Genomic DNA, 246,941 nt, shown 5'->3' on the forward strand with positions numbered 1-246,941 from the left:
AAATTGGTTGGCACCCTTAATGCATGGAATAACAAGACTAATACATATTGAAATTGAGAGACAGGATACATAGCACAAATGAGTGATCTTCAAAGCACACTCACGTCAGTTTGACAGTAAGTCAATAAAAGGTTGTCTCCTTGTCAGTGATGGATGGAATCTCAGATGCGTTAAGCAGTCTTCTCACATCTAATTTTTAAATACAATTTAGAGGGCAAAAAAAAGAAAAATCTATGGCTAATATTTCCTTTCACAGAATAACCTGTGGCATCTCATGGAATCCACTAGGGAAACTTTGAAAATAATTTGAATGAAGATTCTCTTTGATGAGAAGTCATCAGTGAATAACATTGATGAAAAAGGATTTCAGATGCTGCCTCCAGCAGAGGTTTGCTTATATCTTTCATTTAAAACATAATGATTAATTCTTACAATAACTCTGTATTTCGAAAAGAGCCTTGATTTCATTCACTACTGGTACCTGGAAGCCCCCCCTCTAATTTTCTTTGGGAAGTTCCAGGAAAAGAAGATAAATATGTAGCTCACCCTCTGATTCTTTTTTTCAATCAAAGAATAACCATTCAGAATTAATTTATATCCAATCAGAATTTAAGCTATCTATAAAGAAATTTAAATCTACCTACATCCTGCTGGAGTTGTTAAAATTTGATAATATCCAGGCCGGAATACTGGAATGGGTTGCCTTGCCCTCCTCCAGGGAATCTTCCCAACCCAGGGATCAAACCCAGGTCTTCCACATGGCAGGCAGATGCTTTACTGACTGAGCCACCAGGGAAGTCCTTATCCAGAATTAGAAGTCAGTTTTCCTTTATTCTGGAGAAGGCAATGGCACCCCACTCCAGTACTCTTGCTGGGAAAATCCCATGGACTGAGGAGCCTGGTAGGCTGCAGTCCATGGGATCGCTAAGAGTCGGACATGACTGAGCGAGTTCACTTTCACTTTCCTTTTTTCGGGTAATGAAAATACTGCAGAAAAAGAGGCAAGTGCAGCTAGAAGTCTTAACGATCCAGAAGTATCAATAACAATGTTTTGTCTCTATGGAACAGCTCTCAGTCAAGAAACTCAAAGCTGAATGAAGTCAGAGGCAGCAGCACCCACTAAATATTCTTGAGATGCACAGACTAGCATTGCTGGTGGAAAAAGCTGGTGATGTTAGAACAGACTTAGAGGGCAGGATGCCACAGAAGAAACAGTGATGTAAGCAAAAGGACTGCCTTCAGCTCACCCCTGTGCTCTCAACATCATCCTCTCAGGAGCATCAGCGCCTCATGCCCCAGAGGACATCTTGTCATCTCATTCAAAGCAGCCCCGCATCATCAGTACCCTGACACAGAGCCATCTTGCCTAACAAGTTATACACAAAGATACTCAGATAGCCAACAAGCACACTGACTTCCCTGATGGCTCAGATGGTAAAGAATCTGCCTGCAATGTGGGAGACCTGGGTTCTATCCCTGGGTCGAGAAGATCCCCTGGAGAAGGGAATGGCACCCCACTCCAGTATTCTAGCCTGGAGAATCCCATGGACAGAGGAGCCTGGCGGACTACAGTCAATGAAGTCACAAAGAGTCGGACAAGACAGCAACTGAGCACAATGTTTAGTGCTGCTAAGCATCTTTTCATGTCCTTGTTCAAAGTGTTAGTCGTTCAGGCATGTCCAGCTCTTTGCGACTTCATGGACTATAGCCTCTGTCCACGGAATTCTCCAGGCAAGGATACTGGAGTGGGTTGCCATTTCTGTCTCTAGGGGATCTTCCCAACCCAGGCATCAAACCCTTGTCTCCAGCTTAGCAGGCAGATTCTTTACCACTACACCACCCAGGAAGCCTGACAGGTGTCTGACAATTTTGCACTCAGCTTGTCAAGATTGCAATTCTTTTGAGGGTCACTGGCTTGATGAGGACTCCGGTCATTCCAAAGAGGTGGGGCTCCAGCAGGGAGAACAGCAGCCGAGTAGTGGAGAGGGCCCCCCGGATATGGAGGATGGGAGACATGAACTGACTTAGGATTTGACCCAAAACACTCAGCTTCCTTGGATCTCAGTCCCATCAGCAGCAAAGCAAGGAGTATGAGGACATGGTACCAAGGTCACTTCTGGGCAGCACCTAAAGACCCCAAGAGGATGGTGGTGACTGGCCCGGTGCTAGTAAGCTGGGAACCAGCCCAGCCTGTGGGACAGAATGCAGAGATGGGGAATGTGACTAGGTTACCAGCACTGGGTGAGTCAGCCTGGAGGTCAGGAAAGGCTGGCTGGCCGGAACTCAGCCCACGCTGGGGAGGGATGTGTGGGTGTGGAGAGAGCTCTCTTACATCAAATCTCTCACCACAGCCCCCTGCATCCCACCTTCCCTGGCCTGCCTTGGAGATGAGACACGATGGTAGAAAAACATCCAGAAGCAAAGGTGGTGATTAAGCACTGTTATTACAAAGGGGATCCTGCCACTCTCTACAGGCCGTTAGCTTTACCTAACCTTCAATTTCCCTTTGACTTAAGTCTCTAGATTGTGTATTAAGGATGCTCTGGCTTCTGTCTAGAGTCAAATGACTGTTGCAGTTACCTGAGGCAGATTTCCAGATAACTCTGGTTCTATTTCCTACAAAATAAGAAAGTGATTTTTTAAAAAGCAAACTTTTCCATCATGTACTACAAATTTTCCATGTGACTGAAAGCCCGTGTTCAGCATTAGCAAACTTCTTTGCCCTAACACCTGGTTTTAAACTTAAGCTTCGGAGTGAAAAGTTTTCTTGTGTGTTTGTTTTCAATAGTCAAAAGGTTATGGCAGTAGATGAGTATGTTTCACAATTTCTGTTTGTAATAGAACCCATAATTGCACATTTAAAGCAAGTATAACAGGCTAACAACCTCATTTTTCTGCAGCTAAAATAATAGAAATGAATCAACTGTCATCAGAGGGTTAACTAAGCAATATTGGTTTTAATCTTGTTTAGTTGGCATGATTTAAAATTCTTATCAAGCTAAATAAACAGGATCATCTTCACCCACCACCAAACAATGAGATTCACAACCTGAAAAAGGCCTAAATAAATAAAAAATTAAAAGAGAGTTGTATGTATACGGGCTTCCCTGGTGCCTCAGATCTTAAAGAATTTGCCTGCAGTTCAGGAGACCCAGGTTCAATCCCTGCTTTGGGAAGATCCTGTGGAGAAAGGAATGGCTACCCACTCCCGTGGGCTTCCCCAGTGGCGCCAGTGGTAAAGAGCTTGCCTGCCAAAGCAGGAGACTTTAGAGATGCAGCTTCAACACTTGGGTCAGAAAGTTCCTCTGGAAGAGGGCATGGCAACCCACTCCAGTATTCTTGCCTGGAGAATTCTGTGGACAGAGGAGCCTGATGGGCTACAACCCATCGGGTCCCAAAGAGTTGGACACAACTTACTAACGTTTTCACTTCTTATTTTTTAGATGTATATAACCTTAGTCAAAGCTATGATTTTTCCAGTAAGTCATGTATGGATGTGAGAGTTGTACCATAGAGATAGTTGAGTGCCGAAGAATTGATGCTTTTGAATTGTGGTGTTGGAGGAGACTCTTGAGAGTCCATTGGGCTGCAAGAAGATCAAACCAGTCAATCCTGAAGGAAATCAGTCTTAAATATTCATTGGAAGGACTGGTGCTAAAGTTGAATCTCCAATACTTTGGCCACCTGATGCAAAGAACTGACTCATTGGAAAAGACCCCGATGCTGGGAAAGACTGAAGGCAGGAGGAGGAGGGGACAACAGAGGATGAGATGGTTGGATGGCATCACCGACTAGATGGACATGAGTTTGAGTAAACTGTGGGAGTTGGTGATGGACAGGGAAGCCTGGTGTACTGCAGTCCATGGGGTCGCAAAGAATCAGACATGACTGAGCAACAGAACTGAACCTGTCCAAAAGTCGAAGTTGGATTTAGATATGTAGAGAAGAGTTATCTTGTTTGAGTATTGGTGATATAACTCAAATCTTTTGAGCATAAGCTAACTGCTAGAAAAATCAAGAGTTTGACAATGAGAAGCTAGTAGTACCTTACTAATCTCTAAAAATCAGATATGACCTACATCTGAAAGCAAAATACTATATGCAATGACTGCAATGAAAGTTCCAATTAGACTGTAAAAGTTTTATTGCCTTCTGAAGATCAAGCTCATTTTTTGAAATGGATAAATTCAAATTGAAGTCACCACCTTCTTGATTGTGGCCTAGATTTAATATCTCCAGGGAAATTCCTCACACACATCTTATCAAAGAATTTTTCAGGAACCATGAATGAAACTGAAATTTGTTTTACATAATATTTTCACCTATTTATTCATTAATTGTCTTATAATTTTACTCCATAGCACTCACATTAATCAAGGACCATTCTCTTGGCCCTAAAATAGAACAGTAATGCATTTGAATGTTATTAGAACTAAGTGGATAAAAATCTAGGTGGGTTAACATCATCAGATTAATACAATTTAATTGATAAACTTACTTGAAATATAGAACATATAATAAGCTTTCAAATGACAGTAGCCAAATAGCCACCATGTCCAAGAATCAAGCAAAAAGAAATGTTCTGAAGTCTCACAGATGGATGAATAAATTATCATATGACAACCCCATAGAATATTATAGAGCCACGTAAAAAATGAATTGGAGTTATGTCAGTTAACAGACAAGGCTTTCCAGGAGATGGAGTGAGTACAAAAGACAAAATGCAGAGATGAAATGCCTATAAATGTATTTATATATGTATGCCTTTAAATATTTATATGCACATATATGATGCCGGGCCTTCTGGGTGGCACTGGTGGTAAAGAACCCACCTGCTAATGCAGGACATGCCTGAGACACGGTTTCAAGCCCTGGGTGGGAAGAGTCCCTGGAGCTGTGTGCTTGTGTGCTAAGTCGCTTCAGTTGCATTCAACTCTTTGCAACCCCATGGACTGTAGCCCACCAGGCTCCTCTGTCCATGGGATTCTCCAAGCAAGAATACGGGAGCGGGTTGCTGTGCCCTTCTCCCGGGGATCTTTCCCACCCAGGGATTGAACCCACACCCCCTGCATTGGAAAGTGAAGTCTTAACCACAGGACCACCAGGAAAGTCCCTGTTATGTATTTTTTAAAATAGCTTTATTTTTCCCTTTTTATAAAAATAACTTTCTCATAACAAAATACATTCAAAAAAATAGAGAAGTGGCAGAGAAAAAGTCAAGATGATAATTCTAACAACCATGTGACCACCATCAAGTCGTGAAGTACCACTTCCTAGATTACGTGATTAAGGACGATGTGATCATGTGTACTATACTCTCAGCTTCCTTCACCGGGTCAAATGAACCATTAATAACACCTGCCAGGCGTTCCCTTCTTGCTGACCTGCCTCCCAGTCCCTCAGTCAGTGGAGCATTGAGTTGTCAGCAAATCGTCCTTTCGTTTGTAGCCTGAGTGGTCCATCCCGGCATCTGCTAAAGGACCATTTCCCCCTTAGCACAGGGAGACCTGGGCTGACCTGTTGGCCCCAAACTCAGCTCCCTTCTGTGTTTCCCATCCTGCTCCCACCAGCAGGAGCTGGAAGGAAATTCTGAGCCCTATGCATGCTCCTCCAGAATCAAGAGAAACTCAGGCTAATGAAATCCCAGTCCAGTCTGTGTTTCTTAGTTTACTTTGATGGGGAGGTCCCCACGCTCATGATGGAGGAGGCTATAAGACGGTCTGCTCCCACAGCTCCAAAGATAAAGCTGGAGTAAAAGGCCCACACTTTCAGCATCTCTTCAATTTGTCCACATATAGCTCCCGTCCTTTCTCTGGCTTCTCTCCCAAAAAGAGGTGATGGAGATGATATAGAGAGAAGGGAACTCTTGCACAATGTTGGTAGGAATATACTGCAATGTAAATGTGACGTAATGTAAATCAGTGCAGCCACTATGGAAACAGCATGGAGGTTCCCCAAAAGATTAAAAATAGAATTATCATACAATTCAGCAATCCCACTTCTTGACACATACCCAAAACAATTGAAATCAAGATATTGAAGCAATATTGGCACCCTCATATTCATTGCCAGCATTGTTCAATATAGACACAATCCAGAAACAACCCAAGTGTTCATCGACAAACAAATGAGTTTTAAAACAATGTGCTTTATGTGTGTGTTCAGTCACTCAGTCGTGTCTGACTCTTTTGCAGCCCCATGGAGGAGCCCACCAGGCTCCTCTGTCCATGGGATTTTTCAGACAAGAATACTGGAACAGGTTGCCCTTTCCTCCTCCACGGGATCTTCCCAACCTAGGGATTGAACCCACATCTGCTGTGGTAGGCAAGTTCTTTACTGCTGAGCCAGCTGGGAAGCTCATGTATGCATGGTGGAATATTATTCAGCCTTCAAAAAGAAAGAGAAATCCTGCCATTTGTGAAATCATAAATAAACCTAGAAAACATAATGTCAAGTGAAATAAGTTTAGATGCAGAAAGACAAATACTGCATGAATGGCTTTATGTTTGGAATCTAAAACGGAGAGTAGAATGGTAGTTGACAGGAGCTGGGGCAGGGGGGAGAAAGAGGGAGATGCTGGTCAAGGGATATGAAGTTTTAGCTATACAAGATGAATAAGTTTTGGGATCTAATGTATAGCAGGGTGACTGTAGTTAACAATATTAAACTTGCTTAGGAGGGTATAACTATTTTTTTAATTTATTTTTTTTAGTTGAAGGATAATTACTTTACAGATTTATTGGTTTCTGTCAAACATTAATATAAATCAGCCATAGGTATACATATGTCCAGGAGGGTATATCTTAAATATTCTTAGCTTTAGCTCACCGGACTCCTCTGTCCATGGAATTCTCCAGACAAGAATACTGGAGAGGGCAGTCATTCCCTTCTCCAGGGTATCTTTCCAACCCAGGGATTAATCCCAGGTCTCCTGCATTCCAAGCAGATTCTTTACCATCTGAGCCACCAGGGAAGCTCAGAAATAGAAAAATTGTAACTTGAAACTTGCTTAGACGGGTATATCTTAAATATTCTCAGCACACACACAAAGAAGTAATTGCATGAGGTAATGTATATGTTAATTACCTTGATTATGGTGATCATTTCACAATGTATACATATATCAAATCATCAATTGTATACCTTAAATACATATAATTCTACCTCAAATACATGTAATTTTTAATTATCAATTATTCCTCATTGAAGTGGGGGATAGAGGGAAGACTCCATGTCTATTTCTTCAGAAACAGAAGGGCTGGGTTTCAGAAACTGATACGTCAACTTGGGAATCCTCTTGCAGCAAAATCCTCAAGCTTACAGTTTGGCAGGAAAAACTTTAGAGTATCACGGGATGCATTTTAATTATTTTTCATTTCCCTTAACATCTCTGTTGTAATGTCAACAAATCCCTATCAGTCACCCCAGCAGCACACCCACGAGGCAGGTGCCATCCTTGGGGTGATCAGGGACAAAGCACCATGCAAAAGTACAGAAGATGAAACACATGAATATTTTCCATAGTATTACTTCCGCTGCACAAAAAGATTCATCTTTCAGTAATCACTAATAGCAGTAATTCTCTCTAAGCTGATTCTTGGCTGCATTATAACCTAAGTGGTGACTTTGGTGATACTACCAAGTAATTGAAGCAGAGAAGTAACTCTCGTCCCAGGTGGTGCCAGGGGTAAAGAACCCGCCTGTCAGTGCAGGAGACATGAGAGACGTGGGTTCGATCCCTGGGTCAGGAAGATCCCCTGGAGGAGGGCATGGCAACCCACCCCAGGATTCTTGCCTGGAGAATCCCATGGACAGAGGAGCCTGGCGGACTACAGTCCATGGGGTCACAAAGAGTTGGACTTGACTGAGGCAACTTAGCATGCATGCCCACCCTCCAAGAGAGAAACAGGAGGTACTCAAGTAAGCAGATGCACTCCTTATACACAGACCAATGAGCACAGCTTAAATCTCTCTTAAGGTGTAATCAATGAAGCTGAGTTCACTGAATGAAATTTCTGTGTTTAAGTTAGAGCTTCATGTTTTGGTGAGTGACGGGAGAGGCAGAGTTTAGACATCTCAGGCCCAAATCCTGAAATGACTGAAAGGTGCCCAGAAGGGGTGTCCTATATAGCAATGCAGGAAGTAGGGCACACCTCCTTTTAGCCAAACTGACTCAAGAAAGGGCAGCCAGGCAAACAGCTTCATGCTGTCTGGGGACATGAAGAACTGCACCACAGGACCAATAGGAAAAGGGCAACGGCTTGACGAACACTGGGGTCCCCAGATCAAAGCAGATGGCACAGAGAAGGTTCCAAGTCGGGGCGTGGCATACAGAGGTCCACGCTGGGCAGTGAGCCTAGGTCGGTATTTGGGTAGAGTCATGTCCAGGAAGCCTGCACCCAGGAGTCCAGGTGAGCAGGAAGGTGCAGATCAGAAGAGCCTCAAGATTGGAACCAAGCACAGAAAACTGGTAGCTCAGACGGTAAAGAATAGCCTGCAATGCAGTTGACGCAGGTTCGCTCCCTGGGTTGGGAAGATCCCCTGGAAAAGGGAATGGCTACCCACTCCAGTATTCTTACCTAGGAAATCTGGTGGACAGAGGAGCCTGGCAGGCTACAGTCCATGGGGTCACAAAGAGCTGGACACGACTTAGCAACTAACATTTTCACTTTTTTTTTTTTTTTTTCACAGAAAACTGGTAAGAGAAATGGGGCAGGTCTGTAGAAGATAACACAAAACAGATCTCAAGGTGGACTGAGTATGTTCTGCCCTCCACCTTGTTCTGAGCGACTGTCCTGGAACGGGCAGACAATTCACAGGCAAGCAGATGTCGCTCCCCAGAGTAAGGGCGGGCCCTGCAGCTGTTAGCGATTGCAGCGCTACTCTGCAGAGGCTTCCCAGGTGGAGGAAAAAGCTGGAGAATCCATGGGAGCACAGGAACGAGTGAGAACCTGCCTTTAGAATGACAGGGGCCCTGCCACCAGCCGTGAATTTTATCCTTTCCCTTTAGATGCGGGTGCCTCTATCTCCTGCCACCCCAGGGATGGGGGCTAGGAACCATGAAAGCATTTTCAGGGTACCGCTAAGCTACACAAGATGTCCCTTCCTGGGATTAGGATCAAAGTTATATGTCAGGATGTCCTGCAATATGTGAAGCCCTGAAGAAGGGAATGGCCACCCATTCCAATATTCTTGCCTGGAGAATTCCAGGGACAGAGGAGCCTGGCGGGGTACAGTCCATGGGGTCTCAAAGAGTCAGACACGACTGAGTGACTAACCCTTTCACATGTGGAGCCAGTTATGGCTAAAGCAGAAAGACGGTAGAGGGACAGGGAGGGGAAGAGACAGAGAGAGACGGAGAGGGGCTTCAACTCTAGGGTAGTAGGAAAAAGCTACAGTGACTTCATAGGTGCAAAAGCTCTGAATTAAATGCCATTTCAACAAGTCTTTATAAAGTATGGAAAGAAACACACTGCAAAACCAAACAGATGGGTACCCAGAAATTCAAAGTCAACGAATATAGTGGCCATTCTAAAAAAGCCAGTTCCTAGCAATAGCTGGTGTCTCGCCAGCATTCTCAGCTGGAAACTATAAACTCACTTTATTCGGGGACATCTAAGGCCTCGGGGCAGGATGTGATGAGTCCAATAAGTGCTGACGATCCTCCCTTCAAATATTTCCAGAACACATCACCTCCGGGCCATCCTCACCACCTGTGTTTGAATTCCAGCCCTGGTGGTTCTCACCTGCCTTACTGAAACAGCGTCCCAAATGCTGCTCCACCCCCATTGTCGGCTGGATGCACAATGTGACTTTTGTTAAGGCTCCAGGAATCTTTGGAACCTAGGAAGTGAGAAATGGACACACAGGGGTTCACCCTGCTTGGGTGTCCTGAACGCCCCCATGGTCTCCAGTGGGTGGATCTAAGTACTCCCACCCATGCTGGGGGAGAAGGCAAAGGGGAAGTGTGAGAGGCGTGGAGAGAGCCTGTCCTTTAACACACCCAGCTTTGCCGCCAGCTGCCCCAGGGCTCACATTTGGCCCCAGCCTGGAGATACCAGGTGAGGTTCTTTAAAGCTCTGCTCTGTCCTCCTCCGGCAGGCAAAACGGTTATTCACTAATTGTCTCTCTTTTCTTCCCAGGGGCTTCCCTGGAAGCTCAGATGGTAAAGAATCTGCCTGCAATGCAGGAAACTCCCCTGGATCAGGAAGATCCCCTGAAGAAGAGAATATATTCCTCTCCACTCCCACTCCAGTATTCTTGCCTGGAGAATTTCACAGACAGAGGAGCCTGGAGGGCTATAGTCCGTGGGGTCACAAAGCATCAGACACTTTCACTTTCTTCCCTGCTCCATCCCTTCATCCATTTGTTTAATAAATATTCAGTGAGCACCAAGAATGCTCCAGGCACTGTTCAAGGAACTAGAAGACAGAACACTGAGCAATTAGCACACCAAATACATTCTGAAGGTCTTTTCTCTTTCATAGCTCTCTGCCAGGGAAGTTGCCAGAACCCACCTGTTTGTCTACTGACCATCAAATTGTGTGTCTGCCAAATTCTTTTGAGTGAGATCTCAGATGGGTCTGGATTTCAGTGCTGACTCTTGCCTTTGGCACCACAAACTTCCCTGATGCACTGGGCTATTCCAAGATAAGGGGCTCCACACCGTCCACCTGTCCTGGCAGCCACTGGGTTTGCCTCTTGAGAGTATCGCCTCCTTAAGACACAAAGCATCAGCCCAAGGACGTCAGTTGAGCATCTTTAGTTTTTACAGCAGCTCTCCCCAGTCACTCTTCTCTGCCCAGGACAGAGGGATGAGCTTTGGATTTCGGGAGACCTGGGTCTGGTCCCAATTCATCCCCTTTCTAGCTATGTGTGTGTGTGTGTGTGTGTGTGTGTGTGTGTGTGTGTGTGAGCACATGTGTGTGCTCAGTCATGTCCATTTCTTTGCAATCCCTCCATAGACCGTAGCCCACCAGGCTCTTCTGTCCGTGGAGTTTTGCTAGCTGTGTGGTCTCAGACAAATTGATTCACTTCTCTGAGCCTCTGAAAACTGAGACTTGTAATCATGGTCACTAACACATCTATGGTTTAACCCAGTGCAAAGGACTGATCTGGGTTCCTCACCTATGTGACTCAAGGAGGAAAGCAGCCCCTCAGGTGCACGTGCTTGTATTGACAAAAATAGAAACTGAGGCCCCGAGAGGGTCAGGATGGGAACCCAGGCAGTCTCTCTTCAGCGCCCTTGTTCTTAAAACCTCTGCTGCCTCTGGCTGGTCAACCCACAGCAGGCTCCAAGCAAGGGATGTGTGGATGGATGCCCGCCAACACAACTCCTGCCAGGCTCACCCCCACGGCCTGCCACGGCCACTCAGCAAGCCCAAATTAACTTTGCAGGTCTGAGTCACCCTTCAGAATCTAACACACACTCAGATATAAGTCCGAGGGACATGAAATATGGAAAAATAAGCCTTTATTTTACCTTCTCGCACAGAGTTTGTTGCCTTGTTTATGGGACATGAAAAATAAAGATTGCAGTTTTTTTCTTGCCTGCCAAGTGTAGTCTACATTTTCAGATGGGTTTTCAGGAGTAAGTAAAAATTATTGATTTCATTATAAGCATTCCCTTCCAGCTCTGAAATGCTATGATTTAATACACAGCATTGTAAGTGATTGCCTGAAAAAAAAAATGGCTTCCTAACATTTCCTCGGGTGAAAAGTTCAACTGTAGGGTCTCCCCGCCCAGTGAGTGCTGCTATTACCATGAAGGATTGTCTTGCTGACTAATGTTGGTGCCTTATGCTATTGCAGTGGGTAATGACACACCGCAAGGCCTGAATCATAAGAATCCCTTCCACCAAGGAGGAAAAAACAAAGAAGGGAAGACACTGGCTGCCATCAGCAGCTGGGCTGAACTTCCTCCTCCATGAAAGCTCAGCGAAGCCAAGAAGCGAATTCTCAAATTCCCATTCCTTGAAATGACAGTTGGTCTAGTGCAAGAGTCTGGACTTTGGAATCAAACAGTCCTGGCTTCTAATTCAGGTTTTGCCCCTTCCCAGGTGTGTGATCTTGGACTGGTAACGGAATTCTTCTGAGCCTGTTTCCTCATCTATAAAACAGAGATAATAGAACCCAATTTGTTGGGCCGCCCTGGAGATGAAAGGAAATTTGATAAACACAACTTAATGGTATCTGGGAAGTGGGAGAGAATCAACAAATATTTCTGATATTATTTAAAAAGAGGAAAACCTATTGTGGAGTCCTTCTCCTGCACCTCCATTTTATTTGTAACTTAGCATTGTTCACAGGGAATTTTTATAGTAGACACAGGATTATTTTACCCAAAGTATAGAAGACCCTACTCTCTGGTTTTCTATTAACCAGAATTTCCATACATCTTTAGTACTACTATAATTGTTACGTGACTATGGCTCTTGAGATACTGCTGTCTACTGAAATACCTCTGAATCATCAAAAGACAGATGGAATCATGTGCAAAATGACACTTTCCAAATGTATTTTTTAGTGTCATTTTTCCAGATATTCATTTGCCAAAGAGGAGATGCTCTTCACTCTTATTTAAAGACATAGTGAAATATCTCCCTCCCCGATTTCTTATGAATTTCTTATTAGTCAAGGATGAACATAGCAAAGAGTTAATGAATTGCTTTACTCATTCACCTACTGAAGGTTGGCAAATACACAAACCTTCAAGGACAATTGTCTAGCCATCAGGATCACAGCAAGAACTAGGTAGCACCCATAAACCTGGAACATTAACAAAACTGCGGGCGCCCCACCTCACCCTTCCCCCACCTACCTTTCCCTTCATTTGCGTCCCACTGGCTGGACCCAACAGGGAGCCAAATGGCAGGAAAGTGACAATTGATGTAACCCACTGAGTCCAGCATCCCAGGGCACAGCGAGGGGCAAAGATACTCAGCCCCGTTATCCAGAGATACACCATTGCCATGGGGAAATTCTATTTTGGGGGGCATTTTTAAATTTTTATGTATTTTTAATTGGAGGATAATTGCTTTACCATATTGTGTTGATTTCTGCCATGCTGATATCAACATGAATCAGCCCCAGGTATACATATGTCCCCCCCCCTCTTGAACCTCCCTCCCACCACCCTCCCCATCCCACCCCTCCTCAGACAGCAAATTCCCACTGGCTATCTACTTTACATATGGTAATATATCCTGTTCTGCTACTCTCTCAAATCATCCCTTCGTCCCCCACCGTGTCCACAAGCCTGTTCTCAAGTCTGCGTCTCCACTGCTGCCTTGCAAACAGGTTCATCAGTACCACCTTTCTAGATTCCATGTATACATGTTAATAGACAATATTTCTTTTTCGCTTTCTGACTTCACTCTGTGTAATAGGCTCTGGGTTCATCCACCTCGTTAGAACCAACTCAAATGTGGACAAACCATTTTTTTTTAATCAGCTACAAGGTGAGAGCTTTAAATCTTCCCTGACATAAACAGAAAGGTTAAAAAAGTTGAATAAGTCACTTTCCATAACCCAAGAAATATTTTAAATGCATTTTACTCAACAAGTCTTTGCTTCCTGTTTACTTGCAAAGAGACAAGGACACTTCTGCTGGATTGCAACATAAGCATACCTGAACACACCCTCACCTTCTCAAAAATCAGGCACTAAACTGAGTTTATGAGAAAAATAGGGTTGGGTAGACCACACCAAAACAATGCAACTTTGTAACCTAAGTCCTTAACAAAAAAAAAACAATGAGACTCGGGGCAAAAGGAGAAGAGGGCAGGAGAGGATGAGATGATTAGATAGATAACATCACCAACTGAATGGACATGAATTTGAGCCAACGCTGGGAGACAGTGGAGGACAGAGAGAGGAGTCTGGTGTGCTGCAATCCATGGGGTCACAAAGAATCGAACACAGTTTAGCGACTGAAAAACAACAAAAACAACAAAACTGGGACAGACCAGACAAGCAGTTCAGCCTGTTTAAGATGCAACGACAACCACATGGAGAAAACGCTAGCAGGTTGCTAATTAGAGCTGAGCTGGGGATGCATACAATCCAGATGGGAGGGGAGTGCTGAGCTGGAGGGCTCACCTGAAGATGAGCCCAGGAGGTGGCAACCTGACCCAGCCCAGAGCCACAGGCAGCTTGCCAGTGCCTCTTGAAAGAGGGAGCCCCCGTCAGGGTTATTCATCTCAATTCTCTCAAAATGCAAAGGGCTCTTGCTGCTTGAGCAGCAACTAAGCTAAAAGCTCTCCTGTTGGAGGCTCTAATTCCACTCCCCTTATCTATGCTGGCTTCCCTCGTGAAGGAAAGCCCACCTCTGAACCAAAATGACAGCCGGGTCGGTTTGCTGCTGTTATTCTGACTGACTTCCCTGGAAAACAGAGCCCTGAGGCAAAGCTCATCCCGTGGAAGCTTGCGTGAATGAAGGGGAAAACAGAATGAATCAAGGAAGGAGGGAACAAATCGAAGGCTGTTACCAAGACGGCCACAGCGTCACCTTGACTCTGGGTCATCGGGAACCATGGCATCACCGGAAAGATGGCGGGGTGGGGGATGGGAGGCAGTTTCTCTGCCAGCTTCTCTCTGTCTCCTTCTTCTGTAAAGCTGACTTCAATCTGTATGAATTCTGCTACTTCCTGGGGTGTGTCACACCTCCCCACTCCCCACCAGCCCAGGTACCAGCGGGGTCCTGTTGGGCAGGTCGGGCAGCTGCCCCCACACCTGCCCATCACATTCAGGGGAGACAGACAGCTAGTTGGAAACCAGACAGCAGCCCAAGCCACCAAGAGTCCTTGCTGGTTGGGTAGAGGGGAATGCGGGGGTGCGGGGGTGTCAGCCATTCGGGAAGGGGCCAAAACTGGGTTCAGTACTGACTTTATTCTTTCATTAGCAAATTGCCTGTGAGTTCATTCAGGTCCTAGAAGCCCACACTAGAGCAAAACAGGCTGGACTTTAAACAAGGACTTGCACGTTCTCCAGAAGCTGTGCTAAGTCGCTTCAGTCCTGTCCAACTCTCTGCAGCTCCATAGACTGTAGCCCACCAGGCTTCTCTGTCCATGGGGAGTCTCCAGGCAAAAGTACTGGAATGGGTTGTCATGCCCTCTCCCACGGGATCTTTCCGACGCAACGATGGAATCCGTGGCTCATGCATTGCAGGCCGATTCTTTGACCAGGTGCTTCCCTGAGGCACCAGGGAAGACCCTCTCCAGAAGCTATGTTCTTATTCAAACATAGAAAAGCATACCAAGACCTACTGTCACCAGAACCCCCATCATCACCCCCACCCTCTAATCTGTGCTTCAGTGGATATTGGAGTCATTTTAACATGTATCTATTCATCACTCCCTGAATAAAATTCTTCAGTACTTATCCAGATATTGTTATTGCTGTTTAATCGTTAAGTCGTGTCTGGCTCCTTTGCAACCCCATGGACTGTACCTTGCCAGGCTCCTCTGTCCATGGGATTTCCCAGGCAAGAATACCTGGAGGGGGTTGCCATTTCCTTCTCCAGGGGATCTTCCTCATCCAGGGATTAAACCCACATCTCCTGCATTAGCAGGCAGATTCTTTACCACTGAGCCACGTGGAAAGCCCTATCCACATCTTCACGGTGGGTAAAACCTATGCTCCATAAGTTAGCCTGCAAGTCACCTTCTCAGTGATTGTCCTTTTAAAGAGCATTTTTTCTGAACCCTCAATTTTCTACTCCCCACCCATCCACTCCACCTGCCTCTCTTCAATGTCCCCTTCTGCCATTGAGGACCAGGAATAGTGGCTGAGGTTGGGTCAATAGACAAAGGAGATAGGACCCTTGGTGAAGACATTACTATCTCAAGATGATAATCACTGATGAGTTAGCTGGACAAGCTTCATATTTGGTTTTATATAAAGTTCTACAGCATGACAGCTGCCTGGGATCCATGTGGGACTGTCACATTCCTGAATGCAGACTTAGGAAATTTTTATCAAATAATATCACATGTCCATGCCTTTTAGCCCTCAGACACTTACTCATCGATTTTCCAGGATGATAATATTTAAGATGGTTCATTCTTTCCTTGAGTTGAGAAAGAAATCATAAGCCTTTAAGTATGCAAGTGGGGGAAAAAAAAAACAAACAATGGCTATGTTTTCTTTTACTTATGATTCCCTTTCTTTTTGTGTCTTTCTCAAATGGAGATTGTTAGTGCTGACAATAATTGTAAGCGTGCCTGAAGTTTCACGTCTTGCCAGCTGTGTGTGGAATCCCATGCTGGGGACCAAATCGACACACAGAGTTTGTAAATGGCAGCCATCATGCCCTCTCTTCCATTGTTCTTTGCTTCAACTGGGCTTTTCATCAAGAAATGAGGCAAAACCAGCAATGGGGCCTTCCTCCCCAAACTGCTTAGACATTACCATGTTCGTCCATGATCTTGACAGTACACACTCCCACCCCCATTTCTGTATCTCACTTTCCATCCATTGGTACCAGAGTTAATAGTAAGCTTCCAACAAATCAAATGCATAAATATCCATTTGGGTTTCTAGATTCAGTTAATGAAGTTGATATCAATTTAATCCCCAAATGAGCCAGTTACTTCAATCAGCACCATTCCAATTTTCCATGATTGTGTTTCTCTGAACATTGGTATCCAGCAAGAGATCAATAAGTTTTCAAGGGAAAAAACGGAGGGACAGTTTCCTGTTAGAAAATATGTTTAAGAAAGATGTGTGTGTGTGTGTGTGTGTGTGTGTGTGTGTGTGTGTGTTACTCAGTCATGTCTCACTCTTTGTGACTCCATAGACTGTAGCCCATTTGGCCCTGTCCATGGAATTCTCCAGGCAAGAATACTGGAGTGGGTTGTCATTCCCTCTCCAGGGAATCTTCCCAAACCAGGGATCAAACCTGAGTCTCCTGCATTGCAGGCAGATTCTCTACTGTCAGAGCCACCAAACATGGGCTTATGCAAATGTGGAAAAGCATTTTCACTGCAGGATTTCTCAGGGCCATTAATGTGCACAGTGATTCTCCCTTCAGAAAAGCCAAGGAGAAAAGGAAAGATATAAGCATCTGAATGCAGAGTTCCAAAGAATAGCAAGAAGAGATAAGAAAGCCTTCTTCAGCGATCAATGCAAAGAAATGGAGGAAAAGAACAGAATGGGAAGGACTAGAGATCTCTTCAAGAAAATTAGAGCTATCAAGGGAACATTTCATGCAAAGATGGGCTCAATAAAGGACAGAAATGGTATGGACCTAACAGAAGCAGAAGATATTAAGAAGAGATGGCAAGAATACACAAAAGAACAGTACAAAAAGGATCTTCACGACCCAGATAATCACGATGGTGTGATCACTCATCTAGAACCAGACATCTTGGAATGTGAAGTCAAGTGGGCCTTAGAAAGCATCACTATGAACAAAGCTAGTGGAGGTGATGGAATTCTAGCAGAGCTATTTCAAATCCTGAAAGATGATGCTGTGAAAGTGCTGCAGTCAATATGCCAGCAAAGTTGGAAAACTCAGCAGTGGCCACAGGACTGGAAAAGGTCAGTTTTCATTTCAATCCCAAAGAAAGGCAATGCCAAAGAATGCTCAAACTACTGCACAATTGCACTCATCTCACATGCCAGTAAAGTAATCCTCAAAATTCTCCAAGCCAGGCTTCAGCAATACGTGAACTGTGTACTTCCTGATGTTCAAGCTGGTTTTAGAAAAGGCAGAGGAACCAGAGATCAAATTGCCAACATCTGCTGGATCATGGAAAAAGCAAGAGAGTTCCAGAAAAACATCTATTTCTGCTTTAACGACTATGCCAAAGCTTTTGACTGTGTGGATCACAATAAACTGTGGAAAATTCTGAAAGAGATGGGAATACCAGACCACCTAACCTGACTCTTGAGAAATCTGTATGCAGGCCAGGAAGCAACAGTTAGAACTGGACATGGAACAACAGACTGGTTCCAAATAGGAAAAGGAGTACGTCAAGGCTGTATATGGTCACCCTGCTTATTTAGCTTATATGCAGAGTACATCATGAGAAACGCTGGGCTGGAAGAAACACAAGCTGGAATCAAGATTGCTGGGAGAAATATCAATAACCTCAGATATGCAGATGACACCACCCTTATGGCAGAAAGTGAAGAGGAACTAAAAAGCCTCTTGATGAAAGTGAAAGAGAAGAGTGAAAAAGTTGGCTTAAAGCTCAACATTCAGAAAACGAAAATCATGGCACCCAGTCCCATCACTCCATGGGAAATAGATGGGGAAACAGTGGAAACAGTGTCAGACTTTATTTTTTGGGGTTCCCAAATCACTGCAGATGGTGATTGCAGCCATGAAATTAAAAGACGCTTACTCCTTGGAAGAAAAGTTATGACCAACCTAGATAGCATATTCAAAACTTTGCCGACTAAGGTCCGTCTAGCCAAGGCTATGGTTTTTCCAGTAGTCATGTATGGATGTGAGAGTTGGACTGTGAAGAAGGCTGAGTGCCAAAGAATTGATGTTTTTGAACTGTGGTGTTGGAGAAGACTCTTGAGAGTCCCTTGGACTGCAAGGAGATTCAACCAGTCCATTCTGAAGGAGATCAGCCCTGGGATTTCTTTGGAAGGAATGATGCTAAAGCTGAAACTCCAGTACTTTGGCCACCTCATGCAAAGAGTTGACTCATTGGAAAAGACTTTGATGCTGGGAGGGATTGGGCGCAGGAGGAGAAGGGGACAACCGAGGATGAGATGGCTGGATGGCATCACTGACTCGATGGACGTGAGTCTGAGTGAACTCCGGGAGATGGTGATGGACAGGGAGGCCTGGCGTGCTGCAGTTTATGGGGTTGCAAAGAGTCAGATACGACTGAGCGACTGAAATGAACTGAACTGAACTGAAGGGTACAGTAACATTTTTTAACATTTTTTTTTCCAGCGTGATGGTTAACTTGGAGGGAATTTTTGAATGAGATTAACTTTTGAATTGGTGGATTTTGAGTAAAATAGATTGCCCTCCATAATGTGATTGGCCTCATCCAATCAGCTGAAGATCTATTAGAACAAAAAAGCCAGCCTCCCAGAGCAAGAGGGACTACTCCTGGAGCAGGCCTTCATACCTCATCTGCAACACTGGCTCTCCTTCGTCTGCAAGCTTCAGACAGGAGCTACATCATCTCTTCTGAATCTCAAGCCTACCAGAACAACGCATTTTGACTTGTCAGCCTCCACAATTGCATGAGCTAATTCCTTACAACAAATCAATAGATAGATAGGCAGATAGACAGACAGATATAGAGAGATATCTTTTCTCAGCTGTATTCCCTGACTGATATAAATTTTGGTACCGGAAGTGGGGTGATAAGCCAACCGCTGGTGGCAGGTTGGTTTCACTGAGCCCATTCCTTCATGGAAGGGGGCAGCATTTTGTTTTTACTGAAATAACACTTTCTTTGGATATGAATTTGCTTCCCCTGCGTACAATCCTTCTGCCAAAACTACCATCCTTGAACTTAACGGGAGGCCTTAGACACCATCGTGATATCCACACAGCATTGATTCTGATCCAGGAACTCACTTCTCAGCAAATGACGCGTGGCCATGGGCCCGTGCTCGTGGACGTTGCTCATCTTACCATGTTCTGCATCATCCTGAAGAGACTAGATTGATAGAATGGTAGAATGGCCAAAGACTTAGCCACAGCAGAATAGTCAGACCAGTAATTACTAGTGGGGAGAGGGAGGAGGGGAGGGGCAAAATAAGGCTAGGGGATTAAGAAGTACAAATAACAGGGAGCTCAGCCCAGCACTCTGTGATGACCTAGAGTGGTAGGGGCTGCTGAGAGGCTCAAGAGGGAGGAGATATATGTATAGTTATGGCTGATTAGAGGTGTTATACGGCAGAAACGAGCACAACTTTGTAGATCAATTACCCTCCCATTAAAATTTTTTTAAATTAAAAATGGGAAAAAATAAACAATGGGAAAAAAAGTAAAAACTGACATGTTTAAAATATATAAATAAGCCACAAGAATATATTGCAAAGTATAGGGACTACAGTGAATATTTTATAACTTTCAATGAAGTATAGTCATTAAAAATTTTGAACTACTATACTGAATACCTGAAATTAATACTGTAAATCAACTATACCTCAATTAAAAAAAAAAAGACTCAGTTACCGTGCCAAGTAGTTGGCAATACCTGGCAGGGCTGGGGCAAGGTTCTCCAGGAGACTGTATACGTTCTGAGTCAGTGTCCAGTAAACGGTGTTATTTCTCTGATAGAATCCATGGGTCCAGGAATCGAGGGTAGGAATGAGAACAGTATCTTTTACTATCACCCCTAGTAACACACGTGCAAAATTTTTCCTTCCTTTCCTCATGACCTTATAATATCTGCTAGGAGGCCTGGAGATCAGTTACAAAGAGACGAAAACCGTACCAGGAAATCCAGCAATGATTCCATTGCGCTGGAAGTTAAGACCACCACCTTGGGCTTTTCATGCCTCTGAAACAACAGACAAACCAGGAAGTCACTCAGCTGGCTAGAGTGACTGATCTTGACTAGCAGCTGAACTTGGGCTGCAAAGGAAGAGTATGCCTGGAATAAAGGAGATTTCTTAGGTTATCTCCAAGTATTACCCCATGGGACTGTAGCCCACCAGGCTCCTCTGTCCATGGGATTTGCCAAGCAAGAATACTGGAGTGGGTTGCCATTTCCTCCTTCAGAGGATCTTCCTGACCCAGGGCTCAAACCCAGGTCTCCTGCATTGGCAGACAGGTTCTTTACCACTGAACCACCTGGGAAGCCACAGGAGATTTCTGAGCGTGTCTCCAGGTATTCCCACACCCTGTGATTAAGGTCACTGAAAACCTATAACAACCCAATTAAGGTAGAACTACTCATGGCCTAGATCCTTCAGGAATGGAATTCTGGGTTACCCCACCAGGTAGAGAACCACAATCAACTGAGTTGCTTGCTGCAGGCAAAGAGAACACAGAATGGGGAGTGGAAGAAGGTAGGTATGAATACCAACAACTGCCAGGACCAGTTACAGAGATGAGGACTGTGAGTATCATGATGCTTCATGTTATTTTGCTATGAATATGTGTGTGTGTGCACAGGTGTGTATTAAGCAGATGTCTGCCTTTTCCCCTTAGTTCTTTTTCTATGGTATAAAGAGATGCATGTAAGCGCCATGTTGACAAGAAGTGGACTTGTAATGGTTAGTGGTGTTTGTCACCTTGGACGGTGTTTTTGGAAGAGGTTAATATTTATAGTGGCTTCTCTGGTGGCTCAGGTTATAAAGAATCCACCTGCAATGCAGGAGACCTGGGTTAGATCCCTGCATTGGGAAGATTCCCTGGGGAAGGGAATGGCAACCCACTACTGTATTCTTTCCTGGAGAATCCTGCAGACTGAAGAGCCTGGTGGGCTACAGTCCATGGGGTCGCAAAGAGTAGGACATGACTGAGCAACTAACACTTGACACTAATATTTAAAGCGGTAACTCTTGAACGAAGCAGATTCACCTCCACAATGTGCATAGGCCTCAACCAATCAGTTGAAGGCCTGAATAGAACAAAAAAAACAGTCTTTCTCAAGCAGGAGGAAATTTTTCAACAAAATGCCTTCAGGCTTCATTTGCACCATCGATTCTCCTGTGTCTGGAGCCTGCAGGACCACACTGCCGATTTTGGACTTGTCAAACTCCATGATCATGTGAGCCATTTCCTTACAACAAATCTCCTTCTATTTTAATACACATTCATCATTTCCATTAGTCCCTCAGTCATGTCTGACTCTTTGTGACCCCATGGACTGTAGCCTACCAGGGTCCTTTGTCCATGGGATTCTCTAAGCAAGAATACTGGAGTGGGTTGCCATTTCCCTCTCCAGGGGGTCTTCCTGACTCAGGGATCGAACCCGTACCTCCTGCATTGCAGGCAGATTCTTTGCCATCTGAGCCACCTGGGAAGCCCTGAACATTCATTAGAAGGACTGATGCTGAAGCTAAAACTCTAATACTTTGGCCACTTGATACAAAGAGCTGACTCATTGGAAAAGACCCTGATGCTGGGAAAGTTTGAAGGCAGGAGAAGGGGACGACAGAGAATGAAATGTTGGATGGCACCATCAACTCAACGGACATGAGTTTGTGCAAACTCCAAGAGGTAATGGAGGACAGAGAAACCTGGTGTGCTGCAGTCCATGGGGTCTCAAAGAGCGGGACCTGACTAAGCGGCTGAACAACAAAACAGTTCCATTTTTCTGCAGAAACTTGACTTTACAGCCAGGAAAATTATTTTCCCATGAAACAACTATTAAATTTTGCAAGACTAACTAGAGTTCCAAGAAGAATAGTTGGTTAGGGGAAGGGAAGTGCCACCATAATCCATGGCCTCCAAGATCTGCTGTCTCCATACAGAGCACTCATAAGAGAAGAGATGAGGGAAAAAAGTGAGGAAACCTAAAGTCATCATTGCCAGGGGCTGGCGAGCTCTCAAATCCATGACTTCATTCACAGGATAATTTCTCTTTCACTCAATAGCTGTTCTCTCACATACCTCAAAAAGATACGCGACAACACAAATAGTAATATGATCTCAGGAATCTTTAGAAGATGCTTTCCCACTTGACACACCTATATTCCATTCTATGTTGCATCACAGTTTTCATTTGAGCATTAAATTTCAGATGTGGCAATGGCACCATCTATGACACAGTTGATGCTGACAGTTCCAGCGGCCTGGCGTGTCTCCTGCGATACATGCCTTCTGCCCTGCGATCCCCAACATGCTGAAAGACCACTGGCAACTCTAAGGAACTCTAAGATGTTCTCTGAACCCACTAGCTACCAGGTATCTGATCAGTAGGGCAAGGTATGTGCCTGTTGAGCAAAAATACTAACACAAACTGAATCCTTTGCTAAAATATGTGACAAAAACACAAAGAACTCTAAGCATTTACTGTGACACAATTACCATGAACTTTAGTTCAATCTTAAGCAAACAACTTTTTTTTTTTTTCTGCTATAGCCAGAGGAAATTCTCCTTATGTATTAAAATGAATGATTTCAGGCACTGATAGCTTAGACATGATGTAACTGTGCATGCCAAAAATACTGCTAATACTCAGGAAATCCTTTCTTGAAGGAGGGAAGGAAAACTTAACTATTGACTTATCAACTATTTTAAAGTAAAATATATCAGTTCTAAAAAGTCCCATTTTGCTAGAACACGTCTCTAGAGATTCCTTTTCTAACCTTACAGTTGATACTCTTTCAGTGTTTTCTCACTTTACAAGTAAGATTGAAAAAGCACCTTCTACAAAGCATTAGTTAATGTTTTAAATAAAAGGTGCTGAAATTCTACAGTGTGTTATTTTGAATGATGGTAGTATTTCATCCAGACTAGTGCCTGGGTGTGTGCATGAATGCTCAGTTATGTCTGACTCTTTATGGCCCCATGGACTGCAGCCTGCTAGACTCCTCTGTCCATGAGATTTTCCAGGCAAGAATACTGGAGTGGGTTGCCATTTTCCCCTCCAGGGGATCTTCCTGACCCAGGGATCAAACCCACATCTTCAGCATTGCCAGGTGGATTCTTTTCCGCTGAGTCACCTGGGAAGTCACCTGCAAAGCGCAAGACTATATAAGCTTTCAGATCACTGACAAGGTTGGCAGTTCCAATGGATTAAGCAGACCTGTGAGTAGGTAAGTTTGCAACCCCTCAAAGATGGACTTTCCAATGAAGGGGGAAAGGGCTGAGATGCAATGATCATCAGTGATTATGTGAGATCCAACCTAAAGCTAGTGTCTTTCATGGACGTGAAAGAACAAAAGGCAGATGAGAAAATGTTGTCTTGAGAAGCATTATCCCCACAGAGCTGATCTGAAGGAGGGCTGCATTTCAGATGAGATAGGAAGTGTTGCCATGCTTTCTCTAAGACATTAGGCACCATATGATATTCTTCAAATAATGGTGTGCCCTTCCCTCTCCAACTCCAGCCACAGTGATTATTCAGCATTTCTGAAAGAGCACTGTGATATTATTAAGATATAGGATCCTTTCTTTTCTTATTACATCTGGATTTTATTAATATGGCATCAAGGTATTAAACAGTCACTGTATATCACCCTCTGTGAATTTTGTGGTGGCGAAAATGGTCCTTGAATAGGAGTTTAAGATATTTTTCAAGTATTTAGGCTCTCCAGCAATGAAAGTAACTACATACTGAGAAATGTATTATTTCAATTGAAAAGTCTTTTATAGGAAAGTAATAGGTTTAGAAAAATCCTTAAGGCAAATAACTCTATTCTGATAAAAATCACAGGACTCTGAAATGGCTAGAGAATGACATTTCTCATTGAACAGCTTCTATCTAAGAAATTTTCCACAGTTTGAGGTCAGTCTCCTGTCGATTCCTATTAGCATCTGGTTAAAATAATGCAGGAAAAATTAGATTCAGGAGTACCTTGCCCTAAAACCTCATGCCCTGAAAGAATTCTATGGTGTATCATTATCTGAGAGGCTGGCGCTGTGGCAGCAACCTCTTCCCCACCGCTGAGAACCAGCTCATAGCTTGAGGGGGATAGGATGACACGGAACACACAGACCAAATGGTCACTCAGGTTATGTCCACCATTGAAAACAAGGCCATTTCTGCAGTGTCTGAAAATGAAGGTGATAATGCAGGGAAGGAAGGAAAGATAAACGATTCTCATGGACTAGTGAATGAGCAACTTGTCACCTATCACTGAGATGGAAATTTTTTTATAAGCGATCTACCTAGAAATAATAGCACCGAGAAACACTTAAGTAGGCCCACTACTCAATTCAAATATCTGTGTAACCTTTTAGTCTGAGGATATATTCCACATCACATCCTTGGGAGGGAGGGGGACGGTCACCACTGCCTCTGCTTTATAGCCTGGAGGGGCCAATAGTGGGAGAAAAAATAATATGCTCTAGATCACCACATTCAGTCAACTCCAGGTTGAGGCTGAAAGTCAGATCCCCCAACCCCAAGCATGTCCTAACATTTCCTGGGACTTGTCAGGTGTTTTTGTTTTTGTTTTTTTTTTTTGTGAACTCAGAATTCTATTTTGACTTTGCAGTCATTGAAAGAAATCTGAAAATCAACCATACTGTCGACTTCATTCTTCAGAGCCTGTTGATACTTAGAAACATGTCTGCTACAAGATAAACACCATGTTACTTGGTCATCGAAAGAGAAAGGAGATGGGGTTTAGAAACTATATCCCATGCACAATTTTAAAGCGTGTAAACAGGAAGAACAAAGAGTATGGCTCATCGTCCCCTTCTACAGATGGTGAAGTCCCAACTCATTGTATCACCCAGGACACCAAACCCTGAGGGGAATTCAGAATGGGGGGAACAAAAAGAAGGGAGCATTTTGTGCTTTGGATAAATGGGCCCCTAGCCAGTGAAGATGCATATCTAAGTAGGAACTTCCGTGATCTCAGGTCCAGGTGCTTGCATTCTCCCACAGAAAGAGAAGTGCTAAAATCATTAACTGAGATGCCTGTTCACGTGATGAGCTTGCACGTCTGTGTGCCCAGTGCCTTCATTCGTGCCGACTCTTGGCGACCGTATGGCCTGTATCTCACCCAGCTCCTCTGTCCGTGGGATTCTCCAGGCAAGAATACTCGAGTGGGTTGCCATTTTCCCCTCCAGGGGGATCTTCCTGACTCAGGGTTCAAACCCAGGTCTCCTGCGTCTACTGCGTCTCCTGCATCTACTGCGTCTCCTTTATCACAGGCAGATTCTTTACCACTGAGCCACCAGGGAAGCCTTTGTGAATAACAGTAATATTTTTATGCTTGAGTGGTCATGTATGGATGTGAGAGTTGGACTGTGAAGAAGGCTGAGCGCCGAAGAATTGATGCTTTTGAACTGTGGTGTTGGAGAAAACTCTTGAGAGTCATTGATGCTTTTGAACTGTGGTGTTGGAGAAAACTCTTGAGAGTCCCTTGGACTGCAAGGAGATCCAACCAGTCCATCCTGAAGGAGATCAGCCCTGGGATTTCTTTGGAAGGAATGATGCTAAAGCTGACACTCCAGTACTTTGGCCACCTCATGCGAAGAGTTGACTCATTGGAAAAGACTCTGATGCTGGGAGGGATTGGGGGCAGGAGGAGAAGGGGACGACAGAGGATGAGATGGCTGGATGGCATCACTGACTCGACGGACGTGAGTCTGAGTGAACTGCAGGAGTTGGTGATGGACAGGGAGGCCTGGCGTGCTGTGATTCATGGGGTCGCAAAGAGTCGGACACGACTGAGCGACTGAACTGAACTGAACTGAAATGTATTTCCCAGCCTCCCCCCAAAAACTATATATATGTATGTATGTATGTATGTATTAACTGGCTCTTCCCACTTCTTTGGAGCAGTTTCTCAGAGCTATCTGAGAGGCTATCTCCTGGGCCATTGTCCTTAGGTCCCCAAACAAAACTGAAACTCACTGCTCTTAGGTTGTGTGTTTGTTTTCAGTAGGCATGTGCAATAAGTCATTACATTCAAGAGAACACCTAAAACTCCATGGAACCAAAAAACGCATAACATGGAAAACCCAACAGGCTGTTGCTTACACAACTCTTTAGTTCAGGAGCCCTAAAATGCCAAGAATTTCCACCTGCAAGTATCACAGTGTCATTGGCTCTGAAAAATTGTCTGTGACACCTGTTTCCTTAAAAGTAGGTAGAGTCAGCTTCGCTCTTAAAGATGAGAGTTGAGTGACTACTCTTTCCCCTCAGGAACTGCGGCTGAGAAGAGGGCAGCTGGGGGAGAAAGAGTGCTTGCTTCAGCCGCACATGCACTGACATTGGAATGGGGCAGAGAAGATTAGCATGGCCCCTGTGCAAGGATGACACGCAAATCTGTGAAGTGTTCCATCACTGGTGGGGGCCGGGTGGGAGTTGCTTCCCAGGTGGCACTGAGAAGAACTCACCTGCCAGTGCAGGAGACGTAAGAGATGCTGGTTGGACCCCTGGGCCAGGAAGACCCCTGGAGGAGGACATGGCAGCCCACTCCAGTATTCTGGCCTGGGAAATCCCATGGACAGAGGAGCCGGGTGGGCAAAGGTCCTTGTGGTCACGAAGAATAGGACAGGACTGAAGCAGCTGAGCACAGGGGAGGCAGAACCCTGCTTGGCTGTGCCCTAAACCCAGGACCCTTCCCAGTTGATCCCATCTTCCTAGGGAGACTTCCCAGGACAGGCCCATCCCCCGACGTCCTCTGCTGTAACTCCCCTCTGAATTACCAAGATAACAGTATCTGATGCAAATTGCCTTGAGTCCTTTTACAGATGCCAAAACTCCCACCAAATGGAAAAAGTTAACTACTTAATGACCATGAGCAGCAGTAGCCCCCAGACCTACTGGAGCCCAAGGACTGATAATGTTAACTCCTGTGACATGGTCCTATTACTTCATCATCAACCAATCAAAGAATTGTGTACGAGCTGATCACAGACCCCAGTGACCTCGTCCCTCACCTGGCCTTTAAAAATGTTTTCCTGAAACCCATCAGAGAGTGCAAGTTTCTGAGCATTCATGATGCCTGGACTCCTTGTCTGGAGCCTTATAATAAATACCACCCTCTCCTTCATCCCAAGCCAGTGTCAGCAGATTGGCTTGACTGCTACAGGAGGGCAAACAGACACAGGTTTGGTTCAGTAACACATCCGAATTCAACCCACCCTTCATCCAGTAAAGCACTGGTGTTGATTTAACAAAGTATACTGGCTGCCTTCTGAGCATGGGATCCATGCATGAATGGACAGACAGCTAAAATAGCATCAGTGTAGTCATATCAGTTGCTCAGCCGTGTCTGACTCTTTGCCACCCCATGGACTACAACCCACCAGGCTCCTCTGTTCATGGAATTCTCCAGGCAAGAATGATGGAGTGGGTTGTTATTTCCTTCTCCAGGGGATCTTCCTGACCCAGGGATCAAACCCAAGCCTCCTGCACTGGAAGGCGAATTCTTTACAACTCATGCCACCTGGGAAGCCCAAAATAGCATCATCTGTCAGCATTTACCTCTCTGCTCGGCCCATCAGAGAAAAAAGCCCCTTTGCACAGTTAAATGAGTTCAGAGGGAGAACACACAGAAGAAGAAATGACTTGCTCAACAAAGATCCCTCCACTGGGCACCTTTTATTTTCTTGCAGATTTAATTTCTGCGACACAGAAAGGATACATAATTACTGTTCCTTTTGATGTTTCAGAAACCAAAAGGTCATGTACTCATTTCTCCACTTACGGTAGTTAAAAAACTACAATATAAGGAGAAGTGAGGTGGATTTTCTGCTTTCAAGGAGATTATGATCTAGAAGAGTCACCAGCTGTGTGCCTGTCTGACTACACCCCATGCTAGAAACATACAATCAAGTGCCTCAGGACAAGCCCCAAGGTGCTAAGGGAGATGAGAGTGAAGAAGATTATTCCAGAAAGAAGAGAGTGAGAGATGGGATGGGCAAGGAGTCAGTTACAGAGCAGGGGAGAGCAGAAGAAAGTCTGGGAAGTTTGAATGGGCTCTGACTTGGGAGAGCTTCACACACCAGACTAACCAAGGGCAGTAACTATTCCCTCCTGTGAATAAGAATAATGTTTCCCATGACGATGAGCTTTTTCAGCCAGACTGGGAAGGGGAGTGAGAAGGGGGCCCCACCTTAAATTAGATGACTCCAAGGACAGCAGGCTTGTTTGTACTGCATTGAATTAAACTGGGCGGGTTGCAGGCAGGAAAGTGTGGAGGGTGGGTGGGAAGTGACTGCCTGGGGGCGAGCCAGGAAAGTCCGGGCCAGGGGTCGGCAGTGGGACCGGAAATGCCCAACTGAGATCTCTTGGAATAAATACACTCCCATGTTATTTTGTGAAAACACAGAAAGGACAACATGAACATCCTGGCCCACCAAACGGGGGCTTTTCTTTAGGAAAGGAGCTGGAGGCGGAGTGCGACTGTCCGAGGAAGCCTATGGACTCACCCTCCAGGCCTCTTTCCCTTCATTCACGATCACACCCGAGGTGGGGTCCAAAGAGCTTGGGATTCCCAGTTCAGGTTGCTCCGGGACCTCCACGGTGATGCCTAGCTCCTGTGTGTCGCTGTGACTTTCTGAGGCCTGAGTACTGAGGGGAGACTGCATTCACCCAGACATGCCAAGTGGAGGGGAGCAGAATTTGACACCCTTAAATATGTCTCTTTGACATATTAATTATCTTAAACTGGTTAATGTGGGCTTCCCTGGAGGCTCAGATGGTAAAGTGTCTGCCTACAATACAGTAGACCTGGGTTCCATCCCTGGGTCGGGAAGATCCTCTGGAAAAGGCAATGGCAGCCCACTCCAGTGCTCTTGCCTGGAAAATCCCATGGGCGGAGGAGCCTGGTAGGCTACAGTCCATGGGGTCGCAAAGAGTCGGACACGACTGAGCGACTTCACTAACCTAACACTAACTGGTAAAAAATCTGACTGCCAATGCAGGACACACAAGAGATGCGGGTTTGATCCCTGGGTGGGGAAGATCTCCTGGAGGAGGACATGGCAACCCACTCCAGTATTCATGCCTGGAAAATTCCATGGAGGGAGAAGGCTGGAGGGCAAGCTGCAGTCCATGGGGTCGCAAAGAGTGGGACAGGACAGATCGGCTGAGCACATTTCCTAAGAAATGGCAGACAAGGGGAAAAGCTCTGAAAATCAAGTAGAAGTCACCCTTTTGTAAGAACTATTTACATTTATAAGGGAATTCTCCACTTGTAAAGGTGTCTCCCTCCCTGGACCAGGACAAGAAGGATGAGCAAGTCTCTACAGAAGTAAATCTGCACATCCTTAGCCTTGTTTACTGTGCTTCTCCTGGCCACCTCTTGTAACAGGCTCTCCCTACCCCCAACATCCTCTTTTGTCTTTAGCTGAGGATGGCATTTAAGGTGAGGGATTTAACCATTTGTGTGACTTACTCACTTTTCCTGGGTTTCTCCCATGAATACATGTTATTAAACATTTGTTTGATTTTCTCCCATTAATCTGTCTCCTGTTAATTTAGTTCTTAAAGCAGGCAGAAGATACTAGCAGGGTAGAGGAAACTTTTTTCCTCCCCAACAAGAACACGAGCCCTTTAACGTCACTGGGAATCTAAAACCCACAGGATAAACTCAAGTTAATCCTCTCAAAGTAAAATGGTAGGAATAATAGTAATAAGCTTACTAATTAGTATCATTTTATTGAACACTGTGTACCAGACACTTAGCAATACACTTCACGTGCCTTCATATGTTTTAATATTCATAACCAGCCTTTGTGGTAGGACTGTCAATTTTGTCTAAATTCAAAGATGTTCACCATTTTATAAGATGTTAACACATCCAGAATTGGATGTTTTACAATCTATATATATATATATACATTTAATGTGGGAGCAATATCTGGGGGGATATATTTGGGTTTTCCCTCTGATAAGTTACTATTAAATTATATCATTGCATAATGATGTCTTAGCATATATACATTACCATGTATAAAATTGATAGCTGGTTCATTCAGTTCAGTTCAGTTCAGTTGCTCAGTTGTGTCCAACTCTTTGCAACACCATGAATTGCAGTACGCCAGGCCTCCCTGTCCATCACCAACTCCCGGAGTTCACTCAAACTCATATCCATCGAGTCAGTGATGCCATCCAGCCATCTCATCCTCAGTCGTCCCCTTCTCCTCCTGCCCCCAATCCCTCCCAGCATCAGAGTCTTTTCCAATGAGTCAACTCTTCGCATGAGGTGGCCAAAGTACTGGAGCTTCAGCTTAGCATCATTCTGTCCAAAGAACACCCAGGGTTGATCTCCTTTAGAATGGACTGGTTGGATCTTCTTGCAGTCCAAGGGACTCTCAAGAGTCTTCTCCAACACCACAGTTCAAACGCATCAATTCTTCAGTGCTCAGCTTTCTTCACAGTCCAACTCTCACATCCATACATGACCCCAGGAAAAACCATAACCTTGACTAGACGGACCTTTGCTGGCAAAGTAATGTCTCTGCTTTTCAATATGCTATCTAGGTTGGTCATAACTTTCCTTCCAAGGATTAAGCGTCTTTTAACTTCATGGCTGCAGTCAAGAAGTTGCTATATAACACAGGGAGCCCAAAATGGCCCTCCGTGATGAACTAGAGGGATGGGGTGGGGGAAGGGGAGGAAGGCTAAGGAGGGAGGGGATATCCGTAAAATTATGGCTCATTTGCACTATTGTGTGGCAGAAATCAACACAACATTGTAATTTCCCTCCAACTAAAAAGTAAATTCAGAGAAGGCAATGGCAACCCACTCTAGTACTCTTGCCTGGAAAATCCCATGGGCGGAGGAGCCTGGTAGGCTGCAATCCATGGGATGGCTAAGAGTCAGACACAACTGGGTGACTTCACTTTTACTTTTCACTTTTTGCATTGGAGAAGGAAATGGCAACCCACTCCAGTGTTCTTGCCTGGAGAATCCCAGGCATGAGGGAGCCTAGTAGGCTGCCGTCTATGGGGTTGCACAGAGTCAGACACTACTGAAGCAACTTAGCAGCAGCAGCAAAAAGTAAATTTAAAAAAACTTGCTTCCTAAACAAAATAATAATGATGATGTTGATATCTCAGGATGGAGGAAAAGTGAAGATATTGTCTTTGTTTTTAAATGTGAGGCAGATGAAGTAACAATTTCCCATCACGAGTAGGCAAGAAAGCAGGTAAGAAAACCTGCCCAGCTGTCATAAAGGCTCCACTCTGAATGACACTTTTCTATGGCTTGAGAAATAGTTCATTGCCTTATGAGGAGATTGCACGCAAGGATGCTCAGCCAGCACACTAACCCAACCAAGCCATCAGCCATACTAGTCGGTATCCATTTATTTATTTGACAAGCGGTGACTCAGCAGCTGTCTGCCCCACATTTTATTGGCCAGCATGCTTCTGATGGTAAGAAAAACAGCCTCTTTGCCCGTGGAACACAGAAGAGGAATGGGAGAGACAGATTTCAAGCAATAATGACAGAGGCAAACACTGAATGGCAAACTACAAATCATCACAAGCAAAAACACACCATGTTATGATAACATTAATCAGAGCATCCACACATAGTCTGTGGTCTGAGGGACAGCCTTTCCTGAAGATGTTATTTATTTATTTTTTTTAAGTTCATCTAAAAGATTCTACTAAGACTGGCAAAGGAGAGCCCTGGGGTGAGATCTGCTGGGTCTGGAACAATGTAGGAGGAGGCAGACTGTCCCATACCGTGGAAACTGCATGTGCAAAAGCCCTGAGATCAGAGGGAGATTGTTGAATTTGAGATCTGGGAAGAAGGTGAAAGAGGTTTTCAAGAGGGGAGTTTTGCCCACAGTGAAACCAGACGGGCTTGAGGGTCATGGTAAGGATATGGCTATTTATCCAAAGAGCAGTAGGAGGCAGCTACTATTTTTTTTTAACTTTAAAATATCTGAAATTGTATGATGACAGTGAGGTGTGCAAATAATTTGTTTTATGTCAAGGTAGGTTTAAAAGCAACACTGTATCACAAGGTGAGAAGCTCTTTCATAATAGTTGTGGCTTATCTCTGCAGATATTGTAGAAGTAAATAAATGGTCTGTAAGAAGCACGTTTGTTGTTTTGTTGTTTGGTCTGATCCTGTGACCCCATGAACTGCAGACCACCAGGCTCCTGTTTTCATGGGATTTCCCATGGAAACAATACTGGACTAGGTTGCCAATTTCCTTCTCCAGGGGACCTTCCCAACCCAGGGATGGGACTCATGTCTCCTGCATCAGCAGGCATATTCTTTATCCCTGAGCCACCAGGGAAAGCCCAATAAACATATGTTACCCATCAATTGATAAGCCAGGATTAAACCATTAATTCTTGTACTAAACCATCTGATACTCATCAGTAGTCCCATGACTAGAATCAATTTCAGATACAGACAGATGTTCCCATATGGAAGGGATTCTTGCCAGTCAGGGAACACCAGGGCAGGATTATCCCATTTCGAAAAGGACGGCTTCTTAGGGTGAATCTGTGTTTTTGCTGAGAACAGCATCACTGGCTTCCTATTGATATAAGACAGCAACAAGTACAAAATAACAGGTTGTCTTTCCTCTGAAGGCGGGCCGCAGCGTAGGTGTCAGCCACAGAGTAGGAGGTGCTGAGCAGTAATAAGACTGGCCCTCACCCCAGTGCCTGGAAGTGACTGAGCTCCTTGGAGGGAGGAGGTTGGCTCAGAGAGAGCTTCCCATGGGAGCAAATATTAGGGGAATTGCCCGCCACGCCTGTCTTCCAGCCAGAGGCCACGCTCTTCCTGAGCTCGAAACCACCGCTAGAGGAAATCTAAAAGAAAATAAGACTGGAGGACCAGGAAAATCAAATTTGTGGTGGAGGTGGAGTGGGTTAGGAGTTTAATCCAATTTATGGAACTTTAAGATCAGCATTCCCTGGTGGCTCAGACGGTAAAAGCATCTGCCTGCAATGCGAGAGACCCGGGTTTGATCCCTTGGTCGGGAAGATCCCCTGGAGAAGGAAATGGCAACCCACTCCAGTATTCTTGCCTGGAGAATTCCATGGACAGAGGAGCCTATTGGGCTACAGCCCATGGTTTCACAAAGAGCTGGACACGACTGAACAACTTGACTTTCTTGCACTTTCTTCAAGATCAGCAGCTGCCTCATATAGAACTGGAGGGAGTGTCAACTGTTCCTGTCTTTTGGAAACTAATTTGTCGATTTGTATCAGTGGGCCTCCCTAGTGGCTCAGATGTTAAAGAATCTGCCTGCAATGCAGAAGAACCAGCTTCAGCCCCTCAGTCAGTAAGATCCCCCAGAGAGAATGGCAACCCACTGCAGTATTCTTGCGTAGAGAATTCCATGAACAGAGGAGCCTGGTGAGCTATAGTCCATGGAGTTTACTTATCAATAACCTTAAAAATGCCTATACATCTTGAACCCGTAATTCTATTCCTAGAAATGTATCTTAATGGAATTATCAGAAATATACAATTATATAATAATTATGCTAATTACATACTAATCATATTATTAATTAATTATGTAGGTTTCTATATAATTATATAATTACTTATAGAATAATTTTTATATAATAAAGTCATTATTTACAGAGCCAAAAAGTCAGATGTACTGAGTTGGCCAAAAACCTAAAAATTTCATTTGAGTTTTTCTGCAAGATGTTATAGAAAAACACGAATGAAACTTTTGACTAACCCAATAGTTTATAACAGTTTATAGATCCAGTCATGGGAAAATGATGGAATAAGTATAGCATATATAGAAGATGAACTATTCTGCAGTCATTGAAAATCATATCTTTAAAGAACATTTGATGACATAGGAAAATATAATCCATCAAGTTTAAAAAACATCTTACAAAACTGTATATACAGACAGTGTAATTTTAAATACACATCTATATACGCATAGTAATAGGACAAAATGATAACAGCAATAATATCTACATGCTAGTTACTTGCTTTTCTTACTACTTTATTTTCTACAATGGGCAGGAAACATTTTTTAAAATAGAGGGAAGTACAGGAAAATAACGGACCCTCCACCCAAAATTAACTTTTGTTTTTGCTTCAAAAAATTTAATGAAGTAATAGGCTGTTCCTTGAAAGGAAAGCTATGACAAATGTATACAACGTAAAGAGTCAGACACGAGTGAGCGACTGAACAACAACAACGAGCCAGCACATTACAAGTAGAGGCACCACTTTGCTGACCAAGGTTCATCTAGTCAAAGCTATGGGTTTTCCAGTAGTCATGTGCAGATGTGAGAGCAGGACCATGAAGAAGGGAGAGTGCCAAAGAACTGATGTTTTCAAACTGTGGTGCTGGAGAAGACTCTAGAGAGCAAGGAGATCAAACCAGTCAATCCTAAAGGAAATCAATCCTGAATATTCACTGGAAGGACTGATGCTGAAGCTGAAGCTCAGCATACTTTGGCCACCTGATGCAAAGAGCCGACTCATTAGAAAAGACCCTGATGCTGGGAAAGATTGAAGGCAGGAGGAGAAGGGGATGACAGAGGATGAGATGGCTGGATGGCATCACTGACTCATTGGACATGAATTTGAACAAACTGTGGGAGACCGTAGAGGACAGAGGAGCCTGGCATGCTACAGTCCATGGGGTCACAAAGAGTCAGACGCAACTTAGCAACTGAACACCAAGAACAGATGTTCTAGATGAAGTTGAGTGTACTTTGTTTCTAGTCCAGACCCCTCTCTTCTTGAGAATGCATCCATCTAATTTCTGATTGTATACTTTTCCATACATTGCCCTTTCATAAACATCATGTGACTTGTTTACATACACTTGATCACACTGTCACTTACTTTTTTCACTATCATTAGGTTTTCAAGAGCCGTTCAGGCTGCTACGTATTGAACTAATTCACTTACTTTAACTGCTATAGTGCATGCATCTGTCTGTGCTCAGTCACGTCCAGCTCTTTGCAACCCCATGGACTGTAGCCTGCCAGGCTACTCTATCCATGGAAATTTCCCAGACAAGAATACTGGAGTGGGTTGCCACTCGCTCCTCCATGGGCTCTTCCTGGCCCAAGAATCCAACCCACATCTCTTGCGTCTCCTGCATTGGCTCATTACCACCGAGCCACCCGGGAAAGCTGCTGTAGAGTATTCATCAAATATACCACAATTAATCTATTCCCTTACTGACATTCAGGTTCTTTCCAGTCTGTAGCTATTACAAATAACGCTGCAATGTAGAACCTTCATCATCAGAAAAAGCTCAGTAAGTCTGAAAGACAGACAAAGCTGATGATGGAGGTTACGCTGAGTCTGAGAGAGGAGAGCTTCTGCTTCACACTTCAGTTTCTAACTCATCGCCCCGGGCCCTCCAGAGGCCACCTGCCTTGGAGCTCTCTCATGCTCTGAAGAGGACCTGAAGGCCCAGATGTCCCTAACCAGGCACCCTCTGTCTTGCCCTGACCTTTGCTAATACCTTCTATTTCCTGGACACCAACCACTAGATGCCTGCCATGCTTCTTCCTAGAAATAGCAAGCACCAGGAATCTTATGAATTTGTTTAAGCCTCAGGACTTGGAGGAGGAGAGTTTAGGTGCTGTGCCTGCGGTAACACAAGCAAGTGGATTCAAATTTAGACAGTGTGACTCCGAAGTCCACACGCTTAACCTCTGTGCCCAAGGCCTCTTGGAATTTTCCATGAGCCAACTCCTTATCTCATTTTTCTTTTTACAGTCTCACCTCTCACCTGCTAGGAGGGAGAGATGTGAGGCTTCCTGGGGTCTGGACTCTGACTCCAATCTGTGGTCATCAACCACACTGGCTCCACAGTTCACACAGCTATGATTTCTTTTTTTTAGTATATGTGCTGCCGAAGCGAGCACCAGCTATGATTTCTTAACCACTGTCCCCCCAAATCAATCTTTACATTTATAATTCTGATCTTGTCTTGGATTATATATTTCTTGAGCCCCTCAAATCCTAAGTGTCCTGATCCCTTTCTTCCTCTTCTCTGGCACTAATAACTTGCTGCCAAAGCATTGAGGGTCACGAAATTAAGTACTAAAGCTGTAAGCTTTTCCCCCTATATTTTTATAAAATGTCTGTGTACCTGGTGTGTGTTTGGTAAGTCACATCAGTCAAGTTCCACTCTTTTTGATCCTGTGGACTGTAGCCCACCAGGCTCCTCTGTCCGTGGAATTCTCCAGACAAGAACACTGGATTACCGTTCCCTTCTCCAGGGAATCTTCCTGACCCAGGGATTGAACCCGGGTCTCCTGCTTAGCAGTCAGACCCTCTACCATCTGAGCCACCAGGGAAACCCACACTGGATTAGGATGGGCCTTAAATCCAATGACTGGTGTCCTTAGAAGAAGGGGAGATTTGGACCCAGATACAGGGGTTAGGTTTGGCGTTTTGTTTTGTTTTGTTTGTACAAAAAGGTCAATGGAGCAAAGATTGGCATTATTCTGCCACAAGCCAAGGAAAACCAAGAATTATTGCAACTCTCAGAAGATACAACATATAAAGAAGTATTTTTTCTTAGAGCCTTTTAAGGAAGCCTCGCCCTGCTGACACGTTGATTTTGAACTTCTAGCATCCATGCTTTTGAGAGAATAAGTTTCAGTGAAGTCATTTAGTTTTTGTTGATTTCTTATGGCAATTTTATGAAGCTAGCACCTAGACCAATCACTGTGGTAATAAGATGAAGATTGTCATGCTGAATGACAAGCTATCTATATGCTGCTTATGAGACACATTTTAAATAAAATGTCTTTCAATCCAGTGTGACTTCATCTTAAACTTTTTTTCCAGTTTTATTGAGACATCACTGACATACAGCACTGTAAGTTTAACATGTCCAGCATGATGACTTACATATATTGTGAAATAATTACTACAATTAATTTAGTTAACATCTTTCATCTCAGGTGGATACTAAAGAAGAAAAACACAGTTTTTTTCCATGTAATGAGAAGTCTTAGCATTTGCTTTCTTAAACCTCATCTTCATTTGATTACATCTACGAAGACTCTATTTCCAAATAAGTTACATTCGCAGGTACCAGGGGCATTGAGCATATCTTTGGGTAGATACACAATTCAGCACAGCACAGTCCCTTTATGTTTAACACAGTTACTGCTTCTGCCAAGAGCATAGGGCAAAGCACATGGTGAGAGCCTTCTGGTGGCTTCTCCCCTTGGTTAGTACAGATCTTAGAGTTCCATGGTGGTTTATGCTGTCCCTTAGAAAGAACCAAATTAAAATGAACGTGTTCTTATCATTCCAGAGTGTTTAGGAAGTTATTCCCTTTCTACTCTTTTGGAGGTGATTTTTGTATGCTTTTAGATTCTAGAAGGTTCTTGGGTATGTCTTACTGCTGCTAAGCTCCATGGCCTTCATTTTTATCTTTTTGGCTGGTCAAGGTTTTCTCCCTCCTCCGCACTCTCCACCCACCACCCTCTGACCAGGATTGTCCATATAAAGGACAAATCAACTCAAGCACTATTCCTCTGATCAAACACCCACAAAACCACTTTGCAGATGCTGATTGCCTATAAAATGGGAAGTTTATGATCATTGTGGCTCTGTTAGCAAAAGGAAAAAAAGCAAGCAAGTCATAGCTACTGGGTAGGCAAATAAGAGTTATCTGTCTGCAACAGTCACGGATAGAATAAAAGCTAAGCTCTTCGGTCTGGATTTCAAAGCTCCTACCACCATCGTGTCTTCAGCCTGTATCTGCAAGTCTTATCACTAGGATCCCTACGTTCCACCTGCCCACATGACCCCATGGAAAAAGCCTGGACTTTCATGCTACTTCACAGTTCAGGAATGTACTCCTCTACCTCTTGATGTGCCTAATCTTTACCAAGATAGTCAGTGTTAACCAATCAACTTCCTAGATAGATCCCATCCCCAAAGGCTCAGTGGAAATACCATACATTCCATGAAGCTGCCTCCAAGACCTTACTCTTCTCACTTGCACTTCTCACTTCCTCCGTATCTCGCTCCACACGTTGTTTTCCATTTCAGGTACAAAAGCACCTTACATTCCCATCTAGTTTGCATAAGAGTAGAGGTTCCATCTTACTTGCCATCAAATTGCCGTATCTCAGACACTTTCCTGGGAGAAAGACGTTTTAGGGAATTGTCATGGTGTGTTCAATGGAAAGATCTGCTCACAAGCAAAATCTGTGAACACTTCAATCCCACACTTACCCACAAATCAATCAAGACATACACATTTAGGCTCAGTTGTGGGGTCAGGTCTCTCGTTGTTATTTAATCACTAAGTCGTGTCTGACTGTTTTGCGACCCCAGGAACAATAGATTGCCAGGCTCCTCTGTCCATGGAATTTCCCAGGCAAGAATACTGGAGTGGGTTGCCATTTCCTTTTCCAGGGGATCTTCCTGACCCAGGGATCAAACCCATGTCTCCTGCTGTAGCAGGCAGATTCTTTACCACCAAGCCACCGTGAAGTAGCTCCCTGATAGTGAAGGAATGTTCCTGGACCATTCTCTCCTTCACTAGCCAGAAATCCTTGACTCCTTATAATTACTGAAAATTTTGCAGATGTGAAATAACACCAGATTTGATTCTCTGTCATTACTAATGTCCACAGTAGCTGGATCAGAAAAAAAAAAATGCTGTTACACAATAGATATAATAAACCCATTCTACAGCAAGATTATTGTTCTAATTATATACAGTTTGATGTTGCTCTGATGTTTGTTACCTTACAAAGATGGCTTTTTAACTTTTGAGCTACTTAGCAATGAAGGATAATGTTACTATCAGGATGGTGAGTTCTGCTCATCTGAGAAGTGTACCAAGAGTTTATTGGGTGCGGTGATTCATGACTCACCAAGAGGACAATAAAAATGACGTCCCCCATACACTGAGCTTTTCCTGGAGTTGTGGGGCCTGCCCAGCTTTTTAAAAAATTTTGTGATCCACTACTCTACACTTGGATGTTCTTTTCATACTCGTGGGTACCAGATCAATCCTGTTAGGTAGGGCTGAATGTTGTGAAATGTAAGGAAAAGACGTAGTAATTACCTGTACTTATCCTGTCAGTCATTCCAATCACCAGACGATGATATGAACACAATGAGAAGGAGATCCTGCCTGACTCTTCTCTCTGAATTAGAGAAACTGGAAGAATCCCCTCAGCTCATCTGACACTTCCACGTGGAAAGTGTTCAGTTCCCGATGATATCATGGGACTTTTGGTGGCGGTGTTTATTTTGATCGGGGATTTTGCTTTGAAACAGAATAAAAAGTAAAATCTGACCTTCCCGTGCTTCTGTCTTCCGGGTATTTGTTCAATATTCTTCTGGGTGTGCCCATTATTTGAGACTTCCTCTCTCTTCCCCTGATCCTTCAACCAAATGGCCCTGGTCTTCCTGGTCAGGGCCTTATTCCCCTTCCTCTCCTCACCCCTCACTCACCATGTCCCAGAAATTCTGGTAGCCTGACTCTCAGTCTTTAGAAATGCATGCTCTCCAAGCACCTGAAAGAGTGCCCCTGTAAGCAGAACTCTTTACAAAAGAAAATCTGCAACCATTTTGCCCAAATAAAGAGGTGTTCCTTCCATGGATTTGTGGTTCTATCAAAGTCTTGCTCAGAGTCAGCAAGACAAGGTGGGAAAAAAGGATATCTATGAGTAGGAAATTTTATTACAATCGCAAAGTCATCCATCGAAGGTGTCTGCCTTTTTACCCTCAAATAGAGGCTCTGTTGTCAGTCGTTTATTAACTTTCTCTAAAGCAGTCATTCCCAGATTTGGGGACTTCACAGAAGTCCTACTTTTAAGGGTTGGTACACTTTTAAGAAGTATGATTTTCAACTCAGTGGGGTTGGTCTAATTTTCCTAGTAAGAATGTTAAAATATAGTAATAGCTAATGATTATTCTTGCCATTATCTTGTGAAAAGAAGGTCACGTGTATATCAGAAAAGAATTGACATGGTCTCATCATGAAGGCAGTTCTTTAATTATATAAATGTAATTTTATGCTCATATTTTCATCCTATCCAAGACTGGTGATTCTTTGGTCCTGACCTGACACTGGTCCAGGGACCAGCACTCGGAAACCATCACTCTGGATGTCAACACGTCTGGCCAAAGCTGTGATTAACCACCTACACTCTGCAGGTCATGGTAAACAAAGTTCACTATGGGTGCATTTATTCATGCAGTCATTCCAGAGTGGTCAGAGAGAAACTGGACCAGCGAGCCAGACATACCTTCACCCAGACTCAATTCCATCACTTGCTTAGATATGCCATTTAACATTCCTAAGCTCCCATTACCATGTCTATGAAGGGGAGAGACAGCAAAAATTCATGGAGTTGTTAAGAGGAATAAATGAGGATTAGCAAAAGGGTGTTTGAGTAAACAAATTGGTCATTTGTTCCAACAAACCAGCCATTTGCTAGATCTGGAGTTGTCTCACATGTCAGACATTGTCAAAGACCTCAAAGATGCCGAGTCAAAAGTCACCATTTTGTCTTCAAGGAGCTCATGGTGTAAAGGAGAAAACCCATAAGAAGATGGCTGGATTCACTGAAACCAGTGCTAAAACAGGTAAAGATTGGAAGCCACGGGTCTTCTAGAGGATTGAGAGCACAAAGAAAAGAGAAGTAGGGTAGGTGGAATCAGAGCAAAGTGCAGGAGACGCAAGAGACGTAGGTTCAGTCCCTCAGTCGGGAAGATCCCCTGGAGGAGGGCATGGCAACCCACTCCAGTATTATTGCCTGGAGAATCCCCATGGATAGAAAAGCCTGGTGGGCTTTCCTTTATAATCACAAAGAGTCAGACACAACTGAGCAACTAACTAGATGAGTCCTAGATTGATCTGTAGGGCTAGACTGGAAATGTGCAGGTTAAAGTCTGGTGGGACAAAAGCCCCTGGGTCAGCACGTTTATTGGTTGAAGAAACAGTTCATCAAAGCAGCAATTTCCCTCTGTCTTACTGTCTCCATCCTGTTTGGGTTGCCTTGAGAAGATTCTTCATTGTGAATTCTGACCAGAAGAAAATGAATTCTTAGCAAAAGAAGAAAAGAGAAGTTAGAGCTGCTAGCCTTGGGAAAATCCTGAATGTAGATCTTTAGAGAAAACCAGAGTATTTGAGTGAGTGAATCCCAGGGTATTGCCCTGCTCCTTGCTACTCAAAGTGTGGTCCTCCACCCAGCAGGATCCACATCATCTGGGAACTTGCTAGAAATGCAGAATTTCAGGTCCCAGCCAAGAGCGACTGAATGGAAGACTGCATTTCCACAAGCTCCCCAGGAGCTAGGCAACTATACAACAATCTGAGATACACATCCCTAGCCTCACTCTTCGTGAAAAAACAAAGGTCTGAGACATGCCACCCTAACCTCACTCTTAGTGAGTAAGGTCTGAGACACTCTCAGTTCAGTCCAGTCACTCAGTTGTGTCGACGCTTTGCGACCCCATGAATCGCAGCACGCCAGTCCTCCCTGTCCATCACCAACTCCCAGAGTTCACTCAGAGTTGCGTCCATCGAGTCAGTGATCCCATCCAGCCATCTCATTCTCAGTCATCCCCTTCTTCTCCTGCCCCCAATCCCTCCCAGCATCAAAGTCTTCTCCAATGAGTCAACTCTTCTCATGAGGTGGCCAAAGTACTGGAGTTTCAGCTTTAGCATCATTCCTTCCAAAGAAATCCCAGGGTTGATCTCCTTCAGAATGGACTGGTTGGATCTTCTTGCAGTCCAAGGGACTCTCAAGAGTCTTCTCCAACACCATAGTTCAAATGCATCAATTCTTCAGTGCTCAGCCTTCTTCGCAGTCCAACTCTCACATCCATACATGACTATTGGAAAAACCATAGCCTTGACTAGAGGGACCTTAGTCGGCAAAGTGATGTCTCTGTTTTTGAATATGCTATCTAGGTTGGTCATAACTTTTCTTCCAAGGAGTAAGCATCTTTTAATTTCATGGCTGCAGTCACCATCTGCAGTGATTTTGGAGCCCCCCAAAATAAAGTCTGACACTGTTTCTACTGTTTCCCCATCTGCTTCCCATGGAGTGATGGGACCAGATGCCATGATCTTCGTTTTCTGAATGTTGAGCTTTAAGCCAACTTTTTCACTCTCCTCTTTCACTTTCATCAAGAGGCTTTTTAGCTCCTCTTCACTTTCTGCCATAAGAGTGGTGTCATCTGCATACATGAGGTTATTGATATTTCTCCTGGCAATCTTGATTCCAGCCTGTGTTTCTTCCAGCCCAGCGTTTCTCATGATGTACTCTGCATATAAGTTAAATAAGCAGGGTGACCATATACAGCCTTGACGTACTCCTTTTCCTATTTGGAACCAGTCTGTTGTTCCATGTCCAGTTCTAACTGTTGCTTCTTGACCTGCATACAAGTTTCTCAGGAGGCAGGTCAAGTGGTCTGGTATTCCTATCTCTTTCAGAATTTTCCACAGTTTATTGTGATCCATACAGTCAAAGGCTTTGGCATAGTCAATAAAGCAGAAATAGACGTTTTTCTGGAACTCACTTGCTTTTTCCATGATCCAGCAGATGTTGGCAATTTGATCTCTGGTTCCTCTGCCTTTTCTAAAACCAGCTTGAACATCCGGAAGTTCACGGTTCACGTATTGCTGAAGCCTGTCTTGGAGAATTTTGAGCATTACTTTGCTAGCTTGTGAGATGAGTGCAATTGTGCTGTAGTTTGAGCATTCTTTGACATTGTCTTTCTTTGGGATTGAAATGAAAACTGATATTTTCCCAGTCCTGTGGCAACTGCTGAGTTTCCAAATTTGCTGGCATATTGACTGTAGCACTTTCATGGCATCATCTTTCATGATTTGAAACAGCTCAACTGGAATTCCATCACCTCCACTAGCTTTGTTCATAGTGATACTTCCTAAGGTCCACTTGACTTAGCATTCCAGGACATCTGGCTCTAGGTGAGTGATCACAGCACTGTGGTTATCTGGGTCGTGAAGATCTTTTCTGTATAGTTCTTTTGTGTATTCTTGCCACCTCTTCTTAATAACTGAACTAATAATTGAACTGGGTAGGTAAATCTAAATGCCAGGGATTTCTGCGGAACAGATGAGAAAAGTTCTCATAACCTCGGTGCAGGATTGAGTGGGTGAATCAGAAACATCTTGTGGGAACAGAGACCCTAAACAGAGCAGCTGGCAGAGGCAGGATTTGAGGAACCAGACTGGAGCTCTCACCACGCCCAACAGAACAAGCTGAATCCTGAAGGCATCAGGAAGGGTGTATAGGCCGCCTGGCTTGGCATGGAGAGAAGCGGGGTGTGGACCCTCAGAATCATCTAGGCTTGTGCTGGGGGCTAGACACTGGACAGCTCTTTGGATCTTCTCAGGGATACTCCAAAGTCAGTGTTATAATTCATATTTCACAGTTGAAGAGGTGGAGGTCAAGTTAAATCAACGGCCAAGGTCACAGAGCCAGTGAGTGGCAGAATGAGCTTCAGCCCTGGTGGGTCTGATCCAGAGCACATTCTCTTTCTGCGAGATGTCGATGCCTGCAAGGGAGGATTGCAGTGTGAGCATCCTCGCCTCTCTCTCATGCACTTCTGGAAACTTCTGACACAGATGTGTTACAGTCTCTTGATTGTGGTGCTGTGTGTTAACTTACAAAACTAAACATCAGAGGGAAGACTATATCCTGGGCCTCTGAGTCCTTCCCACCACTTTGGGGGTCTAACACTGTGTCAAGATTTCTGCAGAGCCTCCAAAAATCTATGTCCACATCTTAAACCTCAGAAGCTATGACTGTGACCTTATTTGGAGAAACAGATCTTTGCTGGGCCCTAAATCCAAGGGACTTCCCAAGTGACACAGTGGTAAAGAACTTGCCTGCCAATGCAAGTACATGCCAGAGACAAGGATTCAATCCCTGGGTGGGGAAGATCCCCTGAAAGAGGGCATGGCAGCCCACTCCATTATCCTTGCCTGGAGAATCCCATGGACAGAGGAGCCTGGAAGGTTATTGCCCATGGAGTCGCAAAGAGTCCGACATGACTGAAGCGACTTAGCAAGCATGCATGCCAATCCAAAGATAAGGTCCTTATCAGAAAAAGTCGGAGGAGATTTGAGATTCAGGAGACTCAAGGGAGAAGCCACATGAAGCCAGTGCAGAGATCAGAACTGTGGAACCACGAGCCAGGGATCATCTCAGCCTCCAGCAGTGGGAAGGGCAGGGTCTGGCTTCACTGGTTTCCAACTTCAGGCCTCCAGGACGGCCGGAGGATAAATGCCTGTTGTCTTCAGAACCCCCGTCTACGGTGCTTTGTCATGGCAGCCACAGGAAACAAATTCACACTGAAAGGAAAGACCTTTCATTTTGTAACAACCACCCACAAACTGTGCTGCTGCCTACAGCCTGCTGCTGCTGTTGTTGTTGTTGTTTAGTTGCTAAGTTGTATCCAACTCTTTTGCAACCTCATAAACTGTAGCCCACCAGGCTCCTCTGTCCATGGGACTCTGCAGGCAAGAATACTGGAGTGGGTTGCCATTTCCTTCTCCAGGGGATCTTCCCAGCCTGGGGATCGATCAATGCATGTATCCACATTGGCAGGGGGATTCTTTACTGCTGAGCGAGCCACCAGGGAAGCCCGCATGCAGCCTACAAAACCTACGTTACTCTAGATTCACTCAGATTTGAAAATCTAGATTCAGAGTATTACCGGTTTTAAGAATATACAATTAGAAAATTATATATATATAAAGTGGGGCAGTGCATCAGCTACTTTATTTTCCTGAAAGATAAAAATGCCTTTTCACATAAAATAGTTTGTAGTCAATAGATAACATTATCTCAGGCTGACGGTTACTTATGCTATTTCTATAGTATCCTAATTGACTTTTCTTAAACGGGCATTAAGCATACAGGAGAGAAAACAAAGAAAGAACGAACACAAAGAGCCTAGACTTCACCCACAAATCTGTTTTGTAGCCTGCAATCTGTCAGAAAAGCCTGCAAATCCCCCACTAGGTTTTGTTTTTTTTTTTTTTGTATAAACACTTTCTATTTTGAGCTTTTTCCTCTTCTCTTTCACGCTAATAAGACATTTTTAAAACAATCATGAGCCCAAACTGAACATAAGCAGGAAGACAGGCCTCTCTTAAATGCACTACATTATCGTTTCTCCGTCCTCAGTTTGAATCATTCTTTCTGAAGATCCTGCACTAATCTGTCATTCTCTAAGTGGAACTGAGAATGTTTCCCTCCCTGGAGCACTGTTTACCTGGCAGGTGAGGTTATAAAGCCCAGGAGTACACTGGAAGTACAGAAGAAAATGTGTCCTTCCCAGTTGTAGCCCTAGGGAGTCTCTGGATTTAGCAGGTTTACTGGGCCCCGGCTCCATCTCTGATTGTGTGAGCCCTGGTAAATAACTCAGCCTTTCTGAGCCTTGGCTTTCTCACTGGTAAAGTGTAAAGAAAAACAGTGCCCACCGCATAAGGTTTCAAGATGAAGGAAATACAAGTGGCTCGACCCTGAGATCAACTCTGTTTCCATCTCCCTCAACCGATTCGGGCACTGGACATCGCTGATCACGGTCTTGACTTGCTGTCACCATAAGCGCCTGGCTTCCCTCCCACCTCTCTGAACTCCCCTCAGCACACGTCCCTTCTCTAAGCAGGAATGCTGGAGTACCTTGGACCTCAGATCCTTGACTTCAGAAAGGCCTTTTTTTGCTCATGACACCTGAGTCTAAACAAGAAGCCTCCCCTGGGAGCTCTTGATCCACTGGGCCGCTCAGCTCTCTTTCAGACACTACCTGATGCATAAGAAGCATCACAAAGGTGGCATGTCCACACCAAACTCTTGATCTGTGTCTCCAAAGCTGCTCCTTTCTGCTAGCTGCCCAGGTCAGTAAATGAAGCTGCTAGTTTGGACTCAAGTCACAACATGCTTCTCTCCTGCTCTCAGCTCTCATCCGAATCTATCAGCAAATATGTTCATCGTAACTCCAGAGTATTTCCACAGTCTACCACTTCTCACTTCCTCCAACTTCAGGTCATGGCTGCAAACCATCTAGTTCCTCCTAGATGATTGCAGGAGCTTCCTAACTGGGCTTCCTGCTCCCATCCTTACCCTCAACCTAACCTTTTCTCCACTAAAGAAGCAGTGCAATTCCTTTCAAACCTACATCAAAATGTGTGCCTGCTATAATCTCCAAGAGTTTCCCCATTCCATTCAAATCCCTAGCTACCCTCATCCCCAACCCCTCTCCCCCTTCCGCCCTCCATCAGCATGCTTTGCCTTTCTCAGAATCAGGGAACTGCTGTTCCCTCTGCCTGGGAAGCAGACAGATACCCACTAGACACAGCAACTTCCTAAGCCACCCTCTGTCCCTCCGTATCCCGTGTCCAGGTTAATTTTCTTCCTAGGACTCTCTACTTTGCATTATTTGTGTACTGGTTGGCTTTGTCCCTACTAGAAAGTTCGCTCTAGGAAACAGGGACTTTGATGCATTCGCTGCAGCATCCTTGGTGCCTAGAACACTGCCTGGCACGTTGATAACTGCTGAACAATGCAATAAAGGAATGAATAAGTGAACCCACAAATGAATCAATGAATGAGGTTCTCCATCTAAAGCCCTGAGCATAGCATTGACAGCCAAGCCACCTGAGATGAGGTACGTAACTAATAAATATTACCTTCTGCTGTACTTGTTCTTTTCATTTTTAATTATTATTTGTTTAGGTGCTTTCCACACCCTGCCTTTCCTCCTGGCCCTTCAGCTTTTTAGACCTCTCCCTGCCATGCCCAAACCTCTCCCCTGAAACCTAAGAACAGTCAGAAGACGATGATGAAGATTACCATCGTGGCAAGAAAGAATGTCAACGGCCAACCCTCTTCTACTTGCCACAGAGTTTGATTCTGCCAGATAAGCAGATAAGGAGGCTGGTTGGATGAATTGTCTTCAGCTACGGCCATCAAATGGCCTGGATGCATTCTTGGACAACCTGAATTCCAATAACGTATTCTGTCCTTTTCAACTTAAGAGCTAAAACGTAAAGATTTCTGCCTCCAAATAACACTTACTAGACTGTAAAACAGCCCTAAACAGTATTCAGGGCTCAGAAAATACAACCAATCTTACCTTTCATGACTATTGCGTTGTTCTGGAGATTGTACACATTTAAATATGGGGGACTTCATAGGGAAAAGTTAGGTGTCAGTGCTTAGTTGTGTTTGACTCTTTGTCACCCCATGGCTGTGGCCCACCAGGCTCCTTTGCTCATGGATTTTTCAAGAAAGAATACTGGAATGAGTTGCCATTTTCCTACTCCAGGGGATCTTCCCCGACCAGGGATCGAACCTACATTGGCAGGCAGGTTCCTTTACCACTGCACTACTTATTAATGTCTACTGTGTTGTTTTGGAGATTGTACACATTTAAATGGGCTTCTCTGGTGGCTCAGATGGTAAAGAATCTGCCTGCAGTGTGGGAGACCTGGATTCAGTGCCTGGGTTGGGAAGATCCCCTGGAGAAGGAAACGGCTACTCACTCCAGTGTTCTTGCCTCGGAAATCCCATGGACAGAGGAGCCTGGCAGGCTACAGCTCGTGGAGTCACAAAGAGTCAGACATGACTGAAATATGGGGAATTTCTTCGGGAAAAGTTAGGCAAACCTTGAGAAAGGCAAACCAAATAAGCTCGTCCCAGAGTTTGCTCTGAAAACTGTTACAATAATAGGTCCATATCAAATGTAACTGGTTATTGACCTGCCCATTGTTTTGAGCTTTGGACCACACACTCTGTGTGGGCACGTCAAGGACAGATGAGCACGCAGATGACGCATCACTGTTAACACACCTTCAAAAAGCCTTAGCAGGGTCCTCGGGAAAACTTGGGGCAAAGACAATGTTTTTCTTGACTCCTGGGATGAGGCCTCAGGTACATGGCTCCCCTGGCCTGGTAGGCAGCCAAGCCATCCCAGATAAGGCCTGTCAGGGAGGCCTGGTCTGTGCAGACACCCTGGCGCCTGCAGCTGACGGAGCTAGTTAGGGTGTCAAGCTCAGGTCAGACACCCACCTGCGGCCCCAGCTCTGCGGGGAATTGGAAAATTACTAACCCAAAGGCCAAGCAGACTCTGTCTAGGTCCAGAGTCACCAGAATTCCCATCCTCCCCAAGGGCAAAACACTCTCTGGGAGACAAGCTGGCAAGTTTCTTAGACAGAAGGAGACAAAAACCACTGACTCGGGCAAAGCAGAACCTCTCTGGAGGAGCTACAGCCTTGAAGACATGACTGAGACATTCTTGGGTGGAGCAGCTCACCCCAAAAATAAACAACTTAGCAATTCTCCTCCACCCCAAACAAGCCTGTCCGTGAACCGCCCCACCGCGGCCTCCACCTCAGGCCAGGCCACTCCGCCTGCTCCTGAAACTACAGGAGTTTCCTTCCCTCGGCCACAGGAACCACACCCTGGTGTGTCGGGGTCCCCGACTGGCCACAGACTTGGCCCAGCTCACACGCTGCCTGACCGATCTCAGGCCAACAGGGGCCTGCTGCGTACACAATCCCTAGCTCAGTCCACCTTAGACAGCGACCCTGGGTCAAACCATGCACGGATGTGGTCAAACTAGAAGCAGCAGAAGAGAACAGTAGCTGGGAAAAAACTGGAAACCTGAAGTCCTCTCTGAGCTTCTTGCTCAGTCGTATCCACTTGCTTGCGACACTATGGACTGTAGCCCACCAGGCTCCTCTGTCCATGGGATTCTCCAGGCAAGAATCTTAGAGTTGGGTGCCATTTCCTGCTCCAAGGGATCTTCCTAACAAAGGGATCGAACCTGCATCTTTTGGGTCTTCCACAATGGCTGGTGGGTTATTTCACCACTGCACAACCTGGGAAGCCTATCGCCACCATTTTCAGCTCTGAAGACAAAGCAGGATGACCCCATTGACAGCTGTGGGTGCTTTTCTGCATTTCTATTTCCTGGCAACAAAGTGATGGGTCCAAGGATGCAGCCCTACCAGGCCAGTTCTCTGATAGCAAGAGGCCACGCCTGAATTCCACTTCCCATGCCCAAGGAACACTCAGGGTCTCTAGGACCACACAGCTGGCCTTTCCCAGCCCTCCCCTAGTCAGCTGGCATCTTAGCTAGATGCAACATAAATATCTTGGATGTTTATCCCCCTGGGCAAATCCCACTCTATAAAAAGAGAGACCTGAGCAGGTTCCCTCCAATGGAGCGTGTATCCCCATGGTGTGCGCAGCTGTGACCCAGCTCAAGAACTCCCTACATAAAATGCAGAGAGAATAGGGAATTGTACTGGCAGGAACCTGTATTGGCAGCCGGGCTCTTTACCAGGTGGCTCAGCTGGTAAAGAATCCGCCTGCAATGTGGGAGGACCTGGGTTCAATCCCTGGGTTGGGAAGATCCCCTAGAGAAGGAAAAGGCTACCCACTCCAGTGTTCGGGCCTGGAGAATTCCATGGACGGTATAGTCCATGGGGTCCCAAATAATCGGACACACTGAGCGACTTTCCTTTTCACTAGGGAAGCAATGTTTTGGTTACATTCAGTTAAATAAAATATATGATTAAAATTAATTTCACCCAGGGACTTCCCTTGTGGTCCAGTGGTTAAGACTCTGGGGGTCTACTTCCAGGGGGTGTGGGCTTGATCCCTGGAGAAACTAGGATTGCACAGGCTACACGGTATGGCTACAAATAAATAAATAAATAATATACGTCTTTGAAAGTTTTTAACTCATCTGTTTTGTTTTACCTTTTAAACAAAGCTACTTGTGGTGGGCTAAATAATGGCCTCAAAGAATACCTACTTCCTGGAATCTGAGACCAACACCTAAATGGCAAAAGGTGAGACTGTCTACGAAACATAGTCCTCACTTCTGCACAGAGCAGCCGGCCATGACCTTGAGTTGTCTTCCTTTAGAGGAAGGAGAGTATACATTTGCAGCTGTAACTAGAATAGTGGGCCTCATTAAGCAGAGGCATCTTTGAAAAAGTGTATGTGTGGGATGATGTATATAGGTGTTACATAGCCAGCGTGCAGGGGGCCAGGCACTAAACACCTGTTGGGCTGTCTGCCAGCTCCTCTCTGGGGCTCCCAGTGGTCACTGGGGGCATTAGGACCCCATCCCTGACTCCTCTGATTGGACTAAGGTGAGCACCTGACCAAAGCTGGCCCACTCACGGTCCCTCTTAATGAAATACAGACCTGGGACCAAAAAGAACCTGACAATCTAAGCTCAGGAGCTATGGCTGGGCATTTTCTAACCACCATGAGGACCAGAAAGGCAAAGGATGAGAGAGGAGACAGGCAGGGAAAGGAAGAAAAGAGGGCAGGGAGAAAAGGAGAGCGAGAAATCGGGATTCGAGACACAGAGAGAGTCCCCATGATGCTCAGTCCCTCCTTCCAGGCCCTTCCTGAGGTCTGGGTCCTGTGAGCTGTACCTATACCTTCATCAGAAATCCCTCTTTTCAACTTCGGCTAGTTTAAACTGATTTCTCTTGCATTCAATCAAGAAGTTTAACCAATATACCTTCTCAGAGATCAACTGTGAGCAAAGAATGTGTGCTTAATTGCTCAGTCATATCTGACTCTTTGTGACCCCATGGACTGCAGCCCGCCAGGCTGCTCTGTCCATGGGGACTCTCCAGGCAAGAATACTGGAGTGGGTTGCTGCGCCCACTGAAGTGCAGAGAAGGCGATGGCACCCCACCCCAGTACTCTTGCCTGGAAAATCCCATGGACAGAGGAGCCTGGTAGGCTGCGGTCCATGGGGTCGTGAAGAGTCGGACACGACTGAGCAACTTCGCTTTCACTTTTCACTTTCATGCATTGGAGAAGGAAATGGCAACCCACTCCAGTGTTCTTGCCTGGAGAATCCCAGGGACAGGGGAGCCTGGTGGGCTGCCATCTATGGGGTCACACAGAGTCGGACATGACTGAAGTGACTTAGTAGTAGCAGAAGCAGTACTGAAGTGGATTGCCATTTCCTTCTCCAGTAGATCTTCCCAACCCAGGGATCGAACCCAGGTCTCCCGCATTGTAGACAGATGCTTTACCATCTGAAAGGAGAGGGTAATAGTAGCAAATGTATAGGATTACTCTGAGGATTAAATAAGATGATGTACATAAAGAATCTAGTGTAGTGTCCAACATACAGGAAGGTTGTAATTTAGCTATTACTTGTAATATAGCTCAACATTCAGAAAACGAAGATCATGGCATCCGGTCCCATCACTCCATGGGAAATAGACGGGGAAACAGTAGAAACAGTGTCAGACTTTATTTTTTTGGGCTCCAAAATCACTGCAGATGGTGACTGCAGCCATGAAATTAAAAGACGCTTACTCCTTGGAAGAAAAGTTATGACCAACCTAGATAGCATATTCAAAAGCAGAGACATTACTTTGCCGACTAAGGTCTGTCTAGTCAAGGCTATCGTTTTTCCTGTGGTCATGTATGGATGCAAGAGTTGGACTGTAAAGAAGGCTGAGTGCCGAAGAATTGATGCTTTTGAACTGTGGTGTTGGAGAAGACTCTTGAGAGTCCCTTGGACTGCAAGGAGATCCAACCACTCCATTCTGAAGGAGATCAACCCTGGGATTTCCTTGGAAGGAATGATGCTAAAGCTGAAACTCCAGTACTTTGGCCACCTCATGCAAAGAGTTGACTCATTGGAAAAGACTCTGATGCTGGGAGGGATTGGGGGCAGGAGAAGAAGGGGACGACAGAGGATGAGATGGCTGGATGGCATCATGGACTCGATGGATGTGAGTCTCAGTGAACTCCGGGAGATGGTGATGGACAGGGAGGCCTGGTGTGCTGTGATTCATGGGGTCGCAAAGAGTTGGACACGACTGAGCAACTGAACTGAACTGAACTGAACTGTAATATAGCAAATAGAAGACTCTACCAAATTCTAAAGCAAATGAATTGGATTGATTTTATTGATTTAATATCAATCAAACCTCCCTCTTCTCCATTCACCACTTCATATCCCTATTTCTGGGCTTCCCTGGTAGTTCAGGTAGTAAAGAATCTATCTGCAATGCAGGAGACCCCAGTTTGATTCCTGGGTTGGGAAGTCTCCCTAGAGAAGAGATAGGCTACCCACACCAGTATTCTTGGGCTTCCCTGGTGGCTCAGACAGTAAAGAATCCGCCTGTAATGTGGCAGAACTGGGTGCCATCCCTGGGCTGGGAAGATCCCCTGGAGGAGGGCATGGCAACCCATTCCAGTATTCTTGCCTGGAGAATCCCCATGGACAGAGGAGCCTGGCGGGCTGCAGTGCATGGGGTTGCAAAGAGTTGAACACAAGTGAGCAACTAAGCACAGCACAGCTCAGCACAATATTCAAACATAAATTGCAAACTTCCTTATCCAGCCCTTTGTGAGATGGCCAGCTGTATTGTTAAATGCAGTATGTAATTATATATTTATATACTCTTGAGAGTCCCTTGGACTGCAAGGAGATCCAACCAGTCCATCCTAAAGGAGATCAGTCCTGAGTGTTCATTGTAAGGACTGATGTTGAACCTGAAACTCCAATACTTTGGCCATCTGAGCCAAAGAACCAACTCTTTGGAAAAGACCTTGATGCTGGGAAAGATTGAAGTGGGGAGGAGAAGGGGACGACAGAGGATGAGATGGTTGGATGGCATCACTGACTCAATGGACATGAGTTTGGGTGGACTCCGGGAGTTGGTGTTGGACAGGGAGGCCTGGTGTGCTGCAGTCCATGGGGTCGCACAGAGTCAGAAAGGACTGAGTGACTGAACTGAACTGAACTGTATATTTATTTACACATTTATATTTATTTGTTTAATAGCTGTTCCAGGAAAGAACAGGTTGTACTTTATTTGTTTTAATGTGCATATATACTGAACTCAAAGGTAGCTTATCAACATAATAATTTATATAAATAAAATAATCACCCTTTTTAGGTGGATAGTTCTCTGCATTGGGGAACCACAACCACAGTCAAAATACAGAGTATTTCCATCATCCTAAGTTTCTTTATACCGTCTTGTAGACAATGGTTTCAGATCTCCAATTGGCAACTATTGGTCCAATTTTTGTCCTACGATTTTGTATTTTCCATAATGTCATTTGTGTGAGTGCTTAGTCACTCAAGTTGTGTTCGACTCTGAGGCGCCAGGAATCTAACCAGGGTCTCCTGCTTGCAAATGGTTTTTGTTCCTTCTGAGCCACCAGGGAAGCCCATTCAGTTCAGTTCAGTTCAGTCGCTCAGTCGTGTCCAAGACCATAATGTCATATAAATATTATCATATTGACTCCAGCTTCTTTTGGTCCTAATAATGCACTTGAGATTCATCTATTTTGTTGCATGCATCAGTGGTTTATGGTTTTATTGCTCAGTAGCATTCCACATATGGGTATATCACAGTTTATTTATCCACTCACCAGCTGATGGCCGCTTGGGTTTTTTGCAGTTGTTGGTAATTATGAGTAAAGGCTGCTACAAAGATTCATTAGCAGGTCTTTTTCTGGACATACACTTTCATTTCTCTTGGGTAAATACCTAGAAAGGAGTTGTTTGATACGTGTATGTTTATTAGAAACTCTCAAACTGCTTTCCCAAGCAGCTGGTTATACCATTTTGGATTCCCACCAGTGGTGTATGAGGGTCCAGTCTGCTCTGACTCCTCACCAGCACTTGGTGACATTCGGTGTTTTTTGCTTGTTTCCTTGTTTTTTATTTTATCCATTCTTATAGGTACTTAATGGTTTGAATGTGTATTTCTCTCGTGACTAGTGAAGCTGACAATCTTTCCATGTGTTTGTTTGCCTCCTTGACATCTTCTTTAATGAGGCAGATTTTCAAATTTTTACCCATTGCTTAATTGGGTTAAATGGATTTCTATTATTGTGTTTTGAAAGTATGTGTGTGTGTGTATATATATACATATATGATTCTGGATACAAACCCTTTATCAGATATATATTTTGTCAACATTTTTCCCAGTCTGTGGCTAGTATTAATTTTCTTAACCATACTTTCATAAAGAAGTTTTGAATTCTGAAGTCCAATTCAGGACACTTTTGCATATGGTTTGTGCTTCTGATGTGTATCTTGGCCTAACCTAAGGTCACAGAGATTTTCTCTCATATTTTTATTTAGAACTATTGCATTGATAGTTATCAGAGATCAAGTTGCCAACATTCTTTAGAGCATGGAGAAAGCAAGTCTTTGGAGCATGAGAATGCAAGGGAGTTCCAGAAAAACATCTACTTCTACTTCACTTACTATGCGAAAGCCTTTGACTGTGTGGATCACAACAAACTGTGGAAAATTCTTAAAGAGATGGGAGTATCAGACCACCTTACCTGTCTCCTGAGAAACCTGTATGCAAGATAAGCAACAGTTAGAACCTTACATGAACAACTGACTGGTTCATAATTGGGAAAGGAATATGACAAGGCTATACATTGTCACTCTGACTGATTATTTAACTTCTATGCAGAGTACATCATGAGAAATGTCAGGCTGGATGAATCATAGGTTAGAATCAAGATTGCTGGGAGAAATATCAACAACCTCAAATATACAGATGATACCACTTTAATGGCAGAAAGCGAAGAGGAACTAAAAAGCCTTTTGGTGTGGGTGAAAGAGGAGAGTGAAAAGGTTGGCCTAAAACTCAACATTCAAAAAACTAACATTATGGCATCTGGTCCCATCACTTCATGGCAAATGAAAGGGGGAAAAGTGGAAGCAGTGACTGATTTTATTTTTGGGGGCTTTGAAATCACTGTGGATGGTAACGGCAGCCATGAAATTAAAAGACATTTGCTCCTTGGAAGAAAAGCTATGACAAACCTGGACAGTGTATTAAAAAGCAGAGATATCACTTTGCCAACGAAGCTATGATTTTTCCAGTATGGATGTGAGAGTTGGACCATAAAGAAGGCTGAGCACCCAAGAATTGATGGTTTCGAATTGTGGTGCTGGAGAAAACTCTTGAGTACTTTGGACAGCAAGGAGATCAAACCAGTCAATCCTAAAGGAAATCCACTCTGAATATTCATTGGAAGGACAAATGCTGGAGCTGAAGCTCCAATACTTTGGCCACCTGATGTGAAAAGCAGACTCACTGGAAAAGACCCTGATGCTGGGAAAGACTGAAGGCGAGAGGAGAAGAGGATGGCAGAGGATGAGATGGTTAGATAACAGGACTGACTCAATGGACATGAATTTGAGCAAATTCCTCTGCAAGACAGAGGAGCCTGGCATGCTACAGTCCATAGAGTTGTGAAGAGTTGGACACAACTTAGCAGCTAAACAACAATTATAGAAAAATAAAAATAAAATGCATAAGGCATACATCTGTGCTCTGATTAAATCTGTCTCAAAGCCTCTTCTCAGAATAAAAGAAAAATAAACAAGAAAAAAACAGGCATGAGAATTTTATCTCTGCTGTCCATGTCTTCTTTTGATTTAAATTTGTTTCAACATGTAAGACATAAATGTTTCCAAAGCCAAAATTTGATAAGTTACATTCAGAGAAATTCTTCCTCCTTCCCTTACTTTTTTCCTTATAAATAAACATTTGAAAATTTTTTGTTTATATTTCCAATGTGTCTTTTCACAAATATAAGCAAGTATACACAGGTACACACAGCCATATTCATTTATCTCTCCTTTTTTACCCCCCAGTAGCAAACCATTTGAGATTGGCACCTTGCTTTTTTTCACTTATTAAAATAGTCTGCAGGGACGTCCCTGGTGGCACAGCGCATAAGAACCCGCCTGCCAATGCAGGAGACACAGATTCGATCTCTGCTCCAGAAGATACCACACGCCTCAGAGGAACAAAGCCGTGTGCCACAACTACTGAAGAACACTCACACCAGGACTGCACACCGCAACTGCTGAGCCCACGTGCCGCAGCTAAGGAAGCTCGCTTGCCAAGAGCTTGTGCTCCGCAACGAGAGAAGGGACTGCAGAAAGCAGGCCACACACTGCCCCTGCTCACCACAACAGAGAAAGCCCACCGCAGCAATGAAGACCCAGTGCAAGCAAAAATAAAAGAGAAAATTAATTAATTTTAAAAAAGAGTCTGAAGATCACTTTCTATTCAGTTCAGTTCAATCGCTCAGTCCTGTCCGACTATTTGCGACCCCACGGACTGCAGCATGCCAGGCTTCCCTGTCCATCACCAACTCAGGAGCTTACTCAAACTCATGTCCGTTGAGTCGGTGATGTCATCCAACCACCTCATCCTCTGTCATATTATTTTATGACTTTATATTAGTACATAGAAATCTTCACTCATCTTTACAGCACTTTTTGAAGCATCTGTGTGGTCCCTTTAAAAATATTATTAAAGAAGTTATTAACAGTGAGAACTATAACTTTAAAAAAATTTTTATTGAAGTATAATTGATTTATAATGTTGTGTTTAATTTTGGCTGTACAGCAAAGTGACTCAGTTATACATATATATTCTTTTTCACATTCCTTTCCATTATGGTTTATCACAGGTATTAGTTATAGTTCCCTGTGCTGTACAGTAGGCCTTTGTTTTTCATCCATTCTGTATATAACCGTTTGCATCTCTAACCCCAACTTCCCTGATCCATCCCCACCCCCCCACCCCCCACCCCCACCGGTGGCAATCACAAGTCTGGAGAACTGTAACTCATGACAAAATTAAACTAGCAAATTCCAGCTTATCCACAGCAAAAACTCAATTTCAGGATAACTTACCTATGCCACCCACCTCCTACCTCTAATTGTGTGGATATGCTGAGAGCTAAAACTGGCTTTGAAAATAAAGCCAAGCAAATTATACGCAGGCTTTGGGCTGGAAGATCACAGAGGTGGTGAAAGTAAAACTTGAAGTTCGGGGCAGAACTTTCTGCTCTCTGGAAGCTTGGATGTGGGCAGAAACCATGACATCATGAAAGAGGTCAATATTTACATGAGCACAATTACATAATCTAGAATCAGAAGCCCCTCCCCCGTCTCCCCCCCCACCCCCCCCCAGCTCATTCACAGTGAGCCATGTAGTAACACTGCACCAGGCCCAGATGTAGGACCATAAAGCTGCAATTTATATCTAGTCTGCTCGATTTGGGAGGGCTTACTGACCACTTCAAAACTGGACACCGACATCTGGGTCTAACTCTTCCATCAAAACTGTCTGTTAGGGCTTCCCTGGTAGAACAGTGGGTAAGAATCCACCTGCTAATGCAGAAGACACTGGTTCAATCCCTTGTCTGGGAAGATTCCACACGCCCAGGAAAATGGAAGTCATTGAACCGCAACTACCTAGCCTGTTCACCTAGGGCCTGTGCCCTGCCACAAGAGAAGCTGCTGCAGTGAGAAGCTCTCGCACCGCAACTAGAGAATAGTCCCACTCACCCCAACTAGAGGAAGCCCCCAAGCAGCAAGGAAGACCCAGTGAAACCAAAAAATAAAAATTAAATTAATTAATTAAAATCCTTCCTCACTACTTTATCCGAAAAAATTGGTTATACTAAATGCATGATATTGGATAATTCTGTGTGACCCATGTATTAATATTCTCAAGTGGCTCAGGGGTAAAGAATCCACCTTCAAATGCAAGAGATGCAGAAGATAGGAGCCCAATTCTTGGGTTGGGAAGATCCCCTGGAGTAGGAAATGGCAATCCACTCCAGTATTCATGCCTGGAAAATTCCATGGACAGAGGATCCCGGTGGGCTACAATCCATGGGACTGTAAAGAGTCAGACAAGACTAAGCAAAAGAGCACACACACAGTGTATTAACAGACAATTCTTTGAAGTCAATCTTACACAAAGATTTATGACAACTGTTGCCAGATGAAGTCCATTGCTGTCTTTCCAATTGGATGCCATTGGGCTCCTCAAATCAAGGAACTGAACAGTAGAGTCCTAGAACTGTATGATCTTAAACATGATCTTTTATTCTGCCCTTTGCAGCAGATGTTCCTTGAGGGCGTGTGTGTGCTCAGTCGCTTCTGTCGAGTCCGACTCACTGTGACCCTATGGACTGTAGCCCACCAAAGATGCTCTGTCCATGGGGTTTTCCAGGAGAGAATACTGGAGTAGGTAGGCATTCCCTCCTCCAGGGAATCTTCCTGACCTAGGGACTGAACTTTGTGTCTCTTGAGTCTTCCACATTGCAGACAGGTTCTTTACCCCTAGCACTACCTGGGAAGCCCACCCTTGAGGGTAGTTTGAACATATTCATTTATGATCAGTAGCAGAAAACAGCAAACCAGACATGTATGTAACTTTTAGTTTCCTTTTTTGCATTCAGTTCAGTTCAGTCACTCAGTCCATGTCCTACTCTTTGCGACCCCATGAATTGCAGCACGCCAGGCCTCCCTGTCCATCACCAACTCCTGGAGTTCACCCAAACTCATGTGCATAGAATCGCTGATGCCATCCAGCCATCTCATCCTCTGTTGTCCCCTTCTCCTCATGCCCCCAACCCCTCCCAGCATCAAGGTCTTTTCTAATGAGTCAACACTTCTCATGAGGTGGCCAAAGTATTGGAGTTTCAGCCTCAGCATCATTCCTTCCAATGAACATCCAGGACCACTCTCCTTTGGGATAGACTGGTTGGATCTCCCTGCAGTTCAAGGGACTCTCAAGTCTTCTCCAACACCACAGTTCAAAAGCATCAATTCTTTGGCACTCAGCTTTCTTCACAGTCCAACACTCACATCCATACATGACCACTGGAAAAACCGTAGCCTTGACTAGTCGGACCTTTGTTGGCAAAGTAATATCTCTGCTTTTGAATATGCTATCTTGGTTGGTCATAACTTTCCTTCCAAGGAGTAAGGGTCTTAATTTCATGGCTGCAATCACCATCTGCAGTGATTTTGATATTAGAGCCTTCAAAACTGGGTATTAATGATTTCAGGCATTAAAATCATAGTATATTGCTGGTCTTTTATGAAATTGTTTTGGGAAGAGTAAATTTTTCCATGCTTTGAAATCAGTGCTAACTTGTACTTCTAAGGAAGTTTCATAAATATTTTTTAGAACTCATTTTCTTTTTATGAACTTATATATGCCCATTGTGTTTAATACTGAAAAGTATAAAAGGAAATAACACTATGCAGCTATAACTAACCGCTGTTAATATTGTGATTTTTTCCAGCATTGTTTCCTGTAGGTACACAATTTTTTCTTACACTATTGGATATAGGGTCTGTCGATCTTGTAATGATGTTTGTTGTTGTTTTTCAGTCGCCAAGTCACATCCAACTCTTCTTGACACCATGGATGGCAGCATGCCAGGCTTCCTGGTTCCTCACCATCTCTTGGAGTTTGCAAAAGTTCATGTCCATTGAATTGGTGATGCTATCCAACCATCTCATCCTCTGTCACCCTCTTCTTCTGCCTCAATCTTTCCCAGCATCAGAGTCTTTTCCAATAAGTCACCTGTTAGCATCTGGTAAAAGAAGGCAATGGCACCCCACTCCAGTACTCTTGCCTAGAAAAATCCCATGGACAGAGGAGCCTGGTAGGCTGCAGTACGGGGTCGCTAAGAATCAGATGCGACTGGGCAACTTCACTTTCAATTTTCACTTTCATGTACTGCAGAAGGAAATGGGACTCCAGTGTTCTTGCCTGGAGAATCCCAGGGACGGGGGAGCCTGGTGGGCTGCTGTCTATGGGGTTGCACAGAGTCAAAAACGACTGAAGCCACTTAGCAGCAGCAGCAGCAGCATCTGGTAATGATCATTAGCCAAAAGCAATCAACTCTAAACTAAAAACTTTATACACTGAAAGTAAAGCTGTACCCTCTGAAAAGTAATACTCTGAATCTAATTTAAATGATTTTGTGACCTCTTCTTGGCTTCTGGGTAGTTTAGAAAAACTTCCTATTCATTACTATCACCAGTATTCTGGAGTTATGCTTTCAAACTACTGCTAGGTTAAAAAGAGGAAGACAGAGAAAGGCCAAAAACTCCCTATGAAATCTGATTTTGAATCTTTGACAGAAAAAACAAAAGTAACAGTTCCATTCAATTTCACATTGTCATAGTGTGACTGAAATGGAAAGCCAGATGACACAATTAAATCATTTACTTAAAAAAAAAAAAAGCACACTTCGAATACTCAAACAAGGATGATGACCTCTCATTGATTCACTGGAACTTTCTCACTGTTCCTTCCTAAGACCAAAGCTGTGTGTTTGCAGCAGCAACAGCCATGTGGTTGGTCCTTGTCCAGGGACCAACCAAGGCAAATTGAACTTGCTGAGGATTGATTGAGAACCTTATCAACCCTGGATTCTAGACAAAGGTCGGTGTAGTAGACTGCTTTAAGTAAAATTGCTAGTCGACAGAATGGATAAACCATGAGGTAATATTTGCTTAAGAAAAAAACTCCTTCCCTGAATATCCTTTAAATAATAGGCTCTTTTGATCCACTTAAAACAAGATCCCACGACAGTAAAACATACCTTTGAGGAACTTCCTATTGAAGAGAGTCTTGTACACAAGAACTTCCTGTTTTGCTGGAAAATCTCTTAAATAATACTATTTGACATATATAACACAACAAATAATTACCAGAATTTTAATTTTAATTATAGGGCATGTAATATGATGTTACATCAGAGCTGCAAGGTAAATGAGCTTCCTATTTCTCAAGGCCTTGTTCTGCTTGGAATTTTAAAAGGTCTTTTAAAATTTTAAAAAAGAAAAGAAAAGAAAATGGAAATATTTCATGGAAGTAAGGAAAACATCTAATATTTTCAAATAATTGTGAAATATCTGAACCCAGGAGGTGGAGATGGCAAGCTTACTATGAACGCAAGCTTAACAACCCTAAATGGGAGGTAACAGGCTTGTGCCTGGGTGTAGAGATGGGGGAGGGAGTGTAAAACAATATGAGAAAGACAGGCTGAAATACATGCAGACATACCAACCCCTCATCCAAAAATTACGAACTTCCGGAGGCAGAGCATTTAACAGGGTACAGCTCCAAGTGCAGGGCCTTTGCGAGCACACAGGTTACACGCCTATGAATCTAGACGTGCACACGAGGCCTTCTGTGTCCTCCTTTAAGGCACAGTGATTTCCACGCACCATCTCCCTTCATGAGGGCCTGGGCTCTCCGGTCACAGCGCGCCAGTGCAGAGAGCCATGCTGGATGCCGGCGTCTGCTGCCTGGCACACAGTTTTGAATTTTTAGGTAAAACATTTAGCACAGCTCTTACTTTTCCCGAAATCACTGGGGCAAGTGTCATAAAACAGATTTTTCTTTCCTTCTCCTTCTATATGAAAAAGAGACACACTTTTCGAGTTTTGCTTTGTTGTTTACAACCGTGACGTCTGCAGAGGAACCTCAGCTCACAGTTGACAAAGTCGGCTGGGAACCAGCCTGGGCCCCCCAAAAGCCGGCGCGCCCAGCCTGGGCGCCTTTGGGCACGATGCCCGCGGCCCTGCGCGCATTCCACGCCCTCCCCTCCCGCGCCCCGGGATGCGGGTCCCCGTTGCCCCTGGACACTCTGAGAGAGAGATGCTCGTTTTCTGGGTGTCTCCAGCCCGCCCAGAGCGAAGCCTCCATCTCTCCCGGACCCCCAGCTGTCCTGGTGGGCCCCAAGCAGGTCCCCGCTCCACTCTAGGCGGCCACCCGGGGATGGGGCTGGCGGGGCGCCCGCTATGGGAGGTGGGGTCCTCCCAAACCGCTCCCTCCCGGCCCCTGCGCGCCCCATCCCTTCCCGAGCATCCGCGCTCCAGCCGCCCATTTCCCACACGTTCCGGCTCTTCCCGGGACAGCGCGGGGAGCCCAGGACCCCAGCCCCGCGAGGCTCGGGCGTCAGGGCCCGGCCAGGGAGCCGGGGCGGCCCCGGAGCCTCCCGATCGCTGGGTGCGCTCTCCTCCTCAGGCGTCCCCCGGACGGCGCCCTCGGGTGCAGGCCGCGCGCCCGCCCGACGCCCCCAGCCCGCTTCCCCCGCAGCCCCGCACAGCCGCCTCCTCGGCGCGTCCCGGGCACCGCGCGGCCCGGGCGGCGGAGGCGGCGGCCCCGCGGCCCGTGCGTGCGCAGCGCCCCCCGCGGCTGAGCGGAGCGCAGACGGCGGCGCCGGGAAGGAGGGCGCCGCCCGCCCGGCCCGGCCCGGCCCGGCCCCTTCCCCAGTTCGCCGCCCGCCCCCAGCCCCTGGGGCCGCGGGCCGAGTCCGCGCCTCCGCGCCCGCCCCTGATTTCCTCCGCGCGGCGGCGGCGGCGGCGGCGGCGGCGCCTCGTGCGCGCGGTTATTTATTTCCGGGCCCAAAGCGCTTATAATGGAGCCGCTGTCAGCAGAGCCTCCCGCCGCTGCCGCCGCCGCCGCCGCCGCCGCTGCTGTCCCTCCTCTTTTTTTTCCCGGCAGATCTTTGTTGTGTGGGAGGGCAGCAGGGATGGACTTGAGCTTGAGGATCTCCTGCTAGAGCAGCCGCGCTTGGAGAGAGGGCGCCGCAGCCGCGAGGAGGAGCCGCCGCCGCCGCCGCCGCCCCGAGGCCCCTCCGGACCCGGCCTCCGCGTCCTCCCGCGCCCCCGCCCGGCCCGCGCCTCCCGGCACAGTCCCCTCGCGGCGGCAGATGTGTGTGGGGTCAGCCCACGGCGGGGACTATGGTGAAATTCCCGGCGCTCACGCACTACTGGCCCCTGATCCGGTTCCTGGTGCCCCTGGGTATCACCAACATAGCCATCGACTTCGGGGAGCAGGTAAGCCCCGGCCACCACCACCCTCCCCCCACCGGACAGCGACGCCCCACACTGCGCCCCGCGCCCAGCTCCTTGCTCCCTCTCTGCCTTGGCCTCAGATGCCCGGGCATTTAGTGGATGGGGACAGAGGCGAGTCACCTGCTCCACGAGGCTCTTTTTAAAATCCTAGAACATTTGGTGGGGTTGACAGCTTGTCAAAGATGACTTTCTGGCATTCCATTCCTCCTCCTCCTCCCCCCCTCCCCAATTATTCAGCAGACTTTTCCAGCTCTCCCTGGAAAACGTGAAAAAGCCGGAGGGCTTGGAGCTTCACCTATAGAAAGGTTTTTCGTGCGAGGAAGGAGTATTATGTAATTTGTGATTATGTAAACCTCTGGTTTGTGAGTAAAATGTAGTTTCTAATAGCTTGAGTGCCGGCGGTTTTATTTATCCCGAGTTTGTGGTGATGGTGATGATGGGGGGAATTTTGCATTAGAATGTGTTCAAGTTGATTTCCCAGGTACTACTACTTTTTTTTTTTTTTTAAAGCTCATGTATGGATTAGAGGTGTCCCAGATGTGTTCTGATAAGCCAGCCACTGGCCATCTCTAGTTTGGGGTTTCTTTTTTTTCCCCCCTTCTTGGATCACCAAAGAAGGGGCGCACATTTTTGTTTGTTGCCTTCTCATCCTTGTTTCTTTTTCTTGTTTTCCCCCGTTTCTCTCCATGTGGCGTCATTGCAAATCAAGCGCTGCAGACTCCAGCAGCGGGGCTTTGGTGCTTGGCACTCCCCACTCCGCCGGTGGGGACCGTTTTCGCAGGCCTCCTGCGGGATGCGGTTGCATTTTTACGGCTGGGAAGAGTGTTGGGGGGAGGGGGCAGCACCTGTCACCTTGATGGGCAGGTGTCCGAATAGCCCCGGGAGTGACTGAGCAGCACCTGCCATTGTCCTATCATATTTCTTTTCCTTTAAGTCGAGAGACTTGAAAGGATGTTTGTATAGAAAAAGCATCACTTTAGATGCACCTTTAGTTAAAAAAAAATTAAAACAAATAGTTTTTCAAAAGGGGATACATTTGACTCCTTTTGGTGAGTATCTGCTTGCCTTTGTCTCTCTGCGCTCAGAACTTTTGACTGAATGCAACTGTTTAGCTACCGAATGCTTAGCCCACCTTAAAAGCTACTTTTTTACTTGAAATTTTATTGCGGACAAGTGTTCACAATGTAGCAAAGCCTCTGGAGACCTCTGTCTAGCTAGGAAGCCAGCCTAGTTCTTTTGATGAAATATTATGTCTTTTCTGCTGCCACTTTGCTCTGCCAGCACCTCGCTAGGGTCCCCAAGGGCTCCACCTTTCCCCCTCCCCTCCCCTTCTTGCATAATTAAGTGGTGACTTTGGGCATTTCCTCTAAAATCTGGAAAGGTTTTTAGGCCTGAACTTATTACATTGCACATTTTAGGTAAGTTAAGTTCAATGTGTTCACCTTAACCTTTTACTATTTTCTTATCTTCTCGGAGCTGCCCTAAAGGCTCTGAGGTTGCTCAACTGATCCCTTCTTCCTGCACTCTAGTGCCTGTGTGTGTGTGTGTGTGTGTGTGTGTGTGTGTGTGTGTGTGTTATAGGGATAACTGGGAGAAATGAGTATTCTTTGCCATAATTAAACCGCCTGAAACATACCACAGTGTTGCCTCATATTTGCCTTGATTTAATGCAAGGTGATATAACTAAGAATTTTATTTTAGTGTAAAGAAAAGATTCTCCCTGAAATCATAAAAGGGAGGCTAGACATAAAAGAAGCCATACAAGTGGTCTATCCTGGTGGGTCTAATTGAAACTCATCCTTGAGACGCTAAGCTCCTCCCTGTAGGTGACATAAGCAAAGTGCTGAGAGAGTCATCTTGTTTCACAGAAGCAAGTTTTATCAACAAGTGTTTTGTTTTTTTTTTTTTTTTGAGGCCCTTATCCCTTAAGTGCCAGTGTATTTATGAGGTTACAGGCTGCCTGGTGGTGGAGATAGTTTACAGAGTTGAGGGTAGAGAGATGGAGGGAAGAAATTGATATGTTTCCAAAACCTTGCTTTGCCTTCCAGCCTCAGATGATAATTTGACAAAACAGGGTAGGGTGCAAAGAACAAAACTGACTTTTTCTTACTGTAAAACTGAAGGGGAAGAATAACAGCGTGAGCTAAAGAGTGACCGTGTCTTAGGTGGGTTGTGAATAAAAGAACATTTTAGTCCAGCTGCTTTGAGGCACAATAAAGAAGAGGAAAAATGATCCTATTATATGCAAATATGGGTCTACTTTAGACTTCTGAAAGTATGCAGCTCTTGACACGGAGTCTTATCTAGTTCTCTAGACAGATGGAAATATGTAGGTTTCTACCTTCTTCCCAAGCAGGCAGGTGTGTTACACCTTGCTCTGGGCGAACAATGATTCACATTTCAGTAATTTACTAATCCTCAAGTAGGCAGGTGACATGGGTGTCCAAAGGTCAGAACAGCCCCTGGTTCCCAAGCTTTCGAGAGGATGAAGAAACCCAAAATTAAAAAATAAAGCATCTCACTCACTTTGAAGTCTCAAGAACGAAAGGATACTGAAATCATTTAAAATGTTTCTTAGGTGAAGGTTTTTCTGCTCGTAAACATCTTTGTTTGTGGTTTCTGTAGAAAATGTGGACAGAACTTTTAAAATGAAAATCCAGCTATATGCACAGTTCCACTGAAATTCGAATAAGCTGCCCATGTGACCATGTGAAGTTATCACAGTCATCTCAGAGCTGTTAGTGCTGGGGGGAGGGCGCTGCGAAAAAGCCTGTGACAGTCCATCCAGGGCCTCCTGATGGTTTTCCAGGAACATTATCTGTTTTGTATAGCTTTCCCTATAATGTTAAGGTCAGTCAAGGAAGAAACCCGAATATTATGGAATATTTATTCTAACAAGATCTTTCATCACACTTTTCCGTTTTGATGGTGGCAGTAATTTGGAGGTCGGGGCACGTGTTGAATTCTACACTGGGGGGGAAAAAAAAGCTATATGGAATAGAATGACCTGCTTTTTAATGTTAAGCATAGGCATCACAGAAAAAAATGGACTTCCCTGATGGTCCAGTGGTTAAGACTCTGAGATTACAATGCAGGGAGCAAGGGTTTGACCCCTAGTCAGGGAACTAAGATCCCACATGCCCTGCAGTGCACCAAAAGGAAGAAGAGGAAAGAAAAAAAAAAGAACACATCCCTTATTGCAGAAACTAGAATAATGTTTGGAGAACCCTTTAGGTGTGTCGAACGCTTTATGAAAATTGTACTGTATGTGAAATTATCATTTAATCTCTATTTTTACAGATTAAGAATCAAAAGGATTCATTGCTTCCATTCATCGAGCACTTCGTTTGTATTTGTAACGTCTCAGCACATGTTATATATGGGGAAAGAATAAGAGGCCTAGGCGTGTTAAGGCATAAGTTCACACAGACAGTACAGGGCAGAGTCAGGGTTCAAACCACATCTCCCTGGCCCTTAGCCATTCTGGTCTCTGATTATGCACTGAGAGCCACCCCAGGAGTTTTCTTAGAAATTTAGAAGCAACTTCTGACTTTTCTAAGTCCCAGCCTTGGTTTAGATGTAATCTTAGCTGTCATATTTTGAATTTTAAAAGACTCAACAGATGTAGGATGGTCATAACAAGGTCTTTCAGGAAAGGGAGATTGTGACCAAGAGGGTCACATAAGAAGGGCCCAATTATCTAGATCATTAATTAAATCAATGCTGTGTCTTACTTTGACAAGGTTGGCATAGCCTTTGGTTAAAAGTGAGGGGAAAAGGGAAGAAACAAGTGATATTGCTCCAAATTGTGTAGAAATCACTTAGTCTTTATCATCTGAGCAATACAGATTGCTAAGGAAAGATGGAAGATGCAGAGAGAAGTTTTGAATGATGTATTTCTTCAGAAGTATCTGCAAATGTCCATTTGATGTCACCGTATTCAGAGGGCTATAATTTCTGTTTAAAATCAAAGTTGATACAAAGTCCCTGAATTCCTTAAAAGCCCACTTCACCAAATTATGTAGACTAAATCAGTAATTCATTTTTTAGGGTATCTATTGACACTTAAAGGCGGCACTATTGGTAAAGAACCCTCCTGCTAATGCTAGAGACCTAAGAGACACGGGTTTGATTCCTGGGTGGGGAAGAGCCCCTGGAGGAGGGTACGCCACTCACTCCTGTATTCTTGCCTGGAAAATCCCATGGACAGAAGAGCCTGGAGGGCTACAGTCCATGACGTTGCAAAGACGTGACCGAAGTGACTTAGCACACGCACGTGCCAGGACACTTAAAATGTTAAGGACGGCTTTGCTGGGGAGATTTAAAAGAGAAAAAAGATGACGTTGTTCTCACTGAGGAAGAAACATGTTCTGCTCCGTGCCAGGCAGTTTGACACCCAAGTGATTACTTGTTATTGCAGGTTATTTCAGATAACCCTGAGTGAATCAGTCAATTTGGTTGGGTCCAGTATGGCACAGGAAAGACCCAAGTTATCTGTGAGCAAAGAGTTTTGCATATGAATTGTTAATTACTAGAGTAAGATGCGTGACAGGAAAGTTTCACGTTTCCCCAGCCCCCTTTCTTACTTGTGAAACCTTTAGTTAGGTTTCCATGTTTGTAAGCGGGTTTCAAATTACTAACATGACAAAATGGGGGGGGTGGGGGTGGAAAGAGAGAAGCCCCAGAAAAGTAGCTTAATAAATATTCCCCTTGTCTACTAGTAGAGAAATGAGCTCCAGCCCACCCCAGTTTTAAAAAGGTCTCCAGGAGGTATGGGAGTGTTTTTAAGTGAATGTTGTACATGGTACTGGCCACTTCATCCAAGGTCACTAAGTGATGGAAGAGCTCCCCAGGCAGAGCTTGCCCTCAGTAATAACAAAAGTGTCCATTGCTTGTTTCATTTTCCAAAGTACTGACAGAAAAGGAGATCCCAGAATGAGTTTCTAAGTAACTGTAGGTGAGAGACGTTTTTCCTCCTTCAGTCTATTCTGTACTCTTGGACTAACTCTCAAAACAGCATTTATGTTTTTGAATTAGTAAAGTAACATATGCCATTTAAAGTTTGGTTTGCTTGTGGGCTCAGCCAGGTTCCACTCTTTGCAAACCCATGGACTCTAGCCCACCAGGCTCCTCTGTCCATGGGATTTTCCAGGGAAGAATACTGGAATGGGTTGCCATTTTTTTCTCCAGATGATCTTCCTGACCCAAGGATTGAACCAATCTCTTGCATTTCCTGCATTGGTAGGTGGATTCTTTACCACTGTGCCACCTGGGAAGCCCCCAAAGTTTGGTTACGTATTTTAAAAAATGGGGGAAAATGTAAATTACCTCTAATGCTACTGTGAAGAAAAACCCCTATAATATTTTAGATATCTCCTGCCTTTTTTTATATATAATTAAGATATATATACATATATGTATGTATGTATGTTTCACAGAACTCACAGGTATTTTCCCCTTGTTACTTAAAGTATTTAACTGTGGTTTGAAATTGCAGCATAAATTTGTTATTGTGTGAATATGCATAATTTCCTTTGCTGTATATTCTCCTATTGTTTAAATGTTGAGGTTTTTTTTGTTTGCTTTTTCCAGTGTAAACTTAGTGGACATCTTTGTGTAATAGGTAGATAATGTGTTTTCTCTGATTGCCTTGGGCTTTATGCCTGGCATAAGTTGATGCCTATTTCAGTTTCTCATTCATACATAGAAAATGAGGTCACTGGCAGTCTGTATTTAGTCAAGGACACTGTGGCCCTCCTTAGTTCAATTGACAGTTACTTCTCCACTGTGTTTTCCCAGTTTCCTTTAGATATACTGATGTATTTGCATTTAAAGTACCTCGCTTTCATTGCACTTAGGTAAGTAGATTATTTCTAGAACCTCAAAGATATAATCTTGTGGTTCTTTTCTTTACTCATTTATTTATTGGGGTGGTTTGATGAGCAACCTAACTACTACTTTGTCAGAACACTTCTTCCTTCAGAAGGTAATCTAATACTTCATGCGTCAAGACAATATCTAAGTCTTTTTCTAGTAATACATCAAATTCTTTAAAAGCAGTTTTAAAAGTATACCAAATAATAATAGTAATAGATAATAAATAATAATAATAATATTTATGGTACCATTTCACTTTTTTGATGTGACAAGCCCAGTTTCATATTTGTGGCCAGTAACTGATTTCCATGTCTTTTTGCTCTCCCTTGTCTGATCTGGGGCAATGGGGTAGATTATGTTAGGATGAGAGGCAAGAGCTCATATGTGGAAAGTCATCCTTTAAGGTCCTGTGTAAGTCAGAATAAACTCGTTAAACTTATACCAGAGTGACTTGGGTCATGTCTGCATTTTAAAAAATCAATTCGGTAATTTTTTTTAGCACCTGTGACTTAATTAGTCGATGAGGGGATGCCACAATGCTGCATTTTCTGGATATGAGCTACCTCTCTGTGAGTGCATTTTCTTGATAATTGAAGCTTATCCCTTAAAATGCAGATCGCTGGTTTTCTTTTGGTAGTATGAGATTGTTATTGCTGGAAAGCTATATTGCACATTTTTCTACCATATTAAATACTGTATGCAAAGCACAAAGAACATCTTTCTGGTGGCTTGTGAATGTGGTGCAAGGCAATCAGCTGACAAGATATCCACTGACAGGTGATACTCAAAATACTTAACGAGTTTGGCACTGACTGATAAAATAAAAATAATAAGATAATAATGAATGAAAATAGCAAATGCATGTTGAATACTTGCTTTTTCATTTTCTGCTTTGGATCTACCCTGGACCCCAGAAACTAAAATCCATTAGAAGTCCATGAAAAAAAATGAAGACTATATAATTTTGGAGGCCTCCCTTGAGGGGGGGGGGGAAATATATATATATATATACACACACACACACACTTTGTAACACTAGCCCTCCTGCCCTGGCCTAATTTTGTTTCTCTTCTAGAGAGATTCTAGAGTCCCTGTCAGGTAGATGACATTTGAATAAGGGAAGCATTTGACACAGGCCCTGCTCTTAAATCAGGTCACATCAGTTGAGAAAACATACAGGAAACACTTTTGCAGTCAGAGCATCACAGAGCAAGTTGCCTCATTGTACACTGCAGCTTGTGATAACCTGAAGCGAGGTATTCAGCTCTCTAAGCAGCACACAGTGAGTGTGTGGTCTTGGCGATGAAATAGTAAGCCGTGAAGAGGTAGTTCTCACGGCTTGTCTCCCCTGCCTCCTTCTCTCTAAACTCTCCTGTCCCCAAAGTGGATACCACTTGTCTGTAGAGATGAGAATCCCATGGACAGAGGAGCCTGGCTGGCTACAAGAGTCGGACACGACTTAGTGAGTAAACCACCATAGAGATGAGAAAGTAGTCACAGGAAAGGGAATTAGTGGACTTCATATCAAGCCACATAAACCCCAGGTTTTGTTCCTGTGTTTTGTTTTGTTTTGTTTTTTTAATACATGTTTTTGGTCATGTCTTGTGGCATATGGATCTTAGTTTCCTGCGTGTATGTGTCCATGATTTGTGTCCAACTCTTTGCAACCCCATGTAGCCTGCCAGACTCCTCTGTCCATGGAATTTTCTGGGCAAGAATAGTGGAGTAGGTTGCATGCTCCAAGAGATCCTCCTGACCTGGGGATCAAACCCACATCTCACGTGTCTTCTGCTTTGGTGGGTGGGTTCTTTACCACTTGCACCACCTGGAAAACCCCTTAGTTCCCTAACCAGGGATCAGACCTATGCCCCTTTCACTGGAAGATCGGAGTTTAACCACTGGACCATCAAGCGAGTCCCTCTGTTTTATTTTTGCTGTTTCCATGGTTTGGGGGTCATTCAGCTGCAATGCCAACAACCAAGTACCATTCACAATGCTGAGAACAAATGAGCTTATAATGACCAAGACTGCAATTATCTCAAGTCAGCTGACAATTTCTGCATCACAACTTTCTGGTTCTATATAGTTGCTTCTCCATGCCAAAAATGTTTTCCAAGTCCATCTTGGGAAGGGAAATAACTTACTTATTTGTCAGGGAAAAGGTGGTGTTTATTCCACTAGATAATGAGCGTGTACATTTGGTCCAGGAAATGCCGCATGGTCCCAAGGGCAGATGGACCAGCTTCATTTCTACTGGTCTGAGTTACAGCTCACAGGGTCTAGCCAGCTTTTACATTTTCCATGCGGTTTTGACGTCACAAGATTGGCGAGACTTTCCGTGAGACTGACGCCTGGTGCTGTTGCAAGGTTGTTTTCCTGTAGATGAGTTTGTCAGTATGAACGGACAGTCCTCTTACCAAAATGAGTCCACGTCTCTGTCCCCAACCTTGGGGTGGGTGAGGGGCTGGGTGGATGGCTCCTTCTTCTCCAGTATAAGGAGGTGAGAGGCACCTCCTTGCCTACATTCTCAGCACATGTCCTGAGCCTCCTCTGTCTGGCTACAGTGCACCCGTTTTCATCCCGCCTGGATGGGGACTGCGGCTGGCCCTGGGGGACCTATGACTCCAGGCTGGGAGGAAGTGAACAGCAAAAGTAGGATTCTGGCTGAGAACTTTCAAGGATGACTGGAAATGTGAGGCTGAGACTCCTCAGGGCATGCAACTGGAACTAAATGGTTGGAACACAGAATGTTTACCAGCAGATTAAAGGAGCAAACTAAGCCAGAATGAGAGGGACAGGAGCTGGCTCTGTGGCCGTGATCTTCCCAGGATATCAGAAGTAAAGGTGACTTACCTTGTGAGGCGCACAGGAAGGGTTGGTTTGGGTGGGAGAACTTTCAGGATTGTGGTCCAGCATAAGTATTTACATGGTGAGAGCCGGTCACTCCTGATTTTCTTAACTAAAGAGTAATGCATGTTTGCTAAGTCAATTCAGGCATGCCCAACTCTTTGCAACCCTGTGGACTGTAACCCACCAGGCTCCTCTGTCCACGGGATTCCCCAGGCAAGAATACTGAAGTGGGTAGCCATTTCCACCTCCAGGGGATCTTCCTGACCCAGGGATTGAACTCACACCTCTTGCAGCTTCTGTATTACAGGTAGATTCTTTACCACTGAGCTGCCCAGTTCAGTTCAGTCACTCAGTCGTGTCCGACTCTCTGTGACCCCATGAATCGCAGCACGCCAGGCTTCCCTGTCCATCACCAACTCCAGGAGTTCACTCAGACCCACGTCCATCGAGTCAGTGATGCCATCCAACCATCTCATCCTCCGTCATCCCCTTCTCCTCCTGCCCCCGATCCCTCCCAGCATCAGAGTCTTTTCCAATGAGTCAACTCTTCACATGAAGTGGCCAAAGTACTGGAGTTTCAGCTTTAGCATCATTCCTTCCAAAGAAATCCCAGGGTTGATCTCCTTCAGGATGGATTGGTTGGATCTCCTTGCAGTCCAAGGGACTCTCAAGAGTTTTCTCCAACACCACAGTTCAAAAGCATCATTTCTTCGGCACTCAGCCTTCTTCACAGTCCAACTCTCATATCCATACGTGACCACAGGTAAAACCATAGCCTTGACTAGACAGACCTTAGTCGGCAAAGTAATGTCTCTGCTTTTGAATATGCTATCTAGGTTGGTCATAACTTTTCTTCCAAGGAGCTGCCCAGGGGAAGCCAAATAATAATGAGGCCACATCAATAAGCTTGTCAGCATCCCTGCTCAGTTTTTTGTCTTTTTTTTTTTTTTTTTAAGAAATATACCATTAAGTCTAGGGAAGTTTCTGAGTCTCAGACTATCATTTTTTTCATTTGCCAATTGGCATAGGTGTGGCTGTTTAGTGTTTTCAGAGGTGTCTTTAGGATACTAAGAAGTATGTATACTATTGACTGCGGCTTCATAAACAACCCCAAGATCTGTTGGCCACTGGGTCATGCATTTTAACACAGGGCAATGGTGATGTGGAGAATCTAAAATAGCAGATTACAAAAAAAGAGAAAAAAAGTCATCTGACTCCTTTAAATGGCTTGGCAGGAAATTCACCGTGGCTGGGACACAGCTGCCTCCCACAATGTGTGGCCTAAACTTGACATTTCATAACGACAGACAGCGCAGAGGAGAGTAACAAATAATGATGCTTCATCAGAGAGTGGTAGCTGTTACCTCTTCAGGATCCTAGCCAAATCCAATGCAGAAGCAACTGAAAAGACCCCTTGCTACCCGCTTGATCCAAAACGGGGAGTCAGAGGTCTCTGCTCTGCTTTAGACTCACATTCAGTTCTGTTTCCCTGGAGCTCTCCCGGGGAGCTTGTTTTTTCTTGGGACGGTTATGGTTCCACCCCCTCCCATTTCCTTTGTAGCGTTGCATCACCTGGAGTCCCACGTGAGGTCAGGGTGGACCTCCCGGCCTCCCACACTGAGCCTCACATCTTTCCGTGTCAACACCACCTGCATCTCACACCTCTTGGGCTGCTTACCAAACCCAGTGAGGCTCCCTGGTGCCATTGGCAGTTTAGTCCAAGTGTTTACCAGGCTTCCCTGGAAGAGCCACTGTTTTAGGAGCCTGGACTTAGTTCCAAAGATCCACTGTAGGGCCCTGAGCAACTGGTGGCTGAGATGCAGAACCACTTTTGTTTTCCTAAAATTCATGATTCATTGCTTTTAGGCTGCATATGTCCTCTTTCAGGGGAGGAGGCTGTTTTTCTTTCCTTTTTCCATTTATATGCAGTGAAGTGTACAGATCTTACGTGAACAGGTCCATGAGTTTTGACCGATGACAAATGTATACCCATATGTAATCCACACCCTGATGGCTCAGTGGGTATAGAGTCTACCTGCAATGCAGGAGACCCAGGAGATGTGAGTTCGGCCCCTGGATCAGGAAGATCCCCCAGAAGAGAATATGGCAACCTGCTCCAGTATTCTTGCCTGAAAAATCCCATGGACAGAGGAACCTGTTGGGCTTCAGTCCAAAGGGTCGCAAAGAGTTGTGCACAACTGAGCAACTAAACACACACACACCAGTCAAGAGAGGGATTGTTTCCATCAGCCCAGAAGGTTTCTGGTACCCCCTCTCCCAGGGGCCAGCTGCTGTTCCAAGTGCTGTGGAAGCCTTTTTGATTGCTCGGACAAAGCGACACGGATGCCTTCAGTCCCAGATAACTGAGTTTGAGGCCACTCGTTGTTATTACAGTCCATAGCCCTGTGACTCTTTCCTGCGGCAAAAAAAAAAAAAAAAAAAAAAAAAAGGCTCATTCTTGTGGATTTTAGTGGGTTTAAGGCAGGTGGACAATTTGACTCCCTGTGTAAAGTGACTTTTCTCCTTATTTTGTACTATTTGGTGTTTTTAATTCTTCAATGAATGTACATCTGTCAGTTATATGATCATTTTGATTTTCAGATATGCTTAAAAATTAAAGTCTGGTTAGAAAGCTGGCATCATAAAATGAAATGTGGTACGTACATGCAATGGATGCTTTCCAGCCCTATAATAGAAGTGAAATCACGATGTATGCGACAGCATGGATGAACTTTACTGTTGCTGCTGCTACGTCGCTTCAGTCGTGTCCAACTCTGTGCGATCCCATAGACGGCAGGCAGCCCACCAGGCGCCCCCATCCCTGGGATTCTCCAGGCAAGAATACTGGAGTGGGTTGCCATTTCCTTCTCCAATGCGTGAAAGTGAAAAGTGAAAGTGAAGTCGCTCAGTCGTGTCCGACTCTTAGCAACCCCACGGACTGTAGCCCACCAGGCTCCACCATCCTTGGGATTTTCCAGGCAAGAGTACTGGATTGGGGTGCCATTGCCTTCTCCAATGTTATGCTCTATGAAATAAGCCAGACACAAAAGGACATGTTTTGTGTGTGTAGATGCCTCCACCTATATGCAGTACCTCAAATAGTCACGTCGTAGAGGCAGAGGGTGGACTAGCAGTTACTAGGGTTTCAGGGAGGGAGGAATTTCAGCTATTGTTTCTGGGTGCAGAGTTTCAGGTTGGGATAACAAAGTTCTGAAGATGGATGGTGGTGATGGTTAGACAATACTGTGAATGTAGTTAATTCCACTGAACTGCACACTTTAAATCAGGGATCCTCAGCCTCCGAGATCACAATGCCTGATGATCTGAGGTGGAGCTGATGTAAGAATAATAGAAGTAAAGTGACAATAAATATAATGCACTTGAGTCATTCCCCAACCATCTTCCCCCACCGCACCCCATCTGTGGAAAAAATTGTCTTCCACAAAACCAGTCCCTGGTGCCAGAGAAGTTGGGGACTGCTGCTTTAAATGGTGAACATGATAAATTTTATGTTATGTATATTTTTTCAAAATTTTAAAATTTTCATGAACTGCCTAAGCTGCTCAGAAAGCCAATGGGTTTTGAAGAGGGCCTCTCTTTTTTTAAAAAAAAGTTTATTAATTTTATTCTAGTTATGCTGCTGCTGCTGCTGCTAAGTCATTTCAGTTGTGTCTGACTCTGTGCAACCCCATAGACGGCAGCCCACCAGGCTCCCCCGTCCCTGGGGTTCTCCAGGCAAGAACACTGGAGTGGGTTGCCATTTCCTTCTCCAATGCACGAAAGTGAAAAGGGAAAGGGAAGTCGCTCAGTCGTGTCCGACTCTTAGTGACCCCATGGACTGCAGCCAACCAGGCTCCTCCATGGATTTTCCACGCAAGAGTACTGGAGTGGATTGCCATGGCCTTCTCCATATTCTAATTATAGTCATTGTATAAAGAAGGAAAATAAAAGTATAGAAAAGAAAGGGCTTCCCTGATAGCTCAGATGGTAAAGAATCTGCCTATAATGCAGGAGACCTGGGTTCAATCCTTGGGTGGGGAAGATCCCCTGGAGGAGGAAACGGCAACCCACTCCAGGAGTCTTGCCTGGAAAATCCCATAGACGTAGGAGCCCTGGGGGGCTACAGTCCATGGGGTCGCAAAGAGTTAGACATGACTGAGCAACTAACACTTTCACTTTTCTTCATAGAGAAGAAAATAAAAATATATAATGTAATCTCTAGACACCCCCCCACCAGAACTAATGCTGTTTATTATTTTAGTGCTTGTCCTCCTCATCTCTTTTCTATCTATATATATATATCTATATATATCTATCTATATATTCTAAAACAAAATTGTAACCTCTTTCCATTTCATCTCAGAGGCAAGTTTCCCTTGATTTTTCAGTACTCATCTCAGATGGCATTCTTTCACAAGGGTACACCTTTCCCAGATTAACTGATCCTCTGTGGCTAGATTTCTGTTTCATTCTATTATGAACAGTGCTCTGAAGCGTGTTTGTTCAGGAATCTGTGTTTCTGATTATCTCTTTGGATTAACACTAGAAATGCTTGCAGGCTTGTGCCGCTTTTCAAAGGCTTCCCCGGCGTGTGACACCACACGGCTGTCCCAGTTGTCCCAGTTTCCCCTGCAGGCGCCCACTGGATGTGGCCCCATCCCAAGCAGGCCTTCCCACCCTCATTGCTAGATCTGGCATTCTAGTTCTTTCAAAGCTATGTGACTTCTTATATTAAAAGCATGTTTTAAATGCCAAGAGATCAATTCAGTGTTTCATCATATAATACTTTGAAACTCTTTCAGGCCATACATTCTTTCCAGGAAGCACGTGTCAATATGTTCACTGCCCAGAGTGAAAGAGTTAGTCGCTTAGTCGTGCCCAGCTCTTTGCCACGCCAGGGACTGTAGCCCGCCAGGCTCCTCTATCCATGGAATTCTCCAGGCAGGAGTACTGGAGAGGGTTGCCATTTCCTTCTCTACAGAATCTTCCTGACCTAGAGATTGAACCTGGGTCTCCCACATTTCAGGCAGATTCTTTACTGTCTGAGCCACCAGGGAAGTTCAACCATGCCCCCGCTTGGGGCTGGACATGAGCTCAGGAAGGAAGAGGAGTGAGTCAGTTTTACTCTCGTACGTCTGGGAAGATACCTGTCCCTGTAGGTTTCAAGGCAGAGAAAAGTGCCTTTTTTAATTTTTGATGAATTCAGTGATGCTCAAGAAGTGTCCTTCCCAAACTTCGTGTGTGAGTTCGTGGGAGGGGGAAGAAAGATTAACCCATCTTCCAAGGTGTCAGGTCCTACCTGAAGCACCTGGTGTGCCCACCCCCACTTTAAAGATGGACAGGTTGAATAGCTGTGCCAGTCATTCAGCCTCTGCAGAGCCGCCAGGCTCCTCTGACCGGTGGCTCATGCCTAGAGTCTCAGAGGAGAATGTTTGGAGTTGCCTGTGTTCTAAGGAAGGGCAAAGCTAGTAATATTTAGGAGAAAGGGAAAATAAAAGGTCCTCCTCTCTTTTCTGCTCTCCTTGACTGTGACTTCTTCCTTTAACCCAATCACCTTGCTATTTAGAGTACACTTTGGAGAAAAGGGGCAGCGTGGACCGAGGCAGATGGTTCAGGCTGATTGAGAGATACGCTGGATTCCTGCGGCTTCTCCTCTCTAGTTTCTAGCAGTGCTGCAAGGTGACCTCAGCGTGGCTGAGAGAAAGAACTTCCACTTCTGCCAGGCCCCCTGAACATGACCTCCTTTGTCTGTGCACTGCGCCCCCAGCTCTGTGACCTTGAGCAAAGGCCTTGACTTCTGAGGCCTTCAGTTTTCCCAGCTGTTAAATGGGTGTAAAGGGTTTCCATCCCTTCTTTTGAAAGTAAAGACCACACAGACACTGGACACAAAAGAGCTTTGAAAGATATGAAGAGCTTTTAAAAATATGTAAAGCAATATGCTAGGGCTTTACTCCAGGCAGGCTGCTGCCACGCCTGTTTATTTTCACCCATCCTTGACTAGAGCTGACCTTTCTTCCCTTGTATTGAATTTGTGCCTCGCATTACTGGGACTTGTTAAACTAGGGCCAGTTAGGGGCAAGCAGAAGTATGCTAGAGGACAGATGCTGGAAATACTTGGCTTTTACAACATGTGTATCAGCAATACTTCTGCTGGGTTCCGCCACTTTGGGGGAAAGACGTTTACAACTGGATCTACTCAGTAGTACTTTTTTTTTTTTTTTGGTTTTAGTTGAGTTACTAAGGCTTAGGTAGCGTACTTTTTGAAATGACAGGTTAAATTTCCATTTGCTCTTAATCATAGGTGGCTGTTTGGCACAGATTTGGGGGAGGGTGGCTACAGGGACTACTGACTGCTTCTCTAATCTACATACAAACAGGACCAAGCCTTTTTCAAAAGGCTTCCCTGGTAGCTCAGATGGAAAAGAATCCACCTGCAATGCAGGAGACCCTGGTTTGATTCCTGGGTCAGGAAGCTCCCCTGGAGAAGGAAACGGCTACCCACTCCAATATTCCAGCCTGGAGACTCCCAAAGGCTATATATAGTCCATGGGGTCACAAAGAGTCAAACACCACTGAGCAAATTTCACTTTCTGGCAGTAACACATCAAGATTGAAACTAAGTAGGGGGGCTGCTTAATGAGCACCGCTTTCTTAGGTGCTTAGTATATAATTTTGGAGTGTTTTCACTATTAAATGGAGAATCGTTTCACTATTAATAGATACTATGGAACACAGTGGGCAAGGGGGTCTTCATGAATATGTTCCTTCAACAGGCGTTTCTTGAACACCTGCGATGTGGCAGGTCTGGTGCTAGTCACTGAAGATGAAATAGGAAAAAGGACTGACTCAGCCCTTGCTGGTGCAGTAATTAATCCAGAAAGGCAAGCAGACAGGCAGACAGCTATCAGAGAATGTGATCAAGTCTGAGACAGAAGAATAGGGTGTTTACCCCAGGACCCTAAGTGTCAGGTCAAGCTGAGACCAGAGATCTAGAGAGAGTGACATATCCTGTCTTCTGGAAAGCAAGAGAATTCCAGGTGCAAAATGGTAGATGCTTGTTATGACTGGGACACGGCACAAGCCAGGAGCAGGCAGGAGGGCAGGTGGCAAGGTGAACAGAACCCAGACCAGGGAGGACCCACTCAGTCAGGGTAAGAAGTTCTGTCTTGATCATTAGGGCAGTGGGGAATTTTGAAGAGTTCTCAGTGGAGGTGTGGTTTGCTTGGATTTGCCTATTTGAAAAGGTGACTTTGGTTCCAGTGTGGCTAATGAATGAGACAGAGGTGAGAACAGAGGTGGGGAAACCGATCGAGATGCTCTTGTGGCCACCACTAGAGAGACAGAGGCGGATGACCTGGAGAAGGGCTGGGGCAGGGAGGGAGGGCTACGAGAGACATGATGTCTGGATTCAAACGGCCTTGGCCGCCAGTCGGGTGGGCTGGGAGAAGATGAAGCCGGTGGTGATGAAACCCAACTTTAAAAGAGCTGGTGGTGAGTTCCATCTCAATTGTGTTAAAAGAGCTGGTGGTGAGTTCCATCTCAGTCGTGTTAAAAGAGCTGGTGGTGAGTTCCATCTCAGTCGTGTTAAAAGAGCTGGTGGTGAGTTCCATCTCAGTCGTGTTAAAAGAGCTGGTGGTGAGTTCCATCTCAGTCGTGTTAAAAGAGCTGGTGGTGAGTTCCATCTCAGTCGTGTTAATTCACTGACAACTGGATTTAGTGACATGTTTCAAACTGCTTGCCTGAGAGAGAAGACAAGTTATGCACAACGGCGGGAACAGCGATTAAATAGTATCCGGATCACGTTGCTGCTGTTTGTTGCTCTCTCTCCTGCCTATCCTTTCGACGGGGCAACTCCGTTACATTATCTGTAAATGAGAGCTTTTTGCCTAAATGCAAATATTATGAATTTTCATTTTTTTCCTTCACAATGTAAAAATGCTTTATTGTAATACAGTCATTTCTCAGCCATTTGCCTTAAGGAAACAGTGATTGGAAAATTCAAAAACACTTCTGAATATTTGGCTTTGGAATACATCTAGGACTTTGGGGGAAGCATGTTTATCTGCTTCATCATCGCACTGTGCTAAGGATACTATTACAGTTAGACTTGGTGCCTGGTGACAGCAGAGAGGTGCCATCTGGAATTAAATTTGATGAGGCTCCATGATTTTGCTCCATCTCTCTGTATAGTAAATGTTTACTGTGTAAACAGCAGAGAGGGGACCAACCTTAGAGGGGTTCTTTTTATGGTTTTATATTCGTTTGTGTGTTTGTATTTGGTATTGTCTGCAGCTTACAGCCTGGTTGTAATTCATAAACCTTATTGAGAATACACTTTGCTCCAAAAATAATATGATAAATTGTGGGTAGATTTCCAGGCCACTCGACCAAAGTTACATAACCCCTAATGTTGTTAAAATATTATCTATTTGCACCAAAGAGTAGTAGAAATCATGCTATTAGAATAGTAGTCATTGGTGAAAGCAGTGATGCTGAAAAATATTATTTATCTTAATTAACTTTACAAACAGGTGGCTTCTTAAAATGTAGGGAAGGTGATGGCAGTTGGGAGGGAAAGAGATGGGCCCCCGGGCCTTTGAGACTGGGTGAATTTAAAATCAGAATGTCTTCTCCATCCGCGTGCCTCATTAGCTGTGATCATGGTCATTTGAGAACTCATAAACGGGAGTGTCAGACAGTCCTTGGAGGATGACTTGACAAGACTTGGAAGAGAGATGTGAAACAGATTTCCTGGAGTGGAATTAACAGGAGGGACTGGGCAGATTCTCCTGGATGGACTGTGGGAGAAACGGAGAGTGAGGCTGGACGCCCCTGTAGACTGCTGTGGGACCCCTACTTCCTGCTGGTACTGGGGACCCAGGGCAGCCAGGGTGGGGGTGGGGGTGGTGATGAGGATAAGATGAAGGTCACATGCCTTCAGCCACTTCTGTGGAAAACCACTGCCTGTAACCTGGAGGCATCTGAAGTCTGCAGTGGTGAGCCTTCCCTGCTAGTGGGATGGGGAAGGCAATTTTAAATGTTTTCATATGGAAAAGAACGCTTATTTCTCTATGGCTAGAGAAATACTTGCTCTGCTGGTCACAATCAGTAGCTCCCTGGACTTCAGAATTCATCCTCCCTGCTCTCTAATTTATTGTGACCTAACCATGGACGGAGGAGCCTGGTAGCCTGCAGTCCACGGGGTCAGTAGGAGTCAGACACAACTGAGTGACTTCACTTTCACTTTTCACTTTCATGCATTGGAGAAGGAAATGGCAACCCACTCCAGTGTTCTAGCCTGGAGAATCCCAGGGACGGGGGAGCCTGGTGGGCTGCCGTCTCTGGGGTCACAGAGTCGGACACGACTGAAGTGATTTAGCAGCAGCAGCAGCTACTCCAGTATTCTTACCAGGATAATCCAATGGACACAGGAGCCCGTCAGGCTATAGTCCATGTGGTCGTAAAAGAGTTGGACACAACTGAGAGGCTGAGCACGCCCGCAATCGTCTTAGATGCCTGGCTAATTTTCAAGGGCCCTGCCCCTCCTGTATCGTGGTTCCTTTTCTGTAATTAGTTGGTAAGTGGCATTCAAATTCTAATTAAGTGTGTGGTCACTAAGTTTTCTAGTGAGAATAGAATTTTAAAACAACTATGATATATATCTATTGAGGTGGGCTTACCTGTGCCTTCATTGCAATTGATATCCTCTTGAAAAATAGTCAAAAAGCAGCACTTAATAGTAAGAAACCAATAAGCTACTAGGAAGTGCAGAACTGAGATGAGACTTGGGGGAAGTGAAAATATTTTCTATAATTGGACTATATCCATATTGTAAAAGAAATAATTCTAGAGTGTGTGTGTGTGTGTGTGTGTGTGTGTGTGGTGGTTTGGTTGTGTCCAAGTCTTGCAACTCCATGGATTGGGAACCTACCAGGCTCCTCTTTCCATGGGATTCTCCAGGCAAGAATACTAGAGTGGGTAGTAGTTCCCTTCTCCAGGGGATCTTCCTGACCCAGGAATCAAACCCGGGTCTCCTGCATTGCAGGCAGATTCTTTACCAAGTGAGCTACAAGGGAAGCCCATCTGTGTGTGTGTGTATATGTGTGTATGTATGTGTTAGTAGCTCAGTTGTGCCTGACTCTTTGCGCCCCCCTGGACTACAGTCCCCCAGGCTCCTCTGTCCATGGAATTCTCCAGGCAAGAATACTGGAGTGGGTCACCATTCCCTTCTCCAGGGGATCTTCCCCACCCAGGAATCAAACCCAGGTCTCCTGCATTGCAGATTCTTTACTGTCTAAGCCATGACGGAAGCCCTGTGTGTGTACATACATATACAAATCCAAATACATTTGTTTCTTTCTTTTTCTAAGAGTCAGCCAGTGTTATTATAAACACCTTAAATTAAAAGGGGGGTGTAAAACAAATATTTAACCCAGTTTTTCTTTTTAAGTTCAGCAGAAATGGATAGTCTTTTCTCAGGATGCTGTAAATGAGAAAGGACTGGTGTGCCTGCAACACAGAAAGCCAAACTCTGAGAGCAAGTGTTTGCAGCAAAGTTAGGGTTTATTGCAGGGTGTCAGGCAAGGAGCGGGAGACAGCCTCAGATGCACCGACGCTTGGTCTTTGAGCTGGCGCTGTTTTTAAAGGGGAAGAACCAAGAAGCTGGGGTTAATTATCTTCTCGGGACATCTCCTGCCATTGCTTCACTGCAGTTGTAGGGGTTCTGGATGTTCCCCGCCCCCTTGCCTTCTCTGGCCAGGCCTTCCATGCCTTGGGGGGTCTGTTAGCTTATCTTGTTCTGGAGAAGCCACCTGAGTCCGTATGTTAATGATTATATCTACAATAGCAATTATAGTCTGTTAACAGCAGCAATTTTAGTCTTCTGACTGGTCAATGAATGTTCAGTTAGCCCAGGACTAAGGTCGGAGGGGACAAGAAAGGGGTTGAGGTCAGAGGGGACAAGGAAGGGAATAAAGTTTTGGATAGAGAGATTAAACATCAACTTGGCAAGGGAACTCAGATTGAGGGGGACTCGTTTTTTTTTGTTGTTGTTGGGTTTTTTTTTTTTTTTCATGATCCAGTTGGAGTTATTCCAGGATTATGAGAGTGGTTTATCACTTGCACATCAACCAGTGTGGTACACAACATCAACAAAAGAAAGGATGAAAATCACATGATCAGCTCTCTTTCTTTTAACGCCAAAAACATTTTCTATGGGGGTGTAGCCAGTTGACCATGTTGTGATAGCTCCAGGTGAACTGTGAAGGGACTCAGCCATACATATACATGTATCCATTCTCCCCCAAACTTAGTCGGGGGGTCCTCAATGTTCATGCAACAAAATTAACATCACTCTTTCCCTTGCCTGGCGTACGCTTCACATTTGGAGAGCACTTCACAGTTTATAAAATATATTCTCCCATGGGCACATTGGGTGACCCCTTTTGGGAGCATGTGAAGCCATCAGCAGGGGATGGCTGTGGAAGATGAGCCTGGACATGAGAACCCAGTGGGCCCCAGCCCTCACTGCCCCCCCCCTCTGAGGGGAGCCCCATCTTCCTTCTGTGCCCTGGATGGTGCTTCTTCACAAGGGTCCCCTTGAACACAGAGGAGTACGGAGTCCAGTCTTGGCATTATAGAAATCGGCATGAGCTGTAGGGGGCTCCTGGGAGTCGGGGGATCTCTGCTCGGGTCAGCAGACCATGGCTAGAGGACCGCCTTCCTTCCCTGTGCGTCTCCCTGGACCAAGCCTCCTCTTCTTCCTGTTTGAGGGTCTGCTCTGTCCTTAGGAAGAGGATGCATGCTTCCCCTCCAGCACTGAAGGGGGGTCACAGCCCAGGCTTAGCAGCTCCACCCTGTTTATTCACTGCTCTGTCCTGCAGCATCCCTGCCTGCAGCTCTACCTTCCCCACACGCAGTCTCCTCCTGCCCCGCCCTCTCTCCTCTATGCCTCCTGGTCCTTTCCCTCACCTATGCTGCAGAGTATCGCTGTCTTCAAATCTAATCAAGTGAAGAAAAAAAACCCACTCCATGTGGGCTTCCTGGGCTCTCATTGGCTGTACCTTCTAGAAGACTTTGCAGTTTCCTTGCTTTTCAGCACCTTTTCATAAATCACGTCTCTCTCTCTTTTTTAAGACTTTTTTTCTTTCCAAGCATTCATTAATTTCAGATTAGTTTCCCTAGCTAAGTTTCTTGCCTTTTCAGGGCAGCCAGCTCCAGAAGCGAGCAGCCTTTGTTCTACCCTTCCTGGGGCCTCCAGGCTCTGCTGCCCTCTGCACTTGGTCCATCTCCACCATCCACAGCATCTCCATGGTTACATGTCTGTGTCCCCATCCCCCCCCACCATGAACCCCCGAGGGCAAGTGATGCCACCTACCTACTTTATCTGCTCCGGGCTCCCCTTCCTACAGCTTTCAGGGGCCTCAGAAGGGCACAAGTGAGATAACTGGGTGCAGTGAACCCCCTTCCTGAAAACATAAGCCATGTGACACATGAGATTTGCTCAGGGTTGATGGGGCTGGCGTCTCAGTGTGCAACCAGGGTGGCCTCCCTCCTCTCCCAGCCAGGAAGCAGCTGAAACAGTGATGAATCTGGAGGGGATTACTAGCAGCACAGACTTGATATTTGGGCTTGTCAGCAGTCTGAAGTAGATGCAAGGAAGATTGCGTACCTTGAAAAACAGTTATTCTTGTGTTTGGGTGAGAAATCCTTTTCTGGTAAAATAAAACATACAGAATGATGCCTTATCGGGGAGGTGATTTCAGCCCGAGGGGAAGGGGGGTGATTTGTGACCACTGGGGTGCCCCCCTGATGTGGAGACAGTCTTAACCATACAAGGCGCATCATCCCAGGGAGGTGGGGAAGGGTGCCCGGGGGACCCTGGGTCCACTTCCAACCCTCAACCCTGAGAGTCCACAAAGGCCAGCTTCTCATTAGCAATGCACAGGCAGGTGACATTAAAGCAGTATCTCAGTGCACGGGGATCTTGTTTGATTGACAGCTCTCTTCATCCAGGGCAGAGGAACCCTGAACAATCATGGCAAGAATTAGACTGAGAAGATCCAGAGGTGAAGAACCGCATTATTATTTTAGCTATTGTCTCCTAAGAAAGAGCATTCTGCACTTTTTGGGTAATCAGAGTGGGTTGTGGCCAATCCAAAACACTCTGAATATGCCATATTATATGTCATGCAATGGCAATATTACATGTTTTAACATGGGATCGGAACAGAATAAAACTAGAGTAATAGTCATCTGATAGCTACCAAACACTGTTGCTATTAAGCTCGCCTTCCCTACCTCTATCTTTCCAACATTTAGCCTTCAGTTCAGTTCAGTCACTCAGTCATGTCTGACTCTTTGTGACCCCATGGACTGCAGCACGCCAGGCCTCCCTGTCCATCGCCAACTCCCAGAGTTTACCCACACTCATGACCATTGAGTCAGTGATGCCATCCAACCATCTGATCCTCTGTCATCCCCTTCTTCTCCTGCCTTCAATCTTTCCCAACATTTAGCCTCATAACCTGCGAAAACTTCTGCACAAATACAGTTTAGTAATCATAGTTTATAAACTCTCTTTCTCTATTTAATGCTGTAGGAGGGGAAAGTCCCTTGTTATGTGTGCTCATTCTTGTCCAACTCTTTGCAACCCCATGGACTATAGCCCACCAGTCTCCTCTGTCCATGGAATTCTCCAGGCAAGAATACTGGAGGGGGTTGCTATTTCCTACTCAGAAGGGATTCTGATTTTGTTACATCATGATTTTGTTACATCACTTACTATTACACAGAGGGAGAAAAAGTGATCAGAAATAGAACTTGAATGCTTTCCTCCCAAAAATCTAAATGAGACGGCAAGAGACAAAATGCATTTGGGACTTAACCACTGCATCAAGTTTATAAAGAAGAAATCTGATCTCCAGTATATGCAGTTCCTTAGCAACTGAGGTTGAGGTGTAAGTCCAAAGGGAAAACCGTGGAAACAAGAGTGGTGTGTTTTTAAAACACAGCACTGTTTGGTAAACTAAACTCTGTTCTCTTTTACCCGTGATATGACATGTACTTGTTTGCATTTATTTCCCTTTTGAGGTTATTAAAGCATCGAGTACATAACCTCGGCAACATTCTATTCGTTTTCTGTCATTTGAGGTTTCCCATAGCCTGATGTAAAATATTTACAGGTTGTTAGAAATAAGCTAGATTTTCTTTTTAATGGGATGGAGCTAATTTTAAAAAAGGAAAGAAACGACACAGAACAGAAACCTTAGAAAACAACGCATGGATTTGCCATAAAGCTGATGGTAGGACTTCAAAAACAAAGCGTGCAACCCAGACTGGATGAGAACAGTACAATTAATCCCTTAGGGACCGCGCTCCGCAGTGTGCTCTCCCAAAATATAAAGATACTGCTTCATGCATGTACTGCTGTCCCTTTTAAGGGTGGGCAGCTCCTAAGCTTGGAAGCATTTTTTCTTCTTTTATCTCCTCTGAGATGTGTTTGCATTTTGTAGTTTTTCTGTTTTTAGTGGGGAGGGGAGTGAGATGCTGGGGAGGGTAGAGGGAGATGAAACACTCTTTTCCTTTCAGTAGATCATGAAAAATAATTTATCCCTTATTTTTCCTCATAATGAGATGTCATCTGCTTCCTAACAATCACTCTCACTTTATCGTGGAAAGGTGCAGTCGTGACATTGAAGTTTCTCATCATCAAAGAACAGAGTGTCCCATTAAAAAAAAAAAAAAAAAAGCAAACTGTGCATCCTCACTGAATTTTTCCATTGTAGTTTTTCACGGGATCGCCTAACGAGCTGTGGTTATTTAGAAACACACGGTCCTCCCTTGCTCTCCATCCTCAGCTTGTCAGAGAGGCTGGGTCCCTGTCTGCAGGCACAGGACAAACGGCACCTGTCCCTCCGCCAACCCCTGTGCTCGGTCAGCCTGAGCAGTAAGATTGTCCTTGGCTGATGTCGCCCTGGCAGTTGTTGGGGACCCAGAGGACAGCTAAAGTGACAGCATCAGCCCCTGGTAGGGCTGCTCCCCGGGATCACAGATGAAGCCCTGGATAGACACCATCCTTCTTGATGACGACCCTTTTGTTCACTTAGCAGCGCTGGGAGCTGGCTGCTTCTCTTGGCTGAAGCCTCAGGTCCTGCAGGAAGACAGGGTACCTTCCTTTCTTCTGCCGTCAGGGCCTCCTTATACACAGCTGTTATCCGGAGCACCACGGCGCAGCTTCTGCAGCAAAGACTGCATTTCAAGACCAGGAACAACTCATTTTCCCCTCAGTCACCTCTGTCTTCTTAACTGGCCATGTCATCACTCATTTTGGGGTGCCTACTTTGACCGCTCTTTCTCCCCGCACCCGCCCCCCCCCCCGCAAGTATCAATGGAAATAATAAAGGTTTAGCTCTTGTCAACTAACACTGTGCCTTTCGTGATTTATCGGCCGCTTCCTCTCCTGAGAACAACACGCTGATTTTGAGGAGAAGCCCTTCATTTTACAGGACAATCTGCAAGTTTGAAAAGTGCTGAACTTGAAGTTTATTCTTAGACCGTTTCGTAGTGTGTCGGGTATGCGTGTTTTCTCTCAGACGAGTGGTGCTGGATGAAGCAGACTCGGTTTCTCATAGAAACAGCCCAGGAAACAATAATCAGTTGCTTAGCCATGACTTTTCATTTCCTCTTGAACTCCCATTCTGTTGCCCACATAGGAAATAACTGCCAAAGAAATCCCCTGGAAGGCTGAATGACTAAAAAGCACTTGGAAGTGGTTATTAAATAAATCTTACCCGCTTCATATCAGAGTCCAAACTCCACAGACGGTTACACTGAATCCATGTAAATGATAGGAATGCCTTCTTAAACCCTTGACTCATGGAAATAGTGTTCTTGGACACCTTGGTAACAGTCTGTAAACTTTAAGAGTCATAGCCATTTCCTGGCAGTTTGACATGGTGCTAAGAGCATGATTTACCAAAAGATACTCAAAGGTTGGGCTTCCCTTGGGTCAGGCAGTTAAGAACCAGCCTGCCAGGGCAGGAGATGCAGGTTCTATCCCTGGGTCAGGAAGATCCCCTGGATGAGGGCATGGCAACCCACTCCAGTACTCTTGCCTGGAGAATCCCATGGACAGAGGAGCCTGGCAGGCTACAGGGTCATGAAAGAGTCAGACATGACTCAGTGACTCAGCAACAACTCACAAGGTTAGAATTTGTTTTACTGGCTCTCTTAGATGGTGAAAAGCCCACAAGGAGGTTTTCCTGTGTCCAGTGTGCAGCACCAGGATTAATCTGTTACCTTTGGTCCCCTTGAGCCTTTGGCCATTGGACATTAAAGGGACCCCCAAAGAGCCTGGTGTGGGGAGAGTCCAGTTAGGCTCTGTCTGGTTCCCTTGGTGGACTGGAATCCCAAGGGAACTTGGGCAACCCTGTGTTGCTTCTCCTAGGGCCAGAACAAAGGAAAAATTCCTCTCAAGTCATTGTCAACCCAGCTGTTTTGTAGGAGGGTTCAGAAGACCCTGTAAGCTTGTGGCGTGTGTGCATACATGCGTGGGGGTACCAAGTTGCTTTAGTCGTGTCCGACTCTTTGCGGCCCCATGGACTGTAGCCCACCGGGCTCCTCTGTCTGTGGGATTCTCCAGGCAAGAATACTGGAGCTGGTTGCCATGCCCTTATTCAGGGGATCTCTCCTTCCCAGGGAAGGGATTGAACCTGAATCTTCTGCAGCTCCTGCTTTGCAGGTGTTTTTTTTTTTTTTTTTTTTCTTTTTACCACTGAGCCACCAGGGAAGCCCCTAAGTGTGTGGCCCTATGTGATAAAAGCAGCAGGTGCTCAAGTCTCATGAGGAACTCCTGGACTCTGGCCCCTAAACACACACACACACACACACACTCATTTTGTTTGATCACTTGATATTGCCTTCTTGTCCTTTCTTAATGAAACCAGAAAATGTAAAAAAGAACCAAAGCCATCCTATTTCTTCTACCAGCAGCAAAACCTTTAAACCAGGGGTCCCCAACCTCTGGGATCTAATGACTGGTGATCTGAGGTGGAGTTGCTGTAACAATAATAGAAATAAAGTTTGCAGGACATGTCATGTGCTTGAATTATCCCCAAATCTTCTCCTCCCGACCCCCACCATCCATGGAGAATTGTCTTCCAGGAAACTGGTCCCAGGTACCAAAAAGGTTGTGGACTGCTGCTTTAAACTCAAGGTAGTGGCTTCAGGTGCAGGATAGAGGGCAGATAGACAGCACTGGGCTCGTTTATCCACCCAAACTAGACTCTCACCAGATTCACTAATTACACGAACAGGTAAAACGATACTACATTTTTGTTCTTTGCCAAAATAAACCAAATGGAAGATTTATTGGAAGGCACGTTTCTGTCAGCACCATTCATCTGAATGGTAAATGATCAGGTATCTTATTAAAGTCCTCCCTGAAAGTTCAGTTGTAGAGAAAGGTTTGTGTTCCCCTCGCCCGCTGAGCTAAACAGGAATAGAGGAGCAGGAAGAGGTTGATAATATGATAGGTTGCTAAGTCATTTCTCTCCCGAGGGAAGCATTTTGAAGTAGAAAATTGATACCAAGCCAGCGGCTCCAGTCCTCCCTGGAAGACAGTCCTACAAGCACCAGAATTCTCGGACCCAGACAAAGAGCTTGTTATACACAAAGGAAGACTGGGGGCCGGGCGCCAAGAAAGGCAGAAATAACTCTCACATTCAAAGCACACGTGAAAAATCCTTAACGTTTGGAGACTGTGCTGATGAACAAGTCCTAATCTGCCTGCTCTTCAAGCTGGACCATGGCGAAGCAGAACGTTACACGGTGGATTGGGCACATCTGAGTCTGGGTGGCCTGGCAAATATAAAGTCATCTCTGACTTCCTCTGTGTCCCCAGATCTCTGAGTTACAGCTACAACCCCTTGGGTATGGTGTGTCCCTGCTAAGCTGCTTCAGTCATATCCAACTCTGTGACCCTGTGGACTGTAGCCCGCCAGGCTCCTCTGTCCATGGGATTCTCCAGGCAAGGATACTGGAGTGGCTTGCCATGCCCTCCTCCAGGGGATCTTCCCAACCCAGGGATCAAACCCACATCTCCTCGGGCTCCTGCACTGCAGGTGGGTTCTTTGCCACTGAGCCACCAAGGAAGCTACCCTTTAACAGAATTTAAACAGCCAGAGTGAAAACTCACCAAAGTGAGGACAAGCCTGGAGAGTTAGAAGCTACACGGGAAGGCCTTGGAAGCTACAGTCGAGATCAAAATAGCTTTCATGTCTTTTTTTTCTTGTTTTTTTTTTTTCCCCATATGGGCCATTTTTAAAGTCTTTATTGATTTTCTTACAACATTGCTTCTGTTTTATGTTCTGGTTTTTTTGGCCCCGAGGCATGTGGGATCCTAGCTTCCCAACCAGGGATCGAACACGCACACCCCTACACTGGAAAGTGAAGTCTTAACCGCTGGACCACCAGGGAAGTCCCAGCATTCAGGTCTCCCTTTAGGTTGAGGACCTCTTCTAAATTCAAGTTTGACAGCTGCTTTTGAGCTGATCGTCAGGAAGGTTGGCAAAAACGCTGAAATAGTACATGTAGCTAGAAACAGGAGAAGGCAAGGGCACCCCATTCCAGTACTCTTACCTGAAGAATCCCATGGATGGAGGAGCCTGGTAGGCTGCAGTCCATGGGGTCGTGAAGAGTCGGACACGACTGAGCGACTTCACTTTCACTTTTCACTTTCATGCATTGGAGAAGGAAATGGCCACTCACTCCAGTGTTCTTGCCTGGAGAATCCCAGGGATGGGGGAGCCTGGTGGGCTCCCATCTATGGTGTCGCACAGAGTCAGACATGACTGAAGTGACTTAGCAGCAGCAGCAGCCGCCGCAGCAGCCGCAGCAGCAGCTAGAAACAACGTTGGGCCCAAAGTAAGGTCAGGGAAACCTGGCAAGTGAAACACAATTGGGCATTTAGGAAGTAAGCGAGCCTGTTGTGAGGAGAAAGAATGAACTACAGAGAGAAACATAAGACGTTAGAGTTGTCCCAAGACTGCCAACCTTGGGGATATTAAAAAATTCCAAAAGGCTTTAGGTTATACTTGAATTCAGGAGAAGAAAGGTGTGAGGCAGAGGAAGACAGACCCAAGGCCTGGCTACTGACGTTGCTCTGCTCTGTGGCCAGGAGCTTGTTTGCTCTGTGGTGAGTGTGAACTTGACTGCAGCTCAGAATGGCAGGGCTGATGCAAGAACACCCTGTTCTTTCCCCTTCATCCCCCACTCTGTGGATTCACAGAGGGAGAGAAAAGCATTGTGCCCATTACAAAAAGGTCACATTCAGTTCAGTTCAGTCGCTCAGTGGTCTCCAACTCTTTGCAACCCCATGGACTGCAGCACAGCAGGCCTCCCTATCCATCACCAACTCCCTGAGTTTACTCACACTCATGTCCAATGAGTTGGTGATGCCATCCAAGCATCTCATCCTCTGTAGTCCCCTTCTCCTCCCGCCTTCAATAATTCCCAGCATCAGGGTCTTTTCAAATAAGTCAGTTCTTCGCATCAGGTGGCCAAAGTACTGGAGTTTCAGCTTTAGCATCAGTCCTTCCAATGAATATTCAGGACTGATTTCCTTTAGGATGGACTGGTTGGATCTCCTTGCAGTCCAAGGGACTCTCAAGAATCTCCTTCAACACCACAGTTCAAAAGCATCAATTCTTCAGTGCTCAGCTTTCTTTATAGTCCAACTCTCACATCCATACATGACTACTGGAAAAACCAGTAGACATTCAGGTGTCTAAAATAGATCCCAGGTATGTTTACTTACCTGTGTGTGCACAATGCATGCTTGCTGTGTGTGAGTGGTGCTGCCTGGCGGTCAGTTTGGAAAGTTGGGATTTCATTAACCCTGGAAGATTCTAAAGGCTTCTCTTGCATCATCTTCTTTTGGGGAAGACCCATATCCTCCGCCACCCAGAGCTTACATTACAGCACAAACCAGGACACATCCAGGAGAGAGAAGAACCCGCCTTCCACCTGAGTTTCCTGCCTCCCATCCGCTGCCTCTTCAGCTCACGCAGGCCTGGTCCTGGCAGCCCGCTCTTGCTTGAGGGTTGTCTGGTTGACCTCTTCTGCTCCTAGGAGGTGGGCTCTTTTATTTTCCTTTTGGCCAACCCCTATACTCATCAGCAGAGGCTCCCATCTGTTGGGGTCAAAATCAACTCTGAATATTCATTGGAAGAACAGGTCCTGAAACTGAAGCTCCAGTCCTTTGGCCACCTGATGCGAAGAGCTGACTCATAGGAAAAGACCCTGATGCTGGGAAAGATTGAAGGTGGGAGAAGAAGATGACAGAGGATGAGATGGTTGGATGGCATCATGGACTCGATGGACATGAGTTTGAGTAAACTCCAGGAGTTGGTGATGGACAGGGAGGCCTGGCGTGCTGCAGTCTATGGGGTCACAAAGAGTCGGACATGACTTAGGGACTGAACAAGAGTATTTAGAGAAATGAGAATCAAAGGACATGGGTAGGGAGCTGAATGGCCCAGGAGATGAGCTTCCACCACCTCAGGGCTGGGTAGGAAACCCCACTCCCAGCCTCAAAGGGGTCTCAGGTGAGATCAGTATTACAAAGAACCCCCACTCCCAACTCTTTTTTACCAAATCTACCTTAAAAAGAGCAGACACTGTAAATTCCCTCACAATACATAGCTTTCTATGCTTCTGTTACCTAGGAATTTATCTGATTTTATCTAGTTATCATCTAGGTAAAACTGTTGATCTAGTTAGACTTTTACTACCTCCTGGGGGTAGAAATTGCTCAATGCTTATTATTTTTTTGTAAAGCACTAGTCCATTTAATTTTTCTAAAAATAAAACCAAAAACAAACAAACAAACACACAAAACTTACCTCCTTAGAACTTCAGAACTGATATCCAATTCTAGAACTCTGGGATTTGGGGAAAACAGCGCCCACGTATTGTTGAACCTTGATGACATCACTCAAACTGAAATAAGCCAATCTCAAAAAATCAAATACTGTATGATTCCACTCATGAGGTACCTAGAGGGGCAAAATCAGAGACAGAAAGAGAATGCTGGTTGCCAGGGCAGGGTGGGGTGGGGGGAGGGAAGTTAGTGTTTGATGAGTACGGAGTGTCAGTTCTGCAAGGCGAAGAACATTCTGAAAATGGATGGCGGTAATGCTTGTACAATAATGTGAATGCACTTCATGCCACTGAACTTCCCACTTTAAAAAAGTGGTTAAAATGGTAAAGTTTATGTTTATTTTTACCGCAATTAAAAATAAATTAAAATATTTTATGCTTTAATTATTTTCCCTTGGACCTCTTTCAGGCATTTGAAAGCACTTGAAATATTTGTCCAGATTGAAGAGGCCCTGTTTTTTCTTTAAAAACCTTGTGTGTTAGTTCTTCGTCCCTCTAAACATTTTGTTTGTTCATTTCTCTCTAATGGGGCTTTCCAGGTGGCACTAGTCGTAAAGAACCTGCCTTCCAATGCAGGAGACCTAAGAGACGCAGGTTAGATCCCCCCAGGGAAGATTCCCTGGAGAAGGGCATATCAACCCACTCCAGTATTCTTGCCTGGAGAATCCCATGGACAGAGGAGCCTGGTGGGCTACAGTCCATGGGGTTGCAAAGAGTCAGACATGACTGAAGCAACTTAGCGCACAATAAAACACTTCTCCCTAAAGAATGTAAAGGCAGTGGTTTGACAGTGAGTCCCCTTATGCGTATCAGTCATATACATTCCCCCTCAAAACTTTTAGGACAATTCCAGAACTGTGCTGTAAGGTGAAGGAAAAAATCATAATTAAGTATGTGTCATATCCAACTCTCTGCGACCCCTTGGACTGTCCATGCCAGGCTCCTCTATCCTTGGAATCCTCCAGGCAAGAATACTGGAGTGTGTTGCCATGCCCTTCTCCAGGGATTGAACCTGAATCTCTTGTGCTGTAGGGTGAAGGGAAAAATCACAATGAAGTATTAGCCTGTCAAAAGGCACACTGATCTGGAGGAGCTGTGGGTTTTCTTACTGAGCCTTCTCTCAGTCGGAACTTCCCTGTTGTCCGTTTATCTTCTGTTTCAAAGATGCCCTGGCATTACCTTCTGGGATGCACCTTGGCTGTCTCGGTGCCCAAACCTTCTCCTTTGGGACAGACTCTGAGGCTGCCTGAGGAATCATTAGTGAATCAGAGAGAGCTCTGACAAGTCAGCGGTATTTGAAAGCAAATCTGAAAATTCAGTACTTACTAAATCAGCTCATTTGTCATTGCCAGAAGCCGTCTTATACAGAAAATTCAAAAGCCTTTGCCTTTGCTTAAAGCTAGCAACTAAATCATTAGAGTAATTGTCACACTGTGGTTAATAATACTGCATTGTATGTTGGAGAGTTGCTAAGAACGTGCATGCGTGCTCAGTTGCATCTGACTCTTTATCACCCCGTGGACTGTAGTCCGCCAGGCTCCTCTGTCCACGGGACTCTCCAGACAAGAATACTGGAGTGGATTGCCATTTCCTCCTCCAGGGGATCTTCCCGACCCAGGGATTAAACCTGTCTCCTGAATCTCCTGCATTGACAGGTGGATTCTTTACTACTTAGCCACCTGGGAAGCTCTGTCACCAAGAGAGTAGATCTTAAAAGTTCTTATCACAAGATAAAAGGTGATAACGATGTGTGGTGATGGATATCAACTAAACTTACTGCAGTGATCATTTAGCAATATGTAAGTATAAATCATTATAGTTTACACTTGGGCTTCCCTGGTGGCTCAGTGGTAAAAGAATCTGTCTGCAATGCAGGAGACATGGGTTCTATCCCCTGGGTCAGGAAGATCTCCTGGAGAAGGCAATGGCAAGCTGCTACAGTATTCTTGCCTGGAGAATCCCATGGACAGAGGAGCTTAGTGGGCTACAGTCATCCATGGGGTTGCAAAAGGGTCAAATACAACTTAGCAACTAAATAACAAAAAACAAAATCAGTTCCGTTCAATTCAGTCACTCAGTCATGTCCAACTCTTTGTGACCCCATGAATCGCAGCACACCAGGTCTCCCTGTCCATCACCATCTCCCGGAGTTCACACAGACTCTCGTCCATCGAGTCCGTGATGCCATCCAGCCATCTCATCCTCGGTCGTCCCCTTCTCCTCCTGCCCCCAATCCCTCCCAGCATCAGAGTCTTTTCTAATGAGTCAACTCTTTGCATGAGGTGGCCAAAGTACTGGAGTTTCAGCTTTAGCATCATTCCTTCCAAAGAAATCTCAGGGCTGATCTCCTTCAGAATGGACTGGTTGGATCTCCTTGCTAGTTTATACCTAAAACGAATATGATGTTGTATGTCAATTATATGTCAAAAGTGGGAGCAAGCGTTTGAATTATTTTGATAGTGGTGATGGCTTCCCTGGCATATGTGTATGTCAGAATATCAAAGTGAACACATTAATGCACCTATTAAATATACCACAATAAAAAGATGTTAAAAAAATTTTTTAAGGAGATATGTAATGAAAAAAAGTAATTGTCACAAATCAGTAAAAGGCACAGATCAATTAAGCTCATAAATAGATTATTCAATTTCAAATTTAATGTGAATAAAAGTTTTAAAAAATCAAAATATGGTTGCACTCTGAATTCAGAAAAGAAAGATCCATGTTTGTGATTTTTTCAGGTTTCACAGCCCCCTCCTTCCTAGAAAATTGTAGCAGAAACAACTTTCTTAATGTGATTCTTAACATGTTTGTCCTAGCATAAAATAGAAAATGGTGGACACAAATACTTCGCTTGAATAATCTTCCTTCTTTAAAATCACTGAACCATAACTTGGATGAATGAAACAGAAAGAGGAAAGCCAAGCTATTATTAAAAAGTATAGGGGGAATTCCTGGCTTTGGCCAAATGCTCCACCGGTTGAGAATTGAAAAGAGTATTGGGCTCTCTCCATGAACAGACAGTTTATAGGAGATGTGAGGTATGGTCAGGATGAAAACCAAATGATATCATCCATTGCTGTGTGGCAAAAACCCTCTCCCCTTTTAAGACATGAAGAATGTCACGTATATTCTCTTGCTTACTCTCAGAAGGTTTCTGGGACAGTCACAGAGGGGCGTGGCTATGTGTCTTGGATGAGGCCAGCCCAGACATTTATTATGTTAGATTACAAAAAAGTCAGACATTGGTCATTTTCACTGGTTCGATGTGTGAGTGGTTACATGGTACTTGACAGAGGTACATGACATGGTACTTGACATGACCTTGACACAGTCAAGGTGAAATTCCTACGTCTGATGGGGAATATTCTGTCTTACATTCCTTCACAGGTCAAGATAAATGCTGGGTCCCACAGACATCTGGGGCTTCCCTTGTGGCTCAGATGGTAGAGAATCTGCCTGCAATGTGGGAGACCTGGGTTTGATCCCGGGTTGGGAAGATCCCCTGGAGAAGGGAACGGCTACCCACTCCAGTATTCTGGCCTGGAAAATTCCATGAACTGTATAGTCCATGGGGTCACAAAGAGTCGGACACGACTGAGAGACTTTTACTTTCACCTCACAGACATCCGTGACTTGGGTAAAGTGTCTTATTTACCGTGCAAAGTTAGAATATTGAGCATGACCAGCTAAAGCCAGCCGCCCTTAGGACCTTTCATTCTGTGGTCCAGTGTCTGGTAGTTCCTTCTAGGAAAAGGAGAATTTAGGGCTGGGCTTTTTCTAGTCTTGATTTCAGCCTGACGGTAATAGGAGTTTGGAGACTGATCAAAATCTAACCAGTCTTGAAAGCAGAACCAAACAAAAGCCCGTTCTTAAAACTAAAGATAAAAAAAAAGAAGAAGAAGGACTGTCTGGTTTTTGTTCTTAACTGATGAAACTCTAAGAATTGAGGCTACATGCTTAAACTTGACAGAATATGCTGGTACAGTATTCTTTAAAAGGACCAAGTCAGACAGTAAGACAAAACCGTGTGTGTGTGTGGGAGTGTGTATGCACATGCATGCCCGCCCTTTCAAATTATGAAGTTTTATTTCCTGTGTTAGCATTCTTTTTACAGTGGTGAAGACAGTAATGAAGCATTCTGTCTAAGTTTAAACTTAAGGATATAGGTCAGAAAGTAAAAATGTTGGATGCTGTGGTCACTATGGAGCTTCCCAGGTGGCATCAGTGATAAAGAGCCCACCGGCCAATGCAGGAGACATGAGACACGGGTTTGATCCCTGGGTTGGGAAGATCCCCTGGAGGAAGGCATGGCAACCCACTCCAGCATTCTTGCCTGGAGAATCCCATGGACAGAGGAGCTAGTGGGTTACAATCCAAAAGGTCGCAGAGAGTCGGCCCCGACTGAGCAACTTAGCACGCACGTGGTCACTATGGCAACTCACTCATACATCTCTTGCTGTATTTTCTAGACCTTTCCCCTTAAAGTAGCATGAGGCTAGGCTCAGTTTGCTAAACTGAAGTAAAGACCCATTGGGATGATCAGATCAAAACCACTTTACGGGACTTTGCTGAGAAGTTCACAAACAACTTGCTGGTTGCCTTATTGGTCAAAGAGATTCTCATGCTATTTACAGACACCGGAATCCCCAGTGCTCAGGCCCTTCAAATTCTTTGTCTTCGTGTGGATAATGACCATGGCCAACACAGGCACACCTTAGCGGCTGGGAGGGATTGGGTTGGGTTTTTACCTGGGCACACCTGCAGTTTGCCTACCTTGGCAGAAAAATTTCATGCCATGGAGTATTTTTGTTGTGCTCATTAAGTAATTTATTGAAAAAAAAAAAAAACTGTTTCTAAGCTTCCCTTTATCAGAAAGTGTGCAAAGAAGCGTCTGCCAAATAACACAATCCCAGTGGAATTAAGCAAACAGTCCTTCTGGGGCCAGTTGTTGGTGTTGGAGCTTTTCCCCTCCTGTCTCCTCTCCTTCTGACACCCAGGCAGGGGAGTGGCCCCTCTGGGCTTGCATGGAGGAGGAGCAGGGCTCGCATGGAGGAAGAGCAGGGCTCTGGAGTAAAATGTATTTGTGGTTTTCTAAAGGGAGAGGGGATTACCCCCTGAATGTGATCCTGTCGGGAGACAGACGGTGCCTGGTTAAGCAGAAAGGCAAACAGGAAATGGAATTTGCAGTCAGCAGGAGCATCTGCTAGAATCTCACAAGCCCCAAACCCGTAGTAACACAGCACGGGTGTTTCTGGACCTTCCTGTGGCTTGAAATTAAATGATGAGTTAGCAGGATGAGGTGGACGCCTCAACGGGTGCGTGTGCAACACACCTCCTGTAAGAAGGACTGGTGGCCTGATGGTAGTTTTGTTTTTCAATGTCAGAGAAACATTTCAGCCACACAGAGAGAGCCATGGGCACAGACTGTCAGGTTTTCCTTTTGCAACGGGACAGGCTCTTCCAAGACACAAACTGTTTGAATGATTACCTAGAGGCACACATTCATGTCTTTTAGCAACATGTCTTGGTCTCAACAGAATTAAAAATATTTATGGAAGCACTTTAGGAGAAGGCAATGGCACCCCACTCCAGTACTCTTGCCTGGAAAATCCCATGGACGGAGGAGCCTGGTGGGCTGCAGTCCATGGGGTCGCTGAGGGTCGGACACGACTGAGCTACTTCCCTTTCACTTTTCGCTTTCACACACTGGAGAAGGAAATGGCAACCCACTCCAGTGTTCTTGCCTGGAGAATCCCAGGGACGGGGGAGCCTGGTGGGCTGCCGTCTATGGGGTCACACGGAGTCAGACACGACTAAAGCGACTTAGCAGCAGCATGGAAACACTTTACAATTTTACCATCTCTGTCCAAATCCAGAATTATAACTCCAAAAAAAAAAATCTCGAAAGGATATCGCCATAAAAATTCATTGTACTAGTATTAAAAGACGCTTGCTCCTTGGAAGAAAAGCTATGACCAATCTAGACAGAATGTTAAAAAGCAGAGACATTACCAACAAAGGTCCGTCTAGTCAAGGCTATGGTTTTTCCAGTAGTCATGTGTGGATGTGAGAGTTGGACTATAAAGAAAGCTGAGCGCAGAATTGATGCTTTTAAACTGTGGTGTTGGAGAAGACTCTTGAGAGTTCCTTGATCTGCAAGGAGATCAAACCAATCAATCCTAAAGGAAATCTGTCCTGAATATTCATTGGAAGGATTGATGCTGAAGCTGAAACTCCAATACTTTGGCCACCTGATGTGAAGAACTGACTCACTGAAAAAGACCCTGATGTTGGGAAAGATTGAAGGCAGGTGGAGAAAAGGAAGAGATGGTTGGTTGGCATCACTGACTCAATAGACATGAGTTTGAGCAAGCTCTGGGAAATGGTGATGGACAGGGAAGCCTGATGTGCTGCAGTCTATGGAGTCACAAAGTTGGACACGATTGAGCGACTGAACTGAACTGAATTGAATGGAGTATTATGAGTTATGATTAAACCTGCTTAATTTGTAAGTGTTAGTGAAATAAACAACCTTTTCTTCTCTCCCAGGGCTGACTTATTTAAGGACAGTGCTTTGCTTTGTCTTAACGGTGGTAATCATTACAAAAGGTTAAATCGCCCTGACTCAGTTCCAGGTAATGGCTCTAAGTGCTTTTTGTGTATTAATCCATTCATCTGCTAAATAACCTGACCACACCGTGATTGTTGGGATCCTCTTTCTCCAAAGGAGGAAATAAGGCACATAGATCATAAGTGACTTGCCCAAGGCCACACAGTAGATCTTAACATTTTTTTTAGGAGTCTCAAGGAATTTCAGTCATCAGTATACGAGGGTTTTCTCCCTATCCCTGCTCTTTGCTCCCTTTTTTTAAGCATGCTTGCCTTGACTGTAATTAGCAACCAGACAAGAATGCTGGAGTGGGTTACCATTCCCTCCTCCAGGGGATCTTCCTGACCCAGGGATCACACTAACATCTCTTACACCTCCTACATCTCCTGCATTGGCAGGTGGGTTCTTTACCACTCCCGCCAACTCCAATGAACATCTCCACAATGGAGCACTTGTTACTCTAAACCAGTCAACGACTGAGTGTTTTAAATGGATGTTTTTCACTGTTGTGCCTCCTGGGATTATCTCTGTTTTACAGACAGGGAAACTGGAGTTAAAGTTGGCAGATAACTCGTCCAGAGTCAAACAGCAGTGTTCTCCTCTGTGCCTGCACAGCAACCCAGAGCTCTTGTTCTTTACCCCATCCTCAGTTCTTCTTTCCTTGTACTTCAGGATGGTATGTAAAATCACCTTAGTCCTCTCCATGCTTTAAAGATGCTGGTGAATTTTGAGGAAGGGGAACCACCCTCTGAGTTGAAGCCAGATCAGCGCGGAGTGCCTGTGTGTCATCGTGAGTCGTGCTCGAGCCCCTCGAGGGTGCTGTTTGCTTTCCTAATTCCTTCCTGCTGCCAAGACTGAGGTTGTTGGTTACTGAGAAGTGTTTTAACCCAGGGGAGAGAAGGGAGTGCATTATGAAGGATGGCAGAGTCCCAAACAGTCCCTTTGAACTTACATATTTCTGTTCTGTGAACACAGGAATGACCCACTAGGGGGCTGTGACTATGCACCAGGTCATTCTCTTCTTAGAGAATCTGATGCCCTGGGCAGGGCCTTAGGTCAGCCTGGCTCATCTCCCTTGGGCACAGCATAGGCCAGTCCGTGAAGGGTAGCATCTTGGCTATTTTCAAAGGTCTCTGGTGAATATCATCACTTGCTTTTAAGCTTGTGCAGCAGCTTTTTCAGTCCTGAATGTCTAATGTGACCCTCACCTCCTCATTTTTTTATTTTTATTTTTTAACTCCTATAGCCTTGGAAATCAACTCTAAAACCCTATACCCCGTCCCAGGGAAGAGCAAGCTCCAGGGGTTACAAGGATGGGTCCAGGTATCCATCTAAGTGGGTACCCCACTTTTTGAAAGTTTGCTTTGGGCCACTTCGCTTTTATGAAAGACCTCCATTAGTACCTTTCTGCCAACTGAAAGAGATCTGAACAGATTTTTCATATTTAGGGGAAAAGTCAAAAAGCAAAAGAGCATTCAGTATTAGTTTCTCCATGAGCCATTGTAGAGCAGCTCACATGCAGGGCAGGGAGCACAGCACCTCCAAGCTCCTTCACTGAGACCCACGCTAGGCCACTCAGCATCCAGCCCCTGTAGCTTTGAACGTGTCTGTGAGCATCCATGCTTCATCTCGATTTATTCTGTGCATCCATTAGCAAGATGTGTCTTAAAGGTAATTGCATCTTCACTTTGCATCATTTCGGCTTCAGAAAGATTTCACTGGCATGCTGTGCTTTCAAATAGCGGGGGGAAACCTGTATTGCAAACAGCCCAATATGCTATACAGGTGCCAACTAAGGAATGTCACTCACCATCCAGCTCTACAAGAATTAGGTCATCAATCACTGTAGCCGCTGACTTCCAACACACCCCAAAAGGAATTCAGGGTGGAGATCAAGAATGAGACACTGTGCTCTGGGAAAAACTGGCAGAACAGGCCTTCAGGGAGTTACAGTTTCTGAAGAATTTGATGAACCGAATTTCTTGCATCATCTCATATCTCGAAAAGCACTAAAGTCGTGAATGGAGACATCTTGCTCCTCGTGACTAGCAGAAACCTTCTATGGAGATATAGGCTTGACTGCACGTACCCCTTTGTCAAGATCATATGTATACTAACCTCTCCGCCCATCTCTTCAGGACAATTCCTCAGAGACGTCTGAAAGACTATCTCCCAGGCTATCGTCCTCAGTGGGTTTCCAAGGTGGCTCAGCAGTAAAGAATCTGCCTGTGATGCAGAAACCGCAGGAGACGTGGTTCTTTCTTGGGTCGGGAAGATCCCCTAGAGGAGGGCATGGCAGCCCGCTCCAGTATTCTTGCTTAAAGAAATCCATGGGCAGAGGAGCCTGGCGCAGAGGAGTCCATGGGGTCGCAGAGAGTAGGACATGACTGAAGCAAGTTAGCTCCCACACATAGTCCTCAATTAGACACCGAATAAACTCAACTCGTAGCTTTTATGTCATGTGGGTTTTGTTTTTAGTTTGTGAGAGCTTTGGCCAGTCTCTCACCAATTACTATGAATAGCTTACTCCCTCACCAGCAAATCGACCCCCGCCATGTTCCCACCCCAAGACCTGAGCTCTGCAGAGAAGGGAGTAACGGGATATCAAGACAGATACCTCATTTTCCATGAGTATGCAAAGTCAATTCTTGCTTCCAGTCTTTTCTGGTGGAACTTCCGAAATGTATGCTACACTGTGATTTAAGAATGGAATAAGTCTTCACCCACTTTGAGACTTATGATCTATCAAGAGCCTTAAGATGAGTGGAGGGAAGCCACTGACCTCATGGTGGTTCTATTTGCTGCCCAGCGGTTCTCTATCATCTGAGACACAGGAATAAGAACCAAGTTGGCTGAGCTTGGGGCTCACGGAAGCGACTGTGTGATTATATCAAGGAACTGAAAACATGTTAAGCACCAGAAATGGTCTCTGGCCCCACACTCATTTGGTTGTAGCTAGATATATTTTAATCATCCAGTGGAAGGTTGCTGGAAGTAATTTCTGTAAATGAGCCAGATTTCTCCTTTTCAGCAAGGTTAGGTGTTGATGCATTTCCTAAGATCTCAATAGTCATATTCTTCCCTACTTTCTCATTGCTTTCACAGTGCAACAAATCCCTTTTTAAAAGATTTTATTTATTTGGCCGCACCAGGTCTTAGATGCAGCATGTGGGATCTAGTTCCCTGACTGGGGATCGAACCAGGGCCCCCTGCATTGAGAGCTGGAAGCCTTAGCCACTTGACAAAGGGAAATCCTCAGGACAGATATCCTTGCTCCCATTTTAGAACTAGAAAACTAGAGTATGAAGAGTAACTGGAACTTACTTCAACCTTGTTGGAAACTTACCTTCTCTGTTTCCTCTGGAAGCAAGTTTCTATCAATCCATGAGAGTTTATTTTTTTTATTCTCATGCTGTGTTTTTAGATGACTTGAACCAGACTATAAATCTGCTTACTTTCTAAATGTAACCTGTTTATTTTTACTTTTTTCTCTGTGTATAACCCCTAGAACTATTAACTAGCAATTGGATCATTGGCTTTGGTTATTAAATTTTTTGGCAAGGATACTGCTTGCTTGTTGTTGGGAAATATTTTTTCTGTCATTGAAACTATTTAGGGATCTTATAACAAAGCACAGTAGTGGCAATGATATTTATTTACATGTGGAAAACTGTCAGAATTTCCACCAAGACAATAAAATTTATGTCCATGACAGTAACCTTTTAATAACTTTAAAATACTTTATGTTGTGTTTTAGTTTTTGAATTGCATTCTATTTTGGAAAGGTAACTGCTTAAAGACTACTTTCGTCATGATTTTCAGACCAGAAAATATTTTTAAAACCTTGTATTTGGAGCTTATCGATCTAAAAATTGCTTTTTTCGTAGGAGGCTACCAGGAAGTTTCACTGTGATTTTGAGTAGAGCTGTGCACTGTTGGTATTAGGCGCTCTTGAGAAATACAAGGGCAGCATTGGGTATTTCACTGGCAAGCACTCCCCACCCCCTCAAAATTTAGGTTAAGTTTTAAAAGCAGAACATTTTTCATAAATGATTAATCTTTGTTCTTTGAAGTTTGTCTTCCTTATTTTCTAAATTCAACTTGGTGATGGAAAAGATGATGGGAAATAATCTATGGTTTGGTCCCTGCTTTTCCTCAACTAGCAAGATTAATCTGCTAGCTGTAGGAAAAGTACCTCTTGTTTTCAGTTCTGTGAATCCCTTGGTTGAGCAAATTGCCCAGAACACACTGCTGGACAGTTTACCTTCGGTGCACGTCGGACCCTGTGATCAACTATGTTTGGGCAGCGTTGGGTTGACTAGAATAAAATCGTTTTCAAAGATTTTTTTTTTCTTGAAACCTGACCTTTGCAAATGATTAGCATATATTTAAACACCTATGGAAAGAAATAGGGTTCTATGACTTTTTCAAAATCAGCAGATCAACAACAAAAGCCAGCAGCCTGCCGCTTTGTGTCCAGAGTTCCAAAGCAGTAGATCAACTGAAAGGATGCCATCAGGCAGGCAACATGGGGTCACATGGGACCCTGTGAGTGCCTGCTAAGTCACTTCAGTTGTGTCTGACTCTCTGCAACCCTATGGGCTGTGGCCCTCCAGGCTCCTCTGTCCATGGGACTCTTCAGGCCAGAATACTGGAGTGGGTTGCCGTACCCTCCGGGACACTGTAGGAGCAATCCAATGCCTGATGAAGCAGCCCCCAGGGGGGTTGCTGCAGCCCAGGGCCAAATCATGGTCGTGACAGAATGAAGAAACCCTCCAGCTCTTCCTTGGCAGCATCCTTCCTTGAGTCCTCAGCCTTTTCCTGCACACTCTGCCTTCAGAGTGTGAGTGCAGCAAGCTAGTGGGGGAGGCTGGCATTTCAGGAAGGACAGTGGAGAGGGATGAGGTCAGGTATCAGTGAGGGGAGCCTGGAGATCAGAAAGAAACCCGGGGTCCCATTTGTTCCTGCCCCTCCTCCCACAGGGGCGGAGTTCCACAGGGGAAGCTGCAGCCAGGCATAGGGGCTTCTGGGGGTGATAAAAGTTGTAGAATATTGCTTTTTAATTTTTTAAATATTTATTTACTTATTTGGCTGTGTTAGGTTTTAGTGGCGCCACGTGGGCTCCTCCTTGCATTGCGCAGGCTCATTGTGGTGCTCTGGCTCATGTCCGACTCTGTGCGACCCCACAGACGGCAGCCCACCAGGCTCCCGCTCCCTGGGATTCTCCAGGCAAGAACACTGGAGTGGGTTGCTATTTCCTTCTCCAATGCATGAAAGTGAAAAGTGAAAGTGAAGTCGTTCAGTCGTGTCTGACCCTCAGCGACCCCATGGACTGCAGCCTTCCAGGCTCCTCCGTCCATGGGATTTTCCAGGCAGGAGTACTGGAGTGGGGTGCCATTGCCTTCTCTGAGTAGTTGTGGCACACGGGCTTAGTTGCTCCATGGCATGTGGGATCTTCCTGGACTAGGGATCAAACCCACCTCCCCTGCACTGCAAAATGGCTTCTTAACCAGTGGACAGCCAGGGAAATCCCATAGAATATTGCTATTAAATGCACCAGCAGTGGTATACAAATAGTATCTCTTAATGCAAAAAAAAAAAAAAAAAAGAATACACGAGAGATTGCCTTGTATAACTTTTAAAAAAGCTTTAAATGCATTTCGATGTGTCACTTTATATGAGATACAGCTTTGGGAATATTCAGAGTTACAGTTTCCCTTGAATTCTGTTGATCAAAAAAGTCCCTTCATCTAAAACTATATCCTTAAAAAGGTGGGGGTAGAGGGGAAGGATAGTTGAACCACCTCTCCATGAAGGCTTACTGAGAGCATGGGATACCTTTACAGTGACCTACAGGCCCAGTCTCCCCAGATTGAGGGGTTTCCAGGCATCTAAGACTCTCAGTTCTAAAGCTCAGCAACACCCAGGCAAACCCACTGAATGCCAGGCACCAGGCTAGATGTAGCAGAAAGTAGACATCAAGGTCGCTGCTCCACTGGCAGGGCCGGCCTTTCTGGGTAGGGCTTGGGAGGCTGGCCATGGGAAGGCACTCTGGGAAAACAGACTCATGACTTGGGTACGTAAACAGCCCTTTGCTAAGGTGTTTGTGGTTGCTGTTGCTGTAGTCTTTCACTTATGCCCAAATGATTTTCCTAAGTTAGAGACATGGCTTTTTACCCCCAAAGCTGCAATCTCACCTCCCTAGCCCTCTCAACACACACACACACACACACACACACACTCATACACACACACCCTCCCCAGCCCGCAACGTGGAAATCGCCCAAGCCCTCAGGAGTGTCTTGCCTCCCACTTATCTCCTGCTCTCCCCTCCCCCAGACCCTGGAGGGTATTTGATTTGGCCTCTTTACTGAGCGCAAGGACAACTCCTACCCCTGCCATCCCCGCCGTCCATTGTTGCAGTGTGGGTGTGTGCAAGCAGCGAGGGAGTGCCAGCATCAGGGTCTGGCCACAAGCAGTGTGTTCTCCGCATGATCGGGCCCTGCGTTAGGAAAACACACTTGTCCCACGAGCCCAGGCACAAAAGAGGATTGTTTTGAGGGGCAGCCTCAAATCTCCAAGAAGACTTCTCCCTAACAATCTTGCTTACTATGCCCATTAAAAACAAAACAAAATGAAACACCTGCTTAATGGTTATCTTTAAGTATCTATTCAGTCTGTCGTGGTGACTTCAGTGTATCATTTAAAGAACTGCTTTTCAACTTAAAACACTGTACTTTCCTGACATTAATTCATCCCTCCATGCATCTCACAGGTAAAGAATAGATGGACGGCTTCCTCCCCACGTGTAAAAACTGCAAAACCAGGATCAGAAATCCTGCTTTAATAATTACCCGTCTGATAGATCATGGATGATTTTAGAGGCTAGGCTGATATGTTCTTGGCTGAAATTATTAGTTGGTTAGGAGAGAATTGACAAACTTTGATGAAGACACATAACTTACTCATGTATTACATGTTTTATAGATCTTGAGGATGGGGAAAACAGCTTATATTTGTCTCAGGTCTCTTTTCCAAAACACAAGACACATCTAATAAACTTTGAACTGTACTTTGATTTTTTCTTTTTTTTGAGGGGAGGCAGTTTCAAAGACTGATGTGTAATGGTTGGGCAGCGCTGGCTGAAGTGAATTCTAGATCCTGTGTTGGACATTTCTGTTGATTCGCTGCACAAAGACAGGCAACGTGTCCAAATGCATTTTTCTTAAGCATTTGGTCGTTTATTTATAAAGTGGGAATTTGACACTTTTCTTTCTATATCTCAGAGAGAGGCTGTGTTATTTGTAGAACTCTGATATTCTCCAGTAGAAACTGGCTCCTGACTGTACTGTATGTTCAGCTTTTAATGGTTTGATTGGATTATTTCTAGAAGTCTGACCACCAAAATAAGGAGGGAGAACAGAGAGCATGTGCCTATCAAAATAAGTGTTTCTGGTTGGACACAGTATGGTAGTGATTGAAAAGACCGATGAATTCACCCGAGTTCAAGTGCAGGCTTTGCAACTCACTCATGGCATGACCTTGATTAAGTCGTTTAACTTGTCTCAACCTGCTTCCTCCTCTGTACAGGGCTGGTGAAAAGATAATAGAAAATATGTTTCATAGGGTGATAGTGAATGTTAGACTAGTTCTTCTGGATTCTATTATCCCTCTTCATTATAATATACAACAAAAGTCGTCCGTTAACTAAAACTGTGGTAGAGGTTCATGCTTTGAAATTGCTTCTTCTGAGTCATTGCCCCATAAGCAAATCCCTTGAGTAATTCAGGCCTTAAAAATAGGGACATTTGACTTGGGCAAAGTCATTTGCTAGCTTATTCTTCTACCTCTGATTGGGAAGCAATGCCATATTGTGGTAAGCTGATCTTTTCCTGGAGCATGGCTAGAGTCTAGGCCATGAAACATTTTCACAGGTAAATTTTCCATATAATGAGATCCTCACTAGAGAGCATATTACCGATGGTTTGTATTCTGCGGTAGGGGCTCAGAGAATCGCATTCCAGTAAAGGCAAACCTGTTTTTATGATAGAAGTTATCAGTGGGTGATAGCCAAGGTGACCTGCTGTGAACAGCTTCACTGTGTGGTGGGATTACTGTGGTTCCTTTTTCTAACAAGATCCTTTTATTAGGAGTCCCAGGAAGCAAAAGGAATGACAAGGTACCCACTTAATGCAGGAAGTAGGGGGAGGCTATAAAAGGTTGCTTTGGGAGTCCTTTACTGATAACAAGCCGCCTTCTCAACTGTGCCTGGACGCTATATAACACCCAGGTGAATAATCCTAAAGGTGTGTGTGTAATGTGTGCACACTTGAATTTAAAAGACAGTATATTCTAGTGGTTGAGAATACCAACTCTAGATCTAGACTATAGTTTGCACCCTAGTTCATCAGCTTACACTGGCCAGATTCCTTAGGTAGTTATTGAACTCTTTGTGTTCATTTGCCTTGTCTCATAGGAAACATTTTTCTCGTCTACTCTCCTCATAGGATTGTTGAGAGTATTATAAGCGTTCTTATGTGAAAGCCCTTAGCACAGTGTTTGACACATGGTGAAAGAATTAGCTGTTACTGTTACTAGATTATAATCATGCCTCCAGGAGGGAAAAACAATGGATTAGAGTCTGATAATACCCTGAGCAAAAATAAAAATAAAAAAAAATACAGACATCTGTCACTTAGCCTGCTGAAAGTTGCTTTCTTGTTGGTGCCACAGCCCTTGTCAATGAGGTGGCTGTGCTCTATGAGGACGTCCGGGAATCTAGGTCCCTTGTATGTCATAGTTCATATTCTAGGGCATATTCTGGGCATATTTTAAGTTCACTGGTCTTCAGCATCCAACTGGCAGATAAGGAAAGAGGCTTGTTTGCTCAGGAGTTCTTAGAGACTGGAGCTTCTCCCATACCATTCACGGGCTTCATTACTTTGCCCACATCCTGTTGACTTGATTTCACATTTGGTACTTCTCCCACTTTTCCTTGGCGAAACTAGTCACATGGCCCCACATACCTGCAGAGGAGACTGGGCAATGTAGTTTAGCTATGCACCCAGCAGGCAGAGGAGAATGTGAATATCGGTCAGAACTTGGATAAACCAATAGCAGATAGATTATTTTGACTTTGGTTTATGGTTTCACTATGAAGCCTAAGCATTTTTCAGGTTAGTTTTGAACATTAGTGGGAAAATCTACTCCCTTGTTTGATGCACAATGCTCAAATTCTAATGTTCAGGCGGAACTTCAACTCCACTATCATTTCTGAGTAAAGCAATAATGGAAGCTAACATTTATGGAGCATTTACTGTATACCATCATACTAAGTGATTTACATGCTTATTTTATCTTATTTGATAAGATGAAATTAATTTATTCAGTCTCCATCACAGCCCTTACGGTGTAATACCAGAGTTGTCTGAATTTGATGAAGAAAGTGAATTATGGAGAAGTTGTTAATCCAAATGAAAAAATATATATTTTTTCATTTGGAGTATATATATATATATATATATATGAATTGATGAAGAATTACAGGATTAACAGAAATTAACAAAATTAACTAGAGAGCAAATTTAAAAGTCCTCAACTCTTTTCTTCTTAGGAAACCAAGTCTAGCTATACACCAGAAGCGGCTAAATCCAGGATAGGGTGTTCACTCTACCTGATACAGCACTCATCAATTTGTCATAAGCTGGCTTGTTTGTCGGGGAAACCTGACACACATGTGCATGGAAAAACACACATTGGTGTGTACTTTATCCTTCGGTTTATTTTCGTTTATTTGCTTAGCTAAACATGCTGTGTTTATCACCATGTTAACCATGCATACTCTGCACTTCTCTGAAAAACTAGCTTTTCTGTCTTAACCTGATATCTGTTTAGATATTCCTTGAAAAATCAGTTTCCTTACTTGCATTGGATCTCACCATTTTAATCACATTATTAGGTTAAATAATGTAATGTCACTGGTATGTGTGCTTTTATCTTTTGAGTATAGCATCCTACAGAAAAAAGATAAAACCACAATCCAGTGAGCCCCTCTAGGTGGACAGCATCAAGACTGATCTTTGAGTCATGAGCTTATTAAGAGATTCTGCACAATCAGTTAAAATGAGTCAGCTCCTTGCCATCTTTATCAGTTCCGTAGACTGCAGTTCCATAGACTCCATGGAACTAAGAGAAGCTTGTAAAAGCAGTGAAAAAGCTGAGATTTAAACAGATGTCAGAAGGAAGCAGCAGATGTGTGATAGTACAAAGGGTTTTGATAGGCCGTGGAATAGCTGAGTAATTAGAACTCCTGTGTGCCGGGGAACCTACACTGTTGGCCAAGCCTCAAGACGGTTGGACGTGTGCCCAGCTGTGCATGGCCTCATCTGCCTTCCGAAAAGTCTCAGTGTGGCAGCTAAATGAGGAGAATATCTACCTCAGAACATTCAGCTTTAGGGCCACGGCCTCGTTTTATAAAATCAAGAGGGGCTTCCCTGATGGCTCAGTGGGAAAGAATCTGCCTGCCATTGCAGGAAACAGGGGTTCGATACCCAGTCCGGGAAGATCCCACATGCCGTGGAGCAGCTAAGCCCAGGCACCACAACTGGTGAGCCTGTGCTTCGAGACAAGAGAAGCCATTGTTGTGAGAAGCCAGCACACCCCACCTGGAGAGTAGCCCTCGCTCACCACAACTAGAGCAAAGCCCACGCGGCAACGAAGACCCAGCACAGCCAAAAATAAGTAAATCAATCTTTAAAAAAAAAAAGAGGAGAATTTAGACTAACCATCAGAGCTATCTATTACTGATGTCACTACTAGACTCAGAGTATCTTCCGCTAAATGAAGTTATAATTTTCCTTATCATATTTTTTCTTAAGCCTTTGATTGTGTGGATCACAATAAACTGTGGAAAATTCTGAAAGAGATGGGAATACCAGACCACCTAACCTGCCTCTTGAGAAATCTGTATGCAGATCAGGAAGCAACAGTTAGAACAGGACATGGAACAACAGACTGGTTCCAAATAGGAAAAGGAGTACGTCAAGGCTGTATATGGTCACCCTGCTTATTTGACTTATATGCAGAGTACATCATGAGAAATGCTGGACTGGAAGAAACACAAGCTGGAATCAAGATTGCTGGGAGAAATATCAATAACCTCAGATATGCAGATGACACCACCCTTATGGCAGAAAGTGAAGAGGAACTGAAAAGCCTCTTGATGAAAGTGAAAGAGGAGAGCGAAAAATTTGGCTTAAAGCTCAACATTCAGAAAACGAAGATCATGGCATCTGGTCCCATCACTTCATGGGAAATAGATGGGGAAACAGTTAGTGTCAGACTTTATTTTTGGGGGCTCCAAAATCACTGCAGATGGTGACTGCAGCCATGAAATTAAAAGACGCTTACTCCTTGGAAGAAAAATTATGACCAACCTAGATAGCATATTCAAAAACAGAGACGTTACTTTGCCAACTAAGGTCCGTCTAGTCAAGGCTATGGTTTTTCCTGTGGTCATGTATGGATATGGCAGTTGGACTGTGAAGAAGGCTGAGCGCCAAAGAATTGATGCTTTTGCACTGTGGTGTTGGAGAAGACTCTTGAGAGTCCCTTGGACTGCAAGGAGATCCAACCAGTCCATTCTGAAGGAGACCAGCCCTGGGATTTCTTTGGAAGGAATGATGCTCCAGTACTTTGGCCACCTCATGTGAAGAGTTGACTCATTGGAAAAGACTCTGATGCTGGGAGGGATTGGGGGCAGGAGGAGAAGGGGACGACCGAGGATGAGATGGCTGGATGGCATCACAGACTCGATCGACGTGAGTTTCAGTGAACTCTGGGAGTTGGTGATGGACAGGGAGGCCTGGCATGCTGCAATTCATGGGGTCACAAAGAGTTGGACACGACTGAGCAACTGAACTGAACTGAACTCATTGAATTTAGAAGGTGACATTGCTTGCCTTGAGGATGTGTAACCAGAGCCATGGGGCACTGAGGTGAGCTCCAAGGCCAAGCTCAAGGCAAAGGCCAGACAGGAAATGCAAGTATCCAGGGCCAACTTCTTGGACTGTTGGCATTGGTAATATATTGGGTTGGCCAAAAAGTTCATTAGGGTTTTTCCATACCATCTTATGAACTTCTTGGCCAACCCAATAGTGACTTGGGACTTGGGACCTCATTCTTGAGAGCTGGGGATCCTCTTAACATATCAGGAACCAGGAACAAGTGATTACCTATATCAGCTGGGTAATTGCACAAACGGCAGGACTTTTCTCTGTGTAGATTATTTGGCACTGTTTAGAAATGACTAATTTCTTAAATATTGCAATATATTTTGCTACATGTTTCCTACAAGCAGGAATGCTTTAGGTAAGTTTTTCTTAAGAAACAAGAAAACTTTTTTGAAATTAAAAACAAACAAAAACTTCATAAATCCCTCTATATCCTTTGATTTTAACTTAGTAGCAAATAACAACTCTGAAAATCCATCATGCAAGAAAATATATACCTTATAATCAGGGATTCAAAATTATGACCATTCAGTATCTGTGTCTCTTCTCTGGGAATTATCAGCAAACATAATTTTATGTTAAAGTGAGAAATGACTGCTTATTTTTGTGATGCGTAACCCAATATGGTTGTTCTCATTCCACGAGTTAAAGTGAGGGTGTTTTTGGTTCTTATGGCACATGGGGCTGCTGTGTTTTCGATTTCATGACCACAGACATGCATTTCAGCCCTTGTCTAATTCAAACTCAGCTCAATTTTAACACTAGGCTTTTAAAGAAACCTCTTTTCTCTGTCTGTGCTTTAGAACAAATTGCTGTCATTATTCCCCTTCAGGCTTCTAGTCCAGTTTGGATTTGGATTTCTAAACAAGAGTAGGGTGCCTGCAACAGACACATAATTTCTAGGCTAGGTCTACACAGCTGTAACCCCCCTGCCATGCTCCTTAGAGATCTGGGGGGAATGAGGATAGATATCTATTTTCCATCACTTTTTAATTTTTTCCTATTAACATTTCATCAGAATGCGTTCTTTCTTCCCTCTTTCAAGGAAGGTTGGTCCTCCTGGAGCTCAATCATTTCAGCCTTCATATTTTGGGGAGAAAAAAATATTACAGAGATGGTGCTTGTCTTCAGTCCGAAGGTTCTGCAGACTCTTCGTCAGTATAAGCTATTCCTGCTACCACCTACTTGTTCAGCGGGTTTCTTTCTGCTGCCTGTTTTTCTAGGCAACGGCACCACAGGAAGAAAGGAACGTTTAAATGTGGAAATGACTTCTTATGCGTCAGAGGCTGTGAACTTGGAAGTCATTTTGCTCCCCAGTCTGCTCGAAAATAATCCGCTTTTCCTCTCTCAGTCTTTCAATTATTGAATTATTTGTAAGAGGATCCCCTACTCGTACTCTACCCTATGATGGCTTTCTTGCCATCAAATGTTGTAAATTGTTCATTTCCATAGTCAGTTGTAGATTTCATACCCTAGGTCTCTCTCCTTATTTAAAAATTATTTTTATTTTTTTAATTACTGCTACAGTTAGTCCTGATATTCCGGGAAATAGGCACACTGACATTTAAATGAATCACAGTTCAAAGCACTTAGAACCAATCAATTACATGAACTAAAGTTATTTTTTTTCTATTATAGGCATAAAATCATATGGATTCAGTTTTCCAATGGCCTAAGCAACTGTTAGCAGTAACCTCTGAAGTTCATACTTTGCCCTTTGCAACAAACAGAGTCAGTGTCAGAGGTATAGTTAGTTGAAAGTTTGGTTTCATTTAGTGTTGTAAAATTTCATAATGGTGTTCTTAATTTCTCCAAGCCCAGATAACCACAAATGAGTACAGTATGTATTAGTGGTATTTAATGATAGGTACTTAGGGTGCAAGAAAGGGCAGAGTGGTTTTCATGTATTTCTCAGATTTACAGTTTTTGTGGTCATGAAATATCTGTTGTTTATCAGCAGGGTTTTTATTAATACTATTGCTGTTTGCATTGCTTCTGAATGCATTCTGTATATCATGAGAAAGACCACTATCTTTAAATATACATCCGAAAGATTATGTAACAGAGTTAAATCAGTAACTGAACAGATGGGCCCATTGTAGGGTCATTATGTGATTCTGCTGGTGTGCTATTTCTGAAGTGTGAACTATTCATTCTGTTCAGATGGCTGGGAAAGCAGCCTCCCCCCAAAGATCTAGACCGATGCAACACTGTCCAACACTAATATCATGTGAACTGCAGATATAATTCAAAATTTTCTAGTAGACCCATTTAAAAAGGTGAAAGAAAACTGCTATAGTTCCTTTAACTTAATATATCAAATACTATCCTTTCAACATGTAATCAAACTGAAACTATTAAGGAGACATTTATTTTTCTGTACCAAGACTCTGATAGTCAGTGTGCATTTCACTCTTGGAGCACATCTCAGATCAGACTGATCACATTTCAGATGCCCTGTAAGCCACACATGGCCAGTGGTTGCCGCACTGAACAGCGCAGGTCTAATGTTTTCACAAAGGAAGTCCATTAATGGCTTGAGGGCAGCTTCAGATAGGAAGAAGAAAGAATCATATGAATATCTGCTCATTTACAGAAAAAGAAGTGTCAGTTCAGCTGCCATCCTGTCCAATCAATATGTTGACAGGACTTTCTGGAAAATAGAGCTTTAATTTTTTTAATTGTTAATTTATACAGGTCAAATGCTGCTCCATAGAAGGATTGACTTTATTTTTATGGAAAAGCAAACAAACACTGATTTAATGTTTGTCATTACTTAAAGGAAATTAAAAAGCAACATGTGAGAACCTTAATGTAAAGGATTCCTTTTTTTCACTCCTTTATCTGGGTCTGCTATTGCCATAGCTACAGGGAAGCGATCCAGTAGAAATTAAAGACTTCAGTTATAGTTCCAAAACTTCTTTAGTTATCGTATTCCTTTTCAGCAAACAGTTGTTTTTATCGTATTGGGCTTTTCCCCACTGAAAATGTGCAAGTTTTGACTAATGAAGGCATATGTTCTTATTTAGTATGGTCAGTGGGGCATTAATGCCATTTCGAATGCTTTGAAGCCCTTGCTTACAGCAAGTATGAGCCATAATTAACAAAAACTCCTATCCAACACCTGTCGTGGAATCTTTGTGATGATTTTCCTCCCTCAGCGTTTCCTCTAGAATATGGGCTATTTTATGTCATTCTGTTTTGGGAGTCCAAGAGTTTTTACTGTAATTCTAAGTAAGGTGATAACAGACTCTGTCTTTGTGACCAATTAAGAGTTGTTGCCAACCAGATGGCCCTCACTGGGAAGAAGCTAAGACCTTTGAGCTTAATACTGTTGCTTGGAGATGGAGGTCTTGCTAGGTTATTACCCTCACGGGACAACTGATAGTGACATGTGCTTGGAATTATCTTGGAATGTCTCTGCAAACCCACAAATGTATCATCCTTGAGATGTCAGGCTCTCATAAAGTCTTTGCATCTTTTTGAAGATTAATAACTTAAACATAGGGGGCTTCCCAGGTGGCTTGGTGGTAAAGAATCCACCTGCCAATGCAGGAGATGCAGGTTCCATCCCTGGGTCAGGAAGATCCCCTGGAGGAGGAAAAGTCAACTTGCTCCAGTATTCTTGCCTGGAGAATCCCACGGCCAGAGGAGCCTGGCAGGCTACAGTCTATGGGGTTGCAAAGAGTTTGAAATGAATGAGCAACTGAGCATCCACGCAACTCACACTTATGGTGTGTGCATTCTAAGTCGCTTCAGTCACATCTGACTCTTGGAGACCCTGTGGACTGTAGCTATACTAAAAACTAAATAAGAATAACTTTCCCCCAACAAGATAATGAGTTGCATAGGAATCCCATGTATTAAAACTTTGGGTTAATTTTATTGTATAATGGTACACTGCTGCTGCTACTGCTAAGTCGCTTCAGCCGTGTCCGACTCTGTGTGACCCCATAGACGGCAGCCCACCAGGCTCCGCCGTCCCTGGGATTCTCCAGGCAAGAACACTGGAGTGGGTTGCCATTTCCTTCTCCAATGCATGAAAGTGCAAAGTGAAAGTGAAGTCGCCCAGTCGTATCCAACTCTTGGCGACCCCATGGACTGCAGCCCACCAGGCTCCTCCGTCCATGGGATTTTCCAGGCAAGAGTACTGAAGTGGGGTGCCATTGCCTTCTCCAGTAATGGTACACAGTAAGTTCTTATTTCATTCCATAAAAGCAGTACTTTAGCTAAAGTCAAGCCTATGGTTAGAACTGAAGTTCATACTTATTTAGCAAGTACACTCATCTATTACCCTTATTTTATGTAGACACTTTATTATACTTAACCACCAACGTGTGGGCTTCCCGGGTGGCTCAGCGGTAAGAATCCACCTGCGATGCAGGAGCCGCAGGAGCCGCGAGTTCAATTCCTGGGTCAGGAAGATCCCTTGGAGGAGGGCACAGCAACCCACTCCAGTGTTCTTGCTTGGAGAATCCCATGGACAGAGGAGCCTGCTGGGCTACAGTCCATGGGGTTGAAAAGAGTCGGGCACGACTGAAGCGACTTTAGCACACATGCACGCGCCACCAATGTGTAAAAACTGGCCGAAAACTATAAAAATCTTATTTATAAAATACGAGATTTCCATAGTCTTAACTGTTTCTGCAGGAGTAAGGTGTTTTCAGTTTACAGCAAAGTGTTTGCCTCCAAACATGTGGGCAGGTGTATCTCCCAGTGATGTTCTCTGCTGTTGCTGCTGCTGCAAAGTCGCTTCAGTTGTATCTGACTCTGTGAGACCCCATAGACAGCAGCCCACCAGGCTTCTCTGTCCCTGGGATTCTCCAGGCAAGAATACTAGAGTGGGTTGCCATTTCCTTGTCTACTGAGCTGCAAACTTAATTCAACATCAGGCTTAATTTGTTTTAAACTGCTTGCAGGAAGTCCATAGGAGGTGGCTTGGAAAGTGGCTCTCTCAATGGATACTAACATGAAGATGAGAAAGCATTCCATTTAACCTTTGAACAGTTTTTTAACTGTAGAGAGAACCTTGTATACATGCCAGGCTCATCAGGAGGGCTTATTTCTTCAGACAGCCCTGACCCACGTGGCCCACCTTCCTGACTGCCTAACACTAGAATTGTCCTAGATTAAGATATGGGTGTGCAGGCTTGTCTATCAGTCTGCTTCCTGCCAGAATGTCTTTCTTCAAGGTTTAGTTATTTTAAAAGTTATGCAAAAGAGAGAAAGACAGCAGAATAATATGTAGTTTCAGTATTTCTTTTTTCTGAAGATAATTATGGAAGCTTCCCGGAGAGTTACCTTCCACAACTGGACCAGCTCTTTCTGGACACCAGCGGTGCCCTTCTGTAACTGACTAGGGCCTGTTCATGTCAGCAGCCTGATCATTCATTCCCTGTTCAGAGTTGAGTCTTAGAGTGAAACTACTTTTCAATCTCCGTGTTAAAACCTCAACAAATTTCTGTTTGTTTTTATTAGATTGACCGAAAACTTCATTCAGGTCTGTCTTTACTATCTTACAGAAAATAGAATAAGATATTTCATGATTTTTAAAAAAAGCTAGCTCTTTTCAAAAATGACTCTGCCAAAGCAATGAAATAAAAGTTTTTTGTTGGGGCTTTTGCTAAAGGATCATGTATTGAATGTGTACTAGATACACATATCAACAGGCTATAGACCAGAATGATAGTAATTCAGTGACACTTTTTATTTCTTTATGAAAGAAGCCAGGGCAGAATCACATATTCACATCAGAAAAATGACGGCCTTGTGACTGGGGGTAGCGTGGAGGCCAGTTTGCACTTACTTACCTGTTTATGATCCTTTTATTTCTTCTGCCTCATTAAAAAATTTTCTTTTTATAAAGCTGGATAGTTCAAGGAGAGGTAGACGATGGTGGGTGGGAGCCAGCTTTCTCCCCTCGCTGGTCCTGCTGGAGAGCAGAAAGGACTTGGAGATGGAGTTTGGGCAAAGCCTGGACTTCAACGTGGAGTAAAGTAGGTGAGAGGACAAAGCTAAAGCCTTCATCAGGACACGTCATGAATCATAACTGTGATGGGCAGACTAATTTGATAGATGTTGGTCTTAAAATCGTGCCCTTTCTGCATCTGCTCTTAAATTTTAAATTTGAATGCTATTATTATAATGAGCTCTTTATCTTTCACAATGCACGTGTAGATGACCCCTCTCTCCAGGTGAAATCTCTTTCTACTGGATGCTGGTGGTACAGGTTGGGTAGCCAGGTCTGGGGCACAGCCATCTTCTGGGAATGATTCTCTAGACAAATGCCCTGAAGAAATAAGCAATCTTTTGATTCTTCACATTGTGAATTTCTACAAAGTGGTGGTGAGTGTCAAGAGACTGACCTCTTGACTCTTTCTGTATAAGATAAATACAGAAGGAGGGCAGAGGAATAAGAAGGAAGCTGGTTGGACAATCTCTGGTGGATGCAGAGTATTTAACAGGTGGAGGATGAATTCAACAGAACAATTGTATTTCATCTCATGATAGTTAAGAAATAATCTCTGTTCTTTCTGGCATCCTCGTGAGCTCTTCTTTTTTTTCCTTTCGTTCCCTTTTGGCTCTTCCTAGTTCCATCCTTGCATCTCACTCATTTCCACTCGTGTTTTCTTGACACACACAGAATCCTACCACCGTCACCCAGCATGCAGAGTCAGACAAGCTCTGACACATGTACCCCAAGGCTGCCAAAGTGCGCCACGGAAAGCCAAACAGAATTCGTAAGCTTTGATTCATCATTTCTACCCCACGGTGTCCAATCCGAGGCTCTTACACGATACATCCTTTCCATCTGTCTATTTGGCAAAAACAACAGAAAGAGGAGAGCCCATGTCTAAAGGCATTGGTGCATTTTATCCAGTGAAATGTTCGAATTTAGAAAATAACATGCCATGGAATCATCAAAGCCAATTTTATATTATTTTTTAATTTAAAAAATTAACCCAACATTAACAAACGGCAATACGTGTAGGAGAGCCAAGATCCATAAAATTAGGTAAAAGCTCATGTGCCTGGTCCCTGACCCTGTCTTGCCTCACATCCCAAGTGAGTGTTTTTCTTTTCCCTGTGGGAGAGTTTGTTTTGCCATCACATTGCATAGTGTCCAAAGCCCATGGCTTGTCGTGTTGACTGCCCTGCCTCTTGGTCGGGTGAATTTTTGAGAAGCTTTTCTTGGTTCCAGACCAGCCTATTACAGAGGCTCCACTGAGAAACAGTCAGATATACTCGACATTCCTGTTCCAAGGAAGACGGCTGAAACTCCTGGCCTCATGAAAACACTGACACTCGAATAAAAACCTTTTGTGAGAGAAGAGATCCAGAGAACAAGTCATCAACAAGCCTTCTACATCCTTTGTGAGGCAGTCGTGATTTATTCCTTCTTCTCAACTTGACAGTTTCTAATCTGAACCTTTCTCTTCTCTCTCTTGCTAGGTCCTGTTCCTTTCTTATGCTCCAGATCACTCTGGGTGCTAAATTAGATCATTTGGCAGTGAAAGCACAGTGAGAAAAAAAAAAAAATCACCCATCCAGTTATTCGAGGTTTAGAAGAAACTAAACTTAGGTCCATTTAAAGTAGCTCCTCTGTCTTTTCTTGGAGCTTCTAAAACAGCCCTCTTTTATTTTGTACGTAAGGAAACTGAGTCCCCAAGAGGTTCCTTGTTGAAAGTAACACACTCAGATATGGCAGGTCCAAAAGTGGAGTATCCTGTCCTAAGACAACCACCTCCTTCCTTCAACTGCTTTAGGTCAACAAAGCAAACATGCTTTTAGGTTGGAAAAAGGAAACTTCAGCATAATAGGTCTCCACATTAGAATAACAACACGGGGGGTGCATTTTTTGGTCAGGAATACTTTCTCACCATCTTATCTTCAGTGTGTTGTCAACTGATACACCAACAATACCTCTAGCAGAATTGAACAGTCCAGTGGATGGGACCTGCAAACCGAAAAATGTAGGGACCGGATTTCAGACTTAGCCATGTTATTGGTTAGCCAAAAAGTTCGTCTGGGGTTTTTCATAAGATCTTACAGAAAACCCTAACAAACTTTTTGGCCAACCCAATGTAAGAATAACCCACCCACCTTGGGATATGACTAGCTTATTGACTGGAACCCTTGATCTTTACATTGAAAGTCTGAGCAAGCTGACTTTTAGAATAACTAGACTCAACTTGTTCTCAGCAGTGGCTGGTCTCTGGATTTGGTGCCTCTGCACTCACTGACCCTCTGGCCACTGTCTCTGTCTGCCTTGTGGCCCCTGTCTCTGAATGGACCCCCAGTGTTCCTTGCTCTATTTGTCTAGAAGTGGCCAAGCTGTGGTTATATTATCTTATAAGTAAAGAATACTCCTTGTTGCTAAGTCGCTTCAGTTGTGTCCGACTCTGTGTGACCCCATAGACGGCAGCCCACCAGGCTCCGCCATCCCTGGGATTCTCCAAGCAAGAACACTGGAGTGGGTTGCCATTTCCTTCTCCGAAAGAATACTCCTTGGCAGGAGCTAATAAAGACTCTACCGTTCATGAGAACTGACTTTGGCCAAAGAATTAGCATATCTCCAGGGAAATGTAGAACCCATGGGGTTCTCTGGAAATCATATGGATTCAGAATCACATGGAAAATCAAGATCCCTGATGTTTTGATAATAATCCATGGGAGGAAGTACATGGTGAAATAGCTGAGATTACAGATAATGAGCACAGCTGTTGATGAGAATTGTGAAGGCTGTGGCTTTGTCCTGTTATAACACATGCACTTGCACACACACACCCATTCGCGTATGTGCTCATTGTTAACTAGTGAATTTATGGGGAGGGCATCCCTCTGATTACAGCAGAGTGAGCATCACTTGTTAAATCCTCACCTGTGGTGCAACCCAGGAGACTTGTGTATCTCTCTTGAACACATCAGCCCAGAGGTCCTGCCAGAGATGTGGATATTTCATTAGGTGGAAGGGATTGAAAATGAAACAGAAAAAGTTCCCCTTATTTTTCTAAGTAGCCACAGACCTAATGTTCTGAGCATGGTTTGTCTGGTATAATTACAGAATTGCCAGAAAGGACGAAATGACATGTTGAAAAGGACAGAGATAAGATGCTGACATATTAGAACATACTTCAGAGGTCAGGACTCTTTAGACTAGAAAGGTGAAAACTCTACCAAATATTCCAGTTCTGTTTCCAAGTAGGGAGTGGCCTTGTTTAAGAAATATTGGTGTTCTGGACTTAAGACTCAGTTTCCTTCACCACCCCCCAAGAAATTTGAAGGAACTATATTTTTAGTTAGAGAGGAGAGGAAGGAAGATAAAGAATTGGATTGGGCGACTTTTGGTAAACTTAATGACCCAGGAGATGCTGTAGGTTGAAAGTACGAGCTGTTCAGATATATTCTTAAATAGGTTGACCCAGAGTATATCCTTGAGTTGGAGTCAAAAAAAGCTATAAAATATGCCTTCGTATCAGAAACAGACTACATGTTGAGCTTTAAAAAAAAAGATCTGACTTAATCCATCTACTTTGGGACTCATTTATTATATTTACATTTTTAGATACTTGATATTTGCCAGAAGCTAGTACATTGATCTCTCTCTCATTCTCTCTGTCTCTTTCCTTCTCTCTGTCTCTCTGTCTATCTCTCTCTCTCACACACACACACAGAGCCTTCTGCATTTATTATATTTTTATTTTTAGATACTTGATATTTGCCAGAAGCTAGTACATTGATCTCTCTCTCATTCTCTCTGTCTCTTTCATTCTCTCTGTCTCTCTGTCTCTCTCTCTCTCTCTCTCACACACACACAGAGCCTTCTGCATTTATTATATTTACATTTTTAGATACTTGATATTGCCAGAAGCTAGTACATTGATCTCTCTCTCATTCTCTCTGTCTCTCTCTGTCTCTCTCCTTCTCATACACACACACACACACACACACACACACACACACACACACACACACACAGAGTCTTCTGCACTCATGATTTATGACCTAGTGGAGCAGGCAAACGTATAAGTAACTAACTTTATAAAACTATATATAAATGAAATAAATGCCATGTAAAGATTGACAATTGTCTGTGGAAATGATATTGAAGGAAGGAATGATTGACTCTGATGTGAGAAGCAGAAATGCTGTCTCAAGACCTTGGCACCTGAGCTGCATGTTGAAGGATAAGGGGGAATTAGGAGAGAGGTGTGCGTGGCCTGAGGAATCAATCCAAGCAAAGCAGGAGGGAAGTGATGCTCAGGACCTGGGCAGGATGCAGAGAAAGGCAGGCAGAAGAAGCAGCTGGAAAAGGACCTAACACAAGTCAGACACAGGTAAAGGTTTAGACTTATGGTTGTAGGCAGTGGGAGTCCTTACTGGGTTTTGAAGATGGAAGTGGCATGATTTTGTCCATATTTTAAGAAGCTGTCTCTGGAGCAGTGTAGGGAAGCAAGTAGGGAGCCAAGAAATGTGGATTGGAGCTGCTGAGCCACGGCGGATTCACTGATTGGTGGCCAAGTGCCTGTAAAGCTTAGCTGAGGGTTGCCCCACCCAGGGGTCCATGCCACGAGGCTCCAGGCATTGACATAAGCATCCATCCTTTTCATGTCGGGAGAGTAGCGATCCTTTTCACGTCAGGAGTTTCCAACATGACATGAAACTTTGTGACCACCTTGGCACTACAAAGCTGAGGTAACTGCTACACATTTTGATTCCATTTAATTCACCTTTCTTCTTGTGACTCTTCTGTATTTATATTTTGGCCAAAATCACTCTGTCATCTGAACTTACTATTCCCCGAGGGAATTCAGGCTTCACTTGTGTTTTTGCTGAAATGCATACCCTTGAGAGTATCTGTGAGCCAATTTTAACACCTCCTTATAACACCCTAAAACCTTTACATGCACTGAAAAATGGGTAACGCTCATAAGAACCTGTTCAACCATATATAAAAATGGCAAGGATGATTACACAAAATAAAATTAAAACGCAGCCCTTTGCTTGTAGTGTTAACCATCCATAGCACTCAATACATGCTGCCTTGTGTTCATGTTGCTGTACCTCAGGTCTCTTTCCACATCTAGACAGTCAGTTGCTTGAGGACATTTATACTTCATTCATCTTTTGATTGTCCCTCAGGTTAAGGGGAAAATTAGTCTGGTATTTGTTAAAATGATAAGGAAGATTTGATTCAGGACTATTGCACTAGAGGGAAAAGGCAGCGGCACCCCACTCCAGTGCTCTTGCCTGGAAAATCCCATGGACGGAGGAGCCTGATAGGCTACAGCCCATGGGGTCACAAAGAGGCGGACCCAACTAAGCGACTTCACTTTCACTTTCTTTATTGCACTAGAGAACGGGGCAACAGAGGATGAGATGGTTGGATGGCATTACTGACTCAATGGACATGAGTTTAAGCAAACTCAGGGAGATAGTGAAGGACAGGGAAGCCTTGTGTGCTGCAGTTCATGGGGTCACAGAGTTGGACACAACTTAGCAACTGAACAACAGCAGTCTTGCACTAGGGAGTCAACGCTATTGTAACAGGGGCAAGAGATCAAGCTCAACGATGAGTCCAGCAGGCCAAGTGGAAATTTACAGCTGATGAGCTGAGGAGGGGGCCCAGGGATGGAAAATTACAAAGAGGAGACATCAAGGATGGGCGGATCCTTGGGACTTCTGTGGTGGTCCTGTAGTTAATACTCCACTCTCTCAAGACAGGATATATGGGTTTGGTCCCTGGTCGGGGAACCAGATCTCAAGGTGCAACCTATAAAACAAACAAAAAACAAAACAAATAAAATCAACAAAAGGATGGGGGATCCTTGCTAACCTGACCTCACAGGCCTTGCTCAAGGCAGGCCAAGTGAGGCAGATAAGGCATGTAATCAGATATTGAGGGTAATCAGATATCAAGGGTAGGAGAGTTCTTGATAAACTGACATGGCAGGATTCTCACTGCCAATGACTCAACAGGCCAAGGTCAATGAGACGTAGTGGAAAAGAGGGCTCAAAGGAGTCTGACTGATGTTGGGTTGATGAGAGAGTCTTGTCAGCTACAAGGCTGAGTATTGCTTGTTCAGTGTTTGAGAGAGAGAGGCTTCTTGTGCGTGTGTGTGTGTGTGTGTGTGTGTGTCCTGTAATGCCCCATACAGTTTGCTTCTGGACCGAGAGACAGCATTAGAGATTTGTGTAACAGTCAAGGGAACTCTAGGGGGAGGAATTGGCCAGTATATTAACGAGGGCAGAGGGAAGGGGCTATTGAGAACATGGTTCAAATCAGAAACATTTACCCAGTTTACTTACATTTTGGTAGAAAATGGCTTCTTGGTTTGGATTTTAATTTGAGGACACATTACCTTTTAAAGAAAAATCAGTTTTCCCTTAGTAGTTTTCATGATTCTTGATGCCCTGTTGGTATTTTTTAAAATAAATATTGCTAACAGTAAAAAACTATCTTCAGCATCAAATGATTTAAAGTAGCCTATCAAGATACTAAGGGCTTCCCTGGTGGCTCAGCAGGTAAAGAATCAGTCTACCAGTACAGGAGACGTGGGTTCGATCCTTGATTCAGGAAGATCCCCTGAAGGAGGAAATGGCAACTCACTCCAGTATTCTTGCCTAGGAAATCCCATGGACAGAGAAGCCTGGCAGGCTACAGTCCATGGGGTCACAAAAGAGTCCGACACAACTTAGCGACCAAACTGCCACCACCACCAAGATACTAAATATAAGAATGTCTGTTTTACATTTTATAATTAGGTATATGTCTTTTGAGATGTCTTTGTTAAGTATGTCTTCTTTGAGAAAAAAAATTTAGTATCCTATCGGGAATTTTATAGAAGGGAAAAGGAATGAAAAGGCTCTGATGGAACCATGAACTGAAATAGAAAAGTGCATTATTTTCTATGTTCATTCTTGAAAAAAAGACTTCTAACAAGCAACATGTATAATACATATAATGCGCCATGTATTTTCCTGTTGGTCTTCAGACCTTGAAGAATTAAGGAGAAATTGAATAAAGATGGATAATATCAAGTATGACTCTTTATAAAAATGTGGATGAAATATTCCAGCTCTAGGACCTTGTTGCCATGCAGATGTGAATTGTTTAACTTGGAAAAGTGTTCATAGCGGTCAAAATTTTGTTCAGCAGAAAACAGGAACTTAACAGAAAGTGCTCAGAGTTTCTTTTTGTGTTAGACCCTAGGACTCCAAAGAAAGGGGTTGCCTCTGAAACAGAAATGTGTTCAAATGTTAGTAAGCTAAAAACTCAGTGATTGAAGATAGAAGTTTCAATATTCTTTTTATTCTTGTGGTATCACACAAGGTTAATTGTTGGCTTGCTTTGGGGGACAATGGGTAAGGTCATCAGACTGCTATTTTGCTGTTAGTTCCAACAGTTTACACCCACAAGGCAACTCAAAGGTCTCTACAGTATACTGGGGGTTTTATGAGCTGAAACCAGCAACCCTGCCTCCCACTGACTTTTCCCAGTTGTGCATGAGGACTTTTTCATCTGGAAAAGAATAATGTGTCTAGTCTAGGTGGAGTCGTCAGGGAAGAAAGAGTCCAGGCGCCCAGACTGCTGGTTTCTCCTCTTCCACCTCCCCCTGTCTCTGGGCTGTGGAGCTTGGTCAGCCCTTTCTTTCTCTTCTGTGTGAGTCAGGTCATAAAGTGGCTGAGCTTGTTTCATTGGCAGTGTTGAGATTTTCGCCAGCCGAGTAACTGTTTCGTTACAGCCAACGTAGAGCATTGGGGATGCAAGATGCTGCTGGGGGGTGGGGGGCAGGGGGTCCCCTCCTTCGAGAGGCTTTGTGGGCTTGTGCTGGAGGAATCATGAGCAGTACATGCAGGAACACAATTTATCTTTTGCTTTTAATAGTCCATTTATTTCCCTCCAACCTTCTTCACCCCACGGTGCCCCGCTGAAATCATAATTCTCTGTCAAGTGACATTTTGTCACCATGGAAATGAGAGCATTGAATCTGGAATCTTATGAATGCACTGTACCATCCAGTGGTCTCAATGTAGAAGAGCTAAAAAAAGAAAAAAAAAAAAGACCTTGACAGTGATTCACAAGGTTTAATCTCATACTAAATCTTTTGTTCTTTTGCTGACTTTTTAATTTAGAAAGAAAAAGTCCACCATGGAACAATAAGTCAGGGAGCCAAAGACACATAATGCTTCCTGAGGGCATAGAAAGTGGATGTTAAACATACGCTTGTCCCTTTAGTCTCTTACGGTTGCAAGAGATTCCTGAAAACTTAAAATATGGGAATAAATGGCCAGGCACCAAATTCATGGTTAATGTAACTGGTCTTGTCACTTGGGTGCTTTAAACACAAAATCAATGAAGGTTTATCTTAGACAGACTTAGTATAACCAGGTACAAACATGCTCAACATTATTCTACTTTCAGTCTTCAAAGTTAATGATTTGTGTCTTTCACGAGTGTTACTCTCCTCTTCCACGCAACTCAGATTTGTGTCTTGCACCTTCCCTTTCTTGGGTGGAGTTCAGAAACTGTTCGTGGTATATAGCCTCTGAAAAGTCAGAATAATGGGCAACAGTGGCAGCAGAGACTGAAAACAGTCAGTGTCTGTGGCTGCAGTTCAACTGGCATCACAACCTAACTTCCTGTTTAGGCTCCTTTGTGAGCAAAAGCTTGGTTTCAGATCTTAATACTGTTTTGGCTTCAGGAGCCCGGTGCCCACTCCAGGGTCACATTGAGACCAACTGGGCTGACTCAGAGGAAGGAGCCATCCTGTTGAGTCATCCACTCCACTTCCTGTGGGTCCAGAGTTTTCTTTGGAGGCTCCTCATCTAAGTGGTCCCTGGCCTTAGCCTGAGAAGTCTGGGAAACTCAGAAGGTTAAGACTTGAACATCTGCAGGACAAGCTTCTGCCCTGCATCTCTATAGAAAGGCATGATTTCATCCCAGGAACAGTTGATTTCAAGGAGAAATAGAAAACAAGGTGGGAGGGGGCAGGGGAATCAGAGCTTTCTGTTACGATGGAGACACATAACTGAAGCACTTAAATACTCCCCTTACCTGTGCCACTTTGCTGCCATATAGACTTACTGTAGGGGACACAGTGGGCTTCCCAGGTGGCTCGGGGGGTAAAGAATCTGTCTGCAGTACCGGAGACGCAGGAGATGTGGGTTTGATTCCTGGGTCAGGAAGATACCCTAGAGAAGGGATAGGCTACCCACACCAGTATTCTTGAGCTTCTCTGGTGGCTCAGGCGGTAAAGAATCCGCCTGCAATGCAGGAGGCCTGGGTTCAATCCCTGGATCGGGAAGATCCCCTAGAGGAGGGCATGGCAGCCTACTCCAGTATACTTGCCTGGAGAATCCCATGGACAGAGAAGCCTGGCCGGCGACAGTCTAAAGGTTCGCAAAGAGTCAGACAGGACTGAAGTGACTTGGTATGCACTCAGAGGACATGCCAATCAGGGGTCTGATTTTTAAAGATTTATAATTTAAATAAAGATTTATAACCAGTGAAGGTCCACGTAAAGATGTACATACAAAAATGCAAAATATTTGAATAGGCTTGCCTTTCTCACCACTGGTACAGGTTAAGGAAATTGGTACCTAAACAATGGAGAAGTGCTCATCCCTTAGTGCTCATGAACTCAGTGTGTTGACATTGATGATGCAGGAGGGGATTGCATCCGTGTAGCTGTGACTCTGTGGTGGTGGGTTTAAGAATGGGCTAGGGAGGAAGAAGATGCAAGAAAATTTTCATCTTCATCACAAGGAAGTTTATTTTTTTAAAAAAGGTGTTGTTTTTTTTTTAAGGTAGAACCATATCCTCTGAATTCACAACGACCAATGTTGTGATTTTGTACCTAAAATAATGCTGCAGTGCGAAGTTACTGCATGTTTACACTCTCTCTGCTTTGTTACTTCCTCAGATGTAAGTTCTGGGATTCACTGTCTTTCCCACATTTCTTTCCTGTACTACACACATGAGGTCACAAGAGGATGGTTAGCACCGTCTGGAGGATGGATCCCATCTGATGGAAGAGCTGCTTCAGCTCATTCCCATTAGAAGGGCCTCCAAGATCAACACACACAGGAACTGGCCCTGCTGGCTCCTGATGCTCGCAGAGTCATCCCTGCCCTCCTAGCGGGACGGTGACCTCTTGCCATAGCCACAGCGAGTGTCCCTCCCCTGACTTCCTGAGAAAAGGGTTCCTAGTGCCCGGTGATCAAATAGCAAACGCTCCCCAGACACTGCCAAAGGGGGAGTGCTCTGGTGGAGACTGAGATCATCACTACTGGTAATTATTAAAGATTGAGATGAACGGTGCATTTAAAACATTGAAGCCCCTTGTTTTAAACCATGTTCAAGCAGTCGGCTTACGTAGACTGTCTCTGCCCTCGCAAATAAATTTTATGATGGGATGTTTAAAGTTTCGTTGGTTTTTTTTTGGGCGGGGGGTGGGGGCAGAGAGGTACCCCAGGGAGCAGGTAGCGAGTGGGGAGAGGTGACACACGGAGAATAATTCTCTTTAATTGATTAATAGTTTTATTTTATTCAATAACTACTGAATTAAGCAGCTTGTACCTTTAGTGGTTTTGACCCAGACGCACTGAGATGGCAGAAGCGTAGAAAAATTGAAACTTATGGTTACAGAATTGCACCCACATTGCATGTAATTGTATGTCTACTTGTATAAGTTGTATAAGTTTTATAAGTTTATCTTTTCTCCCCACCTAGATTGTGAACGAGTCAGAAATTACCTATTAATTTTATATATATCTTCTCAAAACGTCTCTGCTAATCAAAAGACTTAGGAGCATAGACCACTGAAACTGAAGATTTTCCAAACTGTCTGTTGACTGACATCTGGCTAGACAGCAAGCTCGGTTTACCTGGGGGACAGCTAGCAGCATGCGCTAGCCAGTGACAGTGTGGTCTTAACTTTGTCTCAGAAGACAAAGTGAATATTTTTGCAGTCTGATGAAACCATCTACCAAGTTCTATGTGCATCTAGCCTCAATAACATATGTCAACTAGTCCATGTGAATTACTGTCTAGACTAGGCTGGTAGATACTCACAAGGTAATTAAGAACTGGGAGGCAGATTCCATGCAAACTAGATGTTGTTGTTATTGTTGTTGTTGTTTAGTTGCTAGGTTGTGCCCAACTCTTTGTGACCCCATGGACTGCAGCATGCCAGGGTCCTCTGTCTTCCACTATTTCCTGGAGTTTGCTCAAATTCATGTCCATTGGTTCAGTGATGCCATCCAATCATCTCATCTTCTGTCTCCCCTTTCTCCTCCTGCCCTCAATCTTTCCCAGCATTGGGGTCTTTTCCAACGGGTTGGCTCTTCGCATCAAGTGGCCAAAGGACTGGAGTTTCAACTTCAGCATCAGTCCTTTCAATGAATACTCAGTACTGACTTCCTTTAGGATTGACTGGTTGGATCTTCTTGGAGTCCAAGGGACTCTCAAGACTCTTCTCCAACACCGTAATTTGAAAGCATCTGTTCTTCGGTGTGCAGCCTTCTTTATAAGTCCAGCTCTCACATCTCACATGAGTACTGGAAAAACCATAGATCTGACTATTCTTGCCTCAAGAACCCTTCAGTGTCCAACGCTTTGTGACCCTGTGGACTGTAGCCCACCAGGCTCCTCTGTCCATGGCATTTTCCAACTGGAGTGGGTTGCCATTTCCTTCTCCAGGGGATCTTTCCGACCCGGGGATTGAACCCGGGTCTCCCGCATCGTAGGCAGACGCTTTGCGGTCTGAGCCACCAGGGAAGTCAGAAAACCTCAGAGGCCATCCAAATCATGCCAGATGAGCGGGTAACTTCTCCAGACCCCAAAGCCACTCGTGCCAGAGCAGGAACCAGATCCAAGGGAGCTCCTAACAGTGTCACCCTGTTTGATCATCAGTGAACACTGATGAAACGTCTTTATTCTCCTGTTCAAAAAATTACCCTACCCTCAGTATTGATTTCCTCAGCTGTGCGTGCACACCTAGCAAGAGCATATCCTGTTTAGAAAAGTCAGCAGTGTGACACGTGCTTCAAAAACAGGATTCTGTAGGCAGAATCACCTGGGAAACTCTCTAATACCATTGTCCCCTTAGAGGTTTATAACACAGATTAGCATATAAAAGCTTTGAGAAGTTCTAAAATAAAAAAAATGTTCGACTTTGTGTCCTAAAGTTATTTGCCTGCCTTGTGCTTTTTTATATTTAGCACATTAACATCCAGGAAACTGTGTTCCTGGAACACACTTTCAGAAATTTCGAGTGTGCTTGTCAGCTTCCAAACCTAGAGTGACGTCGGTAATCGCCAGGTCAAACGTTAGGGACAGAGTGGAAGCAATGGAGTTTGTTTCCGGGGAACTGAGCAAACACTGGGAGATAGTGACGGACAGGGAAGGCCAGCGTGCTGCAGTCCATGGGATCGCAAAGAGTCGGACACAACTGAGAGACTGAACTGAATTGAAGGGAAACAGCCTGGAAAAAAGAAACCTTTTTGTCCAGGGATTCTGTTAAACCTTCTAAGATATATACATCAAAATGAGACCCAAAGAGCACAGATACAAACTTCTCTGTAAGAAATATCACATGAAAAAGAATTTTTTTTTTTGGCAGTGATTCACTTGACAATCTGAAAGGAAAATATGTCCAATATAATTTTAACTCTACTAGGCTCCAAGGAACAAAATAGTAATAAGGTGTGATTACGTTGCGAGAGGAGTAATTAACCAGCCTCACAGTCTCTGGGCTCATCTCACTATATTTGCCTCTGTATATTTTGTGCTACAATCTGCTTTTGCAATATGTCTTGTGAGTTCTCATTTAAAAAGGGTGAGGGCTTGCTTCAAGAATCCAGCACTTTCCTTCCTCATTTTCTCCTATGCTCCTTAGTCAATTTCATATGATTTGGGACTTACTTTCACTTAAAGTGAGCTTAAGAACCACAAAATATTGTTAAGAGAATTCTCTAGTTTAGAAGAAAAAGCTGTCTCTTTTTTTCAAATGCAAAAAAAAAAATGCCTGATCAAATAGCAAACAACAATATTTAGTAGATCACAACTGAATTTTATTCTCCTTTAAGGTCAATTTTTTCACCCTCTTCTTGCTTGATTTTGATGTTTGGTGATAGGGGCTCCAAGTTCAGTTCAGTTGCTCAATCGTGTCCTGCTCTTTTCGATTCCATGGACTGCAGCACACCAGGCTTCCCTGTCCATCACCAACTCCCAGAGCTTGCTCAAACTCATGTCCATCAAGTCAGTGATGCCATCCAACCATCTCATCGTCTATCATCCCCTTCTCCTCCTGCTTTCAATCTTTCCTAGCATCAGCACCTTTTCCAAGGAGTCAGTTCTTCACATCAGGTGGTTAAAGGATTGGCGTTTCAGGGGCTCCAAACCAGTGACCGAGTTATGTGTTGTCACTAAACTGCCGCAGAGAAAATAGCAAATGTTTCTGTGCATGAATGTGAAAACTCCAGCTTCTGGAAAGAGCTCCTGTTTGCAGCAGCATGTGAGGGGTGAGATGCGGTGGATAAGCTTTGGACCACACCTGGATCCGGGCATTTGAGGTCCCTCAGCCAAGTAGCAGAGTACACACAATTTCCGTGCCTTCTAGTTCCACTGCCTCCGGAAACATACAGCCCAGCAAAGGGAAACACAAGGGCATGCCTCCCAAAGCACAAAAGCAGTTCTATTTCCATTGCTTCAGCTGGTGCTGACGCGAACGCAGTATGGGTTTCTTCGAAGTTTTAGGACAAGGTAGTGCTAAGTGCAACCTCAGTCCAATTCCAAGAAAAGAAGTCTGGTCCGTTCCAGATCTTAAGGCTGTATCTGTTAAAAAGCACACTTGCTGTATGATTTGTAGCCAGCTCTGTCATTTGTGTGTTAGGTTTATCACCTCCGTGGGAAAAAAAATTCAGCAGCACCTTAGGAAGTGATCTGTTTGTGGGGGTCAGCTTTTAACCGCAGCACTTTTACAAATTGCAGCCATTAGTAAACCTGGGGTGATTTATCTTTAAACCGATCTAACAGCAAGCAAAAGGATTTTCTGTGGAAGGAAAATTAATTCAGTAATTAGGGTTACAATGAAGAAAGGAGAGAGAGCAAAGGAGGATTTAGTTAAAACATCCTCAGGGCTCCAGGGCCGCATCAGCTGCCTTCAGGTCAAGGGTTTTCTCAGCCACCCCACGTCTGCCTGTCTTGGCTTCACAGTCAATGCCAAGGCGGGGCTGGGCACTCAGGAAGCTGCACGTTACACTTCCAGCTAGAGTAATTCACCTTTTTCCAGGCCTCCACTGTAGCTAAAATAAGCCTCCTTTGCACATGGGTTTTGCTGCCCCAGAACAGCTGGTGTTCCCAGCATTTCCCGACAGTGCTTCCCTGCTCGAAACCGTGAGGTCCTCCCAGGGCACAGACACCATGGTGCCCTTTGCTGAAGAGAAGAGGGCAGCCGCACAGATTCCAGCGGCATCTCACGGGACCTGGTTCTCCCCAGGGTTAACAGATCCCTGGCGATATTGCTGTTTATCCCAATAGAAGTTTGCCATCAGATAAGCGTTCGCTTTGTAAACACGTTAGCTTTGCAGACTCAAATGTATCCTCTGTAAGCACCACTTCTAACACTTGGAGAGACACATTTTTCCCCCCGTGGGCGGTCACCCCATTCATCAATCAACAAAGAAAAGCAGTGATGGCAGAGGAAGAGGACTTACTGCCCCACGAGAGAGCAAACAGGGCAAGAAAAGGGTCCTGCCAGGACCTTGCCAGCTGCCCTGCCAGAAGACACCAAGGGCTCCCAGCCGGCTAGCTGGTTAGCCAGCTGGGGCCACGTGGTGTCCCCTGCAGATGTCCAGGGCAGACTCCCTCAGGATGAAGGGAGTCTCATGTGCAGAACAGAGGCAGTAAAGCTGAGCAGCATCAGGGTCCCTTCTAGCCTGTCACTTTCCTGCCATCTTACTCTGTGTCCCCGGTCTCGTAAATCTTTTGCTCCTGGCCACCTGGCCCTTGGATGATGTTTTCTGCCTCTCAGTAACCTCTGCATCTCATCCCATTTAGCCTGAGTGTGCAAACTAACCTCAGCAGTAGTGGTCTCACTGGCCTCCATCCCTCTGGGATTCACCAGGCTTCCAGCCCTCTGAGCTGGCACAACCCCTCCGGGCTGCAGAAAATTCCCAGGAGCTGCAGAACAAAGCTGCCAGAGGTGGGGGCACTGAGGATGAGGTCCATGGCCACGCATGCTCCAGAGATAAACGAGGTCTCATGAGCAGTCACTGCACACGGTGCAGAATCTGTTGAGGCTGCAGCAACTCATGGTATCCCTGTGGGCATTTTTCTTTTCTTTTTTTTTTTTTTTACTTAAAATTTTTTTATGTTCATATATAGATGAAGCTCAATGAAAATTTTCAGTGAGGAGAGCCCCTAGAACTAAGTAGAAAAAAATCACATTTCTTTTTAATTAGAGGATAGTTGCTTTACGATGATCTGTTAGTTTCCGCTGTACAACAACGTGAATCAGCCATATGTATACACCCATCCCCGCCCTCGTGGCTTCCCTCCCACCCCACCCCTCTGTGGGCATTTTTTCAAGTCCAGGATCCTAAGATGTCAAGGTCAAGGCTGCCTGGCCCTGGTCAAACATCCTTACCTAAAGATTGTTGTTATTTAGTCACTAAGTCGTGTCCTACTCTTTGTGACCCCAGGGACTGTAGCCCACCAGTGTTCTGTCCATGGGATTCTCCAGGCAAAAATATAACTTCGTAAGAATGTCCATCTTTCTCTCCCTCTCTCTTTTCTTTTAAGGCTCTGCTGTAACTATTGTTTTATTTTTTGGTTTACATAACTTGGAGAATGGTTAGTCCCAGGCGTTGTTTCCAGCCTGTGTGCTCCAGGTGCCCAGTTTCAGGCAGTTCCCACCCCACCCCCGCCCCGCTGCACCTCAGCTAGAAATCCTGACCTGTTCTTTCGTTTCATCAGTGTTGATTGACAACCTGGATAAGGTCCCGCCCTCAGGGAGACTGACCCGAGAGAGGGGTTCTCAAGGCGCATGAGAAGCAGATCTCACCTGTTGCATCAAAATGAATGTTGGCCGTTGGGTCCTGGACTAAATACCTGTTCCCTGGTGTGTTGTGATAAGAGGTGGTTTTCTGGCTCATTCCTTCTCACGCTAGCCCATTACACACATTCCTACCAGATCAACCTTCAAAACTCTAGCTCACAAGCTCTCAGTTGCCAATCACATCCACTCTAAACGCCCCAACCCCACCCGACCTCTCATCCCTCCACCCCCCAGGCCCAGCCTCTTCTCTGTGAGCCCAGAGCAGGCTCTACTCCATCACTCCAAACCGCCCCCAGAGCCCTCCCCACTTCTCCTTGCCACCGCAGAACCCTTCCCGTCTTCTCCAGCACACATGGGGCCTGTCGCTGATCAAATGTCTCACCGCCAGTCCTTATCTTACCACCGTTTAGCATTTTAATCACTTTTTGCATACGTGCTAAGTCACTTCAGTCATGTCCAACTCTTTGAAACCCCTTGGACTGTTGCCAGCCAGGCTCCTCTCTCCCTAGGATTTCCCAGGCAAGGATACCAGAGTGGGTTGTCATGCCCTCCTCCAGGTGATCTTTCTGAGCCAGGGATCAAACCCGAATGTCTTCCATCTCCTGCACTGGCAGGCGGGTTCTTTACCACTAGCACCACCTGGGAAGTCCCAGTCTCTCTTTACTGGTTCTGTGCTTTCTAACCTCCTTGGAGGCAGAGACCTCGTCTCCAGTCTCTTTTGTATGCTCCACAGCCCTGGGCACGTGATAGCTACTGAACCGTCTTCCTAACCAAGCGATTGCCAACAGGCCGGGTCCGCATGGCATCTGCCTGGCCAAGATTTACCGGGTGACAGTCAGAGCTGGGAGGGCCCGAGGTAGACGCCTGGGTAGATGTCTGACTTAATGAGCTATTGCTGAAAGCTGATTTTGAGCATGTGAAACCCATGCTGCGTGACACGCACTGCGTGTGTTCTTCTAAAGCTGACAGATTAATGAGAATGTATATTGAGTAATGGGGAGTTTTCTTGGTTTTGCTTTGCTACTGCTGCTTGTGACTGCATGGCTGAATTTATTCAGAACTCATGTCCACTTATCTTTTAAGCAAGGGAAACGTGTATAAATAATGAGAGGCAGGAAGGGGTTATTAAGGCTGAAGGAGCCTGGTTAGGCAGCACTTGGTGGAGAAGGCGCTTTGGGAATTCCTGCATTGAATCTGTATCTTTGCATTTTTATGGAGATCACAAAGCACCTACCAATGTTGCCTTCCCGCTGCCCCTCACCTGCTCACTGATGGAGAACCTGAAGTTTCATACAGTTTGAGTCATCACAGTCACTTCTGGAGGACTGAGCTTGTCATCACCCAGAAATAGAGTCCTTCACCAACCCCCTTGAGATCACACTGCAGGCCCTGTGGGTGTAACCCAGTGCATCCGGACAAAATTCGGAGCCTGGATCTCTCCACAGGCTGCGGCTCCTCCGAAAAGCAAGTTAATCCCAGACCTGCTCCAGGTCTTCAGGAATAATTTCCAGTACGCCCCGAGCTAAAATTGCATCCTGGGACTCCCCTGCTGTCTGGTGGTTGAGACTCGGTGCTTCCAATGAAGGGGGCACAGTTTCGATCCCTGGTTGGGGAACTAAGATCAGACATGCTGCACAGTGTGGCCAAAAATAAATAAATGCATATAAAAACGGCTTTAAAAATAAAACATTTTTTAAATAAAAAAATTAATTAAGAATAATGACATAAATAGAATAGAATAAGGGCTTTGCAGTTGGCACGAGCAGTAAAGAATCTGCTGCCAGTGCAGGAGGCACGAGAGACACAGGTTTGATCGCTGGTTCAGGAAGATCCCCTAGAGGGAGAAATGGCACCCCACTCCAGTATTCTAGCATGAAGAACCCTATGGACAGAGGAGCCTGGCAGGCTACAGTCCATGCGTTGCAGAGAGTCAGACACGACTGAGCATCTGAGCACTGACTGAGAGAATAAAACACAATGGCATCCTGAGGGCCCATGGGAGCCTTGGAAGCCCCTGATGTGCCCTGGTTAGGTCAGGGCAGATGTCCACAGCAGCATATCTCCCCAGAGTTTTTATCTGGGGGAGGGAAAAAGGGTTGGTGATTTGCCTCCTTTGGTACTAAGCACTTTAATGGACATAATTTCAGTTAATCCTAAAATCTGTCCTACAGGAGACCTATTGGGGCAAGCATTCCCATTTTGCTAAGCACTGTGCATCTCAGAGAGGCAAGGTCATATGCCCAAAAGAACACAGCTAGGACAAGGGGGAGCTCAGACCTCAGTGATGGCCCACATGCTTCCCGGCTCACTCTGCTGGATTTCCAGGCCAAGGTCCCAGCTCTGCCACAAATAGCTTTCTGACTAGGAAAAAATTATTTTTTCCCTATGAGTTTCAGTCTCTCCATCTCTCACAAGAGCTAAGACTCCCTACTTCACTGGGTTTTCAAAAGAATTAAATAAACTGTGAGAACTTATGAGAAGATGGCTTACACACACGCCTATACACACTTACGACAGCTCTTGAAAACAGAACTTCATATCATAGTGCTAATCTCTACAGGAATGAATATGTAAGTTTAGATTTCTCCTTAGCAGTTCCTTTAAAATATATTTTCCAAAAGAAAAGAACCAGTGAAAAGGGGATTTGGGTCTCATTCCAGATATATTTTAAGGTTCTAGTCCCTTCCAAAATTTACAGCCAGTGTCAACAAATACTTGGTTTGTCTAATCTCTTTGTGGTTTGCCGAGAAGGTGGATTCAGTGTTTTTCAAAGTTGGGACTTCCTGTTTTTCCCTGATCAGTGTTTTTCTCTTTGAATTCTTCACTTTTTTGCATCAGCCAGGAACACATGTGGTGCAGTCATATGGAACTGTGTTTGAGAGGGTTAGAAATTAGGCGATATAATACTTGGTCATTTTTTATCTATTCGGTGGACTTTCATCTTCACATAGCAGTAAGTGACTATAGAGAAAAAGCTTTTATTCTGTAGAAATGGTCTTTTAGCAGGACCAAAAGGGAAATTTTAATCATTTTACTTGTGAAGAAACATCATATTCTGTATTGAGTAATTGAAAGGAATCTTAAGGCTTTAAAACAGATTAAAATGTACTGTCAAAGTTACACAATGAGAAAATCGACTTACTACTCAAAGTCCAGAGCTCTCATTGGTTTTATCTTAATGTGCAATTAAAAAAAGGAATCTGCACTTTGCCATTTAGAAACTTAACAGACAGCCTTTAGAAATTCCCTTTTACTATCAGTGAAATAGGAAGAAATGTTTACTTAGGTTTATTCCCAAGCGTTAAGCAGAGGTTATCAAGCCAAAATCTTGAGCACTTCAAAGAATTTCTAGCAAAGGAACTTAGCATCTTCGTCATCAGCACTCTGAGACACGTGAGTTTAAAGTACTTGAAGTGGACCTAAATGTATAGCGGGGGTATTAAAGTTGGTTCAAAAACAAGTGTTTAAGCCATAAGGAAACTCAAGGTTCAGGCTTGGTAAAACAGTTCTAACGTTGAGGTTGGAATGATTCTTAAATTCTTCTATAAATGCTGTTATATGTAATGCCAAATGAGTTTAGATGTAGTTATACCCAAAGAGTATAGTTTTTGTGCATTTCTTTTTGCACACCTATTTAGGTCTCATTCCATATACTTTTATTCTAAAGCTCTTTTCCACTCATTCTGACCACTTAGAATTGTCATCCTGTCTCTATGGCTTGTAGAGGTGTGCTGCTGTGTTTCTATCTTAGTGCTGGTTGCATCAATAATCCTTCTGTGTGTTTCTCTCTTCACGTTTGTGTTCTCTCTCCCTCTCCCCCACTGCTTTTCCCATCTTCAGCTCCTTGAGTCTGCCCCTCTCCTTGTCATACAAAACCTCCCTAAACCCCAGGACTTTCACTGACGAACGGTTCATTTTTGTTCGTTTGCAAAAAATTCGTGTCCAACTCTTGCAACCCCCATGGACTGCAGCCTGCCAGGTTCAAGCCCCTAATTCAAAGGTTTGTGGGGAATATAAAGAAATATTCAAATACACTTAGTGCGCGTACAGCTTATTTGCCTGGCCCCATGCTCTCTGCTGATCAGGGTACATGACATAAGGAAAGTGAAAGTTGCTCAGTCATGTCCTGTATAGTCCATGGAATTCTCCATACCAGAATACTGGAGTGGGTAGCCTTTCCCTTTTTATAATTAATAAATAATATAATAATAAATATTGTATTTTATTATATATTTTATAAATGTGTACAAAGGTGAAAAGGAAAGTCACTCAGTCGTGTCTGACTCTTTGAGACCCCATGAACTATAACTCACCAGGCTCCTGTGTCCATGGGGTTCTCCAGGCAAGAATACTGGAGTGGGTAGCCAGTCCCTCCTCCAGGGGATCTTCCCAACCCAGGGATCGAACCCAGGTCTCCTGCATTGCAGGCAGATTCTTCACTGTCTGAGCCAGCAGGGAAGCCCTGGTGGGAGGTAAAAGTAGGTAACAAAGGGCTTGAACATGCGGCAGCAGGGGGGTCAGTTAAACAAGAGCAGATCTTTCTTTTCTCATGCTCAGAGGTCTAGATTTTGGAAACTTGCAGCTGTCTTTGGACAGCACACAGCTTCTAGAATTCAGCCTCGTGTTTAAGCTGTCAGAAATCAGGGTGTCTTTCAAGTGAGATGAACAAGGGGAACCCTTCCAAGAGGCACGCTGATAATTTATCAAAAGGGACTTCCCTGGTGGTCTAGTGGTTAGGACTCTACCCTTCCATTGCAGGGGTCACAGGTTCAATCCCTGATCAGGGAACTAAGATCCTGCATGCCACAGTGTGACCAAAAAAAAAAACTTTGCTCTGTGGAGTGGTTCCCTGGCTTTGCCTCCTAAGAATTAGATATTTCATCTATCTTCTGTGTATTCATTTTTCATTTTAAACCATTGAAGTAACATATGTTCTTTGTCACAAGGAAAGCTATACAGATATGAGTGTCAAGCTGATTATCTTCCTCTTCCTGACTCCCTTCATCCCATCGCTCCTAAAATAAACAGTATTAAGAGTTTGGTATATGTCACTCTCCAACTTTCTCTCTGCTCATTCCCATGTATTTACCCATTTTTGAGGATCTTTTAAAAAAAATTTTTTTTAGTGGAGTGAGAATATACTATAATATTGCTTACAGTACAACCTTCAGCTTCACACTGTGATCATGAGCTTTTATTTCCAGTTGGGTACGTTTAGTTGTACCTCAAGCTCTGTGATTGCTGGTCAGCATGCCCCTGTGTGCATGGACCATATACGCAGAAAATAATAATCATAATTACTTAGCTTTTCCCATGTTGGCAGACAGACAGATTGTTGGCAACTGTCTGCCATTGCAAAGAATGCTTTAATGAACGCCTTTGTTTGAGAGGCATCCTGTACTTGGGCTTTATTTTGTTTGGATAGATTCTAACAGGACATTACTGGATTAAAGAGACGGTATGCTCTAAATGGTAATACCTTTTGACATCTTCCTTTGCCAAGGATTAGAGTTGACACTCCAGCCAGTACTGTATGAAATTTCCTTTTGTGCTATATCTTCACGGGAGGCATGGAAGGAGCGCATGATGTGCCCAGTAGGTCTGTCTGGAGCCACAAGGGGCCCCAGCTGCTGTCCCATTGTCAGCAGGGACATCAGGGTCTTCACGTTCGGAATCACTGGGATCTTGAATGGGGCTATGCTGTTGGGTAGGTCAAAAAGTTCATTTGGGTTTTTCCATGTGTGTGTGTGTGCTAAGTCACTCAGTCATGTCCAACTCTTTGCAGCCCCATGGACTGTAACCCACCAGGCAACTCTTGCCCATGGGATTCTCCAGGCAAGAATACTGGAGTGGGTTGCCATACCCTCCTCCAGGGGATCGAACCCACGTCTCTCCATCTTCTGCATTGGGCAGCAGGTTCTTTACCCCTAGCACAACTTGGGAAGCCCATAAGATGTTACAGAAACAAACATTTTGGCCAACCCAATACTTTAACCGACTCCCTTCTCAGGTGCTTACTGGAAGCTTCTGTGCAGGTAGGTTTCTGAGCCACTCATCCTACAGAACTTCTCTGCCAGACTGGTCAAGGCTGACCAGGCCACAGGTCAAGGCCACACTCTCCCATCTATGCCAGCATCACCTGAAGCCAGAAGCCCACCCTAGACTCCTTTCAAAGGGAAAGACCTCAAGGGAGTCTTCACTCAGCCTAATCTACCTAAGGCTCTCAGATTCCTTTCAAACTACACTGCCATCAGAAAAAAGTAATGATTTCCTTTAGGAATATTTGCTTCTAGTATTTAACCATCTGGATGGGCATTGCAGGGGGATGTTTATCCCACCTGCCCCCACCCCTCCACCTGCCATCCTCAGTCTAGTGTTGAAGGAGGAAAGAGTGCCATACTCTCGATCACCCTGGCTTCTGGTTTGGGCCAAACCTTGGGCAAGTGACATAATCCCTTTGAGCCCCTTTTCTATAAAATAGGAATTTTCCATGCTTTCCCTGTTTCTGTAGCATTGTTATATACAGCCAATAAGATAATGTGTGAAGGTCCATTCAAGATTCTGCCACACTGCCTATGTAAGAGGTTGGTATTCTTCATGTGATCCATAAGTCACGTTTCTGGAATAAATTATTGAACACTCAGCAAATATACTTCTGTGGCTGCAGCATCCTCAGGGTTCTGAGGGCCAAGTGGACAGGGCCCATGCGCCTTTCACTGGGTCCTTTCATCCCTTCATTCATGTTGGCAAAAGGGCTGCAGCAAGACAGCACTTCAGTCTACTCTGAATTCCCAAGATCCCAAACCTGAATTATAGTGAATCTGGATTTACAGAAGGAAGCTCAGCATGTGCATTTACTGGCTCATTATTATGTACGTGAAATAACAAGTACAAAAATGAATTCATTCTCTCTTTAGACACTTTCAAAGCAGTTCAGTTTTACCCACATGATTCTATAGCTTATTCCTTTATCATATCACTTTTCTGGTATAAAATATTCATCACAAAACATGGTTATAGTTGTAAAAGCAAGCAAGAGAGCAAGTGAATCGCTCAGCCGTGTCCGACTCTCTGCAACCTCATGGACTGTAGCCTACCAGGCTCTTCTATCCATGGGATTTTTCTAGGCAAGAATATTGGAGTGGGTTGCCATTCCCTTCTCCAGGGGCTCTTCCTGACCCAGGGATCAAACCTGTGTCTCCCGCATTGCCTGCAGACACTTTACCATCTGAGCCACCAGGGAAGCCCCCAAACACTGGGCTCGTCCGGGATATGAACCCAAAGACAGCATAAATTCAGGATATGTAGTTCTTGAGCCCTTGCTACAACTACTGACACCCTTTGTCTCTTGCCTGGTTTGCTTTCTCTTGGTCCTTCCTTGTTTTGTGTTCTTAACAGTTTACTCAGTGAGATGATTATCATTTCAGTTGCTCAGTTGTGTCCAACTCTTTGCGACCCCATGAATCTCAGCACACCAGGCCTCCCTGTCCATCACCAACTCCCGGGGTTCACTCAGACTCACACCCATCGAGTCAGTGATGCCATCCAGCCATCTCATCCTCTGTTGTCCCCTTCTCCTCCTGCCCCCAATCCCTCCCAGCATCAGAGTCTTTTCCAGTGAGCCAACTCTTCACATGAAGTGGCCAAAGTACTGGAGTTTCAGCTTTAGCATCATTCCTTCCAAAGAAATCCCAGGGCTGATCTCCTGCAGAATGGACTGGTTGGATCTCCTTGCAGTCCAAGGGACTCTCAAGAGTCTTCTCCAACACCACAGTGCAAAAGCATCAATTCTTTGGCGCTCAGCCTTCTTCACAGTCCAACTGTCACATCCATACATGACCACACGAAAAGCCATAGCCTTGACTAGACGGACTTAGTCGGCAAAGTAATGTCTCTGCTTTTGAATATGCTATCTAGGTTGGTCATAACTTTTCTTCCAAGGAGTAAGCGTCTTTTAATTTCATGGCTGCAGTCACCATCTGCAGTGATTTGGGAGCCCCCCAAAATAAAGTCTGACACTGTTTCTACTGTTTCCCCATCTATTTCCCGTGAAATGATGGGACTGGATGCCATGATCTTCGTTTTCTGAATGTTGAGCTTTAAGCCAACTTTTTCACTCTCCACTTTCACTTTCATCAAGAGGCTTTTTAGTTCCTCTTCACTTTCTGCCATAAGGGTGGTGTCATCTGCATATCTGAGGTTATTGATACTTCTCCCGGCAATCTTGATTCCAGCTTGTGTTTCTTCCAGTCCAGCATTCCTTATGATGTACTCTGCATATAAGCTAAATGAGCAGGGTGGCAATATACAGCCTTGACGTACTCCTTTTCCTATCTGAAACCAGTCTGTTGTTCCATGTCCAGTTCTAACTGTTGCTTCCTGACCTGCATACAGATTTCTCAAGATGATTATACTTTACCTATAATCTCAAAATCAGGTCAATAATTTAGACCAATAATAGCAGTGGAGGCAGGGGGAGGTCATGACAAGCTTATTCACACACAGCAAAGAAAACGGTAGCGTGGCTTTATACCATTATATATCACCTACCTGAATTGTTGGGATTCCTTTCTCAGTGTGTGTGGGAATCTGTGTAGCCGTGCACCAGTGTGTGCGTCCATGGGCTGGAAGGACAATGACTAATTTTAAATCTCACAGTCACCTCCAAAAATCAGTCAGTTCAAAAGCCCCAGACCTTTAGAGATCTTTCACAAAACTTGGTGTGTGCTAGTTACATAAATACCAGCAGCGAGTCATAGCTGAACCCTGAGCAGCAATAAATGAATCCCACAGTTGAGAATCCAGTAGAAATTCTGCACAAGCTAAAGATTCTAGGATGATGCATTATCCCAAGCATAAAGGAAGATCAGAGACGTTCTTGAGTGGTGTCTTTCGAAGGCTGGAGAGCCTCTTAGTATTTCTACCACTCTAGTGATGGAACTGGCACATAAGCTCGGGGAGACAGCCCATGTGGTCTGTGTGCCCGGGTTTCATCTGTACTCTTTGTTGTACGGTGCTCATGCCAGAGTGTTAGTGACCTGATTTCTCTTAGCCTCATTTTCTTAGCACGGCTCAGATATACGATGACTTCAGCATCACTCCTTTCATCTTCCACTTTTACCCTTGTAGTGCTTGCAACACATCACAGTTTAAAAAATAATCTTGCTTCCATGTCTTTGGAATTTTCCATAAAAATCAGTCTTCATCCCAAAGTTCTTTGTGTTCTGCTCAGCTAATCCTCTCTGTTTAAAGTAAGCATTTGGCCCTGACTGTGAAGTCTATTTCAAAGTGAAAGGAGGGGTTGGTTCAGGATAATAGAATGATGGTTAAGATCTTAAGCCCAGAGGTCAAGATGTTCTGGCTTCTTCTCCCAGCTCTGTGCCTCCTAGACAAAGTGGTTTAGCCTCTCCAAGCACCAGTGTTCTCGCCAGTAAGCTGGGAAATAAGAGTACATCCCTGACGGAGTGGACAGGAGAAGTGAAGCTCTTAGAACAGTGTCCATCGCAGCACAAGACCCAGGAAATGTTAGCTTCCAAGACATTTCCATCATCGTTACTATAGTGGTCTTTGGATTTCATAAGCTCCACAGGCAAATCAGCATTTGCTGTTTCTTCTCTTAGAATAAATACATTTGTAAATGTCAGTAGAAGCGCATTGATGACATTTCAGAATGTTGCAGTTGAGTCAGGAAAAGGAATGGAGCTTCAGAGCTGCTTTGCTTAGAGGTCTACAGCCAAATTTAAGATGCTAGAGGAATCAAGAAAAAAAAAATCTATTCCTAATCATGAAGACAGTATTAAGTGAGCAGAATACATAAGTATGTACTCAGTTGTGTCTGACTCTTTGTGATATCACAAACTGTAGCCTGCCAGGCTCCTCCATCTGTGGAATTTTCCAGGTGAGAATACTGGAGTGGGTTTCTATTTCCTTCTCTAGGGGATCTCCCCATCCCAGGGATCGAACCCACATTTCCTGTGTCTTCCACACTGGCAGGCAGATTCTTTACCACTGCACCACCTGGTATGTAGGCAGCAAGAAAGCATAGAAAGTTAATAAGAAGACTCCCCAGATCCCAGGGTCAGTCTGTTTATGGAGTTGTTGTTGTGTTAGTTGTTATTTTGTCCTTTGAATATAAAAGCATTTAAAACTTGGTTTTAAAGTGGGATGGATATAATCTTGATATATTACCCTAGAATTAGCATCATTTGGGGACCATATAACTTTATAAGTATTAAAAACTAGTAAGAAATATGGAATTTTAATAGTAAAGATGTGCGATCAAGGTGAGGACTACATAAGGACTCTTAACTAGCATGGGAAGTGTTGGTTTTTTAAAGTACACTAGAATTTTCATAGTAATATTCTTGAATTAAAGTTAAGTTTAGATAAATAGTGTTAGTCACTCAGTCGTGTCCGACTCTTTGTGACCCCATGAACTGTAGCCCACCAGGCTTCTCTGTCCATGGAATTCTCCAGGCAAGAATACTGGAGTGGGTTGCCATTCCCTTCTTCAGGGTATCTCCCTGACCCAGGAATCGAACCCAGGTCTCCTGCATTGCAGGCAGATTCTTTGCCATCTGAGCCGCCAGGGAAGCCCTGAGCTTCATGTTCAAATGAAAGATCAAGAGGATTTGAGGAGGGTCCTGTGACCCTAAAATTTATCCTTGAGTGAACTAACATCTTTCTGGAGTAAAAGATCAAGAGTAAAATGCTTTTTGTTTTCCCTGAAGTATTGAAGAAACCAACAGTAGAAAATTGAGTTGCCAAATTTGGTACCTGTTTGGTAATTTGATCTTTATAGAAACTCCTCTCCAGGTGTGAGAAATGACAGAGAAAAGCAGTGTTATATTCTGGACTTGCCCTGTGTTGTCTCCCAGTCTTCAGGAAGCACTAAATACGGACGGTGCTGCCCGGAGCAATGACTCTGATGACCAAAGCGACCAGGTTTCATTTAACCACCACTCCCTTTAACCACAACCTCATGTGTGGGTGTCGAGCTCTTGGCCAGAGCTCCATAGACAGAGCGAGGCTGTCTCCTTTAGGGGGGTATAGATCCTTGAGAAAATAAAACATGGCTGGAAAACTACCGGGAAGATAAATGATCTAATTTAACCCAAACCACTGTTTAAAATACAGACAAACAGAACAATAAGAGTGGAAAACTACAGGAACCCAGACTCTTTGAGAGGACTGAAATCCAAGGTGCTGATTATCCATGTCACTGGAAGACGCTGTTCCCATAGGTAGCTCTGCTACACATGTACTTCTGAATTTTCCACTTTCCCATGAATGCAAATTTCCTGAGGACCTTAAGTTTGAGAAAAAAATTTTAATGATATTTCTTTTGCCACAGTAATACTGAGTTTGCTCCATGTCCATGTCATAGAACATGTAATGGGATGGTTGAAGCTATAGACAGAGGAGTAGTCTTTTATCAAAGAGATTAAATGACAATCTAGCCAGACAGAACATTACTCATCCCTTGTCCCACTGGTTTTTCTAATCCAGGGTGAGGCAAGTAAAGAAAGTATTCATCTTACTAGAAGTAAAGTAAAAGGACCTGCAGCATTTTATGTAATAATCTGGTATTTTAGGGAACAGAAGCAGTGTCCAACCCAACACCTTTTTCTGACAGGTATATATATTTTTTTGAAGTATAGTGCTTTACAATGTTGTGTTAATTTCTGCTGTACAGCCAAGTGATTCAGTTTTACCTGTATACTCCTTCTTTTTTATATTCTTTTCCATTATGATTTATCACAGGATATTGAATCTAGTTCCCTGTACTATACAGTAGGACCTTGTTGTTTATCCATTCTATATGTCATAGTTTGCATCTGCTAACCCTACACTCGGGATTGCCAGGCGGCTCAGATGGTAAAGCATCTGCCTGCAATGTGGGAGACCAGGGTTCAATCCCTGGGTCAGGAAGATCCCGTGGAGAAGGAAATGGCAACCCACTCTAGTACTCTTGTCTGGAAAATTCCATGGACGGGGGAGCCTGGTAGGCTACAGTCCGTGGGGTCACAAGTGTCGTTCACAACCCTAAACTCACAGTCCATCCCTCCTGCCCTTCCTCCCCCACCTTGGCAACCACAAATCTGTTCTCTACATCTGTGAGTCTGTTTCTGTTTTGTAGATAAATTCATTTGTGTCAACTCAGCACCTTGTTGTGGAAAAATTTGAAGAGCCATGTCTATGTGAGCAACATGATCATTTTCTTAGCATGTGACCATAAATGTCAATTACTAGATTGGCATCCAGCTGTCCTTGGCACTGCTAAACTGGGTGGCCCTCTCTCCCCAAGCCTGCTTACCCTTACAAGCACCCATCTCTCTGAATTTGGAGATTATCACCCTGCTCACCTGTCAGGGCACACTTAGCTCTTTGCAGGGTTCTCTCAGCTTCTCCGAGAAGGTTCTCCTTCAAATCTAAACTTCTGATTTTCTTTTCATGGCAGCTGACTTCTGTTATAGGATTTGACTTCACAGGGGGACAGCTTGACATCCAAAGGACATAGGGGGAAAAGGAGCTGGAAAAAATCTTTGCTTAAGCCGTACACTTGAGTCTAATCATGCGGCCCAGTGTTAAATCCTATTTATCTCCATGTGTCTACAGTTAAGGAGTCACCTTATCCAGTACTTACTGGGTGCCCCTGTGACAGGGTAGAAATAGCAGGGGCAATGCTTGTCTATCTCCTGAGGAAATATCAGAGCTACAGGAAGGTGCGCAGTGCCACTGCCACCTCCTTGCATATTCCAAATACATCAGTTCTACCAAAAATAGGTTTATTTACCCGGAAAAACCAAACCTGCTGTTGGAGGATTTTATGAAGGACAAGATACATCCGCTGGATGTTAGTTAACACATTTTCTTGGTTCACATACTGAATTTTGGCTCACATACTGAATTTTGGCTATGTGGCATGCATTGTACTAGGTAGACATAGGAAGGCTGGTAAGCAGTAGTAGTCTGGTGAGAGGAGCAGCTGAGTAACCAGGCAACCACAGTGCAGCGCAGTGAGCATGGGAATGGGACCTGGGTTAGGGTACCAAGGAGCACGGGGTTGGGGGGTGGGGGGAGGCACCTTCCAAAATGTGACTCCTGAACTGATTATGAGTTTACTAGACAAATGAGGTCGGGCAATGGTAAAGGTGATGCTGTGTAGAGAAAAGAACTTGAGCAAAGAACTTTAGCTGAAATAGAACATGGCATATTCAGAAAACCACTAATAGTTCAAGTGTACTTCCCCAGTGGCTCAGCAGTAAAGAATCCACCTGCAACGCAGAAGAACCAACTTCCATCCCTGAGTCAGGAAGATTCCCCTGGAGGAGGAAATGGCAACTCAGTCCAGTCTTCTTGTCGGGAGAACCCCATGGACAGAGGCGCCTGGCGGACTACTCTCCAGAGGGTCTCAAAAAGTCGGACATGACTGAAGCAACTGAGCACGCACTCATAAAACACAAGGCCAGGCAAGCATAGAGAGTTGAGATCAGACAGACAAGCAAGGTCAGGTCACGAGTGGCCTTTATGAGAGGTCACTCGGTGCACAAATATTTATTTATATTTATATACATTATATATAATTTATATTATTATAGATTATTATTTATAGATTTTATAGATGTCATCCATGCATGAGCCGGATACTGTCCCAGACCCTGAGGACAACCTTTATGGAGCCCATGGTCTGTGAACAGGATGCAGCCTTGAAGCACCCCGATGCCCTTGTAGGAATTTGGATTGTGTAATCTGACCATCATGTGGAGGGAAGAAGAGCTTGGAGACGAGAAGACCACCAGTGACTTTGCCCAAGGCACAGTGATGGGGCTGGAGAGAACTAGACAGATTCAAGAGTGACTAAGGGAGAAGTATGGATAGAACCAAGCAATCAGTGGGTGTGAGGGCTGAAAGGCATCCAGGGAGATTCTCAGGCTTCTGGGCTTAAACCTTGGATGCATTCATTCGAAAGGTACCCAAGAGGAAGGCCAAGACTGTGGGAACCCAGGTAGCCTAGTAGATGGTGAAGTTTTCGAAACGTAGAGTGTGAGGAACCAAGGGGCGTTCAGATGGAGATGAGTGGATCTGAAACTTAAGAGACGCCTGGGAAATCTGGAGAGATGGCCTGGAGACTCTTGAGCGGACAGGGAGTGATTGAAGTTGTGGCGAAGGGTAGGGGTGGGCGGCAGAGATTGCTGAGTCAGAGTAGAGAGCACCAGGGGGCGAGCGGAACCCTGGGAACACCAGTATTTAAGAGACAAAGAAGAGGCATCCAGGAGAAAGAACTGGAGCAGAAGAGCTAGGAGGAGAACCTAGAATCTTTTGTCATCGAAGCCAGGGAGAAAAACAGTGTTTGAGAGAGAAGGGATGGCCCAGAGGGCAGATCGGCTGAGAGGTCAGAGCCGAGGACCGGAAGTGCGCATTTAGTTCAGCGGGAAAAGCTTCTGTCGGGGAGGGGGAGCCGGAACCGGAACCCAGTGGCTGCACTCACGGCAGCGTTCTGTGCTGACTCCTGTGGTGTGCCCAAAGCCTGTTAGAGCTGTAGGTCTGGGTTCCGGCCCCTCTGAGGCAGCTGTTCTAACAGGCTGAGGAATACATGGTTTGAAAAACAAAAGTGGAAATAAGAAGCACAGGTAGCACGTCATAGAAGTCTTCTGTTCAGAAGGTGAGAAAGAAGGTGGGACGGAGAGAAAGAGAGGAGGCAAGAGAAGCTTTATTTTTCACAGGGAAAACACTTAAGCATGTGTGACTAAGGACGGGAGAGGGCCAGTGGAAAGGTGAAAAGTGTTAGTCGTTCAGTCATATCTGACTGTTTGCGACCTGGTGGACTGTAGCCCACCAGGCTCCTCTGTCCATGGGATTGTCCAGGCAAGAATACTGGAGTAGGTAGTCATTCCCTTCTCCAAGGAAAGAGCCAGACAAGTAGCAAAGATCAGATGAGCGGGAGGGGAAGATAGTGGCTCCTGCCCAGGACCAAGAGACAGAAATGCAGAGACCTACATTTACGGAGACGTGGATGGACCTAGATTCTGTCATACAGAGTGAAGTCAGTCAGAAAGAGAAACACGTATCATACATTAATGGATATATGTGGACTCTAGAGAAATTTGTGTTGACGATCTTATTTACAAGGCAGAAATAGAGAGACGGGTGTAGAGAACGGTGGTATGGACACCTAGGGGGAATGAGGAGGATAGGATGAATTGGGAGATTGGGATTAACATATATATACAGTACTATGTATAAAATAGTTAACTAATGAGAAGCTGTTGTACAAACAGGAAACTCTACTCAATGCTCTGTTGGTGGCCTAAATGGGAAAGAAATCCAAAAAAGAAATATATATATATGATTCGCTTTGCTGTACAGCAGAAAATAGCATAACATTGTAAAGCCACTATACTCCAATAAAGTTTTTTTTTTTTTTCCTTTAATAAAGGCAATGTGAAAAAAAGAGAAAGAAATCTGAAAACCCAGGAAGCTAGCCCTGGTCAGACAGGCCCTTCCATTGTAACACCAAGAAGAGGTAGAGAAAGGTTTGGTACCTATGTGTTTTGTTGAGCATTGTTACAGAGAGAAGCAACGAGAAATTTAGTTCCAACCTGATGGATTCCCTATTGCAGATGAAGTAAAAGTGAGGTTATCTGCCAAGGAAGAGGGAACAAGGCAGCTGAGAAATTCGGAGAGCAGGGATGGGAAGGATGGAAGGATAACTGAGCAGTGAACAGCCCGGTTGAGGATGGAGACCAGTGAGCCTGGCAGCAGCCTATTTGTCACATGTTTTCCAGTCACTCTCAGAGCCCTTCTAGATGAGAGTGGAATGGGTAAATAATTAGATGACTCCAAGGTTAGAGATTTGCAGACAGTGAATTGTAGTTATTGACAATGGTGTAGTTAAAAGTGATAACCATGACAAGGAGGGTAGAATAAGGCAGGACAGAAAGAAGGAGCCAAGGGAGGAGATGGGCAAGATGAGAGACGGACAAGTTTAGTGGAGTTCAGAATAGGCAGAAGGGGAACGACAGGAAGAGCCTCAGATCTCCCAGACAGGAGATCAGCCGTGGTGGCCTCCAGGCCTACTCTTAGGGACAAGGTGTCAGCTCTTGGACCTGTTCCCGGGGTGGGGGTAGGGGGAACAGCTCTACACAGCACCCAGCTAGCGAGGAATGCCTACTGTTCACAGTGGTGTGAAATAATGGGCGGGGTTGGGGTGAGGCGGTGACTCTTAGTTTGAAGACATTCAGTCTGCAGTGTCAAGATGTTTCTGGTCTCTAGAGCCCAAGTTTAAAATGTCAGGATCTCTTTTAGGGTTTAACAATCTAAGACAGTTCATACCAGAGAGATCACATGGGATTTGTTAGCCATTTCCCTGGAGGTTGTGGATTTTCTTAAGTTTTTCTGGGTTTTTTTTTCCCCCCACTTTTTAATATCCTGTCATTTTGCTGACTTTTCGGAGGAAAAAATTTAAACCCTAGAACACAATGAACCTGGCAGATACTGGGAGATAAGAAGGCAGGTAGGTCCCAAGGAAAGCCTTCTGGAGCCAGATAAGTTTTGAAGTCAGACATTGCACACTGCCGAGGACCAGCAGCACAAAGAATGCTGATCTGCAGTGTGATGAGGGCCGTGTGCCAGCCTTCTGGGCCCAGAACCATGCTGGGTTGAAGGGCAGTTTGTATTGATAGTGGTTGGAGTCCTGGTAGATGTGGCCCTAAAGTGTCTTTACTCTGGAAAACTTGTGAGTCCTTAGACACCTGATTTGAACAGCAGGTGAACTGCTGTACTTAACACGCTCTAGGGACAAAATTGTGACTCCAGGTCTAATTCTTTCCAAAGACATCTCAGACACCTCCTTAGCTGAATTTCAAGACCGCAGTGCTTGCTCTTTCCCCACCTCAGCCACCGTTCTTCCTGGTCTTGGCTAGAGATGCAGCCATGTTCACAAGTGACCTGGCCAGGACACTGCTAGCTAACTGATGGATGCTGAACCACAGCATCATTACAACCCCAAGGTAACAGGGAAGATTTGTTTACATGTATTTCTAGAAAGATACAAGGTTGAATCTTAGACTCCTTTCCGTCTGTACCCAGGCCAGATGATCTTATTTAGTTTCCTGCCTTTAAATACTATCTATATGCTGACGGTCTCCAAATATCCACAGCCCAGACATCCCCCTGTACTCCAGGCTCACATAGCCAACTGTCTTCCCTGATTTCTGTGTGTGGAATCCTACCGGTGTCTCACACCCAATAGGGGACTCCCCAATGGAAACCTTGTGTTTTCCTTCCCAATCTTCCCTCCCAAAGTGCCCTCACTCAGTAAGTAGTAACACCATTTAACCAGAGACTCAAGCCAAAAAAACTAAACAGTTCCTTTTCCTCACACCCACCATGTAGTCCATTATTAGTTTCATTTATTTTACCTCCCAAAAGCTCTCAAGTCAGGACAGTAGGGGGATGAATTGGGAGATTGGGATTGACATATATACACTATCAATACATATACTCACTATTGATAACTAAAGAGAACCTACAGTCATAGTACAGGGAACTCTACTCAATGCTCTGTGTGGCCTAAATGAAAAGAAAATCCGAAAAAAGAGGGGATATGTGCACGTATAACTGATTCGCTTTGCTGTACAACAGAAACTAACACAACATTGTAAGGCAACTATAATTTAATAAAAATTAAATTTAAAAAATACACAAAAGGCTCTCTAGTCCATCGACTTCTCTCCATCTCCCCATACACCCTCTTCCAAGCCATCGCCTTCTCTTCTCTGGATCACCATGTGATCCAGAGTTCACCAGTGAACTCTTCACTTCCTGCTCTGTCTGACCCTCTCCAGGCCACATCTGTACCTGCAGCCAGGAGGATGGACATTCCCACCTGGGCTCAGACCCTTTGACGGCTTCCCACTGCTCTTAGATCAAAGCCCCATGTTCTTTACTATGACCTGCGATGACCTTAGCACTACCTACTCTTCAGAATTCACCTTATATCCCCTCTACTCTTATTGGATGCCCTCCTGCAGGTCCGGGTCTTCCTCCAGCTCTTCCTATGGCGGGTTCATTCTTGTTCTTCAACTCTCAGCTCAAATGTCACCTCTTTGAAGGAGTTTCCTTGTCTGGTTCATCTGAATAGGCTCCTCCCAGGAATCTCCAGCTCAGTAATTGCATTTCTATAGCGTCCGTCATGGGAAATATTTATACAATTTGTGTATATTTCACTTCATGCCTTCAAACCCTCATCACTCACCTATCATGTGATCCCCTGTTACGTTTAGGACTGGGGATGTGGTGTGAACCAAAGTTCCCTGTGACTCCTGGAGCTTGCATCCAATGGAGAAGGTAGACAGGAAGACAAATGACAAGAAAATAGACAATATGATGTCTGGCCACCTGAAGCGAAGAGCTGACTCATTTGAAAAGACCCTGATGCTGGAAAAGACTGGGGGCAGGAGGACAAGGGGACAACAGAGGATGAGATGGTGGGTTGGCATCACCGACTCGATGGACACGGGTTTGGGTGGACTCCAGGAGTTGATGATGGACAGGGAGGCCTGGCGTGCTACGGTTCATGGGGTCACAAAGAGTCGGACACGACTGAGCGACTGAACTGAACTGAATGAACATTCTATGAAGAAAAACAGAGTAAGCAAGTTGAAACAACAGATAAAGCAAACCGCAGGTGACAGAAGGGTGCCTGAGAACTAATGGCTGATCAGAAAACATCACAAATATATAGGCAATAGGTGCTTTATTCAAACTAATTTTGAAGAAGCAAATTATTATAAGAAAATTAATTTCAATCCATACCTCACAGTGTAAGTTCAAGGAGGAGTAGAAAGTTAAATGTGCAAATGAAACTATAAGCTAAACAAAATTGCCTTAGCTAAGGATAGGTAAGAACGACAAAGTCCAGAAGTATGGAGAGAAACTCCATGAAATGAAGGATTGACTGCATAATAACTTCATATTTCTGGTATCAAATGAAAATCATGAAATTAGGAAGTGAACAAACTGAGGGAAGTACTACAAATGGCAATAATAAAAAGGCTCATAATATCAGCATAGCAAATCTCCTCAATTCTAAAGCTCTTTTTGCCTTGCGTCTTAATGCTTCTTAAAGTCAGGATTTGTTTTCTCATCACAGCATACATTTAGTATGGCCAATAAAAATGTTAAAATATTAGCTCTTACAGACAATAACATCTTCATCTTACAATCAAAATGTGATTTTTTGTTCCAAGTGTACACAAATTAGTATCAACCTTGAAATTCCTAGTAAAAAAATACCTAATTCATTCATTCATCAAACAAATTCTTGAGTGTTTATAATGTAGCAAGGGGGCCTCTGCAGGTGGCACAGTGGTAAAGAATCTGCCTACCAAAGCAGGAGACAAGGGACTCGAGAGATGCAGGTTCGATCCCTGGGTGGGGAAGATCCCCTGGAGTAGGAAATGGCAACCCGATCCAGTATTCTTGCCTGGAAAATCCCACAGGTGGAGGAGCCTGATGGGCTAGAGTCCATAGGGTCACAAAGAGTCAGACACGATTGAGAGGCTGAGTATACACTCACACACAGTGTAGCAAGGTGGTAAGTGTGTGGTGGTAAACAGTATGGGCATAAATCCTTGCTTTCAAGTGCCTTTTCTAGGCCAGTTGTGCGTGGTGCCCTGCATGCTACTTATAGACGATCTAAGATCTGTTATTTCAGCGAGAATAAGAACTGTGATAGAAGCAGATCCAATCAAGTCAGCATGGCTCTAAACCCTGTGCTTTTTCCTCAAATTACCATAATTGTTGAGCTTAGCGGAGTGTTCACACCCAGTCTTGCTGACAGAGCTGTCATTCCTTATGTAATTTGATTTTCTTTCCTGCCTCAGCACTGGGTTTAGGACCCTGTCAAGGAACAGTTGGTGGAAATAGCATTACTGTGGATGCCCCAGCCAGACTGATTCCTTTTTAGCAAAGAATAAAGTTTTGCCAGCAAGACACCTAAAAAGACTAATCCTATGTTATTTTAAAACTTGTGCTAATATGTAATATATCATCATATATTAATTATACCATTAATTATATATTTAAGTGCATGCTAAGTCACTTCAGTCATTTTGGATTCTTTTCGACCCCATGGACTGTAATCTGCCAGGCTCCTCCGTCCATGGGATTCTCCAGGCAAGAATTCTGGAGTGGGTTGCCATTTCCTACTCCAGGGGATCTTCTCAACCCAGGGATCAAACCTACATCTCTTAAATCTCCTGCATTGGCAGATGGGTTCCTTACTGCTAGTGCCACCTGGGAAGCCCTAAATTATATATACTATATATTTAAATTTGAACACAATTTTAGCAATGAAAAGCAAGCAGTTTACAGTCAGAGTGGAGAAGGATTAGAAGGAAAAAGAACAAACCATACGCTGTTCTCTATGACTGAGAGAAATGTAATTAGAAGCTGTATTGAGCTGGGGTCCCTGGGAACAGCCTGCCTTGGGAAATTTTCATGTGACTTTTTTATTGAGTGAGTGCTCTCAGGAGAAGGGGAGCAGGAAGCAGTGGGTGGTGGGGAAAATTTAAAAAGGATGTGGTCTCCACTGGAGACTACCTCCCACCTGCTCCCACAGGGAGTTCTGGAGCATGAATTGTACCAGCGTTGATCCCACAGGGAGGCAGGGGAGGTGATCTTGTATATCCCTGTGTTAGCCCTTCACTGTCTGGGTGCTGCCTGGGGGCGGTCAGAAGTGGCCTAACCAACCCAAAGTGGCTGGGAGCAGTGTTTCCTGAGAAGGAGGCAGCTGTGAGCCTTGAGTGGCCAAGTCCCAGGACCTGGCGATGGATGTGCTGACCAATAAGGGGCATCTGGGTGGGAAATCAACCACATCTACTGTAGAGGTCTGAAAGGAAATTAATCTGGGAAGATTATCAAGTGATGGATCTTGACACATAGCAGGAGTCCTCTGACACCATACACCTTTTGAACACAGGATTTATTGTCAATGAGCTTGTTGGTTTTTAGTTTGCTTCAGGCTGATAAGATACTAGATCAGCTTTGGTAAAGGAAATTTGTTCCTAAGGAGGACATCATGTCAGGTATGAAGGTTCTGATGGAAAATTTTAAGTTATTACTGGAAAAAAAGGAAAAGAGAATGAGAGATATAATTGGAAGCAGTTATCAAAAACCACCTTATATAATCACACAAATGTTATTGGCTCGGCGGGTAAGGAATCTGTCTGCAATGCAGGAGACACAGGAGATGCGGGTTTGATCCCTAGGTTGGGAAGATCCTCTGGAGGAGGAATGTCAACCCACTCTAGTATTCTTGCCTGGGAAATCCATAGCCTAGTGGGCTATGGTCCATGGGGTCACAAAGAGTCAGACATGACAGAGTACATAGCATATGGCACCTTATATAACACCACCTATCAGAAGAATGACACTGAATTTCTACAAGTATCATATACTTTTATTATAGATTTTTCTAAAATAACCTTACACATTGGTATTTTCTACAATAAATACATTTTTGGCTAACAGTGCTTTGCATAGATTGTTCAACTATATAATGGTAGGTAAACGTCAGGGACACTTGTCAGAATCCCTGGAATGTACAGCGTGAACCCCAGTATCAGCAGTAGACTCTGAGTGATAATGACATGTCAGTGTAGGTTCATGGATTGTAGTCAGTGTAGTTTTGATGCTGTGTGTGCTCGGGGAAGAGGGAATGTAGCAGCTCTCCATACTTTCTGCTCCACTTTACTGTGAGCCTAAAACTAATCCAAGAAATTAAGTCTATTTTAAAAGTGTATATGCAATGGACTATTAGTCATAAAGAAGAATGAAATAATGCCCTTTGCAGCCGCATGGATAGAGCTAGAGATTATCATAGTAACTAAAGTCAGAGAGAAAAAGATAAAAACATATGATATCGCTTCTATGTGGAATCTAAAAAAATTATACAAATGAACTTATTTATGAAACAGAAACAAACTCACAGACAGAAAACAAACATGGTTCCCAAAGAGGAAAGAGGGTGGGAGAGGGATAAATTAGGAGTTCGGGATTAACAGATACACACTGCTATATATAAAATAGATAACCAACAAGGATTAACTGTACAGCACAGGGAACTATATTCAGTATCTTGTAATAAACAATAATTGGAAAGAATCTGGAAAAGAATATGTTTAACTGAATCACTTAATTACACACCAGAATCTAACCCAGCATTATAAATGACCTATACTGCAATAAAAACTAAATTTAAAAAAATGAGAAGTATATACAGAAAGCTGATCTGCCCAGGCAGTTGCCTGCTCCTAAAGACAGAGGGTGATATTCTGGTGACATTTTTATTTATTTATTTATTTTAATAGGAGGCTAATTACTTTACAATATTGTAGTGGTTTTTGCCATACATTGACATGAATCAGCCACAGGTGTACATGTGTCCCCCATCCTGAACACCCCCCCCATCCCCATCCCTCAGGGTCATCCCAGTGCACCAGCCCTGAGCACCCTGTCTCATGCATCAGACCTGGAGTGGCGATCTGTTTCATATATGATATTATACATGTTTCAGTGCTATTCTCTCAAATCATCCCACCCTCGCCTTCTCCCGCAGAGTCCAACAGACTGTTCTTATATCTGTGTCTCCTTTGCTGTCTCTCATATAGAGTCATCATTACCATCTTTCTAAATTCCATATATATACCTTAGTATACTATATAGGTGTTTTTCTTTCTGATTTACTTCATTGTGTATAATAGGCTCCAGTTTCACCCACCTCATTAGAACTGATTTAAATGCATTCTTTTTAATGACTGAGTAATATTCCATTGTGTATATGTACCACAGCTTTCTTATCCATTCATTTACCAGTGGATATCTAGGTTGCTTCCATGTCCTGGCTATTGTAAACAGTGTTGCGATGAACATTGGGGTACACGTGTCTCTTTCAATTCTGGTTTCCTTTATGTGTATGCCCAGCAGTGGGATTGCTGAGTCGTATGGCAGTTCTATTTCCAGTTTTTTAAGGAATCTCCACACTGTTCTCCATAGTGGCTGTACTAGTTTGCATTCCCACCAACAGTGTAAGAGGGTTCCCTTTTCTCCACACCCTCTCCAGCATTTATTGTTTATAGACTTTTTGATAGCAGCCATCTGGTGACATTTTAAAAACAAAGTTCTTCTACTTAGACATCCATTCCCACAAGCTCTGATCTAATTTATTCGTCTGTGTGCTCAGTCTCGCAGTCTTATCCCACTCTTTGCAACCCTATGGACTATAGCCCATCTAGCTCCTCTGTCCATGGAATTCCCCAGGCAAGAATACTGAAGTGGGTAGCCATTCTCTCCCCCAGAGGATCTTCCAGGCTCAGGGATCAAACCCGAGGCTCTGTGTCTCCTACATTGGCAAGTGGATTCTTTACCACTAGTGCCACCTGGGAGGCCCCAATTTATTCATCTAGTAGGTGGAAAAGTTAGAAACTCATAGGGGTGGTCCCTCATTGGGGATGTTAAAACAGAATATTCTATGGCCACATCTCCAGCAAGAATTATTCAAAAACAGTGTATTTAGTTTAAAGATTTTTCTTTTCCTATTTGTCTGCACAAAAATCAGGAATGTATTTCAAATTAAAGTACAGTAAGAATCAGGTGAATAGCATCCACAGATGGTATAAAAATTCCATCAATACCCATTTTCATGACATAGAGCTTACATTATGCTATGAAGGATACATAAATAAGTACAACATTTCACACATACACACAGGGGAAAAAGGACCCATCACCCACTCCATATAAAGTGGTTGACCCATTTCCAAAATGCCTGTTGCTATTGTGTAGATTCAGCCTGCAAATAAAATTTAACATGTTTACCTTTTAACCAGAACATCTTAGAATTATTTTCTGATATTAACCTAGAACACTTGTTGGGTTTTTTCTATTCCTTTCATAGGAATTTCATAGGTGATAGCGGGCAGCTATCTCCCCCACAAGAAGATATTTCAAACTGAAGCTAATATGGATGAAAATGAAAATAAATAACCTCTATCAAATTACAGTGAGACTTACCCTATAAGCTGCTTAGCGTTCCTATGGAAACACAACCTGCTGCCTTTTATTGTGGGAGAGGAGACGAAGTTTCTAATGCTGTTTGTGGGACTCTTCCCTCCACAGGCCTTGAACCGGGGGATCGCTGCTGTCAAGGAAGATGCAGTGGAGATGCTGGCCAGCTACGGGCTGGCGTACTCCTTAATGAAGTTCTTCACAGGGCCCATGAGTGACTTCAAGAACGTGGGCCTGGTGTTTGTGAACAGCAAGCGGGACAGGACCAAAGCTGTCCTGTGCATGGTGGTGGCCGGCGCCATTGCTGCCGTCTTCCACACCCTCATAGGTAAGACTGTCGGTCATCCCTTAAGAATCCAGCTTTGCCAGTTCCCTGTTCCTCTTAATCTATTTGGGGCTTCTCTGGTGGCTCAGATGGTAAAGCGTCCGCCTGCAATGCGGGAGACACGGGTTCGATTCCTGGGTCGGGAAGATCCCCTGGAGAAGGAAATGGCAATCCACTCCAGCATTCTTTCCTGGAAAATCCCATGGACGGAGGAGCCTGATAGGTTACAGTCCATGTGGTCACAAAGAGTCGGACACGACTGAGCGACTTCAGTTAATCTATTTACGTGTATTTATTGTAGTAAGTGATTTCTTCTGTAATTATTAAGTATCATGAGAATTTTAAAGGCTGGGAGGAGTGGAGTTGGTACTTCTAGGACAAAAAAAAAAGAGACGTCCTTTCTCTAGGAAACTGTATGTCTCTGGTTTCCAAACCCTGTGTCAGAGAGGGAGGAATTTCATTAATATGTGATCAGACTCAGGACTTCCCTGGTGGCTCAGACGGTAAAGCGTCTGTCTACAGTGCCAGAGACCCAGGTTCAATTCCTGGGTCAGGAAAATCTGGAGAAGGAAATGGGAACCCACTCCAGTATTCTTGCCTGGAAAATCCCATGGACGGAGGAGCCTGGTAGACTACAGTCCACGGGGTCACAAAGAGTTGGACACGACTGAGCGACTTCACTCACTTTTGGTAAGGCTTCCCTGCTAGCTCAAATTATAAAGAATCCATCTCAATGGAGAAGACATGGGTTCGAGCCCTGGTTAGGGAAGATCTCCTGGAGAAGGGAATGGCTACCCACTCCATATTCTTGCCTGGAGAATCCCATGGACAGAGGAGCCTGGCAGGCTACAGTCCTTGAGGTCAAAGAGTCAGACATGACTGAGCAACTAAACACAACACACACACACACACACACAAGGATTAAAAAAGTCAGGTGCTTTTGTTAGACAGACGTTACTTAACCTGTTTTTTCAAATTAAAGTGTAGTCCATTTACAATATTGTGTTAGTTTCAGGTGTACAGCACACTGACTCAGCTATATATATAACTTTTTCAGATTCTTTTCTGTTTTAGTTCATTACAGGATATTGACTAGACTTCCCTGTGCTATACAGTAGGACTTTGGTGCTTATCTACTTTATCAGTCTCACTTAATCTTAAGACTAAAAACAGAATGAGCATTATTTAGGATTAATGCTTATCAGCAGTGAAAACAAATGCGATTGTCTTCTGTTTTAAAATTGTCTCATTTTAGGACCTCATGCTTCTATTTTAGATGAGACTCAACACTCTGGGCATAACATTCTTTGCATCAAACAAGAAAATTAGGTCACACAGAGTGATTGACCAGTGGTTGGAAAGCCCCTTCCTTTAGAGTCAGAGCTCTACTTTTGCTGCCTTCAGGGTAGTGATAAAAACCCTTAAGGGCAAGACTTCAGAGCCTATAGACTTCAGAACAGCTCAGCTTACCTGGCATAAAAGTTGAATGACCCACCTACTGAACCCAGTTACATGAAGCCCGTGAACAACCCTTCACAAACCCGTTGTGTGACTTCAGCTTGGCCCTGGTTGCCTGAGAACCATGAATGTCTGCGGTGAATGAAGAGCCAGGAGACTAACCCACACCATTTCCCATGTACTCAGGTGTCAACTCAAGTTTACTCATGCAATTGTGAATCTGGAAGTAAACAGAGCCAGCTCTTTGTGGGTTTCCTTTTTAATAGAGCATAGGATTTTGTGCTAAGAACAGTGAGGACCAGAAGATGCTTCCCATGGGCCAAATATCCAGACCAAGTGTTGCTGTTGATCGTTTTCATTTGGACTGAGAGCTTCAGGGCATGGGGTGGAGAGGAGATGCCTTTCTTGCCCTCAACTTACACCCTGAATACTGAGCTCTCTACTGAGCTTTAAAGGAAACTTCAGCAACAAGAATTCATCTGGGCCATTTTCATAGATGGCACAGTACCTCAGTCAGTAAAGAATCTGCCTGCAGTGCAGGAGGCCTGGGTTCGAGCCCTGGGTCAGGAGGATCCCGTGGAGAAGAAATGGCAACCCACCACAGTATTCTTGCCTGGGAAGTCCCATGGGCAGAGGAGCCTGGTGGGCTCCAGTCCACGGGGTTGCAAGAGTCAGACACGGTTTAATGACTAAGCTACCACCACCACCATGTGTAAAATGACATACATGAAATGAGCGGGTCTAAATAAGTTTTTGCCTAAAAAAGGAAGACAAATTAGTTCCTTTTTATAAAAGTCCTTCCAAATAAACCCAACATTTCCTGTTTTATGAGGGAATGAGACTTTGGGACTCACAGCTAATTACTAGCTGTCTGTAATTAAGGAAAACTTGAGTTTTCTGAGTTATTGACACTGTTGGGAGGAACAATTTGGTCACTGAAATAAAAATTGAAGTCATTTTCTAATTTAAATCCAAGTTTTTCAACTTTAAGACGGAATCCTAAAATCTTAAATTTGAACCAAAATGGTTCTACCTCCAGATATTTAACAATTGTTTTTATCACTGTTGATATCTTTACAATTACTATATAGCATCCCCCCCCAAAAAACCAAATGCTTTCCACAGTCACTACAGAAGCACATATCAATTTCTTTCAAACATTTACAACTCAAAATTTAATGATTTTTCCACCTGTAATATATTGGCCTCATTTCAATTTTCTGTCTAAGGGTTTAATTCTTCTCTTGCCTTGTCGCTGCCTCAGGCATATTTGCTCATCTTCTTGTCTCCTGTTTTTGTTTTTGTTTTTTAAGTCTCCTGTAAGCCTTTCTGGGGCTTCCCTGGTGGCTCAGGAGTAAAGAATCGCCTGCAATGCAGGAGACACAGGAGATGTGGGTTCAATCCCTGGATGGGGAAGATCCCCTGGAGGAGAGCATGGCAACCCACTCCAGTATTCTTGGCAGGTAGATCCCGTGGACAGAGGAGCCTGGCAACGTACTGTCCATGCGGTTGCAAAGAGTTGGACACAACTGAAGTGACTGGGCACTCAAGCTTTACTGTCCTCAGATCTTGCCAATGGTTTCCCAGAAGCTTGACCACAAGCTCCAGATAGGATGTTGATCTCTTTGCTACCTTTTCCAACATAATTTTCTCGTCATCAATACACATCCACCCATTTAGTTTCTACGTTACAATGTGTCGCCTACACTAGACACTAAAACCCATTTATCACATCTTAGTCATGCTAAAAACAGCTACTTATATCTCTACTTGAACAGTTAGTTCTTGGATGTCTATGCTTGGGACAAGGAAACAGTGATAGATAAAACAGAAAAGCAAATATTCCAGATATATTTGACTTGAGAACCCATCATCTGCTCTCAGGAAGTCTTCTAATTGTATTTGCTTGGCCTGAGAGTGAAACGAGTATGTATTTAGCTCAGTCGGTAAAGACTCTGCCTGTAATGCAGGAGACCCAGCTTCAGTCCCTGGGTCGGGAGGATCCCCTGGAGAAGGAAATGGCAACCCACTCCAGTATTCTTGCCTGGAAAATCCCATGGACAGAGGAGCCTGGCGGGCTACAGTCCATGGGTTGCAAGAGTCGGACACGACTGAGCAACTAAACCACCAGCACCACCATTCCTCACAGAAGCAGCTCCTCAGTAAGGCTTAGAGTCGGTACAAGAAGCAAGGTGTTACCAGTTCACCAGCTTAACTCACAGAGTGAGAAACCAGAGTGATCTAGGCTAGAAACCTAGTTTCTTTATATTCCTTTGTTTCAGGCGAAACCAGTCTTATCGCTTCAAACGTTCCTTTTTAGGTGCTATTTCCCTCTCTCCTTAATGGATTTATTTCTTTTATCAAGACCTTCTAACTTTTCCATAGCATTTGTGTAAGGACATTTGAGAGCAGAGGGGGGGAAGAGACTCTTTCTCTTAGGGATGTGCTCCGAAAAGCTCAGGAGGCGGGTCATCTTCTGTTGTTCTTCAGCCACTCAGTTGCGTCCCACTCTGTGCAACCCCATGGACTGCAGCACACCAGGCTTCCCTGTCCTTCACTATCCCCCAGAGTTTGCTCTAACTCATTTCTGTTGAACTGGTGATGCCATCCAACCATCTCATCCTCTGTTGCCTGCTTCTCCTCCTGCCCTCAATCTTTCCCAGCATCAGGAGCTTTTCCAGTGAGTCAGCTCTTCACTCTTCACATCAGAGAGCCAAAGGACTGGAGCTCCGGCTTCAGCATCAGTCCTTCCAATGAGTATTCAGGCTTCATTGGTTTGATCTCCTTGCAGTCCAAGGGACTCAGTCATCTTCTAACTGGCTCTGAAAGCATGAGTTGTATTTCAGCACGCGCAGTGTTCAGTTGCTTCAGTCGTGTCCGACTCTTTGCGACCCTGTGGACGTAGCCCACCACGTTCCTGTCCTTGGGATTCTCCAGGCAAGAATACTAGTGTGGGTTATTACCATGCCCTCCTCCAGAAATCAAACCTGCGTCTCTTACGTCTCCTGGGTTGGCACGCAGGATCTTTACCACTACTGACATGTGCGGATCACAGGTCCCTTTCTAATTTTCCCTTATCTTTGATACAAGATGGCCTGGTGAGTTTGACCCAAGGCTCTAAATGACTCTTGCCTCGCTGCACAAGATTACAAATGGTGACTCTTCTTATCACAATGTTTCCTTAATTCCATCCAACCTCAGGCTGTGGCTTTACCACCACCACCCTGTTGGGCGGGGTTTTTTTTTTTCAGTTTAATGGCCAACTCCTTGATTTCTTTTTGCTTTGTTTCCTAATTTACCTGTTTCTTCATTTTATTCTTTACCATTTTAGTTACTTTTCCCAGCAAGATGTCATCTGTAGTTTTAATGAATATACTTCTTTATTCAAACACATTTATAGATAAAATTCAACCATTTTCCCTTATGATATTATTAGCATTCTTGTTAATTCTAAGGAGACACACCACTAGTATTAGTAGAGCTAACCTTCCTGCTTTTAACTTGAGGGGCTTTGACTAAAGGAGAGTGAGAGTAAGAATTGCCCTTTGTTTAACTCACTTTTAATATAACCCAATCCCTGTCTGTCCTATCAGTGGTCCAACAAATTGCTTACTGAACAAATAGTATGTGCATGTCGTTCAAGTCCTGCTAATGATAAGCTGGATGCAGAAGTGAGAGAAATACAAAACAGATGGTGGCCAGAGACACCCTTCTTCTCAAGGAGAAGTAGTTAATGGGAAAGTGTGCCTGTTCAGCATGGATTTCTAGAAGCAAAAGCTATTTTCAGCCTGTGAAAACATTTATGATACTGTAATATGTAGCATTTATTTTTCTCTTTCTGACTTAAACTTCACTCTGTATGACAGTCTCTGAAGCTATCCACATTCTCAGCAAATAGCACAATTCTGTCCCTTTTTATGGCTGAGTGATACCCCCTTGTGTATGCACCACGTCATCTCATTCTTTCGTCTCTTGGTGGGCATTTAGTTTGCTTCCATGTCCTGCCTATTGTAAATAGTCCTGCAGTGAACATTGGGATGCATGTATCTTTCTAAATCATAGTTTTTTCCCAGGTATTTGCCCAGGAGTGGGATTGCTGGATCATTTGGGAAATTGGGATTGACATATATATGTATGGGGCTTCCCTGGTGGCTCAGAGGGTAAAGCGTCTGTCTGCAGTGCAGGAGACCTGGGTTCGATCCCTGGGTCAGGAGGATCCCCTGGAGAAGGAAATGGCAACCCACTCCAATTCTCTTCCCTGGAAAATCCCATGGACAGAGAAGCTTGGTAGACTACAGTCCATGGGATCGCAAAGAGTCAGATATGACTGAGCGACTTCACTTTATATATGTATATGTATACTATATGTATACATACATACTACTATATACATATACATATATCCTACTATGTATAAAATAGATGACTAATGAGAACCTACTGTGAAATAAATATTTTTAAAAAGAAAAGTGAGATGGTAGAAGTAAACCAGAGTCAAAGTTGGAGGAGTCAAAATTGGATTTGAGCGAGCCCAGTGACAGTGGAGAAGGCAAGAGAAGGGGCTGTTGGGTGGGGGGGTGTGGTGGTGGGGAGATGTGGGAGGCACACAGCCACCACACATTTATAAATCAGGGACAATAAAGCAGGAAAAGAGTTCAGTGTTGAATGTCACAAGTACCAGGTGGATGTCTGATGCTCGGGTTGGGGCAGGTAACCTAGCACAGGATATGTGCAGCCTGAGACTATGGAAGAGCCCGTTAGACAACACAGATGGCAAAGCGGGAGGAAGAGAGAAAGGGAAGGAAAGCAGGCAAGGGCGAGGCAGAAAGAGGACCAGCAGAGAGGGCATTAGGCACTTAGCCCTACAGCTGTTCCTGGGTCCCTTGGAGAGCCTTTGATACCAGTGGGCATTTTTTTTGTTGTTGTTACATCTCAGTGACAGCTATATAAAATAAAGCAGATTTATCCTAATGTTCGTATCAGTTCAACTCAGTCACTCAGTCGTGTCCAACTCTTTGCGACCCCATGGACTGCTGCACACCAGGCTTCCCTGTCCTTCACCATCTCCCAGAGCTTGCTCAAACTCATGTCCATCAAGTTAGTGATGCCATCCAACCTTCTCATCCTCTGTCATCCCCTTCTCCTCCTGCCCTCAATCTTTCCCAGCATCAGGGTCTTCGCAGCTCAGGTGGCCAAAGTATTGGAGTTTCAGCTTTAGCATCAGTCCTTCCAGTGAACACCAGGACTGATCTCCTTTAGGATGGACTGGTTGGATCTCCTTGCAGTCCAAAGGACTCTCAAGAATCTTCTCCAACACCACAGTTCAAAAGCATCAATTCTTCGGCACTCAGCCTTCACAGTCCAACTCTCACATCCATACATGACTACTGGAAAAACCAAAACTTTGACTAGACAGACCTTTGTCGGCAAAATAATGCCTCTGCTTTTTAATGTGCTGTCTAGGTTGGTCATAGCTTTCTTCCAAGGAGCAAGCATCTTTTAATTTCATGGCTACAGTCTCTATCTGCAGTGATTTTGGAGCCCAGAAAAATAGTCTTTCACTGTTTCCATTGTTTCCCCACCTATTTGCCATGAAGTGATAGGACCAGATGCCATGATCTTAGTTTTCTGAATGTTGTTATATGCCAACTTTTTCACTCTCCTTTTTCACTTTCATCAAAAAGCTCTTTAGTCCCTCTTCACTTTCTGCCATAAGTGTGGTGTCATCTGCATATCCGAGGTTATTGATATTTCTCCCAGCAATCTTGATTCCAGCTTGTGCTTCATCCAGCCAGGCATTTCTCATGATGTATTCTGCATATAAGTTAAATAAGCAGGGTGACAATATACAGCCTTGTTGTACTCCTTTCCCGATTTGGAACCAGTCTGTTGTTCCATGTCCAGTTCTAACTGTTGCTTCTGGATCTGCATACAGATTTCTCAGGAGGCAGGTCAGGTGATCTGGTATTCCTGTTCTCTTTAAGAATTTTCCACAGTTTGTTGTGATCCACACAGTCAAAGGCTTTGACATAGTCAATAAAACAGAAGTAGATATTTTTCTGAAGCTCTCTTTCTTTCTCGATGATCCAACGATGTTCATATAAGTATGTTTAATACAAGGCAGATCTATATGTTCTGCTTACTGGTTTATAACCTTATGGTCGCTGAAGAAATTTTTATTGCTTAGAAAAGTTGAATATATTTTGTCATTCTGCATAGTCTCTTGGTTATGAACTAATGCCTTAGCTAAGTACTGTGAGATTTTTTCTTTCCAAAGATTGTATATTTTCCATTGGAGAAATCCTGATTCCCAGAATGATCTCTTAGAGTTTTTTTTTCCCCCAATTTGGATGAACTTTGACATTTCAAACTTTTCAGTATCTACTAGTCACCTACCAGTTCCTGCAGGATCTTCTTACTTGGAAGAGATTTCAAATGTGAGCGTCTCCAGCATTGAGCAACCCAGTTTCAGATGTCTCTCCTTTCCTTCACTTACCTGGTATTATATCTGGACATCCACTGGTGGGTTACAGTAAGATGTTATAGACTTAGGTCAGAGAAGACCCAAAACTTCTTTGTAGGGTCATCCTTTGTAGGGTTTTTGTGTTTGTCCCAGTAAAAGAGAGATCTTTCACTAGGTCCTTTTTATTACATTTGCTTATTGCCTTTGAAGTAAGGTTTTTTTCCTTGTGTGTTTCATATTCATTTTCTCTGATTTCTTATTCTTTTTGGACCCAGCTGGTAAGCCAAATCTTTTCCCATCCTTGAGAGTTCTGCACATGGTTGTGGCTTTTCCCTGACATGACTGGGGTGATTCTCACTGACCAGACAGGCACTTCCCCAGGAATTTGTGGGGGAGATGCTGAGGAAAAGAGGGTTCCAGCAAATTTCCTGCCCCAAACCTTACACAATTAGTCAGGGGAGTAGACACTTGGAACTTGTTGAACTGACAGACTTGAAATCAAGAAATCCACTGGCCGAAAAGTTGATGTCTATTCTATGTACACCTGTGGCCTGGCTCAAGACACCCAAATTGCAGGAGCCCTGAAAGTATTCCTGGCTTTTTGTTCTTGTCATCTGTTGGGCAACTGCCAGTAAGTGTCCCTTTTAAACTAAATTATGGGCTTCTCTGGTGTCTCAGACTATAAAGAATCCACCTGCCATGCAGGAGACCCAGGTTCAGTCCCTGGGTCGGGAAGATCCCCTGGAGAAAGAAATGGCAACTCAATCCAGTATTCTTGCCTAGAGAATTCCATGGACAGAGGAGCTTGGCAATCTACAGCCCATGGGGGTCCCAAAGAGCTGGACACGACTCAGCGACTAATACTTTTACTTAAGCTAAATTGTAGCCGCTACTCTAGTCATGAACTCATCTATGAGACCCCATTTTATAAAAATGCAAGTCATGAGATTTGCCAGCCCCAGACCTTAATTTAACCCAGGGGTCAGGTATTTTCCTGTTTCTCCCTGTTTCTCTATAAAAGAAAGGAAAATTTGCCAACCTTGTGCTCGGTTTCATTGGGTCCAAGTCAACTTCACATGCGTCGAAATTATAGCATGGCCTGGCCTCCTAATTCACCCAGAGATAGAAACCACTGCTGTGGGTTTGATTATTTCTTTCCACACTTATTCCTTCCAGTGATCTGCAAGGCCTCTTCCATGCCACAGAGGAGTCCAGGCCATCCGCAGAGCTCAGAGGAACAAAACTTGTATAGTCTCTTGTGCTTCTACAGTTTTTCAAGAGACTCTGTTTGTCCTTGTTCCCTTGTCAACAAAGCTGTCCATTATTCATGGATTATAAACCAATCCTGTAAAGAGTAAATTGGGACAACTGGATATCATTTAAACCAGCAAGGGCACTAGGGATGGACAGGCAGGTCTGCACAGTCTCAGGATTTATTGCCATGTGGCAATCACCTCCGCACTCACTAACTCACAAGACAAGCTTTCATTCTTGCTCACTAGGTCATAGGTCAGTGGGGCGGCTGTTTTGCACTTGGCCGTGTTTATGCCTCTGTGGTCAGCTGAATCCAAAGGAGGCTCTGCTGGTCTTGGTGGGCTCACCAGGTTCTATCAGGTGGTAGTAGGCTGGTCCAGATGGCTCTATGGACCGCTGAGCTCTGTTCCACATCGCCTCTCATCCTCCTCCACCAGCCTGAGCTTGCTTAAACAGCTGTGCCAGTACCTCCAGTGATGGATAGAGACACACAGGGTCTCTTGGGCCAAGAATCAGATGCGGCTCAACTTCACTGCCACTGCCCACTCATGCCCAGGGCAAGTCACAGGCCAGCCCAGGTTCCAGGAGTAGGGAAACTGACTCCAGCTTTTGACAGGAGGAACTACAAAATCACATGCAGGGTAGGGGCGTAAGGAGGAGAGGAGAGTTGAGGACACTAGCCATCAGCCTACTCCACTCACTTCTTGGTGGGATTATGGATTCATGCATTTATTCCATCCATAGACACTGAACACCTGCTATGTGGAAAATATTGGCCTACATCCTGGGATTTCAGACATAAGGCTTGTTCTCTAGGAAGAAGCAGAAATCATGCAATAAATTATTACGTTACCCACTCAATCAAGTCTTTTTTTGTTGAGGTATTATGGCTAAGCTAGAAAATAATCCACCTGGACTGTGGGAGACCTGGGTTTGATCCTTGGGTTGGGAAGATCCCCTAGAGAAGGGAAAGGCTACTCACTCCAGTATTCTGGCCTGGAGAATTCCATGGGCTGTATAGTCCATGGAGTCACAGAGTCGGACATAACTGAGTGACTTTCACCTCACTTCATTAGTTTCAAGTGTACAGAAAAGTGAATGCTATACATATATATTGTTTTTCAGACTCTTTTCCAGTATAGGTTATTATAAGATATTGAGTATAGTTCCCTATACTATAATATATATTATATGCTATCATTTGTATTATGTGCTATAATATGTAGCATATATATAATGTATATAATTATGACCCTGATGCTGGGAAAGATTGAAGGCAAGAGGAGAAGGGGACAACAGAAGATGAGACGGTTGGGTGGCATCACCAACTCAATGGACATGAGTTTGAGCAAACTTTGGGGGATGGTGAAGGACAGGGAAGGCTGGTGTGCTGCAGTCCATAGGGTTGCAAAGGGTCGGACACAGCTTAGCAACTGAACAACAGCAACAAGGGTTCCCAAATTTGCGTCTCGGAAATGCACATATTAACCTTTCCCTAAAATGGGAGGAAGGCTTTTTCGTCAACTCCCATCAGAAAATTTTAGGTAATGAGACTTGTTTTGATTAATACCAATATTTCGTGGCATTTTGCAACAAGCACTGGTTACTCTGGATGAACAAGTTTGAGAACCACTGATTCTGGCAGGGTCCACCACTCCAGTGGGCTGAGGTAGGAGGAGCTAGGGATTTGAATGACAGCCCCTCCTGTTTCCTGTTTCTGCAACTCAAATACCTATAAATAAGTCAAGTCCATGTCCTTTTGCTGCAGCCAGGCCATGAAATCCATGTACATCTATTCAAAAGCCTCGCTTAATTTCTCTTTCTAATGTTCTACTTTTCATAAGGAGTGTAGACTATTTCAGAACAGTCTTAGTAAGGCCGTTTATAAAAGTTGAAGGTTACTAAATGTCATGAAGGCAGCTAGCCTGGTAATTATAGACTCGATGCAAAGCACTTTAAACAAATTACCCCTAGCCTCCAGCTCCAGCCAGAAACAGCTCTGGGACACAGAGGGGAGGGTGAGGGGATATTAGGTGAAAAACAGCTGCTGGAATTGAACATTCCCAACTCCCAGGGTGGAAACTACCTTTGTAGTTATAATCAGACTTCTTCTACCACATAGGGGAGGAGTAAAAGGAAGGAAGAAAAACAGGAAGAAAATCTTCTTTCCGTGGCCTCCAGAATTTTCCTCTAGTAGCTAAAAGAGGACAGGAAGTAAAAAGAAGCAAAAGCATCCTCAGGCCCATTGGTCTCAAAGTACCCTGGCACCTGGGGAGCCCGGAGCTGCAGTCTGAACAAAACGAGGAGGCGGGGGACATCCTGGCAGAATCAGAGCTTTGGCTGAGCTCAGCACCCAGCAGTCCTACAGACCCTCTTCAACTTTCGATGTTTGCTCTTCATTGCTCTGTGTAAAGGCACTGTTTTTAACGTTTTAGTTCAAATATTCTAATAAATCTGTATACTTAGGTATGGGCTTCCCAGGCAGCTCAGATGGTAAAGAATCTGCCTGCCATGCAGGAGACCTGGGTTCGATCCCTGGGTCGGGAAGATGTCATGGGAGAAGGAAACAGCAACTCACTCCAGTATTCTTGCCTGGGAAATCCCACGGATACAGGAGCCTGGCAGTCGACAGACTATGGGGTCGCAAGAGTTGGACATGAATTAGCAACTAAACAGGAACAGTGGCAATACTTAGGTATATTCATAGAGGTAGAGAAACTGACTTATACTGACCCCTATACGCTCAGGAGATCCAACCAGTCCATTCTGAAGGAGATCAGCCCTGGGATTTCTTTGGAAGGAATGATGCTAAAGCTGAAGCTCCAGTACTTTGGCCACCTCATGCGAAGAGTTGACTCATTGGAAAAGACTCTGATGCTGGGAGGGATTAGGGGCAGGAGGAGAAGGAGACGGCCGAGGATGAGATGGCTGGATGGCATCACTGACTCGATGGACATGAGTCTGAGTGAACTCCGGGAGATGGTGATGGACAGGGAGGCCTGGCATGCTGTGATTCATGGGGTCGCAAAGAGTCAGACACAACTGAGCGACTGAACTGAACTATACACTCAGACCACATGAGCCAACTGCACGCCCTGCTCTCAGCTTCCCAAACTCACACAACCTTTCTTTTCTGGCTGCTATCCTAGAGTCTCATGGGAAAAGAATTCTCTCTAGAAGCCACCTGTATAAGTTTGCTAGGTCTATCCTAGCAAAGCACCACAAACGGCAGAAGTGCATAGTCTCACAGTCTGGAGGCTGGAAGATCGAGGCGGTGGTGGTGAGGTTGGTTCCTTTGAAGGCCATGACCGAGAACCTGTCCCAGGCCCCTCTCCAGCTTCCGGGGTTCTGTGATATGTAGTGTCCTTTGGCTTGAGGAGGCATCCCCATGATCCTCTCTTGATGGTCTTGTGAGGTTGTCCTGTTGCACATTTCTCTAGGTCTCCAAATTCCCCGTTTAGAAGGGTACCAGTTGCCTTGGCTTGGAAGCCCACTGTCCTCCAGTGTCACCCTGCACGTGTGTGCTTGGTCGCTCAGTCATGTCCAGCTCTTCAATCCCATGGACTGTATCCCACGAGGCTCCTCTGTCCATGGGATTTTCCAGGCCAGAATACTGGAGTGGGTTGCCATTTCCTTTTCCAGGGGATCTTCCCCACCTAGGGATTGAACCGAGTCTCCTGCATAAAGGCAAATTCTTTACCATCTGAGCCACCAGGGAAGCCTCAGGGTCCCCCGACCTTCACTAATTATACCTGCAATGATCCTGATCCCAAATAAGGTCACCTTCTGAGGTCCTAAGGGCTAGGAGTCAACAAATGAATTGTGAGGGGACAGAGGTCAGCCCACACATCCCCCTCTGAATCTCAGCCTTTCTCCAGTCAGGTCCGTCCAGGCATTTATATCAGCTCTAACCTTTGCCAGGGAACCTTAGTTCTGAGCTATTCATAGCCAGCCCTGGGCTCCTGGACTTGGCATGCTCTGTTTGCCCAGCGTGGCTGCCTTTCCCATTGGCAGCTGCCTCTGCCAGGAGGGGCAAGGGGGCAGGATCAGGACATCCCTCTGGGGATCTCCACACAATGAACTTGACCGACAGTAAAAAGCATGTACAGATCAACAGCGGCCATGATTTCCAAGTCTCAGCACTCACAGTAAGCTGTGTGTGTGGCTCAGGAACATCTGCATCCCAGCTTCGGGTTTCAGCGGCTCATCTCAGATCTGAACACACTTCTCACCTTGCTGCAAAGTGGGGCTGGAGGACTCCCTCCCTGCCTCAAAGGGTTAGGTCACCTTCTGATCCAAGCAGGACATCACAGCTGCGCCCCTGGTCCCTGGCCATAACTAAGCCCTCTTCTCCCTTCTTTGCTCTTTCTGCCAAGTGCCAGCCTCCCTCCTGGGTTTCCCTTCCTGTTGCCTCAGTGGCTCTGCTGGCCTCACCAGCTCCACACCTGACACCTGGGCTCACCTGGCGGTTTGCCTTTTGATTTCCACCTCTGCTCCTCCTGGGAGGATTCAGATCTCCCCTCCTGCATTTGCCTCCCTCACCAGCCCTGTTTTCTGTCTGACTCAGTCATCTATTCCCCTGCCTCTTGAAATCACTTAGTCATACGTCACTCCCACTGGGATTCCCATTTGTGCATTTAAATATCTTTGTTTTCATCCTGAAGAGCATGCTTAATTCAACGTCCTCATAATTCCAGGCATATCCCAACAAAAGATGGGGGATTGTTTCTTTTTACCAATTAATATGGTAATAAACCCACAAAGAGTCAGAAACAGTTTAGTGACTGAACAACGACAATAACAAATGGCCACAAACAGTCCCCCACACTTTAAAATGGAGGAAGGGATTCTGATTGTTTCACAAAAAAGTAAGAGGGACATTTGACCTCCTTTCTGATTTCAAAGCAGCTTTTGCGCTTCTCAAGTACATAAATATTCATATTAATGAAAGAGGGAACACAGCAGGAACACTACTATTAGAGCACTATGTAAAACCCTATGAAAACACAAAGATTATTGTTTTCCTGCATGGTCTAAACTTTGTATCAATGAGGTAGGAAATAGTCAATATTTTATTTAACCTTTACTAAAATGTCAGGGGGCTTCCCTGGTGGCTCAGACGGTAGAGAATCTGCCTGTGATGCACGAGACCCAGGTTCAGTCCCTGGGTTGAGAGGAGCCCCTGGAGAAGGGAATGGCAACCCACTCCAGCATTCTTCTGCTTTCTAGGTGGCTCAGATGGTAAAGAATCTGCCTACAATGTGGGAGACCCAGGTTCAATCCCTGGGTTGGGAAGAGCCCCTGGGGAAGGGAATGGCTACCCAGTGCAGCATTCTTGCCTGGAGAATCCCATGGACAGAAAAGCCTGGAGACCCACAGTCCGTGGGGTCACAAAGAGTCATAGACAAATAACATACACACACACACACACACACACACACACACACACACACACAGCAGTGTCAGAGTGCTTAGTTCATACATTATGGAATGTTTCTCTTTCTACCTTTCTCACCCTTTGGCACGTACACATTCATTCAGCCTTTGTTGGTTAAAGCCCATTATCTTCTAGTCACACACTGGTCCCAAATCCTCACATTGGAGGGACTTGGAAAGCACAGAGACAGCACTTTTCCACTGGGCAAACTATACCCACAGTTTCCATCTCCCACAATTTTTGCCTTCCTTGGAAAAATGAAACAAAAGGAATTACAAACAGTGACTAGCTACGTTTAAATTTCTACTAAAAAGCCACGTTTTGTTGAATCCCTGTGTTGTACACCTGGAACTAGCATAATATTGTAGATCCATTAAACTTATTAAAGAAAAAAGAAAAGGCATATTAACACATAGGAATTTTCTCTTAGTAAATAATTAAGAATACCAACAGACATGAAGGGCTTCCCTGGTGGCTTAGTGGTAAAGAATCCCCCTGCCAGAGCAGGAGATGCAGGTTTGATCCCTGGAGAAGGAAATGGCGACCCACTCCAGTATTCTTGCCTGGGAAATTCCATGAACAGAGGAGCTTGGTGGGCTACAGTCCATGGGGTGGCAAAGCAGTCAGACACGACCTAGCGACTAAACAACAACTACATGGGCATTGAGCTTTCAACCCAGCCATCAAGCATTCTTTGATAATATCAAAAGAATGGAAACAACCTAAATATGTAATACTTGGAGATTGAGCAAGTGATACTCAATAAACCGGCAAAAAGGAATTCAGTACAACCAATCAAATATAGAAGCATGTTAGGGAAAGATGTTTATGGGTCACGAAAGAGTATGTAGGTAATATGATGCCATTTTTATGTTGAAACACCCACACACTCCACCACAAAACATCCATAAAACAACTGGATGATTAGCACCCGGAGTGTCGACCGTGACCCCTTCTGGGCAGAAGGATGGATGAGATTGTAGATGATTTTCTTCCTTTTGCTTATCTAGATTTTTCTACCAAATATATATACATATAATCTTTAAAATTGTTTTTAAACTTTTGAGATAAAAAGCTTATGAGGATAACTTTTTCTAAATATTGCCGTGCATTTCTTTTGCAGCATATAGTGACTTAGGCTACTATATCATCAATAAATTGCACCATGTGGATGAGTCGGTGGGGAACAAAACAAGAAGGGCCTTCCTGTATCTCGCTGCCTTCCCTTTTATGGATGCAATGGTGAGTACGGAAGATCGTTAGCATTTTTTTTTTTTAATTATGGTAAAAAAAAATACATAACCTAAAACTTACCATTTTAACCATTTTTATGTGTGCAGTTCAATGGCGTGTAGTATAGTCACATTGTTGTGAATCTTCAGAACTCTTTTCATCCTGGGATACCGACTCTATTCCTGTTAAATACTAACTCCCCATCCACCCCTCCCCCAGCCTCGGCAACCCAGAAATGGTAATGGGTCCACTTACTCCCTACAATGGATCCACTTACTCCTTGGAAGGAAAGTTATGACCAGCCTAGACAGCATGTTAGAAAGCAGAGACATTACTTTGCCAACAAAGGTCTGTCTTGTCAAGGCTATGGTTTTTCCAGTAGTCATGTATGGATGTGAGAGTTGGACGATAAAGAAAGCTGAGTGCCAAAGAATTGATGCTTTTGAACTATGGTGTTGGAAAAGACTCTTGAGAGTCCTTTGGACTGCAAGGAGAGCCAACCAGTCTATCCTAAAGGAGATCAGTCCTGAGCGTTCATTAGAAGGACTGATGTTGAAGCTGAAACTCCAATACTTTGGCCACCTGATGCGAAGAGCTGACTCATTGGAAAAGACCCTGATACTGGGAAAGATTGAGGGCAGGAGGAGAAGGGGACGACAGAGGATGAGATGGTTACTTGGCATCACTGACTCAATGGACATGAGTTTGAGCAAACTCCGGGAGTTGGTGATGGACAGGGAGGCCTGGCGTGCTGTGGTCCATGGGGTCACGAAGAGTCAAACATGACTAAGCAACTGAACTGAACTGAACTCCCTACAAAATGACCTACACCCTTGAGGCTCTCTTCACTGCCCTCCACACTTTTCTCACTGGAGGAATGTTCATATAACGTGAAATTTCCCATCTGAACCATTGTTAAGTGCAGTTGAGTGGCGCTGGGTGCTTTCACGTTGCTCTTCGCCCATCCCCACTGTCCACGCTCAGCTCTCTCCATCGTCCCCTCTGAACACTGACTCCCCACCCTCCCCCAGTCCCTGACACCCATCACTCTTACTTCTGTGTCTGGGAACTCAACTACTTGCGGTACCTCATGAATAGAATAATACAGTTCTTGTCTTTTGGTCGCTCTTTGGCGTATTTCACTTCACGGAATATCTTCGAGGTTCATGCATGTTGTAGCCTGTGTCAGAATGTCCTTTTCTAAGGCTGAGTAATATTTCTTGTATGTATAAGCTGTATTTTGTTTATCCTTTCATCCATCCATGGGCATCTGGGTTATTTCCACATTTGTCTGCTATGAATACTGCCACTAGGAAGATGAGTGTACAAATATCCCTTTGAGTCCTTACTGTAATTCTTTTGAGTATATACCCATAAGAGGGATTGCTAAATCATATAATAATTCTGCTTTTAAGTTTTTGAGGCTCCATCATACTGATGGAGAAGCTGCACCATTTCACCTCTCCACCAGCTGTGTGGAAGGGTTCCGACTGACCACTCACTGACTTTTAACCAGTTCATCTTGTCAGTTTGTTTTATGAGAATGGTCTGTATTTGCCACAAGTTCTGGTAGGAGGCAAGAGAGCTCCCTTGAAAATTTGATTCGAGTATAAATTCTTTTCTGATATATTCAGGCTCAAGAGATCAGGATAGCTTTCAGATAAACTTACCACTTGTGTGGTATAAGCACCCAAAGCTTTTTACAATAAGACTCACTTGAATATACTGATAGGGCTTGATTACTTTAATAACCAGCTTTGCTAGAGCAGATAAGGATGACTCACTTCCATAGATTAAATTCTTTGTCCTGATACTGAAAAGTTCTCAAATAATGCTTTTTTCCTATTCATCTGTATTGTAGATATAAAAGAGACTTAGCAAAAAATATATATATATATGTATGTATGTATATATATACACATATACATATATCTCCAATAATGGCTAATGGTGGAAAATAAACCCTTTCTTTTGGATCCATTTTAAATTACCCTTGGAAGGAAGCTTTAAAATATGATCATTTGTATGGGGTTATTTCTAGTTTTTAACAATTTTTCATTATGAAAAATTTTAGGCATACATGAAAGTAAACACAAATCATTAGCATGCAGCAAGGCATTTCTTATAAGAAGACAGCCTTTGATTTTACAGTTGTATAGGTTTTGTTTTGCTTTGCTTAACCACTCCTCTCCTCCAGTTCTGTATACATTAGATGTGTGAGGTGAGTGCACCTCTGTATCAAGGTTAAGGCAGCAGCCCCAAATCCTCGGAGGAAGGAGGCAAAGTACTAATAAAAATGCACGCGGTCCATCCTCTCAAATGTCAGCAGAAGTCTCACTGTGCCCACAGCTGGATTATGGGCACAGCCTCACTGAATCTGATGGCTTGCTAGTGGTGTGGGGGAGCCTTAGACAATAAACCCTCAGTTTCCATCGAAGGTTCTGATTTTCAGTCATCCTGACATCACTTTAGGCTAAGAATTTGGCCTTTGGAACACTTGTGCCTGGATTTCCTTTTTCTTACTTATCACCAGGTGTGTTTACTCTGGTAGCGCACACATACCTTCCACCCCTATGCCCCCTGCCTCCAAAAGAAAAAGGCCAAGGATTTGGGGTGTGTGGAAGCAGAGTCCCCACGGGGCCCAGGCTGGACTGAGGTGGCACCACAGTGCCCTCAAAGCAGTGAGAGAACTGAACGGGGTGACCGACCTTTTTCACAGCCTAAGAGAGTGAAAACCCAGCTTCCTAGGCAGAGTCTGAGATTCTAATGCCCTTCCTCCTATCTGCCCTGAGACTCTGCTAACACACAGAAGAACTACAATTATCAGGGGAAGCAAGACTAAAAGTGGCTCACAGGCTCGTTTGCCACAGAAGTTCCCAAAACTCAAAACGTTTGTGACCAGCACACTTTTCTTCCATGTTTTATCTACCAGCTCCTCCAAAAGACCAGTAGTAAGAGATTACTGATAAAGACCAAAATAATACATATCTTCTCCCCAAACACACATACACATGAACACGTGCACACACACACACACACACACACACACACACACACACACACACACACACACACACACACACACACCCTACAGCTTGGCCCTGATGTATTAGTTGGAGAGAATATTTTTGAAGCTTATCATCCAGGTCACTTTCAGTCAATAAAAACAGCCGACCATCCACAGTTCACAACTGTCATCTATACTTTGCGTTTCTTTTCATATTTGGCACCTTGGGACCTGTGAGCTGAGGAGGAAGTAGCGACAGAAGCAGTTACATAGTCTTGACGCAGACCTAGGCTATTCCCTAGGTGTGCTTGTGTTTAGCTCACGTGAAAGGTTATTTCTGTGTCAGTTCAGGTTGACCTTTACTAGTTAGAAAGATGATACTGAGACAGATCCTACTTTGAACTTCAAACCTTCTCCAAACCTGCCATCCCCTGGGCTTTTCGTTGTCTGCAGCCTTTCTAGCACCTTCCTCTTAATTCCCCTCAAAGGCACAAAGTGTCAGATCAGATCCTGTCCAAACTTGAAGAGAAGGAAGTGGTAGAGCCCTGATCAGTCAGCGGAAGCCTGTAATGACTGCAGTAACTCAGAACCAGCTTTGAACCCTCCTCATTGGAACCTGCTTCACAGACCAGAAAGCTGTGCTTTGTGACTCACACTGGCCCCCGTTCCTGGTATTCACCCAGATTTCCTGCCAGGCCCATGAATCAGGACACCAGTCTTCAGATAATTGGTACCAAACAAATACTATGTGGTCACTGGTTCCACTTAAAAACCTCACTTGGTCCTGGGTACCAGGTTAAGTTACAATCATTGTATCAATCAAAGATTCATTAAACTTGTGCTACTAAGATTGGGAGGTGGGTGGGTATAATGTCTATTTCAAGAACGCCCAGGAACTCATGAGAACCAGAAGTAACCTAATCCTCAATGTATCTCATGCCCAAATCTCTCCTTCCCGGCAGGCGTGGACCCATGCTGGCATTCTCTTAAAACACAAATACAGTTTCCTGGTCGGATGTGCCTCAATCTCAGACGTCATAGCTCAGGTAAGTGTGTGTGTGTGTTACAGCTGCTCCTTTCAGGTGACGGACAGAACTGACCGACACCTCATTTACGTCCATCCACTCTGCAGTGCATCCCTACTTGATTCAAATCAAACATGGACTTTGATAAATGCTTGTTAAATGAGTGAGCAAATGAACCCTCCCGTGATTACAGCGTGTAGAATCTTGCGAAAAGAGGGGATTGGAGGAATTGAATCTCACTATCAGAGGTTTTGACCTTTATTGTTAAGGCTCTTGCATTCGAAATGACTCTAAAGCCATGGCTAGCATGTGGTCACAGGGTCACTGTGCACCTGATGGGGTGGACACAGGGGCCTCTATGTGGCTGAGTCACTCCAGGCTAGGTTTAGAAGAGTGTGCCTAGAAAGTAGTCTTTAATTGTCATTGCCACCTGGGCAATTCAGGCATCTTGCCCCCAACTTAGAATCAGGAAATTGAGTCTGAGAACATTCTACTTCTGTCCAGTTTCCCCAGGGTCTGGCACCAGCCCTGGTTTCCATGCTCCATCCTTTCTTCTTCCATCAAAGATACCATGACAGGTTTTTGCAGAAGATATTTAATTGCTATACTCTGTAAGTTAGACTTAGTTCCTACAGTTGGGGATTTGGAGAGTGATCTCTTTATGGAGAAGGAGATGGACTGATTTCTAAACTTGCTTTCCAATTCTCAATTCTGTGCTAGGAACATGTCCACATGGTTCTTCCTGGTTTTTCCCTGCTCAGCATGCTAGTCTTTCAACCACCTTTTTGAAATAATCTACTATTCAACTGTTAGTACCTCCCTAAAGGCCAAGAATTAAATTTCCAAATTAATTGCATTGACCCCATGCATTGACTATTTAAAGTAATTTAAATTGCTTCCTGCTAACATTATGAGTGTGTGTCTTTGTCTGTGTGTGTGTATGAGTGTGTGTGCGTTTTCTAGCACATGCCTGAATACCCCCTAACATCATTCTTTGATGTATCTTTGTTAATTTTCTTATTGAGTTATTGGAGATTTTTTGCTTGGTCTTACTTTTGATTCATCCTCTGAGGGATGAACTGAACTGCCTCGTTCACGCTAATCACTTACTGAAATTAAGGGAAATTAAGGGAACACGTCTCATTTTTAACATGAGCATTGACGCCTGAGTGAGCATCTGTAGATGTGGTATCCTCAAAGGCAAAAAGAAAAACACACATCTTTGCCTTAGATAAATACAGCAAGCATCCAAGAGTAAAATAAATAAATCATATCCCTGAAAAATGCTTTCCCAGTATGCCCACAGCCTTTTTCCTTCTTAATTTTAAAACTAGTACTGACCCCTGCCTGCTGGGAGGGCTCAAAATTTCAGAATAAACCTACCTGGTTACTCGGGGCAATGGCAGCTGGATTCAGGTGCCATCTGACCTCGGGCTGTTCCAGGTGATATAGTTATTTTGAACCTTGTAGCTCGAGCTCCTGCCATGGTTTGGCTGAGGGAATAAATTCAGTTTTTGCTCTCACTCCCACCCTCCACTTCATTCCTCTCATTACTTGAAAGCATTTGTGAATTACCAGATCTGGTAATGAAAAAATAAATCCCAGGCAAAGTCCTTTTTTAGAAACATTTTTAAAGGTTTTTATTTTTATTTTTTAAATTATGAAAGTATGATAATGCATTTACAGGAGACTTGGAAAATCCAGAACAAAGTTACATGTAGTTTCACTATATATTACAATTTTTAAGTAGATGAATTAAGATCTTTGGTTGGAGTTTCAATATCAAGCTCTCAAAAAATTAATAAAATGAATATATAGAAAAGTAGAAGAATATGGTAGACCTGAAAAGCACCATGAACCAATTCAACATAATTAAGATTTGTACACTTTTCACACAGAAGTAGGATACAAATTATATTCAAGTTCCCATAGACTATAAACTAAGAGACATTGGAAATATCCAGGGACATAAAACAAGGTGCAAAAATTTCATGGTCTAAACATGAAAGTCCCTTGAAATACCACCTTGGCATAGATAGGAAGGGAGTGATCACCAATGATAACAGGGAAACAGTTTATAATGCCTTGAGTGTCAGTGCCAACTCCTGTTTAAAAAGTAATTTTTAGTAAGCTAACTAACTTCATATCATAATACAAAAAAACCTCTTGGTTTGGTTCCAACATGATACAGTTTTCTGTGTCACCATTTTAGTAATAATCACATCTTTTGTATAGATTTTATGATCACCTGGACATTCTTAGCTTGCTCAGTATTAAATGAAACTTTGTGGATGGGGGTGTTGTTAGACCTCTAGTTCTTTCCTCTTTCTGCTGCCGTCAGCCCTGGCCTTCTGAAGTCAGCTCAGACCCCAGAGATGGGATCCCAGGATCCCGGTTGAGTAATCTGGCCATACTACTGTAAGGCCCCTCGTCTCCTGCCTCTCCATTGCAGCCTTCTGGTGAGATCCCAGTCCTGAACCACCAATGGTGTGCGGCTTGCACCACTTGCACCCAGGTAGCAAGTGCTCCTGCAGAAAGTTTCACAATGGGGCAAACTGATCTCAGACACATTCACAGTCTCATCACTCACCTCAACTGACTCTAGGGACCATGTCCGAGGGTCTCCACCCACCTCACTGTCCCCAGCAGATCCCCTCACTGCCCACTTCACTGAGGAGCTCAAACCCACATGCCTACTCTCAGACCCCTGCCTCACCTCTGCTGTCCCCATTACAGGAAAGCACATGTCCCTCCTTGGTCCCAGGCCACTTCTTCCTCCAGTGCCTCTTAGCCCGTCCTGTCCTGCTTTCTGGGGAACCTTATTCATCAGTTATCAGTGACTCCTTCTCTCTCCCCTGGATCATTTCTCTTGACATGGAAACATGCTCAAACTTCTGCCTTCTTAAAACAACCACAACCCGTGACGGATTCATGTTGATGTATAGCAAAACCAATGTAATATTGTAAAGTAATTAGAATAAATTACAATTAAAATAAATACATTTAAATTAAAAAAAAAAAAAAAACACAACCACAGCATCAGCAACAAGCTTTTTCTGGCTCCCATGTACCTCTGTAGCTACAATTCTATTTTTTCACAGCCAAACCTTTCAGAAAGGTGGTTTGCACTCAGGGTCTCCATTTCTTCCCTTCTCTTTCCTTCTTTTACCTGCTGCAGACTGACTTCCGCCCCATCAGCTCACCCACACAGCTCTCACTAATGACCTGCTTGCCATTGAATCCAGTGCAGCAGTTCCCATTGACCTCATGGATGTCTCAGTAACTCTTCATTCTGTTGACTGCGCCCTCCTCCATGAAACACCCCTTCCCACTGGCTCTCACACCACCATATTGTGGTTTTTCTTCTACTTCTGACAGCCCAGGTCATCTATTGATGTGTAAATGCTGAAGTTGCTCAAGACCCATCCCTCCTCACTGTGTATTCTATTCATGAAGAATCTGATGGTTGCCCTGCATTTATACCATCTGTAACATGACTGATATTCACCAAATAATTGTCTGCAGTCAAGCCCTCTGCTCAGGGCTCTAGGCAAGGCATCTGAATGTCTCTATATTTCCACTCAGATCCTTCAAAGGCATCATAAGCCTCCATTCATAATCTTTGTGATCTTGATGACTGCATTTTTGAATGAACCTCTGCCCATGCCATCTGCTCAGAAATCCGGGAGCCACCCTCACAGCACCCCTCTCCATTCCCCTCTGTCTAAAACACTTAATCCTAGATGCTTCCTTATCAGCCCACTTCTCCCCATCTCTGCTGCTCTGTTCTGAGAGGTCAGCCCTCCCACCTGGATCCTTAGAGATGCCTCCTGCCCCCTGGCCTGCCCCTGTGCTCTGGGTCTCCTCCCTCCTTCCCCACTGGGACCACAGTAATCGATTCTTAGTGACATTCTGGCCACCTCACCCCCTCCTCAAACCTGCTTTCAAATTGCCTCCTTGGCGTTCTTAAGATAAAAAGCCAGTGTCCTGATCACAGGTTGAGAGGGGCTGAAAACCCACTGGCCCTGCTTCCTCCCCAGCCCAATCACTCTCCTCTGTCCCCTAGCTCTCTGCCCTCCAGCCCCTGGTCCTCCCTTCCAGACCCAATGCAGCCGAACCCCTCCCCCTGGGGGCTTTGCCTGCATCCTTCTGCCTAGAAGGGAATGCCCTGGCCTCTGCTCTCCCCACCCACCACCAGCTCCCGCAATCCGCTGCCAGCCAGCTGCCTGGGCTCTGGGTCTCAGCTCAGATGCACCCCGACAGGGCGACCCCCCTTCACTTCACAGCCTCCTTCCCACTCCCAGCACCGCCACCCTCTTCCCTTCACTGGCCTTGTCAGAGGTTGACCATGACTCCTGCCTTTCCCGTGAGGTTGTCAGCTCTAGGAGAACAGAGTCTGGGACCACCTTATCCATCACTGAATCTCCAGCCCAGAGCAGGCTCCCCCCTGGGAAAATCCTTACTACTGAGCCTGTAGGTTCCGCTTGCAAAATAACCCAATACGGTTTTGATGGCTGTATCAGATTCGAAAATCTTAATTCTGGATTGAAATGCAGAAGGGCCAGCTGTTGTTTTAAACTGATAACTGACCCAACCCACAGTGAAGATGTAAGATGTACAATAAGTGTTGGACCACATGGCATCAAGCTAGTAACAGCACGGAGGAGGCTGACAAAACCATCACTCTGGCCTTGGACTGCTCTGGGCCGAATGTCTCCTGCCGCCTCTGCCCCACTCTAGCCCACTCTGCTGCTCCTTCTGGTCCTTTCCATACCTCCCCCTCCCTTTTCCTTCACGTCCAGATCTCCTTGCTCGGGTCTGTTCACCTGGCCGTCCTGATGGCGCCACCAGGAGCCTTCCTGCACTTGGCAGAGGAGGGGTTCGTCTTCACATATTCATTTTCCCTCCAGCATGTTCTCAGTCTCTAAACACTGCCATCTTCACTAACACCGTAGGTTTGTGTATGTCGAATGTGAAGCCTGCTGCAGACATACTAGTCTGTTTGCACGTTAGGGCCCCTGAGAGGTCTTTGATTAGTTAGAGAAGTAAATGGGCATCTTGGCCACATCACAAAACTCAATATTCTGTTCCAAAAACAATAGGGCCTTAACAAGGCTTTGCCCAGCTGGTCTTTGCCATCCTTCAGTTAATACGACTTCACTTTCACTTTTCACTTTCATGCATTGGAGAAGGAAATGGCAACCTACTCCAGTGTTCTTGCCTGGAGAATCCCAGGGACGGTGTAGCCTGGTGGGCTGCCATCTGTGGGGTCGCACAGAGCCAGATAGGACTGAAGCGACTTAGCAGCAGCAGCCAGCAGCAGTTAATACAGAACATTTGTTCCCCTGGGAAGCAGCAGGCATGGAGACAGTCATCTTTCCTTCCATCAGTGGGCTCCACTGTATCCTCAGTGAGCGTGAATGGACACTCACGTCATCCGTGCTCCGGGCAGCCAGGTCCTGCCCAGGCAGCCTGGCCACACAGCTCTGTCATCTGCATTCCCCTGCGCACATCTCTAACAGGTTCTGTCGCATTTAGTGGTTTAAGAGCAACAGCCCCGGCACACGCGTCAGTTTGTGAGATAAGCTGACCACCTCTAACGTCTGATACTTTTCTTTCATTCCAAAGTTCCTCTGGATTGCTCTGTTCCCTACAGCAATTGAATGCACGCATTTGATGAATCATGCTCATTCTCCAGCTTCTTTTTCAACTTTCTGTCACCAGTCATTTCTTGAGAATGCAGCGATCAGAGTATGCCTCCTTTGGTCAGACTCACTTAGCAGCAGTATATTTCACAAGCCTATCCTTCTGTGGATGACTGGCTAAGAAGGTTGATGTAGCTCAGATACTTTCTCCCCTCCCCTATTTTCCTACCTCTGCATCCGCTATTCCTCAGGGCTCCTCCCAAGATGGGAACCCCAGGACTCTGCTCAGAGGCTGGACTGATTCCCTCATTTCTACAAGATGGGAAGTTAAGTAGTTTGATAAATTTGCTTTAGAGCCTGTACCATTCAATAGAGATTGACACTTTACTATTATTTCAGTCCCTGCTGACTTTGTATTTTTTTGACCTATGCCACATTTGTAAGTCGATATCTTAAATTTTGATTGTCTGGTTTTATAATTAACACTGGCGGCTTTCGCAGCATGTTTAGCAGAGTCCACGTTATACGCGTAAATGGCCGTTTTTCTGTTGCCCATCGCTGGCCACTGTTCTGTCCTTTGTGGAAGGTCACTTAGGTCCTCTGGCGTGGATTACATGTGCACCTGGAGAGGGCAAAACTCTTCTGTATAGTTTAGGGTCTGGAAGCCAAAGCTTCTGGCTAGTCTTTAGCAATAATGTTAACCAGGTGTGCAGTTGCCTTAAAAGAAACACTTAGTGGTGAACAGAGCAGAGTGGCCACGAGTCCTTCCAGTGCTTCCCAAACATCTGAGCCTGGATGCCCCAAGAGAAGCGTTGAGCAGTAGCCCCAGGTCCTGCTCTCCTCATCTGCAGTGCCAAGGCTTCTGCTCAGAGATCCATCTCAGTTGCGGGTGCAAGAGGTTGGGCTCGGCTTCTGTTAACTGGCTCCATCCCCTCCCTGATGACTGTCTGTTTCCCCACCTCTCAGGTCGTTTTCGTAGCCATTCTACTTCACAGTCACCTGGAGTGCAGGGAGCCGCTGCTCATCCCCATCCTGTCCTTGTACATGGGCGCCCTCGTGCGCTGCACCACCCTGTGTCTGGGCTACTACAAGAACATCCACGACATCATCCCGGACAGGAGTGGACCGGAGCTGGGGGTAGGTCCTTAGACCCCGAGGAAGAGCCTGTCTGTATATCCGAGGGGACTACAGTTTGATCCTACCCCTGTGATTCAACGTATCAGCGTAACAGGCAGGTGCTCTGGGATGTCATATCCCAAGGTCAAGTGCTTGGTAACGTCCACGGGGATAAACAGCTGGAGAGCTGATGAACTCTAGAGATGGAAGAGAGACCTTAGAGGTCACTCTCCAGCCTTCTTATCTCCATACAAGAAGACTGAGTCACAGTGAGTCACGTCAGGCCCCAGTGGAGGCACAGTGTTGATGGTTCTTCTTACTCTGTGGTCAAAAGGAAGTCACTCTGTGATCAACAAAGATTTCAGGAGCCCTGGTACCACTGACCTCACATTTGTGTAATTTCACAGCAGGGATCCAGACTGGGTTTGGGCTTTCTGTCCTGGCTAAACACACTCATTCAGGTATCTTCTACAGAGAGAGTTGGGGAGGGTTTAGGTGACACCTAATTTCTAAATTTAAAATTTAGAAATTTTAAATATGGTCTGTGGCCTCAGTCAGCTTCATGTCCCATTTGGCTTAGTCACCAACACAGGAACAATATTCAGACAACACAGCACAGAGACCACAATGGGAATACAAGAGCCTCCCCTCTGAGGCTAAGAGAAGGAAGAGAGGGATGTGATCTCAGAAGCCCTCCTGATGGAGGCAGAGATTGGCCTGTGCCTCAAAAGGTGAATATGGTACAAACAAGGGATAATCTTGCCCAGATGGCCACAGTGTTCTTTTCATCACCGGTGTAAACAGTATCCGATTTATGTGTATGCTAATCTTCTCTACCCTCTGATACCAATTGAGTTGGTATCTATCCAGCTATAAGGCAAATAGACATGACTTTGTATTTATATATAAATATAAATATACCACTCTATCCCTGGGTCAGGAAGATCCCCTGGAGGAGGGCATGGCAACCCACTTCAGTTTTCTTGCCTGGAGAATCCCATGGACAGAGGAGCCTGGCAGGCTACAGTCTATGGGGTCACAAGAGTCAGACATGACTGAAGCCACTTAGCATGCAAAGTGGTGTGTATATATGTACATGAATGTGTGTGTGTGGATACACACACACATATATATGTATATATAGGGCTGCTCTGGTGGTTCAGACAATAAAGAATCTGCCTGCAATGCAGGAGACCCAGGTTCGATCCCTGGGTCAGGAAGATCCTCTGGAGAAGGGAATGGCTACTCACTCCAGTATTCTTGCCTGGGAAATCTCATGGACAGAGGAGCCTAGTGAGCTACAGTCCGTGGGGTTGCAAAGAGTCAGACATGACTGAATGACTAACAATTTCAATTTATATAGATATATAAATTGAGTACATTACCACACTCTAACCCTGATCCCACCTTTGACCACATGTTACTTTTGTCATGTCAAAACAGTCCTTGTACTGACCACTCACCTTGATCTGAGGTCAGGCCATCAATAGTATCAGATTGAGATATTTCCATCATGAGGACCACCACATCAGATTGGTCTTGATGGTAGCAATCCATCTTAACATTCAGCTGCTAGCAAAGCGAAATAAAGTGACTGGGATGGCTCCAGGACGCAACACTAACCTTTATGAAGACTCAAAACCAAAGTCACTTGATAAAAGCCAGGTGTTAAAGATAATGCCTATCTTTGCTGTGGAATTTTTAATAAATAGCCTTTTCTTTACTGTGCTTTTATTTTGCTTATGGTTCTGAACACTTACATGACTTCTGTCAGAGCCTTGAGATTAGGAATGTCTGTCGTAGACTTATAAAGTGCCCAAATAATTAGGCTATTCATGACCACACTGATTCCAAAATAAATTACAATAATGTTTTACTTCTACGAGCTACCTCTTACCGACATGGCTTCTAGCCAGTCAGTTTTATGATATGAACAAGAACTTTTCCCACCTGTTTCTCAGGCTGTGAAGCTGGGTTCTACTTGGGTTAGTGTTGCCCTGTTTAGACAATAGTGGTTTGAAGCCATCAGGCTTAAAGGCGTGTTTTGATTTCACGGGAGCTTGCCAGCTGTCTAAGTTCAATTCTAATAACACTGTACATTTTATTTTAATTCAACTTGGCTTGTCTACAGAGGCTTTTCCTACATTATTTTTAAGTATAGTGAATTGACTCATGATTGACATCAAAAGAAAAGGCTTTGACTCCGAATTATTTTTTTCTGTTCTCCTTCTCAAGTTCAGCAAACTTTATCCCATTTTGTTGATACAGGGAGATGCAACAATAAGAAAGATGCTGAGTTTCTGGTGGCCTCTGGCGCTCATCTTGGCCACACAGAGAATCAGTAGGCCCATTGTCAACCTCTTTGTTTCCCGGGACCTCGGTGGCAGTTCTGCAGCTACGGAGGTAAGGCCCCTTCTGGGAACATGGGTGCCCAAAGTCACCGTGTAACAAATGTGGGCGGGGAGGTGGCTGACAAATTTGTTTCCAGTTCCTCTTGAAAGCGAAGAAATTCTGTGATATTAAGTTCTATGATACCTTCACACAAGAAAGCATTGAGGATCTCCATCTGTGACTTAGAATGATGTGATTTTGTTTTTTTATGAGTATGGAAACAGTGACAGACTTTATTTTCTTGCATTCCAAAATCACTGTGGACAGTGACTGCAGCCATGAAATTAAAAGACGCTTGCTCCTTGGAAGAAAAGCTATGACAAACCTAGACAGTGTAATAAAAAAGCAGAGACATTACTTTGCCAACACAGGTCTGTATAATCAAAGCTATGGTTTTTCCAGTAGTTGTATATGGATGTGAGAATTGGATCATACAGATGGCTGATCACCGAAGAATTGATGCTTTCGAACTGTGGTGCTGGAGAAGACTCTTGAGAGTCCCTTGGACTGCAAGAAGATCCAACCAGTCAATCCTAAAGGAGATCAACCCTGAATATTCATCGGAAGGACTGATGCTAAAGCTCCAATACTCTGGCCACCTGATGCAAAGAGCCGGCTCATGGGAAAAGACCCTGATGCTGGGAAAGATTGAGGGCAGGAGGAGAAGGGGAAGACAGAGGATGAGAGAGTTTGAGCAAACTCCTGGGAGATAGTGAAGGACAGAGAAGCCTGGCGGGCTGCAGTCCGTAGGGTCGCAAAAAGCCAGATGCATCTAAGCGACTGAACGAGTATAATGACTAGGGAGGAAGATATCTTATTCTTCCTTCTCTTTTACCACATGAAAAAACTGAGGTAAGGACACAAAAGTAGCAAGAAGCTGGACTGTGTTAGAATCCAGGTTTTCTTTCTCCCACTCACTGGCCTCTCCATTTCCCCATGGAGTCAGCGTGGAGCCTCTTCACTGCAGTCACAAGGATGATGGGACAGGCCATGCGCAGAAGCACCCAGCAGGCAAGGGCTGATGCTTCTGTGTTCCGCGACCTCCCTCACCTGTCGCTGCTCCGCCTCCTGAATGTGCCACCCAACCTACTATGGCTTCTGCATCTTCGGCAACCTGCCCTCTTTCAAAGGAGGGTCTCCTCTATTTACTCACAGCTCAAGAAATTGATCTGGAAACTGGCAGCTCCTCCAGGGAGAGAGTCGAAACATTTTTAAAATATTTTTCCATCATGCCAGTATGGTATGAACAAATAGAAAGACTTTGTTTGTTTGCTCATCTGCTGCCTTCTGGGGAATTAATTCTGGCTCTGGGACTGCTGATCCTTCAGGAAGGCCGGTGGCCGCTCCCAAGGGCCTCCTGTTTACACTACTGCCCTTGCGTGCACTTTCAGCATGTCTCCAGGCCGGGGTCTCTTGCCAGGTTCCATGTCCCGGGAAGCAGCTCGTGTTAGCCTGGAAAGAGAAGTACATAAATCACAAGCCGAATGCTTTCTCTTGCCTCCGTGGGTTCCTGGATTTTGTTTTCTTGACTCACAAATGTCCTATGGGGCGGCTTCTGTAACATGGCAGCTTTTTAACCTAATACTTTTGTTTCAGCTGTCCTGTAAAAAGTATGGGACACGCCCTATCCCCACCAATCAACTGTGTGCTAGAATTCCATCTTCCCCTAAAAATAAAAAGACAACCAAGATAATTTCTAGGTTAAAATCATTTCTAAATGGACTTCAGTGCATAGAGACAGACCTCAGCATAGGGAGACAGAACTGACATGAATTAACCATCTGCTTCTGATGGTGTTGGCACTTGCATACATCTCATTGACTCCCAACAGCTCTGTGCCGTGGTTGTTGTTAGTCTCGTGGTTTTTCTGGAGGAACAGAGAGGGGGCCTGAGAGGGTTCGTGCTTCACACACACCTGGGAAGTGATGGAGTGATGCTGGAATCCAGACCTGCCTGATTCCACCACCTACTCCTCAGAGCAGTGTCTTCACCAGCTGAAGACCTACCTCACTCACATTCCTGGCATCAAAACGAAGGGTGACTGCAACCATGAAATTAAAAAACGCTTGCTCCCTGGAGGAAAAGCTATGACAAGCCCAGAAAGCATAGTAAAAATCAGAGACATCTCTTTGCCAGCTAAGGTCTGTATAGTCAAAGCTGTGGTTTTTCCAGTAGTCATGTACAGATAGGAGAGTGGGACCATAAAGAAGGCTGAGCGCCGAAGAATTGAAATGTGGTGTTGGAGAAGACACTTGAGAGTCCCTTGTACTGAAAGGAGATCAAACCAGTCCATCCTAAAGGAAACCAACCCTGAATATTCATTGGAAGGACTGATGCTGAAGCTGAAACTCCAATACTTTGGCCACCTGATGCGAAGAGTTGGCTCATTGGAAAAGACCCTGGTGCTGGGAAAGATTGAAGGCAGGGGAGGAGAAGGGGATGACAGAGGATGAGATGGTTGGATGGCATCATCAGCTCGATGGACATGAATTTGAGCAAGCTCCAGGAGTTGGTGAAGGACAGGGAAGCCTGGCATGCTGCAGTCCGTGGGGTCGCAAAGAGAGGAACGTGACTTAGAGACTGAACAACAACAAAGAAATGAAACTCTCCTATTCCTGTTTGGCTTCCTGTGAGAAGTATTAGTTGTCACAAGTTAAACATCAGAATTGGGCTCTCCTGGGCTGAACAGACTGGAAGGGAGGTGAGTGGGGTGGTGCGTACCATAAAGCCATGGACAGGTGCGCACCATCAGCTTCCCTGAAGGACGGCGTGGAGGCGGAGAGGTGGTCCCTGAGTGCTGAGTGTTCAGAGAGCAGGGGTGGAGCTCAGAATCGCATCTGGAGACTCAAGAATCCGGCTAGACTAGAGGGTTCCATTTGGCTCTGTGAGAACCTGGAGGACCAGGGTTGAAATCTTGGCTTTTCAATCCGTAATCGGGGCCTGGATAAATGTATCTAAAACAAGACGCATCCTCCTAGCCTCAGATGCACACCCTGGACCTGCTCAGCCTGCTCCCCAGGATGCAGGGGGCCTCTGCCCCTTCCTCCTGCTCCAGGGCCATCCCAAGGCTGGCCGTGCTGTCACCCGGGATGGAATAACTTGTCGGGGGACTGTAGGTGAGACAGCTCGCGCTGCCACGTGGCAGGTGGCAGGCAGAGGCTGGAGATGCTCTCTGCGAATGCCTTGCTAACTGCTGGTTCTTCCTCTTGCAGGCAGTGGCAATTCTGACGGCCACATACCCCGTGGGTCACATGCCGTATGGCTGGTTGACGGAAATCCGTGCTGTCTACCCGGCTTTTGACAAGGTGAGAACCCCGAGCGGCGCGCGGCGCGGTTTCCAAAACACTCTCTTTAAAATTAGCGTTTGAGAGACAGCGATCTCTGGTGATGGACACCTCGCTGTCTCTCAGCCTCACCTCCCTCTGCAAGGTTGATGTAGCATTGGGGCTGGCGGAGGTAATTGTGGAACACGTCCCTCAGGAAATCACAGAGGCGAATTGATGCTTGCCTTGATGTGGCTCCCAGGACGTGTCTCCAAACTGGTCCTCACTTCTAGGTTACTTCTGTTGAGAAATTATTTGCAAAAGGAAAATGATGCTCTCAAAAAAATTAATATATTGTTTTTGTTTCTGTGGTTTGTTACTTTTTGTTTTTTGTGTTTTTACTGACCTCATAGCTGATGTGAAGGTACAGAGAGTTGTGTGCTTGAGTTCATAAGCTTATGGTTTTCTTTCGAGGGGGTACATGCACAACCTGGGTCCAGGCTGGTTCAGTTCAGTTGCTCAGTCATGTCCGACTCTTTGTGACCCCATGGACTGCAGCACTCCAGGCTTTCCTGTCCATCACCAACTCCTGGAGGTTACTCAGACTCATGTCTATTGAGTCAGTGATGCCATCCAACCATCTCCTCCTCTGTCCTCCCCTTCTCCTCCTGTCTTCAATCTTTCCCAGCATCAGGGTCTTTTCCAGTGAGTCAGTTCTTCACATCAGGTGGCCAAAGGATTGGAGTTTCAGCTTCAGCATCAGTCCTTCCAACGAATATTCAGGAGTGGGATGTACTTATTCTAGCTGAAAGCTTCTGCTGACATTGCAGGGAGGCACATAAGTCTTCAGATCTGTAACCTGAGACCAGGTCAACACTGACCTGCAGATCATTTGAGAAATGCCTTTTTCATTCAAGCATAATTATTTAAACTTTCAACCTAAAGCAAATAAGTAGAAAAAGAGACCCCTCCCCCAAAAGATTGTATGTAATGTTTTTAAATGAAAAAATAGGAAAAAAGCAAACAACGTACCCCTTGTACTCATAATAGCAACTGTTTGGATTTCTGTAGAACTAGCTCAGAGTCATTGCTGACATCATTTTAATCTGGTCCCAAAAGATCCCTGAGAGGTGACGAGAGGAAGTCTGTTCACCAGCGTCCCCAGCAGATTACCTGCCTCTCTCCCCCCACCCATAATCAGTCATCTGTGAGTAGCAGCTCCCTTCCAGGCAAGTCAGGGATCACCCCCACACAGCCACACATGAGAGAGGGAGGCTCTCGTTCAGAACTCTTTACAGGGTTGGAACTTCCCCAGTAAACAATGAGCTGGACGCTCCACCACTTGCCAACATTCACTTGGAGCATCAGAATACAGAGTGTGTCCTAAAAAATGCCTTTGATGCCTGCTTCCCAGCCCTTTGAGAGTGGACTTCAGAAGGTCTGAGTCACGTGCAGCAGACAGCTATGTTGGACTGGGTTTAAGCCAATCTATGGAGGGAAATCAGTATTCTCATGTCAAGGAACATGTGTATAGAAGTCCTCGAAAACCAAGATGGATATAAGTCTTCTTGCCAAATGTTTAGCTCTTAGAGAATAAGACTATATAATAAAATCCAATAGCAGGGTTCTACTTGTGTTCGAACCTCCTGGCTGTGAGCGTCTCATCTGAAATTGGTTTTGGCTACCTTGAAATGATTAAACTTAACAATACAGCCCTGTCCAATTTCACTAAGAGCAGCCAAGTAAAACATTGTTTTATTCACGATCACAGAGGTTAGACGCTATGAAAAAAATCCCTTTAAGGAGCATCCCTCAAGCCCGATGCTGGAGGAAATCAGGATCCTTGTGAAACCTCCCCGTCGTCACCATGCATTCCACTGTACCACTCCGGCCATTCCCATGAATGCTGTCTATTCACCCAGATCTTAGACACCTCTGTGTGGACTTCCGGAATTTGCTGCATTGACAGTTGAAAATCCTTAGCCTGCTTGTGGGTTCCAGACTTAGAGATTTAACATTTCTCGCATAACTTCTGATGTTTCTAGCTAAACAGGGAGATGGGAGAGTTTTCCACTCTTCCACATTCTCCCTAGTGTTCGGTTATCATCTTGCAAAAGACTGTGTCTCTGTGAAAAAGCCGACGGGGCAAGCAAGACGAGACACTGATGCTGAGCTAATGATATGTGCTGGTTTACTCCAACCATATTGGCAAACACATTTGCTGTCTTAAAAATCAAAGCACACTTGAGGGAGCTGGGGCCCGTGGCTGCTCCCACAAGGGGGGAGGGGGCAGGCATGTGCATTTGGAAGAGGAGTCTCCTCCTCACCCAGCCCACCAGGGGACCACCCTCGTAGATCCCTGGGGGAGAGCAGATGAAGAGATGGCCCACGTGCTGTGATGGGCACTGTGCCAGGACAGCAGTCTGTTTTCCAGGAAAAGCAGGTGTGCTTTAGAGACCAGAGTGAAGAAAATGGAAACCCCTCCAGAGGTTTGCGCTGGCAGCGCAAACAAGAAGGGCTTCCAGAGACTGTCTCAGCCTCTGATGGGAAGCACACATCAAAAGGTCTCTCGCAAGTGGGGCCTGTAACACCTCCGCTTGCACATCTGCCATTAGGCTGGTGCGCGAGCCAGGGGTTTGTCGTTTGTTTCCATGAGTCAACTCTGGGGCTCGGTGGATCCATAATGAGGCGGGTGTTGTTTTTCTCAGCTGCTGTTCATAGTCAAGGGCCGGACACGCGACCCTCAATCAAGGTTTTGATTGAGTGGCGGGTACACTTAGCAATGACGCTGAGATGGCATCAGCCAGCCTCAGGGATGTGTCTGAGGGCCCCTACATCCGTGTGCTCACATTTCAATTTAATAAGGGCTGTTTGAGCATCTTCTCTACTTAAGAAAGGTGGTGCTGAGTTGCAGGAGCTAAAGAGATGGGTGAAACACCCAGTCCTTTATCTCAGGGAGCAAATGTGCCCCTCACAGGAATCTTGACATGTGCCCCCAGATACGATCTGGGGGCTCAGTTGCCCCCTGATGCAGGCTCAGTTGCCATCCTTGCCTGCAGAGCCCAGGGCGGTTGGACACTGCAGGAGGGGCTAGGGCCCTGAACTAGGTGGGTGGGCACCCAGCGCCCCAAAGAGGGGACTGACTCCGGAGACACTGCTGGACAGTTCAGTCCAGAACTCCCTCTGGTTAGCCATCATGTCCAAAAGCCTGACAGCTGTCTGAGAGAGACGTCCAGTCACAGCCATGTTCGAAGCTGTCCCTTGACATCTATGCTTCAGACGCGTCAAATCAAACAGAAATGAGATGCTCGGTAAGAAGCACAAGTGGTCAGCCCAGGATAACCCGGAGCCTTTTCTTGCCCCCCCTAGAATAACCCCAGCAATAAACTGGTGAGCACGAGCAACACTGTCACGGCAGCCCACATCAAGAAGTTCACGTTCGTCTGCATGGCCTTGTCGCTGACGGTAAGGACAGACCCACCTCCGCCCCCGCCTCTGTCTCTGGTATTAGAAAAGAGGAAATTGCCATTTTAAAGGGAGAAGTCTTGTATTCCATAATGCAGTGCTATGCTGGGTAAGGTGACAGCCTCTCCTAGATATTTTCATCCCAAAATACAAACGACAGTTAATCAAGGATGGCGTTGGGGCTACGCTTCTCCTGGTGGCTCAGACAATAAAGAATCTGCCTGCAGGCAAGAGACCTGGGTTCGATCCCTGGTTTGGGAAGATCCCCTGGAGAAAGCAAATGGCCATCAACTCCAGTGTTCTTGCCTGGAGAATTCCTTGGACAGAGCAGCCTGGCAGGCTACAGTCCATGGGGCCACAAAGTGTCAGACACGGACTAAGCAACTTTCACTTCCATTGAGTCTAAGAATGGAGGGTCAACTTCTGGCATTTCTGTAAGGGGCTTCTTCCTGCTGAAGAAAGGCAGGCTTCACCTTTCTTAATGATATTCTGTCTTACTGAATTATTTCCAGCCCATCTTTAAACACTCAGAGTCAACTGTCTCTTTGCCAAATTTAATTGGTATGATTTGTTTCATGGGTAAAATTACTTTCTTTGTATGTTTACACTGCTCTATCCTTCCTATGGAGCCATCGTTCACCACACACTTACCAGGCACCTACAGGATCCGAAACCCCATGCTGTCTTCAAGGACAGAGGTGTGAACAAGAGTGGATAGCGCCTCCTTGTTGGCAGGGCCTGTCAGTGACGCTGCACAGCCTTAAATAAGCAGTACACACCCTTCCTTTATCAACTCACCTGGGCAGTTCAGATGTAGGAGATATGTTCAGAAAACATGAGAAAAAATTCCAAAATGCTCTATAATCCCAAGCACACAGTATATAATTTAAGGCTGTTTATAACATTTATCAACAGTAGCAAGAAAATAATGGCATTTATAAACAACTCCACATCGTAGACTGTGCTCTGTGAGTTCTAAAGATGGAGATGAGAAGAGGATAAGATGAAAGAGGGGTCTTTTGAATTCAGTTCCTTGTTTGTTGTGGTGGCTACATATTTAAGTCCTGTAGAAATTCTGCTTCTTTTACAGCATAAGGGAAAAACCGTAACAGAACTAGCTGAGTGTGTGCAGTTCCCATCATAAATGACTGATACCGAGGACATAAGACAAGAAGAGGTTTGGGGACAAGTGATGACAGGACCATCGTGAGCGTTGTCACTGGCCTTTATCACAAAAACCACTTAGCTAGATGAGCCCTAAGAGGGGTCCCTTAAAATCAAGTCTGATGCACATTTTTTTTGTTTAAAAACATAGTTTAATATTTGATCCTTTGACCCAACACCTGAATAAACTCATCAAGGACAACACAAGGTCTATAGCCCATCACCTAAGCCCTCTGACACTGGGTCCTGCTCGGCATCCTTGGCCACCCCATCACCCCAGCCCAGCCCTTCCTCTCAGTCCGTCCCCCGTGAAACTGGGAAACTGCAAGGGGATGTCAGAAGCATATTCCAGGCCCCCTCCCCGGGGTGGGGAGACCTCTGATAGCACGCCTGCCTGAGTCAGGTAGGTCACCCCCGGCAACCCTGTTCTCCTGGTTGTATTATTTCTCCCTACAGTGTGCAAATTTTTCCATAGTTCCCTAAAACATTAGCAAAACACTGAACAACCTTGAAACCATTTAAAAGAGGATTTTAGGAAAAACAGAGAAGGTTTCTATTCCCGGAAAAGACTTCAGCTTTTTGGAGCCTGTGTTAAGTGACTGAAAGTTGGTTCGGATGCCAGGGTCTGTGACTTGGACACCATCCAGCTCCAAGAGCTGGAAGCTTTGGGCTGTTGCTCACTCTGCGGTCAGGGTCTGGCTCCCCTGTCTCCTCTCACTCCATGTGGACCTCCTCCCTCAGTTATGGTCAAGTCTGACGGAGAACCTTAGCAGACTGAGTTTACGGATATTCCTTCCTTCCTTCAGTTCACAGGCAATACCCTATACTTCTAAAACAAAAGCAGTAAGTGTATTTTGAAGTGATAACCATGTAAAAGCTAGAAAAATGCTTTAATCTCCCGCAGAGGTTATTTAATTTTTAGTTTTATTTAATTTTAGCTATTTAATTATTCTAATGCTACCATCTATGCATCCATGTTAAGTTGCTTCAGTTGTGTCCAACTCTTTGCAACCCTGACCCTATGAATTGTAGCTCACCAGGCTCTTCTGTCCATGGGATTTCCCAGGCAAGAATACTGGAGTGAGTTGCCATTGCCTTCTCCAGGGGATCTTCCTGACCCAGGGATCAAACCCGAGTCTCCTCCATTGGCAGGCGGATTCTTTACCACTGAGCTACCTGAGAAGCCCAGATTACAGTATAGGGTAAACCTGACTTTTAAAAAGTTCTTCCCAGGAGGCTTGGTGGTAAAGAATCTGCCTGCCAATGGGGTTGCAAAGAGTTGCACATGACTCAGCAACTTAGCAACAACAAATACCTTTTATGTGCACTGGGAAACCAAAAAATCATGTGTCTCACGTTATTGCAATGTTCACTTTATGGTGATGGCCCGAAATAGTTCCAAGAGATGTCTATACACGTATTTAATAAGGCTTAAATTTTAAATCGTGCTTTATCGCAATATTCACTTTACTGGGGAAGTAAAAAGTGAAAGTGTGAAAGTGTTAGTCACTCGATTGTGTCTGACTCTTTGTGACCCCATGGACTGTAGCCCACGATGCTCCTCTGTCCGTAGAATTTTCCAAGAAAGAATACTGGAGTGGATTGCTGTTTGCTTCCCCAGGGGATCTTCCTGACCTAAGGATTGAACCCAGGTCTCCTGCATTGCAGGCAGATTCTTCACCATCCAAGCCACCAAGGAAATCTAGACCAAAACCTGCATTATGTCCGAGGTCTGCCTGTGATGGCACCAGCTAGAAGCTCGCCTTCCAAGCTCCTCCAGGGCCTTCCTCTCGTACTCTGCTGTTCCAGCAAATAGGAACAGATACCTGGCCCTGAGGCCAGGGCTTGCCGGCACGCTTGAAGCAGTGGTTTCTTCAACAATACAAACAGTAGCATTATGGTGTGTCTCAGATACATCAGCTTCCCAGGTGGTGCTAAAGAATCTGGCTGCTAATGAAGGAGACGCAAAAGATGTGTGTTCGACCCTTGGGTCAGGAAGGTCACCTGGAATAGGAAATGGCAGCCCACAGTATTCTTGCCTGGAAAATTCCATGGACAGAGGAATCTGGTGGCCTACAGTCCAGGGGGTTGCAAAGAGTTGGACACAACTGAGCGGGTGAGCACAGCACAGCAGCAGATACGTTACCTTTATAATGACTCAATCCACTGGGCCTCAGTCAGTTGGCTCTACCATCTTGGCTAGAGGCCGGCCTGCGTGCGTACTCGGTCATATCCTACTTGTGATAGTCCCGTGGACTGTAGCCCACCAGGCTCCTCTGTCCATAGGACTTTACAGGCTAGAATACTGGAGTGGGTTGCCCATTCCTTCTCCAGGGGATCCTCCTAACCTAGCGATCAAACCTGCATCTCCTGCATTGGCAGGCAGATTTTTTTACCACTAAGCCACCAGGAATTGCCATTAAAAGATATATAGAAAAAATATAAGGGTTATCCCCCTAAATTCATTATAGTGTCACTATAGTGCATATAGCTTTGTATAGCACTTACCATGTTCATTCTTCACATCTATTATTCCCTGTAGGCCCTGAACTTCCCTAGGCAGGGTCTGCGGGTTAGTCACCTCTTATCCCCAGGGCCTAGCATCCTGCCTGACACAGAAGGGGCACAATAAACAGAACCCAAACACAGGAATCAATTAATACTTACCTGTGTGATAAGAATCAGAAAGGTGCCGATGGCATTCACCCCTCCTGAGCCACAATCTCCTTATTTATACTGAGGTTATCTTATTTTTAAAGCTCTTAAGATGCCCTTAACTTGAGAGTCTATTTTCACTTTTTAAATTTTTAAACTGCATAGTATCAGGAAATTAACATTGCGGAGCGCTTAGGATAGACACACCATGCTTATTACAGTAGGCGATATTCTATACAAAGTGCGAGCCTTCTGATGGTTCCAGAGCTTTCTACACGTTGCCTAGGATTAGAACACTTTGCCAAGCGCTGGTCCTTTGGGCATTAGTGACTCTTCTCTCTGGGACTTTGAGAAGAGCTGGCGCCACAAATGCTGCAGACATTCAGTGACCCAATGATGCTAACTGCTTTTTGAAGGAAAACCTGTCCTGTCCAGAGCAGAAACTCATCTTGCAGTCAGAATGGGCCCATTCTTCAGGCCCTGACATGTTCAGTTCAATATCTGTCTTTGCCTGGGAAAAATATTTTTGACAGTTAATAAGAGACCGTGGTGCTGGGAAAGATCGAAGGCAAAAGGAGAAGAGGGCGACAGAGGATGAGATGGTTGGATAGCATCACCGATTCAATGCACATGAACTTGGGCAAACTCTGGGAGATGGTGAGGGACAGGGAGGCCTGGCGTGCTGCGGTCCGTGGTGTTGCAGAGTTGAACACACCTGAGCAACAACATGAGACTAATATTTCAGCATGCTACAAAGCATGCATATGCTTATGCCCTAGTACAGATTTTCCGTTTAACTTAGAGTGAATCCCTGACTCCGAAAGTTCATTCTTCCCTCATTTTCTTATCTGAGAGTTTGTCTGAACCACTGGGCTTCAAGACAAGCAGCCCAGAATGCCTTCTGCCCAGCTGGAAGCGGAAGTGGATTTAGGAAGAGAATAAGGTAGGAAAGCAGAAGCTTGGCCCAAGGAGCATCTTGCTTCCCTGCCTTTAGGAAACTTAGAAAATCACTGATTGGCTCCTTTAGACCATTTGATGGGTGTGAGGGTGAAAAGGGAGAGCTTTAGCTGATTGGAAAGATCAACTTCAAAATAGTAAGAACCCTCTGATAAAAATGAATCCCCTCAATAGCAACAAAGGCGCAGACGCGATGCAGACCAGGGGCAGGCAGACACACTGCTGTCTGGGGTGAAGGAGCACACAGTTCAAAAACATGCTGTCTTTAAATAAGGTCGAAAGAAGGCATGCCGCCTGGCGGGAGCAGGCGTGGTGCAGCAGCCACTCAGAGGAGGCCAGTGATCCGAGCTGTGCAGGACAAGGTGGCACCACGAAGAACAAGGCTGTATCTGGCGCCGGGGTCAGAAGCAGGCAGCCGGGTTTGCCCAGAACCTTCTGGCAGAGCCATGGTCTCCGTCCCTAACGTGACCAGTTATGAAGCCCCGTGATACCCAGCATGTTCTGAGAGGCTGCGTTTCTCTAGTAGACACTTGTGGTGATCACAGACAGAGGGTGGTTGCCATGAGCTTGAGAAGGAGGCAGGTGTTCCTTCCTCTTGGGGAGAGGAACCGATAACACTAAACTTAGAGAAACACAGCCCCTTGGAACTGATCACAACTGCCCCCTGAACCCCAGCCTTGGGGATAGATAGAAACCACTAACCAGGTAGGGTATGTCTTTTCAATAGCCTTTTTGGTGCAGAGCAGCACTCCGAAAGGTACCAGACCCCCATATTCCTGGATGTGAGGCCACTGTGGTGAAGTGAATGGATGAGCTTGCTAAATGTACCAAGCTTGCCAATTTGGTGCCCCATACGCATGGTCTTTTTTTCCCAAAGTGTTAGTGGCTCAGTTGTGTCCGGCTCTTTGCGACCACATGGACTGCAGCCCATCAGGCTCTACTGTCCATGGGATTCTCCAGGAAGGAATACTGGAGTTGGGTTGCCATTCCCTTCTTCCCAACCCAGGGTTCGAACCTGGGTCTCTCCCGAATTGCAGGTGGATTCTTTTACCATCTGAGCCACCAGGGAGTTGTGTGTTTGTTTTTTTTTCCTAAAATTCATAGCAAATCATATTAAGTGGGCAAGTTATAGCAGCTTTGGATGAGTTTAGCTGACCAGTTTCCATTTTTACTTCACGATGCCAGTTTTTCAACGTCTGCTGTTTTCTTACGCTCTCTGCAGCTCTAGTGTGGGGGAGCCGTTGCCAAGAGAGGGGGCCCCTCTATCTCAAGAGAGGTGGGGAAGAATCCCTGCAAAGCGCAGGCTTGGCTGCTGCTGAACCTCCCCAACCCCCTTCATACAAAATGGGAACGGCGTCCTCCCAGAGGGATGTTGGCAGGAAGGAAGAGCCACCAAAGCACTTGCGTGCAGTGAACAACTTGCACGGTCACACCCAGCACCCCTGGATGTTGAACCCCAGAGAGGCCAGAGGGGAAGAGCTAGGAGCAGAGGAAAGGGAGAGACAGAGTCAGAGCAACGGAGAGTGAGGTCAGCAGGGAAGGGGAGGGACCGAGGGGCCCGGGAGAGAAAGGGGCACTGGAGCATCAGAGGAGATGGAGCAGAGTGGCGGAGGTGGGTTCAGCAGACAGTGGGGAGGATGGGAAGGCCCCAGAGACCCCTCCACCCCCACCCCAGGCCTTGCCAGTCCTTCCAATAGCAATTGCTGTAAACCGTGTGCATGCTAAGTCGCTTCACTCATGTCTACCTCTTTGGGACCCCATGGACTGTAGCCTGCCAGGCTCCTCTGTCCGTGGGACTCTCTAGGCAAGAATACTGGAGTGGGTTGCCCTGCCCTCCTCCAGGGGAATCTTCCCAACCGAGGGATCGAACCTGAGTCTCTTACATCTCCTGCATTGGTAGGCAGGTTCCTTACCACCGCCTGGGGAGCCTGCTGTGAACTTTAGAAGAGTTTTAAAAGAGGCAGGTTCTTAAGAAATGAGTAACTGCAACAAGTTGTCAATGGGCTAAATAGACTGTTCCACAGGTTGAAGTGGGTGAACTCGGCTGTTTCAGGAAGGCGGGTGTGAAGGGTTTCTCTCGCTAGGCGGCCACAGGGTGGGCTTCATGGCCCCAGATTCAGACTCTCTGAGGTTGTGGGGCCATGCCAAGGCCTCCAGGCTGCACCCCACTGGCCTCCCCCAGCTTCAACAAATGGAGGCTGTTTGATGGCGGTGGTGGTGGTCGCGGTGGGGTGGGGAGTGTGTGCGTGCGTGTGTGTGGCTGTCACTGAGGGCAGAGAGAGAAGGAGGCCTTGCTATCCAACCATGCCATTGCTGTTGCTGTCCGTCGCTCAGTCGTGTCTGACTCTTTGCGACCCCATGGACGGCAGCACACCAGGCCTCCCTATCCTTCACCATCTCCCGGAGTTTACTCAAGCTCATGTGCATTGAGTCAGTGATGCCATCCAACATCTCATCCTCTGCCGCTCCCTTCTCCTCCCGCTTTCAATCTTTCCTAGCATCAGGGTCTTTTCCAGTGAGTCGGCTCTTCGCATCCAGTGGCCAAAGTATTGGAGCTTCAGCTTCAGCATCCAACCAGAGTATCTCATAGTAGAATGCAGGAGTATCCGAGGCCAGTGGCTGTTACTACTTAAGGATCTGGTTATTTTTTAAAAAAGATTTAAAATAGGTTTTTACTCTGGATCCACCCTGAGCCTTGCTTTTTGACGTCAATGGGTGGTAAAAAGGGAAAGTATGACTCTGTGCTCAATCCCAAGTGTTCTATTCTGATGGTTATGGGTTGAATGGTGTCCACCCCAAAGTTCTATATTGAAGTTCTAGCCCCAGCACCTTGGAATGAGACCTTATTTGGAAATAGGGTTCAGGTGAAGTCCTGGTGGGTGGGTCAGGTGGACCCGTGTCCCATCTGACTGGTGCTCTTGCGGGGGTGGGATGTGGATACACAGACACAAGGAGGGTGCCACGTGGAGGCCAGAGTGATGCTGGATGCTTCTGGAAGCTGGGAGGCCTGGAGCAAACCCTCCCCTGGGCCTTCAGAGGGAGCGTGACCCTGCCGACACCTTGATTTTGGTGTCACTCCCGGACCGAGAGATGATAACGTGTTGTTAGGCTGCCCAGTTTGTAGTGCTTTGTTACAGCAGCTCTAGCAAACTCATACACTGATGTTTCTGGAAGAGAAGCACCCTCTTGTCATTTAAGGCCATGTGGATTGATTGACCAGGCCTAACTAGTCAACTAGGGGCTTCCCCGGTGCCTCAGTGGTAAGGCGTCCACTTGCCAATGCAAGAAATACGGGTTTCATCCCTGGGTTGGGAAGATCCCCTAGAGAAGGAAATGGCAACCTGTCCCAGTATTCTTGCCTGGAGGAGCCTGAGGAGCCTGACAGGCTACAGCCCATGGGGTCACAAGAGTCAGACACAATTTAGTGACTAAACAACAACAAACTACCCAACTCGTTTGCTTTCTTTTGAAATTCCCCACTTACTGCTTCCATAAGACATCTGTATTCTTGTGTTTCCAGCTTCTTGAAGTAAGGATCTGAGTGTAGGAATCACTTAGAAATATTCTTCTTGCAGGTTAGCACTGTCCCAAGCTCCTGCAGTAAAGAGTCTGCCTGCAGTGCGGGAGACCCAGGTTCAATCCCTGGGTTGGGAAGATCCCCTGGAGAAGGAAATAGCAACCCACTCCAGTACTCTTGCCTGGGAAATCCCATGGACTGAGTATCTTGGTGGGCTACAGTCCATGGCGTCGCGAAGAGTCGGACATGACTGAGTGACTAACACACTTGTCAGGATTTATGTGCTTAGTTACATCCTTGCTGATGGGGCTTTTCGGAGGATATGAGGATGTGGTTGGCATCGTAGTATCCAGTAGAAGTACCAGTGTTCAAGTTGGGTCTCTTTGCTTTTTGGTTTTATTCTGCTTACCATTAGTTGAACAATCCAGTGCTATCTCACCCACGCCCTGCAGACCCAGCATCACTAACCCTGAAAAGTTGAGACACATTCACAATTTTCAGGGAAGAAATTAAGTTTCTACTATTTTATCCAGTTGTGTTTATCCATTCCCACCCCCACACCACCACGAAATTGTCTCAAGATCTTAATCCCTTCTGCTGCTTCCTACATAAACAGTAGTATCTGATTTGGCACAAAATTGTAAAAATTACTTAGTTTCAGTTTCACCTATCAGTACACACCTGGGTTCTGCAAAGAACAGGTGTAGAGCCGCCACCTGCAAGGGCTTGGGAACCAGGGGGAAGACAAGTGCATTCTTCTCTGGCTTCTGCACTTGCTGCCTGCCGGACCCCAGCCTCACATCGAGGATGTGGTTCCCAGGCTCTACTCCGAGGCTTTCCCAGTATAAAAGCAGATTTATCAGAGAAAGACAGCAGTCAGAAATCATTCCACCCAGTAGCCGAATAACCCAGTGGGGATCAACTCATAGATTTCCGGGAATTGTATTTTATGTCTGTCTGTGGCTTTTTAAAAAATTGTTGTTATTCATCTCAGCTTAAAGACTGAGATGCCTGTGCTTCCCAGGTGGCGCTAGTTGTAAAGAACCTGCCTGCCAAAGCAGGAGACGTAAGAGACATGGGTTCAGTTCCTGGGTCAAGAAGATGCCCTGGAGGAGGACACAGCAACCCACTCCAGTATTCTTGCCTGGAGAGTCGCATGGACAGAGGAGCCTGGTGGGCTACAGTCCACGGGCACACAGAGTCAGACAGGACTGAAACGACTTAGCATGGATACATGCTCGCACAGTTTAAAGATAACAGAAGTAAGGGAGCATTTTCTTATCTGATGGGCCTGTTATAGCGTATAGGACCCAGACGTCGGCTTGGTCAGCTGCATGGTCCAGACCCTTATGGACAAAACGGGGCCATGGTGTTGGTGGCTGAATGGCTTTCTGATTTCAGCATCTGCCCTCACTCCCTGGTGCTTTGGGCCATGAACATGAGCATCTTCCTGGTGGCCTGGAATTCTGATGTCCTGTCGATCCATGCTGACAAGGACATGCGGGGAGTCAGCATGTGAAATATCTCAAACGCTTGTTTTGGTAAACTATCTCAAGAAACACTGAATAGATTATTGAACTGAGCACATGAGGACAGAAAACACTGATTGGTGTGCTCCGTGCTCATTGTGTGTTGCGTGAAGCTAGAGACCACTGGACCCAGAAATAGGAGAAAACAATCAGGCATCATCCTGGTTACCCAAACGTGTTTCTCAACAGCACGGTTGCTGTTCACTCAGTCGTGTCCGACTCTTTGCGATTCCATGGACTATAGCACGCCAGGTTTCCCTGTCCTTCACCATCTCCCGGAGTTTGGTCAAAGGAATAAATCACACACTGGTGCTTCCACTGGAGGCTCTGATACCAACACCCTCCCGCCCTCACCCCTCGCCACCCAAAAGCCCCATCCGCAAAGACATAATTAAGCGCATAAATTTGGGAACAGTGCTGACCTGCACAAACAATATTTCTAAGCTAACCTTGGATTCAAGTTCTCACCTGGAGAAGTTGGAAATATACAAGAACAGAAATGTCTTAAGAAAACAGTCAGTGGAGCATTTAACACCCACTGTACCTCACCCGGCACTTAGGTGTCTCTTGTATCTGCAGGCAGACTGGGAGAGTGAACGGGGAAGTACAGTTGCCTTTAGCTAACTGATCCGTGGCCTTTGCTGAACGTGTTCTTTTATTTTATCTTAAATAAAATTTTAGCTTAAGGGTTTCGCTCTATTTCCAGCTCTGGGCAGGAGTGCCCGCTTGTTCAGGCAGTGAAGGAAACACGATTACGTTGCTTCAGGAGATTATTCTGGGAGTCCTTTTGTACTCCTTCTGAGCCCAGGGTGAACCTCAAAGAACCGTAGTGTGATGCTGAGAAAACACACGTGTGGCAGATAATAGTGCCTGGGAAAGCGGCGCATCGTTAATCAGAAACCAGACAGCTCTCAAAGGCCTGCCTTTAATCCGCCCGCAGACACGGCTCTTAACCCGTGTGGTGTGAGGAATGAATTGGCCCTTACCAAAACAAACAGAAAACAAGAAGGTTTGGAGAGCCGGCCCCTCTGAACCGGAGACGGGTTCAAAGGCAGGGCTGTGAGTTGTGCCAAATGGCCCTGGGCTCTTGTGACACTTGACTGCCTTCTTTGTGGATTTTGATTTAAAAGGGGTGGGTTGGGGAGGGGGCAGAGAGCCAAGGGGGAAGGGTTAGCTTAGGCTTGAATTCGGGGCCACATGGCTCAGTGCTCATGAGTGTGGGTCTAGGGGCCCCCCTGGCCTGGGTTCAAACCCTGACCCCACCACTCACCCACTGGGAGGTCACTGAATACTGAAAGCCTCAACTTCCCCAGCTGCCATGCGGGCATGATAAGAATACCCACCTTCTGAGGCTTTTCAAAGGAGTAATAGCTTAGCATCACACCTGGCACGCTGGAAGCAGAGAATACCAGCTCCCTGCTCCGTGGCCCCCAGACACAATGGCTCCCATGAAACGGAAGGATGGCTGTGTATAAATAAACAGCTACTGGTATATTCGATGCCAGTGAATACTTTTGTGAATTCTTCTAGTGATACCTATCATACCCTTCCAAATTTCTGTGGGGGTGTGTGTGTGTGTGTGTGTGTGTGTGTGTGTGTGTGTGTGTGTTTCTTTTCAGTGTTTAAAATAAATTCACCCTCTTGACAGATTTATACAGTCCTCCTCTGGACAGATTTCGCCCACACATGGGACACATATTGCGTGTTTCTCTCCCTGAGAACTTGGGAAAGCTCTTCTGAGGTCCCCTTCCTGTGCACACTCTCCAATGCCAGGTGTTGACAGTGCTCATTCCAACCTTCGGTTGTCTTGCTAATTCAGAAATGTCCGTTACCCACGGGGCTTCCCAGGTGGCTCAGCGGTGAAGGATCTACCTGCTAACGCAAGAGACGCGAGAGATGCAGGTTCAGTCCTTAGGTTGGGAAGATCCCCTGGAGGAGGAAACAGCAACCCACTCCAGTATTGTTGCCTGGAGAATCCCATGGATGGAGGAGCCTGGTGGGCTACAGTCTATAGGGTCACAAAGACAGCGGAGCGACTGAGCGCGCACTCATGCCGTTACCCACAAGCTTCGTTGAGCTCTGAAAGAGAGAAATTGATACATTTCATCCTTTGGCTTAGATCTGATAAATGTGTACACACCAACCAAATATTAGAAATGCCAGTAAGGAAAGATTTTTTGATCACTCACGGATGCATTGCCAAACTTGTCTAAAGCCTGGGCGATGGAACACTTCTGCTTAGAGCAGTGGTCTCCAACACCATTGGCACTAGGGACCAGTTTCATGGAAGGCAGTTTTCCCACAGACAGGTGTGGGGTGGGGTGCGATGGTTTCAGGAGGATTCGAGCCCTTTACATGTACCGTGCACTTTATTTCTGTTATTATTACATCAGCTCCACTTCAGATCGTCAGGCATTAGATCTGGGAGGGTGGGGAGCCCGGCGTAGAGTTTTTCTATTTACCAACACAGCTCCCCAGAGAAAGAGCACGTCCAGGTTTATTCATGCAGTCGTTTAAAGCAAATGCTTGAGCCCCTGCTCCACACCAGGCTCCACGGCTACCCCAGTGAAAGAAACACACTGTCTCTTTTATTAGAGGGGTTTATAATCTCAGTGAGAAGACAGGCAATTGGCACATACGGTGGTGTTAGACAGTGTGTTCATTTCCTGTGGCTCCTGTAACAAATGACCACAAACCTGATGGCTTAAAACAACAGAAATGTATTCCCTCCTAGTTCTGGAGGCTGGAACTCGAAATTCAGTTCACTAGGCTGAATTTGAGGCACTAGCGGGGCAGACTCCCTCCAGTGGGTTTAGAAAAGAATCCAGGCCTTGCCTCTTGCAGCTCCTGGTGGCAGCTGGCATTCCTTGGCCAAGTCACTCTCTGGGCTTCTTATCATCTCTACGTGGCCCTCTTTCTATCATCAGGACACTTGCGACGGTATTTAGGGCCTGCCCAGACACTCTTACCTCCATAATTTCGTCATCTCTGTTACCATATACAGTAATGAATCCTTGTTCTGGGGATGAGGGTGGGGGCATCTCTTTGAGGGCCCGTTCTGCAGCCTTCTGGGCTTCCCTGGTGGCTCAGCAGTAAAGAACCCGCCAGCAGTGCAGGAGACATAAGAGATGTGGGTTGGATCCCTGGGTCAGGAAGATCCCCTGGAGGAGGGCATGGCAACCCGCTCCAGGATTCTTGCCTGGAGAATCCCATGGCCAGAGGAGCCTGGTGGGCTACAGTCCATGGGGTCACAAAGAATCAGATGCAACTAAAGCTACTGAGCATGCATGCATGGACGCAGCCTTCTACAGTAGTCACAGCTGCTTGGGAGAAAAAATGAAGTAAAGACAAAGAGGAGGAGGGAGACTCCGCTTTGGACTGAGGGATCATATTAGAGTAATCAGGGTGCCCCGAAGCCCAGGGCCCCCTGTGTGTTTGCAGCCGTGGAGGCGTGAACACACACTCCCCCACCCCCCATCTGAGAGGCACCTCCATGTGTGCCCACCTGCACAATTCCATTCTTTCTGGTCAGGGACTCTGTCTCAGTGTCTCCCTCTCTCCGACGTCAACCTCTCCCAAATCACTCCTTCGTATCTGTGTTTAAATATGCTCAAGGCTCCCAACTTTTGAAAAAAACTTAAAACATGAAAACCTTTATCCAGAAGGCGCCTACATTTCTCCTCTCAGTGGCATCCAAGCTCCTCGAGAGAATTACGCAAGAGCACCTCTCGCCCACCCTTCCCACTGCTGCAGGCCCCCATCTGTGCTCCCCACCTGGGCCATCTGCACTCCCCACTGCAGCCCACCTGCCTCCTCCTTCTGAAGCGAGGGACACCTGTTCCTACCTAGGTGGTCCTTCTGTGCTGCGTTCCTGCCCCCATTTGCCAGTGTCCCCTAGAGAGCTGGCCCCGGTCCCTGCGCGCTCAGGCCGCGGCTCCTACAGACACCTTCCTGTTCTCCTGCCCCCGTATCTGGGGCGGCCGTCATCCACAACCTAGGCTCATCTCCTGCGGCTTCAGTGGCTCTCCGCTCAGCTGCTTTGCCGCCTTCCTTTCTGAGTATCTTCCCTGGTGGCTCAGAGGTAAAGCCTCTGCCTGCAATGTGGGAGATCTGGGTTTGATCCCTGGGTCAGGAAGATCCCCTGGAGAAGGAAATGGCCACCCACTCCAGTTCTCTTGCCTGGAAAATTCCATGGGTTACAATCCACGGGGTCGCGAAGAGTCGGACACGACTTTCACTTTCTTCACAGGCTCCTGGCTGGAATATCCCTCTTCCTCACTCCAGGTGGGCACCTCCCTCTGTCTGAGTGACCTCCTCCCTCCTCAGCCCTCCTTCTGCAGAGTGTGACTCTGGTTGCCCATCTGGCTGATTTCCTGAAGCAGCATCTTTGCCTCGCATCTGTCTCCCGAGCTTCTCACCCAAACACTAACTGCCTCCTTTGCGCAGATGTGCTTTGATTTCCCTCGGGCGCCCGCCCATCCTGTCCCAGAGGGTGCTTGTGGCTGGCACTCTTTCTCCTCTCCATTACCCTGCTTCAATGACCAGCATGGACTTCTGCCTGGAGTTGCCAGAACCGGAAGCCTGGACTCCTCCCTGGCTTGGCCATCTTCCTCATCCTTAGGTCCACTCAGGCGCAGAGCCCTGTCTTGGCCTCCTCCTAAACACCCCTGGGACCTCCCTCTTCTCCATTCGCCACCTCATAGTCCTCTTTCTGGGCTTCCCTGGTAGCCCAGCTGGTAAAGAATCCACCTGCGATGCAGGAGACCCCGGTTGGAAGATCCCCTGGAGAAGGGATAGGCTACCCAGTGCAGGATTCCTGGGCTTCCCTGGTGGCTCAGCTGGTAAAGAATCTGCCTGCAGTGAGGGAGACCTGGGTTCGATCCCTGGGTTGGGAAGATCCCCTGGAAGAGGGCGTGGCAACCCACTCCAGTATTCTTGCCTGGAGAATCCCCATAGACAGAGGAGCCTGGCGGGCTACAGTCCATGGGGTTGCAAAGAGTCGGACATGACTGAGCAACTAAGCACATCCCTGTTTCTACTCATATAGCTCCCCCTCCTCTGGAACCACAGCTCCCAGGGGGGCTCCACGCACATCGCGTCCAAACCAGTCCTCATGGAGCGGACGGCATACTGGCTCCCTGGTACCAATGTAAACTCGAACCTGAAACACACAGCACCAGGCCCATCTCAATGCCCTGCTGCCCACTCCAGCCGCACAGAGCTCTTGGGACTGAAGGGTCACTGTGTGTGTTCTCTCACCCAAGCTTCTGCCCATGTTGTCCCTTTTGCCTGAAACCCTCTCTTCACCTCCTCGTCCAGCACCTGGGACTGGGACTGGATGTGGTCAGCCGGCTTCCCACGCCCTGCGGCCGCTGCTGTCCCTGAGCCCCCATCTCGACACCGCACTCTGTAGTCACGGGGACTCCATGAGGCTGGCATCGCCTCTGCCATGTTCGCCATTGTGTCGAATTGGCCAAAAAGTTCATTCAGGTTTTTCCATAACATTGGATGGAAAAACCTGAACAAACTTATTAACCAATCCAATATATGCCCATAGTGCCTGGCATGGGACAGGTGCCCAGTAATTATTTTTTGACCGAATACACGTGTAAAGCGCACTGTCATAATAACAAACTGATTGCTGCGGAAACCAGTAGGTCCCTGCAGAATCAAAACTGTAGAAGTAATTAGAATCCGACTACCTGGGAGGCAGGGAGGAGGTGGTGACGTAACGCCCCCCAGATGAAGGGCTGATGGGGCCTCATCCTCGTCTCTCTGTCCTTTGCCACGTGCCTGCGTGCCCACTGTCGTGTCCAACTCTGTGCAACCCCATGGACTGTAGCCCACCAGGCTCCTCTGTCTATGGGATTCTCCAGGCAAGAATACTGGGGTGGATTGCCATTTCCTTCTCCAGGGGAGCTTCCCAGCCCAGGGGTCGAACCCGCGTCTCCTGTGGCTCCTGCCTTGCAGGCAGATTCTTTACCTGCTGAGCCACAGGGGAAGCCCACCCTTTGCCACAGGGTCCATCTAATCCACCTTCCACGTGGCAGCCTTTTAAATAGCCAAAGCCCAGCTCAATACCTTTTAACAGCCTGACTTCCAGACCCTGCGGTGTTTTGGTTCTGCTCTTTGAATTGTCCCTGTTGGTTCTCCTCTGAGAACATGGAGCATAAACTCCAAATCAGGACTGACCTGAGCTAAAGGAGTAAATTGGTCCGGTTTTAACTTTATAATTCTCATCAATGCAGCCTAAGGCTACATAGGCTTTTTCATTTAGCCGGGTAGCACAGTTAGAAGGGGAAACACAAGAGCTGGTAAGTCCTAGTCCCACGGTGGTCGGGGGCTGGCCCCTTCTCAAATCCATCTTCAGGGGATTTGCCTACCTCGAGCTCCTAGAATCTCTGCAATCACTTTTTCTGCCACGTCTATGAGTGTTTTCAGTACAGATGCTGTTAGCAATCTGGGACTTGCACAGACAAAATGCTTCGCTGCCTCTCATTACGTTTGGTCTTCAAATCCCTTTTAACCATGTTTGCTTACCTGTTTTAAGGTGACCCTCCTTCATGGAAACGGCAAACTCAGAGCCGTTTTTGAATGTATCCTTGGACCCTAGTGGTTCTTTCCCTTTCTTTTTCTTACCTTGAACATATTTGTTTAAAGCTCTTTTCTGGATCTCAGCACTTGCACCCATCTGGGCTTGACCCTCCTGACTTTATTCGTCCATGAGATTGCCAGCCCTTGGAGGTGGTAGTTCTTAGACATCATCTGGGCTCACCTCCCAGGAACTGGGAAAGAGAGAGCCTGCGAGCTGGCAGACCAAGGCAGGGAGACAGCAGATACCTCCTCCTCGCCTGGCACATTCCCTCCCCTCCAAGAGCAGCCTGGGGACCACCTGTTCTCCTTTCTAGTTGTGGTGGGTGGGCAGGAATTTCTCTTTCGAGAGCATTCCAGCTCCTTTCAGAAACTCTGGTTTTATTTGATTTTCCTTGCCTCTTTCTCACAAATTTTGAAATCTCTTTATTTCATTTTTTTTCAATTTCCCTGGTTATTGTGAGCTTAACAGGACATGGTCACTCCCACGTGAGTGGCCGTCCCCTCCCTGATGGCCATGATCCCATCCAATGAGGCTGTTCTTCGTCTTGGTCCCTGGCCTCCCGAGCTCAGCCTCATTGGGGAGGGGTTAGCTGGCAGGTTGCTGGAGAGGGAGGAGGTGAGCATGTGCTCTGTAGAAATCAAACTTGGAATTGCAACACCGATAGGTGCCTGTCTCGTCTTGCCAAGGCCAGCATGGAAATCACATGCCGTCCGGGGGATGGTGGCCACCGCAGAATTTAAAGGGCGGAGGCTTGACATTTAAAACATTTGTGTCCTAAAGCTTCAGAACCTCAGGGCCTCACAGGGACCCTCCCTGTGGGAAAGAAAGCAAAAAGGCTTTCCATCAGAGAAGGAAGCAGTCAAAAACACCCACTCCATCAGTGTCTTCCTCTGGGACACACTGAGATAATCCCTTGTGGGGAGTTTCAGCTAATCTTGAAATGCTGCTTCTGCTGTTCACAGTAAGTGAGTCCTTGAGAAGCACAAATCCCACAGATGCAGACTCCACTCTGCCTCGTCCTTTCTGCCCCACCTCCCAAGGGGCCACCACCTTTGAAAGGCAGCAAGCTCACTGACAGTGGTAGTATTTATAGCACCTCTAATCCCGCCAGGCCAGCTCCAGCCACCTGCTCCCTGCAAGGCCTGCACAGCTGAGCTAAGGGCGACTGCCGGTGGAAAACACCAGAAAATGCCCGGCCTACCGGTCACAGGCCTGGAGGCTCGCCCAGCCCTGCCTGTTACAGCCTCAGTTTCCCCAGCTAGGGGACTTTTTCATCATGTAAGGATCAGTTTTTCTACTCAGTGCTCTGTGGTGACCTAAATGGGAAGGAAAATCCAAAAAAAGAGGGGATTATAGAGCTGATTCACTTTGCTATACAGCAGAAACTAACACAGCAGTATAAAGCAACTCTACTCCAATGAAAAAGATTTTTTTAAAAAGGAGCAGTTTTGCATCTAGCAGTTCAAGATGAGCCCCACTGTTTCCATGTCCATATTGTATTGAAACTGAACCTCCAGTACTTCGGCCACCTGATGCAAAGAGCCGACTCACTGGAAAAGACCCTGATGCTGGGAAAGACTGAAGGCAGGAGGAGAAGGGGACAACAGAGGACGAGATGGCTGGATGGCATCACCAAGTCAATGAACATAAGTTCGAACAGGTTCCAGGAGATAGTGAAGGACAGGGAAGCCTGGCGTGCAGAAGTCCGTGGGGTCGCAGAGTCAGACACAAACAAGCAACTGAGCAACAAATATAATGGACAGTCTCACATGCTCTCGTCTGCACGTTACTTCTCTTTTGTGGCTTCACAGGATAGGATGTGTCTGCATCCACACGTCAGCGTCCAACAAGCACAGCAAGAATCTCCTTTTCTTAGTCGCATCCCTCTAGTCAGAGCTGCATCTCAGCCAAGCATTCAGCCCTGAGTCCTTCTCATAGGTGCTGGAAAGGTGCGAAATCTGAGCTAAGGAAGAGCAAAAACCACCATCCCATAGGATGACCTCCTGTGCTCAGAGTTAAAAGATCAGTTCAGGACTTCCCTGGTGGTTCAGTGGCTAAGACTTCGCCTTCCAATGTAGCGGGTACCAGTTAGATCCCTGGTCAGGAAGCTAAGATTCCACATGTCTCAGGGCCAAAAAAGCAAAACCTAAAGAGAAGCAATATTATAGCAAATTCAATAAAGGCTTCAAAAATGATCCACATCAAAAAATCTTCAAAAACCGAAAAAAAAGGTCAGTTCTTGAGGGTGGCCCAGGCTCACTCCTGTGGCTGCACGGACCCACGAGCCGCCCCTCGGCCGCCAGGGTGGTGAACACTACGAGCCTTATCCCGGTCGTGGTGCCATCCTGGTCCTGTCTGTGTCGCCAACAAGGGTGGCTTGTTTGCGGCTTTGTTTCTGCTGGCTCCCCACCCCCGCGCCCCGAGACTGCTTTCTCATTGTTCAGATTATCCAGGAGAAGAGAAGGACCTCTTGTGGATGGGGGCGGGGTGGGGTAGGGACGAAAAGGACCGAAAGTGCTGAAGTTAAGACTTTCTCACTTGGTGTCCCTCTCAATCTCTGGGTACTGGCTGCCATTGGCCAGTTGAGCGCCTTCAGACACCCCAGAAACGTGGAGGAGCAAGCCTTCTGAGTCCCCACAGCCAGGGTCGAACTCCTGGCCGCATTCCACAATGCCACGATCCTGGGGTTGGGATAAGGGTTAAATGACATGACTGGAAAAGAGCCTGATGTTGGGAAAGATTGAAGGTGAAAGAGAAGGGGGCAGCAGAGGATGAGATGGCAGCATCACCGACTTAACGGACATGAATTTGAGCAAACCTGGGAGAGGGTGGAGGACAGAAGAGTCTGGCGTGCTGCAGTTCATGGGGTCACAGAGAGTCGGACACGACTTACTGACTGAACATCAGTGAAGGAAAGCTCTTGGCATACAGTAAGTTACTGAGAAGAGTTAGTGCCTTTCCCCTGAACCCCACCTCTGCCCACCTCCATGCTTCTCTCCAAAACTTCAGTAGTCCAGCGTTCACTTTTTTTTAATATAAATTTATTTTAATTGGAGGTTAATTACTTTACAATATTGTATTGGTTTTGCCATACATCAACATGAATCCACCACAGGTATACACGTGTTCCCCATCCTGAACCCCCCTCCCGCCTCCCTCCCCGTACCATCCCTCTGGGTCATCCCAGTGCACCAGCCCCAAGCATCCAGTATCATGCATTGAACCTGGACTGGCGATTCGTTTCATATATGATATTATACTTGTTTCAATGCCATTCTCCCAAATCATCCCACCCTCTCCCTCTCCCACAGAGTCCAAAAGACTGTTCTATACATCTGTGTCTCTTTTGCTGTCTCACATACAGGGTTATCATTACCATCTTTCTAAATTCCATATATATGTGTTAGTATACTGTATTGGTGTTTTTCTTTCTGGCTTACCTCACTCTGTATAATAGGCTCCAGTTTCATCCACCTCATTAGAACTGATTCAAATGTATTCTTTTTAATGGCTGAGTAATACTCCACTGTGTATATGTACCACTTTTTAAGTCATCGTTAGTTGTAGACTTAAGGGATCGGTTGGTTTGTTTGGGGGAGAGAAAAACAGTTGAGACTGGTCCCCAAATCCCTACCTTGTAATAAAATGACAGTACCAATCCACATGTGCATTCTTTTTTTTACATTTATTTTATTGAGGTATAGTTGATTTACAATGTTGTACTAATTTTTGATGGAAGGACATGGCAACCCACTCCAGTGTCCTTGCCTGGAGAATCCCGGGGATGGGGGAGCCTGGTGGGCTGCTGTCTATGGGGTCGCACAGAGTCGGACACGACTAAAGTGACTTAGCAGCAGCAGCAGTAGCAGAGCAATTCAGTCATTATATATATATATATATATATAAACATATGTATGTATATATATATATATACAGAGATTTTCACATTCTTTTCCATTGTGGTTTATTACAGGATATTGAATGTAGTTCCTTGTGCTATACAGTACTAGGACCCTGTAGTTTATTCTTTTTATGTATAATAGTTCATATCTGCTAATCCCAAACCCCCAGTCCATCCCTTCTCCACCCCTCCTCCCCCTTGGCAACCACAGGTCGGTTCTCCACGCCTGTGAACATGTTTCTGTTTCTGAGATAAGTTCATGTGTGTCTTATTTTAGACTCCACATATAAGTGATATCACATGGTATTTGTCTTTCTCCTTCTGACATCTTTCACTTAGTATGTGGAGAAGGAAATGGCAACGCACTCCAGTATGCTTGCCTGGAGAATTCCACGCACAGAGGAGTCTGGCGGGCTACAGTCCATGGGGTCACAAAGAGCAACACGACTGAGCGAATGCACTTTCTTTCTTTCTTTTCACTTAGCATGATGACCTCTAGGTCCATCCATGGTGCTGCTAATGCCATTCTTTTTATGGCTGAGTATATCCTATTATGTATACGTGGGCTTCCCTCATAGCTCAGTTGGTAAAGAATCTGCCTGCAATGCAGGAGACCCCGGTTCCATTCCTGGGTCGGGAAGATCCCCTGGAGAAGGGATAGGCTACTCACTTCAGTGTTCTTTGACTTCCCTTGTGGCTCAGCTGGTAAAGAATACACCTGCAATGTGGGAGACCTAGGTTTGATCCCTGGGTTGGGAAGATCCCCTGGAGAAGGGAAAGGCTACCCACTCCAGTATTTCTGGCCTGGAGAATTCCATGGACTATACAGTCCACGGGATCACAAAGAGTCGGACACGACTGAACAACACACACAAATTCTTTATCCATTCCTCTACTGATGGACATTCAGGTGGTTTCCAGGTCTTAACTGTTGTACATAGTGCTGCCGTGAACGTAGGGATGCATGTATCTTTTCGAATTATAGTTTTGTCCTGATATATGCTCAGGAGTGGAATTGCAGGATTATATGGCAACTCTAGTTTTTTGAGGAACCGCCATACTATTCTCCATAGTCATTGTCATAATTTTTACATTCCCACGAACAGTTCACAGTGCATTCTTAAAACAATTAGCAGATGAACAAGCATATTGTGTTGTTACAAAAAGGTTCAATTTTTTTTAATTTTTAAAAATTGTGGTAAAAAACACCTCACATATAACTTAGCCCTGAATTTAGCCCTTGCTTAAGTGCACAGTTCAGTACCGGACCTGCCACTGCCGTCTGTCCCCAGAACTCTGCATCTTGGGAAAGTGAAACTCTCTACCCGTTAAACAATAATTCTCCATGCCCCCATTCCCACCCCCAGCCTCTAACAAGCTCCGATTTGACTATTAATAGTCAAAAAAGTAAACACTCAACATAAGCTAAGGTTGGAACTCTCTAAACATTCTTCAAATCGTGGAAGGAAAGAACACTACGGGGATAGGATGGGCACAAGCGGACAACTGGAGCGCCATCTGCGGGCTTAGCGCATGGCGCCCCCTGCTGTTGGAAGCATATTGTTTATTTCAATCAACTCAACCAATCAATTCGTCACTGGTGGCTCAGATGGTAAAGAATCTGCCTGCAATGCAGGAGACCTGGGTTCAGTCCCTGGGCCAGGAAGATCCCCTGGAGAAGGAAATGGCTACCCGCTCCAGTATTCTTGCCTGGAGAATTCCATGGGCAGAGGAACCTGGTGGGCTACACATAGGACGTGGGTCACAGAGTCAGACACAACTGAATGACTAACACTTACCAAGTGTTCAGTGTTAGTTAGTTAGAATTACCAAGAATTTTAATCATCTTATAACTGAAAGGTGCACCAACTGCTCTTATGTGTATATGGCAGTTTCACTAAGTCTAAATGATAACAGAGGTGATTTCATGTTCATATTCTTAAGTGCATTTTTGAAATCACATCTGAAAGTGTCAATATTTTATCAGAAATGTGCTGTAACCATTGATGGTTGCATCAAGCCCTCTGTGAGAAAGTATTCCAGGTAGATGTATAATAATATTTGTAACCAGCGACTAGCCACACTGGGAATATTAGGGGATACATCAGTTCAGTTCAGTTCAGTCGCTCAGTCGTGTCCGACTCTTTGCGACCCCATGAATCGCAGCACGCCAGGCCTCCCTATCCATCACCAACTCCCGGAGTTCACTCAGACTCACATCCATCGAGTCCGTGATGCCATCGAGCCATCTCATCCTCTGCCATTCCCTTCTCCTCCTGCCCCCAATCCCTCCCAGCATCAGAGTCTTTTCCAATGAGTCAACTCTTCACATGAGGTGGCCAAAGCACTGGAGTTTCAGCTTTAGCATCATTCCTTCCAAAGAAATCCCAGGGCTGATCTCCTTCAGAATGGACTGGTTGGATCTCCTTGCAGTCCAAGGGACTCTCAAGAGTCTTCTCCAACACCACAGTTCAAAAGCATCAATGCTTCAGTGCTCAGCCTTCTTCACAGTCCAACTCTGACATCCATACATGACCACTGGAAAAACCATAGCCTTGACTAGACGGACCTTAGTCGGCAAAGTAATGTCTCTGCTTTTGAATATACTGTCTTTTGAATATAGGTTGGTCATGACTTTTTTTTCCAAGGAGTAAGCGTTTTTAATTTCATGGCTGCAGTCACCATCTGCAGTGATTTTGGAGCCCCAAAAATAGTCTGACACTGTTTCCACTGTTTCCCCATCTATCTGCCATGAAGTGATGGGACCGGATGCCATGATCTTCATTTTCTGAATGTTGAGCTTTAAGCCAACTTTTTTACTCTCCTCTTTCACTTTCATCAAGAAGCTTTTTAGTTCCTCTTCACTTTCTGCCATAAGGGTGGTGTCTTCTACATATCTGAGGTTATTGATATTTCTCCTGGCAATCTTGATTCCAGCTTGTGTTTCTTCCAGCCCAGCGTTTCTCATGATGTACTCTGCATATAAGTTAAATAAGCAGGGTGACAATATACAGCCTTGACGTACTCCTTTTCCTATTTGGAACCAGTCTGTTGTTCCATGTCCAGTTCTAACTGTTGCTTCCTGAGCTGCATACAGATTTCTCAAGAGGCAGGTCAGGTGGTCTGGTATTCCCATCTCTCTCAGAATTTTCCACAGTTTATTGTGATCCACACAGTCATAAACACTTTCTAAGAAGCCTTGCCATGCTCTCTGGCTTAACCGAAAGCCAAGCTCTGCTCCTCTCACTAATAGATGTGGTTTACTCCATCTGTTTCAGTTTACTAAAAGTTTTACTGGCTTGACCTTACGTAAAAAGTCCCCCTTCTATGTAGCTCCTCACTGCACCCTATTGTAATACTCACGGTCCTACCTCCTGCACTGAAGTATTTTTCTCCATCACCTGCTCCCATGACGCCCCTCTGTCTCCATGCCCACGTGACTGTTCACCGTTTCCGAGGCTGGGTCAGTGGTCCCCGATCAGCAGCCCCACAGGAGAGTGGCCCGTTCTGTCTGGCGATGACTACAGGCTTGCCCCCGTCACCGCCTTTAAGGCTGCTCCCCAGGAATAGGGCTCATCAGCTTTATCACACGTGGTCTGCTTAAGCATTGCCACACTAGTAAAACAGCATTCTTTTTTCCTTCAAAATTGGGGCTCCCTCTGGTTCTACTTTGGCCACCTGATGTGAAGAACTGACTCATTTGAAAAGACCCTGATCCTGGGAAAGATTGATGGCAGGAGGAGAAGGGGATGACAGAGGATGAGATGGTTGGATGGCATCACCGGCTCAATGGACGTGAGTTTGAGTAAACTCTGGGAGTTGGTGATGGACAGGGAGGCCTGGCGTGCTGCAGTCCATGGGGTCACAAAGAGTCAGACACGACTGAGCAACTGAACTGAACTGAACTGGGTCTAAGAGTCAGTCCTGATGAGATGCTGTCGTTCCATTAGGGATATGGTGACTTCTCAGGACCTCACCGTTTGCATTAGGAAAGCTCTTAGGAATGGCCCCATCTGGTTCAGGGGGCCACCAGCAAGGATAGTGACTGTGGAGAGGACAGGCCAGGAGGGGCCCTCGTGGGCAGCCAGGCCTCTAGCTAAAGGAAGGCGGTGCTCAGTCAGTCACGTGACACCCTGTCACACTACACGTGGAGCGCTTAGCACATCTCGTTAGCTGTCTTAACTTCAAACACTGCCAGATCTGACCGTTTCTCACCTCCTGGTCCTAGGCCATCTCTCACCGGGATGGTTACAGTAGCCCCTCCTCCAACAGAGTTCGTCCCTGCTTCTGCACTTGGCCCCCCACCACCCCCCAAAGTCTGTTCTCACATGATCTGGGTTGTTGTTCAGTTGCTCAGTCATGTCTGACTCTCTGCGACCCCACGGACTGCAGCACGCTAGGCTTTCCTGTCCATCACCATCTCCCGGAGCTTGTTCAAACTCACATCCCTTGAGTCAATGATGCCATCCAACCATCTCATCCTCTGTTGTCCCCTTCTCCTGCCTTCAATCTTTCCCAGCATCAAGGTCTTTTCCAATGAGTCGGCTCTTCGCATCAAGTATTGATGCTTCAGTATTGGATGCAAAGTATTGGAGCTTCAGCTCAGCATCCGTCCTTCCAGTGAATATTCAGGGTTGGAGAGCCTGTCAAAATTACAATCCAATCATATCACTCCTCCAATCCACAATGTCCCAAGGCTCCCAGAGTCACAAACATGCCCTACAAAACCCTTCAGAAACGCCCCCACCCCACCCTCCACCACACGAGGACAGACAACGCGATGTGCAGCTGAGAGTCAAAAGGCCAGATGGCGTTGCTCAGGTCTCCGTCCGCTCTCTCTGAGAACAAGCCAGATAGGCCTGTGTGTGTCCGATAGTGTCCAGTGCCCCCCACCCCACCTCCACCCTCATCCCCAAGTAAATCAAATCAGACATTAGATGCACTTTCCAAAGACCCTTGCTGTAAATGTCGAGCCATCAGCCACCTCTGAAAGGTGCTCGTCCCTCTGAAACAAGACTGCTCCCGTCCCTGTCAGCAGTGCAGATGAAAAGTGAAGTGAAAGTGTTAGTTGCTCAGGTGTGTCTGACTCTTTGCAACCCCAGGGCTGGAATTTTCCAGGCAAGAATACTGGAATGGATCTTCTCCAGCAGGTCTTCCTGACCCAAGGATCAAACCTGGGTCTCCCACACTGCAGGCAGATTCTTCACCGTCAGATCCTCCAGGGAAGCCCTGATTGACTTAATCTATAAAGACAGTAAGAGGGATCTCTGTTATTCTAAAATGTTTTCTGAACCAGAAAAAAAAGAAGACATACTTTTTTGGAAAACAGGAAAAAGTACAAAGAGGAAAATAAAACTGATGCTAATCTCAGCACCTGCTGATGACCCCACAGTGAGCACTATATTGTGGTCCCAGGAAACCTTTGATTATGATGACAGCTAAGATCGATCACCTACGCTGTGCATGGCACTGATGGGAGCATTTCGTGTAGGTCCCAGGCCCCTCAGCGCATGGTCCTGTGCCAAGCCTGTGACCACCGCCTTGTATGTGGCATTGTTGAGGGTTAACCACTGGTTTACCTTACTGGAGACTTAAACCCAATTAAACATAAGTTGAACCCTTCTTTCTCAGTAAAACCTCCAAATAAAACTGATGCCCAGGGCGGACTATTTTAATTCAAAACAGCTGCAGTGTGGTTCACTTCTAACTGTGGGGCATCAGAATTTCTGACAGTACTAATCCTGATTACTCCAGGTAATGGAGACAGCTTTGTGAGTTCCTCAAAAGCATGGCCAACAGCTTCTGGAAATTAAATGAAAACCAGAGCCCTTGGCATTGTTCCTTCATAGAAAGGAATCCTCTCTGGACGTGCAGGAACGGGTGTCCCAACATCGCAGAAATGGACGTCCCAGCAGGCTGGGTTTGGTTGTTCTCTGAGTTCAAATGCTGATGGAGACCATTAGCTTCTTTGAATTCCATTCCCTAGTTCTTGGGAAGGAGACTCAGTCCCAGGGCAGGTCAGGGACTGACTCCGGATGAGGAGGGTCTTGAGAGAGATGCCTGTTGTGTGATCCCAGTCACATTGAGTCAGATTGTAGCATCTTAGGCCCAGAAGTGTCATTTCTGTAAGGTCGGGGCTTCTGCCATTCTTTCTGAACACTCTCACCCTATTTGGGAACCTAGCTTTGCTGTGCTTGGTTGCTCAGTCGTGTCCAACTCTTTGTGACCCCATGGACTGTAGCCCGCCAGGTTCCTCTGTCCTTGGGATTCTCCAGGCAGGAATACTGGAGTGAGCTGCCCTGCTCTCTTACAGGGGACCTTCCCAAACCAGGGATCAAACCCAGGTCTCCCGCATTGCAGGTGGACTCTTTACCATCTGAGCCACCAGGAAAGCCCAAGAATACTGGAGTGGGTAGCTTATCCCTTCTCCAGGGGATCCTCCTGACTTAGGGATTGAACCTGGGTCTCAGGTCTCCTGCATTGCCAGGCAGGTTCTTTACCACTAGTGCCACCTGGGAAGACCAGAGAATTGCCTAGAATTGTTTTAGACTTACAGAAGCCTTGTGAACATAGCACAGACGCTTCACCCACACTTGGTCTTACACTGCTGTGGTACCTTTGTCATGACTAAGGAACCAACCCCTGTACGTTATCATGAACTAAACTCCACCAGGCTTCCCAGGTGGCTCAGTGGTAAAGAATCTGTCTGTCAATTCATGAGACAGGGGTTCAACCCCTGGGTCAGGAAGATCCCCTGAAGAAAGAATGGGGTATTCCAGTATTCTTGCCTGGAAAACTTCCCTAGACAGAGGAGCCTGGGGGGCTACAGTCCAAAGGGTGGCAGAGAGTCGGACGAGGCTGAGCATGCATGCATGCCACAGTTTATTCAGATTTCACACGCTTTTTCTTCACGTCCTTTGTTCGAGGATCTATCCATGCTACCATGTCTCCTTAGCCTCGTCTGGGCTGTGGGGGTTCCTCAGACTTGGCTTGTCTTTGTGGTCTTGTTAGTTTCAAGGACTACTGGTTAGGTACTCAGTTTGAGTTTGTCTGGGGTTTTTTTCATGGTTAGACTGGGCTTATAGGCTTTCCAGGGGAAAACCACAGAGGTAAATGGCCATTCTCATCCCATCTTATCAAGAGATCATGCTATCAACGTGACTGTCACTACTGATGATATTACCTTGACAGCCAAGACCGTCTTTGCCAGGTTTCTCCCTGTCCTCTTTCTAGAGGGAAGTTACAGTCATCAGCCCACATTTCAGGTGTGGGAGATATGCCCCACCTCCCTGAGAGGAGAGTAGCTACATACATGACTTGGAGTTCTGTGCTGGAGATCTGTCCCTGCTGTTTGCTTGGTTTGTTGCCATTTGGCCGAGCGGGTGTTGGCTGCGGTGCTCAGGATCTTCACTGGGTCACGTGGGCTCTTTCATTGTGGTTCATGTGCTCAGCTGCTCCAGGGCATATGGGATCCTAGTGCCCAGACCAGGGATCGAACCCATGTTCCCTGCTGGATTGTTAGCCACTGGACCACCAGATAAGTCTCCCCATTTGTTTACTTATATATATCTGTGTAGTTTGTCGTTTAGTCGCTAACTCGTGTCCAGTTATGCGCAGCCCCATGGACTGTAGCCCGCCAGGCTCCTCTGTCCACGGGATTTTCCAGGCAAGAATACTGGAGTGGGTTGCCATTTCCTTCTCCAGGGGATCTTCCCGACCCAGGGATTGAACCTGCATCTCCAGCACGGGCAGGCAGATTCTTCGCCACTGTGCCCCCGGGGAAGCCGTATCTGTATATGAGTGTTTATTGTATGCTGTGGTCCTAACTCCATCATTTTTAGCTGCTCTGACTCCTCCAGCTTTGCCATTGGGATCTCTCTCTTCTGGATTCCTGTGTTTCAAGCTGATCCTCTTGTATATTTCCCACCCTAGTCCTAGAATAAGCCATTTCTCCAAGGAGCCCTGGTTCTTTTTATTAGAGAATAAACAGAAAAACCAAGATCTGGGCATGGAGTGGGTTGTTCTGTTTTGCTGGCTGCTTCCTAATGAGATAATGTTGACTGCAAACTCAGCAGCAGAAAACCCAACCCTGCAGCGACTCCAAGAAACAAATCGTCTTCACTGTCAGTAGTTTATTAGGTTTGTGTTCTGGTTTGGAAAAGTCAATGTCATTAGGCTCTGCAAATATTTGAAGAACACGGCATGTTCTGGTCAACTCAGAGGGCATAAGTTAAGTTGAAACTACTCTAGGTGAATGCATCAGAAAGACACTTTTCCTGAAATAGCCTTTGTTAGGTTACCTTCTAGAGTTTCCTGTTTTCTGAAACAGACTGGTTAAATCTCATCTGATTACAATGCTAGGGCTCAGTATGTTTCTTGGAAAATTTTGACCCGCAAATAGCTATTGCAGCTTGTAACCAACACTCTACCTAATTCTGAGTTGCATGTATTCCTTTCTGGGCAATGCTGGAACCAGTCTTTTTTTTTTTTTTTTTTAAGAAGCAAGCTGGAAGGCAAGGAGCATTTTCATACTGGAAACATGGGTCAGATTGGTGAAGGCTAAGAGTCAAATTCAGAGACTTGAGTGAGATAAAGAAAGGAAGCATTGATCCCTGTGGTATTTCTTCTCTTTAAACCTGTGATTGCTGAGGCCCAGATCAGACTGAGAACAGTCAGTTACTTTGCTCTAGAATGGCCACCCACTCTAGTAATCTGGCCTGAAAAATTCTACTGACAGGGGAGCCTGGTGGGCTACAATCGATGGTGTCGTAAAGAGTCGGACACGACTGAGCAACTAAACAGAAAGATCCAACCTAGGCTGGAGGTGTGTGGGGCTGAAAACTCTGAAGAAGCATCTCGGTGGCACGTGGCCTTGACAGGGCCTTGTAGGATGTACTTGGCACAGATGAGTACCGCATGGAGAACAGAGGGGCTTAGTGGTACCAAGTTAAACCACACTGTGAATTTTAGAAATGATGTATCAATAAATGCAATGGAGCTTTTATTCTATCTTGTATTTTTCAACATCTGGGAAAATATTCCATTTGATTTTCAAGGATGACAGACATACTATCATTTAATCCTATTGCCTGATTCTAGTACTTCCACTGCATATTTGAAAAGAAGGGAAAAATACTTCCTTAGATCTAACAACAAGCCTCCCTCCTGAGAAGCTCTATTAGAGATCCAACAAGCCTTACTGCTTTGCTTTCAAGGGACCAGAAGTAGAGTCACCTGCTCAGGGTACTTATGGCAGTGCCTCCCTTAATATGGATGCACTCACTATCTTGAGGCCTGAGGTTGGACTTTCTCCTCCAGGGGTTACTGGCCCTCTCCTCCAGGGCAGTGGAAAGCCTCCAGGTGGACATTATCGGTGCCGAGAAGTTGGTGGGAGGAAGTAACCTTTGTTGCAGGCACTTGATCCCACCTTCCTTCTGACATGCAGTTACCCCCTCCTATTTCCTCAGTTTGTTGTCATTTAAAAGCCACTTTACAGTGATTTTGCAAAGCACAGAGAGACAGCATTATCTCATATTCAAATAATCATTGGTTACAAACTAAGGAAAGCCTGCCTATGACTTTCCTGGAAGCTTAAATTTTTTCTTTTAGCAGAATGCAGCCTAGAGAGCTCACTCCAGCCAGTGAGGAAACCCCAGATAGCTTATCCTCCATAAGTCCTGATCAAGTCCAGAGTTGGGGTGATGCTCACTTAGCACCTAATGCTTCATAGCTGTGGAAAATATTTGGAAGGAGGGACAACCCTGTCAAGAAAAGGAACTGAGTCCCAGTGCTGTGCTCAGTGTGGCTGTGTGAAATTGCCACCACACCCCGGCTGTGGGCATGAATGACTAACTGGTAACCGGCTTTGCAGTGGGAAAACATGGCAGGGCCACTTGTCCAGGCCACTCGGTAATAAAGCCTCTGAGCTCTTGTTAGATCTAAGGAAGTATTTTTCCCTTCTTGTCAATTATACAGTGGAAGTACTGCCGTCAGGCAATAGGATTAAATGATAGTACATCTGTCATCCTTGAAAATCAAATGGAATATTTTCCCAGATGTTGAAAAATACAAGATAGAGTAAAAGTTCCATTGTACTTATAAAAGTGAAACATTGATAATAAGCCCACCAAGATGCTTTTTAATAAAGTTCAACATGACATAGTAATAGGACCAGTCTAATTCCGTGAAACATAATTTACCCAAAGCCTGAACGTTGTTATGGGCTTCCCAGGTGGCGCCAGGGGTAAGGAACCCACCTGCAAATGCAGCAGGTACAAGAGACGTGGTTCAGTCCCTGGGTCGGAAAGATGCCCTGGAGTAGGAAATGGCAGCCCAGGCCAGAATTCCTGCCTGGGAAACTCCACGGACAGAGGGGCCCATAGTCTAAAACGTCAGAGTTCTGTTTCTGTTGTTGTATTGTGTCCAATACTTTGCGACCCCATGGACTGTAGCCTGCGAAGGCTCCTCTGTCCAGGGGATTTCCCAGCAAGAATCCTGGAATGGGTTGCCATTTCCTTCTGGGGGATCTTCCTGACCTGGGACCCTGCTTGAGTCTCTCGTATCTCCTACACTGGCAGGCAGATCCTTCCCTGCTGAGCCACCAGGGAACGGCTGCAATTCACTTTATGATGCACTCACTTTCATCTTAGGGAAGAATCGCTTGCATCTTAAGAAAAGCAGAGAAGTATTTTATGAAATTAGCATTTAACTTGGCCAAGTGTTAGACAAACTGGCATTTGTCTAACACTCTCTTCCAAAGTTATATCGTTACCTTTTTAAATTCAGTTTTTCTATCGATTATAAGTACACAAAGCTTGAAAAGTCGGTCCCCTAAGGGCTGACCCCCAACAGTAGCTTTTATCCCAGCCTGCCCCACCCCTTCTACTCCCAGATCTGATTCAGTGGAGTTCTGCATGCATCCAGATACTTTCAGATTACTTTTTATTATTTGGTTAAAGTTGTAAAAATTATATTAATACACATGTTCACTCTGAACTGAGTTGTCCAGCAGCCTATGTAAACTTTCCACATTAGTGCGGCTACCTGCTCAGGGGCCTGCCTCCCACATGGGCCCCCCTGCCAGGCTTCCTGTGGGGCAGGTGTGATGAATGGGCCAGGGTCTTACCTGTGGCAGGTAAGAAGAGAGCAAGACAGTGGCACTTGAGGACCCATGTGCCAGCCCCCCAATTGGGCACGTTCACCCTCTTTCCTAGCTCCTCGAGGACCATGTAATACCTGTCACATTTCATTCCTTTACACCTTTTTCTAATAATCTTGCTTCCTGCCCTCTTTCCCCTGGCAGCTCTGTTTTGTGATGTTCTGGACTCCCAACGTTTCCGAGAAGATTCTGATAGACATCATCGGCGTGGACTTTGCCTTTGCAGAACTCTGCGTTGTTCCCTTGCGTATCTTCTCCTTCTTCCCGGTTCCAGGTAAAGGAAAACAGAGAATGAAAGAAAAATTCCTAATCACTCTCATGCCTGATTCAGTTTTCTTTCTTTAGAAACATTACCAGTTCTGTCCCAAACAAAATGTATACACTTTAAAGCTTCACAGTGGATTAAAAAAAGGCGAAGATATTATCCAGCAGGTTGAAAGTTGGAGAAGCGAGTCAAACAGGCATAATTTCTTTCTTAAAGGACAGTGGTTGCAGACTCAGTAGAAAGAACCTGAAGGGATATTATGAGTCATTTTCAGGGGTAGTAGAACCATTCCCCGGAGAAGGCAATGGCACCCCAATCCAGTACTCTTGCCTGGAAAATCCCATGGACGGAGGAGCCTGGTAGGCTGCAGACCATGGGGTCGCTAAGAGTTGGAAACGACTGAGTGACTTCACTTTCACTTTTCACTTTCATGCACTGGAGAAGGAAATGGCAATGCACTCTGGTGTTCTTGCCTGGAGAATCCCAGGGACGGTGGAGCCTGGTGGGCTGCCCTCTATGGGGTCGCACAGTGTCGGACACGACTGAAGCGACTTAGCAGCAGCAGCAGCAGAACCATTCCCTGCCTTCACTGTGGTGACTGGTGACACAAATCTATGCATCTGTTGAGATTCTAAAAGGACTGCTGGAGAAAAGAATCCAGGGGCAAGGCTGTGGTTAGAGATGGGCTGTGGGGCCAGTCGACGCCGGGGCTGATGGCTCACCTGCCACCCTGAGCTGTTCCCAAGTCAGGCCAGGAGCTGCCCCTGCTCCTAGATGTCAAGAATTCCTGGTGGCTTCCTGGGGTGTTGCCTGGTCCTTGGGTTTGGTGTGGGACACTGAGGGACCCGAGGGTTGCTGCCACCTGGAGATCAAGGCACTAGTTGTTGACTCGACTCCTCAGTCTGGACCTGAGGAGGAGCTGGAGGTCCCAAAGCTAGGACTGGGGTAGGACTCTGAATCTCCTCTCCAGGCCCCTTCCTCACCTGTCAAACCAACTGCTTGAAGACAGACGACTCCACCCATCTTTGCAACCTGAAGGCTTTGGGCCCATCAGGTTAGCATCCCACCTGTGCAGCCACCTGTACCTCAAAATTCAACTCCTCCACCGGGGCAGGAGGAACACTGCATCAGATGCAGATTCTTCCTCCAAACTGGACATGAGCTTTTATCTCAGGAGTGCGCGCTTCCTTCCCTTCGATAGGTCTGTGCCTTGTGCTGCCCCTACATGGGATAAAGGACTAGACCTCCTTTTTCCTCAAGCCCCGCCCAGTTTCAGATCAAACCTAAATGTCTGCAAAGTCCGTCTAGTCAAAGCTATGGCCTTTCCAGTAGTCATGTATGGATGTGAGAGTTGGACTATAAAGAAAGCTGAGTGCTGAAAATTGATGCTTTCGAACTGTGTTGTTGGAGAAGACTCTGGAGATTCCCTTGGACTGCAGGGAGATCCAACCAGTCCATCCTAAAAGAAATCAGTCCTGAATATTCATTGGAAGGACTGATGCTGAAGCTGAAACTCCAATACTTTGGCCACTTGATGCGAAGAGAATTGACTTATTGGAAAAGACCCTGATGCTGGGAAAGACTGAAGGCAGGAAAAGGGGACAACAGAGGATGAGATGGTTGGATGGCATCACCGACTCAATGGACATGAGTCGAGTAAACCGTGGACATGAGTTTGGGTGATGTACAGGGAGGCCTGGCATGCTGCAGTCCATGGGGTCGCAGAGTCCGACACGACTGAGCTACTGAACTGAACTGAAATGTCCGCCAAGATCAGCCAGTCGTCACTGACATACCCTCCGTGGAGCCCCTCCTGGGCGCTGGGGCGGGTGCCCTGCCTGCGCTCCAGAAACTCACAGATCAAGCTGGGGAGACAGGGTACTGGGAACCCGCCGTGAGGTCTTTGTGAGGCGTGGACAGATGCAGCCGGCCGCGGTCCGCAGTCGGGAGGCTGTGAAAGAAACCCAGAAGTGAGCCAGACCTCCTCCTTCGCCCTTCTTCGCCCCGCCCCCTACTTCGCCCCGCCCCCTACTTCGCCCCGCCCACACGCGCGGGGAAACCCGGCCTCCAGTCCAGGTTCTCTGCTCCGGGAATCAAACTGGACCACCGTCAAGTCGCTGCTCTTCTCTTGAGTTTTCCTAGACGGGCGTGATGGGAGCTTGAGGCTGGGTGGGGGTGAGGGTGGGGTGGAGGGAGTGGCAGCATCACCCCTCCATCCCCCGCCCGGGGGTGGCGGTCACAGTGGGGAAAGGACACTTAAGGACTGTGCTGCACACGGAGCGAGGTGGGGGAGGAGGGACAGGGCTCCTCCAAACCCCGAGGCAGGGATCAGGAACCCCGGCAGGAAGATGGGCCCAGGGCGGCAGCCGCAGGGCCGTCCCCGGGACCCAGGATGCACTGCTGCGGGCGGGCTCTGGGGGGCGGCGGGGGGAAGGGTGCTGGGGGTAGAAGCAGCAGGATAGGGAGAAGGGGGCCATTGCTGACCAGTCCTTGGCTCTCCCTCCAGTCACCGTGAGGGCCCATCTGACCGGGTGGCTGATGACCCTGAAGAAGACCTTCGTCCTGGCGCCCAGCTCCGTGCTGCGGATCATTGTTCTCATCACCAGCCTCGTGGTCCTGCCCTACCTGGGGTACGTAGTTGGGGGAGGGCGGGGGAAGGGGGAGTTGGGCTATGGGATCCTGCTGCCATTGGTCCTGCCCTACCTGGGGTACGTGTGAAGGTGGGGGAGGTGCGGGGGGAGCTATGGGATCCTGCTGCCACCGAGGCACTATGTCCAGAAGGTTAAATCAGCTTTTTTTTCCTGGGAAATCCCCAAGCGTGTCTAGAGTTAGAAATGCTGAGTGATGCCTCGTTTCTCTGCCCAGGGGACCAGGTTGGAGGCTGTTGAGATCCATTCTAGAAAAGCACTTTCAGGGTCAGGCCCACCCACACAGTCAGCACTGAGCATCCACCGCGGTGTGGCGGGCAGGGGCAAGGTGAAAAACGCAAGGGAGCGAGCGAGGGTGTTGCCCTTGTTCTCAGGGATCCCCACTCTCCGGGGACCCCGTCTACTGGGAAACTGCACTCTACAGAGAGAAGGGGCAGGATGCTACGGGCACACGGGGCAGGCGGGAGACGTGCCCCTCCCCCAGAAGATGCTGAGCTGAGATCTGGAGCAGGAGTGGGAGTCGCGGGCCCTGAGGGGGTCCCAGGCCGCTATCCCACCCAGGTGGAATATTTATTAGGTGCAGTGCTAACAGGCAGATATCGAAGGCAATCGTTCGGCACCCCTGTCGCCTACACCTTGCCTGGGTTTTGGCTGGGTTTTGATTCTCTGTGCCTCCGCGGGGCTCTAACAGACAGATGCCCTTTGCGTTCTAATCCCCAGGGTACACGGAGCCACCCTGGGCGTGGGCTCCCTCCTCGCGGGGTTTGTGGGAGAATCCACCATGGTCGCCATAGCAGCGTGCTACGTCTATCGGAAACAGGTGAGAGAGGGCGACAGAACGGTACCCCTGCCTGGCACGCCCCCTGGTGTGGGAGACTGCACATGGTCATGAGGGGGAGGGGAGGGGAGGGCACTAGGAGGTGGTGTCCTCGGGCAGTGCCAGGTCTTCATAGATGATGGGAGGGGAGATGGGAGACAGGAGCCCCCCACCCCCGCCAGTGCCTCTCACAGAGCGCGGGACGCAGCCAACTCCCCAGTCACTCCACTGAAAGGAACACGCGGACCTAAAAATGCAGCCTCGACGAGGTCGCCCCCAAACATGAATGAGATCCAAGTCCATGGCGAGGGGTCCCCTGAGACCTCTGCCACGCTGTGCTTCCCGCCGCCCCAGCCCCCCTGATGCGTCTTCTCTGGTCTAGAAAAAGAAGATGGAGAACGATTCGGCCGCCGAGGGGGAGGACTCGGCGATGACGGACATACCTCCGGCGGAGGAGGGCACGGACATCGTGGAGATGCGGGAGGAGCAGGAATGAGGCCGCCCCCCACCCCTCACCCCCTGGGCGGGCGCCGCAGGGACGGCCCAGGTGATGCCCCAGCGCCGCCATCTGCTCCTCCCCGACGTGTTTTCTTCCACTTTCTTTCTTTCTTTTTTTTTTTTTTCATTTTTTGGTTTTTGTTTGGGTAACAAAAGAGGCCTTGATCTAAAGGTTTCACAGACACTCTGGCATACCGGGTGTGCCCACGCTCATGAAGGGACCTGTGGAACGGTCTCACCACTGCTTTGTGGAAACAAAAGAACTGACTTCATGCCCCCGCTTCGTGAAAACCCCAAGGACATAGCCGCCTTGTAGTCGCCTCTCCCCCGCCCGTCCTCGGACAATCTCCACTTGGAACCAAAGGACCGCGGCTGTGCCGTCCAGCGCCCCCTCGGCCACCACCGCCCGGCAGGCCGCAGGCTCACCCTGTCGCCTCACATCGCTCAAGAATCACCGGGGACAACTGGCTTCCGGGTCACGTGGCTGTGCCAAGGGCTGTGGCCGAGGCCTCGCACCGTGGCGTCTTGAACCGTCTGCCACACCCGGGCCGAGGGCGGGGTCCGCCCCCAGCCCAGGGTTGGCCGGCCGCGCTGAGGAATGGGTGTGCAAACGCGCTGGACCGACGGCCGGCCGGAAATAATCTCCGGCGGGCAGGTTAGAGGCGCCCCGGGAGCAGCACACAGACAACACGCCAACGATAGCATTCCCCTGGCCGCTTCGTGGATCTGCGTGTGCGCTCGCTGTCACACCAGCCGTGTACATACGAGAGCTGCCTTGTCAAAGTTGTCCCAAAGCCTGTCCCCCATCACCGCATCCCTGGGCATGAGTTTCCCCGAAGGCTTGTTTTTCACTCACCTTTCCTGAAGATGGCACTAAAGCAAGGGAGAAGGAGCATTCTAACTTCACATTTAGTCTTTATAAAGTGAACTGAAGCTTTAAGTCATAATCTAGCATTCTAATGCCAGATTGCTATGTCGTCGCTTTGGAAGTAGAATTATGACCTGGTCCTGCCATTCTTAGTCCTAACCCTGGGGTACAGGTAATTCCAAGTGTTCTGTACTCGCCACTCACGTCACAAGAAAGCAAGACATTTTATAAACGACAGCAAAGTCACTATGTGATATTCCCTGAAATGACACATTTGAAATCCATTCAGTGCAGTATATTTTTCTAAGTTTTGGAAAGCGGGTTTTTTCTTTAAAAAATTACGGACACGGTTCACTAAATTCTTGATTTAGTCAAAATTCCTAGATGGAAAGAACCTAAACACAAAAATATTTTAAAGATATAAATATATACTGTATATGTTATGTAATTTATTTTAGGCTATAATACATTTCCTATTTTCGCATTTTCAATAAAATGTCTCTAATACAATACGGTGATGGCCTGTGTGCTCAACATACCTGCAGTGGAAACGTATTGTATTGATGAACAGTGTGTCTTGTTTGGAGAGGTTTTACAGTCTGTCATTTGTATACAAATGTAAGAGTCAGTCAGTGACAAGATAACTATTTTTCATTATGAGTAACAGGGGTGTAAATGGGTCAGCTGATGTAGACCATAGTGGAATCGAAATATACGCTCGCAGGGTAAAGAAGAAAAAGTCAAGCCTTTTGCGTTTATTGCTTTCAGTGCCATGTAATCATATCATTCCTCATAGAAAAAAGAATGTAAGGGCTCAGAGTCAGCCATGAACATTCACAGGGTTCGTTCACACGTCTGGACACCCAGTGACCACTGGGGGACAAACTCTCATGGGCTTCCTCTGAGGGGTTTCTGCGCTTAGAATTAAGACGCATCGCTTTGAGGGTGGTTGCAGGGGGCAGATCCGAGAAGACGGGGGGAAGAATCTAATTGTATCGGCTTTTTTAAAATACGTGACTAGAAAATTAAACGGCAGTATTTTTTAACATGTGTGACTAGTATTTCATGCTTGTGGGGTTGGAACCTAAAGAGTACATTGAAAAAGCAAATCCGTTCCCTCCAGATCAGGACAGACCAGCTAGATTCTTCATTATGCAGCTAGAACACGGCATTTTAACATCAGAGACATCTTTGGGGATAAAGAAGGACGGACTGTGGTATTTTGTTAGTGTTTCGGAAAACGCAGGAAGGATGCCCAGACCCAGGCCACAGTGGCAGGGCAACAGTTGTGCAAAATCTCCCTTCTTGACGTGCACGTCCCTCCTCCACGCCCTTGGGCTGCTTACATCACTCACGTCACAGCTTGGGCTCCTAGGAACGCACCTTAGCTTCTAAAGCAAAACCCACTGCCAGCAGGTTCTTCTGCAGTCGTTCTAACCAAGACAGACGGGAGAGGAAAGGGGATGAGTCTCCTTCCCACATTTCAGGGAGACGGCAGGGCACCCCTTTGACTTGGCCCCCCAAAGAAACATTCCCCCCGACACAGGTTTCTTTTCTCATGCACATTACTCAGCTGACAGAGGGCGCCATGCCTGGAGAGTCTCAGGTCAAGGACCATGGAAAGACCAGAAGTGGCTTTCTCAGTGGGGACCCATGCCTCGTAGATGCACAGGACCTAACACTGCAGGGCGTACAGCTGCTTTTATTTAGATGCTAAGAAGTGAGTGTGGACACTCACAGGGGTCTCCCCATCTTGAAGGCCTTTTCTGGGTCAGCTCCGGTCAAGAGCAGCTGGTCGTGAGGCCTCTGCTTTCTGGGGGGAACCGCTGAGGTCATTCTCAACGCATCTCTGTGGGCTCCGAGCCGGACCTCAGCATCCCTGGCATCGATGAGACACCACGATCTGAGACAGGAGGGAGCTGTTCAGGCTTGCTCCAGCAAAGTCAGGACGGGAAGGGGCCTGCCGGCCACCACTCGGCTCAGGGCTCCTCGAGAGGTCTGCATACTGGTTTGCACGATGGCTGGGACCCCTCACTTGCTTGGCACTCTGTAATTTGGGCATGAAGGCTGCTGGTTTACATCACCGTGTATAAGAGCCAGGGGTGCCCACTCGCTGCCTGCCTCGGCTGCTCTTGTTCCAGAGTCCATCTTCTAGGTTTTGCATGTATGTTTTGTTTTGCTTCTTTTTTAAGCTCTAGCAGGTACTTTGGCTCTGGAAATGTCCAGAGACAGCCAATTATTCTCAGAAATGGAAACTTTCAGCATTGGTTGAAGATACGTCAAGTGGGACCAAATAAACATGGCTACAGTAGTAAAAAGCACTTTGTTTATCACTCCCTGAGTTCTCCCAATGTATAATGACAGGAGGCCCATGAGGAGAGAGGCCCAGGACTCCACTCTGGTCCAGCTCTCTAGAGTAGTCCAAGGCACCTCCCAGCCAGGGGCCAGCTCTGTGGTTCCCCCAGCAGCCTTGTCTGGTATCTCTTGAGGTTAGGATAATCACTGCACATCCCTAACATCAGAAAAGTCATTCAATGACACCTTTAGAGCAAGAAGTATAAAAGTTAACGGCTTCCTACCCTCCTGACTCATCCTCATTTGGGGGTCTTCCGGAAGGAAGGGGTAGGGGGAGATGCACATTTTCGTATCCTTAATTCCCAGAAACACATCTGTTTAAACACGCAATAGTTCTCTGACTGGATTCTTTTTCTTACTTCAAACTGAAGTGAGAGAGAGACTGAGCAAGTATTTGTATTGTTGTATCAAATGACATTATCTTGAAAAATATTTTCTTATATTAAAAAAACTTTTTTTCTCCATCTGTAACTATGCAGACCAGTGGCCAAGACAGCATGAACTAGGTGAAATTGCTTAGTCATGTCCGACTCTTTGCAACCCCATGGACTGCAGCCCACCAGGCTCCTCCATCCATGGAATTTTCCAGGCAAGAGTATTGGAGTGGGTTGCTGTTTCCTTCTCCAGGGGATCTTCCTGACTCAGGGATTAAACCCAGGTCTCCCGCATTGCAGGCAGACGCTTTACCGTCTAAGCCACCAGGGAAGCCCACAGCATGAACTGTGCTGTACCAATTAGCCAGGGTTTCTGCCTTTCTGCAGGTCTGTGCATGCTCAGTCACTTCAGTCATGTCCAACTCTTTGCAACACTATGGACTGTAGCCCGCCTGGCTCCTCTGTCCATGGGATTCTCCAGGCAAGAATACTGAAATAGATTGCCATGTCCTCCTCCAGAGCATCTTCCTGACCCAGGAATCGAACCCACATCTCTTATGTTTCCTGAGCCACCGGGGAAGCCCCTTTGCAAGTGAGCTGACCTCTAAACTTAGGATGAAGTCTTCATCAATCAAAACAATGCATGGTCTAGGAAAGGAGCTATCACGTTCTAAGCCCTAAATCTTTTTTTTTTTTTTTTTTAAGAATATAACCAAAATTTCAAGCAGCAAAGCTTTATAGCTCACGGCAATTTGTAAGTGTTGAGATGTCTGGGTTCACGTGTAGCCCATCCCTGAAAGGAGGCTCCTGCCTGCCCCCTTCCAAGACACCTACCCCCAGGCATGGCCCCCATTAGGCTCTTTCATAAAAAGCATTTGAAGTGTAAGAGAGCATGTTTTTGAGCAAGATGTCTGATGAACATTCGGGATGCTCTTCAGGGGGGTTATCTGGGGTCTCTATTTCTGTCCTTTGAGCAGCAAAACATCACGTGGCTCTCAGCTGATCTAACCACACATGAAACAGGATGTCAAGAGAAAATCAAAGAAAAATACACAAAAAGACCCTGTTGCCCTTTTAAAGGTTAAATGTCTAAAATTAACTACCTAAATGTGCACAATGATAAACATGTAATTACATAATCAGAATAGCCCACACCCCACTCCAAAGTCAGAAAACATGCAGCGAATTACAGTTTGCTGTCTGATCTCATAAGGGAAGAAGAGATGGTGAGGTCTCATTTGAACATTTCACTTTCTCCTCCAGACAGGAGGCTAGTATCATCTTTTGTACTTTGGTTATTATCATCTCTTGTACTCTGAGCAAAGAAGAGCACCAAAGATGAGTGTCCGAAGTCTTCTAATTTTTTTAAATCATCTTCGTTCAGTCCAAGGGGTTCCAGAAGAATTTTTTTTTCTGCTTCATTTGCAATCAAGCAGGGTCTCTGAAAGACTGTGTAAGATCCATGCACTTTTATAAATGGCTGTCAGCTACCCACGGCTTCAGCTCATGTTTCCGTTTGGTGTTTCTTTTTAAATTAGGAGATTAACCTAAAGTGCACTTTACTAGCAAGATGTGGCCTCAGTGTCCATATATGTAAACAGAAACTCACAAGAGCCAGAATGCCTTTCTCTGTCCAGGATACATGGTTTCCTTAGGTTAAAGAAGGGGGAGATGGGGAGAAACCTGCTAAAAATGCTTTTACCATCAACTGTCTGGCTTTGTGGAAATTCAGTGATGTATGGAGATAGGTCGTTACTAAGATTTAGAGGCAGATGTGCATCAACCATGGGCCAGGGACAGGAAAGGGTGCCTTCGGGGTGGAAAACTCCACGCCCAGGTGGACTCTGGCTCCCTGAAGTTGTGGGGCCATGAATGTGGGGGACCCACAGTCTGGATGAACTGGATACTGAAGAAGTTCAAGCCACCCTGCTGGAACCAAGGAGGTTCAGGGTTCACATCGACTCTAGCCTCCCAGCCCCTGACGCATGGACCAGTCACCTGGAAGCAAGCCACGCCCTCAGGGGCACCACATTCACAAGGCTTGTGGGCGAATACACTGATTCCGTGCTTTATTTGGTTTGCTTAGTGATGTATTCAGAAGGCACGTATCTAAAGCTAGAATGTCCAATAAACCAGTCACAGAGCTTCGGGAATCTTGACAGAGCCACAGATGGGATTCTGTTCAACACTGACACGCCTGTGCTCGCTCATTTAAGGAGACCTTCCAGATCACACCACTCACACCTCTCCAGCCTCATGTTGGTCCCCTGGATAATGAGAGGCTCAGGCCGTTATTGCTAAAGCTCCTTCCTCGTCTAACAGTCTATTGTAGGAGCTGTGCTGTAGAACATGGTATGGGGTCCTCCAATGGAAAAATACAATTACCTCTTTCTTTGTTTCAGATCTGAACATTAGCAGCAATCCAGAATATTTTTTAATGAAACAAAATGTACTAGGAGTCATTTTTCTAAATGTGGCTGTCAGTTTATAGGCTTTTCAGTTTCTTATCAAAACTGGGGGTTTAATTTAAACTGTTGAAACCAATCTCATTAAAATATTTGCACAGCTTTGATTAAAACTGATTGCAGAGGTCAGTATAAAATATAGGTTGCATTTAAACAAGTGCTGTGTATGTACTAAATAGATGTCAGTTTCTGCATTGTTAAGAGAGTTTATATGTGCTTTTCTTGGGGGGAGGGGTACTTTTTTGCGAGAGGAGGATATCTGTGCTCATATACTGTCAAATAGCTTTCAAATAATTTTTACTTTAAGTAAAACTTAAACGGTTGGCATATGATTGAGATTGCTTTCAGTTTCTTGATTTTCTTAATCTAACCATTAGTCTGTTTACATACCCCAGAGTATGTGGTTTCCTAATCCTGACTACAATTTTCCTTTTTTGCCAAAAGTACAGGAGATATTCAAACTTCTCCCTTTGCCTTGGTAGCTGAAACCTCTGCCCACTGGTATATTTCCCCAAACTCTCTGTCTTATTTAAATATGACCTATTTCTTCAAAGTTTAATCCGTATTAAAATGAATTTTAACTTCCCATCACGGCAGTAATATTGAAAGCTCTTCTCTGAGGCCTGGCTTCTCCCCACCCCTTCTAGAATGGGGATACCAGATGGCCAGTACGTTGGAGGAACAGAAGGTGAAAACCCTTTCTGCCCACATCTAAGGAATCCTGCTCTTAGCAGTCTTTATGCGTAAAGCAATTCTCTTCTTTCAACCCTGACGTCTTAACCTCAAAGAATGAAGGCTCTCATATTTTTAACCTATGAAAGATCATATAGAGTACGAGATTTTGCTTTAAATATGTATATATTTATTTATTTGGCTGCAGCATGTGGGATCCTCAGTGGAGGCCTGAGGGAGGATCTAGTTCTCTGACCAGGGATTGAACCCTGGACTCCCTGCGTTGCGAGCATGGAGTCTCAGCCACTGGACCACTGGGGGAGTCCTGAGAACGTGCTTTATTATCTGCCTGTAATCAGCAAGGATGCAAGCCTGCTACCAACTCGCTTGAGATCACATATTTTCTTTACTATTTCTTTACTTCATTGAGTTAAATCCCGGATCTCAGTGTGACCTCTAGCATGCTTCCCCATGACCGCCTCTAATGTGACACGAAGTCTAAGCGGCCATGCTTCTTTCTACCCACACACTTGGGATGCAGTGTGGCTTCCTTCCAGGCCGCGATGTCAGGATGTGCAACCGTGCATCGTCAGTTTTCCCCGTGGGGAGCAGTCCTGCCACAAGGGACAAATCTGCCCCTTCTCACTCTTTCTCCTGATGCCCCAGGTGAATCACATTATCACTGTCCCAGAAACCTCCTCCACGACCCCCATCCCCTGCCAGTGGGGTCCCCCAGCCCTGATCAGTTTCCCAGCTAGTTTCTCGCTCAGCCGTCCCTCTCCCTGCATCCTCTGGTCCCACTGGCTCAGCTCAGGGGTTCTTGTCACCTCAGGAAACTTTCCCTTCTCCGGGCCTCAGGCTCCCCCTGGGCAATGATGTAAACACTTCCCAGAGTTCTGCAGTGCGCAACCAGCACAGCCACTCCCAGCAGCCTGCAAGCCCATGCCTCCCCATCCCCCGCACGTTGCAGAGGACCTCTAGTGTCCACGTTGTTGTTGTTTAGTCGCTCAGTCATGTCCAGCTCTTTGCAACCCCATGGACTCTATGTAGCCCATCAGGTTCCTCTGTCCATGGGATTTCCCAGGCAACAGTACTGGAATGGCTGCCATTTTCTCCTCCAAGGGATCTTTCTGACCCAGGGATTGAACCTGTGCCTCCTGCGGTGGCAGACAGGTTCTTTACTACTGAGCCAGCAGGGAAGCCCTTCTAGTGTTCCTACTTGTCTTCATTACCTTCTGCCCCCGACAAGCTCCAGGCTTCTTCCTGGACAACTCAAGCCAGTAAATACCATGCTAATTTCACAGCTCAGTACACTGGTCTTTGCACAAAAGGAACAAAAGAAATGAGGAGCTGTGAGTCCTAGTTCCACCTCTGCTGCTTATCAGCTGTGAGCCAGGCAAGTTACTGGGTGACTCTGGATCAGCCTCTTCTGCTCTACTGACAGAACGAGATCTTCTCTAGTTCTCATCCACTGCGACATCAGGATTTGCAGAGCCGTCGACGGCAGCACATGAAGACGAGGGTGCACGTCTGCTGAGCTTTCAAGCAGTTTGGAAGTGCCCCAGCCAAGAAATCTATGAAAGTCATGCCAGCTGCTTTCAACAGAGAGAAACTACTAGAGCTTTACAGAACAAAACAAAGACTAATCTTAGGTTTGTGTGTGCCAAGTCGCTTCAGTCGCATCTGACTCCTTGTGACCCTATGGACCTTACGGCTCCTCTGTCCATGGGATTCTCCAGGCAAGAACACTGGAGTGGGTTGCCATGCCCTCCTCCAGGGGATCTTCCCCACCTAGAGATCAAACCTGTGTTTCTTAGGCCTCCTGCTTTGGTAGCTGGGTCCTTTACCACTAAAGCCAAGTGGGAAGCCCATTTTAGGTTCAGAACCATTGAATTCAAAGAGCAAAAATAGAATGAACAAATAGAACAGTTCTCATCTAACTTCACATTATACTCCATATTAAAATGCTTTTCATTTGCTTCATGTACCAGGATCTCTTGCTTTAAAGGTAAATAGCTGAAGAGAGCTGGCTGCGGTCAGCTCCAGTCTCCCTCAGTCCCGGGGCCCTGTCAGGACAGACCCTCCAATTCATGGGTGATGGGGTCAAAACGCGATTTCTGCCGCATGCCTGGCAACGCCACATCCTAGCTCAGCTCCATACTTCTGCCCGTCCCCCAGTGCAGCCACTGTGCAGACGTCAGCTGCCTTCTTCACTCTCCACTGTGTTTCTTCAAAGCTATCTAACTCCAATTCCTTAAAAAGACTCGGAGCAGCATCCACAGCCCAGGCCCCAGACCTGCTCCCTTCTCAGTTGGAATCTAGTCCTACTCACCTTGGATGACCTAACTTGGGTCTGCTTCCAACTCCAAGGGCACACTGGGGATCCCCAGGGCTGTTTTGCCAGCCCTGACTTGTTCCAGACCTGCAGTCCAGTCACCACTCAACCCATCCTCAGAGGGGTCCCCCAGGGACCTTGGCACCCTCCCCCCACCACCCCTCCCACGCTGTCTGCAGACTAGATGAATCACATGAGCACCCACCCAGAAACCAGCCCACACTGCGTCCCGCCCCTCCCTCAGTCAAGTCACTCACCCTGGTGATTCTCTCTCCCCCAGCATTGCTCACGCCTCTCCCTTCCTCTGTAGCCTCACCGCTTAGTTTAGGGGCTCCTGGTCCACTAAGGCCTGGATGCTAAAGGCCTCCAAAACAGTTTTCCTTCTCCAAGCTCACACGTCCTCCTGGACCATGAATACAACCGTTCCTAGCAGCCTGCCCACCTCCTCCCACCCCACCTCCCCCTGCTCCTCCAGACTGGCCCTCCCTCTCTCTCACTAGGCATTGGGGGTGTCATAAGAAGGACTCTGCACTCACCTGGGTGGGCATCATGCTGAGTCTGGGTGACACGCAGTAAACAAGGGCCCGGCCAGAAAGGGGGATGCTAACACCCATGGAGAAGCAGCGACAAAAAATAGGGACCCCCTGATGGTGGCCGGGCCCTCGGCTCCAAGCTTCTTAAGGCCACGCCTCCTTCTCACGCCCGTTTCCACTTTCATCCCTCATTCACCATGAGGGCATCAAAGGCCCAATAGGAGATATTTTAAAAAGAGAATTTGTTAAAAAAAAAGAGAGAGAGGGAGAATTTGTAGAGATGGTTTCTGTGCAGAATTTCACTGATCCCTTTCTCCCCTCAGGGGTGTGTGTGCACACGTGTGTGATGGGGGAGAGGATGGAGGGGTCTCTTGACACCTTAGGCCTAAGGGCAGGGCTCGAGAGGAGACACTCAGTGAACTTGAGATGGGCCCCTACAATGATGGGCACTCAGTGAACGGGTGTCCTCCAGGATGGTCAGATCTGACAGAAGAGAGTCACTGGAGAAGGGGCCCGTGCTGCGTTTGATGACAGCAGGTGCCAAGGTCTTTCCTGTGAACCAGGTCTGGCCCGCACAGATCAACCAGCTGACCCAGGGGGGTGTCTGAGGTCCTGACAGGGGTGAACGGGGCTCAGAAAGAGAGGCTGGAGGTGACACTGGATTCTTGGAGCTGCAAAGGAGGAAGTGGTGGGCCAGGGGAGGGACCCTCAGCCACTGCACAGGAACGGCCGAGGAGAGGCCCTGAGCCAGGGGCAGAGGGGTCTCCAAGATCCCTGGAATCACCTGGTGTGGGAAGGAAGGGACAAGAGCTGAGCCCAGGCAGGCCTGGGAGAAAGGCTGGTGCAAGACAGCAACTATGAAGAGAGATCTCTTACCATCCTCCCTCCCAGCCTCCTTCCTCCTGCTCCAGCTCCAGACAGGGCAGGAAGTGATGAGCAATTCTACCCCGACCCCCCCGCCCCCGGTCCAGCTGATCTGTGCAAGGGGCAGGCAGGGTAAGGGAGGAGGGAACTGGACGGGTGGGGAGAGGAGGCCTGAACCAGCTCATCTCACAGCCCTGGTTTTGGCAGAAGCCTGCCCAGAGCAGACATTCTTTGGTGAATGAATGAAGTCACTCACACCTTCCTCCCCCAAACATGCTCTGATCCCTTGTCCCCCACATAACAGCCCTATTTCCTGCAGCCTTTCTCACCTCCAAATCCCCTCTTTCTGTCACTAAGGTCAATCCCTCCATGAACTAAGATAACCTGAGCCAGTTCCTGTCACTTGCCACGGATCCCTGGGAGCCCCGTGCTGGACTTCCCTGCTGGAAGCTCCCAGCCCTTAATCTGTGAAATACAGATGGGAAAGCCAAAAGTATTCTCACACACAACTGCCTAGTGAGCGAATATAACCACTGGGCAAAGCGCATGAGCAGAAGGCTCTCAGAAAATGACCCGTGAACAGCTTCTACAAAAGGGAAGCAGGCTTCCTCAAGGGAAGGAACACACACTGAAAGACCAGCTATCCACTCGGCAAAGATCAAAGTTTGACGGGGCTCAGTGTTGGCAAGGGCCTAAAGAAACTTGCAATCCTGCTCTGCAGTGAAATATCAGTCAGCGGCATTTCTACAGAGGACAGTCTGGCGAGATGTTTCAAACTCACACTCAGCTAGCAAAGAGGTTCACGTCATGGGCAAAGCACGTAAAAAAGCAAGGCAGGGAAGAAATACCACTGACCCACAAATACCTAGGAAAAATGTTCACCATTATGAGAATCAAAAGCATTAAATATCTCTTTTCATTTTTTTTTTTCTTGCCAGGTGGTCAAAGTTTAAAGTTAAAATACCCCTAGTGTCACCCAAGAGACAATGAAGCAGGATCAGTTGATGAGGGTGAAATTCTGAAACTTTTTTGAGGGAAGGTTGGAAGAGCCTTGAACTGGGTCAATTTAGAGATGCATAAAAAGACTCATGAATGACAAGGCTCATTATAGCACTATCATAATTGAGAACACTGGAAATAGTCAATGGTGTTAATTACCTAGAATTTTTTTTTAACCTCAGAGTGTATCACAGCTCCTCACCATCTAGCACAAATAGGATGTGATCTCCACGAACATGGAAGACAATGCCCATGGTGTGTTTGCTTTTGATTTTCTCAGCATTCTCTCTGATGTCCCAAGGAGCGCCGTCTCCTAAGTGAACGGCCCAGCACGGCAGCGTTTTCTGCTGTAATTACGTTTGGATTTGGGGAAGATGGCCGTAGACGGGTACTTGGAAGACAGAACCCTCAGCTTTACTGAATAATCCAAATTGTAGCAGAGAATGAAAAACCACCATCATCAGACCTCCCAGCTATTCTTGGGAGGATCTTACAAGGGTGCAGGGCTGGGGGCTGCAAGGTGGTGAGAAGGCAGCAGAAACATCCTCCTTCAGCCCGAGGGAGCTAAAGAGAGGGTCACCCCAGGCTGGCCCACCCCAGAGCCAAATCAGCTTTGCCTCTGGGGCTGTGCTGAGGGCCGGGAGTCTGGAGGGTTCCCTCCAGAGCCAGCAAGTCAGAAGGTGACTACCAGGCCAGTCCCACCAAGCCCAGAACAGAGGTGGGGGTAGGAGGAGCGGGAAGGGGAGACGATTTGGAGAATCTGCAGAAAGAGTGTCCAGGTTCCAAGCAAGGAGCAAGGTTAAGTGTGAACACAACTGTGTGTGCTGTGTGCACTCAGTTGTGTCCAACCCTGCGACCTCATGGACTGTAGCCCCCCAGGCTCCTCTGTCCACAGGATCCTCCAGGCAATACTGTATATACGTATAAACGCTCTCATGTTATATACACAAAACAAGGCTGGTACTTGCTTCATCACTTGATGGCTGTAATTCCGGAGGGCGTCCCCAGGATCCATAGCCTGGGGCCCTGTTTCTCTCCACACTTCCCACCATGGGGACGAGGGTGGGGGTGGGAGGCGCAGGCATGGAGAAACCAGGCCTGAAACACTGCCCTCGAAATCGAGACGAGTCTCACGACACAGGAGAGGTGGGAGAAGTGTATTTACGTCAGACTTTTAGTTCACTGGGCTTCCCTGAGAGCTCAGTTGGTCAAGAATCCACCTGCCATGCAGGAGACCCCAGTTCGATTTCTGGGTTGGGAAGATCCTCTGGAAAAGGGATAGGCTACCCACTCCAGTATTCTTGGGCTTCCCTTGTGGCTCAGCTGGTAAAGAATCTGCCTGCAACGTGGGAAACCTGGGTTTGATCCCTGGGTTGGGAAGATGCCCCGAAGAAGCAAAAGGCTACCCACTCCAGTATTCTGGCCTGGAGAATTCCATGGACTGCAGAGTCCATGGGGTCCCAGAGTTGGACACGACTGAGCGACTTTCACTTTCTTTCACTTTAGTTCATTACCCAACTGAACGGGGCACTGAAGGAAGAAGAGCCTGCTGTTACTTTTTAGCCTGGGATTGCCTTTGCTGCCCCTCACCAGCCTGGCACTACTGCTCTCTGGATGCTTGGCCCCTAAGTGGCGGGTCTTCAGAAGCACAGCACCGTTTTGTAGACTGTTCTTTGACTCACAGGAAGGCAGGGGCCGGCTCATTCTCTAACCCCCAGAATACCTTTGAAAGCCGACGGTCTTTCAGTGGCCGCCTGACTCATTTACAGTGTTAGGTTGTTGCAACTGCATAGGTGGGTACATTTCCATCCATCAGTCTAGATGGTTCTTGAACCCCTAAGAATGCTACACACACCGCGGGCCTCTCCTTGGCGAACACTCAGCCAAGGCTGGGTCTGGATGGTGCCTGCAGCCCTGCCATGCAGGCCTAGGGGATGCACCTGAAGCCTCCGTGAAGGGCTTGCACCTCGCTTCACCCCCACTCACCACGGAACAGGTGGCATGGATGTGAGGACTGAGACGAGGAAATGGGGTAACTTGCCCAGCTCCCCAAGTAGCGGGTGATAGGACTATTTGACTGAATCCAGGCCCAAGACAAAACCTAATTTGGGGAGTGATCATGTCCTAGGAGTTCGCACCAAAAGGTTGTCAGGCATCACAGGTCTGTCCTGGCAGTGCTGGAAAGTTAAAGCACCAAACCTCAATCTCCCAGGTCCTCAAAGTCATGCATTTAACCAGAGCAACACAGCCAGGCTTCCGAGTTTTCATTCTCTGAGTTTTTATTTTTAGTTATTTGTTTTTACAGTCCTTCGTGGCCAGGCTTGCTACAGGGGATCGACAGCAAAACCCGAGTTGGCTTGGCCTCTGACAGTAAAGATGAGGACTCAACGTGTCAATGAGGAAACCTCCACCTTGGAGGCAGGTGGGACTGTGGTCCCAGGCCGATGGGAGCCTCAGGGGCACGGTGTTCAGAGCAGATGAGGTTTTTGACAAACGCTGACATCTTAAGAATGCAAACCGGACACTCTGCTAAAACAAACCAAGGCAGACGAGGAGGCCAGGTTTACACTGCGTTCCTGTCTGCCCTCCCTAGGCAGCCCGGCCGATGGCGAAGGAAAACCGCTGCTACGGGCAGACTAGGGGTCGGTATCCCCTCCAAATTCATAACAGAGTCAGAGGCTGCGAAAACGCTGGCCGCAAGACCAAAACATGTTTGCAGACAATGGAAGAGAGAAGGGAGCTTACTACGTACGTTCACTTTGGCTTTCTTCCCACATTGAAACTCTCGGAAGTAACCAACATGACTGCCCTGGCTCCTGTAAGAAGGACTGTAGTTTAGCACCGTTTGTGAGACAAGTCAAGGCATTTTTTCTTTATAGAAAAGGTCTTGAGTAAAAAAAAAATTATTTTGAAGTTCACCACTGAACTCAACTGTTGGGAGCCAGCGTGAGGAACTCCGCCCATGGCAAAGGTCATGAGGAAGGAAGCTTGGCATACACAGAGGCATGATCAAGCCTCAGGAAACCCCCTGTTCCCGAGCATCTACCCTCAAATCAGAGTACTTTACGGGGAGCTCTCCCCCATAGCCATTTCTCTCGGAGGCGTTAACTTGCAGCTCCAAGTTAATAAAAATTCCTGGGCGTGACAAGCGTTTCAATTTACGAACTCTGAAGGTTCTCTGGCCTGCCTGATCAGGCTCAACCGGCCGCATGCGATTGTTTCCAGCCTCCCAACTGTGAGAGGCACGGGATGTTTTAAAACTTTCTAAATACAGACTTTTTTGAGAAGTTAGAAGATCATTAGTATACTATTAGTGGGCCGATTAGGAACTATATTGGTGAAGGGTTTTTTCTTCATTTGTTGTGCCAATAATTACTGCTAATTCCCTGCCCTGGGTGTGACAAGGATGTCTCAGGTCAAACCTCTCTGCTGACAGACTAGCTTGTGTGACAACCTCTCAACCATAAACAGCACAGAGAGTTTGGAGTATTAGCATAGGGCTTTTTTCATTGATGAGTCAATGATTGCCATCAGGCCTCCATATCCTTAGGCACCTGGGAATATATTAATCAATGTATTTGGAATATAGAAAAGGAAATATAGTTTTTTGATGTTAGCAATACTAGACTTTTGAGTTAATGAATCTTCTCTTTTGTTATAGATCATTGTACTTTGTTATAAACCACTATAAATCACTATGCTATGTAAAAATGTAACTTTATCACTATCTTAAGACAAAATAGATCTTAAGGAAAACACTGGTGAAGGGTTTACATTTGTTGAGCCAATATTTGCTGCTAAATCTCCACATTCCTGCCCTTATAATGAATATAACTAACATATAGGAGAAATAAGTATTAACCTTTAAGATTAATCATGTTAAACCTTCGGTTAAGTAAATTCCTTTCTTGATTGTAACTCACTACACCCTCACCCTATAGGAATGCAACTTTATTTGGAGGGTGGCGCCTGATTTAAGAAAAAATCACCCCTGGGAAAATAAGTTGTCTGGTTAACTGACCGGTATCAGAAAGGGCCATAAAATGTCAGCAGACCTCATGGTTAAAAGATGATGAAACTCATAAGACCTTTGTATAATTTTATATGAAGCACCTGACTATGACAACGGTCAGGTCTGCTGACACCCGCGTGACTCTGTATTCATCCCCATGTATAACAAAAAGGTACATAAACAAACCTGAAAAATAAAGAAATTGGATCAGTTTCCGGAAAGACTGATTCCCCCGTGTCGTTTCTTTCTCGCTCCCCGCTTTCCTGGCTGAATTACCATCTGAAATGTGGGTACTCACCAAGCCTGCTAATTCTGCCTGGGCTTCTGAGATCGGACGAGGGAGGCCTCAGTGCCTCCTCTCCTTTGGGAGAATGGAAAGACGCCTGTGGCCTATGTAGGTGGTGATTGGTATTCCGTGTAAACCAGTTATTCAGCCTCTTTTCTCCACTAATTCTCCTACTACACTATCTGTTTCTAATCTCCCTCTATATCTGTAATTAAATAAGTTTTTTCCAGGACGCCAATTCCGTCCCCACCTTTGAATTACCCTGGATCCACTGGGGCTGGACCCCGGCACTGGGGAAAAGACTGCCAAGACTGGTTTCATCTAGCGTCCCAGATCCTTTCCCTGGATCACCTGCGTTTTGGCAATTTCACCCCTGACCCACACCTACACCCGAGAAATCAACAAGAATGAGACAAAGCTCTCATCAATGTTCTATTAACAAGCCCTGGCTATTAATGAGCACTCAAGGTATGGATATATACAGATGGCCACAAGGTCAACAGCCTCGCCTTGCTCAGTCACTAAGCCGTGTGCTGATGCTATTGTGACCCCTATGGACTGTAGCCCGCCAGGCTCCTCTGGTCCATGGAATTTTCTAGGCAAGGAGGTGGCCATTTCCTTCTCCAGGGAATCTTCCTGACCCCCAGGGATTGAACCTGCATCTCCTGCATTGCAGGCAGACTCTTTACCACTGAGCCACCAGGGAAGACCCCTGGAAACAGAGATAAACGTAGCAAGTGGTTTGCTGATAACACACTTCAATATAATTATCTGTTATCTCCAGACTTCATGACCACTCTGAAGAGTTTAATGATACCTACTAACATCCTCCACTATTTCTAGTAATAAATTTTAATTTAGCATGGAGGAAAAAAAAGGCAAAAGGGACAGCTCACCTCCACCCTCCCAAACGTGCAGGGTCTCAGGCTGTGTGACCTCACACACAGAACACCGTGATTTGAGTGCAGACCAGCGAGCAGGCATCTTCATACACACATCCCCACCCATTCTGGTCACAGCCGAGCCTACCCTACCCTTACAGCCACCAGGGCTGGGGGCAGCCAAACCAGTTTAGTGCTTTTCGTGGCTCCGAGTTATTCCCTGGATCAGTTACAAGCATTGATCATCAGCTGCCCGCTGTGTCACTTCACTGCGCGATTCAGCACTGGCTTCCTGCTCTCTCCAGCCCCTCAGAAGAGACCCCCAAGAAGGGTTTCTAAGAGTTCAGCATTAGGCAGTCTACTACTGTTACACAGGGGGCTTCAACTTTCGAAAAAGGAATCTGCAGAATCCACGCACAGAAGTGGTGTGCGCTGGTTCAGATTTTTATCCTTTTATTAACTTAAGCTGAGGAGGTCTGTTAGGCATCCATTTTGTTTTTCAAAGGCATTTTTTCATCTAAAATCAGTTCGTCCCTCTGCACCTCACTCCTTACTATTCTTGGGCCATTTTAACACATTACTGACTGGGGGGTTTTCACAAAAACTAATGCCTGTGGCCGGTGATAAGTTATCTAAGCAAAACTGAAACGTCTCTGGTAAGTTGGTAAAATTACTTGATATTGTGCCCTGACTTTGCTCAACTATGTGGGGACTAAATCTTTCACACACATTTCAGATTCACTCCAAACACATTCTTATTGGTTTTTAACTAGATACAGATCATTTTTTAAAAAGGCATCCACGTATTTTTGTGTATGAGTACAAGTAAAATTCCCTGGAGGTTTGTATTT

General features: G+C 45.6%; 1 protein-coding gene and 1 non-coding gene across 2 annotated transcripts; both read left to right on the forward strand.

Moving 5' to 3' along the window:
• Positions 62,755 to 231,362, forward strand: ANKH (ANKH inorganic pyrophosphate transport regulator). The gene is made up of 12 exons (XM_018065615.1): positions 62,755 to 63,215; positions 157,772 to 157,988; positions 173,721 to 173,839; positions 177,800 to 177,883; positions 184,474 to 184,644; positions 186,892 to 187,026; positions 190,227 to 190,319; positions 193,647 to 193,742; positions 225,363 to 225,492; positions 227,990 to 228,113; positions 228,852 to 228,951; positions 229,331 to 231,362. Exons 1-12 carry the CDS (start codon positions 63,120 to 63,122, stop codon positions 229,442 to 229,444), a joined length of 1,479 nt encoding a protein of 492 aa, XP_017921104.1. The 5' UTR covers positions 62,755 to 63,119; the 3' UTR covers positions 229,445 to 231,362.
• TRNAG-UCC lies at positions 138,304 to 138,376 on the forward strand. Its single transcript has one exon. It is a non-coding gene; the product is annotated as a tRNA-Gly (tRNA).

Source organism: Capra hircus, chromosome 20 (genome assembly GCF_001704415.2).
Source record: "Capra hircus breed San Clemente chromosome 20, ASM170441v1, whole genome shotgun sequence".
NCBI classification, from domain to species: Eukaryota; Metazoa; Chordata; class Mammalia; order Artiodactyla; family Bovidae; genus Capra; species Capra hircus.

Coding starts and splice junctions, on each gene's coding strand:
- ANKH (XM_018065615.1), top strand. CDS start 63,120: ATGGTGAAATTCCCGGCGCTCACGCACTACTGGCCCCTGATCCGGTTC. Junction 187,027..190,226: donor GCAGTTCTGCAGCTACGGAG/GTAAGGCCCCTT, acceptor TTCCTCTTGCAG/GCAGTGGCAATTCTGACGGC. Junction 228,114..228,851: donor GTGGTCCTGCCCTACCTGGG/GTACGTAGTTGG, acceptor TCTAATCCCCAG/GGTACACGGAGCCACCCTGG.